Below are 288,358 nucleotides of genomic sequence, written 5' to 3'. Positions count from 1 at the left end.
AGTATCTGCCATTTGAGTTCATGACTTTGATACCCTTTTCACACTACTGAGCCAAACCAACTCGAGCCAAGCTGTACTGTTCTGGCCAGGCTACACATTCCCCTAGTTGCTGGAACATGTTTGAAAGGACAATAAGAAAAGAAAACGCCGAAGCCATCACAGTAAGGTGCAGTTCTGCCTATAGAGGAACTCTGTGGCTAAGCAACGGCATCAACTGAAAGCATGACCTGGTGGAGCATGGTGCCTTCAACGCCAGGATAATGGGTTCGATGCCTGGGACCACCCACCCATAAAACATATTCACGCATGACTAAGTCACTTTGGATAACAGCATTTTCTAAACGCCATATATTATTATGGAAAATCAAGAAACTCTACAGATAATATCATGCCCAAAGCAATATCTTACTTTGTCTACACACACTAGCTCCTATTGCCTGCTGTGTAATGGACCCATATTGACTTCCGAGGTCAGGGAATTAAAAGCCAGCGTTGTGTATGCACGTTCTTTTGATGTGGCCCAATGAAGTCGGTCTTCACACTGCTTGTAAATCCAATTTCTCAACCTGGAGGCGTCTTTTAAAGAAAGCGGTTATTAATTTACTCAGAATAGCGTGTTATTTCTCGCTCCCAGCCCGGCCAGCCGTCCACATAGAGACAACCTGCCTTATCCCCGCAACGTAATGGAATAATTAGCTAATTTTCTTTTCCTTTGAGCTTTGGGAGAGAGCGAAATAATAAAAGGAGAGAAACAGCGGGCCCAGGCAACGCCTGCTGCAACGCTGGACTAGTTAATTAAGTGAGCTACGAAGGAGATGGGGCGAGAACAACACTGGAGCTCGATGTCTCAAATAACCACTCAGTCAGTGTGACGCTAATGGCTATTCCCTCTCAACAGTGAGGAAATGTATTGGAATGATGGAATGGTGCAGTGTGGCCATTTATTCGCTAGATGGCGCTGTATGTTTGTGAATGCCAGAGCTGTATAGTGTACTAACTAGGCTACACAGTGGTGGAGGAGCTCCTTGAATGCCTTTACATTCTTGTAATAATGGTGTTACTTTAAATGAATGTAAGTAATTAATGAACTATCGGTAAGGCTTTTAGTATCAATATTAAGTATCCAATTAATTACACCTGGTAGTAGTCTGTGTTGCTGTAGGTTTCATTTTGTTTCATTTTCATGGCTTTGGGGACTGACATCCTTAAAGTGTTTGTGTTTTCGAAGTTGTCCTTGCTCTGTTGCTAAGGTAACATGTGAAATACATGAACTGCGTAGTGTGTTAAATTATGCCAAGGACAGATTGACTGGGTATTTTTGTGTGTGTTTACGAGCTTGTGCACGCAGACATATTCTCAATTTCTCACTTAGAAATATAGCTGGCTTTTTCTCGCTCTGCACACCGGCGCTTGTCACTCAAATCTCTAATTGGCCCAGAGTCTCATGAAGTTCTGTGGATGATTTCCCTTTGTTTCTCCGTCTCTCTCTCTCACTCACTCACTCAGCCTCACCCAATGTTAAAGTCCCAGAAACACTGCTCTGTGTTACATTACAGTACTATGAAATACGTGGATGGCTATTGATTCAGGAACTGTTGCAGTTCCCCCTCCAACCCCAGCGAGCTCACCCTGTGCAGTGAACATTATACACACTCACTGCTGAACAGTAGAGGTGAGCAAAGCCAAGCCCTCTCTCTTGGATGACATACAGTACCAGTCCAAAGTTTGGACACACCTACTCATTCAAGGGTTTTTCTTTATTTTACTACATTGTAGAATAAAAGTGAAGACATCAGAACTATGAAATAACACATGGAATCATGTAGTAACCAAACAAGTTTTAAATCAAAATGTGTTTTAGATTCTTCAAAGTAGCCACCCTTTGCCTTGATGACAGCTTTGCACACTCTTGGCATTCTCTCAACCATCTTCACCTGGAATGCTTTTCCAACAGTCTTGAAGGAGTTCCCACATATGCTGAGCACTTGGTATATGCTGTTTCCCTTCAGTCTGCAGTCCAACTCATCCCAAACCATCTCAATTGGGTTGAGGTTGGGTGATTGTGGAGGAGAGGTCATCTGATGCAGCGCTCCATCACTCTCCTTGGTCAAATAGCCTTACACAGCCTGGATGTGTATTTTGGGTCATTGTCCTGTTGAAAATAAAAGCTAGTCCCACTAAGCGCAAACCAGATGGCGTATCGTTACAGAATGCTGTGGTCACCTACTCTGTCTCACAAAGGCACGGCGGTTGGAACTAGAAATCTCAAATTTGGACATATTTCCACCGGTCTAATGTCCATTGCTCGTGTTTCTTGGCCCAAGCAAGTCTCTTCTTCTTGTTGGTATCCTTTTTAGTAGGGGTTTCTTTGCGTGAATCAGGCCTCCATGGTTGAATTGCTGCAGTCTCCTTTGAACAGTTGATGTTGAGATGTGTCTGTTACTTGAACTCTGTGAAGCATTTATTTAAACTGCAATTTCTGAGGCTGGTAACTCTAATGAACTTATCCTCTGCAGCAGAGGTAACTCTGGGTCTTCCTTTCCTGTGGCAGTCCTCATGAGAGCCAGTTTCATCATAGCGCTTGATGGTTTTTGCGACAGCACTTGAAGAAGTTCTTGAAATGTTACTTATTGAATGACCTTTATGTCTTAAAGTAATGTCGGACTGTCATTTCTCTTTACTTATTTGAGATGTTCTTGCCCTAATATTGACTTGGTCTTTTACCAAATAGGGCTATTGTCTGTATACCACCTCTACCTTGTCACAACACAACTGATTGGCTCAAACGCATTAAGAAGGAAAGAAATTCCACAAAGTATCTTTTAACAAGGCAGACCTGTTAATTGAAATGCATTCCAGAGGACTACCTCATGAAGCTGGTTGAGAGAATGCCAAGAGTGTGCTAAACTGTCATTTAAAAAAATTATGTTTAGGTTAATACATGATTCCATATGTGTAATTTCATAGTTTTGATGTCTTCACAATGTAGAAAATAGTCAAAATTAACGAAAAACCCTTGAATGAGTAGGTGTCCAATGTTTTGACTGGCACTGTAGGTCCCATTTATGCTTTGCGAAAACCAAACACTGCATTCCACAGTAAGAACCTTATACCAACGGTCAAGCATGGTGTGGGAGTGTGATGGTTTGGGGATGCTTTGCTGCCTCTGGACCTGGATGACTTGCCTTAGAGATTACTTCCTTCTATTACCTGAGAATTCTACAGGAGAGCGTCAGGCCAGTTGTCTGTGAGCTGAAGCATAAGCGCAGCTGCAGCAAAACAATGATCCAAAACAGACAATCAAGTCTACATTTGATGTTTTGGAATGGCCTAGTCAAAGTCCAGACCGAATCCCAATTGAGATGTTGTGGCAGGACATGAAACGAGCAGTTCATGCCTGATAAAACCCACAAATGTCGCTCCGTTTAAAAAGCAGTTCTGCACGGAAGAGTGGGTCAAAATTCCTCCACAGCGACTTGAGAGACTGATCAACAACTACAGGAAGCGTTTGGTTGGAGTCAGTGCCTTAAAGTATTTGCCCCCATTCTAAATTCTCTAAATTAGATAGAAGGGAACCTGAGTGAACAAATAACAATTACATACTCATTTAATTTCATTTATTTCATAAACAAAAGTTATGCAACACCAACAGTAATGCCCCCGTGTGAAAGTAATTTCCACTTTACACTCTAACTGGTTGTGCCACCTTTAGTTGCAATGACTCCAACCAAATGCTTCCTGAAGGTGGCACAACCAGTTATTGAGTGTAAAGTGAAAATTACTTTTTCAACAGGGGCGTTACTGTTGGTGTTGCATAACTTTTGTTTATGAAATAAATGAAATGAAATCAGTATGTGATATTTGTTCACTCCGGTTCCCTTCGATCTAATTTTAGGTTTGCGTTGAAGATCTGACATTCAGTATAAAAAAAAATATATATATGCGAAAGTCGAGAATTTAGAATGAGGGCAAATACTTTTTCACAGCACTGACTCCCAACCAAATGCTTCCTGTGGTTGTTGATCGGCCGCACACAAACACACACGCCTTCTTTCTTTCTCTCCCCTTTCCTCCCTACTTCCCTCCCTCCCCTTTCCTCCCTACTGGCTCATCGTAGTGTTCCTGACTAAGCCATCCAGAACTACACGAGCTCATTCGCCGTACTGTACTGTACCATACGCCCCAGGCTGCTAGTCAGGGTTAATTGGTGTCGAGCTGAGCTGTATTTAATGGTTAACGTGGGTTGTTGTTGCAACGCCATCTTCCCCTCAGCGGAGGTCTCTTGTCTCTTCCGTCTCTGCAGATTTGGTGTCTCTGTGGCCTGCCAAAGCAGTCACGTCGGTCGTCTGTACTCTAACTATGCTTGGCACTGGGAGAAGGACAGTCTCTCTGTATCTCTCTCTCTCTCTCGTCAGTCAGGTAGAGATAGAGACACAAAGGGGAATGTGGTGGGTACTGTTATGCTGGCCTAGCCGAGGTGGAGGCATGTTCTATTGCTATGCTGCACCACACAGCGAGCCGCTGCTGACTGGAGTGGGAGGGAAATGGGAGGAAGGGGGTGGATGTGAAATTTTAACCACCTCTCTCGGTGGGTAATTTGAGTCGCCCCTCGATCAAAAGGAAGGGACGCCAGCACTTTCGCTACAGTGGCGGCTTGTTCAGCGGGACGCACACTGAATGCCTGAGGGATTAGGCAACATATGAACTACCAACCTGGCTGCATGTTGTTGTCTGTCAAAGGATTTATAGTGTGTCCCATTTGCTCTGATGAATAGTGCTGTACAATGATTCCACTAGTGATTATTGTGTAACATGCATATCCGCGTATTACCATATCTGTAGACATTGCTATATCATTGGTAAGGGAAAGGGGGATACCTAGTCAGTTGTACAACTGAATGCATTCAACTGAAATGTGTCCTCCGCATTTAACACAACCCCTCCGAATACTGGCACGTACTGTGTGATTTCTAACCCTCTGAAGACTGGCATGTACTGTGTGATTTCTAACCCTAAGGCCTGCATGGTGTATATGCTAGCTTTTCTTGTGTATTGCTGTCGATTTTACTGACCTGCAGATCTAGTCTTAGGAACTGTGCCATCCGGATTATACAGATGGCCATTTTTATCTGCATTGGTTGATATTGTTTGTGTGTGCACTGTATATGTACAGTCTGTGTTAGTACTGTATGTGCCGTCTATTTTGCACCTACAAGTCATCTGTTGTCTTTCCCCTCCATGCAGTCGGGGAACGTAAAGCTGTCCAAGCCGGTGGCCCTGTGGACCCAGCAGGACGTGTGCAAGTGGCTGAAGAAGCACTGCCCCAAGCAGCACCAGATCTACAGCGACTCCTTCAAGCAGCATGACATCACAGGTGCGCCCGCCACAGCCTGAGTCTGTCTGTTTCGTCGCGTTTACTGTTGCCACCGTCGCCGTGTCAATCATCCCCCTAACGAGCCCCTCCAAGGTCACACCCGCCCACCCGCCAACGACCCGCCTGCCGCATAGCGACGAAGGCTAATTGCCACGCACTCAACCTCTCGGAGCACGACTGATTACATTAGAATGTTTATTTGCAGCTCGCCGTGACTGGCGAAATTGAGCACTTCACCCATAATGCACTTAGGCCGTGAGGAAACCGAGGTCGCTGGGGTTAAGGGCTCAACCGGAGCACACGGCAGCGGCGTTCCATTAAGGGGTAGAAAATGCTAGCTGAAAAATGCTACTTTCCATTAAGATAAGTAGGAGCTGGCTACATACAGTAAGAATCCCACTTATCCCATGTCAGTAACATGTACATAAACAAATGAAATAGTAAATGATGCACTATGTAATGAATAAAGAAAAGGGCCCATTTCATCCATCTCATTTTGCTCATGAGAACCATCACCACGAGTTTGGCTAAATTCAAACTTCCTTGGTGATAAACTTAGATTTTAAATATTAGATCATCTTAGCACGTTGTCTCCAAATATGCATTTCCTCATTTAGCCCGCCGATAATGAAACAAGCACATGACCTAAGATGTTGTCTCACAATTAGTGTAATGACCTGCAGTTGTGGGATGTTTTTGTCTCAGGATCAGAGGAGTGGATACGGGGTTAACCACCGGCCCAATTAGCGATAACGATATGCACAAAACACGCTAGTAATTCCCCTCGTCATCCCGACCAGCATGAATTAACAGACTGCAATTAAAACAGGCCAGGCCATACCAATCGGGCTCGCAATGCAATTTGCATCCCAATCATGCAGAAATATCGTGCATAATTTTTTCACTAGATTAGATTTAAATAGAGCAAGCAAATCATGAGGAATGTAGTATTGTGATTGAGAACCACACTGTGTAAACAAACTAGTCGAATAGGAATAAGTACTGTGTACACAAAACACAACTAGAAAGATCTATTGAGTCCCACTGGCCGGGGAAATTGAGTTGGAAATTGAAAACGCTGTGTTTGTGGTTCGTTTCTGGTCTGATTAGGAGAAGGCCCTTTGTTTGATAGGACTCACTTTTGCCATGGTATCTATGGTAACAGAGTAGTAAGATAATATTTCAACAGTCAGAGAGAACCCAACGCTCTTGTAGGAAGTCAATACTACCAATTTCATTGGTCTTGGCCCACTGGTCATCCTTTCAGAAGTAGCAAATCAATACAGGGCACCATATCCAAATCATAACTCTGACACGTCCCTTATTTATGTCCTAGCTCTGACAGTGCAAGATATTTTACATCTCCGGGCTTTGCAGCAGCACTACGTTTTCACTTCTTTGAACGACTTCAATATGCAGCCGTCGGTTGCCATCCCCTGCCAGCAACGTCGAGCGGCAGCCAAAGTCAAAATCAATGTTTCCCATCCGAGCGCCTCGATTGCCAAGATCCCCCCCCACCCACCTCTCTCGACGCTCCCGAAAGACCGCCTCCGAGTTTGACATTAACACCGAGCTGTCATTTTTAAAAATGCATTAAAGCATATTAAGGTGTAATTAGATATTAGTCCCCTAATCTTGTGTAATTACAAAGACTGAGTCGTGGCAGCGAGCAAACAGCGTAGTGTGGTAAATGAGTTTAGTACACATTTACTGATAGCGTAAGTGTAATTAGCGGAGAGGTGCACAAACATATGTAATCAGAAGAGGGAAGTGAAGGGGTTGCCGTCGATTGAATCGCACTCCCCTGTCATGGAGCGGTGCATTGAATGAATTAGAACATGGTGATCCAATGGCCGCCCACTCCAGACAGATAAAGAAAGGAATTGGATTAGATATGAGACAGTTGGGCTGTGTATCCCCAAATGGCACCCTATTCCATATGTAGTGCACTACTTTTGACCTATAGGGGCCCATATGGCTCTGGACAGAAGTAGTGCACTATGTGGCAGGTAGCCTAGTGGTTAGTGCGTTGGGCCAGTAACCGAAAGGTTGCTAGGTCGAATCCCCAAGCTGACAAAGGTAAAAATCTGTCGTTCTGCCCCTGAACAAGGCAGTTTAACCCACTGTTCCGAGGCCGTCATTGTAAATAAGAATTTGTTCTTAATTAACTGACTTGCCTAGTTAAATAAAGGTTTTTTAAAAATGTAGGGAATAGAGTACCATTTGGGACACACACTTGCAGTCAAAAATGTAAGAATCAAACAATCTAAAGTGACTGTAGGGAAATGGTGCCGTTTTTAACAGCGTTGGTTCTATTCCGTGGTTCACCTCCGTAAGAGCATACTGTAAGAAGGATAGTAGTCTTTTATTGTAATATCGAGTGTTTTGTATGTATCACCATGTGCTACTGGAAAAACCCTGACTGCTGCTTAACCCAGTTGAACACGTTGCCCACCGCTTATAAATGTTGTAAAACGTAAAAGTTAAAAGTTATACTACTCCCTCGGTCCATCTCTCCCTTTACAAATCACAGTGGCACATATTACACAGTGGCAACCTGTCGGACACCTACCCAGGCATGTTCAAATCACAGTCGGTGTAGGTTATGATGGGCTAGTGCTCATTCCTCAAGTGCTGTTTAGGACCCAATCAATGCAATGTAAATAGTCCGGGTGGCCATTTTGACTAATTGTTTAGCAGTCTTATGGCTTGGGGGTAGAAGCTATTAAGGAGCCTTTTGGACCTAGACTTGGTGCTCCGGTACCGCTTGCCGTGTGTTAGCAGAGAGAACAGTCTATGACTTTGGTGACTGGAGTCTTTGACAATTACCCAGTAGAAGGGTCATTTAAATGGTTTGTCACCTTTCTCACAGCTCATCAAATATACATTTGCTACCCTGTGCGACACCTACCCAAGCACGTTCAAATCATAATCTACACAGACTGATTTGAACGTGTCGCACAGGGTAGCAAATATATACCCGTGTACTGGGCCATAGGCCTAAACAGCACTTGAGGAATGAGCACTAGCCCATCATAAACTACACCAATGTCTCTCCGAGGACTAGGCATTCAGGCTAAAGGCTACATGCTTATTATTGACGCTCAGCCTGCAAGCGGCTCCACTGTTGACCATTTTAGTAAGTTAATTGATAAACATGACACTACCTGAATATTCTCCTTAGAGGTCTTCACAGGTCCAAAAACGTTCACCCGTTCTCACCCGGAACCGATATGCATCAATAAAAATGAATATAGAAGCCCGTTTCAAATGGACCAAAGGACAACTAGATCCCTTCCGTATAGACGATCCGAGTGAGGGAAGCAGCAGAAAATTTTGTTTATTTTAAATTTTTAAAGCTACTTTATTAACCGGAGCTAGAGGGAGAGGGGGGCCACTCTAGCAGGTGCGGGAGGGGCCGTACTGTGAGCGAGTGACATGGGGAGCAGGGAGGATGGGAGGGGAGACAGAAACCAACCAACCAAGCCATCTCGCACTATAGCTGCCATAGCTAGGTTATTTATCATCAAATGTGATTACGTAGAACCGGTGTTGGATTGCATCAAACCGGGAGACGCTAATTAAGCTAGGCTAACTGAGGCTGCAGTGCATGCGCTTTCTCATCCTACAACTCCATTCAGAATATTAAGTAGCAACCTGACTATCTGTTGGCTGTTGGTCATTGTAGGCAATCAATTCCGTCATTTTAATTCCATTTTCCATTGATTACATATCTCCTAACTTTTGCCTCACGGTGCGAGGCTCTCTGACTGTAGCCTATTGCTGCTTTGAGGACTTATGATTGGCCAACCGCAAGCTACACACGCCACGTTCCACTCTCATGAAAAGCAAGAGCCGCATTATTAATGATACAATTTCTCTCGCTCGCTCTACTGCAGCAGTCTCCTTTGGATCTGTATGTCAGTTAAAATTACACATACCCACATACCTGTGACTATTAAATGAGATCTGACCCAAAGCTGTGACATTATTTTGAATTCTGGACCTGCTCTGGTCCTGGATCGGGTCTCTGGTATTTGGGTAGACGTGGATCCGTGAAGACCTCTAAATCTCCTAGCAAATGACCCATCTGGACAGCAGTCGGGTAAGAGAGACGGAGGCAATTGTCAGTTAGTCATCCCACTGATGAGGTGATTTTTCTTTTAAGTGGGCCTTGATTATGTCTTGACGATGTCTGGATCTAAGCGGGTGGATTGCTTGATTATGAGGTTAGATTAATCCCAAGTGATCTTAAATGTAGAATTCTGAAGGATGCAATTGATCCTCAATGATTGTGAGAAAAACATTGTGAGTGATACTCCGACAGTGGAACGAACGTATAGTAAGTGATCCAATTGGATCTGAGTGATCTGGAGAGCCACGATTTTGATCCTCTCACAAATCAAATACAATTTATTATATTGTTCCTCTGTGCTAGTTAATAAACAACGATTAGTGACCAGATACTGTAGCTGGGCAGTGACTCTGCATTAGCATCCTGCTGAGGTTGCAGTCTGTGCATCTGATTATCCCTCTGCTGCTGTGCTTGGCTTCATTCAGGAAGAGGGCTGCAGCCCATTGAGAATGATGCCCCTCTTTTCTCCAGTCAAAAATAACATTAGCATCTCATTTGGAAACGATCTCAGAGCATAGTCCATCTCATGGACATTTGGGAGCAGAGTTTTATTTAGAATATCGTGCCTAGGTTACTAAGAGTCACATCATGGTCACCATGTATTTGTAATGTGTGCCAGTAAGCCAAGTACTAGTAAAGGATGGTATACACAGCGTGTTGGGAATGTTAACTCTCCTATTTTACTTAGACGACAGTGGGCCACATTAAATCGGCTCGTGGGCCAGATCTGGCTCACAGACCACCAGTTTTAGACCATTATAGAATATTACGTTGATAAGGATGTATTGTTCATTGCATGAAAGGAATTATTGCATATGTGGAAGGTAACCAGAGACTCCTGAGACATTCAGTAGTCTATACCCACTTACACAGAAGACCCACACATGCAGCTGTGTCTGAAGGTTTTATCTAGGAGATCTACATTCTCCCCCTCTATCTCCAGCTCCAGCCAGCCCAGCTCGTACTGTCAAACACATGTATGTTTGCTGACTGGAGCCATTTGGAGAGAGTTGGGAAAGTGAGGTTAATTTGCTGCTTTTGTGCCCCTGTCCTCACCCTCTGCTGCTCCACAGAGCAGTAATTAGCATGGCTTTTGGTTCAAATGCAAAAAGGGACAGATCCCGCAGGGGTGCTTGTGTGTGCTTGTGTGTGCTTGTGTGTGCTTGTGTGTGCTTGTGTGTGTGTGTGTGTACTCTAAGCCCCATTCATCAAACGCGGTGGTTGACTGTGCCAGGCCATAGATTAATCTGCCAGCAGCCCCACACTGAGGGAGGTCTGCACTCCCCCTGCCCATTAATCTAACTCCTGGTCCGTGGGCTCTGTGTGTGTGTGTGTGCACTGCTGTAGGTTTGTATATGTAGATTTATGAAAATGCTGACTTGAATAATGTATATTACAGTGTCTGTACCTTTTATAGGGGGGAGTAGTCATTTTCAATAGTAACTCATATTTGGATGAGGAGGAGGCAGTGCCTCATTCCCAGGCAGGTTTGGGGTAATGATATAGAGGGGCGGACAGTGAGAGAGGGCAGAGCTAACACCGCCAGCCAACAGGCTACAGGGGTAATGATATAGAAGGGCGGACAGGCTACTGGAGAGTGGGAAGAGTGGGAGTGAAATTTAAATCCAATCAATATTGTGCAACTGAAGAGGCAGAAGTGGCTTAAATCATTTTCTCTGTCAATTGGCCAAAGATAAGTGGATACAGGAGATTAAGTAAAAAGGGAGCTTTGTTGTCTGGCAATGTTCCCATCAGACGGGTCTAGAGGAGAGGAAATTATTACACTTATTCAGATAGAAACCCTCTTACCTTAGCTGGGGTTGAGTCAGAGAGAGAGAGAGAGAGAGTGTGTGTGTGTGTGTGTGTGTGTGTGTGTGTGTGTGTGTGTGTGTGTGTGTGTGTGTGTGTGTGTGTGTGTGTGTGTGTGTGTGTGTGTGTGTGTGTGTGTGTGTGTGTGTGTGTGTGTGTGTGTGTGTGTGTGTGCATTAGGGCACGGTTAATCGAATATCCAGATATCCTGAACGGACGTTGGTATTTGATTACTTGAGTGAGTGTTCATTTTTGGAGTAGGCCTATTTTAACAATGAAAAAGATTTGTCTAAATGAAATAATCCTTGCGACGTTTTTATAAAACGGTGCGTTGAGCTACTGCTGAGCATTTCGCCGTCCAGACTGCCCTGACACCGGTATGCTGTTTCCCCCACTTCAAATAGCAGTTCTTCTGTCATGGCAAAAATCTCTGTCGCTGTTGCTGACAAATGACCAGAGAAAAGCACCCTGTCCCATGTTTACCTTTGCAATGTGCATCGGCGTCGTTCTGATCGGTCGAGCAATTACTTACTTTAAGAATTTTGACTACCCGAAAAACTGACATGATATTATTCGAATAGTAACATAACCACTCTCTAAATAAAACAATGTTACCTGCCATGATGTGACCCATTTAGGAAATAGCTACTCTAACTCCACCACTGTCCCAATGGTCCCGCATTTTGGAGACACTGTGCTTTTGTCTTAGCATTCCACTCAACCCAACGTTGTCTAGTCAGTCCTGTACAAGTCTCCTCTTCCTCTGCACTCTTCCTCTTTTCTTACTTTTTATGTTCTCTTTTTTTTTTTCAAATCCACACCCAGTCCCTCTCAACCTAATCTCTCTCCAGCTCTCCTCTTCTCTCTCTTCAGGCGTTCTCCACCTCATCCTCTACTCCTATCTCCTTTCTTCGCCCGGACATGCTACGCTGCTCTGTGTATTAATTGTGGTTTGATAAATTCCCTGTTGTGGCTTCATGTGATTGTTGAGTCAATGACTCAGAACCGCAGTGGAGAGAGAGAAGTCTGGACCTCCACAGAGGCGTTTCGCCCGGCTGCTACTGGAAGGAGAGGCGCCATGTTGGCACCGCCGCCAAAAAACTGTCCGCTTGGCTCCGAATTGCTCTTATCTCGACGCATCTTAAGCTGTCCACAATCGTTGCAGTCCTATCTCCTTTTAACTCTGAGCTGTTGATGACTAAAGATGTGTTATTATAGCAGTTGTTTAGTCATTGATCTGAAAGCGTTATCTCTCATACGTCCTGTATGGCTGTTTGTTTGTAGAACAGATAGCCATGAGGTTGTCACGTTCCTGACCTATTTATGTTAGTTTTTGTGTGTTAGTTGGTCAGGACGTGAGGTTGGGTGGGCATTCTATGTTTTCTGTTTCTGTGTTGGTTTTGGGTTACCTGGTATGGCTCTTAATTAGAGGCAGGTGTTTGGCGTTCCTCTAATTAAGAGTCATATTTAGGTAGGCGTTGTCACAGTGTTCGTTGTCATGTGTTGTGTTAATTGTGTATAGGTGTGCGACGGGTCTTCGTACCCAGATTTGTTTTATTTTTTCCGTGAGTGTTATGGAGCAGATTACTAGGACTTTAATTAAAGTACTCCATTCTACACTCTATTTGACTCTCCTGCGCCTGACTTCCTCTGCCACTTATACACGCCAACGTTACAGAATCACCCACCACCACGCTAAGACCAAGCGGCAAGGGAAAAATAAACGGAGTAAGGGACAGGAGAAAAACAAGGATTTCTGGACATGGGAGCAGATAATGAATGGAGAAGGTCCCTGGGCTAAGGCAGGAGAAAATCGCCGTTCCCAGGAAGAGAGGGAGGCAGCTAAAGCCCAGGAGCGGTGGTTTGAGGAGGCAGCAAGGAGACGTGGCTGGAAGCCCGAAAAGCCATGGGAACAGGTGGAGGCACTGAGGAGAGCAGAGGCTACCGAGGAGAGGAACCGGAGCTATGAGGGAACGCGTCTGGCACGGAAGCCAAAAAAGCCCGTGAGTAATTCCCAAAAATTTCTTGGGGGGGGGCTAGGAGATAGTGGGCCAAGGGCAGGTAGGAGACCTGCGCCCACTTCCCAGGCTTACCGTGGAGAGCGGGAGTACGGGCAGGCGCCGTGTTACGCAGTAGAGCGCACGGTGTCTCCTGTACGAGTGCATAGCCCAGTGCGGGTTATTCCACCTCCCCGCACTGGTAGGGCTAGATTGGGTATTGAGCCAGGTGTCATGAGGCCGGCTCAACGCGTCTGGTCTCCAGTGCGTCTCCTCGGGCCGGCATACATGGCACCTGCCTTACGCATGGTTTCCCCGGTTCGCCTACATAGCCCGGTGCGGGTTATTCCACCTCCTCGTACTGGGCGGGCGACCGGGAGCATTCAACCAGGTAAGGTTGGGCAGGCTCAATGCTCAAGAGAGCCAGTACGCCTGCACGGTCCGGTATTTCCGGCGCCACCTCCCCGCCCCAGCCTAGTACCTACAGTGCCTACATTACGCACTAGGCTACCAGTGCATTTCCAGAGCCCTGTTCCTCCTCCACGCACTCTCCCTGTAGTGCGTGTATCTAGCCCGGTGCCTCCAGTTCCGGCCCCACGCACTAAGCTACCAGTGCGTCTCCAGAGCCCTGTACCCACTGTATCTTCTCCCCCTACTAATCCTGATGTGCTTGTCCTCAGCCCGGTGTCACCAGTGCCGGTACCACGCATCAGGGATAGAGTAGGCTTTGAGAATACAGTGTGCCCTGTCCCTGCTCCCCGCACTAGTAGGAAGGTGCTTATCATTAGCACGGTGCCTCCAGTTCCGGCACCACGCACCAGGTCTACAGTGCGCCGTATCCGGCCAGAGCCATCCGTCTCCCCAGCGCCATCTGAGCCATCCGTCTCCCCAGCGCCATCTGAGCCATCCGTCTCCCCAGCGCCATCTGAGCCATCCGTCTCCCCAGCGCCATCTGAGCCATCCGTCTCCCCAGCGCCATCTGAGCCATCCGTCTCCCCAGCGCCGTCTGAGCCATCCGTCTGCCAGGAGCCTGCAAAGCCGCCCGTCTGCCATGAGCCTGCAAAGCCGCCCGTCTGCCATGAGCCTACAGAGCCGTCAGCCAGACAGGAGCCGCTAGAGCCGTCAGCCAGACAGGAGCCGCTAGAGCCGTCAGCCAGACAGGATCTGCCAGAGCCGCCAACCAGACAGGATCTGCCAGAGCCGCCAACCAGACAGGATCTGCCAGAGCCGCCAACCAGACAGGATCTGCCAGAGCCGCCAACCAGACAGGATCTGCCAGAGCCGCCAACCAGACAGGATCTGCCAGAGCCGCCAACCAGACAGGATCTGCCAGAGCCGTCAGAGAGCCATGAGCAGCCAGAGCCGTCAGAGAGCCATGAGCAGCCAGAGCCGTCAGAGAGCCATGAGCAGCCAGAGCCGTCAGAGCGCCATGAGCAGCCAGAGCCGTCAGCCTGCCATGAGCGTCGAGAGCCGTCAGCCTGCCATGAGCGTCGAGAGCCGTCAGCCTGCCATGAGCGTCGAGAGCCGTCAGCCTGCCATGAGCGTCGAGAGCCGTCAGCCTGCCATGAGCGTCGAGAGCCGTCAGCCTGCCATGAGCGTCGAGAGCCGTCAGCCTGCCATGAGCGTCGAGAGCCGTCAGTCTGCCATGAGCGTCGAGAGCCGTCAGCCTGCCATGAGCGTCGAGAGCCGTCAGCCAGCCATGAGCATCGAGAGTCGTCAGTCAGCCATGAGCTGCCCTTCAGCCTGAAAAGGCTAGATACCCAGAACTGCCCATCAGTCCAGAGCTGTCTCTCTGTCCGGAGCTGCCTTTCAGTCCGGAGTTGCCCCTCTATCCTGATCTCCCTCTCTATCTTTATCTACCTCTATAGTCTTATCTATCCCTCTGTCTTGGTTTATCTCTCTGTCCCGGTATTGTCATTATTAGATTTGTTATTAGGAGGATTTTGTGGGGGAAGTAAGAGGGTGGACATTCTTGAAGGGAGGGGGCTAGGATGGATTATGGTGGGGTGGGAACCGCGCCCGGAGCCTGAGCCACCACCGTGGTTAGATGCCCACCCAGACCCTCCCCTAGACTTTGTGCTGGTGCGTCCGGAGTTCGCACCTTGTGGGGGGGGTACTGTCACGTTCCTGACCTATTTATGTTAGTTTTTGTGTGTTAGTTGGTCAGGACGTGAGGTTGGGTGGGCATTCTATGTTTTCTGTTTCTGTGTTGGTTTTGGGTTACCTGGTATGGCTCTTAATTAGAGGCAGGTGTTTGGCGTTCCTCTAATTAAGAGTCATATTTAGGTAGGCGTTGTCACAGTGTTCGTTGTGGGTGATTGTCTCCTGTGTCTGTGTTATGTCTTACACCATACGGGATTGTTTCGGTTGTTCGTTTCGTTTCGATGTCGTCTGTTACCTGTACGTAAGTTTATGTTTAGTTATGTAAGTTTATGTTCAGGTCTCGTCAACGTCGTTTTGTTATTTTGTAGTTTGGAAAGTGTTTTGTTTCGTTTCGTGTGCCATCGTAATTTATAATAAAGATGGCTTATTTCCCTGAGCCTGCGTTTTGGTCTGAAGATCCTTCTCTCCTCACCTCTTCCGAGGATGAGGAGAGCGTCGCCCGTTACAGAGGTAAAGCTAAAGAGGTGTCTCTGTTGAAAGGCAGATTTGTGTCGGATTTCGGATGAGGTGCCAAGTGACGGTTGGTCGTTATTTATAGACTCCTCAAGTGATCCTTTAACGTTCATATTGTAGTTCTCACTCACATCCCATTTTACTGGCCCTCGTAGACCAGTAAAATGTCTATAGTTAGCGACTTTGTATTTGTGTAGTAGTCATCATTAAACCATACAGGAGCTGGCATTACAATTGTATTTTATTTTTTGGACACATTTAGCGTTTTTGCCGCACTTGCCATAGTCATCCGCAAATAAAGTGTTTTGGCAGAGTAGATTTTCCGATGCTGTAGTGCTGGGCGATATAGGCAAAAAACAATATCGTGACACATTTCTTGAACTGATGCGATAACGATACGTTTATAACCTTAATCTGCTGGGTTTATATTTTTAAACTACAACTACTAGTAGTTTGATGGTTGTAGCCATCAATTGTCGCATTTAACGAATACCCATATTAGCAAAGTTATTTATTTCAAACTTCACATTTCTCTAGTATAGGCTACTTATTGTAATGAACAATATCAGCAAAAGGCCTGCGATAAGTGATCGGTATGGTGTTGGTAATTTTCGGTTTATCGTCCCAGCTCTACAATGCTGTCAGCTTTATACCACCAACACACAGCCTACTGTAGCTTGTCTAAGGGATCTCTTTGTGTGGTAATTTATGGTTGCATAAAGCCTAAAACTGTAATAAATCACCAAAAGTAACTTTCAGAAGATGACCTAGCCTACAATGCTTTCACAAAACACCCTTTTTTGTTATTTTTGTTATCTCAAATAATGAGCCGTGTCAGAGAAAGTAAATATTTATTTATTTTATTTATTTCACCTTTATTTAACCAGGTAGGCAAATTGAGAACAAGTTGTCATTTACAATTGCGACCTGGCCAAGATAAAGCAAAGCAGTTCGATACATACAACAACACATAGTTACACATGGAGTAAAACAAACATACAGTCAATAATACAGTGAAAAATAAGTCTATATACAATGTGAGCAAGTGAGGTGAGATAAGGGAGGTGAAGGCAAACAAAATATAAAAACAAATAAAAATATAAAAAGGCCATGGTGGCGAAGTAAATACAATATAGCAAGTAAAAAAAACACTGGAATGGTTGGTTTGCAGTGGAAGAAAGTGCAAAGTAGAGATAGAGATAATGGGGTGCAAAGGAGCAAAAATAAATAAATGAATACAGTAGGTAAAGAGGTAGTTGTTTGGGCTAAATTATAGATGGGCTATGTACAGGTGCAGTAATCTATGAGCTGCTCTGACAGCTGGTGCTTAAAGCTAGTGAGGGAGATAAGTGTTTCCAGTTTCAGAGATTTTTGTAGTTTGTTCCAGTCATTGGCAGCAGAGAACTGGAAGGAGAGGCGGCCAAAGGAGGAATTGGTTTTGGGGGTGACCAGAGAGATATACCTGCTGGAGCGCGTGCTACAGGTAGGTGCTGCTATGGTGACCAGCGAGCTGAGATAAGGGGGGACTTTACCGAGCAGGGTCTTGTAGATGACCTGGAGCCAGTGGGTTTGGCGACGAAATATACACAAAGTCGTTAAGTAACAAATCGTTATGAAAATCTACAGTGCTGTTGGAGGAGTGGATGGGAGGAAGGAGCTCGGGGATGAAAGTGAGAGCATGTGAGACCGCCGTAGACCCGCTGTGAGACCGTAAACCAGGGAAAGTTAACGGCTGCTAGCCAATCAGGAAGAGCGATCCGGAGCCCAGAGTCATTAGGGTAAACGAGCAATGGGCTCTACAGGGGTCGGATTTATGCATAGTAATCACCGGGAATTATCTACTATCTAGCTCCCCAATCCCGCACACTGCCACAAAGGCCTTCCATAACGAGCGTAATTAATTAGACTGTACTTTCTCCACTGCGTTTTTATTACCGGATGAAATCCGCCACTTTTTTAAAACAAATTATATTAAAGAACATTAAATTAGGGATAATAAAATCAAGAGCTCCCAGAAGGAGGTGCCTATGGGTGAAAGATGAATAATTATGTTAAGTATGTTATGTCGCAAGATGAAGATATTTCTTCAGTGGTTCATCGTTGGCTGCTCGACGCTACCTGCTAGCATACCCGCGCAGAAATTGAATAACATGTATTGAATGGATAGACTAGAGCAGGGATCATCAACTAGATGCATTTTTTTTTTCTTGAGCAGATGGTCGTGGGGCCGGAACGTAATTACAAATCATTTGTAGACTGCAGATTGACCGCAAGAAGACCAAACTGATATATTTGACTAAAACACAATAATTTCAAACCTTGCTTACATTTGTATATGATCACGTCTCTCTATTTTGATTGGAAATTTAAATTACTTGGAGCTGATTTCCTGGTGTTTTTACATGTCAAGCACTGAACATAAAAAAATATATATATGCTTTTTTTTTTGCTCAGAAAACTAATTTGGCCCACTGGCTGCCAGTTGGGGAACCCTGAACTAGAGAATCATGGTTTGAGAATAGTCCCCTTGATGAGATCTACACATAATGTAAATGGGATATTTCATGGATGTACAGTGGGGAGAACAAGTATCTGATACACTGCCGATTTTGCAGGTTTTCCTACTTACAAAGCATGTAGAGGTCTGTAATTTTTATCATAGGTACACTTCAACTATGAGAGACGGAATCTAAAACAAAAATCCAGAAAATCACATTGTATGATTTTTAAGTAATTAATTTAATTTAATTAATTTAATTAATGTAATTAATAATTGCATGACATAAGTATTTGATACATCAGAAAAGCAGAACTTAATATTTGGTACAGAAACCTTTGTTTGCAATTACAGAGATCATACGTTTCCTGTAGTTCTTGACTAGGTTTGCACACACTGCAGCAGGGATTTTGGCCCACTCCTCCCTACAGATCTTCTCCAGATCCTTCAGGTTTCGGGGCTGTCGCTGGGCAATACGGACTTTCAGCTCCCTCCAAAGATTTTCTATTGGGTTCAGGTCTGGAGACTGGCTAGGCCACTCCAGGACCTTGAGATGCTTCTTACGGAGCCACTCCTTAGTTGCCATGGCTGTGTGCTTCGGGTCGTTGTCATGCTGGAAGACCCAGCCACGACCCATCTTCAATGCTCTTACTGAGGGAAGGAGGTTGTTGGCCAAGATCTCGCGATACATGGCCCCATCCATCCTCCCCTCAATACGGTGCAGTCGTCCTGTCCCCTTTGCAGAAAAGCATCCCCAAAGAATGATGTTTCCACCTCCATGCTTCACGGTTGGGATGGTGTTCTTGGGGTTGTACTCATACTTCTTCTTCCTCCAAACACGGCGAGTGGAGTTAGACCAAAAAGCTCTATTTTTGTCTCATCAGACCACATGACCTTCTCCCATTCCTCCTCTGGATCATCCAGATGGTCATTGGCAAACTTCAGACGGGCCTGGACATGCGCTGGCTTGAGCAGGGGGACCTTGCGTGCGCTGCAGGATTTTCATCCATGACGGCGTAGTGTGTTACTAATGGTTTTCTTTGAGACTGTGGTCCCAGCTCTCTTCAGGTCATTGACCAGGTCCTGCCGTGTAGTTCTGGGCTGATCCCTCACCTTCCTCATGATCATTGATGCCCCACGAGGTGAAATCTTGCATGGAGCCCCAGACCGAGGGTGATTGACCGTCATCTTGAACTTCTTCCATTTTCTAATAATTGCGCCAACAGTTGTTTCCTTCTCACCAAGCTGCTTGCCTATTGTCCTGTAGCCCATCCCAGCCTTGTGCAGGTCTACAATTTTATCCCTGATGTCCTTACACAGCTCTCTGGTCTTGGCCATTGTGGAGAGGTTGGAATCTGTTTGATTGTGTGTGGACAGGTGTCTTTTATACAGGTAACGAGTTCAAACAGGTGCAGTTAATACAGGTAATGAGTGGAGAACAGGAGGGCTTCTTAAAGAAAAACTAACAGGTCTGTGAGAGCCGGAATTCTTACTGGTTGGTAGGTGATCAAATACTTATGTCATGCAATAAAATGCAAATTAATTATTTAAAAATCATACAATGTGATTTTCTGGATTTTTGTTTTAGATTCCGTCTCTCACAGTTGAAGTGTACCTATGATAAAAATTACAGACCTCTACATGCTTTGTAAGTAGGAAAACCTGCAAAATCGGCAGTGTATCAAATACTTGTTCTCCCCACTGTATATATTGTGCAGCTTATTGTATGTAGCAAAGTTGAATGCAGTTGAAGGCAGCATTCAGAGAGACGGTCCTTTTCGGTCAGTTATGCTTTAGTTCACCTTGAGGTGCTTCAGAGATCTGAAGTGTGATCCAAATCCAAACAATTGATCAATTTCATTAAATATACATTGTTACTTATGGTGTTTATTTTGGGTGGGAGAGACGCATCAGTCTTATCTCATGAGGGGTTGGTTTTAACCTTTCTTTCGCTCTCTCTCTCTCCCTCTTTCCATCCAGGACGGGCTCTGATGAGATTGACGGACAGGAAGCTGGAGCGAATGGGCATCATGCAGGAGGGCCAACGGCAGTACATCCTCCAGCAGGTCCTGCAGCTCCGCGTCAGAGAGGAAGTCCGAACCCTGCAACTACTCACGCAAGGTATACAGCGCATTCGGGAAAGTATTCAGACCCGTAGATTTTTTCCCACATTTTGTTACGTTACAGCCTTTATTCTAAAATGGATTAAAAAAAATGTTTTCCCTCATCAATCTACACACAATACCCCATAATGACAAAGTTGTAAAAAAAAATGTTTTATATCACATTAACATAAGTATTCAGACCCATTACTCAGTACTTTGTTGAAGCACCTTTTTGCAGCCATTACAGCATCGAGTCTTCTTGGGTATGACTCTACAAGCTTGGCACACCTGTATTTGGGGAGTTTCTCCCATTCCTCTCAGCAGGACCTCTCAAGCTCTGTCAGGTTGGATGGGGAGCATTGCTGCACAGCTATTTTCAGGTATCTCCAGAGATGTTCGATCGGGTTCAAGTCTGGGCTCTGGCTGGGACACTCAAGGACATTCAGAGACTTGTTCCGAAGCCACTCCTGCTTCGGCTGTGTGCTTAGGGTCGTTGTCCTGCTGGAAGATTAACCTTCACCCCAGTCTGAGGTCCTGAGCGCTCTGGAGCAGGTTTTCATCAAGGATATCTCTGTACTTTGCTCCGTTCATCTTTGCCTCGATCCTGACTAGTCTCCCAGTCCATGCCGCTGAAAAACATCCCCACAGCGTGATGCTGCCACCACCATGCTTCACCGTAGAGATGGTTCCAGGTTTCCTCCAGACGGGACGCTTGGCATTGTCTATAGAATTCAATCTTGGTTTCTCCTGGTCTGAGAGTCTTTAGGTTCCTTTTGTCAAACTCCAAGTAGGCTGTCATGTGCCTTTTACTGAGGAGTGGCTTCCGTCTAGCCACTCTACCAAAAGGCCTGATTGGTAAAGTCCTGCAGAGATGGTTGTCCGTCTGGAAGGTTCTCCAATCTCCACAGAGGAGCTCGGGTCAGAGTGACCATCGGGTTCTTGGTCACCTCCTTGACCAAGGCCCTTCTCCCCCGATTGCTCAGTTTGGCTGGGCGGGCAGCTCTAGGAAGGGACTCGGTGGTTCCAAACTTCTTTCATTTAAGAATGATGGAGGCCACTGTGTTCTTGGGGACCTTCAATGCTGCAGACATTTTTTGGTACCCTTCCCCAGATCTGTGCCTCGACACAATCCTGGCTTGGAGCTCTATGGACAATTCCTTCGACCTCATTGCTTGGTTTTTGGTCTGACATGCACTGTCAACTGTAGGACCTTATATAGACAGGTGTGTGCCTTTCCAAATCATGTCCAATCAATTGAATTTACCACAGGTGGGCTCCAAGTTTCAGAAACATCTCAAGGTTGATCAATGGAAACAGGATGCATTTGAGCTCAATTTCGAGTCTCATAGCAAAGGGCTTGAATATTTATGTAAATAAGGTATTCCTGTTTTCGCTTTGTCATTTTGGGGTAGTGTGTGTGTGTGTGTGTGTGTGTGTGTGTGTGTGTGTGTGTGTGTGTGTGTGTGTGTGTGTGTGTGTGTGTGTGTGTGTGTGTGTGTGTGTGTGTGTGTGTGTGTGTGTGTGTGTGTGTGTGTGTGTGTGTGTGTAGATTGCTGAGGATATATAAAAAATTTTAAAAAGATATCCATTCTGTGTGGTAGTGTCTCAAATGGCCCCCTATTCCCTATATAGTGCACTACTGTTGACCAACAGTAGGAATATAATGATTAGGGTGCCATTTGGGATGCACATCATAAAACCCCTGTCATTGGTCATGATAATTCCTGTTTGACCAGTGACCAGCTTTAAAAATGATAGCCTGTGAAATGATAGGTCATTTCACTCACCTGATTGCATGGTCGTGTGTCTTTACATTCAATCAGTTTAAATTGTTCTCTAGGCAGACAGCCACCTGCCCCAATCAGCACTACAGCCAATTTATGTGTGTGTTTCTGGGACCTACTCTCTACAGTCTGTCTCCCCATATCAGATCATCGTCCAAGCCCAACACTGAGTAACTGACCCCCTCACATCCAGTCATTCTTAGCGATTCGTCTCTCCTCAGAATCACTCGCACTGACACGCCCACATCACCACTGGCAACTGGAATCAGCCTCATCCCCATCAACTTGTCTCTTGCTGTCAACGCAGACCGCTTTTGCCTCGGGGGCGAAACCCAAATACTGGGAAACTGTTCTCATCATGAATTCCAGGAAAACAGTTGGAGTTGTGTTTTCGCTTTTGATGCCCTTTTCTTATTGCCACTCTTCTCTCTCTTGCCACTTGTTTTGGCCTTGCAGTGCTGACGAGCAGAGAGCGGGAGGGGAGAGAGAAAGACCAGTGGATAGGCAGGAACAGACTAGGGCCCCCGGGCAAGTCCACTGTAGGTGCTACTGCTGGGAAAGAGTTGAAAGAAGGGAGAACAAAAGGGGTAGAGAGGGGCCTCTTTGTCCCTAGAACGCTGAAGCTTGTGCTACTAGAAATACTGCTGTGAGAGGAGTAGTGAGAATTAGAACAGTGAGGGAAGAGAGGAGGTGAGAGAAGGAGAGAGAAATGGTGATTGGTGTGAAGAAAGGAGGAACTGCGAAAAGGAAGAGATTGAGGGAAGGAGATGGACAGAGGAGAACTAGTTTTAGTGCATATACTGCGGAAAGTGCTCGGTGGGTCAATTGTGGGGGAAGCAAACACTGAAGGAGGGTGACAAGATGATAGAGGGAGAGAGCCTGAAACAGAGGAGAGACAGTGTACTTCAGACACATTTGGAATAAATGTGTGGGAAGGCTAACAGCTGGAAAGCACCTAATGGTGAGGGAAGTTGAGAAAAGTGACATGTTTTTTTTGTTTTTTTTGTGAGAAAAGTAGAGACTGAAGGAGAGATGAGGAGAGGAGATCGCTGGTGTAGTGATTAACCTTTAAGGCACAGTGGGCCATGGGAGGAAAATGGATTCCCATCTCTCACTCCCTTCATCGTTTCCACACCAGAGGGATGATTCTGAAGGATTCTCTACTTTTTATCAACAAAAAGGGAGAGTTGTCCTTTCGCTAAACAATAGTAGTCAAGTTAGGGAAAGAAGGTTTTTAGACTGCGGAGCACATTAGTAAAGCGTGATAGTGTCATTGTTTGCCTAAACGGGCAGTTCCATTTTCATAACTTTGTAGCAACGGTTGTAGTAACGGTTGTAGCAACCCACCTTCCTCTTACAGTACAGTATCACTAATATGATTTGGCATTAACTGATGTAGTTGGAATTTGTGCACAACGTCTTTCATGAGATTGAGAGTAAAGAGTTCAGGCTTGGATCCATTTTGAACATCCATGTACCTGAAAGTATACTTTCATAACATAGTTTGTTCACCTTCAGGTACATGGATGTTCAAAATGGATCCAAGCCTGAACTCTGAACTTAACAATGCATTCCAGGTGACTACATCATGAAGCTGGTTGGGAGAATGCAAAGCTGTCATCAAGGCAAAGGGTGGCTACTTTGAAGAATTTCAAATATAAAATATATTTTGATTTGTTGAACACTTTTTTGTTGTTGTTGTTGGTTACTACATGTGTTATTTCATAGTTTTGATTTCTTCACTATTATTCTGCAATGTAGAAAATGGTCAAAAGTGAGTAGGTCTGTCCATATTTTTTTTCAAACAGTTGTGGGTAGATCACATTAGGCTGTATTGAATCTCTGCGCTCCATAGACTGGAAAGTTAGCGGTTAGTTGTTCAAAAATATTGTCCCCTCTGTATTGAATTTCATGGCCATAAACGATGCATAACTCCGATAGTAACTCTTTATTAGAGGCAAACCTCATTAACATGCCATTGGATGCAAGTGACTGCATTACTCTTAGGAACTTGAATGACACAGCACAAAGAGTTTGATACCAAGTTATCCGTCAAGTGTATTGGACTAATCGGTGGAGATGGATATAGCAGGAAACACTTTGGTTACTATGTTAGAAGAACGATAACTTTAGTAGCAACATTAACTAAATTCTGCAGTCCACGTCACCTATTGCCTTTGCTGTAGGTCACTGGTTAAAACGGTCTCTGATCTCACTGTATTCTTAAGCAAGAGTGTTTTCTTTAATGAAGAGTCTTTGCCCCGTAGTCTAAAGTGCAGAGTTTTCTTGCTCCAGGCTCCTTAATGAATTATACCTCTCCCTGCTCTATGGCCTCATAGGAATGTCTTCACTTGGTGATATTTAGTGATAAATAAAATATAGATATTACTCAAACCACCTTCCAGGCCGGATTGAATGGGTATGTATGTTTGACACAGAATTAGAAATTAAAACACTAATAATAGTAATTTAATAGGATCTCTAAGGTTTGGCACCTCTGATTTAGAGTCTTGACTCTGGAGTCTTTAGCGAAATATACAGTTGTCTTTACTCCAAAGGAGTCTCCGGGGGGTAGTGTCTTTCCTTGGAGTCTTTAGTGAATAGAATGCATTTACTCTGGAGTAAGAGGCTGAACTGAGAGGCCTCATTATCTGAGCTCTCTGCTTGGCAGGCTGCTGTCTTCTGTGGAGTCACTAGCCATGAAAACTCCTCAGTCTCCCCCTTCTCTCCCCCTCTTTTACTCTATCTCTCTCCCTGGATGGTGTTCTTTCTTTTTATTTCCTGTCAGCGAGATCCCCCCCAAAGAGACCCTATCTGCACCGGAACGTCGGCAAGATATGATTAACGTGAAGAAAAAGGGAAATGCCTTTAGATGTAATTCTTACCTATAAGACAGAAGCTGAGTGGCATAATATCACTATTTTAATGAAGTCCTCAGTTTGGTTACTCCCTATTTTAAACTTGAAACACAAGTTTGCGTTAGGTGGCACTACATATTAGGTACCAATCGTGGCTCATATTTGAAAGGTTAGGTGTCATTATGTAGCAAAGTAACGTGGCCGCATTGTTCGTGAAATTGCCTCGGAGCCCTCGCTCATTAGCCGCTAATGTCTGAAAGCTCGGCTACCCACGGTGAGAGACAATGTAGCTACACAGCCCACATGCTAATAAATGTCATGAAATACAGGAAATAATTATTTCTCTCTTTTTTAAAGGCCCAGACTCCATTTACTCCATTTATTTGCACCGTGTTGAGAGGGGCCTCGGCAATGAAGCTATATCAGCCTTCCCACAGTTGGTAATGAGTGGGAAATGTACCCCAGGTGTTTTGAAACGAGCCTGGAACAAAACACTATGGCATTTGAAAAGAATAGTTCTACCTTTTGATAACCTCCGGCAACAATTCCCCTCAATATGGAGTAAAGGCTCCCTGCTTAGGTTACCAATTAGAGCCACTGTGCTCCCTCACAAATGCCTCAGACCGGACTGCGAGTGTGCAGCGGACATTTTCTTTCTCCTTTGGTTTCCCTGCCTACTCGCATAGAGGGAGTTGAAGAACGTCAAGGTTAGCTGCCAAAGCACATTTCATTTGGTTTTATCCCGGGAGAAGCAGGGAATACAAGAATACAACAAAACCTTCTAACCTGCGCTCTCTCAAGGATGTCAGAGCAGTAGGGCAGTGAAGCATGAACAACACGTGCAGATCTGTTAATGAAGCTGAAGGAGAGAGGGCACCGCTATGGAATACCCAGGGCAGCGAGAGCGCATGCAGGTAGAATAGCCAGAGGCACTGATGGTACTGTAGTCATACGTGAGTCTCTCTGCAGCATCACCTTCGACCTTTGAACTTGGTAGAAGCACAGAGATATTTCAAACAGACTCCCTGTCAAGGCAGTGCTACGGTTCTGATCTGTTAGCTGATGCTATAGACTCTAGAGGCAAAGGCTTTATTAGTTTCATGTCCTACAATGGACCTTTATAGAGAGCATGGACATTGACATTATACGAAAATGAGTTTATCAGAAATGGAAACTGTTGTGAACATAGTAGACTATTATTACAGATAAACTGTTACTCTGCAAATCCATGCACTGAACTTTGCAACAATAATGACCCGGAAGGTCGATTTTAAAGCCCCAAAAAATCTTGATTGTTTTTTTATCATCTGGTCATGGCGGTTTTAAGTTTCACCCCGTTGAGCCACATTCATCAGTTTACGGCGAAACGAAGAGCGTTAAAAAGGCATCGCCCTGCCGTAGCTGGTTCCACTCAGTCTGTAGACAGCCGTCCCGACCACCACCGGCCACTCAGGAGTCAAGACGCCTGCCCGCCCAGGCAGTCAGGCACATGAAGTCAGCTTCCCAGCATTCACTCATGATCTAGCCAACCTGGGTCAATACCTAAGAGGGACGACTTACTGTTGCACCACCAGCCGAGGACAGCCATTATATATCCCTGGGCCTTGGCTGCTGGCGCCAACCCTATATGGAGGGTTGCTATAGGACTCTTATAGAGTGTTGAGGAAGAGTAGGAGCTCCACGGACCCTTCGTGTCCGGAAGTCATTTACCCATTCATTCTAGTCATTGCGATCTGTAGAGTTTTCTTGTGTCAATTACCTTGTGACATTCCTGGATTACTCATTATATTAATCAAGTCAGATTTGAAACAACATATGATCGTCAGTTGAAAAAAAAAGGTTAAGGGTACAAGACTGTCTACATACAGTATCTGGCTGTGTTGGCAAAATCACAACATATCCCAATGAGCCAAGCGGGGAGAGGCTGCCCGTTGTCACAGTTCCAAGACCATTCAGAATCGTCCATCTTAACCCGACACTAATGACGCCGGTGGATCTCAAAACTGAACTTGGATCTGCGTTAAGTAGCAATGATGTCCTTCGCCGCTGTCACCGTCATCTCGAACCGGTGACTATTCAAGTTAATTTCCAGCAAATGTCTTAGTTACGTGATTATATAACTAGCAAAGGAGTTTTGAAGTTGAGGGTGCAGTATTTGAGGGTTTGGTAATGAGGACGAAAACTAGCATAGTTCCGCTAGTTTAGCTGGGGAAAACTAGCATAGTTCCGCTAGTTTAGCTGGGGAAAACTAGCATAGTTCCGCTAGTTTAGCTGGGGAAAACTAGCATAATTCCGCTAGTTTAGCTGGGGAAAACTAGCATAGTTCCGCTAGTTTAGCTGGGGAAAACTAGCTCAGGCCTAGTGCACGTGTGCCAGCTGGGCGCTCATGCATAGAAGGCTAATTCAGGAGACCGATTTGTAGAATTTATCCTCTATCAGGAGCGGAGTGCGACAAGTTTGATTAAACACCTCAGACTGAAACTAATAAATCAGATGACTTATATTTAAGGAAAGCAAATCGATATACAATCCCAAAATCAGCTGTAACTGTCAATAGTAAAACAAACCTTTAAAACAATGTTTGAGTGAAGCCTGAATACAGAAAATGAAAGGTGAATTAGCTTCTGGACGCAGTACACTCCTCCTCACAACTATACATTTTATAGGTTTTGGTGGGTTTATGTGTTGCCATGGTGACCTTAATGTAGTAGATTGTGTGTCATGGATCATTTAATGTAGTTTGGAGCATAGCCTGTTTTTCTTGTACTGGTCTTGCTTATTTTGTTTTTGTGACTCCGTGTCTAGTTCTCTCGCTAGAGTGAGTGGCTCTCTCTTTTTTATCTTAGTACATTTTTAGTAGCTGGTCAATCTTAATCTCAAGGAGTTTGTCTGTATTTGGTCTTTCAGTTAAGATCGATAGAGGTTAAGTTATAGGCGTGGAACAGATGGGACGTGTTAGCCCATGTTGCCATAGATGCATATGGATGGTCGTAAAAAGGAGGAAGACGGCGCGAGAGAGCAAGGGCATTTTGAGGGAAATGATGTGTATCAAGGGGGTACATAGTTTACTTTTATGTCTATAATGCAAGTCCTGGATCATAATTTGTGTGTTCAGGATTTATGATGCCGCACTTAGCGATAGCCGCAGCGCTACACCTGCTAATCTTTCACGTCGAGGGCAAATATGATTGTTGTCAGTAATTCAGGATTTTAGTTTGAAATGGTAATTACCAGAGAAACGTAACACAGCATTTAAAGTGGTGGTCATCTAATTACCTCCATTGTTCTAAAACAAAGTAGCAAAACAATGTAATTTCATCTCATGGTGGCCATTTTTGTTTACAACCACAAAAATTAAAAGTGCATGTAATTGTTTTTGGATGTTTTTCTCATATTTTAATTACAGAACATTAAAAATATCTGTTTTCACATATGATGGGTGAACACGTATGGTGATGGAAATGAGGAATATGGGTTTAAAGAGACTTTGAGGAAGATTTGCATACTTTTTAGCCAGTAGTTCTGAAAGTAGCCTCTAGCCAAAACGGGTCCCCGAAAAGTGCGTACTACGTCATGTATGTATGTGCAGTACAACGTTGCTCGCTCTCGTGCTCTCTCTCTCTGTTGTGTTACTGAGCTGTTGGGCCAGCCCTGCAACCTCATTGGATAACGTTGGGCAGGCCTGGACAAGGCATCTTTCACTGTGCAACTCTCTTCAATGTGCATCTTGCTAGCTGTTCCTCAAATAGCAGGGGCTTAAGCTCATTGTCTGGAACTCTAATTGCTAAGGGTCTGGCACATGTGGCCAAGCTTGCAGTACTCAATGACGCCACAGAGCTTACAGAAAAGTTGCTTTCAAACTAGGGATTTCGTGGCTAATTGAGGTAAGACAGTAATTCTGATTAAAGATTATGCATGTATGAACTATATCTAGCCCAAAGCGTGAGGTTTAAAAAAAATACTTACTGAATTTTTACTGAAAACATGAATACATGACATAATGTGTTACCAGTGTATATATACAGCAGACCACTTGTACTCAGCGATGTTGAATCTGTATAATGTCAAAACACTTTAGCGTCAACCTTTGTCGAGTAGTTTGCTATAGCTTGCTGTACTATTTAAATCTCTTGTGGTTTTCCTCTGTGAAGTCACACTGAGCTCCAACAAACAGTGCTAATGCCTGTCCCGGCACCGTCTGTAACCTGAGTTCTCTGTATTTGTGTGTGTGTGTGGCCCTTATCTGGGCTTTTGTCCAGTCCTCCCTGCTGTTCAAGCATGCACTCAGTCAGTATCATGGGGAGAAATGGTGAAACACAGTCCTGCATGAGGTACACTGATCAACATCATCAAATATAATTGGTGCCATTACACCTTATCTCTTTTTATATATTTTTTTTATTGCTTACAAAAATGTCAGGCTCTTTCTTTTCTTTTTTTTAGATTAAAAGTGATTGTTTGCTTGTCCGTTTAGGACGGAGAGGCTTGAACATGCAAGCTGGAGGATAACAAAAGTAAATGTGTTTCTCTGCTTAGTAATGCCAGTGTCGTGACTTCACTTTCATTAATCTGATGGCTATTTATTTAATCCACTAACTATGTTTAATTGTTACCTGATTAATCATGTAACAACTAATTAGGAATTTGGGCCACCACGGAAGAGGATGTTTAAAGAGTTAGCATCTCCCAAATTACAAGGTCTTTACCTACAACATCCATAACAGTCAACATATTAATTATTACCTTTTATCATGTCATCATTCTGAACAGTCGTAACCTCATGCATCTGCAAAAAACCCAGCCTTGCTGATAATTCAGTACTACACAAATTGGTTTAATTATTTATTTACTAGCTAACTAAATAATAACACAGAATACACACACACACTTACTAAAAAAAGAAACGTCCCTTTTTCAGGACCCTGTCTTTCGAATATAATTAGTAAAAATCAAAATAACTTCACAGATTCGCAGTGGCAGACCAGCTGTAACAACACCTGCACAGGATCGGTACATCCGAACATCACACCTGCGGGACAGGTACAGGATGGCAACAACAACTGCCCGAGTTACACCAGGAATGCACAATCCCTCCATTAGTGCTCAGACTGTCCGCAATAGGCTGAGAGAGGCTGGACTGTGGGCTTGCAGGCCTGTTATAAGGCAGGTCCTCACCAGACATCACCGGCAACAATGTCGCCTATGGGCACAAACCCACCGTCGCTGGACCAGACAGGACTGGCAAAAAGTGCTCTTCACTGACGAGTCGCGGTTTTGTCTCACCAGGGTGATGGTCGGATTCGCGTTTATCATCAAAGGAATGAGCGTTACACCGAGGCCTGTACTCTGGAGCGGGATTGAGGTGGAGGGTCCGTCATAGTCTGGGGCGGTGTGTCACAGCATCATCGGACTGAGCTTGTTGTCATTGTAGGCAATCTCAACGCTGTGCATTACAGGGAAGACATCCTCCCTCGTGTGTTCTGTCATGGCCAGCGAAGAGCCCGGATCTCAATCCTATTGAGGGGCGGCAGGGTAGCCTAGTGGTTAGAGTGTTGGACTAGTAACCGAAAGGTTGCAAGTTCAAATCCCCGAGCTGACAAGGTATAAATCTGTCGTTCTGCCCCTGAACAGGCAGTTAACCCACTGTTCCTAGGCCGTCATTGAAAATAAGAATTTGTTCTTAACTGACTTGCCTAGTTAAATAAAGGTAAAAAAAAAAAAAAAAAAGATTGAGCATGTCTGGGACCTGTTGGACCTGTTGGACCTGTTGGATCGGAGGGTGAGGGCTAGGGCCATTCCCCTCAGAAATGTCCGGAAACGTGCAGGTGCCTTGGTGGAAGAGTGGGGTTACAAATCACAGCAAATCTGGTGCAGTCCACGAGGAGGATATGCACTGCAGTACTTAATGCAGCTGGTGGCCACACCAGATACTGACTTACTTTTGATTTTGACCCCCCCTTTGTTCAGGGACACATTATTACATTTCTGTTAGTCACGTCTGTGGAACTTGTTCCATTTATGTCTCAGTTGTTGAATCTTGTTATGTTCATACAAATATTTACACATGTTAAGTTTGCTGAAAATAAACGCAGTTGACAGTGAGAGGACTTTTTTTTCCTGAATTTACATGAGACAAAGTTCCTGAGCGGGCTGACACAATATAGCATTTTACCCAACGACATAGAGAGCAAAAAATACACTTATCGTCGATACATTCTATAACCCTCTCCCATTTAATCATATACTTTGCAGACATACCACTGCAAGTTTCGAATAAGAAATCATGAATGTATTTACGTATGATTGTCTTTGTCCATTGTGTAATCCTGAATAGAACTTCAGAGTTTACGCTTCCATTAGCTCCTGAAGCTGCTTATTTGAAGATAAGCCAGCCGTGCCGATGGTTCCAATGGGGTGACGAGAGTAGCGTACGGTGATTTGATATCATAGTAAGATGGGATGGTTTGAGATATTTGACTCAGGACAACTAATCAGCTGTATCAGTGATCGTCTGAGAGGGGAGTTTGCCGCCTCTTCCTCCTCGTGTTGATTATTTAAGGGTTCAGGATTCAGACCACTATGGGCATGAACTGCAGCTCTTTGTCTCTCTGGTCTAAAGGAATGTCGTTTTTTTCTTCACCTCGTGTTGAGGTTCAAAGTTTAAGCCATTTCAAACATGTAGCTAACGCCTCATGTTTCCTGTTCTAATGTTAATTTCGTTACCAAGGCTTTTTATGCGCTCTTGGTCAAAAGGAGCGTTCCGTCATGCTGACAAGCTCTCTGACCTCACCCGGGGAGTGACTACTTACGTGTATAAAGTGTAATCAAAAACAATTATCTTATTAGAGAACTAAAATCTATCACATTCATATCTTAACAAAATAACTTTCAGGACGTTTTATATATGTACAACATATTGGATGAAAACTTGACGGATGAAGGGGAAATACTTTTCAAGTTAACAGTATTTCTGTTATACCATTTTTGTACAATTATTATTCCATTATTCACGTTTGATCATGTCAGAGTTTCGACGGGACCACTGACTGTGAAACTAAGAAATTCCTTTGGTTGATACTAAAGGGGGAGAAAGCCTCCTTCTACTTAAATTTCACAACCGGATGTGTTTGTGTCAAAACCCCCACACCAGTACCCTCCTCCCCTCTGCGGGTGATAGAAGGTCTGGTTATTGTCAGCCATTGCCAAACTGATCTGACCCATTGTGGTCCTCGCAGGCCAGTCATGGCACCAGTCTGAGTACAGTACATACAGTATAGGTAACCTATTCACCACTAGGAACAATGTCACTGAGTTAGTCATGATGACTTGGACAATTCAAATTACACTTGTAATAAGCATTTTAGAACAAATACTCATTTTAGAACAAATACTCATTCAAGGGTTTTCATTTTTACTATTTTCTACATTGTAGTGATGACATCAACTATGAAATAACACATATGGAATCATGTAGTAACCAAAAAAGGGTTAAACAAATCAAAATATATTTGATATTCTTCAAATAGCCACCCTTTGCTTTGATGACAGCTTTGAGCACTCTTGGCATTTTCTCAACCAGCTTCACCTGGAATGCTTTTCCAACAGTCTTGAAGGAGTTCCCACATATGCTGAGCACTTGTTGGCTGCTTTTCTGTCACTCTGCGGTCCGAATCATTTTCTACATTTCCACAATGTAGAAAATAGTAAAAATAAAGAAAAAACCTTGAATGACTAGGTATTCTAAAACTTTTGGTGTACATACTTTGTAGTGTACATACTTGAAGTTGTTAGACATAAACACCTTTAACTGTATATACCGAATCTGGAATCTTAATGTAATTGTCATGTATCCCTGTGAGATCGTCTGAGACCAGCCACCCGGACAGCTGATGAAACTGTGAGTTTAAACAACCAAATCATTTCTGCAAGAACTGTCAGAAACAGTCTCACCGACGCTCATCTGCATGCTCATCATCCTCACCAGGGTCTTGACCTGACTGCAGTTCGGCGTCGTAACCGACTTCAGTGGGCAAATTCTCACTTTCGATGGCCACTGGCATGCTGGAGAAGTGTGCTCTTCACGGATGAATCCCGGTTTCAACTGTACCGGGCAGATGGGAGAAAGCGTGTATAGTGTTGTATGTGCGAGTGGTATGCCACGTTGTGAACAGAGTTCCCCATGGTGGCGGTGGCGTTATGTTATGGGCAGGCATAAGCTATGGACAACAAACACAATTTGCATTTTATTGATGGCAATTTGAATGCACATATACCGTGATGAGATCCTGAGGCCCATTGTTGTGCTATTCATCCGCCGCCATCACCTCATGTTTCAGCATAATAATGCGTGGCCCCATGTCGCGAAGATCTGTACACAGTTCCTGGAAGCTAAATACAGTTGAAGTCGGAAGTTTACATACACTTAGGTTGGAGTCATTAGAACTTGTTTTTCAACCACTCCACAAATTTCTTGTTAACAAACTATAGTTTTGGCAAGTCGGTTAGGACATCTACTTTGTGCATGACGCAAGTAATTTTTCCAATAATTGTTTACAGACAAATTATTTCACTGTATCACAATTCCAGTGGGTCAGAAGTCTACATACAACTAAGTTGACTGTGCCTTTAAACAGCTTGGAAAATTCCAGAAAATGATGTCATGGCTTTAGAAGCTTCTGATAGGCTAATTGACATCATTTGAGTCAATTGGAGGTGTACCTGTGGATGTTTTTCAGGGCCTACCATCAAACTCAGTGACTCTTTCCTTGACATCGTTGGAAAATCAAAAGAAATCAGCCAAGATCTCAGAAAATAAATTGTAGACCTCCACAAGTTTGGTTCATCCTTGGGAGCAATTTCCAAACGCCTGAAGGTACCACGTTCATCTGTACAAACAATAGTACGCAAGTATGTACACTATGGGACCATGCAGCCGTCATACCGCTGAGGAAGGAGACACGTTCTGTCTCCTAGAGATGAACGTACTTTTGTGCGAAAAGTGCAAATTAATCCCAGAACAACAGCAAAGGACTTTGTGAAGGTGCTGGAGGAAACAGGTACCAAAGTATCCACAGTAAAACGAGTGCTATATTGACATAACCTGAAAGGGCGCTCACCAAGGAAGAAGCCACTGCTCCAAAACCGCCATAAAAAAGCCAGACTACGGTTTGCAACTGCACATGGGGACAAAGATCATACTTTTTGGAGAAATGTCCTCTGGTCTGATGAAACAAAAATAGAGCTGTTTGGCCATAATTACCATCGTTATGTTTGGAGGAAAAGGGGGAGGCTTGCAAGCCAAAGAACACCATCCCAACCGTGAAGCATGGGGGTGGCAGCATCATGTTGTGGGGGTGCTTTGCTGCAGGAGGGACTGGTGCACTTCACAAAATAGATGGCATCATGAGGGAGGAAAATTATGTGGATATATTGAAGCAACATCTCATCTCAAGTTAAAGCTTGGTCGGAAATGGGTCTTCCAAATGGACATTGACTCCAAGCATACTTCCAAAGTTGTGGCAAAATGTCTTACGGACAACAAAGTCAAAGTATTGGAGTGGCCATCACAAAGCCCTGACCTGAATCCTATAGAAAATTTGTGGGCAGAACTGAAAAAGCGTGTGCGAGCAAGGAGGCCTACAAACCTGACTGAATTACACCAGCACTGTCAGGAGGAATGGGCCAAAATTCACCCAACCTATTGTGGGAAGCTTGTGGAAGGCTACCCGCAACGTTTGACCCAAGTTCAACAATTTAAAGGAAATGCTACCAAATACTAATTGAGTGTATGTAAACTTCTGACCCGCTGAGAATGTGATGAAAGAAATCAAAGCTTAAATAAATCACTCTCTCTACTATTATTCTGACATTTAACATTCTTTAAATAAAGTGGTGATCCTAACTGACCTAAGACAGGGACTTTTTACTAGGATTAAATGTCAGGAATTGTGACAAATTGAGTTCAAATGTATTTGGTTTAAGGTGTATGTAAACTTCCCGACTTCAACTGTATGTCCCAGTTCTTCCATGGCCTGCATACACACCAGACATGTCACCCATTGAGCAGTTTGGATGCTCTGGATCAACGTGTACGGCAGCGTGTTCCAGTTCCTACCAATATCCAGGAACTTCGCACAGCCATTGACGAGGAGTGGGACAACATTCCACAGGCCACAATCAACAGTCTGATCAACGCTGTGTGAAGGAGATGTTTCGCACTGCATGAGGCAAATGATGGTCACACCAGATACTGACTGGCTGTCTGGTCCACACCCCTACTTTTTTTTTTTAAAGGTATCAGTGACTAACCGATGCATATCTGTATTCCTAGTCATGTGGAATCCATAGATTAGAGCCTAATGAATTGATTTCAATTGACTGATTTCCTTTTGAACCCTAAAATCTTTGAAATTGTTGCGTATATAAACCCTGGATTACTGATGCTACAGTATGTTATTTCCAATGAGAAGGCTTTGAAGCCACTGGTCGGCCATATTGGCACTCCCCAGAAGAAGCAGTCCTACCATAGGAATGAAGGGTATTCTGCAGTATTTTTATTAAATGTTGAGGACAGAATTACATGTATTTTTTTGTTGTTGTAGTGGGGACAGTAACGTTAGAACCTTAAAGTATAATTTTTTTAAATGTTTAGCTCACATACTATAATTTAGAAATATGAATTAGGGTGTCTGTAATAGAATAAACATGGCAAAAACAAATGTAGACATTAATAAATGCATTTCTATAGCTTCCAAAATATATTTTACAATGGTGGTGGAGAGCCAAGATGGAGGCACGGTGGCATCAAAACAATGTCCGTAGTCATCTAGTGTGTGTGTGTGTATATATATATATATAAATCATTGGAGGGATGCAATACCATTCTTCCACAATAAATAACATTTTGGTGTTTTGTTGATGGTGGTGGTGGTGGACACCGCTGTCACAGAATTTCCTAATCTGGTGACCATAACGGGGGCATAGCCATTGTAGCCAAAATAATGTCCAGCCCAGCATTTGTATACATGACCCTATGTATATGATGGGATGTTAATTGCTTAATTAACTCAGGAACCAACCCTGTGTGGAAGCACCTACTTTCAATATACTTTTCTATTCCTCATTTACTCAAGTGTTTCATTTATTTTGGAAGATACTTGTATCTTGTGGTGGCCAAAGCTCTTTTAGTTTTACAGCTACTTCGGAGAGATATCCAGGTACTGGGTATCAGTCAGAAATGTGTTGATCCCAACTTAGTTTCAACAGCCTACCAACATACCAGCCTACTGTGGTTCTCAACTGGTTTTGCCTCTGGACCCAAATTGCACCAGGTTGTCTCAGTCCCAACCCAATATTCGCATTGCAAACAAGTATCGCCAAAGTACAATATGGAAAACTATATTTAAAAATGTGGGTTGAGACCCACCAGTTGAGAATCGCTGCCCTAACATGTATTGCCGTTTGATAAGATTTGGCCTGATGGTTTACTGAATGAAAAGTGCAGAGAAGGGCCTTTTATCTTTATAACTGAGACTAAATGAATTCATAAGGCTTGGAGCTTCAGAGAGCTTCTAACTTTCATTTTAATTACTTTATAAATATATACAGGCAAGGTTTGCCAGGAGGGTGAAATATAAATGAGGCTTTTATTTGTAAGTTCTTCATCCATTTTTCCTCTCTGCGTCTATCTTGTTTGTTTGTTTGTGTGTGTGTGTGTGTGTGTGTGTGTGTGTGTGTGTGTGTGTGTGTGTGTGTGTGTGTGTGTGTGTGTGTGTGTGTGTGTGTGTGTGTGTGTGTACCCCTGTAATGCTACTTCGTATTTCAGTTTGTGTGTGTCAGGTGTCGTCGTCTGTGCATCATCGAGCATCCAGATCAGCACAAGCGCACCACCGTGCACATTGTCGGCGCCACCGCAGGCTTAACTTGCCCTCTATTAAAGATGTACGGTCTTCAAAGAGGGAGTTATTAAACCCCAGGGCCCCACTTTGTGACGCTCTGTTTGTAGCATTGTACTGAGTTTAAAGGAGGTTCATTGAAAGGTCTTTTAGCCATTCCGGTTGATTGATCTCACTCTGGCCCCTTTGATATGCGAGCTAAGAATGCCAGTCTGCGCTCTCTCTCTCTCTCTCTCTCGGACCTCTCACTCTGTCGGCCTTCAGAGATTGCTGATGATACAGACCTGGGCTGCCTCAGTGTGCCTCTGCCAAGCAGCACCGCCGTAAAGAAGAGATGTGTGTCCAGCCAACGCTGAGATGTGTCCCCACTGAGATATTCTCTCAATACGCATGGGAATTTACTAGAAGAAATGTTTGTCTTCGAGTGTCTTATTGGGGGGATGGTTGAAGATGGGCTGCAGAGTTAGCTGAGAGGGGTTAGCCTAGCCTAAGCTAGCACCTGGCTGTAGTGGTACCAGTATACAGATGTTAACATGCTGTAGATTCATAGTTTTGACATGACATTAATGGGTTGGACATTTCCAGTCACATAATCTAGCTGTAAGCATGTTCAACAATTTCTTCTGTTTTATGACCTGTCATGGTGGATGTGATTTGTTGCCATGGGAGGGCAGCCATTTTGAAATCCACGTCGTCCGATGAATGAGCAGTATTCCTTTGTCTTAATCACATTTAATGGGGTCACTCTTAAAGCCCGCACAGACTGTACGATTTTAACTGTTTTATGCCACGATTTTGCCGATCCCAGACAACATGTTAACATCGTGGGCATATTCTTAGGCCATAAACATCTTGGCTTGTTCAGTGTGACAGGTTCTAGATCAGATTTTTAAGCACCACTACATGCGGTCGTAGGCTCCGACAAAGTTCTGGCCGTGTCCAAAATGTTTTGACCAATAGGAACACGATTATTGCTTTGCAAGAAGAACAATTTCCCTAATCTGGTTTAGCCTACATTACACATCTGAAATCAGGCTACCTGATAGGATTTTTGATAAATGCACAGAATTGCCAATCAAAATAAACGTTCTAACACAGCGACCATGTCAATTTTGGGAAGCCTATTTGATTCAGAGTTCGGACATATACAGATAGTTTTTACATACAAAAAGATTCATACGTTCAGTTTCTTTTCCCGAACTGCATAAGCATAGAGGGAGGAATGCTCTACTGGTGCTGGAACATGTGCAGATCAAATACAAACTTGGAGTCACCCGATTTATATGGTGTGTGTGGTCCTCCCGCTACGACTCGGGAAACCATTCGGTTTATTAGGCTACAGATGATGAACTTCACAGGGTGTTGAAAGTGCATGTTATGAGCATGATTCTCCTTTCCAATAAATATTGAGGGTCTTATTCCGGTGACATGATGATCGATGCTTGACTGCTGTTTGACAAATACTAATATTCTAGCTCTTACCCATAATAATCTCAGGTAGACTCGGTCCCGTGTGCCTCAGTTGGTAGAGCCTGAGGCTTGCAACGCCAGGGTTGTGGGTTCATTTCCCACGGGGGGCCGGTATGAAAATGTATGCACTCACTACTTACTGTAAGTCACTCTGAATAAGAGCATCTGCTAAATGACTCAAATGTAAATTGTAGCCTGCCCATACAGCCTTCCCGCACTGTATCTGCGAGTTGTTGGCTAGAGTGCAGATGCCAAGACCAGAGTAAGGCTATTTAAAACGACGGTTTTTGTGACAAAACTATCTGTAGAATTGACAAATGCGATGGGAACACATTGAACTTTTAGATTTTTATTCAGTACATGAACACTAAAGCAAAAACATTGCATTTTGTGTGCACTAAAATCATCACGCACTGATTTTACTCCACAACAAGTCCATTTGGTGGAAACACACCACTGGAAGGAAAATCTGTATTTTCTTTATGCAGATTTGGGAATATTCACATGATAATCTGTCGCCAATGGGATGGGAACCTAGTTACTGAAATTCACTGTCGGGGCCCAAGTCTGACAGAACACACTGTCCCTCTTTTTAATGTGTCTCCATCTAAATCATACATAATCAATTAAAGCACAATTGCAGAAAGGCAGAGCAGAAGTGGAGAAAGTCAGAAGTGGAGAAGGTTGCAGGGCCATTATGATATTCTGAGAGCAACTTGTCACAAGGCAATTAGAAATGCCAGATGGGCCCATTTTTCTAACTTGATCACTATTAATCAGAATAATTTGAGAGCGCTCTTCTCGGCCTGATAAATCCTACCCCCGCAAACATATGTGAACTTCCACAAAAAATAACCAACAATAGGCTGGGTGTCAGTCAAGACCTGATGAGAAGTTTGATTTGTAACCCAGCCTACCATGCAAAGGCACTATGGATTTATTTTCCCTGGTTGACACAGTCATGCTCAGGAAAGTGATATCACAACTTAAGCCTTCAACCGGCCTTCTCGATCCTATCCCCACCACCTTCTTCAAAACAGTTTTTTAATTACATATCTGAAGAAGTGCAAGCTACTGTTAATCACTCCCTGCTTACAGGCACTTTCCCCACTGCACTAAAAACTGCTATGGTGAAACCCCTTCTGAAGAAAGTAATCTAGTTTCTTCAGCTCTTCTCCAATCTCCGATCTTCCACTCTTAAACAAAATTCTTTAGAAATTGGTTTTCAAACAGCAAAATCATTTTTTAAGAGCCAACACAGACGCCAAACAGCTCTCTGTCCTTGTAATCTTGGATTTAAGTGCTGTATTTGATTTAGGACCTATTTAACCGGTCGAAAGTTTGTCACCCTTGGTGAACATAATGCAGAGACAATACATGCCACGTGGCGTTCCACAAGGTTCGATATTGGGTCCTGTGCTTTTCAGTTTATACAGGGCATTCGGAAAGTATTCTGTAGTGATGCCTCAAGCACTGAGATGCAGTGCCTTAGACCGCTGCGCCACACGGGAGCCCTATGCAGAGAGGGGGGGAAAACGACAGTATGTTGCTACACTTTAATTAGAATTCCTCTTTAGCCCTCTGTTCTTTATAATAGTTCAATTTATTGTCATTTGTTCCGCTCCTGGCAATGAGCCCCTCTTCATCTCTCTTTCCCTATTCCTCCCTTCTCGTCCTCTACCCCAATCCATCCATCCTATTGGCTCCGTAGCGTTTGGCTCGTAGAAAATGAGGAATGATTACATGACACACTTTTTAGTGTCCCTACTATAAAACTGGCGCGGAGAAACCCATAATGGGGTGGAATGAGTCAGGTTGGCCATCGTGCCAGCCGTTTTCTTTGGCACACCCGCCGGTTACAGCGCACACTCAGGGCATATATGACACAAACTTACCCACTGATATTTATGGGGGAGATATTATTTCTCGTTGCGCACACATTAAATCTTAATCAAGAAATGTAAGGAGGGCTCATGTTTCTCATCGGTGTGCTTCAGTCCTGGGCCTTATTATTTGCCATTAGTCAACTGTAACTATTCTCAGAAACCTGCGGTTTCTTTTCCCAAGTCATGTTTGTCTGTTAACAAGTTGTACCCCGTTCAGTTTTCGCTCAGTTTTCCTCCACCATTCTTATATCGCCCTACTCTGTCAATCTGTTTATAAGGTCGGTAATAGTGCCAGGCCAGTCTGTCCCATTTTAGATGGACATCGCACCGTTCCTCTAGATCTCACTTCTGTGTTGAGGCCCACAGATAGCGCTGAGGTTAGCTAACCAGACTGTTACCAAGCTCAGAGAGCCAACTTCAGTCACGGCTACTATAGCTAGATTCGTATCAAAGGTATCTAACTCCTAGGTGTGAGTCTTGCCACTGTTCTGCTCAGATCAGAGAGTTGGTCTTCTTTGTTATGTACTGTACTGGCTCTCGCAAAGGGACTATGTCCTAGGGGATTATGTTTCCCTGTTGCAATAGATCTATGTTTCTGTAGTTAATGAATGCGAGTCGGGGAGAAGGTAGGGGACTAAGTTATTTGATCATTAAAAGGTTATTTTAAGGTACCAGGTACAGTCAGTGTATTGTAATTCAAACTTTATAAATCGGTGTCATTAAGCACCAAACGGACTGAAACAGTTAGGGACTACCTGAACTTGTCCAATAGGAAATGCTAGCTTTCCGTTGCAAAACGTTTTGCTACGGTATGCCCTAATAATGAATAGAACCCTGATCTAAGACCTGCAGTAGAGAGAGTAAATTGGCCTCTTTCACAATCACAACGATGTTAATAGACTATCATGGAAACGTCAGATATTTACTTCTAAGTTCATTATGAACTGTTTTATTCGAGAACACATTCTTTAACTGTCTCCATTAGAGACAGCAAGTCTATACTGAGTAGCTTATCTCTCTGAGCACACAGTGGTAGTAGCCAGCTCCATATGTTATCTATGTAATAGACTACATTTTATGTCTGATTTAAGCTGCATTACATTCTGGCCTCGACAGAGATGTATTAACTTGCAGGTCGACAAATGACCTTTTTGAAATGTTCTGGATCTGAAGAGAAGGGGGATTCCTTCAGCTCATCCACACCAGCTGCATACTTTTACTGGGAGTAGCAGTGGACGTATGCACCCTCACTTATTCATCACCTCCAGATTTGCAGTGGAGCCATGAAAGAAAGTACTTCAACTCCCTCCTCATCTCCCAAGAACATTTTTCATCTTCTTGAAAAGAACATGAGATGTCCGTTTTTTTTTTTCTTCTTCTCCTGCTTCCGCATTCCACAGCGAGTTTTTTTTTTTTCTCCCTCCATCTCTCTCTCTGTCTCTCTCTCTCTCGGCTACTCCTGTACTTTTGAACTTTTTTTTACTCGTAATCCCATTGCCTAAAATATGCTTGCGCCGTCTGAAGCCCAGTCGGTCCAGGAGAAACTCTGGTGTCTGCGGAAGAGGGAATTAGAGTACCGCTGTTTGCCCTCTCTCTCTCTCTCTCTCTCTCTCTCCAGCCAAGTGTAAATTAACAGAGCGAGAGGAAGAGGAATGGAGAGAGTGAGGAGGAAAAGATTTACGGCTGTAACAGTACCAGCACTCTCTCCAACCTCTCTCTGGGCATGCTTAATGCCGTTTATAGTTGTGTATCCATTTGTCTGATGTGTACGTGCACCACATTTTTTGCTATCCCAGAATTGCAGAGATTCACCTTTATATGTTGTGCTATTCTAGATCATATGTTGAGCTTAATGCACAGACATTGAGAGTGAAATGCATGACTATTGTTTTCCTGGTGGCGGACAGATAGACGAGGGGGAGCAGTGGAGGAGAAAGGAGGGGGGCGGTAAGATGGAGAAATAGACACAGAGGTGGAGAGGGAGACAAAGAGAGGAGGCAGAGAACGAGAAAAGAGGATGAGGGCGGGAGACGGACTGCTTAAGCGGCAGAGACTCGGGGGAAATACCCGAGCAATATCCCAACCAACCAGCCTCTGCCACCCTGCCCCACACAATTACAATATATCTGACAGAGATATTGAGCGCGGATCCCTTGCCATTTCTGTTGATGCACCGGCCGTCAAGAGGCAAGGGTTTTATATAAAATTACAAAAAAATTGAATTAATACGGTCTTATTGAAAAGGAGGCCCGGCCAGCCGGGGAAAATAACAATGGGAGTTTCTTTCTCCAGAGTCCTCTCTTCCTCAGATAGCAGGTGGAGGTTTGGCCAGACCATGTTGTTCAGTTAGGCTCATTACTCATTGTGCGAGAATAGAAATGGAGATTGCTTGGGGGCTGCTACCTTGATATTAGGTAGAATAGAATAAATAGAAAATAAATCTATGGATACTGCAAGAAAAGCAAGGGGTTGACTGAAGCACTAGTCACTTCTTATCCTCTCAGGCTGTGCTGTTTGGAAGACCATTTCCCCCATCACGCCACCTTAAGACGAGCACTTCGGTGAACTTCGAGACCTAACGTAGAGCTGTCCATATTAGAAGAGACACGCTTAGAGCAGGAGACAAGGCAACCTGTCTGTCAGCCCGACTCTGTGCTCAGCCACTACCCTACCAAGGCACAGTCAGGAGACTATGGCCAGGCAGTCAACTACTGTACAGCTCTGTCTGAGGGACAGCATCTTCCCCTTTGTTTTTTACTGAAGACAGTGAAATTCTGTCTGTCAGAATGTGGAAGGTGCAGGGGGACTGGTCAAGGGATGTATCAATTTAAGAGGTTTCTGCACTAGGTTTTTTTGAAAGGTCTATTTTTATAGAAAATTTGTACGATTGTTAAAAAAAAAAGAAAAGAAAAAGTACAATAGACCTAGACAAAAGACAATAGACAACTTAACATTTCAGACATGGATCCACTAAACTAGACATGACGTTGGCTGGGACTTGATGCCCAACCTTTAACATAAAGAAAAAAGACAAAGACAAACACTAGCTCAGACATTCATACATTTCAACAAACATTAATGACATCAAACTTTCTCAAACCTACATGTTCCCGACAGTATCGATACCCATCTTGTTTGTTCTCATAAGATTTTTATAAAAAATGTTTCATCCTATGGATATTTCAAGGGTTTGTCATACTTTATGCCGTTATGGCTTCAAATTGTGCTATTTATATCTGTAGCCCACCTTTTTTTAAATATTTTCAATAATAATTAATTTGATTCATCCACTTAACGATGGAGGATCATATGATTTCCAGTTTAAGTAAACATTTTCAAAATGATTGAGAAAATAATGTTCCAATCCATTGGGTATCTCATTGCACCCTCATGGCATGTCTTGAAATATGCAGATAGACGGATTAAAAGTAAACTTACATTACAAAACTTCTGACAGCCAACTTTCTAACTCCGCCTATACATTTTTGACATTATAGAATAGGTCCTGGTCCCAAAAAGGTATATTTTGTGATGTTATACCTTTTGCAAAGGATATTGCGGCAAGGTGTGCGTCGGCTTATCCATATAGCCCTACATGGAATCAGTGAACGCAGGATTGCACCAAACCTGTTTTAATTATGTATATTACATGTTTTGTTTACCCATTGTCAAAGAATTTCTCTGTCCATTCTCACCTTCACCCCGTTTCATTAGCCCTTTTAAACGTGTAAAAAAAATACTGTTGCTTTTGAAGTCAACCCAACGCGTTGAAAACAAACCTTACTCTGAACCATAAATGACCTTGATCTCGTGACATTGCTCCGGATTTAACAAATTTACCATGGGCTACTGTCATTTTCTGTCAAATTGCAGATTGGTCTTTTAGGTTCGGTTGTACACTACTGCTAGATACTATACTGTATATGTATATGTAGAATACTGCTATGGTATACTACTACTACTACTACTACAATTGGTGACCCCAGGGGGATGGATATCCATGTCTAAATCTTATTTGTGCTTATTGGGGTTAAGGGGATCACCAAGTCCAGGGGAGAGATCACTCTCTCTCACACACACACACACACACACACACACACAGCTCTCAACCTTCTCAGATCTCCCTTCCCGCGCTTGACAAAACCTGTCATAACAATGGAAAAATGCAGTATGTCCGACTATTTTATGAAGTCTGGAAACGAAAATGAAATGGGTCCATAAATCACATGGAATCTTTAAGTGTTTCCCATGTTTAATTTAGGAACGAGAAAGCGAGACTAAAGCGCTGACTCCACTGCCACCAGTGCGGATGACTACATAGACCTAGATTTTAGAAACTAGTATGTAGCCTCCATGTATAACGAGCATTATAACGCTATATGCCCAGTGAACACCTTCGAGAACTCAAACTAATACATGATACAGATGTAGGATCTTAATTTGACCAGTTTCCCACAGCAGGAAAATAATCATGCAGCAACAGGAAATGTGAATTATTGGATTATAATTGAAATTTTTGTAGGGATTGATACATTTTTAGTTAGGGCAATTCAAGTCTGCAATTTTAAAGTGGAAATTACAAACTTTAGAAGCCTTTTTAAACCTTGAATGTACTAGAAGTTAGCATTTCCTGCTGTGCAGGAAAATTCCTACAACAACATGGTGATCAAATAAGATCCTACATCTGTAAATGCTTTAGCACACTACGCAAAACTAATATACGATCTAGGTACAGACATATTATACAGGCAGAATGAATTATAGATGGGTGTAGACATAGTATTTATTCACAATGTTTAAGAGAGCGATATATTTACACTGTTCAAAATGATTGGTTTAAGTACAATTAGGTTAAATGGAATCGATGCGAGAGAGACAAATAGAGTACATATTTAATCGGAGTAGATCCAGTGTACGCACTTATTTTAGATTATATGCGTATAGTAACAGTATACTGAATTAATTGATAGGTCCTTCCATCTCACACACACACACACACACACACACACACACACAGAGAGCAGCTGGATACGGAGGGGAATTATCATGGGACGTGGTGTGAGGGTGTTACTGATTTTGTATAAGGCCTACATTAGGGAGCCCTTTGATCCACAGTGCTCCCTTTGCCCTACAAAAACGCAATTAAAATTGTGTGTGTGAAGGAACATCACGTTATTAACACCATTCTGACATGGCTTAAATTATGAATATGTTTTGCTCTGAGGGGGTAGATGGGGACGTACCCCCTGTGCCCCCTACCTCAGATGTGTGTGTGTGTGCATTAGGGATACACAATTCATCTAATTCGCATAGAAATCGCAATAGTGATGTGCAATATCCACATCGCACGAGATATCCATATTGCTATATTTTAAAACGCCACTCAGCTGCGTGTAACATCCGTTTTTATAGTTTACTCTCTTTTGTCGTCTCTCCCGCTCTCCTCTTAAGGCTTTCTCACGCACACAAAGCCTCGCTCGGTCACTCAAGCAGCGCAGTTCCTCCTCCCCGCTGTTAGATTTATTTTACGTTTGCATGCTGTTCTGTTAGGTCGTGCAGTCAACACATTGTTCCAAACAAGAACGATGCGGCTTTCCACTTTGCTTCGTAGTGCCTTCAGCAAGTATTCACACCCCTTGACTTTTTCCTCGTTTTGTTGTGTTACAGCCTGGGAGAGCGAGAAAGAGGGGGAGATGGAGGAGTTTTCGGGGCTAGTGACTCCACAGAGGACAGGAGCCTGCTGAGCAGAGAGCTCAGATAATGAGGCCTCTCAGTTCAGCCTCTTACTCCAGAGTAAATGCATTCTGACTAAAGACTCCAAGGAAAGACACTACCCCCCGAAGACTCCTTTTGCAGTGCCTTCAGAAAGTATTCACACCCCTTGACTTTTTCCAAATCTTGTTGCGTTAGACTGAATTTTAAATAGTTTAAATTGAGATATTTTGTCACTGGCCTACACACAACACCCCATTATGTCAAAGTGGAATTATGTTTTTCAAAATGTTTACAAAATAAAAAATGTAAAGCTGAAATGTCTTAAGTCCGTAAGTATTCAACCCCTTTGTTGTGGCAAGCCTAAATAAGTGCTTAAGTTGCATGGACTTTCTCTGACCGATGACATGACATACAGCCCTCTGTGTGCAATAAAAATGTTTAACATTATTTTTGAGTGACTACCTCATCTCTGTACCCCACACATACAATTATCTGTAAGGTCCCTCAGTCGAGCAGTGGATTTTCAGTGAATTTCAAGATTCAACCACAAAAACCAGGGAGGTTTTCCAATTCCTCGCAAAGGGCACCTATTGGTAGGAGGGAAAAAAGCAGTCATTGAATATCCTTTTGGCATGGTGAAGTTATTAATTACACTTTGGATGGGGTATCACCCAGTCACTACAAAGATACAGGCGTCCTTCCTAACTTAGTTGACGGAGAGGAAGGAAACCGCTCAGGGATTTCACCGTGAGGCCAATGGTGACTTTAAAATAGAATTTAATGGCTGTGATGGGAGAAAACAACTGAGGATGGATCAACAACATTGTAGTTCCTCCACAATACTAACCTAAATGACAGAGTGAGAAGGAAGCCTGTACAAAATAAAAAATATTGCAAAGCATGCATCCTGTTTGCAATAAGAATAATGTGCAAAGCTCTTAGACTTACCCAGAAAGACTCACAGCTGTAATCGCTGCCAAAAGAGATTCTGACATGTGGTGAGAATGCTTATGCAAATGGTATATTTCTGTATTTTATTTTCAATAAATGTGCAAAAATGTCTAAACATGTTTTCATCTTTGTCATTATGGAGTATTGTGTGTAGATGGGTGAGAAAAAATATCTATTTTAATCCATTTTAAATTCAGGCTGGAACAGCAAAATGTGGAATAAATCAAGAGATATGAAGGCACTGTATATCATTCTATTTCTAAAATTCCAACACTTCACCCAAGTGTTTTGATCTATATCGCAAGTCAAAATCGCAATCACAATATTTTGTTAAAAAAAGAAGAAGAAAAAGAAATTCTCCCCCTGTCGTGCAGTGTGCGTGCATACGTTTATGCATGCGTGTGTAAGGGGGTGTGGGCTGGGCCTCAGAGAGAGAAACTCTGCAGAAGGAGTGTGGAGCTGCCGCCCAGCACAGTGTGTGTAGAAGTCCTGTTAACCTTCATTAGCCTCCTCCAGTAGAGAAAGATTAGCAGAATACAAATGCCATTTTCTCAGGTCTCCATTGAATAGCCTTCTCTCCACAGAACTGCTGACGAAGGACCTGCAGAGAAATATGATTTGGGGGGGCAGGTGTTTACAGAATGCTAAGCACCTCTGCTTTAATATATTATATGCAAACTATTAATGATAGGAATACATGAAAGGTATTTGGCAGGTTTAATTGACAGCATTTTTGTGGTGTATGGTGGCTGATAGAGAGGTGGCTGTTGGGAGTGTTTGACCTTGAAGAAATAAGGTCTTGGACTCTTACATATTTGATCTGTTTGACGTGCCATGCCATGTATTTATAATGGAACATGACTTATATCAATGGTCAAGCCTGGCGACATGTACTTCAATGCATTATAGATGGGCAAGTTCTAGTTCAAGTACCACCAATTCTACACTGTCATTAACGTGTGAAAACAGTACTGGTGGTTGGTATTGTGAGTCAGAAAGCCTCGGTCTTCATTTCTATAGAAGAGCCACAGGCAGGGAGTGAGAGTTGCTGTTGCTAGGTTGTGGTAGGCCAGAGAGGGAGGTAACACCGAGGACACAGACTTGTATCCATCTTCTAGCACCTCTCCTCCAGTCTCGTTAGCTCTGTTCCCTTTCTCCTCTTCTCCACCAGTCTCTCTCCTGCCGTCGTCTCTGCTCTCCTCTTTTCTTCTCAATCACTCGCTCTCTCCTCCCGTCGTCTCTCTCCTCTCTCTCAGTGTCTCTCTCCTACACAGCAACAGTGTCTGACCGGCTGATAGCACCTCCCTGGGCTGGTGGAGGAACACACCCACTCTGTCTGGGCTCTGCTCTGCAGTACTGCCAGCGAGATGTCAGCAGGATTATATTTCAGACAGAGAGATGTCCCAGGGAGGCCGGACTTGTTTCTATCTGTGGAACTGCAATGAAAGTGAACAGAGTCGTACAAGAAACCAGTAGCCTACCATCATCTGATATGATGCTATAGCACAGAGCTGATGTAGTTATTGGCAAAGAAACACACGTGCGCGCACACACACACACACAGACTTCTCTGGATCCAGAGTGACTGCAGTTAACTAGTTTGTATGTTAGAAAACTGCTTTATGATTCCCAGGGGCCTCGTTGAATAATCTATAGGGATTACGGTATACCCTGTTCAAATGGATAGTTATTTAAGCTCGCTAGCCCACGTTACGCCTGACTGCATATCACTGGCAGCATAAATTGCAAAACTTTACTTGACGTTTGCTCTTCATCGCCCCTATTGTTGGCAACTTCCCAATGTATGCTTGTAGGTGTGCAGGACTGTGTACGTTTGCAGTCATTCTAATCACTCTGGTACCTTGGCCATTTTTACTGACTTATTCCACATACTATGTCATGGGTCTGGAGGGAGAGGCTTGTCACTGGAGAAATTAATGCACTTTACCCTGAGAGCCCAATGACTCATATGTGGCAACCCTACACACACACACACACACACACACACACACACACACACACACACAGCACCATGTATCGCTCTCCAGAGGGGAACCATAATCTAAATCTGTTGACAGTGAAACAAGGAGAAAAACCACAGACTGGAATCAAGTCAGTCTCAGGGGTTTGAATGTTGAACGGTTTAGGATCTGTGTACAGGGAAAGTAACAGCCAATCTGTGCTGGAACTCTTAGAACTACGACCCACATCCTGGCATCTGTGGCCTGGAACATAATTTAGTGTGAGTGTGGGTGTATGCTCTGTAATAGCTTACAGGTGATGTACAGTAAACTAGAGTTGTTCTGTTGTTTCCGAGGTATAGGCATAACGTAGGAAGATCATAGTTTGTGCTTTTCTGCATCCGACGACTGCTGACGTGCCATGTAAACCCAAACCCACAGTTATCCCCGGGTTCGGTTTAATTTAGCGACACCCTGTCTCTATTCTTTTCATTGTTTACACACAATGTAACTGTAAACAAGAGTTCGGCGTCATCAAAAGGCCGAACCGGTCATATAAAAACCTCCGTTTACCCTGTCTGCATTTCTCTGACTGACATGATATATACAGCCCTAATTTTCGCGCATTCGCTCTCTCCCCATCTCTCTCTCGCGCTCCCTCTCTCTCTCTTTCCCTCTCTGTCTCTCTCTCTCTCTCTCTTCCTCGGAGCAGTGTGTGTGTGTGGTGGCGTTACGATGATGATGTAAACTGCTCCGTTTTAACATGGCAGCTCCCAAATTGCCCTGAAGTGGCTCGTTGTGTAATTGCAGGTTGGGGCGAAAAAAGGGAAGGAGTCGTATGGAGTCAAGTCGCTCCTCCTCGGGCGGCCAAAAAAGACTCTCCTGTCTTAAACTCTCCTTAAGTGACTTGTCTAGGCCGACGCCTCCATCACACCCACACCTCGAGTAAGATCTCCAGGAGCCAGGCAGCAATTACCCATCAGCCAGGTTGGTGTGTGTCTTGCAGGGGAGGGAGCGTGAGGGGGTGGAGAGAGGGGAGAGATGGAAAGCGGGAGAGCGAAACAAAGCAAGACAAGGAGATGGAGAGAGAAAGAAAACGGGGGGGGGGGGAGTATCTGTCAGAACCAGGAATTGTGCCGCCGTCACATTGCCGTCAACTGGCAGCCATCGCTGATAAAGACAACCCAGACAAAGGATCTTCATGTGTATCCTCTCTTCCTCTCTTGTCTCTCCTTTCTACCCTCCTCTTGCTTTGTTGCCATTGTCACCCGCCCTACCTCCCCCACTTCCTACAAATTAGCGCCTGCATTTACCCATCAATCAGTAGACTGAAGGCTGGAGTTAGGAAGCAGATAGAGGGAGAGAGAGAGCGGTATACACCGTCATTCTCATTAGGGTTCCGTCCTACTCTCAAACACACACACACACCTCACTGACTGACTGAGTCTGATGTGTTATTTCGGGTGATTTCCGGAACCAGTTGGTGCACTACCCGCCTGCTCTCCACTGATCCATGACGGCAAATGTATTTTCTCCTTCAAGTCTTAATGAAGAGTGAAATCCTGTTGTTTTACGCTGGCGGGGTTTATCCTCGTTTTTCGTCCAGTCTATCTTCGTTTCCCTTGCGATCAGGGTAGACGGAGTACATTTTAATAATGCAATGCATTTGCAGAGCGCTTTTCATTTACAGATGTTAATCACAAAGCTCTTTACAATGAGAGCAACCATTTAAAAGAAAAGCTTTAATAAAAGAGCTAAAAAAAAAAAATAAACATTAGGCGAGAAATGAAAAGTACTAAACAGGATACACAAAATAATAGCGGCGACAAGGACAAAACAATAGAACTTGAATGTAAGGTATTTAGAGTGCCTTTTTCCAAATGAGTGATGATTCATTGAAAGATGTAGTGAAACAAATAATGTTAGTTAGTGTGCTTGGTTTGACATACTCATGCTCTTGTGAGGACACATACCTGGATGCACTTGGCCAGATACAGTTGAAGTCAGAAGTTTACATGCACCTTAGCAAAATACATTTAAACTCAGTTTTTCACAATTCCTGACATTTAATCCTAGTAAACATTCCCTTAGGTCAGTTAGAATCACCACTTTATTTTACGAATGTAAAATGTCCGAATAATAGTAGAGAGAATCTTTTATTTCAGCTTTTATTTCTTTCATCACATTCCCAGTGGGTCAGAAGTTTACATACACTCAATTAGTATTTGGTAGCATTGCCTTGAAATTGTTGAACTTTGGGTCAAATGTTTCGGGTAGCCTTCCACAAGCTTCCCACAATAAGTTGGGTGAATTTTGGCCAATTTCTCCTGACGACAGAGTCGGGTTTGTAGGCCTCCTTGCTCGCACACGCTTTTTCAGTTCTGCCCACAAATTTTCTATGGGATTGAGGTCAGGGCTTTGTGATGGCCACTCCAATACTTTGTTGTCCTTAAGCCATTTTGACACAACTTTGGAAGTATGCTTGGGGTCATTGTCCATTTGGAAAACCCATTTGCGACCAAGCTTTAACTTCCTGACTGATGTCTTGATGTTGCTTCAATATATCCACATAATTTTCCTCCCTCATGATGCCATATATTTTGTGAAGTGCACCAGTCCCTCCTGCAGCAAAGCACCCCCACAACATGATGCTGCCACTCCCGTGCTTCACGGTTGGGATGGTATTCTTGCAAGCCTCGCCCTTTTTCCTACAAACATAACGATGGTTATTATGGCCAAACAGTTCTATTTTTGTTTCATCAGACCAGAGGACATTTCTCCAAAAAGTACGTCCCCATGTGCAGTTGCAAACTGTAGTATGGCTTTTTTATGGCGGTTTTGGAGCAGTGGCTTCTTCCTTGCTGAGCTGCCTTTCAGGTTATGTTGATATAGGTCTCGTTTTACTGTGGATATAGATACTTTTGTACCTGTTTCCTCCAGCATCTTTACATGGTCCTTTGCTGTTGTTCTGGGATTGATTTGCACTTTTCTCACCAAAATACATTAATCTCTAGGAGACAGGGTCCTTCCTGAGCGGTATGACGGCTGCGTGGTCCATGGTGTTTATACTTGCATACTATTGTTTGTACAGATGAACGTGGTACCTTCAGGCATTTGGAAATTGCTCCCAAGGATGAACCAGACTTGTGGGGGTCTACAATTTTTTTCTGAGATCTTGGCTGATTTCTTTTGATTTTCCCATGATGTCAAGCAAAGAGGCACTGAGTTTGAAGGTAGGCCTTGAAATACATTCACAGGTACACCTCCAATTAACTCATATATATGTTGAAGCGCCTGAGTATAGACACTCTTACCAAGCCATATTCTCCCGCATAGGTTTTAGGTGTCAGTGACATTAGCTCACGGCTGAATGTTAAACATGGACTTGCTAATTGGTCAGGAAGGGTGATAATGAGCCAATGTGAGATGGGCATGGCTTTAGTCTTCCAGTCCTAGTTGGTTTCCTGTACAGTCAGTTCCACCCAGGAGCTTTAAAATCTGATTCATATTGAGTTAATTACTAATTGTTGTTCCTGAGAAATCTAGGTGCATTTTCAAATTAGCACCAAGGCACTCTTGGGGAAAAATACATAGTGATTAACACTTAAATAAATAATTAACACTTTTGTATTTTTCACTAAATGCCAGATTTAAGGACTCGACTGAAGGTACTGTCAAAGAAAGTGCTGTTGTACTTCAAGCATTTCTCTATTTCTCTCTCAATTAACCATTTTAACATATTTCATATATATATATTTTTTATATATTTTTTAAACCTCAACTCCAACATACTCTCCTGCAACCCGCCTCACCCAATGTGGTATGGATCTGCTATTTTCTTTACTTTAGAACCGGAACCCCCAACAGAAGCTAGCCAGCTAACTAGCTACTAGCTAGTAGTCAGCTAGCGGTCATCAGCTAACCTTTAGCCCGGACGACTCATGCCAGTCTGCAGAGCGCGATTCAACCCAGTCCACATCTCCGGATTCCTACCGCAAGCTCTGAACCTTTTCACCTGGATCATTGCAGCTAGCTAGCTGCTATCCGAGTGGCTGCTCCTGGCTAACGTCTCTGTCCCGAAGCAAGCGCCAATTAGCCTGGAGCTAGCCTATGCTAGGCCCATCTCACGGCTAGCTGAAGAGGTCCATCAGCCACTCCTTGGCTACAATACCTATTTTGCCAATTGACCTGGACCCCTTTTACTGCCGATACAGAGCCTCGCCGATCCTTCACGACTGGTCTACCGACGTAATACGCCCGAGGGGGTTTTCAACAGGCTCCTCCGTCGCGACGTCCCCTGAATGCCCATCTGCAAGCCGCGGCCCGCTAGCTGTCTAGAGCATATCGGACTGTTAGCTGAATAGGTCCAAAAGCCCATTTTCTTGGGCTACAATACCTATTTTGCCAATTGGCCTGGACCCTTTTACTACATGGACCCCTGCCGATCCATCACAACTGGTCTGCCGACGTAACCGCCCAAGGGGGCAACAACTGACTCTTTCGTTGCGACGTCTTCCTAAAGCCCTTCTGCTAGCCTGCTAGCTCCGGCCCGCTAGCTGTCTGAATCGCCGTGTCTCCAGCCTCTAGCTACCCACTAGACCCCATGATCACTCGGTTACGCATGCCTCTCCCTAATGTCAATATGCCTTGTCAATTGCTGTTTTGGTTAGTGATTATTGTCTTATTTCACTGTAGAGCCTCTAGCCCTGCTCAATATGGCTTAGCTAACTAACCCTTTTGTTCCACCTCCCACACATTCGGTGACCTCACCTGGTTTAAATGGTGTCTCTAGAGACAATACCTCTCTCATCGTCACTCAATGCCAAGGTTTACCTCCACTGTATTCACATCCTGTCATACTCTTGTCTGTACATTATGCCTTGAATCTATTCTTCCGTGCCCAGAAACCTGCTCCTTTTACTCTCTTTTCCCGAACGCACTAGATGACCAGTTCTTATAGCCTTTAGCCGTATCCTCTGGTGATGTAGAGGTTAATCCATGCCCTGCAGTGCCTAGCTCTACTCCCATTCCCCAGGCGCTCTCATTTGTTGACTTCTGTAACCGTAAAAGCCTTGGTTTCATGCATGTTAACATTAGAAGTCTCCTCCCTAAGTTTGTTTTATTCACTGCTTTAGCACCCTCTGCCAACCTGGATATCCTAGCCGTGTCTGAAACCTGGCTTAGGAAGGCCACCAAAACCCCTGAAATTTCCATCCCTAACTATAACATTTTCCGACAAGATAGAACTGTCAAAGGGGGCGGAGTTGCAATCTACTGCAGCGATAGCCTGCAGAGTTCTGTCATACTATATATATCCAGGTCTGTGCCCAAACAATTTGACATTTTTTTTAAATGTGCCTTTCCAGAAATAAGTCTCTCACCGTTGCCGCTTGCTATAGACCACCTTCTGCCCCCAGCTGTGCCCTGGACACCATATGTGAATTGATTGCCCCCCATCTATCGTCAGAGCTCGTACTGTTAGGTGACCTAAACTGGGACATGCTTAACACCCCGGCCGTCCTACAATCTAAGCTAGATGCCCTCAATCTCACACAAATTATCAATGAACCTACCAGGTACAACCCCAAATCCGTAAACACGGGCACCCTCATAGATATCATCCTAACCAACCTGCCCTCCAAATACACCTCTGCTGTCTTCAACCAGGATCTCAGCGATCACTGCCTCATTGCCTGTGTCCGTAATGGGTCTGCGGTCAAACGACCACCCCTCATAACTATCAAACGCTCCCTAAAACACTTCAGCGAGCAGGCCTTTCTAATCGACCTGGCCCGGGTATCGTGGAAGGATATTGACCTCATTCCGTCAGTAGAGGATGCCTGGTTATTCTTTAAAAGTGCTTTCCTCACCATCTTAAATAAGCATGCCCCATTCAATAAAAATAAAAAACGGGAACAGATATAGCCCTTGGTTCACTCCAGACCTGACTGCCCTTGACCAGCACAAAACACATCCTGTGGCGTACTGCATTAGCATCGAATAGCCCCCGCGATATGCAACTTTTCAGGGAAGTTAGGAACCAATATACACAGGCAGTTAGGAAAGCAAAGGCTAGTTTTTTCAAACAGAAATTTGCATCCTGTAGCACAAACTCCAAAAAGTTCTGGGACACTGTAAAGTCCATGGAGAATAAGAGCTAGGAAACACTGTCACCACCTATAGTTCCATGATAATTGAGAATTTCAATAAGCATTTTTCTACGGCTGGCCATACTTTCCACCTGGCTACCCCTACCCCGGTCAACAGCCCTGCACCCCCCTCAGCAACTTGCCCAAGCCTCCCCATTTCTCCTTCACCCAAATCCAGATAGCCAATGTTCTGAAAGAGCTGCAAAATCTGGACCCCTACAAATCAGCTGGGCTAGACAATCTGGACCCTCTCTTTCTAAAATTATCCGCAGCAATTGTTGCAACCCCTATTACTAGCCTGTTCAACCTCTCTTTCGTATCGTCTGAGATCCCCAAAGATTGTAACGCTGCCGCGGTCATCCCCCTCTTCAAAGGGGGAGACACTCTAGACCCAAACTGACCTATATCTATCCTACCCTGCCTTTCTAAGGTCTTCGAAAGCCAAGTTAACAAACAGATCACCGACCATTTCGAATCCCCATCGTACCTTCTCCGTTATGCAATCTGGTTTTCGAGCTGGTCATGGGTGCACCTCAGCCACGCTCAAGGTCCTAAACGATATCATAACCGCCATTGATTAGAGACAATACTGTGCAGCTGTATTCATCAACCTGGCCAAGGCTTTCGACTCTGTCAATCACCACATTCTTATTGGCATACTCAACAGCCTTGGTTTCTCAAATGACTGCCTCGCCTGGTTCACCAACTACTTCTCAGACAGAGTTCAGTGTGTCAAATCGGAGGGCCTGTTGTCTGGACCTCTGGCAGTCTCTATGGGGGTGCCACAGGGTTCAATTCTCGGGCCGACTCTTTTCTCTGTATACATCAATGATGTCGCTCTTGTTGCTGGTGATTCTCTGATCCACCTCTACGGGATGACACCATTCTGTGTACTTCTGGACCTTCTTTGGACACTGTTAACTAACCTCCAGACGAGCTTCAATACCATACAACTCTCCTTCCGTGGCCTGCAACTGCTATTAATTGCAAGTAAAACTAAATGCATATTCATCACTGCCCGCACCTGCCCGCCTGTCCAGCATCACTACCTTGGACGGTTCTGACATAGAATATGTGGACAACTACAAATACCTAGGTGTCTGATTAGACTGTAAACTCTCCTTCCAGACTCACATTAAGCATCTCCAATCCAAAATTAAATCTAGAATCGGCTTCCTATTTCGCAACAAAGCATCCTTCACTCATGCTGCCAAACATACCCTCGTAAAACGAACTATCCTACCGATCCTTCACTTCGGAGATGTAATTTACAAAATAGCCTCCAACACTCTACTCAGCAAATTGGATGCAGTCTATCACAGTGCCATCCGTTTTGTCACCAAAGCCCCGTATACTACCCACCACTGCGACCTGTATGCTCTGGTTGGCTGGCCCTCGCTTCATATTCGTCGCCAAACCCACTGGCTCCAGGTCATCTAAGTCTTTGCTAGGTAAAGCCCCACCTTATCTCAGCTCACTGGTCACCATAGCAGGACCCACCCGTAGCACGCGCTCCAGCAAGTATATTTCACTGATCACCCCCAAAGCCAACTCCTACTTTGGCCTCCTTTCCTTCCAGTTCTCTGCTGCCAATGACTGGGACGAATTGCAAAAATCACTGAAGCTGGAGACTCATATCTCCCTCACTAACTTTAAGCACCAGCTGTCAGAGCAGCTCACAGATCACTGAACCTGTACATAGCCCATCTGTAGACAGCCCATCCAACTACCTCATCCCCATACTGTTATTTATTTTTTTGCTCCTTTGCACCCCAGTATCTCTACTTGCACATTCATCTTCTGCACATCTATCACTCCAGTGTTTAATTGCTAAATTGTAATTATTTCGCCACTATGGCCTATTTATTGCCTTTTTATATTGTGTTATTGACTGTATGTTTGTTCATTCCATGTAACTCTGTGTTGTTGCTTGTGTCGCACTGCTTTGCTTTATCTTGGCCAGGTCGCAGTTGTAAATGAGAACTTGTTCTCAACTGGTGGGGGGGAAAAAAAAAAAATGTACATTAGTAATTTAGCAGACACTTTTATCCAGAGCGACTTAAAGTAAGTGCACAATCTTAAGGCAGCTAGGTGAGACAACCACACATACCAGTCAAAGTAAGCAAAAATATCCTAAATAAAGCAGCTACCAGAAAAGTCAGCGCTAGTAACAAGAGACAAGTGCAAGTGTTCATGCAAGAAAGGCAAGGGTGTTTTTGTTTTTCGGGGGACTTCCTTAAAATGTCTACAAAGCCTACGGTTCTATGCATGTCACGAATCCCGCTTCCTATGTCTGTTTTTGCCTGTGTTCTGTCCTGGAGTGTTTTTTCCGGTGTCCTGGAACGCACCCTGTCTGGTTGCCGGGCGACGTAGCTAGTTGGAGGATCTCTGAGTACCCGCACCTGTATCCCATCAGCTATCTGCACACCTGGTCCTGATCATCACCCCTCCACTTCATAAGCGCTGACCTGACATCTATTCCCTGCCGGATCGTTAGCCATGAACATCATTCACCCGGAACACTCATCCCATCCCTACCTGGTTGTCGGTGACTTCAGTTACTTCCTTGGATCTGCTTACTCAATTCCATCAACTCACCTCCGCTGCCCGCTCCGCTACTTGGATTTTTCTTTCACTACATTTAAACTTGTAAATAAATACTCACCTTCGTCTTACTCTCCTTGTCCTGGTCTGCTTCTGGGTTCTACTTTAGAGAACCGTGACAATGCATTCCCCTAATATATGGGTACATGAAATAAGCATAGGCTTAAGGATCATATTTGCAGCTATAAATGCATAATCATTAGATACACACTAATTGTCAACCCATTGTACAATGCTCTGTATTTACATAGAGGCTAGATGCTAGGTACAGCATCTTTATTCTGCACTAGTAGGTAAACCTCTGTTTCATCGGGGGAACTCTCCAGAATACAGAGTCGGTTTGTTTATTTCTTTGTTTTGGAGTTTTGAATTAGATTAAACATTTTGTGCACAATAAAAATTCAGCGACTTACAGTAATTCTCTCTTGTTTTCTGCCCCTAATAGAATTGTGTGGGAAGCAATTTCCTGTAGAAGGAGTGATTATCATAGGTGCTTAGGTAGAAAATTGATTTACAATTGTCTCCCTGCTACACTGCCTTCATTCAAGGCTGAGGGGCGGGTGGGGGTAAAAGAAGGCGATATAAAGAGAAAGATGAGTAATTGCAGATCACAAGGATCACAGATCACGCTTGTGTCCTCTGTTCTCATACCCTCTTCCCTCACTCGAGTTTTTTCATCTCTCGCTCACTTTTACTCTCTCTCTCCTGCGGCCTTTTCTCTCTCCCGCTCTTTCACCCACCTCTGTTTGTTCCCCTCCCTCATTTTTACTTTCTTGCTGTAGTCCATCTCTCTCTCTCTCTCTCTCTCTCTCTCTCTCTCTCTCTCTCTCTCTCTCTCTCTCTCTCTCTCTCTCTCTCTCTCTCTCTCTCTCTCTCTCTCTCTCTCTCTCTCTCTCCTCTCTCTCCCCCATACACACTTACCAGTCCTTTATTCCTACCCATATCTCATGCTCTCATCCATAGCTGATGCGGCCTAATTTTGACATTTCAACATCACCTGGCAGGAGGAGCAAAAGGTGTGCGTGTGCGCATGCGTGCTGCTCGGGTGGTTAGATGGGTGCGGCCTATCCTCTCCCTCCTTAGTCAAACAAAGGCTTTGCTCATTCATACTGGGCCCTGATTGGCCGGGGGGATGTAGGGGGAGGAGCAGGGCAGATGTCTCAGGCTGTGATTAGTCAGTGGCGTGTGGGCGGTGAGAACAGGTGACACATTGGACTGGAACGCGTGAGAACGAACAGCACCACGCCGATTAGTCATCATTTGAGCACAAACTGTTCCCTTTTTCTCTTTCACTTCTCCATCAGACCTGATTCCACCGCTGAGGCTTATACAGTTGAAGTACTCAATCTGTTTTACTCACTAATATGCTGTTCGATCAACAACCGATATGATCGTTGATATTTGACGAGTGATTCCCTGTCATATCCAATAGACAAACAGTGGATGAGATGAGTTCCACCCCGTACTGTCCACAGGTATTTGTGTAGTTGGAGTGCTACTGTATAGAAATCCAGTCCCTTAGTACTTATAGCAGTATCTTTTAGGAGTACTGTAGTAGTATCAGTCAACATGTTCCATTTGCCCCTCCAGTAGTCTCATTTACCAGCTGTGCGTGATATATGACTGTCTATACCACTTGCTTGCAGATACCATACTGACATCAGCCTCCCTCTGTGTCCTTAGTGTCGCTTGGCTTGACCCAACAACATTATGTACCCACCAACATTATGTACCCACAGGTATATCATATTTTATACCCGAGCTACTGTCCTGTAACAGTGTAGCACCACACGTCACTGAACCATCACTGTAGAGTTCTACAGCAGAGAGGCCACATTGTACTTGAGAGCACGCTGGGACATGCTGCAGTGGTGGATGGCCAATGACGGCCTTGATAGGTGACACTTACTCCCCCGGGGTCTCTCCCCTCCCCGCCACATATTAATATTTATCCCACGTTAGCCGACAGATGCCCCCGCCGATATCCACCGGGACCTACACATAGCTGACACTTACATAATATCCCGTTTTACCACAGGTCGATATACATTCAGTGGCCAGTTTATTAGGTACACCCATCTAGTTCCAGAACGGCCTGAATTCTTCAGGTATGGAAACGTTGCTCGGTTGGTATCAAGGGACCTAACGTGTGCCAGGAAAACATTCCCCACACCACTGCCAACATCCTGTACTGTTGACACCAGACAGGATGGGGCCATGGACTCATGCTGCCTAGGCCAAATCCTGACTCTGTCATCATCATGACGGAACAGGAACCGGGAGGCCGTTCTGGGCACCACTGTTGTACTGTGCTGTTATTTGCCAGTTTATGGCCCGCCTGTTAGCTTACACGATTCTTGCCATTCTCCAACTTCTCATCAATGAGCTGTTTTTGCCCACAGGGCTGACCGCTGGCTGGATGTTTTTTGTTTGCGTGAAAAGCCATCATACTCACTAGGGCCAGGTGTTACTCCAGACCATGTGACCTGACCAGGAAAAAGTCTTGGCCCTAATAAACAACCAGATGCCAGTTTATGATGAGTGACTTGACACAGTGAACACACCACACTCTTGGTTAGCAATGTTGCAAACCTGGCTTTTTGGGAGAGTCGCTTAGGTCACTTGTTTTTCCAATTCTAACATTCAACAGTAACTGAATGTCTCGATGCCTGTCTGCCTGCTTTATATAGCAAGCCACGGCCACGTGACTCACTGTCTGTAGGAGCGAACCATTTTCGTGAACAGGGTAGTGTACATCAAACTGGCCACGGTTTTAAGGCAGTTAAGGTGAGGTGCCATCTCGCTCAAGGGTACAGAGAGAGCAGTGGTAACGTTGCCCCCCCCCCCAGTCACACGTTTGGCTCCCACAGCTGCTTCAATATTTCACCTGTGTGTTGTGACAGAGCTGCGCAGCCCCGTAATGTTGCCTTTTAACCTTCCATCATTGGGGCCTGTCTTTAACACTGTAATTAGCATGTCATAGACAACCGTAATAGCTTACTACATCTATGTGCCAAGTGATATACCACCGATGTGATTGCAGCAGACTGCTTGCAGCAGTTTGTAAGCTAATCATTAGCTATGTTGCTAACCAACATTGCTAACCAAGAGTGTGGTGTGTTCACTGTGTCAAGTCACTCATCATAAACTGGCATCTGGTTGTTTATTAGGGCCAATACTTTTTCCTGGTCAGGTCACATGGTCTGGAGTAACTCCTGGCCCTAGTGAGTATGATGACCTACCACACATGTTACGCTTTGCTACATCTAAAACCATTTTTATGCAATGTTTAGCTTTATGGTTTGCCGCACTGTGTCTCTACTTTCAGTAAGGAAATTAGAGATTGGTCAGTCTGCAGTCCGTGCATTGTTTTCATTTAGGGAACATTAGAGACAAAATGTTGCCCAAGAATCTGGTAATGAAGTCCAGGCTTGCCCACTTCTCCCTTTTGTCTTCTGTCTTCCCGTATCTCTAACACAAGCAAGAAAAAATAACTATAAGTAATCAACCTGAAATGAGTCAATCCAACTCACACACACACACACACACATGCACACCGGCAGAACTAATTGTTTGAAGTGATTTCTTATTTATTTACGAGACAGCAGAATTAGTTTACACGTGAAATGCTGCTCCACTCAGGCGGATTAAAAGTGCTTCAGAAAGTTTTTCAGGACTGAAAGCCTCCAAATTAGATTTTTTTGTTGATTGGTGATATGATTGCGTGGGAGGACTGGCTGTTCTTCCCTGACCACTCGAATTACCGCCCAGACTCGGGAGGGTTATAAGTCTCTTGTTTAGCTCACTTGTTCCACATAGAGTAAATGTATAGAAAAATCTAGATTTTGGGGATTTGCCTGGCGGCGCAAACATTCCACTGGATTTTGCCACTTCTACAGATATGCAATTTAAAGAAAGTAGTTGATGATATTATAAATGATAGTGAAATCATGGTGGATAATGAATGCATTATCCTGGTTAGATTTAAAGTAAATAAACTACTGCTGTCGCTAAGCGATATGGCTGTATATATATACATTTTTTTATTTTTTATTCTAGCTAACTATATAAACAAAGGTTATAACCTGTGTAAAGAGAAAATAACATTCCACAATACCTCACACAACCCATGAGCCAACACTGCCGCCTTGTCTTGCACAGCTGCCTTCCTCACTCTCGCTCTCTCCCGCGACATTTGACCTTGTTGAAACCAATTTTGCACTCGAGCGAGAGACAACATTGAGTACATTCTGCCATTGAGTTGGCAGAATAGGAGAGAAATAAGGTCCCGTTACCACAGTAACACGCGGATATGAGGAGTTTTCAACCCCGCAGTGTGTGAGGTCATCATTATTCACACAAACACCTCGCAGCTCAAGGTTGTGTTGGAGATAAAATTGCTGAGGCCCAAACATTGTGATTCCTTCCTGGACTCACTTCCTTGTCTTTCTCAATGATCTCCATCACTTCTGTCCATTCTGTCGAGTCATCATATTTCTATAGAAAATGAAATTCGCTTCAGCTGTGAAAGACTGACTGACTGATGATCCCCTTAACCTTAGCTATTGATACACTTCCCCCTTTCTAAAATTGGACGATATAAGATCATGTCTTATACTGTAGAGTTTTGAAGGACTCTCATATCATATTGACTTTGAATTGAATTGCCAATGACTTCTGTGTTGACATCGAAGAGCCCTTGTTTGGGTGAGGAAGCTAAAGGATTCAAGTGGTCTTTTCAAGACTATGCTCCAAGAATACGGTGGCGGTCTGATGGACATTTCCCAAGGACAGTGAATGGAAAGAAAGCACTGGTTTTTCATGTGAAAGCTATATCCTGGATTTAGAAGACAATGAATGTAGCATTTGAAGCTAAAGTGCATGGTAAACCTAATTGATGTAGCACAAGACGCCATGATTGATTTCACCACGTTGCATTGTTCTGTCATTCCTTGGATCGAACTAAATTTCTGCATAAATTGGTCATAAAATTAGATCTGTTCTTGATCTAAATCACAACAACAGACAAACACAGTCTGCTTAAAAACCTCTTTAAGGATCCACCCCTTTTTTTCAATTATTGCCTAAAATGACATACCCAAATCTAACTGCCTGTAACTCAGGACCTGAAGCAAGGATATGCATATTCTTGGTACCATTTGAAAGGAAACACTTTGACGTTTGTGGAAATGTGAAAGGAATGTAGGAGAATATAACACAATAGATCTGGTAAAAGACAATACAAATGAAAAACCATCCGTTTGTCACGCCCTGACATTAGAGATCCTTTTTATGTCTCTATTTTGGTTTGGTCAGGGCGTGAGTTGGGGTGGGTATTCTATGTTCTATGTTTTCTATTTCTTTGTGTTTGGCCGGGTGTGGTTCTCAATCAGAGGCAGCTGTCTATCGTTGTCTCTGATTGAGAACCATACTTAGGTAGCCCTTTTTTCCACCTGTCTTTGTGGGAAGTTTCACGGTTTGTTTTTGTAGTATTTGTTGTTTTGTTCGGCGTCTTTTTCCAAATAAAGAAAATGCACCTTGGTGCTCTCCTTTCAACAGCCGTGACACCGTTTTTGTTGTATTTTTTTTGTACCATCATCTTTGAAATGCAAGAGAAAGACCATAATGTGTTATTCCAGCCTAGCTGCAATTTGATTTTGGCCACCAGATGGCAGCAGTGCATGTGCAAAGTTTTAGACTGATCAAATGAACCATTGTATTTCTGCCTAAATATGCCTAATTTGTTTATGAATAACTTTTCATGTTCAAAACTGTGCACTGTCCTTAAACAATAGCATGGCATTCTTTCACTGTAAAATCTACTGTAAATTGGACAGTGCAGTTTGATTAACAAGAATTTAAGCTTTCTGCCAATATCAGATATGTCTATGTCCTGTTCTTGTTACTTACAACCTCATGCTAATTGCATTAGCCTACGTTAGCTCAACCATCCCGTGGAAGGGACATCGATCCCAAATAAGTTTTTTTTATTTTATTTTTTATTTTATTAAAATGTTACACCTTTTTCGTGGTTTCCAATTGTTAGTAATTACTATCTTGTCTCATCGCTACAACTCCCGTATGGGCTCGGGAGAGACGAAGGTCGAAAGCCATGCGTCCTCCGAAACACAACCCAACCAAGCCGCACTGCTTCTTAACACAGCGCGCCTCCAACCCGGAAGCCAGCCGCACCAATGTGTCGGAGGAAACACCGTGCACCCGGCTACCTTGGTTAGCGCGCACTGCGCCCGGCCCGCCACAGGAGTCGCTGGTGCGCGATGAGACAAGGATATCCCTACCGGCCAAACCCTCCCTAACCCGGACGACGCTAGGCCAATTGTGCGTCGCCCCACGGACCTCCCGGTCGCGGCCAGCTGCGACAGAGCCTGGGCGCGAACCCCGAGTCTCTGGTGGCACAGCTAGCGCTGCGATGCAGTGCCCTAGACCACTGCGCCACCCGGGAGGCCCTCCCGAATAAGTTTTTAAACTAAAAACACACAAATTATTGTATTTTTCTTGCCTACATTGAATACATCATTTAAACATTCACAGTGTAGCTTGGAAAAGTATGTGAACCCCTAGGCTTATGACTTCTCCAAAAGCTAATTGGAGTCAGGAGTCAGCAAACCTGGAGTACAATCATTGAGATGAGATTGGAGATGTTGGTTAGAGCTGCCCTGCCGTATAAAAAAACACTCACAAAATTTGAGTTTGCTATTCACAAGAAGCATTGATGTGAACCATGCCTCGAACAAAAGAGATCTCAGAAGACCTAAGATTAAGAATTGTTGACTTGAATTTAGCTGGAAAGGGTTACAAAAGTATATCTTAAAGCCTTGATGTTCATCAGTCCACGGTAAGACAAAAAAAACATTGCTGCACATCTGAAGTTCGCAAAATAGCATCTGGATGTTCCAAAATATTCTGTGGACAGATTAAACTAAGTTGAGTTGTTTGGAAGGAAGGAACACGCAACACTATGTGTGGAGAAAAAAAAGGCACAGCACACTAACATCAAAACCTCATCCCAACTATAAAGTATGGTGAAGGGAGCATCATGGTTTGGAGCTGCTTTGCTGCCTCAGGGCCTGGACAGCTTGCTATCAACGGAAAAATGAATTCTCAAGTTTATCATGACATATTTTGCAGGAGTATGTATGGCTATCTGTCCATCAATAGAAGTTGGGTGGTGCAACAAGACAACGACCCAAAACACACAATAAATCAACAACAGAATGGCTTCAACAGAAGAAAATACGCCTTCTGGAGTGGCCCAGTCAGAGACCTCAACCCGATTGAGAGGCTGTGGCATGACCTCAAGAGAGCGGTTCACACCAGACATCCCAAGAATATTGCTGAACTGAAACAGTTTTGTAAAGAGGAATGGTCCAAAATTCCTCCTGAAAAAACATTTGGTTGAGGTTATTGCTGTCAACCAGTTATTAGATCCAAAGGTTCACATACTTTTCCCACCCTGCACTGTGAATGTTTACACGGTGTTCAATAAAGACATGAAAACATATAATTGTTTGTGTTATTCGTTTAAGCAGACTGTATGTCTATTGTTGTGACTTAACATTTGATCTGATCTTCATCTATTTTAACATTTAACATTTAAGTCATTTAGCAGACGCTCTTATCCAGAGCAACTTACAAATTGGAAAGTTCATACATATTCATCCTGGTCCCCCCGTGGGGAATGAACCCACAACCCTGGCGTTGCAAGCGCCATGCTCTACCAACTGAGCCATGACCAATTTATGCAGAAGTCCAGGTAATTCCAAAGGGTTCACATACTTTTTCTTGCCACTGTAAATGACATTGAGGTTCTGTAGGGAGTGAGCAAAAGGTCTCATGCCTGGAACAGTGCATAGTCAGTGCAAGAGCTCTAGGAGCACAATGCAGCACGGCGCGCTCCAGCTCAATAAATTATCACGGGGACTATTTTTAAGCCGAAGTGTAAATGCACTAATCCTCGGAGCAGTAGCTGCGAATAGCCTACCGAGAGTCACATCAGGGAATAGCACTCTTCATCTTTCTCCCCTCTCTCTCGCTCCTTCCCGCTCTCCCCACCCGTCTCTCGCGCTCTCTGCCTTCCTTTTCTCTCGACTCCCATCCTGCATGCCACCTTCTCTTTTCTCTCTTTCTGTTTCATTCCCCGCTTCATTCTCTCCGCCTCTTTCTTCTTTACCCTTCTTTTCATATGTAAAAAAAAAAAAAAAAAACTTTTTCCTGTGTTGGGGTATTTTGCTTATCGCCCAGACTCTATGGGGACTCCCCGGCGTTCTATTCTATTTTAATAAACAATAACAGCCTTTGAAATAAACGGGGAGGAGAAACATGTAAGAGACACTGCAAACGTGACACAGAGCAGGAGTATAGAGCATTTTGGTCCATATACTACCATACAATCATATCATAAGCATATTGGCCCTCCTGCAAGAACTAGAGGCCTGTGGCTTTATGTAACAGCTTTCCTCCTATGGGAGTCGTTACAAAGCCACACTTAGAAAAGTTAGCTACACGAAGTAAGCCCCTACGTCTTTGGCAGCTTTAGTTGTGTGTTTTGGTATGGGCTACGGGACGCTCCCGTGATGGTGTTTAATAGCACATAATGGGCCGCCGTTAATCATGGGCTCGGGGTTCGGTTTTACAAGGTTAATGACGCCGTAGCGGAGCTCTCGAGTGTGTCCCATTCCTCAGGTATTCATCAGTGTCAGGTGAAAGCTGTAGTGGGACTGGGCAATGCTGCAGCCCCCAACCCTCTCCTCCCTCTCCCTCTGCTTCCCTAACTAGCAGAAGGAACCAAGAGTGGTGCCAAAACTGCAGTAGAATACCTGAGCCCCAAAGTAAAATTAATTATTCAGCAAACTCCAATGTCTGCGATGATGTAGCAACAAGCTTTACCAGAGCTAGCGTACACCTAATCTCGGTAACCCAAAACCGAAAATCTCTACAAACTACTCAATTACAATACTATTTAGGTAGTCCGGGTAACTATTTAGCAGCCTTGTTTAGCAGTCAGCTAATGCTAATACAGCTAATGCTAATACAGCTACTGCTAATACAGCTAATGCTTGAGCTACAACTGGTATTATAGCTGGAACCAATGCTAGAGACATGGTGAATACACTGCTAGCTACAACCAATAGGCTACCTTACCTGGAACCAATTTTGGAGCTACAACATATCTTTGCATTCACCCATGCTGGACCTACAAGAACCATGTGATAACGGTCTTGAGATTAACGCAATAACACTGTAACCTCCCTGAAAGTGGAGGATCGTGACGCCATCACCACCATCATTAAACATCTCTGGACCGCCTACAGTAATGCTCATGGCACATTTACAGTACTTTCAACATTTCTGCACTCACACGTTCTTTGTATTTTTTTGTGTTGCATCACTAAGTGAAAGCCCTAGAGAAGTTATGTGGCAAAGATTAATCTTTCTGCATGCTAAAGAGAACATAGTGCTGGTAGTGAGTTAAGTAGGGTCCCCTGCTGAGTACCCTAACATGTAGTAAAGACATTTGAGAATGGAGGCATCATGGCATCGTACAATGATGATTTACAGGGAACTTAGGTGAACTGTTGGAATAAAATAATTATTATAATTCAATAGTCAGAATATAAATAATAGTGGGCACTTTGAATACAGTGTTGTTTGACATGATAACGAATGAAAATGCCAGGGAGGAGTTATTGTGACAGGGGTAGGAACCAAAGTGTTGGGCAGTGTTTCCTAGGGGACTCTATCATCTTTGGCTACATTAAATGTTTCTTCGTGTATCCAACATATTCATGCTTTGCCTATTCCTCTTTGATTTGCAGGATACTGTTTCACAAACATGCTGATTTAGACCTACACCATCACTGGTATCAGGCTGTATAGCTAGCTACATTTGCTCTGACTTAGTACATTTATTAGCTAGCTAGCCAGCTAACTAGCGATTAGCATTAGAAGCTAACACGATTTAGCGACAAACTAGTTTGCAGATTTAAGAAAAACAAACTAATAGTGTAAATATAGAACGCTTGTGGATTTATATTAAGAAGCAAAGCGGAAACATCATTGTCAACACTGTTGCATGTGCTGCATTAACCATGCAGACTGGACGCAAGAATCTCGTGGTCAAGCAACAACAGACAGACAAATTTGGGTTTGGCGGATGCCAGAAGAACGCTACCTGCCCCAATGCATATTGCCAACTGTAAAGTTTGGTGGAGGAGAAATAATGGTCTGTGGCTATTTTTCATGGTTCGGGCTAGGCCCCTTAGTTCCAGTGAGGGTAAATCTTAATGCTACAACTCTGTGCTTCCAACTTTGTGGCAACAGTTTGGGGAAGGCCCTTTCCTGTTTCAGCATGACAATGCCCTCATACACAAAGCGATCCCCATACTGAAATGGTGTGGAAGAACTTGACTGGCCTGCACAGAGTGCCGTTCTCGACCCCATTGAACACCTTTGGGATGAATTGGAACGCTGACTGCGAACCAGACGTAATCGTCCAGCATCCGTGCCCGGCCTCACTAATGTTCTTATGGCTGAATGGAAGCAAGTCCCCGCGGAAATGTTCCAACATCTAGTGGAAAGCATTTCCAGAAGAGTGGAGGCTGTTATAGCAGGGGGGACCAAGTCTATATTAATGCCCATGATTTTGGAATGAGATGTTCGACAAGCAGGTGTCCACATACTTTTGGTCATGTAGTGTACATCATTTACACACACAAACACAAAAGTCAGCTCAGACAAATCCATCTCAGAGAGGCCCAGCTCATGAGCTCCATCAGCAGCAGATTTGAATTTAGAATGGAAAATGAATGTGTTTATGCAACAGCTGTAAGTGTATCGAACCCGAATCTCATCGATTCATTCTCTAATCACACCGAATCGTTTCAAACCAAAACGTATCGTTCCTGTATTGTGTCCGAGCACATGTATCTAGATGCGTATCGAATCATCTTGAAAGGGAAAGATGTACATACCTACAAACCACACTTCAGTATTGGCATCTTATTCATCAGTAACTGTTAATGTCCTACGTAAATGTGATGGGTGTGGCTGCCTCTAGTTGAGGGCTTGTTTATTCTTGGTGGGATGGATGACAGACAAACTTGCATTTCATTTTCCACCTGCAACCAAGCCCTGTACTTTCTTCATTGCTGTCAATGTAGAGAAAGATGCAGGAAAGGGCAGCAAAATCTTCATGGCCTCAGTGGTAAGTTCAGGATAGTCTTTTTTTCCCCAGTAGGCCAGAAATCCACGAGACATTTGCTGGAATTTGATCTTCAGTGTCCTATTACAGGATAACTCCAACTCCTCTTCAGCCATTCCACATAGGCCGCTCTTAGATGTCACGGCGAGGGCAAACGGACCACGGACCCAGTCCCAATCATTTGTGTTTATCTGTGAAGTATGAATTTATAGACTCACTCCATGAAGCGCGATGATTGTCTCTCACTATGTTCACTGATGGAATGTTTGTTCACTGAAAAACATGTCAGTAATCCCGTTCTGTAGCCTTGTTAGCCAAATTTCTATTTTTGTCCTGAAAGCATTGATCTTGTCTCGCACCTCCAAATAGAGGCATAACCCCCTTGCATGGATAAGTTAAATCTGTTAAAATCAGCGAGGTAGGCATGTTTAGCAATCCATTCTAAATTGGGAAAAAATGCAAGTTTGTCCTCTTTCAGAAACTTGCACATCTGTAGGTCAAACACCTGCTGTAACACTTTTCTGCGGGAGAGCCACCGCACCTCGGAGTGAAACGAGTGTCATGTTCCACATTCATTTCTTTGCAAAGATGTGCAAACAGACGTGACTACAGTGGCCTTGATTTCACAAAATTAACTCCCGTCACAACCTTATTAAGCACAGAAGTCTTGTTCCATGGCTTTGGATGCAAGTGCTTGCCGGTGTAACATGCAGTGGGCGCCCACTATCTTGGGGTTGACAGCCTTTATTCTTGCGACTAACCGACTCTTGCGACTGGTCATTGCCGCCGCACCATTTGTGCATACAGCCACACGTTTTTCCCAGCATAATCCTTCTTCGGTCATGAATTTATCCAACATTTAGAATATTTCCTCACCTTTTGTTTGACCCTGCACCTTTTTTCCCAAATAAGAAGTCCTACAAAATCTGTCCTTCCCATGGATAGCGAACCAAAACGAACAGCATTTGCAACATCAGTAGACTCCATCTGAATGGAAAATGATTTACATGCTTGCAATCTTTCCACAAGTTGTGATCGGATATCTGAGGAGATATTCTCCTTTTCACCGTGTCGTTGGAGAGTGGCACAGTCTTCATCTTGTTAGCTGCGTCTGTTCCCAGTGTAAAGAATGTCACGCAGCTTGCTTAGCGAATACCGCTTCCTCCTGATTCGGTCCATACCTGGCGCAAACTCGGGATCTCTGCTTCACAAACACACGTGACCACCCTCAAGCGTCTTAGCCGATCGTGCCACCTCAATGCTAGCTAATGAGGCGACGCAAGCGGGAAACTTCCCGGCTGAGGCGTAAGTTTCATACATCCCCATGTACTACACCAGAATCACCTCGCTCATTTCGGGCTGCTGTTGGAACGGATCACTCGTTGCTGGACCGGACCGCATCAGTTTAGCTGGCTTCATCGCCTCATTGGATAACGCCTGCAGGCATTTCGGTTGAATGCATTCAGTTGTGCAACTGACTAGCTATCCCATTTCCCTATCCTCACTTGTTGTACTACTAGTGCTCGGGGAAATTATTATTACATCTTTTTTAATCTGTCCATGATTGCTAGCCAGGCCCTGAGAAATTAAAACGAGCGAGATAACATTGACCTTGCGTGAATGAGATGCATCCTTTGATTTGATTGACATGACTTGTCAAATGAGTTATTTGAATAAACCAATCACAAGACGGGCGGGCTTTGCCTGTGAGATGCTTGATCAGTGCACAATTCAATCATTTTTGGCGGACCCCTGGCTATCAACTTAGTCCACGGATCCCTTGGCCAAAATGTGTTTAATATGTTAGTAATATTCAATAAAAAATATACCTTGTTTCCCTCAAGTGTTTCCATTATTTTGTCAGTTACCTGTATGTTTTTATCCCACTTTCCCGCCACGCACACACCCTCCCCTTGCCCCAAACCCCCAGGCAGTCCCAGGTTCCCCAAAATGAAATCTTTCTCCTAATCCTAATTACAAACATTGACAGTTTGAGTACTAGTGGGGGTTTGCAGTTGCAGGAAGAAATGCGACAAACAAAAACCTGTGCGACATGTCATAACAAAGACCGAACGACTCCCTCCGCATAAAACATTGACAGTTTGAGTACTAGTGGGGGTTTTGCAGTTGCAGGAAGAAATGCGGCAAACAAAAACCTGTGTGACATGTCATAACAAAGACCGAACGACTCCCTCCGCATAAAATAAATAAGACTTATTTCCTTAACCTCACTTGGTTATGCTGATGAGCAAGGGTTTTTCTGTTTCGTAGAGGGAAAAAAACGTCAGTTTTTGTTTATGTTGTGAAATCAGGGCAGGGGAAAAGGGAACTCACGAACAGCCCGAGAACAGGATGACCTATTTCGAAGGAACACTGTGGAACAAGGCTTTGCTAAACCCTATCTGTGAGCTATAAGTATCTAAACAATATCCTCCTTCGTGTGTGTGTGTGTGCGTGAGCAAATGCTGCTGCAGTAATGAGTCTGTAGACCAACCAGATAAAATAAATACATTCACTGATCATTTGCTTGCTTAAAGCACATCAGATGAAGGGCATTCCGTTTCAGGCCTGGTTAGACAAACTTCAAGTGTGAAGGTCTCATAGACCAAGGAAACGTAAGGTCCGTCACCAAAACAACAGCCCTTCTGAGATGGCATAAAACCCGAAACAGAGGGGAAAAGAACCAGTCAAACACCAGATCACACACACACACACAAAATGGATACCATCCAATCACAAATGAGACCACACCTAGGGCTGTTGCGGTGAGCATATGTCATGAAGGCAGTCAAATTATATGTGACTGTTTAGTCACGTTAATTAGGCTTCTCCGAGCTCTGATACTGCTGATGGTCATTAGTAGCCTACCAAACTTGCTAACTGCCTGGTACTCACTCTGACATCAATGCAAATGTAATTGAAAATCTAATCAAACACTTCATGAGAGCCCATGAACTCATGTTGGGCAACATGTCAGACCTCGAATAATGCAAAGAAAATAAATTCATATTCATTTTTAAACAACACAACACTAATGTTTTAACTTAGAAATCAATATTTGGCTAGAATAAGCCTGATTTTCAAACACAGCTTTCATGTGTCTTGGCATGCCCTCCACCAGTCTTTCACATTGATGTTGGGTGACTTTGCCACTCCTGGCGCAGAAATTCAAGCAGCTCGGCTTTGTTTGATGGCTTGTGATCATCCATTTTCCTATTTATCACATTCCAGAGGTTTTCAATGGGGTTCGGGTCTGGAGATTGGGCTGGCCATGACAGGGTCTTGATCTGGTGGTCCTCCATCGATCCCTGATCCACCTCTACGATCCACCTCTACGCAGACGACACCATTCTGTATACTTCTGGCCCTTCCTTGGACACTGTGCTAACTAACCTCCAAACGAGCTTCAATGCCATACAACACTCCTTCCGTGGCCTCCAACTGCTCTTAAACGCTAGTAAAACCAAATGAATGCTTTTCAACCGTTCGCTGCCCGCACCCGCCCACCCGACTAGCATCACCGCCCTGGACGGTTCCGACCTAGAATATGTGGACAACTATAAATACCTAGGTGTTTGGCTAGACTGTAAGCTCTCCTTCCAGACTCATATTAAACATCTCCAATCCAAAATTAAATCTAGAATTGTCTATTTCGCAAAAAAAGCCTCCTTCACTCACGCCGCCAAACTTACACTAGTAAAACGGACTATCCTACCGATCCTCGACTTCGGCGATGTTATCTACAAAATAGCTTCCAACACTCCACTCAGCAAACTAGATGCAGTCTATCACAGTGCCATCCATTTTGTTACCAAATCACCTTATACCACCCACCACTGCGACCTGTATGCTCTAGTCGGCTGGCCCTCGCTACATACTCGTCGCCAGACACACTGGCTCCAGGTCATCTATAAGTCTATGCTAGGTAAAACTCTGCCTTATCTCAGTTCACTGGTCACGATAACAACACCCACCCGTAGCACACGTTCCAGCAGGTATATCTCACTGATCATCCCCAAAGCCAACATCTCATTTGGCCGCCTTTCCTTCCAGTTCTCTGCTGCCAGTGACTGGAACGAATTGCAGAAATCGCTGAAGTTGGAGACTTTTATTTCACTCACCAACTTTAAACATCAACTATCTGAGCAGCTAACTGATCGCTGCAGCTGTACATAGTCCATCTGTAAAAAGCCCACCCAATCTACCTACCTCATCCCCATACTGTTTTTATTTGATTTACTTTTCTGCTCTTTTGCACACCAGTATCTCTACTTGCACATCATCATCTGCTCATTTATCACTCCAGTGTTAATCTGCTAAATTGTAATTATTCGCTCCTATGGCCTATTTATTGCCTACCTTCTCATGCCTTTTGCACTTTCTTTTTTCTACTGTGTCATTGACTTGTTTATTGTGTTATTGGCTTGTTTATTGTTTACTCCATGTGTAACTCTGTGTTGTTGTCTGTGTCACACTGCTTTGCTTTATCTTGGCCAGGTTGCAGTTGTAAATGAGAACTTGTTCTCAACTAGCCTACCTGGTTAAATAAAGGTGAAATATATATATTTTTTTAAACACCTTGATTGACCTGGCTGTGTGGCATGGAGTATTGTCCTGCAGGAAAAAAACAATTATCAGAGTTGGGGAACATTGTCAGAGAAGAAGGAAGCAAGATTTCTTCCAGGACAACCTTTTACGTGGCTTGATTCATGCGTCCTTCACAAAGACAAATCTGCCCGATTCCAGCCTTGCTGAAGCATCCCCAGATCATCACCGATCCTTGCAAATTCAACGATGAGTGGTTTGGAAGGAATCAGTGACAGTGGCTAACTGCAAGCATTGCAAAGCAATCACTAGCCTGTCATTCAGTGGAGTGACTGTGTGGTCCCAAGTCTGGGTTTAATGGTCTCTTTTCCAAGTTTAAAATGATAAACATTCAACATTGGCCATGCTGTCAATGAAGCATGATTTGTACTCAACTTAACTCGTAACTGGGAAATCTGACTTCATTGAGTTCAAGACAACTGGGAACTCTGGGGAAAAAAACGTTTTGAACGGTATTCCAACATTTTCCACTCTTGATTTTTTTTATATCCTGTTTTAGAGAAATGTAATCATTAAATATTGTAAGAGATTTCATTGTCTGCTTATATGCCCCCTTTATTTATCCTACGGTTCTGACTTGGTGTACAGGGAGAATACTGTAAGAACGGCCCATGTTCTGAATTCTGTCGGCTGTACATTTCAAAAGTGCTGAACAAATAGTTATGTTGACTACCTCCGTCCTAGCTCTCTCATTAATGTCTTAATTGAAATTACGAATTGCCTCTTATGCGCTTGTCGTCGCCTTATGCCATATAGTTTGTACATCTCAATTGTCAGTAAAAACCACATTTTATTTAGGCAAGTCAGCCATATCAGCTTAGTTTTTTTTAAAGGCAGTAAATGAGGTTGAATGAACTGTTTTGATACCAGACAAGGCTCCGCTGATAGCCAGGTGTAGCAGTGGTACGGTGTTAGGCCCTACATAAAGTAGTCCCAACAGTTTGTGGGCACCGTTTGTCACCATTATAGTGCAATTAATGTATTGTTTAGTGTTGTGACTTTGCTGGCATGCAGCCGATTTATTTATTTATTTTTTGCCCCATCAAGATTTACATGCTACAATGGCCACTGGTCGCACACCTCATGTAGCCTAGCCCATAGGCCTATATGTTTGGATAAGATTTGTATCACAACTAAAGTGGCCAAATAACTTCTTAAAATTAAACACATTAATCCGCTTTACAAGGGGTGTAGAGCCTAAAAGGCATACATAAGCAGCGCGTGAGTTTCAGGTTTGGGGAAGATAATTTTCACCATTAAATATGCACCTTTATAATAAAAGCATTACATGCATAATCGCAGTCGCGGTCACTTTTGATAATGGTGTTTTCCCGCTAATGGGACATTTGCGCTTATAGCCTACTACCGTGTGCTCATTGATGCGCTTGTAATGAAGAAATAGCCTAATAGTTTATCAACATTTTAAGCTAAACGTTCTGATCTGTTGCGTCAGCCTTATTGCATAAAAAAAAAATGTGGATGCTAGTGGTTGTATTAATTTTAGATCTATCGCATCCCACAACTGTCCCGGACTATTATGGAATATTTAGTTCTCGCACAGAATAGAATAGGTCAACTTTTGTACTATGGGGGATAGTAGAATGACATGGGCTAGAGCGTTGCTGTTCGTTAGGCCCACTCATCTTGTTGGCTGACAAAAAGTAGATGTGGACAGTTCTTCCAATATCTTTAATATGCACCTCGGAATTTGATAAGGACCCGCGCAGTTGTGTCCCCGTTGTGTCTGTCTTCACTTGTAGCCTGTGAGAAAGACCCGATCACGTGAGCCATGTGAGTGAGAGGTGCTTCGGAGCAGGCAGCACTCGGGGAGGAGGGCACAACGCAGCACTCCGGGCCAAGAGCACAATGGCCACTGGCCACAAATGGCATGGATTTTTTTAGGGTGCATTTCGGCCACACAAAGGGGATGCCGCCGGGAAATTCGAGGCATTAGCAAGTGCTTGTCAAATTGTGAATGAGAGACTGATGAAGTGTACAGCCTGAGCAAAAAACTAAGCAGAGCTTATGCCTTTCAATCGACTTTTTTCAAATCATTAGTCACATCATGCAGCCTTACAATGTATTAAAAATCAAAACATATAGCCCAACATTTGTAGAAAACCTAAAGTTACATGAATAACTGTAAATTAAGCATAAAGGAGTACCTATTTCTTTGTTAACCGCTCAACACAGAATAGCCGCATGTGCGCACTTCCTCAAATCGTTTGTTGAAAATATCCTTTCTATTTTATTCCGCTTGTTCAATTCTTATAATATAAAATGCCACAGAATTCCAAACAAATCTTGTCTGCTGAATGAACTAGTGTAGCCCACAGCTATTTGGCTTGGCCAGATCAGGACCTAACATAAGGACCAGTGGTGGTAAAGGTACCCAATTGTCATACTTGAGTAAAAGTATAGATACCTTAATAGAAAGTTACTCAAGTAAAAGTGGAAGTCACCCAGTAAAATACTACTTGAGTAAAAGTCTAAAAGTATTTGGTTCTAAATATACTTAAGTATCAAAGTAAAAGTATAAATCATTTCAAATTACTTATATTAAGCAAAGCAGACGGCACCATTTTCTTGTTTTTAAAATGTACGGATAGCCAGCGGCACATCCCAACACTCAGACATAATTTACAAAAGATTTGTGTCTAGTAAGTCCGCCAGATCAGAGGCAGAAGGGATGAGCAGGGATGTTATCTTGATAAGTGTGTGAATTGGACAATTTTCCTGTCCTGTTAAGCATTCAAAATGTACTTTTGGATGTCATGGAAAATGTAGGGAGTTAAAAGTACATTATTTTTCTTTCGGAATGTAGGGAAGTAAAAGTTGCCCAAAATATAAATAGTAAAGTACAGATACCCCCAAAAACGACTTAAGTAGTACTTGAAAGTATTTTTTACTTAAGTACGTTACACCACTGATAAAGACAACTCAGAGTATGTGATTCTGAAATGAAATGGACTACATTTCCTTCATACAATTTTTCTTTAGACCTGTCTAAAATAATGGATTTCTTGTAAAGGTGTAGGCTATATTACATGGATTTATGAGACTTTTTCAAATGTAGATGTTCCAAAGGTCTGCGTCAGTGGCTTGTAGACTATGTGTGGAAGCCAGGAGATGCTAAATGTGTTTACAGTCAATTACCGTATTGCTTGAAAATCACCAGCTGACAGAGTTTCGTGACCACCACACCTCCAAGAACACAAAACGCTCCAATCACAAACCCCCGTCCCGTTTAGTACCCCTCAAGAAAGGCTTCACTATAGCCCAGATCAGGCACTTCAAAGCTGGCTTGACGATTAGCTGGGTACTGTGTGACTCTCCAGGCGTACACTTTCTCACACCGAGTACCACAGAGGCAGAACAGAGATGAGGAGAGAGAGAGATACAAAGGTAGATGCAGACACTCAGAGGTGTGCTCTGATTAAATAATGAGAGATGAGGCCTGATTATTAATGCATAGAGATAGATAAATGGAGAGCTGGAGAAAACAGATTAAACCCCCCCCCCCCCCCCCCACCTCCTCTCTTCATTCAGAGCTTTCGAGAATTCCGACCTGTGAGTACCTGTTTCATAGGCTGCTGCTCGTATCTTAATACTGGGTGAATCACATTAATAATTTAGCCCAGTGGCAAGGGAGCCACCACCGGCTAGAGAGAGACTGAGAGAAGAGTGACTGAGCGACTAGAGTGAGAGAAGAGTGACTGAGCGACTAGAGTGAGAGAAGACCAATATAGCACTCTGTCTTTGGGTTCTACTGTGTGTGTAAATTACAGTGCAAAACGCTACATTAATAATCAACACATTCAGCCTTTGTTTGGGCGGTGAACGGCAGGAGTGGGCCATGTAATTGGTTACTTTAATAACTGGGAGTGGTGCATTGCTCTTTTTCTTGTGTCACACACACACACTAATCGCACACGGGCATAGCCGCATACACACATTCACTCACAAACATAGGCGACACACTCACCCATACGCACACACACTGCACTGGCACACTGACACACACGTACACAAATACAAATCACTCGCGCACACAAACTAGGCTACACAGACACTCACATGGCTGTATTCATACCCTGTCGTGTTTCATTTTGGTTGGTGGAGTGTAGTAATACGAGAAAAGAATAGTATTTAGTCAATCTGAGTTCACTGGGTGTTTTGAGGGCTCTTAAAAGGCACGGTCGAATTTGACTCGCTTTTATTCACCATTTAATATTAGAGCTAATAACTAAGGCAGTTTGAAGGTTATTTTTTTTCAATGATGTGCGGGGCTCTAAAAAAAGAAAAACGGTCTGAAATTGCCTGTGAATCAGGGATTTTTTTAATTTTATAGATTTTTTAAATTTGATTATCATCCTTAATTTGACCAGGGAAGTCACTTTGAGATTGACGGCTCTTTCTCAAGAGTTGAGAACAAGATAATAGCTGATAGATTTATAATACGAAAGGTGTACATAACAACGGGAACAGGGCAACCAGTCGCAGCATTCAGTCAAGTGCGTTTGTGTGTGCGGTGTGCGTTCGTTCTGTTTAGTTCTGCTCCAGGCGAAGAAAAAGAGAATTCTTGACATTGACATAAATTGAAAATACAATATTTGTCATTGAATTGAACCTTGAGGCCTGTTCTCTATTCTCTACTACCACCTTTATAACGTGGGTACATGTATTATAGAGAAGCATGTGTGTGTGGAGGGATGGGTTGGGGTGGGGCTGTGTCAAATAAAATCACATTTATTGGTCACATACACGCGTTTAGCAGATCTTATTGCGGGCGTAGCGAAATGCTTGTGTTTCTAGCTCCGGCAGTGCAGTAATATCTAACACTTTCACAACATATACCCAATACAAACACTTCTAAGTAAAGGAATGGAATTAAGAATATATAAATATATTGACGAGCAATGTCAGAGCGGCATAGACTAAGATACAGTAGAATAATAGAATACAGTATATACATATGAGATGAGTAGTGCAAGATACGTAACATTATTAAAGTGACTAGTGCTCCATTTATTCAAGTGTCCAGTCTATGTATATAGGCAGCAGCCTCTTATGTGCTAGTGATGGCTATTTAACAGTCTGATGGTCTTGAGATAGAAGCTGTTTTTCAATCTCTGTGTTTGTGCGTGTATATATGTGGTTGTGCATGTATGAAAAAACCTTGATGTGTGTGTGTGTGTGTGTGTGTGTGTGTGTGTGTGTGTGTGTGTGTGTGTGTGTGTGTGTGTGTGTGTGTGTGTGTGTGTGTGTGTGTGTGTGTGTGTGTGTGTGTGTGTGTGTGTGTGTGTGGTATATGCATGACGGAGAAAGAGGGGGGGCAACCTTGACTATTTCCTGCACTATAAAGTGTGGTGTGTATTAGGAGAGAGACTATGGCAGGCTGTCAGCTCGTCAAGGGTATCCATGACGGTAATGAATTTCAGACTATCGCTACCATGATAGTCGCTCTCTTCCTCACACACACACAGCTCTCTACCTCCCTTTGTATCTGTGTGTGTGGTCGTACACACGCTTGTATACAGACAGTTACTGAAGACATGGACTGATGTGTTTGTCAATGAGGATTTTCATATGGAGGGATGCATTACCGGAGCGCCAAGTCTAGGACCAAAAGGCTCCTTAACAGCTTCTACCTCCCAAGCCATAAGACTGCTGAACAGCAAAACGAATCAAATGTTTACCCGGACTATTTACATTAACGCCCCCAACTTTATGTTGAGTATGTTGTTTGATACACAGCCACAAAGCCTATATGGTAAATACAGCGTCGGCGCTTACTTTCATTTCAATCTGAAAATTGTGTATTCACAGTGTGACACTCTTTCAGAGACGAGTTCAGACTCATCCAAGAGACTTGGCATGTGTCACCCGTGCTGTGTCACTGTCGTCGCCGAGCTTTAAATGTCAATTGTCTCCCCTGATCCGCCTGACTCATTCTTGTGTGTGTGCTTTTTTCCCTCTCTCACACACACACACACACATATAGACGCAGACAGCTCTCCACCTCTTTGTGTTCCTTGGAGTGCAAAGCTGCGCCACAGTATTGATTACCTGCTGCTTCTGCCCTTTTTATAATTATGTCTCCACTCTTTTTATTCTTCCCTCTCTCTCCTTTATCCTCTCTGTCGCTCATCTCCTTCTCTCTCCTCTTTTGTTTAATTCCCTTTCCCCTGATCCATTTTTATGCCTCCCTGTGCCCCGTGCTTGTTATCACACTCCCTTTCCTGTTTGATCTCCGCTTCCTCCTCATGTACATCATTTAACTCTGTTCATTTTGCTCCCCCCCTTCTTTTTGCTCCTTTAAAAAATATATATATTCCTAATCATCATTCTTTCTGTTTATCCATTTCTCACTTCCACCTTTCTTCTCCTGCCTTTCGCTCTCTCCTTTCTCTCTATTCCCCCCCTCTTTGTCTCTCTCCCCCCCCCCCCCCTCTCTCTCTCTCTCTCTTTGTCTCTCTCCTTGTCTGCAGCCTCTCTGGAGTGTTCTCCGTAGCCCGGGCGTTCCAGTACACCAGCTGCCAAAAAGGACCCAGTCTCTCTCGGACCTCCTACATCTGACCCCCTCCCACCACCAATCAGAGCTGTCCTGAAACCAATCTTAATCCTAACTTCAATCTTAACCCCATGCTTAGTCCCAAAACCTCAAACCTTCACACAAGTAAATTCATTGGCTTGTCCAGTGACTTATCACAGACATTCTATCACTTTCTTGCCTTTAACCAAGCATTTCCACTACATTTGTCCCTATGCCATCCCAACGCTCCTACCCCTTCTGAAGCACCACTAGCCCAGGACATTCTGAGAACAAGCATCAAGAGCTGGACATCTTATCAACCCTCAACCGACGATCCAACTACAAAGACTGTGGAGAACAACGACAAAACACACGTCAAATATGGCATCGACTTGAAAAAAAACGTCTATGTTAATTCCTCCATGTCCGTCCTATGTGAATACAACCCCCAAGATACACCACTGAGCCGGTGTGTAACATTCTGTTGACTTCTAATGGTGACTTTATAGACATATTGGGTACACCAGCCTTTCGCTCGTACCCTCCGTCTTCTCTCTCTCGGTCTCTCTCGCGCTCTGTCCTCACTGACTATATCAGCGCAGCGAGAGGGTGACACATTTTGCACTTCTATATGTTCCCTTTCTCCTTCACTCTCTCTCTCTCCCTCTTTTTCTGACTGTTGTCTGCATTGATTGTGTGCATTGTCAGTGTCTGGGCTTGCCTGGTGAACATATTGTCTCTGTTGTCCTATCTGTGTTCTCTGCCCTGCTCCACTCTCTCCCTCCTTCACTTTGTGGGTCGCTCTCTCTCAGCGCAGTCAGCCAACCCAACCCATGTGAGAGAACTTCACTGTGAATACATCCAGGTGTGGCATGGAGAGAGAGAACCAGGGGGAAATAAATGACTGATAACCTACATGGGACAATTGGTGGGTTGAGAGATGTGGTTGAGAGAGAACCAGGCAAGTGCTTCTCTACTGATGAAGAGAACATAAAGAAGAAAAATATCACACTGAAGACCCCCCCCGTCTCCATTTTAATTATGAGCTATATTGAAAATAGTGTAGAAAGGAAAATGTACCATGTGCAAAAAAAAACAAACATCCAGTGTCTGCCAAGTCTTTCAGAGACATGGCATTTATCTCCCTCGTTGTTTTATGACAAACTAACTCTTTGCTGTAACTGTTAATGTGAAATGGCCATTCACTGTTAATATAAAGGCCTTTTACTGTACTTAGAAGCACATGGAACTGTCATGCCAACAATCCAGTCATTGCTTGGGCCATCGTCCCCTATATGTGTTTTCAAACCCTGTAGCCAGTAATGAACTGTAACTAAAGCCAGTATGCTGGAGTGATTCCTATTACCCATCTATCACTACCACTGTAGCATGACCTATTGTCACCATCACAACTTCCTCCCCGTCAAGAAATGAAAGTAGGGGAATTCCAGCCCTGGAGAGCCATTGGTTTAGCTGAATTTAATTGCAACATTGGGTCTTGTGTTACGAGTGCCCATTGTTTGGATTGGAGCTTGGCTTATGCTGTGTAGTTGGTGGTTGGCCCATTAGTAGCAAATGTAATAGTATTGATTAAACCTTCAGGACTGTGTAGACCTACAGGCCTGGAATAGCCCATCCCTGACATTGGAGAGGTAAGGAATGCGGACACTTACAGTCACATGGGATAAAGTCGTTCTTAGCTAAAACACAAGTGGCTATTTCATGCTTCGGTAGAGATCGGGTGTCAGTATCTCTCTTGGCCAGTGGGGGCTGCCTGCTTCCAGTTGGGAGACCTGGCACCTTCTTTTCACATCATCTGGATGTCGATAGCCGAACTGGGGGAAGTAGGCTACAGTATTAACCCAGGGCATTGTTTGGATAAAGAAAAAAACTCCTGGAACTGTAACATGGGCTGCCCCTTCCTGCCAACTATAACTTGGCTGTAAATGAGTTATTTAGTAAAGGACGTATGATGACTTTGTATATGGTAGCTCACCATGTGACTTTCAGGGTATTTCGAACCTGGGTCGTGTTCATTAGGGCACACCGGAACCAAAAGTGTTGCAACGGAAAACAAGGCCGAGCGTTTCTTATTGGACAAGTCCAGGTAGTCCCTCCATGTTTGAACCCATTTTCTCCCGTTTGGTGCCTAATGCACATGACCATGCCAGCTCTGCCAAGGTGCCCGAGGACTTGCCTGAACTGGCTCTTTCCACAACCCCCTGATACATTTTTTACGCTTTTGGAATTTATTCATTGGCACTTTACTAGTGCACTGTTACTCAAGAGAAACCTTATACTGAGCCTCACTTTCTTATTGCACAAGACAAACTTTAGTACATCACCCACACATACATGCAAATGGAAGCAGACTTACGAGGGATTATGTGACTACACAGTCAGACATTACATTCACAGGTGTATATAAATACATATGCCTATATTATGCACGCGCAAACACAAACACACATAGGACACACACATTAACACACTTAAACGAATACAACTGTTAAAGGGATAGTTTGGGATTATGTTTCGAGTCCAGTATAAAGGAAGTTGGCATTGGCTCGTGAAACTACCTCTAACTAGTTTAGGGCAAAGACTACAACCTATCCCTTTACAGTTTTTCTCAATCGCGTACAAGCAGTTTTTGTGTCTGTGTTGGAACATCTATAGCAGAAAACCGCAATGATGAAATGCTCAAATACATTTACAGAACTTCTGGTCATTTTCTTGCCTTAATACCTGACTTGCATATCTTAGCAAAACGTTTAATTCAAATGTCATCAGTGAATACAAAATGTACTGTTACGTGTTCTGTTCACATAATATAACACAATTAACGGCCCTGCTACACTATAGCCGTCTGGCGTTGTCATCAGCTGTTGAGAAAAGGCTTCCTTTGAAATCGATGGAAGCTGCTTCCCTGTCAGTGTTGCATCACGTCCAATGGCAGCGTCCAAGCTCAAGAATCGCCATGGTTCAATTGTTGATGGCTGATGCGCGAGTTCATTCTATCTTGTGAATTGAAATAATGAGAAATAAAGTTGATTTTGGTTGCATATGGCTTTGACTACACCACTGGTTATTTTACTAAGATGTATTAAGTTAAGAAGCTCCTACTAGCTAGCTACATTGACTAGCTAGGTTCACAATGTAAACAAAAGCAACTTCCGTAATTAGAGAACAGAGAATCATTTAATACAACTACTAGGAACAAGTTAATCAGTAGTTCTGAAAAACTGGACAAAATATATTGTACTTAGGCATAATTGATGAATACGGAACTGTACATTTGGGGAAAATATAATAAAGACGCTCTCAAAACAACGCGCTATGTGACGCGACGCTGATGGCATAGCAACGAAAAGCTTAAAATGGAGCTGTAGTGTTATTTGTTTTTATCAGGAGAGAAATTTGTGCGATTGTGTTCACTGTTTCCGGCAATCCGTATACTGCACACAATTCTAAATCACCCCATCAGTGGCATATTATGTAGCCCTAAAATATATGGAAAGATCTAGAAGACTGTCGGTACTGTCTAGTTGTTATGACATTATTTTTGGCAATATTGCAGACATTCAGAGATACACATAATTAAGTAATCATGTGACCTTCCATGATAGAGCTTTGCTTTGGTGTGGATTGCCTATTCCTATCAGTTGTGTTCCTCCATTGTATTGACCTTACCATATTTCTATTGCGTATGGTTTTTCTGTGAACCAATGGAAAGTCTACAAAACAATGAACAAACCAGCCTTTGTATTGAGTACATGGAATTGGATTGTGCTGATACTGATGAATGAATCGTGTGCACACAATGTGCTTTTTTTTATCAGGAATATTTGATGAGTATGAAATTGTTTGGTGAAATATGCATAAAAGGACAGAACTCTGCCCAGAACTCTGCGCCTTTGGATAGTTGTACTTCTAATTTTGATCATCATGATTTTGTGACTGTAAAGAAAATGTATTGATCTGCTGGGATTTGTAAAAGCCAGACTAATTTCCTGTTTTGTCTGCTTGGACTCGAAAGATAAGTATGGTTGCGTTAATCTTTCTGTAGGCAGTAGTGTTCTTTTGATGAATCTATTAGCAATGTTGATGGTGGGCTATAATATCATTTTGATGACTGTATTTATGTTTTGAGAAGGCAACTACATTTTGAAAATGCATTTGACTGTTTTCCAAAGTCCACAGAGTTCTGTGTCTTGTGAACTCTGTTTTGAAAATCGACAACATTGTCCAAAAAATGCTTGAAATCGATTGAGAAAAAACGAATGTATGATTTTTGGACAGTTTGACAGCATGTATTTTTTTTAAACTTTCTGGTGTTTTTTGTATCAAACAGGCATGCAGACCAAGTCTTCAGCCCCTCCCCCCCATCTACATATAGGGTGCCTAATCATGGATATCAATTAAATATTATAAATATCTTAATAAATCTATTAACCTGTATACTGTAGTGTACATTACTGAGCATACCTCACTGCATCTTATTTTTTTACATATACCACATTTTCTTTACACACTGTATTGTGTTATGTGTAGCCTAATACAGCAGACAGGGACTGAATACCTTTCTTCAGTGCTGAATAAAGAGTGAATACACAGATCCTGAAGATAGACGATGTATCAGTGGTACTGTGGTTATACAATACTATAGCATGTAGACAATCTCTCCTGGTTATCACGCTCCAGCCTTCGTACTCCCTCTGGGTCCTGGGTGAATGGAAATGACTGAGAACAAGTCTGCTCCACACACACACACGAGAGCAGCTTCACACACAAATGCCGGTGGTGAAAGCAGCGCCGTGGAGCAGCGCACTGGTGTCAATACTAAAACGCACTTACCCTGGGCCATGCGGCGGAAAGGGGGAGGAGTGAGAGATGACAGTAAATCACTAGGGCCCACAAGACATGCAGGAGACACTCAGTGTGTTAGGCTGTTTAGATTAAATCTGCCCGGTTTTCTCTCACTATCTCTCTCTGTCTCTTTTCCTGTCTCTTTCTCTCTCTCCAGCAATCCAATTATATCCATCACTTCTGCTGTCCCTCCACACATCTCTGAGTCTGTGTCCATCTTTCTATCTCGGCCCTATCTTTTTAATCTGTCTCCCTCTCCTCTCAATTCTTCCCTTTGATCTATTGAACCCTTGTTCTCTCATTACCGTACCTCTTTTCCCGCTCCAACCTCTGTTGTATCTCTGCTCTCTCTCTCTTCTCTCTGCATCCCCTCTTTCAGGCGTGTTGAACACACAGGCTGTCCTATGATTTAAACATGTTGGACACTACGCTGCTCAGCCGCTTTGGTGTGTCAAACTAAACATTAGAACACAGGGATGCTCTGGCCACAGAGGAGAGTGAAAGTTTATATATATATATATATATGAGGGAGAAAGTGTGTTGTGTGTTGGATGAAGTCAGCAGTGTTCTTCCCCATGTTTTCTCTCTCTGTGAGACACTATCTGATTCATCAGGGAGGGCAGCATCTGTTTCTGTTGTGGTTTTATTGTGAGAGAAAACCCTAATTACTAGCAGCACACTTCTTTATTAGCATATGATTTCCCCCTTTGACTAAGAAGCACAGTGGAAATGTTCTCTCTTGCTCTCTTATCTCTGTCGTCTCTTAACAGTTTTTTTCATGATGTCGCAAGTAAGTGTTTTTGCTTTCTCTTTCTTGTTGTACTCAGTCAATTCTCCCCTATCACTGTTCTTTTTTTAGTATTGAAATGTGGGGACTTTCTCTCATGTTCCCGCTCTCTCTCTTTCCCCTCCCTTGCTCTCTCCATATCAATTAAATTCAAAAGGCTTTATTTGTATGGGAAACATATGTTTACATTGCCAAAGGAAGTGAAATAGATAATAAACAAGTGAAATAAACAATCAAAAATGAACAGTAAACATTACACTTACAAAATCTCTCGCTCTCTTTCTCTTCTCCATCTGCCTCCCTCTCTCCAGTATAAGGCTTATGGGTTATTTAATTTTTTACTGAAGTTTTTTCTGTGAATATTTTCTTAACTCTATTTCTTGAACTACATTGTTGGTTAAGGGCTTGTAAGTAAGCATTTCACGGTAAGGTCTACACCTGTTCTATTCTGCGCATGTGACAAATACAATTTGATTTGATTGAAATGAGTTGAACAATATCTCAAATCAAATCAAGTATTATTTGTCACATGCGCAGAAAACAACAGGTGTAGACCTTACCGTGAAATGCTTACTTACAAGCCTTTAACCAACAATGCAGTTTTAAGAAAAATACGTTTTTAAAAAGTATTAACTAAAATAAACTGAAGTAAAACATAAATACAAAATTTAAATAAAAAAATAAGGAAATAGAAAATAACAATTAAAGAGCAACAATAAAATAACAGTAGCTTGGCTATATACAGGGGGGACCGGTACAGATGTTAGTCGAGGTAATTGAGGTAATATGTACATGTAGGTAGAGAAATATCTATCCTATCCATGGCTGCTAGTCTCAGTTTCAGTCCAATCATCACTCCAGGTGGTGTGTGTCAAATGACCCACTTCAGCAGCCAAGGGTTAAGCCTCTTTCCACCATCAGTTATTACAGCAGGATCTAGATCAAATTTGCACCCATCCACACACCACACACACACACACACACACACACACACACACACACACACATCCTTCACCTGGTTGAGCTCACTCTAAACCACTTCTCGTGTTTATCTCCTCCGCTCAGGGCCTGTGTGAGCACTTCAGAGGAACCACAACATTGCTCCTAATGAATCAGTACTGACTGTGTCGAGCCTCTCTCTCTCTCTCTTCTCGCTCTCTCTTTATCACTGACAGGCTTCCCTGTGCCTGGGGAATTACAAGTAACTTTTCTGATAGGAAGCCCTAGACTGACTTGATGGATTCCACACTGATGGATTCCGACAGAGCGTGGCCCTTTTTCAACGTCCGCGGCAGCGGGAAAGGTTTTTCTGGTCAGCTTCCCGTTTCAGGGGGCGTTCTGAAAGCCGAACGATTGACGGGTGTAACGGTAAAACCCGGCGACTTTCCCATTGTCTCTCGCAGCTGCGTCCTGCCTGCCACCTTTCGACATCAAGGGGAGAGTCAGGGTTATTAGCCTACCGCCGCGTTTGAGTGTCAGTGAGTCAATTATGTCACTGACAAGGAGGGAGAAAAAAGAGAGAGCAACACGGTAAAAGCTTTCTTTCTTCCCAGAGGCTGTGTTTGTATGTTCATGTGATTCCGTGTGTGTGTGTGTGTGTGTGTGTGTGTGTGTGTGTGTGTGTGTGTGTGTGTGTGTGTGTGTGTGTGTGTGTGTGTGTGTGTGTGTGTGTGTGTGTGTGTGTGTGTGTGTGTGTGTGTGTGTGTGTGTGTGTGTGTGTGTGTGTGTGTGTGTGTGTGTGTGTATTTGTGCCCCGCACCACTGTGTTAATGTGCTGGAGTATGCCAGAAACAATAATTCCCCCTACCAACAACACCTCTCTCCTCCCCCCACCTTCAATAGCTAGTGGAACAGGCCAAATCCAGCACAGTGGGAAACTGGAACCTGGGGGCATCCAGCCTGCAGGTGCCACTGAGGATGAATTGGTGCCGTGAGCATGCTCAGCCCTAATGATATCCGCCAGCGCTTTCTCTCCCCCGTCCCCGTCCCCGTCCCTCGGTGAAGAGTCCTGGACCCTGGAGTCTCTGTCACTACCTCCTAATGAGGCACAAAGCTTGGCACAAAATGGGCTCTCAATTTCCCTCCCACTTCCCACTACTGGGTCGAGTTCAGGGAACTAGGGGACTGGCAATACTTACTCCCTGACTATGTGTAAAGGCGGAGTTGTGAGATGATGTAACATGTAGCCTTTGGTGGGAAATCCTCAATCTTCTCTCATTTCATTTCCCTTGGAAAGTACAGGACCCTGAGGGGGCAAAACATTGAGCTTTGATGACCCCTTTCATCCACTATGTATGAGTCCATATTCATTTCAACTGCATTCGAGTCCCATTCCCCACCTGTGTTATTTTATGTCAGTGTTTTTCCACATGAATCGTTTACCTTCGCAGTCCTCTTCCAGTGATAAAATTCCCCCAATTTTTCATTGGTCCAGGAAAATCATGTTCATTATTTGTTCTTCCTGGTCCAAGGCCAATAGAGGACACCAACAAAACTTCCCCTTGGGCACTAAGCAACTGGGGAATATGAAACCATAATTGTCTCGTTGTGCAATATGTTGGGTTCTGGTAATTTTGTACAATTGGACAAGTTTGCTTTTCCTTGTTTTTTGTTGTTGTTATTTTTTTTATTTTATTCCAAATACACATACGACAACAACTTACAGACACACACAAACAATGACTATATCTCATTTGCCCAGACCCACGTAATCACACCCCCATCCCTGGTGCCTGCATTATTGGTTGTCACTTGGCCTTAAACAAATTGGCACAATTTATCTCGGTCGCCCATGCTATTTCAACATATAAATAATAAATCATTTGATTTTTCCATTGTGTTAATGATGGTGGATTCATTGATTTCCACGTTTTTAGTCAGAGTTTTTTTTCAAGATAAGTGATCAAAACAAATGAAGCTTTATTTATACAGCACATTTCAGACATGGAATGCATCGTAATGTGCTTTACAGGAAAAAATAAATAAAAAACAATGAAAATAAAAAGCTGAAATATTTACTACACAACAGACATAAGATTTAAAAAACTAAAGAATGACACACACCGAATGACTAACAAGCACCCTAAGGAAAATCAAAACTAAAAAGATCTATTTTAATTATGTCCACAGTTTTGGCCCCCCTCAGGTTCTCTGGCAGGCTATTCCAGAGGCTGGGGGCATAATAACTAAAGACTGCCTCTTCATGCCTCTTGGTCCTAGGGTTTGGGATAGTTAAAAGGCCAGTGCCAGAGGACCTGAAGGACCTACTGGGTAAATAACTTAAAAGCATGTCTGACGTGTATTGGGGTGCACAATCATGGATTGGTTTCAAAACCAATAGAAGAATCTTAAAATGTATTCTAAAACTCACAAGCAGACAGTGCTTTAAATCCGGTGTAATGCGTGCTCTCCGTCTGGTCTTGGTCAGTACCCGTGCTGCAGCATTCTGTATGTTTCACAGTTGACCAATGGCTTTCTTGGGTAGACCAAACAGGAGAGCAGGAGAGGATTACAGGATGAGCATTACATGGATGAGTCTCTCTATCAGCCTGATAGAGAAACGGTCGCACCTTGGCAATGTTCCTCAGGTGGTAAAAAGCTATTTTGGTCACATTCCTAATGTGCGATTCGAAAATGAGTTCAGAATCTAAAACAAAACACCAGGTAAAAAACCTAGGTGTTATCTTCATTGCCTGTTAATTAAAATGTGCAGCTAGATTCTCTCTCTGTGCTTTGGCTCCAACAATAAGTCATTCGATCTTGTCGTGATTTAGCTGGAGGAAGTTGTGAGCCATCCAAGTATTGAAATCACTAATGCAGTTTAATAATTTATCCGTGGAGCTAAAATCCTCTGGTGACACAGGAATTTGAAGTTGTGTATCATTTGCGTAGCAGTGGAAATCAATACTGTGCTTTCTGATAACTCTGCCAAGGGGTAACATATATACAGTGCATTCGGAAAGTATTCAGACCCCTAAGGTTACATTACAACCTTATTCTAAGGTTGTTAAATTAAATGAAAAATGTTCCTCATCAATCTACACACAATACCCCATAATGACAAAGCGAAAACAGGTTATTAGAAATGTATTACAAATAAAAAACAGATACCTTATTTACATAAGTATTCAGACCCTTTGCTATAAGACTCGAAATTGAGCTCAAGTGCATCCTGTTTCCATTGATCATGCTTGAGATGTTTCGACAACTTCCTTGGAGTCCCCTATGCTAAAGTCAATTGATTGGACATGATTTGGAAAGGAACACACCTGTCTATATAAGGTCCCACAGTTGATACTGCATGTCAGAGCAAAAACCAAGCAATGAGTTCGAAGGGATTGTCCGTAGAGCTCCGAGACAGGATTGTGTCGCGGCACAGATCTGGGGAAGGGTACCAAAACATTCTGCAGCATTGAAGTTCCCCAAGATCACAGTGGCATCCATCATTCTTAAATGGAAGAAGTTTGGAACCACCAAGACTCTTCCTTGAGCTGTCCGCCTGGCCAAACTGACCAAGAACCCGATGGTCACACTGACAGAGCCTCAGAGTTCCTCTGTGGAGATGGGAGAACCCTCCAGATGGACAACCATATCTGAGACTTGCACTTGTGAAGGTGGTAAATTACCTTTTAATGGCATCAGACCTTGGCTCTGCATCTGTCCTCGTGCTCCTAGACCTTAGTGCTGCTTTTGATACCATCGATCACCACATTCTTTTGGAAAGATTGGAAACCCAAATTGGTCTACACGGACAAGTTCTGGCCTGGTTTAGATCTTATCTGTCGGAAAGATATAATTTTGTCTCTGTGGATGGTTTGTCCTCTGACAAATCAACTGTAAATGTCGGAGTTCCTCAAGGCTCCTTTTTAGGACCACTATTGTGAATTTAAGTATGCTCTCTCTAATTCTCTCTTTATTTATTTCTCTCTCTCGGAGGACCTGAGTCTTAGGACCATGCCCCAGGACTACCTGGCCTGATGACTCCTTGCTATCCCCAGTCCACCTGGTCGTGGAACTGCTGCTCCAGTTTCAACTGTTCTGCCTGCGGCTATGGAACCCTGACCTGTTCACCGGACATGCTACCTGTCCCAGACCTGCTGTTTTCAACTCTCTAGAGACAGCAGGAGCGGTAGAGATACTCTGAATGATCGGCTATGAAAAGCCAACTGACATTTACTCCTGAGGTGCTGACTTGTTGCACTCTCTACAACCACTGTGATTATTATTATTTGACCCTGCTGGTCATCTATGAACATTTGAACATCTTGGCCATGTTCTGTTATAATCTCCACTCGGCACAACCAGAAGAGGAATGGCCATCCCTCAAAGCCTGGTTCCTCTCTAGGTTTCTTTCTAAGTTCTGGCCTTTCTAGCCACCGTGCAACTACACCTGCATTGCTTGCTGTTTGGGGTTTTAGGCTGGGATTTTAGGCTGGGATTCTGTACAGCACTTTGTGACATCAGCTGATGTAAGAAGGTCTTTATAAATAAATTTGATTGATTGATCTGCAGCACTCAAGGCAGTTAACCCATTGTTCCCCGGGCGCCGAAGCTGTGGATGTCGATTAAGGCAGCCCCCCGCACCGCTCTGATTCAGAGGGGTTGGGTTAATTAACTAGGTATCCCCCTTTCCCTTTCCCTTTTCACCAATCAGGCCTTTATGGTAGAGTGGCCAGACGGAAGCCACTCCTCAGTAAAAGGCACATGATAGCATGCTTGGAGTTTGCCAAAAGGCACCTAAACGACCCTCAGACCCTGAGAAACAAGATTCTTTGGTCTGATAAAACCAAGATTGAATTCTTTGGCCTGAATGCCAAGAGTCACTTCTGGAGGAAACCTGGCACTATCCCTACGGTGGAGCATGTTGGTGGCAACATCATGCTGTGGGGATGTTTTTCAGGGGCAGTCCCTGGGAGACTAGTCAGGATCGAGGCAAAGATGAACAGAGCAAAGTACAGAGAGATCCTTGATGAAAACCTGCTCCAGATTGCTCAGGACCTCAGACTGGGGGCGAAGGTTCACTTTCCAACAGGACAACGACCCTAAGCACACAGCCAAAACAATGCAGCACTGGCTTCGGGACAAGTCTCTAAATGTCCTTGATTGGCCCAGCCAGAGCCCGGACTTGAACCCGATCGAACATCTCTGGAGAGACCTGAAAACTCCCCATCCAACCTGACTGAGCTTGAGAGGATCTGCACAGAAGAATGGGAGAAACTCCCCAAATACCAGTGTGCAAAGCTTGTAGCGTCATACCCAATAAGACTCGAGGCTGTAATCTGCATATTTATGTAAATGTGACTGACCGCCTTGATTTGGATGTAGCAAAATTGTAGCAAAATTTGAAATAGTGTTTTTTAAATTGGATAAAAACAGAGACACAGAGCTACAAATTGTATATAATACACTGCATTTGAAGAACAATGGGAAAGTAATTATGCTTTGAAAGTTGATAAACTTGTAACTTCACTTTTGAGAAAATGGCCTTTGAATGTTTTGGTACCTACTGGAGAGCTCTTCTTTGTCTACACCCATTCAGCACCCTCTTAAGCTTTAGCCCCACCCATCTTTTCAAGGGTTGATCCGAGCATTCTGTCCTAACAACAACAGTCAAGCACTCAAGCTAACTGGCTAACATGAGAGAACTGTTCACCGACCATTTTACTCACTATGGCAGAGCTGGTTAGGCTGTTTTTATGTTATCCAGAGCGTTGGTGACTGCAACTGTGCTGCTGGCAACAATTTACGCTTAGTTGCCAATGTTTACTGACACCGGCCATATTCAACAGGTGTTGAGTGTTCGTAAATTCGTCAGTTATTCTGCACTCTAGCACACTGCAGATAAATAACCAACCAGGTTCAATGTTTTCTAGCTGACATTAGGCTATAACTTGCAAAGCAAATGGCTCTGAGATACAAATAATACGATCATACACGTAACGTTAGCTAGCAATCCAGCCAGCTAACATTAGCTAGCTAACATTACACTTTAACTTGAACACTTTCTGTGAAAATTTAAAATAAAATGTGTAATATCTGAAAATGTAGCTAGTTAGACTATCTTAATCAAATACATCATGGATGGACGTCTCTCCCTGTTACGGATGCCATGGTTTACCTTAGTTTACCTTAGTTTGAAGATGTAATTCTAACTAAAGAAAACCATGGCATGTTTTCTCCATCTCCTTAGCTATCATACTCTAATTGTAATGATTTCAAAACGCTATCCTCGAGAAAGTGGAGAGCAACACATCCAGTTCTACCACGCAATACATATTTTTTTTTTAAAGCAGTGTTAGACTGGATTACCCGCACATACTGACCAGCTCAAGTAATGAACGTGCTATATGGCAGACCAATCTGAACTCATCTCTCGGCATGTCCAGCCCACTCAATATCTCTGCCAATCATGGATAGCAGGAAGGTTGCTGACTTTTTCTGAATCTGAACCATCTAGGCTCGTAATTTAACATTTGTATTTGTATTTACAGATGGCATACAAGTATGTTATTAAGGCACATACAAGTTCACATGTTCCAGAAGGCAATTCTGCCAGAAAACGCATTTAGATTTTTTTTTTAAGTTTACGTTCAAATGCCTCTCCTGTGAAGTAGTGACCCGTGACATATGCCTAGTTTCCTGAAACGAGTAACAAATGTAATATTTCAGTTTATGTTTAATAATAACAAAACATTTTAAGACATTTTATAATAAGGTTGTAACATAATAAAATGTGGAAAAAGTCAAGGGGTCTGAATACTTTCCGAATGCACTGTAAACTGAACAGTACTGGACCCAGAATTGAACCTTGTGGAACGCCACAGGTGATATGTATTTTCTCTGGGTTATGTTCACCAAGGGTGACAAACTTTTGACCAGTTAAATAGATCCTCACCCAATTTAGAACTGGACCGGAGAGGCCAACCACTTCTCCAGTCTGTCCAGAAGGACATCATGGTCAACAGTGTCAAATGGCACTTAAATCTAAGAGTACAGAGAGCTGTTTGGCATCTGTTTTGGCTCTAAGATCATTTAACACTTTAACTAAGGCTGTGTCTGTGCTGTAATGGGCACGAAAACCACATTGAAATGTTTTAATTTTTTTGGGGCACTTGAAAAAATATTTTGCTGTTTGAAAACCAATTTCTCCAGAATTTTGCTTAAGAATGGAAAGTTTGAGATTGGCTGAAAATTGCTAAAGAAGAATCTAGATTACTTTTCTTCAGAAGGGGTTTCACCATAGCAGTTTTCAGTGCAGTGGGGAAAGTGCCTGTAAGCAGGGAGTGATTAACAGTAGCTTGCACTTCTTCAGATATGTAATTAAAAACTGTTTTGAAGAAGGTGGTGGGGATAGGATCGAGAAGGCAGGTAGAAGGCATAAGTTGTGAAATCACTTTCCTGAGCATGTCTGTGTCAACCAGGGAAAATAAATCCATAGGGCCTTTGCATGGTAGGCTAGGGCACATATCATCATACTTCTCATCAGGTCTTGCTTGACTGATACCCAGCCTAATGTTGCTTATCTTATCTCTGAAATATGCCGCAAACTCATCACATTAAGTTCACATCGGTTTAGGTTTGCGGGGGTAGGATTTATCAGGCCGTCAATGGTCGAGAAGAGCACTCTCAAATTATTCTGATTAATAGTAATCACGTTAGAAAAGTGAGCCCGTCTGGCATTTCTAATTTCCTTGTTATATATGCCAAGTTGCTCCCTCAGAATATCATAATGGATTTGCAACTTTTAACTTTCTCCACTTCCGTTAAAGTTCTCTTTAATTGATTAGTCTCCTCACTCATCCAAGGGGCCCTCCATGTGAATGTGGCCTTTTTCAATTTTACTGGAGCTATGGTATCAATGGTTGCCCTTCATTTGCTATTAAAGTTATCAACTAAATCATTAGAAGAGGAAGGCAGAAAAGCATTTCTTAATAATGTGTTATGTATTACCCTATGCTATGGACAACAAGGTAGTAAACAATACACAGTGGTGATCAGATAAAGCAATATCAACAATAGAGGGTATGTCAATAGAAAGCCCCTTGGCAATAACCAGGTCCAGAGTATGGCCGCGGTTATTGGTGGGCCCAGTAACATGTTGGATTAAGATTAATAAATACAATGACCTTGGAGTCAGTCTCTTTGTCAACATGAATATTGAAATCACCCAACACAATGAATTTATCATAGTTCTCAAGGACAATAGACAATAGTTCAGATAAATCAGTACAGAAAGTGGGACAGTGCTTTGGTGGCCTATACAGGGTGATGGCCAGCACTTTTCCCTTTTCTGATGGAGCATGAAAAGCTGTAGTCCGGGGGGAGGCATCAATAATAGCTGCACTACACTCTGACGGCCATGTTTCAGTGAGAAACATGCAATTAACTTTCTGCTCAGTAATGAGGTCATTCACGAGAAAGGCTTTACTTGTGATTGCTCTAACATTTAAAAGTGCCATATTCAATGAGTGTGGGTCACTCTGCCACTGGGGCATCTGCCTCGAGGTAACCAATGGAATAACAACCAAACTGTTAATGTTACAACCGCATTTTCCGACAGTCTCCAATCTATCAGAATGGTAGGAGATGACAGTTTGTATAAACTCGCTAGAAGGCAGAGTTAAAGGAACATAAATGAGTTTACTCACAATAACGATAGTGGCATTTCTACAGGAGTTGATATGAGAAGAGAATCGTCCAGCCCATTGGGTATCTCACTACATCCCCCATATGCCATGTCTTGAAATATGCAGACAGACGGATTAAAGTTAAGCTTACATTGGAATACTGACAGTCAACTTTCTAGCTCCGTCCATAGCTTTTGGACTTTATAGCATTCCTAGAAAACATGGATTATTGAATCATTATTAGTTTTACACTTATGACATGACTGCCAATGTGCTGTAGAATTTATGAATTTTGTCTCTTGCATAATACATTCTATACATTAGTTTATACTGGATTGGCGAGATGGTGCCGACAGAGATGGCTGCCTCGCTTCTAGTTCTTACAAGCATTTCGCTTGTCACGCCCTGACCATAGAGAGCTGTTTACTCTTGGTTGGGGCGTGATAGTGACTAGGGTGGGTCATCTAGGTGTTTAATGGTTTATGTTGGCCTGGTAAGGTTTCCAATCAGAGACTGCTGTTTATCGTTGTCTCTGATTGGGGATCAAATTTAGGCAGCCATTTCCCCTTTCTGTTTCGTGGGATCTTGTCTACAGTTAGTTGCCTGTGTGCACACCAGTAGCGTCACGTTTCGTTTGTGCTTTATTGTTTTGTTTGGTGAGTTTCAATTTATTAAAATATGTGGAACTCTACGCACGTTGCGCCTTGGTCTACTCATTATGATGATCGTGACATCGCTACACCCACAATAACATCTATTAAATACGTGTATGTGACCAACACAATTTGATTTGATTAAGAGTACATTTTCGTTAACTGTAATTTTGTTACTTATGCTCCAACTTTCCCTGCATCTTGTGCCAACATCAGTTCTTTTTCAATCTTGTTTCCAATAGTTAAACATTTTTCTAAGAGATTGTTAGTAGGATATGCTCTCTGAAAGGTTTTGTATATCTTCCCTATCATATAAACATCCTTTTCTGACTCAAATCCAGGCTGTATCACATCCGGCCATGATTGGGAGTCCCATAGGGCGGCGCACAATTGGCCCAGCGCCGCCCGGGTTTGGCCGGGGTAGGCTGTCATTGTAAATAAGAATTTGTTCTTAATTGACTTGCCTAGTTAAATAAAATAAATCAATAGAAATAAGGTTCCCTCAAGGTTGCTCTGATGTCTGAAAGATTTCAAATCGAAATTTCACGATGTGTAACTTTTAAGTTGCATATATTTGAAACTATCTACATTGGTCAGTCCAAAACGTATTTTTAATTCTGTCATGGAAATAAATGTATTTCCTGTTACCAAGTCATTTACGGTTTCTATGCCTTTAATTTTCCAAACTTGCTTTTCCATTAACTGCTGTGCAACCTTTCCAGTGTACCATTGATCATTGTGCAGTCATGTTTTTCCCCTGTACCAACAGTCATATTAGTGGTCTGATGTGATGATGTCATTTACAGGAAGTGGTGTGAATCATCGCTTCTTCTTATACTGTAGTTTACTTGAAAGGGTGTGGAGTGTAGGTGTGTGCTACCACAAGGATCAGGTGAGTTATTAACACCTTTTGTTCCTGTCTTTCTCTCTCTCTCTGTGTGTGTGTGTGTGTGTGTGTGTGTGTGTGTGTGTGTGTGTGTGTGTGTGTGTGTGTGTGTGTGTGTGTGTGTGTGTGTGTGTGTGTGTGTGTGTGTGTGTGTGTGTGTGTGTGTGTGTGTGTGTGTGTGTGTGTGTGTGTGTGTGTGTAAATGGCACGTACCCCTTTCTCACAGCCTCTGAACAATGGAGAGGGCACAGTTCACTGTCTACTCTCTCTACACCTCAGAAAACGCAGAGGATATGCTATATCCCAGACAAACAAGTCATCTCAAAAATGACTTGTTTGTCAATGTTTGTTATGTCAATGATCTGTTGTTGCACTCTTGGGATGGATAGTTTGTGACGATTGTGTATCTCTATCAAATCAGCCAATTGTCCTAGTTCTTAAATTGTCTCTGCATTTAAATTGTCACGAATGACGGATTATTTCACCTCCCCCCAGCGCAATTAATCGTGACCCGTCCCCGGCTTAAGACATTCCATTGAATAAGAGGATTGATTTATTGATCAAACTAGACCCGAGGGATAAGGATTATGTTGTGGCCGTGTGATGATGTTGACACTCCAACATGTGAGGGCTGGGGGCGCGTGCCCATCGACTGTGTATCTGGGTGGAGGGAGCAGAGGGGAGGGTGGGGGTTAGTTGGGGGTGGGGGACTCAGCCTAGCAGGCCAGCTGGCAGCGAGGGCAGCCTCTGGCTCGGCTGGGCCCCGTGGGCATCCGGCTTGGCACAGCCACGCATTGCGACATCTGAGACCATGGTGCCAACCAAGACAGCGGCACAGGTCTCCCCTGTGCCAACTCCGAGTCAGTGGGGAAGAGAGGCAGTGAAAGTTGATGAGAGCCAATAGTATTTGGGGGTCAATGAGAGCCAATAGGAGCACGGGAAGGGGGAAGGAAGGGTTAATGGGGGGGCAATAGCAGAAGTACATGTACAGTAGAAACTGTGGTTTCCCTCTGTTTGCCTGTTCAGCTCCAATGACTACGGCAGAAAATGTTTCAAAAAATAGAATTGACTAAGGATACAGCAAACCTCTCCACGCCATTAACTCTCTAGATCCCCACGTATTATTGTAACACTTGCAATTCCTCCACACCCCCTCCTTATCAGCTGAATGTGTTGCATGCTATTCACTGAACTGTGCACCACAAAATGTCACAAGTTAGGCGTAAATCCTAACTTTCACTCAAGTCAACTTTTCACTTAGTCTCCCATTGACATCAATGAATGACCAAGAGAAAATTCAACTTAAGTCGAGTTAGGATTTGCCCCATACCGCACTGAGATCAGTTTCATTATGCACTTTCTTGCTCTGCCACAGACATACATGCACACATAGGTTGTTTCTCAAAATGCATACTACCGTGCTCCGAGCACGGGGGGGTCGGAGTATGTCCAAATCAAAGTATGCGAAACGGAGCAAGGAGGGCAATTCTTGAATCCGTACTCCGTTTGTAAAGTTTTTGAAGCACGCGTCGATGCAAGCTTCAACGGAAAGTATGCGAGAAATATGACGCAACCACGTGAAAAACAATGCACATTTCTTGAATTCAGTGTTGACCATTATTTGAGCTGAAGCGAGAGAAAATACACTCCTAATTTGGAATGACATTTTAGTAAATAATATTATTATTATAATTTTTTTTACTTTTACACCTTTTTCTCCCCAATTTCATGGTATCCAATTGGTAGTTACAGTTGTTACAGTTGTCTCATCGCTGCAACTCCCGTACAGACTCGGGAGAGGCGAAGGTCGAGAGCCGTGCGTCCTCCGAAACACAACCCAACCAAGCCTCACTGCTTCTTGACACAATGCCAACTTAACCCGGAAACCAGCCACACCAATGTGTCGGAGGAAACGTGCACCTGGCGACCGTGTCAGCGTGCACTGCGCCCGGCCCGCCACAGGAGTCGCTAGTGCGCGACGCCGCCCCAAGGGTCTCCCGGTCGCGGCCGGCCGCGACACTGTCTGGACTCCAGCCCAGAATCTCTAGTGGCACAGATAGCACTGCAATGCAGTGCCTTAGACCACTGAGCCACTTGGGAGGCCCTTAGAATGAAATGTTGCCTGAATATGTTCTCTTGATATGTTAATAAATACATGCTGTGTTAATTTTGGCATGTTTACCTGCCTACGTACCGTAGATCGCAAGACCATAATAAGTCAATAGGGCTAACTAGCTAGCTACCCACAAGGAATTGACATCTATCTTGCATAATATTAGTTTTAGGTAATTTTGCCTGTTAAACTATCTGGTTAGCTACACTATTACGATTCACATATAGCTAGCTGATAAAATGAGGTAAAACGGTTGCTTTGTGTATTTCTTGTTTGGTCTCTATTGCCATTGTCCTGGTTGGAAGACTGTTCAGTGAATGGGGAGGTGAGTTAATGCAGTACGGGGAGTGTGAGTGCTTCTCAAATGTATTGTTTTATGCATTCACCACACTCGTACTCAAGAGAATGCCATTGGAGAATGCACTCGGAGCATGAGAGTGAGGAGCACGGTATTATGCATATTGAGAAACACCCATACACTCAAATATACACACACAACACACACACGCAATCACATACACACACGTCTGTCTGTGAATTCACTACACACACACAAACACCTCTGTCTGTGAAGGAACTACTGGTCTCTCGTAATAAGCCTTTTCAATCCGACGGACCCGGCGCTTATGATCTGGCCCACAGGAGGGGCCCAGACACTCAAAGCCTCTTTATCTTCCCACTGTGTGCTGATGCATTGAAAAGGGAGCGGGTTGCAGCCCCCCCCCCCCCCCCCCCCGCCTCCTGTCATAATTGCCCATGCCTTCCCCCACTAACTACCTGGGATGGCAGCACTTTGTAAGGCCTCATCGTGATTAATTGCCTGAGTAACGTTGCTGGAGTGGTCTATTTCTTGCATGTGGGTCAGGTTGTCCTGTGTGTTGACAATGAACCTTGAAATGCCCAAAATTAAAGCAAAGACTTTGGCTAAAATGTACACTATCATTCATAAGTTTGGGGTCACTTAGAAATGTCCTTGTTTTTGAAAGAAAATGACATTTTTTGTCCATTAAAATAACATCAAATTGATCAGAAATACAGTGTAGACATTGTTAATGTTGTAAATGACTATTGTAGCTGGAAATGGATGATTTTTTATGGAATATCTACATAGGCATACAGAGGCCCATTATCAGCAACCATCACTCCTGTGTTCCAATGGCACGTTGTATTAGCTAATCCAAGTTTATCATTTTAAAAAGGCTAATTGATCATTAGAAAAGACATTTGCAATTATGTTAGCACAGCTGAAAACTGTTGTCCTGATTAAAGAAGCAATACAACTGGCCGCCTTTAGACTAGTTGAGTATCTGGAGCGTCAGCATTTGTGACAACGTCAACAGTGAAGAGGCAACTCCGGGATGCTGGCCTTCTAGGCAGAGTTCCTCTGTCCAGTGTCTGTTCATTTGCCCATCTTAATCTTTTCTTTTTATTGGCCAGTCTGAGATATGGCTTTTTCTTTGCAACTCTGCCTAGAAGGCCAGCATCCCGGAGTCGCCTCTTCACTGCTGACGTTGTGCATCGAGGCCTCCCACTCCTCTTTCTATTCTGGTTAGAGACAGTTTGCGCTGTTCTGTTGAAGGGAGTATCAACCCCAGGTTGTCTATGCATCTCAAGCCCACATTATCCCTCTGAGCTAAAGCCAAAGCATTTTCTCTTGTCCCCAACACAAGCCTTTAAGTCTCGGCCATGGTTGCTCCCCACTGGGCACAGACGTCAATCTATTCCACGTTGGTTCAACGTAATTTCATTGAAATATGTGCCTGGTGGGTCATTACGCAAGTCTAGTTCACTGAACCACCTCCAATTCAGTATCTAAACCCACCTTCCCCCCATCCACCTCCTAGTGAAATAGTAGAATGTTATGCATAGTCTACTTACTAGCAGATACAGATACAGCCCAGACTGTCTTGGGACACACTAACCCTCATTTCTCTCAGTTCACCTGGAGGCTCTATTTTACCTTATGCAGTTTTTCAGTATGCTGTTTCTCTCTGCAGAGATAAAGAATTTGTTCCACATTTTATACTTGTATGAGTCCTCTAGGTTTTTAGCTATAATACAGTGAATGGAATGTCTGATAGTGACACTCCAAGCTGTACAGGCAATCCCAATCCCAGATGAGAGAGAGAAATAGACAGAGAGAGAAATTTTATCTGGCCTGAATTGGCACATTTAAATACACCAGACAACCATTAAATAATCTTAAAGACAGATGAGAGGCAGAGAGAGACACACGAAGAGAAAAACAGGGTGCAGCAAAAGAGAAACGGAGAGAGAGAAACAAACAGAGAGCACCTTTCCAAGAACCGGCCCTGACACAGTCTTGACACTTGGACTGTATTTCTCAAAAATGGCAGAGCATTGAACTGTGTCTTCTCAAGCTCCGAACCAGCTGTCAGTGTGTACTCAGTGTGTACTCAGTGTGTAGCGGCGGCTGTGCAAACCTGCCAACTCCTGTCTGAACACACTGTGGCCCTATATTATCGCAACGTCCAAGGCCCGCTGGTTCTCTCATGTCTCTCCATTCTCTGCCAGGGTAGCCTCCTTTGTTAACATCCAAGCCCATCACGTCCGGTGCCGGTTGAGGCCTGACTTACAGGATATGAATCTTCATCTTCGGGGTGCCGTGTGCGCCATTGGAGCGATGCTCTCTCTCTGCTCTATTTCCCTCCCACCGTCTGGGTTGCTGACACAAGGCGAAGCCAAAAGTTCAGGTTTAGAAATTCCCCAATTTCACAGGGTTTAGGGTGGATACAGGAGAGATGATTTATATCTAGGAGAGGTGATCTCTTGTAGAGGGGTGGAAGAAGCAGTTGGAGGTGGCGATGCTCGTTTCAACACTGCTCATTTTAGGGCCTTTTCATGAGAGCGTAATGTCATGAGAGAGAGAGAGAGTTCGGGTCTCTCCTGTGGTCTTTTTTGTGTAAATACTGTTACTGTAATGACACGCATCTGCAGCTGTGTTAGTAATGATGGCCAGCCTGACTGGTCTTTGTCAATGAAAGGGTTTGTGTGTGTGTGTGTGTGTGTGTGTGTGTGTGTGTGTGTGTGTGTGTGTGTGTGTGTGTGTGTGTGTGTGTGTGTGTGTGTGTGTGTGTGTGTGTGTGTGTGTGTGTGTGTGTGTGTGTGTGCGTGCGCGTGCGCGTGCGTGCTTGGTTATGCATGCACATGTACACTGAGTGTACAAAACATTAGGAACACCTGCTCTTTCCATGACAGACTGACCAGGTGAATCCAGGTGAAAGCTATGATCCCTTATTGATGTCCCTTGTTAAATCCACCAATCAGTGTAGATATTTACATTTACATTTAAGTCATTTAGCAGACGCTCTTATCCAGAGCGACTTACAAATTGGAAAGTTCATACATATTCATCCATACATATTCATAGATGAAGGGGAGGAGACAGGTTAAAGAAGGATTTTTAAGCCTTGAGACAATTGAGACATGGCTTGTTTATGTGTACCATTCAGAGGGTGAATGGGAAAGACAAAAGATTGAAGTGCCTTTGACGCCCAACAGTTTCCTGTGTGTATCAAGAATGGTCCGCCACCCAAAGAACGTCCAGGTAACTCGACACAACTGTGGGAGGCATTGTAGTCAACATGGGCCAGCATCCCCGTGGAACCCTTTCGAGACCTTGTAGAGTCCATGCCCCGACAAGTTGAGGCTGTTCTGAGGGCAAAAGTGGGTGCAACTCAATATTAGAAATGTGTTCCTGTTTTGTACACGCAGTGTGTGTGTGTGTGTGTGTGTGTGTGTGTGTGTGTGTGTGTGTGTGTGTGTGTGTGTGTGTGTGTGTGTGTGTGTGTGTGTGTGTGTGTATACATGCTTTCGTGTGAGAGACTTGGGGGTATAAATGTGTTGATGACGTGTTTACTATATGTAGGGGGTGATCTGTACATTTGGGGAGACATACAGTGGGGAGAACAAGTATTTGATACACTGCCGATTTTGCAGGTTTTCCTACTTACAAAGCATGTAGAGGTGCTTTTCTGGGACAGGACGACTGCACCGTATTGAGGGGAGGATGGATGGGGCCATGTATCGCGAGATCTTGGCCAACAACCTCCTTCCCTCAGTAAGAGCATTGAAGATGGGTCGTGGCTGGGTCTTCCAGCATGACAACGACCCGAAACACACAGCCAGGGCAACTAAGGAGTGGCTCCGTAAGAAGCATCTCAAGGTCCTGGAGTGGCCTAGCCAGTCTCCAGACCTGAACCCAATAGAAAATCTTTGGAGGGAGCTGAAAGTCCGTATTGCCCAGCGACAGCCCCGAAACCTGAAGGATCTGGAGAAGGTCTGTATGGAGGAGTGGGCCAAACTCCCTGCTGCAGTGTGTGCAAACCTGGATATGTATGTCATGCAATAAAATGCAAATGAATTACTTAAAAATCATACAATGTGATTTTCTGGATTTTTGTTTTAGATTCCGTCTCTCACAGTTGAAGTGTACCTATGATAAAAATTACAGACCTCTACATGCTTTGTAAGTAGGAAAACCTGCAAAATTGGCAGTGTATCAAATACTTGTTCTCCCCACTGTATATGTTAGAGGGGTACAATAACAAACAGATTTAATGTGGCCCACTTGACAGAAGCACTAGAGTCATATAAACCTAATGGTTTCCACATATTTTGTTTGGTGTACATACTGTATCACCAGTCATAATGTAAAGAGCAGATACACGCAAGTCCATGCAGTCTGTCATCCAAGCTCACTCTATCCTTATGTCTTAGATATTGCTTTAGACTGGGTTTGTATTGATCCTAAAACAAACTGAAACATACGAAATTACTGAAACTCTTGTGGGAACCCAGTAATTTGCCATTCTGGAAAATCTTTGAAGGGACTTTGCCTTATCATACAGAATAGCAAATGTTGTTCTATAATCTTCATGTTCGCCTCCGGCATTCTGTCCCTGCCTCAGTCACCACACCCGCTTCAACATTAAAACAAATAAAGAAACTCCCCATAACTGACAAACTTATTTAAAACAAACCTGATTTTCAAGAATAAATACCCGGCCTGCCTCCTCATCCCCACCCACACTTCCTTCTCGGCACCCACGCATAGCCGACTTTCATTTTCATCCATATTTTTTCCTCCGGACGAAACAAATTAGGAAGCAAATGAGGAGGGAGGAGAGATGGGTGATGAGGCATAACAGAGGGAAGGGGAGGAAGAGGAGAGGATGGGAGAGCCAACAGATGATAAGCAGAAGAGTAGCCTATAAATGGTCAAGAAATGTGTCTCAGAAAACAAGGGCTGAAAATGAAACAGGACTGTGTTGGCCTTTTTTCATCCTACTGTAGGTAAAGCCAGGAGTTCTTCCTGACCACATGACCAGAAAATACACTTGGCCATAATCATATGTCATGATGTTCCAAATAACCATATTGACGGTCTTCATATATCTACATGTCACGACTGTAGTGATGGGAGACCTCTGCTTTGTTTCATCAGTCTTCAGTCTACGCTCCAATCCGTACCTCTAAACAGTGTTTCTCCAAAGACATTCCTCCAGCATTGTTTGCCTGACCAAGTTAATTGCAGCATCCAGACAATAAAAAGTGCATGAATCCGCGAGAGCAGCAAGACACAGAATGTTCTGTGGTAAATCCAGGAAGAGCCAAGGAAGACAGCTTGAAGAATGAGACATCCAAGAGGAACAAGTGAGGGCAATACAATACAAGCTGTCAGCAGATAGTAAATGTTTGCTCAAGGACTTCAATCAATAGTCAAAATGAATGGTAAACATGGAATATTGAGAAAAGATTCTGTTTTTACCATACAAGGTAGATAGACAAGTTATTTTGTTGACTAATCTATTATATTTGGGGGAACAGCAGTCAAAGTGGATTGAGTGTCTAGTGTCATTTTAAGTGTTTTCTACTCCATGGAATATGGAGAGCAATTTGTGTTTTTCCCATACAAAGGTAGCTCGATGATATATTGTTGACCAATTCATTATAGTTCAGTCACGATATAAAACTTATCAGTGGTTAGATTGGTTTGCTGCGAATGGTGGAACAAAGTACAATTTATTTATTTTTCTACACTAGAAATGTTTTCTACTTCAACACCATCATATAACTGTAAATCCCTACACGGTAGAACTCCTGCTGCCCGGTAAAACGCCTGGTAGTGACACTGGATAAGAATGCATTAGTGCTCTATATTGCACAGTGCTAACAGTCTCCCAGTCCTCAGTAGTCCGTGTTACTTCGTGTAGCGAAAAGACTAACACAATAGGACGTTCATAATTAACCCCACTGCTGTCAAGTCATGTGAATGGTCTGACATGTCCTCACTTGTCATTTTGACCTTTCGTGTGTGTCATTTTCTCCTCCATCAAGCCAGCTGCCTGCATCCCTCGTTCCCCTATGAGGGATGGGTCATTGATCTATCCTCGCAGTGTTTCACAAAGTCTCAAAGACTTGGGGAGAAAATGGTTCTCTTACTCCGTTTCGGAAATGTATTTATGTATATGCTTTGTTAAAGGGGATTTCTGATTAATTGAATCATTTTACATCCGTGGTGAGAAATTGAGCCATGTCTGTTTGACTGGGTAATCAGAGGTATCTGCTATATGCTGATGGCATAAAAGCACATAATGTAAGTTCTCTCTTACTCACTGACTCTATCTTTCTCACTTCTCTTTGACACTATACCTTGTTCTCTCTGAAGCTAAGTCTAAAATTAGAACGAGGAGTAATTCAAATGTGTAAACAAGGAAAAGGGTGAGAGACAGAGAAAGAGGGACTTTTTCCCCTCACAATGTTCGGAGCATCTCTCCAGCAAAGAATCATGGTAAGGACTGCATCCAGCTCTCTGCTCCCATCCAAGCAGATTGGAAGAGGGAAATGGAGGATCGGGCAAGAGGGAGTTCAAAGGGGCGAGGAAAGCCACTCGGATCTTTGGCAGTGGAGTTCATGCATTAGTATTCACACTGCAATGGAGGGCTTTGCCCCATCATCTCTTCAAAGAAAAAGATAGGTAGAGATTGTGTGTATGTAGATGGCAAATACAGTGTGTGTAATGTACGTGTGTGTGTGTGTGTGTGCGTGTCATTGCTTTCACTATGAATAGTGTGCAGACATAATCTGTGATCGATATGATTTCCTTCCAGTATCAGTAGGATTACTACGGTCCATTTATTATTCTATACGAGTGTGGTTTGCGTGGATAATTGTACATTAAGTGGATTAGCATGCAGTGGGAATCCCTAATGGGAATTAGCTACTTTGCTTTGAATGCACATAAATCAAATAATCATTGCACTGTAGTAGCCATCCACTTCTGCAACGTTAGCATATTTTAAAGTGTTGTTGAAATCCGTGCTGTTGTTGATGTTAATAAATAGTAGAGAGAGTTTTAATGATACCGACACTTGTTATGTTTCAGTTCTGCAGTTACTTGTGTGATAGTCATATTTAATGTGGTAAGTCTACTTCAGGTTGTTACTTGACACTCTTCATCTCAGGATCCGCAAACTCGTTGAGTGTCGGCTGTTTCTTCTTTGCCAAACAACACTCAACCAAACAGAAGAGATTCTTTCTTTAATCATGGAGTTTAAAACAATGCCATATGTAAAGTACCTCCTGCAGGCTTTTTGATGAGAAACTCTGCGAGAATTATATATCTTTTTTTATTCTCCCGGCTTCAATATCATCCAAATACCAAATCAAAATCCACCTTAGATGAATTGCAGCGGAATACAAATGAGTGGTTCAGGAGTCGACAGCGTTTTTTTAAAAATGAGGACAAAAACCTATCACTACATCTAACCTGCTCCAGTTCATTTGCTGCCTTGGAGTCCCAATAGAATTCCCGTTGAAAATTCGGAGTTTCGTCTCCAGCTCGCTTTGAGCCCTGCAAACGACGGCCGTCCTCCTCCCACATCCCAGAACATTTAAACCCTCACTTTGCCTAAAGCAATCCCTGCTCCTGCAGTGTAAAGGTCATTTTAAATAAATAAATAAAGGAAGATTGCAATTGCATCCCACACACTAAGCTCTGAGCAGCATTTGAATAGGCTAGGAACCCCAACTTAACATTCATTCGCCTGGAGGTATTCCGTGAAATCAAATCAAATCAAATCAAATGTTATTTGTCACATACACATGGTTAGCAGATGTTAATGCGAGTGTAGCGAAATGCTTGTGCTTCTAGTTCCGACAATGCAGTATTAACCAACAAGTAATCTAACCTAACAATTCCACAACTACTACCTTATACACACAAGTGTAAAGGGATAAAGAATATGTACATAAAGATATACGAATGAGTGATGGTACAGAACGGCATAGGCAAGATGCAGTAGATGGTATAGTGTACAGTCTATACATATGAGATGAGTAATGTAGGGTATGTAAACATTATATTAAGTGGCATTGTTTAAAGTGGCTAGTGATACATTTTTACATAATTTCCATCAATTCCCATTATTAAAGTGGCTGGAGTTGAGTCAGTATGTTGGCAGCGGCCACTAAATGTTAGTGGTGGCTGTTTAACAGTCTGATGGCCTTGAGATAGAAGCTGTTTTTCAGTCTCTCGGTCCCTGCTTTGATGCACCTGTACTGACCTCGCCTTCTGGATGATAGCGGGGTGAACAGGCAGTGGCTCGGGTGGTTGTTGTCCTTGATGATCTTTATGGCCTTCCTGTGACATCGGGTGGTGTAGGTGTCCTGGAGGGCAGGTAGTTTGCCCCCGGTGATGCGTTGTGCAGACCTCACTACCCTCTGGAGAGCCTTACGGTTGTGGGCGGAGCAGTTGCCGTACCAGGCGGTGATACAGCCCGACAGGATGCTCTCGATTGTGCATCTGTAGAAGTTTGTGAGTGCTTTTGGTGACAAGCCGAATTTCTTCAGCCTCCTGAGGTTGAAGAGGCGCTGCTGCGCCTTCTTCACAACGCTGTCTGTGTGGGTGGACCAATTCAGTTTGTCCGTGATGTGTACACCGAGGAACTTAAAACTTTCCACCTTCTCCACTACTGTCCCGTCGATGTGGATAGGGGGGTGCTCCCTCTGCTGTTTCCTGAAGTCCACAATCATCTCCTTTGTTTTGTTGATGTTGAGTGTGAGGATATTTTCCTGACACCACACTCCGAGGGCCCTCACCTCCTCCCTGTAGGCCGTCTCGTCGTTGTTGGTAATCAAGCCTACCACTGTAGTGTCTTCCGCAAACTTGATGATTGAGTTGGAGGCGTGCATGGCCACGCAGTCGTGGGTGAACAGGGAGTACAGGAGAGGGCTCAGAACACACCCTTGTGGGGCCCCAGTGTTGAGGATCAGCGGGGTGGAGATGTTGTTACCTACCCTCACCACCTGGGGGCGGCCCGTCAGGAAGTCCAGGACCCAGTTGCACAGGGCGGGGTCGAGACCCAGGGTCTCGAGCTTGATGACGAGTGTGGAGGGTACTATGTTGTTAAATGCTGAGCTGTAGTCGATGAACAGCATTCTCACATAGGTATTCCTCTTGTCCAGATGGGTTAGGGCAGTGTGCAGTGTGGTTGCGATTGCGTCGTCTGTGGACCTATTGGGTCGGTAAGCAAATTGGAGTGGGTCTAGGGTGTCAGGTAGGGTGGAGGTGATATGGTCCTTGACTAGTCTCTCAAAGCACTTCATGATGACGGAAGTGAGTGCTACGGGGCGGTAGTCGTTTAGCTCAGTTACCTTAGCTTTCTTGGGAACAGGAACAATGGTGGCCCTCTTGAAGCATGTGGGAACAGCAGACTGGGATAAGGATTGATTGAATATGTCCTTAAACACACCAGCCAGCTGGTCTGCGCATGCTCTGAGGACGCGGCTGGGAATGCCGTCTGGGCCTGCAGCCTCGCGAGGGTTAACACGTTTAAATGTTTTACTCACCTCGGCTGCAGTGAAGGAGAGCCCGCAGGTTTTGGTAGCGGCCCGTGTCAGTGGCACTGTATTGTCCTCAAAGCGAGCAAAAAAGTTATTTAGTCTGTCTGGGAGCAAGACATCCTGGTCCGCGACGGGGCTGGTTTTCTTTTTGTAATCCGTGATTGACTGTAGACCCTGCCACATACCTCTTGTGTCTGAGCTGTTGAATTGAGACTCTACTTTGTCTCTATACTGGGACTTAGCTTGTTTGATTGCCTTGCGGAGGGAATAGCTACACTGTTTGTATTCGGTCATGTTTCCGGTCACCTTGCCCTGGTTAAAAGCAGTGGTTCGCGCTTTCAGTTTCACGCGAATGCTGCCATCAATCCACGGTTTCTGGTTTGGGAATGTTTTAATCGTTGCTGTGGGTACGACATCGTCAATGCACTTTCTAATGAACTCGCTCCCCGAATCAGCGTATTCGTCAATGTTGTTGTTGGACGCAACAACAACGTGAGCATGCGAGTAGAAGACCATAACTTTCAAGACCACACTAACTCCCGCTCAATAGCCATATCTACATTAGTCACATTGTGCCTGTACTGTACAATACTACTGTACTTGTGCCTGTACATTACTACTGTACTGTGTAAATACCTATGGCCTTTTAGTCATTGTGAGATTTATTTTGTCTTTGGGAAAGTCTACCACAAATGTTTATTGCATTGGGATGTTGAGCCCTCGTGGATTTGAATGCGCGGGATTCTATTAGATACATTTTATATTTATCCTCCAAAACTTTTCACCTCTCAGAGTTTGCAGATATCACCCTTGAGAATGAAGAAAGAACACGTCGGTGACAAGACAATGGATATGGAGTGAATATTTGAACAGGTGTAATGTATCCTAAATCCATCACAACAATGTCACAGATACAAATGGTGTACAGTAGAACACACTCCCAAGGAGACCATGAACAGGAGATTACATCAATTTAACTCCATTCCATGTTTTTATGAGCCTCTCCGTCTCCCTGTGAGTACAAAGTGACCTCTATTAGGTTTGCAAACCCTTTATTGTCACCCCATAACAAATCCTGGCCTGCTGCGTTTTGGTTTCCCATGAGGGTATCTTGGGGCTTTGCGGTTGGGTTACACGTCCCTGTTATGTGTGTGTGTGTGTGTGTGTGTGTGTGTGTGTGGCTTCTCCTCTGAGCTTCTCCTACACATACACACACACACTCCGTGCTCACACACACACACACACACACACACACTCACACACACACACACACACTCTGTGCTCACACACACACACTCCATACTCACACACACATGCGCCGTACTCCCACACACACACACTCCGTGCTCCCACACACACACACACACACACTCTGTGCTCCCACCACACACACACACACATCTTTTAGCCAGGCCTAGCTGCTTCTCCAGCCTCCAGGAACGCTCAAGATCATTACATCATCCTAAGGGGAGTTATCTGTGCCCGATCTGCAGCGGCTAGAGGACTCTCAAAGCCTGTTTTGTCTTCCGTCTGCCTAGAACTTCCTAAACCCTGGGATTACCTTCCCAGCCGTAGGTATTTGTTTACCACAGCCCGAATTGACCGTGGCCTTTATCACGGTTGCCTGCTGACACGGGGAGGAGGCTCTGCTTCACACACAGTGTATCTGTATACCAGGGGAACAAGAGCAATCCTTCAGATAATCCAGCTATTCTGAACCAACCAGAGGTGCCCTGTTTGGAGTTGGTTCGTTTAACTCATGTAACACTGTGCAAGAGAAGTGGGTCTAATTAGGTATAAAATATAACCGCAATTAATTGGTGATGAAATGAAATGGGATATCTCTGCCATTGCCTGCGAACAATTGCCATGAACAGCAGTGTAGGTATCTCCTGTGTCTGAGATATGCACATATCTGAATGAGGGGCACAATTTGTTTCAAAAGTGAATGACGGGGTCCCTGTGGACCTAAAGGTGGCTGGTGTTGGGGGCCTAAAGGAGGCGTTTGTCTCAACAGCACACTATTACCCTATTCACACTATATTTGGCATGGGTCCCCACGTCCTCAAAAAGTTCTACAGCTGCACCATCAAGAGCATCCTGACCGATTTCATCACTGCCTGGTATGGCAACTGCTCAGCATCCGACCGTAAGGCGCTACAGAGGGTAGTGCGTACGGTCCAGTACATCACTGGTGCCAAACTTCCTGCCATCCAGGACCTCTATACTGTGTGGTGTCAGACGAAGCGGCCCAAAAATTGCCAAAGACTCCTGTCCCCCAAGTCATGGACTGTTCTCTCTGCTGCTGCATGGCCAGCGGTACCGGAGCGCCAAGTCCAGGTCCAAAAGGCTCCTTAACAGCTTCTACCCCCAAGCCATAAGACTGATGAACAATTAATAAAATGGCCACCTGGACTATTTGCATTGACATCCCCCACCCCATTTGTTTTTACACTGCTGCTACTCGCTGTTTATCATCTTTGCATAGTCACTTTACGCCTACCTACATGAACAAATTACCTCTACTAACTTGTACCCCCACACATTCACTCAGTACCGGTACCCCCTGTATATAGCCTCATTATTGTTATTTTATTGTTACTTTTTTATAATAATTTTTTTACACTTTAGTTTATTTAGTAAATACTTTTTTAAATTAAATTTTCTTAAAACTGCATTGTTGGTTTAGGGCTTGTAAGTAAGCATTTAAGTTTAAGGTCTACGCCTGTTGTATTCGGCGCATGTGACAAATACCCTTTTATTTTATTTGAGCTGAGTGGAACCAAGCGGACCTGGCCTAGGTACAGATAACATATCAGAGCCAGCATGGTATGGTTCAGGTCAGACTCGGCACGATAGTGTGACAACGGTAATAGTGAGGCTGGCTAACACCCAGGATTCTGGCTCAGCTCCCAGTCGGTCCCTCTCAGTGGGGACATCTATAATTACCCTCCCACCTCCCTATACTAATTGGTCGATAAAAAACAAGGATGGCCCCTTCACCCAGTCTGAGCGTTGTGCCACAAAATGGCAGCTGTGTGGATTATATGAGGCATGGTGGGACTTCTCCAGCGATTTGGTGCTATTAATCTCTGTCATTAGTCATACAGTGCACTTCACTTTTGCTTTGTGTGAAAGACTAAACTTTTTCAGATCTCCACCTTTATAGTTTTAAATAAATTATTTTTATATTTGTGAAAATCTTAATTGAATAGATGTAGTAACACACAGCCTATAGGCCTAAACTTCCACTCACTCCTGATGAACCATCAATTCGTGCTGTGTAAATGTTACCGTAGGGCACTCAACTTTGGTTACTGTGATTTTGTTTGCACACTAGAGAGCAACTCTGGTTTTTGGCCACAGTGTCACCTCTACTATAAATGAAATAACATTAAACGAGTTATTTCAAGACAGCGGTGACAGTGTATAATCATTACGTGCAATACAATCCGTAGAAAATACTTACGCATAGATATTCTACATTTTTCGGTATTTTACTCGTGCTTTAAGTTATTCGCTGAGAGGGCTCCGGTTGTGAATGGGTGCATTTGAAGCACCGCCTTTTCCGGTCCCAATAATAAACCAATGAGAAAGGCGTATGCACACTGATGGGACGTTACGTCAGCTGCCATCGTGTCGGGATTGGAATGTTACAGAGGAACAATCGAAACATTTGAGCATTTGGTAATTGGACGCTAGAATCAAGGAATCCCGTTTTTGTAACAATTTCAATGTATTTGCAAAGTCACATTGTAACTGTAAATACTGTTTGAGGTCGTTGCGTCAATTTCTTCGCTTGTATCAGGCCCTATTCTCCGATGAGATTATTTTTGCGTGTATGAGGTCTGTCGGGAGATTAAAATATAAGAGAAATGCAGGGATTCGTGAGGCTACAGTTGCACTGATGAACTGCTCTTGTTCTACGACGGTTTCCTCGTACATTCATTGAACCATGGAGTGAAATATCGCCGGAGAGAGCGCGAGGAGTCAGCCTAATTATACTCCGAGACATCTGGATCTAAAAGCCGACCTCACCGAAGGCTTTAAAAGACAGACAGCGTGTTAACAAATCTTAACGGTGTGATACATTTTCTGTGTTGGCCAAGGCAGGAAGCCACATGAACCCCTGCCGCTACTCTACAGGGGAAAGAGTTGGTAGAACGCTTCGGGCATCTCTAACCGGGCGCAGTTTTACATTTGAATACAGACTGGCTGAATGAAGGAGAGGGAGAGAGGGGCAAAGGGAGTGTATGAATGTTTTTACTTGGTCGAGGGGGATTTTTGTTGCCCATTGACACTATATTGTGAAATGGACAAACTAGATAGAGAGAGAGAACGCATTTAAAATCGCCCACATGCGCTGGATCAATCGCTGGATTGGGGAACGGAATACGAAGAAGGGGGAAGACGCGAGTTTGAAATCTTTGCAGGCTGGAAGATGGCGGAGCGGTGTAGTTGGAGGTGGTGAGAGCCTAACTTCGGGACACTTCAATTTTATTTGTAAAAAAACTTGCCCCTATTCGTAGGACACATGCAGGCCAAAAAACGATATTTATTCCTGCTCTCCGCCGGTGCATGTCTAGTCCTACTGTTCTACTTTGGAGGGGTACAACTTCCAGCGTCGGGCAGAAACCGGCATGACCGTAGCCACAATGGATATCGCCCCGACCAGCCGTGGCCACACTTCTCTGACCCTTTACAACAGTTCCTACCCTGGGATCAACTGGACACTGAGGAATACAACATGCACATGTCGCCGAGGCAGAAGAGGGACGTTAATACAAGCGTGTACAAAGGCAAAAGATGTCGCATGGATTCGTGCTTTGATTTCTCTGCATGTAAAAAGAACGATTTCAAAGTGTATGTCTACCCCCAACAGAAGGGGGAGAAAATCTCAGAAAGTTACCAGAATATTTTATCGACCATTGAGGGATCCAGGTTTTACACCACTGACCCGGGACAAGCTTGTCTATTCGTCCTGAGCTTGGACACCCTGGACCGGGACTCGCTCTCGCCACAGTACGTGCACAATCTCAAAACCAAGGTCCAGAACCTTCATCTCTGGAACAACGGCAGAAACCACCTCATATTTAACTTGTACTCTGGGACATGGCCGGACTACACGGAAGACCTAGGTTTCGACATAGGCCAGGCCATGTTGGCCAAGGCCAGCATCAGTACCGAGAATTTCAGGCCCAACTTTGACGTGTCCATCCCGCTGTTCTCCAAGGAGCACCCTAGGACCGGAGGGGACAGGGGGTACCTAAAGTACAACTCCATCCCACCTTTCAGGAAATACATGCTTGTGTTTAAGGGGAAACGATACCTTACAGGTATAGGGTCAGACACGAGGAATGCCTTATATCATGTCCATAACCAGGAGGATGTGGTGCTCCTCACCACCTGCAAACACGGCAAGGATTGGCAGAAACACAAGGACGCACGCTGCGACAAGGACAACGCAGAATATGACAAGTAAGTTATGACGTGTTGACAGATTTAAAAAGGACTGTACATGAAAGCTGTTATAAATGTGTTATGTGGGTCATATTACCACTGTAATGGAAAAGTGGTCACCTTTGTCCTTCTGTACCGTTCCAAAACAGGCACCATCGCGCGCAACCCTGAGGTTCTCCGTTGCGCGCGGCCTGGTGTGTTTTGCGAGCAGATTGTGAACTCGTTTTATTGGCATACAATGCCATTGACTGCCGTTCTCGGGGACTGAAATGGCTTATATGGTTCTCTTACTGTTCTAGCGTGAACGAAAACCTCGCCAGCCAGTCAATTACCTTAACGGTTTGAATAAATCACCCCCACCCACTTCACTGATATTGCAGCCAAACGAGGATATGCACTGACACGTTTTATTTGCTCTGTACTTTAAGGGAATAAAGCAATGTGCACTGTAAGAGTGGTGTGGGAGTGTGACCTTGCTATCACACTGCTATAAACTCCACATTATAATGAATAAGTACAACACTTATTAGGCCTAGACTTATCAGCCAAATCATGTTTAGTTGGAATAATTTTGTGTAATGCTGTTAATTCAATAAGGCCCAGCCTATATCAAGTAGGGCTACATCCACAATCATTTTCATCATAGTGTCCATATTAGGTTTGATAATAGGCTAAGCTTGTGCTTTGCGTGTTATCACTGATTGTGGAGACCACAACTCGTCTTTGGTTCTAGTGATGCCAGAGTAAGTCAAGTCACCCAAAGGACAGGCATCACATTGTAACCATGGTGGGAAACTTTGCCATTTGAAGTTTGCACAGAGCGTTGCCAAGTCTACTTCTCCGAGAGTGAGACTGGTTTATTTTAGGCCAAGTTGCCTCCTGACTGAATATCTCTCTAAATCCTCGGTAAACTTGGGATATGTGATAACTCAACCCCCTCTTCTATTTCTGGCCCGATGTTAGTTAAAATGTTTAGTGAAGTGAGATATTGGCTACCACAGTACTCCATTGAAGACTAAATATTTCCAGTCACTTGTAAACGCAGGAGAGGGGCCATGACTAGTACCACATCCCAAATGGCACCCTATTCCCTATATAGTGCACTACTTTGTTTTGACCCGGACCAAAAGTAATGCACTAAATAGGGAATAGGGTGCCGTTTGGGGGACACTAGCTCTATAGGCTTAGTTTGGCCAAAGGGAAGTCTAACTTGAACAGAACCTTTTTATGAACTGAAACTCACTGAGACGAGAACGCACTGCCCTATGACACAGCGCCAATTGCAAATATGCTGCAACACCATCCCCACAAGTAAGTGCTTGTCCATTTGTCACGCCTCTCCTCTTTATCGCCCCGTGCGATCTGCTCTTCTCCCAGGGAGATGTCTTTGGCTCGTGTCACCTGGAGAAATGTGTCATCCGTTATCTGGATTCCAGGCATCCCTCCCTCGACTGCTCACCTTTCCTTTGGCCCGGTTAGCACTGACATGGCTTGGCCCGGTTAGCACTGACATGGCTTGGCCCGGGCCAGTGCGTACTCTATGCCGCTGCGTTCACAGCCAAGGGAGTCTCTCGCAGTCAGAAACGATGGTGAGAATGCTGGAATGCGCACACACACGTGTTGGAACAGCTGTTTGGGGTAACGAGGGAACGGTGTCGAGGTGAAAATACTGCAGCATACCTGGATGCATTTCACTGCACTTTGGCTTCGGGATGGCGACAGTATCAACTGCGACCCTCTCCTTGGTCCTGTGGGGCTCAGTTTATAAGAGCGTGGTGCTAGCAACGCCGGGGTTGTGGGTTCGATTCCCCTATGGCGTCACACACACTAAAATGTAGCCTATGCACTCATAATTTAAGTCACTTTGGATAAAAGCGCCTGGTAAATGGCATATTTTATTTATATATATTCTCAATTCTGTCCATGGAACTGTTTCCACATGGTGCCTCACCCCCCCTTTCCCATCGTGACCTTTCAGCCTCTAAGAGGAATGTAGCAGGAGCAGCGGATATGAGAGGGCTGTTAAACACAGGCAGTGCCTGGTAGCCCTGGACACTAAAGCTTAGACGCACAAACACGCACACGCACACAATACATTTTCTGAGAGTTGCAATCACTTCCATTCTGAATCACTGGTTCCACTTCCATCCATGGCCAAGCATCAATAATAGACGCCATTCATTGATACATTATCCAATGAGCTTTATGAGCTGCTGACTGTAGAGTCTGGGACAGTCAGTGGGGGGGGGACAATTCAATGACAAATTACAAGGCATTCAATACTTTGGTTCATCACACACATGGGCAGCAGATAGGATTGTATGTGCTATTAGTTACAGCACGCCATGGGCGATATCCGAGTACTCTGTCATAAACTAGTTTGTCTGTCCCAACTATCCAAACCGTCTCCTCTCTGTGTGTTTTGGCGACGTCTGTGTATTGCCTGTTTGCTCCTCCTCCATGAGTTACCCAGCAGACGGCTGGATCAGGGACCCACCCCCCCCCGCCCCATTTAATAGTTAACCAGGTCTGTCGGCCGGTATTGACTTTGTACTTTAGCCTCTTCACGACAGGCTGCCACGTCTCAAGGTCACTCCAGGGACTCCTCCACTCAGTTGAATGGGGAGTCTGTGTGTATGTGGGATTGCATTGTCCGGGTGTAAGAGTTGGCCAGTGTGTGTGTGTATTCACATTTTTTTGGGGGGGGGGGTTAGATCAATTCCAATCCCCCATATATTTTTGGGTGAATATGTATATTGTTTTTCTTATATATTTTCCTTATGTCCCCCTAAAGCTTCCACCAATTGGAGTAAATGTCCAGTATACATAGAATATACATTTTACAGACACGGTACATCCCATCTTTGAAGACTATCCAGTTTTGATTCCCATTTGCCATATTTTTCCACTGTGCTGTGAGGTGTCACACAAATTATGAACCTTTCTATTGTCATACTGAACAAAAACAAACGCAACAATTTCAAAGATTTTACTAAGTTAGTTCATATGAGGAAATCGGTCAAATGAAATAAATGAATCGCGTCACAGTATCTGTGTGCATTCAAGTTGCCAATGATAAAATGCAATTGTGTCCGTAGCTTATGCCTGCCCATACCATAACCCCACCACCACCATGAGGCACTCTGTTCACAACGTTGACATCAGCAAACCGCTCGCCCACACGACGCCATGTGGTATGAGGCCGATTTGGACATACTGCCAAATTCACTAAAACGATGTTGAAGGCGGCTTATTATCTGGCAACAGCTCTGGTGGACATTCCTGCAGACAGTGTGCCAATTGCACGCTCCCTCAACTTCAGACATCTGTGGGATTGTGTTATGACAAAACTGCACATTTTAGAGTGGCCTTTTATTGTCCCCAACACAAGATATACCTGTGTAATGATCATGCTGTTTAATCAGCTTCTTGACATGCCACACCTGTCAGGTGGATGGATTATCTTGGCAAAGAAGAATTGCTTACTAATAACATGGATGTAAACACATTTGTGCACATTTTTTGGACAAAATCTGATTTTTGGTCTTTGATGCAGGGCCGACAAAACAAGTTCCTTACCTCCTCCCCTTCCACTTGCCTCCTCCATTTTTGCGGTAATGCTGCAATCAGTTGGTTGGAATTTTGCATAGAGCAGACATTTCCATATATTTTAGTTAACTGCACGTGTGACAACTCCACCAGTCCTATTTATATCATTTTGTTCGGGCCAGTAGATTTTGATAAACACTTTTGTACCTTTTGTAGAGTTGGGTATATTTGGCACCTTGGAACACGCTGTTGTACTGCTCAATCCAGAGCATTCCAAATATTCCTTTTGGCAGCGATGACATCATCAGAGTGCGCAGCTGAACACTGTATGCTGGAAACACTCAGTTTATTTGAACTAAAACAACCAATCTTTGTTAACATAAGTACCGAACTTGTTTTTGCATGGTTTCTGCAACACGGTTAGCTTTTAACAGCTAGGACCGCTATTTCTTGTCCATCTTAACTGATAGGTTAAAGTCTGCTTGAAAGAGCCGCTAAGCTGCTAACGTTAGCCATCAAGCTAATGAAGTTAGTCCCAGATGAGTTTTCCAATGCACCCTCGTTGTCTGGAGAAGTAAATGAACGGTTTCAGCGGTGTAGGAGCTGTATCTACTACGCTTTCTTTCGGGACAAACTGGATCACTCAGTTCCAATGTGGCAATTGTTTGCTTGCCAAGGATTATTAAGTGGCTTGCAAAAGTATTCACCCCCCTTGGCATTTTTTCTATTTTCTTGCCTTCCAACCTGGAATTAAAATAGATTTTTTGGGGGGGTTTGTATCATTTTATTTACAGAACATGCCTACCACTTTGAAGATACTAAATATTTTTTATTGTGAAACAAACAAGAAATAAGACAAAAAAAAACAGAACTTGAGCGTGCATAACTATTCACCCCCCCAAAGTCAATACTTTAGAGCCACCTTTTGCAGCAATTACAGCTGCAAGTCTCTTGGGGTATGTCTCTCTAAGCTTGGCACATCTAGCCACTGGGATTTTTGCCCGTTCTTCATGGCAAATCTCCGTCCGTCTCAAATCTCTGGAAGACTGAAACAGGTTTCCCTCAAGAATTTCCCTGTATTTAGCGCCATCCATCATTCATTTAATTCTGACCAGTTTCCAAGTCCCTGCTGATGGAAAATGGTGTTCTCGGGGTAATGAGAGGTGTTGGGTTTGCGCCAGGCATAGCGTTTTCCTTGATGGCCAAAAAGCTCAATTTGTCTCATCTGACCAGAGTACCTTCTTCCATATGTTTGGGGAGTCTCCCACATGCCTTTTGGCGAACAGCAAACATGTTTGCTTATTTTTTCTTTACGCAATGGCTTTTTTCTGGCCACTCTTCCATAAAACCCAGCTCTGTGGAGTGTACAGCTTAAAGTGGTCCTATGGACAAATACACCAATCTCTGCTGTGGTTCTTTGCAGCTCCGTCCGGGTTATCTTTGGTCTCTTTGTTGCCTCTGATTAATGCCCTCCTTGTCTGGTCTGTGAGTTTTGGTGGGCGGCCCTCTCTTGGCAGGTTTGTTGTGGTGCCATATTCTTTCCATAACAAAAAAAAATAGATTTAATGGTGCTCTGTGGGATGTTCAAAGTTTCGGATATGTTTTTATAACCCAACCCTGATCTGTACTTCTCCACAACTTTGTCCCTGACCTGTTTGGAGAGCTCCTTGGTCTTCATGGTGCCGCTTGCTTGGTGATGCCCCTTGCTTAGTGGTGTTGCAGACTCTGGGGCCTTTCAGAACAGGTGTGTGTGATTTTATTTATTTATATATATATATTGCATGGCCCCTCTGATAGCGGAGTCGAAGGAGCACAGCAAGAGGAGCATGGCAATCAACGATTGTCGCATGTCGCGAGCCGTGGAAGGCGAAGACAGTGGCCTCCCGCAAAGCAGTCTACACTCCTAACGAGAGGCCCGGAGTGGATACAAACAACAAATAGTTTTGCTGCCCTGGAGGCTGATCTTCCTGCACCTTCTCTGGGGGTAACTGTGTCTGCAGCTGCTGTACCTACTCCTACTCCTTCCCCTTCGATTTCAAAGTCGACGCCGGCAACCTTCCGTCCCTGCTCTGGATCGAGCGGGGCTTCTCCATCTGTCGGAGGCCTGCACCATCCTGTGAAGTGTGGGAGTAGGCGGATTTCCTCGTCCTTCTCGCCAGCTGTGATTTTGGGCAGTTCCATGGTTAGAAATGTGACTGTTCCTGTTGCTAAAACAATGTCCCATCCTGGAGCTTGAGTAAATGACCTTACTTAGCTGCTCCCGAATGTACTATGCCAGGACATGGACATCGATTCTATCGTAGTCAATGTGGGCTTTAATGACATTAAGGGCAGCTTTGAACAGTTAACTGGATTTCAAAGAGCTGATTGACTCTGCTAGACGCTAATAAAATACCATATCTGGCCCAGTGTCCTCTTAATCGTGGTATTGAACACTTTATCATGATTCTTTGTCTTCACAACTGGCTCAATGGGTGTAACTTTTGTTGACAATTTTGATACCTTTTGGAAACAACATGTTTTATAAGGAGGATGTGATCCACCCAAATCGTTTGGGTTCCTGGATCCTTTCACTGGATTCCAAGGCTGCGTTGAGACAATGACTTATCAGTGACCCAAGCCCAGCTCAGTTAATCCCTACCATTTCTGTCGTTGAGTCATCATAATGCTTTAGCAAATGTACATTATACCAGGGGCATTGGTAGACACAATGTAAGTAACCTAATTTATGTCTCACTAACTGCCCTGAATACCTCTGCTGAGCCTACAGTTATTGTATGCGGCAATCATGTCCCTATGAACCAGATTTATGCTGTTGGCACTGAAGCGGTGTGACCTAGTAGCAAGTCCTGTGTGTTCAGATCACCCTGCACTGACATAAATAACATGAGCATATCTACTTCTGCTAAGCTTTCCAGTAAAGCAACGAAAACAATCAAGAATCCCAGAAAAGTGCTCAAATAGCCCACGTCAACATAAGAGCTTAAGAAACAACGTTCATGAAATAACTTTCTAGTAATAGATGGCATTCATATTCTGACTCGCTGAAACTCACTTAGACAATACCTGTTGATATAGTGGTAGCAATACAAGGTTTTAACATTTACAGAAATGCCAGTGGTGGAGGTGTTGCTGTATATATTCAAAACCACATTCCTGTAAAGATTAGAGAGGATCTCATGTTAAATACTGTTGAAGTAATATGGCTACAGGTTCAAATGCCTCACCTAAAGCCCATTCTTGTGGGAGGCTGCTATAGACTACTAACTGCTAACAGTCAGTATCTGGATAACATGTGAAATGCTTGATCATTTATGTGATCAAATCATCACATGTATTTATAAAGCCCTTCTTACATCAGCTGATATCTCAAAGTGCTGTACAGAAACCCAGCCTAAAACCCCAAACAGCAAGCAATGCAGGTGTAGAAGCACGGTGGCTAGGAAAAACTCCCAAGAAAGGCCAAAACCTCTCAACAGATGTCACATGCGCCGAATACAACCGGTGTAGTCCTTACAGTGAAATGCTTACTTACGAGCCCTTAACCAACATTGCAGTTTTAAGAAAAATACCCCCCAGAAAATAAATAAAAGTATCAAATAATTAAAGAGCAGCAGTAAAATAACATTGAGGCTATATACAAGGTGTACTGGTGCTGGGGTACCGGCTAAATCCGGGATTTATTTGTCATGTGCGCCGAATACAGTGAAATGCCTACTTACAGGCTCTAACCAACAGTGCAAAAAAGGTGTTAGGTGAACAATAGGTAAGTAAAGAAATAAAACAACAGTAAAAAGACAGGCTATATACAGTAGTGAGGCTATAACAGTAGCGAGGCTGCATCAGTTAGTCGGGCTGATTGAGGTAGTATGTACATGTAGATATGGTTAAAGTGACTTTGCATATATGATGAACAGAGAATAGCAGTAGTATAATTGAGTCGAGTTAATATATGCATGTGGGTAGAGTTATGCATAGATAATAATAGAGTAGCAGCAGTGTAAAAAGGGGGGGGAGATAATGCAAATAGTCTGTGTAGCCATTTGATTAGATGTTCAGTAGTCTTATGGCTTGGGGGTAGAAGCTGTTTAGAAGTATCTTGGACCTATACTTGGTGCTCTGGTACCACTTGCCGTGCGGTAGCAGAGAGAACAGTCTATGACTAGGGTGGCTGGAATCGTTGCCAATTTTTAGGGCCTTCCTCTATACTAGGCGGTGTCAGAGGTCCTAGATGGCAGGAAGCTTGGCCCCGGTGATGTACTGGGCCGTACGCACTACCCTCTGTAGTGCCTTGCGGTCGGAGGCCGGGAAGTTGCCGTACCAGGCAGTGATGCAACCAGTAAGGATGCTCTCGATGGTGCAGCTGTAGAACCTTTTGAGGATCTGAGGACCCATGCAAAATCTATTCAGTCTCCTGAGGGGGAATAGGTTTCGTCGTGCCCTCTTCACAACTGTCTTGGTGTGCTTGGACCATGTTAGTTTGTTGGTGATGTGGACACCAAGGAACTTGAAGCTCTCAACCTGCTCCACTACAGCCCCGTCGATGAGAACGGGGGCGTGCTCGGTCCTCCATTTCCTGTAGTCCAAAATCAACAGCATAGGAATGAAATCATGAACATGTATTGATCACTAAAGATTACTAATGCTGCAGAAATGTGCTTGAAAGCAGGATCCATTGGATGTAGTGATCGGAATATAGTAGCCATATCTAGGAAAACCTAAGTTCCAAAGGCTGGGCCTAATATAGTGTATAAGAGGTCATACAGTACGTTTTGTAGTGATTCCTATGGTGATGTAAAGAACAATTGTTGCGCCGTGGTGTGTAATGAGGAGCAAACAGACACTGCACTTGACAGTTATGAAATTGCTTTTCCCAGTTACTAATAAGCATGCACCCATTTAAGAAAATGACTAAAAACTGTTAAATCCTCGTGGATTGATGTGGAATTGAAGAATTGTATGGTTGAGAGGGATGAGGCTAAAGGAATGGCAAATAAGTCTAGCTGAACAACCTGGCAAAAGTACTGCAAATTGAGAAATCATGTGACTAAACTGAATAAAAAGAAGAAATGACACTATGAAACAAAGATAAATGACATAGAGATTGATAGTAAAAAGCTTTGGAGCACCTGTTTTAATGACATTTTGGGGAAAGGCAAACTCCGCTCCATCATTCATTGAATCAGATGGCTCATTCATCACAACCAACTGATATTGCCAACTACTTTCAATGATTTTTTTTCATTGGCAAGATTAGCAAACTTTCATTGGCAAGATTAGGAACAAAAGCTGACATTACACATTGTCTATCAACAATGACAAGCCACCGGGGTCTGACAGCTTGGATGGAAAATTACTGAGGATAATAGCGGATGATATTGCCACTCTCCTATTTGTCATATCTTTAATTTCAGCCTACTAGAAAGTGTGTGCCCTCAGGCCTGGAAGGAAGCAAAAGTCATTCCGCTACCTAAGAATAGTAAAGCCCCCTTGGTCGGCTATTTGAGCCAGTAAATCAGCCTGTAAAGCCAGTGTGTCTATGTATGCGGATGACTCACTATACACCTCAGCTACTACAGTGACTGAAATGACTGCAACACTTAACAAAGAGCTGCAGTTAGTTTCAGAATGGGTGGCAAGGAATAAGTTAGTCCTAAATATTTCAAACTAAAAGCATTGTATTTGGGACAAATCATTCACTAAACCCTAAATCTCGTAATAAATAATGTGGAAATTGAGCAAGTTGAGGTGACTAAATTGCTTGGAGTAACCCTGGATGGTAAACTGCCATGGTCAAAACATATTGATACAACAGTAGCTGAGATGGGGAGAAGTCTGTTCATAATAGTGCTATACTGCCTTCCTGACAGCACTATCAACAAAGCAGGTCCTACAGGCTCTAGTTTTGTTGCACCTGGACTACTGTTCAGTCGTGTGGTCAGGTGCCACAAAGAGGGACTTGCAATTGGCTCAGAACAGGGCAGCACGGCTGACCCTTGGATATACACAGAGAGTAAATGTTAATATGCATGTCAATCTCTCCTGGCTCAAAGTGGAGGAGAGATTGACTCCGTCACTACTTGTATTTGTGGGAGGTATTGACATGCTGAAAGCACCAAGCTGTCTGTTTTTAAACGACTAGCACACAGCTCGGACACCCATGCATACCCCACAAGACATGCCACCAGAGGTCTGTTCACAGTCCCCAAGTCCAGAACAGACTATGGGAGGCGCACAGTACTACATAGAGCCATGACTACATGGAACTCTATTCCACATCAGGTAACTGATGCAAGCAGTATAAACAAAAAATATATATATATAAAATACACTTTAAGGAACAGCGGGGACAGTGAAGCAACACAAACAGGAACAGGCACATGCATACACAGACATATTTTGTGTTGTGGATATGTGGTAGTGGAGTAGGGGCCTGAGGGCCCACTTCTGAATGTAATGTTTTTAAAATTGTATAACTGCCTTAATTTTGCCGGACACCAGGAAGAGTAGCTGCTGTCTATGACTTGTCTAAAATATAGTGGTATTTTGGAGATTTGCAGCCCAAGGCTGCAGTACCGGGCCGCTGGATAGGAGGAATGGTGCATTTTCATAACTGACATCAGCATGAATTTTCCCCGCTGGACTAAATCCGCTTGAATGCGAGAGGAGTTCCATGCTATCAGAATGATATGGAAACACAGAAGTGATTTTGGGGCGACAATGCCATATTTTCCTCCTTTTATGATGTGGAGCTTGGCATTTTGTTGACACGGCGCCAAAGATTGACTAGAAACCCGGTAAAGCAAAGACCACATCCCTGTCTTATGTTTAAAATAGCCTTATGAATTCCATTTTCGGAAATGTCAATGGCGAGTTATTCTCTGGGCAGATAGTGGCGTGATATTAGAGTAGAGGTGGCACTGGAGGTTAACAGACGTGTAATTTGTTGCTCCCTGGGTCGCCGTTTTGTTTTCTCTCGTCATATTAATACGCCGTGAATATTTCCTCGTCCTCTCACTTAAGTAAAGTGCTGGGCCATGATCGTGCCAAAATATGCGAATGATCTGTAGGAAATTATCGGGGAATGCTAGTTTGCCTCCATTAGCGCGGGTTTGATTGTTTCTGGGGAAGATGTAGTCTAGCCTACACTGGCACGGTTGTTTTTATCTTCTGTCAATCTCGCCTCTTTCTCGCTGTGTTTATGTACCTTTTTTTCTTTAAAAAAAATCTGTGGAATTGTGTTCTAGTTATTCACACCTACATGCAGAGTGCTTGTCTTGTCGGATACTAGTGAGACAGCTGTGACCTTCTGAGACAAGTAGACGTGGTGTAGCATTAGTGGTCTTTCTGATTGTGAGAGCAACATGGCCTTCTCTTCCTTCCTAGCCGTCGCAGATGTCGAGGCTATGTGTATTCTACGTCGTTGGTCATAACTGTTTATGGGGGGTGCTTGCTCCTGATCATGCTGATAGGTCTGTGTTTTTAGTGATCTCCTGTTGGGGGTTGGGTGTGTGTGTGTGTGTGTGTGCGCGCACGGCGAGAGGATGGGTCACGACCTCTCTGTGTGTGCCTGGCTGAGTGATGAAGGCGAGGCTGCTCTTAGTGACCCACAGTCACCAGAGGGATTGCCATGATGACGTGGCCGCTGGCTGGTCTGTGGTAGCTGTGAGACCAAGCTGGACGAGACTGACCGACCTGAGGCTTTACTAGCTCAGTCCCAGTCCAGCCATCTCCGCTTGGCTAGTGGTGGAGAGGGATTGATCAATTGGGAGTGTTTCACCCAGAATGAAAAATTGATCGCGGCAAGGTGAAAAATGAAAGTATTTTCATCCTGGACTGTCATGGAATGCTTGAGGTATGAATGAATAAGTGGGAGGGGTTGGTAAAAGCCTCTCTCGCTCGCTGTCTCTCTCGCTGTCTCTCTCTTAAAGTGATGAGTTAGGCAGGTAAGTTAACATGCTCAGTTTAGAAGGTACTAAGGAAGCAAGCGAGACAGCTGGTTGGCTCTTTGAAGTCAATTGAGTGAGACAGGTAGCTGACTGGTTCCATGTAAAAAATGAATGAGACAGGCATGTGATTGGTTGCCCATTACATTTTTGCTCGGAGGTGATAGGAAGACATTGCATCTACATTATGGAAGCAGAATATTTTTTTTGTTTTGTTCTGACATCTGTCTCGTTTAGTGGATGAAAGCCTTACGTCTTGGTATTCTCTACTATGTGGCAAGGACTATTTACTTTAAATTCCCATTCTTCTGGGGTCATATTTTCCTCAACTCTTTCACCACCTCGGGCTGTTAATCTCGGTTTGTAGCCTACACAGCCAACATTCTAAAAGACAGACCACTTCTTCTGTTTGTTTCTCTGGGTATCTGTTGACTGTAATTGCTTGGAATTAGATTTAGCTTACTTTACGAATCCATTCACAACCGATGAAGCCCGTGGGTCATCGGTGTAAATTATTTTCCATAAGGCACTTCCTGTAATCTGTTGTTTTATTGTCTTCTGGGGAGCACCCACTGTTAGGCTGTCCAAAGTAGCCCAGTTGGCACAGGCTTTACGGTCGGTGTGAATATGCTGTGGTTGCATGCTTGTTATCATGTTCCCGCCCCACTACAGTGCCTCCAGACAGTATTTTGTTACAGCCTGAATTTTAAAACGGATTAAATGGAGATTTTGTGTCACTGGCCTACACACTACCCCATAATGTCAAAGTGGAATTATGTTTTTTGCAATTTTTACAAACAAAATGAAAAGCTAAAAGTCTTGAGGCAATAAGTATGCAGTGCATTCGGGAACGTATTCAAAACACCTTGACTTTTCCCACGTTTCGCTACATTACAGCCTTATTCTAAAATGGATTGAATAGTCCCCCCCCCCCCCTCATCAGTATACACACAATACCCTCATAATGACAAAGCAAATGACAAAGCATCAGACCAGAGAATGTTGTTTCTCATGGTCTGAGAGTCTTTTAGATGCCTTTTGGCAAACTCCAAACGGGCTGTCCTGTGCCTTTTACTGAGGAGTGGCTTCCGTCTGGCCACTCTACCATAAAGGCAAGATTGGTGGAGTGCTGCAGAGATGGTTGTCCTTCTGGAAGTTTCTCCCATCTCCACAGAGGAACTCTAGAGCTCTGTCAGAGGGACCATCGGGTTCTTGGTCACCTCCCTGATCAAGCCCCTTCTCCCCGAATGCTCAGTTTGGCCGGGCGGCCAGCTCTAGAAAGAGTCTTGGTGATTCCATTCTTCTTTCATTTAAGAATGATGGAGGCCACTGTGTTCTTGGGGACCTTCAATGCTGCATATTTTTATTTGGTACCCTTCCCCAGATCTGTGCCTCGACACAATCAATCATGTCTTGGAACTCTACGGACAATTCCTTCGACCTCATGGCTTGGTTTTTGCTCTGACATGCACTGTCAACTGTTGTACCTTTATATAGGTAGCTGCCTTTCCAAATCAAGTTCAATCAATTGAATTTACCACAGGTGGACTCCAATCAAGTTGTAGAAACATCTCAAGGATGATCAATGGAAACAGGATGCACCTGAGCTCAATTTCGAGTCTCATAGCAAAGGGTCTGAATATTTAAGTAAGATATTCCTGGTTTTATTTTTAATAACTTTACAAAAATGTCTCAACTGTTTTTGCTCTTTCAATATGGGGAATTGTGTGTAGATTGAGGAAAAACAAATATTTTATCAATTTTATAATAAGCCTGTAACGGAAACAAAATGTGGGAAAGTGAAGGGTCTGTATACTTTCAGTATGCTCTGTAAGTATTCAACCATGTTATGGCAAGCCTAAATACGTTCAGGAGTAAAAATGTGCATGTCACAAGTTGCATGTACTCACTCTGTGTGCAATAATAGTGTGTAACAACATGATTTTTGAATGACTACCTAATTTCTGTACCCCACACATACAATTATCTGTAAGGTCCCTCAGTCGAGCAATGAATTTCAAATACAGATTCAACCGCAAAGGCCAAGGAGGTTTTCCAATACCTCACATAGAAGGGCACCAATTGGTAGATGGGAAAAAACTTAAGCAGACATTGAATATCCCTTTGAGAATGGTGAAGTTATTAATTCCACTTTGGGTTGTGTATCAATACAGGCGTCCTTCCTAACTCGTTTGCCGGAGAGGAAGGAAATCACTCAGGGATTTTAACATGAGGCCAATGGTGACTTTAAAACAGAGTTTAATGCCTGTGATGGGAGCGAACTGAGGATGGTCAACAAATCCAACACACATCACTGAGTACCACTCTTAATATTATCAGGCATGGTGGTGGCTGCATCATGTTATGGGTATGCTTGTCATCGGCAAGGACTAGGGAGTTTATTTTTATTTAAAAAATGAAAAGAGCTAAGCACAGGCAAAATCCTAGAGTAAAACCACAGGCTGCTTTCTAACAGACACTGGGAGACAAATTCACCTTTCAGCAGGACACTAACCTAAAACACAAGGCCAAATATACACTGGAGTTGCTTACCAAGACGACATGTTCCTGAGTGGCCGAGTTACAGTTTGGACTTAAATCAGCTTGAAAATCTATGGCAAGACTTAAATGTCTGTCTAGCAATGATCAACAACCAACTAGACAGAGCTTGAAGAATTTTAAAACGGTGATTCTAAAGGTGATTATATCATATCTTGACTCAGGGGTGTGAATACTTATTATGGGGTGTGAATACTTATTATGAGGTGTGAATACTTGTTATGCGGTATTGTGTGTATATGGGTGAGAGATCCATTTAGAAATCGGGTTGTAACACAACAATTGTGTTATAAGTCGGAAGGGTATGAATACTTTCTGAAGGCACTGTACGTGGACTCAATGGCTCTACCGAGTTCTGTGCAGACCCTAAGTGTAACAAAGAAATTGCCTCCATCTGCTTGCTGTGGAAAACAGCGGGAAAGAAATCGTGGAGGACAAATTGAAAAGATTGCATTGGATAAAGCTATCACAGTGAATACGTATCTTGGCAGGAGGGACCCTTGTTATCTGCGCATTTCTAAAATATTCAGGCTTACACGTGACAGGGGAATAGTAGGCTAGGAGATTGTGCTGGGGGGGAGCTATGAGGCATGACTGGGAAGCTGATTCATTTGGCTGTGTCTAGAAGTTAGCATGCCATGCGGCTGTGTCGCTCACTTCACTGCTCTTAAACACTCAAGCTTTCTTTATGGTAGTAGAGGTTTATAAAGTTATGCTAATCTAGCTAGCGCCTTGACAAGACTGTCCTGGAGTGGGTCATGTGTGATTAAAAAAAAAAGTTTAACCTTTTATTTAACTAGGCAAGTCAGTTAAGAACAAATTCTTATTTACAATGGTGGCCTACCCAGGCCAAACCCAAATGGCAACTTTTATGGCCCCAGGAGCAATTTAACAACACCTCAGGCCTGTACTTCAATGGAACGGCAGATGGTTTACGTCACCGTCTGTCCTCAATACACTGACCTCATTCCCTTTTCACCACCACGAGAGCAAAAACAAACACTTCTCTCCACTGTATTGATATTCAAATCGGAATTTGCAACAGGGCAAAAGGGGTGTTACTTCAGTGACTGACGATGCCTTTTTCAAGCATGTCAACATGTTTGGGAGAAAGTAGGGGCCCGGCCCTTCGGTGTTTGAAGTGGCGGCAGAGGCTTGGATGGCTTGCGCACCTCGTTCATGCTTTATGCGTTAGTTGGACTTCCCCTTTGTGGGTGTAAAGGCTCTGCTGCCCTAGGCACTCAGAGGGGCCCTTTTGTGTTAACGTTTGCTCTGGCTCTTTAGCCGCTGCCTGGTGCCTTGACACCACAGCCCCTAAACAACCTCTCCTCCAAGGCTCTGAAGTGTGAAAGCCCCCCCCCCCCCGGATCTCTCCTTTTGGCCAATCATTACCCAAGGCTGCTGTCTCGTCTCTTTGTTGTTGCTTTTGAACCCTAGATGCTGGCAACAATGGCTGCTGAGACAGTTCAGAGACCCCTAATTTGGCGGATTCCATTGCACTTCACGGATCACCGGCCAAACCAACACTGAGGGGGTGAAGGGCCGAGGTGGAGGTAGGGGTCGGAATCTGGTCCTAGTGAGGAGACTGCCAAAGCATGGATGGGGAGAATATTTAAATCATTTGGTTATCAGGGCAGTTTTTCATTTGCAGTTTGTTTTTTCTGTTGTCTCTCGTCTATTTATTCATGATTTCCTAAAGGGCCTCCTTTTCAGATAAGGGAAAGGGGTGCATGTTTGGTTGTGGAGAAGGTAGGACAAGGTGCAGCTGGCGGTACTGTTGGACTGAGCAAACCCCCCCCCCCCCCCCTCCCTCCCGGAACTGAAATGGGAATGGATAAACAAAAACAAAAAAGGCATTTTAAATTACGTTATAGCTCCGCAAGCTAAATGTGCTCTACAAATGGAATGGGTGAAAAGCGTGATGAAAGTTCTATGAAACCTTTGCCTGCGAAGTTGAATGAGTCTGGCTTGGCCGTTTACAAGTTAGTGCAAACGCAGTAGTAAGCTATAGGCCTACATAGGTAAGGAATGAAGACATTTCTTCCGTTCGGATTCTTTGCAAAAGTCATTTTTAAGGTTGCATTTCTCATCTGTGAGTCATAGGTGGCCCACAGCCTGAGAGGACAGTTTCCTACACGCTAAGCTCAGTTCTTTTTTTGTGGTTTGTCATCTGTCAGGAGGCAGAAGGCCATGATACTTTTGTGCAGCCGCTCTACGGTATTTTGAACCTGCATCCTGGTTTGCGGTGTCTAGCCAACCGCAGCCTCGGCATCAAAGCGACTTGAAAGCGCTGAGGAGAGCTCTGCGCTGGGAAATTGGAGCTTGCGGGTCTTACTCCCGTTAGCTGCTTGACAGGGGTGGTTTATTCGAAGGTTGAAATGTTTATATCCCCACAGTAAGTTTTTACACGACAGCACTTTGTTTTCAAAGCGTCTGCTTTCTTTCTTGTCTTGCAGTTCGCTTGCTAGACATACCGTTCCCTCAAGGTGAGAGCGCGGGGGGGGGGTCGGGGAAGCAATGTTGTAGGGCCATTGGCACAGTGACACAGGAATGTGACGAGCTATCTTTTTAGTTTGGTTGCAAGGTTTTGAAGAAGCTGCACGTTTATCTGGGGGTTGCCAGGGCTGGGGATTAGAGAAGCTTTTTAATGCAGCAGTGCACCTTTTTATGCCATTTAGACTCGTAGCAAAACGGTGACTAACCTCCCACCTTTCAAACAGCGTTCATTCCCTGAGTCGGTGTCTCACATCTTTTGATGCCATTTAAATCAAATCCACAAAGTTTTTCATGCATGTTTGCCACCCCTCCACTTGCTTTTTATGTTCATGGGTGTGTGTTCGTATTTGACACACAATCACGCGTAGGAGAGTGTGGAGTGTTTGTGTGTCTTCATGTCAACGTGTTACTGAGGCGAGAGTAAATTCTCCTGCCTCGGAGTAGGTACAGTGCATTCCAAAAGTATTCAGGTCCCTAGACTTTTTCCACATTTTGTTACTTTTGCAACCTTTACTCAGAGGGGTTGGGTTAAATGTGGAAGACACATTTCAGTTGAATGCATTCATTTGGACAACTGACTAGGTATCCCCCTTTCCCTTTCCGTTTGTATTCTAAAATGTATGAAATCGTTTTTTCCCCCCCTCATCAATCTACGCACAATATCCCATAATGACAAAGCAAAAACAGGTTTTTAGTATTTTTCACATTTTTATAGAAAGAAAAAACTGAAATGTAACATTTACATAAGTATTCAGACTCAGTACTTTGAAGCAGTGATTACAGTCTCGGGTCTTTGGTATGACGCTACAAGCTTGGCACACCTGTATTTGGGGAGTTTCTCCCATTCTTTTCTGCAGATCCTCTCAAGTTATGTCTGGTTTCATTGGGAGCGTTGCTGCACAGCTATTTTCAGGTCTCTCCAGAGATGTTGGATCAGGTTCAATTCCGGGCTCTGGCTGGCCACTCAAGGACATTGAGACTTGTCCCGAAGCCACTCCTGCGTTGTCTTGGCTGTGTGCTTAGGGTCATTGTCTTGTTGGAAGGTGAACCTTCGCCCCCAGGCTGAGGTCCTGAGTGCTCTGGAGCAGGTTTTCATCAAGGATCTCTCTGTACTTTTCTCCGTTCATCTTTGTCTCAATCCTGACTAGTCTCCCAGTCCCTGCCGCTGAAAAACATCCCCACAGCATGATGCTGCCACCACCATGCTTCAGTGTAGGGATGGTGCCAGGTGTCCTCCAGTCCAGACGGAATGCTTGGCATTCAGGCCAAGGAGTTCAATCTTGGTTTCATCAGATCAGAGGATCTTGTTTCTCATGGTCTGAAAGTCTTTGGGTGCCTTTTGGCAAACTCCAAGCGGGCTGTCATGTGCCTTTTTACTGAGGAGTGGCTTCCGTCTGGCCACTACCATAAAGGCCTGATTGGTGGAGTGCTGCAGAGATGGTTGTCCTTCTGGAAGTTTCTCCCATCTCCACAGAGGAACTCTAGAGCTCCTTCAGTGACAATCGGGTTCTTGGTCACCTTGCTCACCAAGGCCCTTCTCCCCCGATTGCTCAGTTTGGCCGCGTGGCCAGCTCGGTGTGGCCAGCCACTGTGTTCTTGGGGACCTTCAATGCTGCAGATTTATTTTGATGTCCTTCCCCAGATCTGTGCCTCGACTCAATCCTGTCTCGGAGCGCTACGGACAATTCCTTTGACCTTGTAGCTTGGTTTTTGCTCTGGCATGCACTGTCAACTGTGGGACCTTATATAGACAGGTGTGCCTTTTCAAATCATGTCCAGTCAATTGAATTTACCACTGGTGGACTGCAATTTGTAGAAACATCTCACACATGATCAATGGAAACAGGATGCACCTGAGCTCAATTTTCGAATCTCATAGCAAAGGGTCTGAATACTTTTTTAAATAAGGTGTTTGTTTTTTATTTTTAACACATTGGCAACATTTCTAAACACCTGTTTTCACTTTTATCATGGGGTATTTTGTGTAGATTGCATTTTTTAAAATCAATTTTAAAATAACGCCTGTAATGTAATGTGTGCAGAGAAGGAAGCGTATTTTATTCTCCCCCCCCTTCTTGGGGTATCTTGTGACCAGGCCATGTTTTTGCACCTGTCTCTACATAACACCTGTAAACACACAGACTATTTCATTTATTTATTTACAAAAAAAATGTAACCCCTTTTTTCTCCCCAATTTCGTGGTATCCAATTGGTAGTAGTTACAGTCTTGTCTCATCGCTGCAACTCCCGTATGGACTCGGGAGAGGCGAAGGTCGAGGGCCCAACCTAACCGCACTGCTTCTTGAGACAACGCACATCGAACCCGGAAGCCAGCCGCACCAATGTGTCGGAGGAAACACCATACACCTGGTCAGCGTGCACTGCGCCCGGCCCGCCACAGGAGTCACTAGTGCGCGATGAGACAAGAATATCCCTGCCGGCCAAACCCTCCCTAACCCGGACGACGCTGGGCCAATTGTGCGTGGACCTCCCGGTCGCGGCCGGCTGCGACAGAGCCTGGACTCGAACCCAGAATCTCTGGTGGCACGGCTAGCACTGCGATGCAGTACCTTAGACCACTGCGCCACCCGGGAGGCCTGAGAGGAGTAGACTTAAACAGAGTCTGAGAGAGCACTGTGCTTCGGCTAGCCTATATGAGCTGTAGTCTGCGACTGTGTGCTGATGGGTGTGTGTTGTAGTCACAAAGTATGTGCTGTTAGTGTTTGTTTCATTTGAGATGGTTGGGTTTGCACTCTGTTTTTGAGTCTGTCCATTGTGCAGTTCGAGGAGAGAGCATGCTGTTTTGGCAGCCTAAGCAAGCATGTACTAGGTTTTCCCTGTAGTCTGGGCAGTATGTGTACAGTGTGTGTCTTCTAGTCTAAGTTGTACTGAAACAGTAGTGCGTTCCAGACTCCTCTTCCCGCTATGGGTATTCTTTAGTCCTTTAGCACTTTGCTTCCCCTGTGCATCTTGTTTGGACGAGTGCTGAAGCTGCTTTAACTGTGACCACTCATGTGGAACCCCAGAAGCTACACGTATGAATCATTTATCAGCAGGATTTTTATTCGTGTATTTTTACTCGCCATTTTTGTAGTATGTCTACACACACGGTGCTACCGCTCATCCCTTTTGCAGGTAGCCTCCGGTTTTCATTTTGATTCAGCGCCATGAATACTGTGGGTCCTTGTATTATCTCAGACTTAAGACCTTTTCATTAGAATTTCGTCTCGGATAAGAAACTAACCTCAAAGCCCTATTTTGTGGAGAGTACATTTGCTGAGTTTTAATGGTCTAAAAATGCAGGATTACATTATTCGATTGCATTTAAAGCTGAATATGGACTGAGGCTGTGTGGTCTCTCAGCCACTGGCGTCTTGGGACGCCGATAGCCTTTAAAGAAAACAAAATCACAACATTTCAGAATACATCAAAAAAAAAAAAAAGGGTGCGTTCTGTATTTCTCACAGCCTGTCTATTGGGTTGGTGGTGGCCTCAAGGATGGCGCCTTGTGCGTTCTTTACACCGGCACGTTGGCTTGATTTGCATCAAGATCATTTGACTAATTTAAACCACTTTCTTACTTAATTTCCTTAAAATCCTGCTACGTATCTAATGCCTCGCCATATTCCCCGAATATCGCCCAGGTGAGGCCGTCCTATCCTCTGATAAGAGTTGTTGAGGTCGCATTAATCCTTTTGCGGGAGCAGGGGTGAGTTCAGCAAGTCGCAATGTTTTCGAACGCTTCGATAGTAACGTAGCACAAATATGCGTCTCTCGCGTGTAGAATAGGGAATCACGTCTGCTCCTTTTCATGGCGTTTCTATCTGCAACATTCGACAACGTTTGGCTACTGAATGTGGCCCTGGTGAACTCCCCTTGTTCTGTAAGGAGGCTGGTTGAGGTCTCTTGAGGAAGCTCATGCTGGTCACTTCCACGGTTTTTAAAAGCCAGTTTATAAAGGTCCCGTGTCCGTTCAGCACCAGCAGCGCTGCACCTTCCCTCCTAATCCCGGTGTAAGAGGAGGGTTAGGATCAGCACTGCCTCTCGCTAACTAATCGCTTCAATGTTGCCCGGCTCTCCTGTCCTCTCTGGATTAAGGGAGCACTTTACCTCTCTCACTGGATTGCCTAAATGTCCCTTACTGGCTGGGGCAACGTCGTCCAACCTAATATATGTTGTTGGATTATGTTCATTCACAGATGCGATAGTCATGAATGTAGGCCGAGACGACATGCAAGTGTTGCTCTTGTAGCTACGGGCCCGCCAGTTGCCCATCCCTGTTGTAAAATATAGTTATGACGTGCCGTCTGGATGTGTAGTGGTGGTGAATAGCGTGTGTGTGGGTCGGGGGGGGGGGGGGGGGGGGGGATAGGCTTTGGAGTGAATTAGTTCTGCCCTGGGGCAGATTGCCACCGTCACCCTGCTGGTTAATGATTGACAGGGCTCTACATTTCCTTATCATAGCTGTCCTTGTTCCGCTGTCACTCCAGCGCCTTGCCGAGGCCGACTACACACAGCTCTGACACTTTTATGAAGCGACTAGTCACCGTTGCAAATGAATAGGTGCTGTATGTCTATTGCTGGATCGTAGTGTTCTAGCGTTGTACCCGGTTTTGAAATAAGCAGATGGAAATATATTGGGGCTATTGTCTCCCCATTGGCAGGCGGAATTCTCTCCTCTCAGATAGTGATTCACACGGGCGCACAGCAGGAAGCGCTTTGTCTTAATCAGGGTGGCACTCTCTCATTGCTCTATGGTAATTCATGCGATTACATACCACGTTGACACTGTGCAGGTCTTTTGATTTGTGAAATGCGGTATCGTTCAGCCTTGGGGCCACAGGCTCCCTCAGTGTTGTGTGGTGCTCTGAATGTGATTTAAGTCTTTTGACTGTTTGTCTTACTCGCTCTAGGTGTGGTCTGGGATTTGGCTAGGGATCAAATCGCATTCAGGTCAATGCCCACTGTACTGTGAAAGACCTTTTGGACAGACCCATTCCTGAGCAATCTGTTTGTGTGCCTGCGTGTGTGTGTGTGTTTCTGTTCATTCGAGTATTTTTCAGGACCGAGCTTTGGTAGTGCCTGGACTTGCGGAAGTCGAATCACTCACGAAGGGGAAGTCCCCCTCCTTCCATGTCACATTCCATTGAGTTAACACAGACCGAGCCAGGGAGGGAAACTAACTAGTCTCCCTGTCTGGCTTTTTGTTCCAACAGAGGAACTTAATCATGCGCCTCAGTGTAAGACACTCGGTGTACACACAGCGACTTGCAGAACTTCATTATGGGAAACGCAAGAGTAGCGGTCAGGTTCACCACCCTCCCCTCTAATGACGTTGTCAGCGCAGCACCTGTTCCACAATGATGAGCCTCTTTTTCTTCTCTTCACACGTCATCAATTCCCAACCTAGACCTCAGTTGATGCAGCAGCGGCTGGGCAAGCCGAGTGCAATTATGTGGTGGGAGAAGAAGACTGGCGGTGCTAGACAGGGCCGAATGGCCTGGATGAGACTGCCGGGCCTGAAGGAGAGCATTTGTGACAGTAATTTAGCACATGGGTGCCTCCGCTGCGGGGGTTATTGTAGCCTGTCGCGGTCTGCTGAGTCCGTGCAGACGCTGCCTGTGTTTTCAGTCGGACTGGCCAATAAACTCGCAGCGATGGACAGCCAAATAGACCACATCACACTACACCTCTGCACCTGACCCTAACGCAGACATACCCAGACAATGACCATACATGTGCTTGACCCTAACCCAAACGGAGCACGGGGGCAAGCCTGACCCGAACCCAAACGGAGCACGGGGGCAAGCCTGACCCTAACCCAAACGGAGCACAGGGGCAAGCCTGACCCGAACCCAAACGGAGCACGGGGGCAAGCCTGACCCGAACACAAACGGAGCACGGGGGCAAGCCTGACCCTAACCCAAACGGAGCACGGGGACAAGCCTGACCCGAACACAAACAGACCACACGTGTTTGGGACACAAGTCAAAACACACCACAGCCCAGAGACGGTTCATGTGTTCGCCTCGTAAACTCAGACCGACCACATGAGGACTTAACCGGAACATAAACAGGGAACACGTGTCTTAACAGACCGCACGGACTGTCGGAACTGCATTCAACTTTTACAACAGAGAGTAGGCAGACGGCTGCCCTCGGTTACTGTGGTGTGCGGTGACCCCCGCCATATTTAGCATTGCGCAACGTCGCCCCACTTGGGATTTTGAAGTTTTGACCAAAAACTGCCTCACTTGTTAGTTCTTACTGCAGTCTGTTAGTTCTTACTGCAGTCTGTTAGCTCTTACTGCGGTCTGTCACACTGTCCCGATTTTTATTTTGTATTGACACTCTTCACATCCTGGAAAGAGCAGAATGGACAGAAGCCTGCTTGTGCCAGGAAAATGAGTCATTGTTTCAGGGAAATAACAAAGTGAAAACTTGATTGCTATGCATTTAATAGGATCTTCTTAGGCTGAGGGCAATTGAAAGGGTGTGGAGGAGGATTGTGCCAAAGATGCAAGAGTTGAACAGAAGCTATATGATAGACATGAAACGGCCTATCACAGCCTGACCCTGTTCAAAAGTCAGAGCAACTCGTATCAATTAGCCACACCATGTCACTGCCATTGTCCTCTGCTTGTCCGGAACCTTTTTCTCCTTGGCAAAGTCCACGCAAAAAGCACAGTCTCCAAAATCTTCAGTCGGGTTTCTTTCTAAGCTGCCTTTCCTTTCCGTTCTGTGTTGAAAAGCTTTCGGCTGGCTGTTGCCAAGAAAAGAATGACTCCAGGGAAGGGAAAAAAAGGAGACTTGTATTTTTTTCTCCTCCTCAAAACCTTCCCGTAGTCACCGTCTGCCATTCCAAGCCCTTCCCCATCTGTCACTCACTGTGCTGGAAAATACGACTCTGTCAGGGTTCAAAGCCCACCGAAAGAATAGGCAACAGCCAGCTGCATTCTGCTGCATGGTTTAGTGGGCAACAGTGACTGCCTTCGACTTCAGAGACAAAATGTTGCTGGTTGCTATACATTTGTTTGTTAGTTAAAAAGGTCCAACTATCTTTATTTGGGATCCTACTGAACTTGGTAAATCATAACTCACCGAGTTGCCTTGACAGACCGTGGTGGTTTTTTGAGTGAACCTACCCTTTTTTTTTAAAGCGTTTGTGGAACTCACTCGAAGGGCTATAACTAGCCATAGAAAAATCACAAGGACACAGCTGGGCTGAACTTACCTTGACCTGTGTTTTTTCCTTTCAGTCAACTGTAAAATAAAAGACTAGTGGTCTGTAACAGGGGGAGTATCTGATCTGGGCGGGCCAGGGTTGATATCATGGAAGTGATGATACATCAACAGGATTTGTCACAGCTTCACAGTGGGAAAGGGAAGAAGACTTGATCCCTACAAGAGGAAAAATACATTAATCACATTTTTTTTTTTTTTTTTTACTGAGGTTAAAATCCATGCAGGGAAGAGGACTTGATGGCGTATCAGATGATGCCCATGGCTCTGTGCTCCGAGCTACACGTAAAGCCACCTGCTGTGTTTCATTTTCAAACGGCTGCCTTTTTTGCATCTGACGAAGGGATCCAGTTGAAGCTCAGTTTCAGTATCTGTTTAAGTAGTCAAGTTCAGGTTCGGATTGATGGCGCTGTAGCAAACTGCCCTGGCGTTCTATAATGGAGTGGTTACCCATCTGCTTTGTTCAGGAGATGAAGGATGCTTACTGTGATTTAGCCACAATTCATTCAAAATTGGTGTCTGTTCATGACAGACTGTCCTTTTTACTGAGTATATATTTTTTGTTTAAATTTAAACGGTTAGGTTTCCCAGATCCTTAAGCTTGAAGAAAATTCATATAAAAAAAATATATATATGTATGTTTTTGTCTCCCTTATTTTTCTTCTCGGCAGTACGGCCTCCAGAAATAGAGACGGCAGAAAGAGACAAGGCTGTTAGCTAACTGCGTGACTCAGAGAAAGAGTCCAAAGAGCAAGGCTGACAAACCCACCATGGGGCTCTCCCATATCTCCGTACACAGCTTCTTGTTCTCCTCTTTGTCCGTCTTACTTAGACTCATAACACTTAAAACATGTTACTATGGGCAATACAACTATATAATAAGAAATCATTTTCTAGCTTTGGCATCAAAAGTATGATTTTTCTTTTGTACATTTGGCCCCGCAATGCTGTGCCAGCCATGGTTATCCTGCGCAGAACTGGGCCCTAGTGCTGCAGTATGCCTGGCTGTAGGCTACTGTCCTGTGTGACCGGCATGCCATCTGGAAGAATGTTATACCAGAGTCTTAGCAGGACTTTCCACACTACAGGGAGAGGAAAGCAGTAGCATTCCCTCGGTGCCTCATTAGGCCATGGCAGGGTGGAACAGGATGAACGAAGAGGGGTGGGGGTTGGGGGAGGGGGGGGCAGAGCAGGAAGCTCCATAGGTATCGGGATGGTGGGAATGTCTGGAGACAATCTAGTGATGAGCAGACACTTTTTTTCCTTCATGGCAACTGTTAGTCATGGGAAGAGGATAAACAGACCATTGTCCTCTCTCTCTCCCCTATACCCACTATTTTCCTCATTGTCTATCGCTGTTTCTCAATCCCTCCTCCTCTCTCGCGATCAGTGGAGATCTAGCTCTATTGTCGTCGTCGTCCCCCCCCCCCCCTGTTTGAAGCTATGATCAGATGACTTGTATGGCGCGGTGGGGTATTCCCCGGTGCCTGTCCGTGCCGCTAGATCTCCCTGTGCTTTACAATCATCAGACTGGCACTTCTTTAAGGGGAGAGGAGATCAAACGCATGCCTCGGAGCCTGATACGAGGCATGACAAGCTTCACCAGCGAGAGAAGCGGGAGGTGCAACGAGGCTCTGGTTGGTAAGAGCATAAACCATGCTGTTATCGTACGGGATGCTATATTCTTCTGTGGTGTGTGTTTGTGTGAAGACGAGACCAAATAGTTGATTCTCAGAAATCAGCCTTGGCAAATTTTCGGGGGGCCTGATAACACACATTAAATGCCAGGCACGTCACTGCGCTTCCGGACGCTCCATTTAGATGAGCCTCGCTGCGAATGTTGTAGTCAATCTTCAGTGGGGTGAGATGTATCGAATTCAAAACCTGGTGACCACAATAGAGGCGGTCAAAGCCATCCGTCTCTGTCAGAGCTTCAGGCTTTAGGTTAGGAGCTACGAGAAGGAAGTGGTAGCTATGTAGGTAGCCGATGAGGGAAACAAGGAGAGGTGGGGGAGAGTGGTTCGTTGTTAGCGGTCTGAAGGACTGAAAGACTGCCTACAACCATGGCACCGGAGCAGCATGGAGCCGCCATATGTCTGCATGTGTCCTGGCTCCTGCCTTAGAAGACCTCCTGTAATGCCATGCGCATTATAATGCCATGTGTGTGAGTGCTACCCCCCCCCCCTGTGTGTGTGTAACCACATTCCTCCCTCACACCCCTAGTATCCCCAGAGGAAATTAAATGGGACATGATGCAAGCACCCTGGCAACCCTGCCTCCCAGTTTCTGTGGACTGGAAATGGGGCAAAAGGGCACAGACTTGGAGTGTGTGTGTGTGTGTGTGTAGTCTACATGCATGTGTTTTGTGTACTCCGTGATGCGTGTCAGTGTATATTCTGTCGCAGGCTTCCCAACACCCAGCGAGTGATTGATGCTTAAAAAAAAAAAAAGTAAAAACTTTGATCGCTCTCTTGTTCCCGCTTCGAGGGCTCCGTCTCTCCACCCTGCATGAACCCCCATGTCCGCAGAGACTCTGTCAGACTCTGTTAGCGATCTCCTCTCCGTGCCCTAGCGTTGGCCGTCCCCTTTGTGTTGCGGTAGATGTTAGACGGCGTCAGTGTCTGCCTACGCCGCAGTGACTTAGTGCTGACGGCTCTGGTATGCTCCGACGTGTTCTCGTGTCGAGGTGTCTAATGTAAAAACGGATAAACCAGTCACCTGTAGATCCATATTAAAGGGTTTTCCCTGAGTCTTCCACATAGCTCAGTTCCCTCTTCACCTGGCCGGTGTTGAATGCATCTGCCTTTTGATCGACAGACCCACTAAAGGCCCCCTTACAAGCATCGACCGTCAACTGCCTCGCAACAAAGGTATGAGAGAGAAGTTGTATGGTCTTTCTATCCGGTGTCTTGGAGTGTTATCGACTTGTGATGAGGAAGAAGGCGCCGACATGTTCACCCACTTGAAGAGTGTCGGTTGTGATGGCGCCATGTGTTTTGCGATCTGCTTGCCGGCGTACCCTGTTACTACTAGTCTGCCTCGGCGTCAGTGTCGCTGCGCCATGTGTCACGGCGACCTTGGTCTCAATGACACTCTGACTGCCCTGTGTTGCTATGGGCCTTTTGTGACTGCCTTGTTGATGACTAAGCGTTCTGGACTCTGCCTTGTGACGCTGCGTTGGGTTACTGTGAATCTGCACTGTCACTACGACTCTCTCGGACTTCACTATGCCCATTGCCCTGCACAATAGAATTAAAGATGTAGCATGTGTTTAGCCTCGGTCCAGACTGAAATGACTGGCATGCCCGAGGTCGAAGCAGTTCCTTCCCGTTGATGGTGAACAGAGCGACAGTATGGTCCAACGTACTGGGACCACACTGGCATTTTGTGCTCCGCTGTCATTGGCTTTATATCAGTCATTGAAAATGAGCCCCTTTCTCTCCCCATAAAGTAATTGCGTGAAGCAGGTCACATGCACTTAATTCCATGTCTCCCAGCTCTTTGAACCGGCCTCGGTCGCTAACGCTTACGCGGGGACTACGTTTTCATGACGTTAGCCGACTTGCGAGCGAGATCTGTCATTTTCTCTTTTTTTTTAGACTTCCCGTTTTGCTTCCATGGACAGAAAATCCAGGGCGATGAGGGAATACCCCCGTTTTTGTCATTGGATATGGTCTGCTTTTATGTAAGGGGATTGGGTGCAGCCGAAATGTTGCCGCTATTCGCTCGGCTCAGTCTCTTCAGTCCCAGGGAACACGTCTGTCGACACATGATCTCTCCATATAGTCTTTCTCCCAGGCTTCCTCTCGCTCTCCCCAATTGGGTCGGAAGAACTACAGTATCATCATCTCGCGTTCCCCTCTCACCGTCTCCATCTCTCTTTTAACCCCCACCACTCGTTCCCCTCTCACCGTCTCCACCTCTCTTTTAACCCCCGCCACTCGTTCCCTTCTCACCGTCTCCACCTCTCTTTTAACCCCCACCACTCGTTCCTCTCTCACCGTCTCCACCTCTCTTTTAACCCCCACCACTCGTTCCCCTCTCACCGTCTCCACCTCTCTTTTAACCCCCACCACTCGTTCCCCTCTCACCGTCTCCACCTCTCTTTTAACCCCCACCACTCGTTCCCCTCTCACCGTCTCCATCTCTCTTTTAACCCCCACCACTCGTTCCCCTCTCACCGTCTCCACCTCTCTTTTAACCCCCACCACTCGTTCCCCTCTCACCGTCTCCACCTCTCTTTTAACCCCCACCACTCGTTCCCCTGTCAAACATCTTTCCCCATTTCTTCTCCCTCCCTCCCCTCCCTCTTTCAGTCCTTCCTCCTAACCCCCTCACACACACACACATACTGTCTGTCTGTTTTCAGGGGGGTGGGGGGGCTGTGTATAAAAGGCCCTTTCCGACTGATTACGTCGGTTGTGCTCTCAGAGTTTTTCTGGTCGTGCCCTCGGCTCAGCGTTCATGCCGATTTTACGACTTTCCATCGATTTTTGAAATGCTTCCGTGCATTCCTTCATTTGATCTACATTCCATTGATGTAACGCATGTCTCATGAGTCGATTGCATGAAAATGCTCTATAGATAGATATACATATACACACACACACACACATACTGTATATACACACACTGATGGCAGTCAAACGATAGAAATACAGAGGTGTCATTTAGTTTTTTTTTTAACCCCCTGGACATGTGTGTGGGAGTGCGTTTGGCGTGTGTGTGTGTGTGCCCATGCTGGAACAGGTCACCTCTTTGTGTTGACCTGTTCGATCAGCCCTTTTTAGTGTGTGTTTATCCGTGGGCACAGGACATGGATATTTGTACATAGACGTGTGTGCGACTTTGTCATTGACTCAGGCCAACTCTGTGTATGTATATAGAAGAGCCCTTGGTTCCCCCCTCCCTCCCTCCCTCTTTCCGCCCATCGTGTTTGTGTGCTGGCGTGTCAGCCGGTCGTTGGGAGGCGAGGTCACAAGATCAGAGAGAGCAGGTGGTCGCGCCGAGTTTAGCCGAGGTGACCCCAGCCCCCTCCCCCAGTGCAGAGGTCAAAGGGCAGGCCAGGAAAATGCTGCTGGCAGAGTGCCAGAGACATTCCAGCGTTCTTCTGTCTTCTAAATCGGAGCCAAAATGGCGGCCCCCTGAAGATCAATGCAGCGTTATTTTTTACAAGTTTACAGCAGGGACAAAACAGGTGTGACTGGGACACACGGCAGCAGCCTGAAAATGCCACAGCATAAACATTTTGTAACATTTTACAAACTGTCATCACTGGTTCATTTTCTTCACATTCCTAGTCCCTGTCTTCCCTTCTGGGCACACAAGGCTACACAAGTCCTCTCTTTGGACCCGATATAGCCACTATCTCCCTTTTTTTGAAAGGCACGAGGAACACTAAAAGATTAACATCTCGTTCCAACAGGGAAAAAGTTCTCTCATAGTTAGGTAAACATAGTAAAGCCCTATTCAGGCACTTGAAGGTAGGGGTAACCTAAGGTATGCGGCTGCGGTTTCTCTGTGTTTGCAGTCTGCAAGGGAGTGACTGAATGATTTATACGGGTGATGGTCGGCCGCCTCGGAGCAGGCGTACTTCGCCGCGAGAGAATGCAACCCAGTACTAGACGAATAGCTAGACTCTCAGCTCAGGCAGGACGCTATGGCAGCATCCCTGGTTCAAAGGAGACCTCATCTGCACAACCCAATTGACAGTGGCCAAAGACATTGACACTGTAATGTGACTATGCCGAATGGATTGGGTTGGATTTTCTGAGGGGATGAGTTAAGACTCTGAAGGAGGACTATGGTTTGTCTAACCAGTTCAAGTAAATGTTTGTGTGTGGCAGACAGGGGTCGCTTTTGTCTGGACGTTGTGATTCCGTTGGCGTGCGGCAGCCGATGCCGCTCTGTCTGTCAGTGTGTGGTACTGCAGTAGTGTCTGTGTGTTTTAGTGTGTTGTCCAGGCCGAGCTGCTGATACCTCAGCAGGGCTATTTAAGGGAGGGGGAGTCAGTGTAGCAGAAGTAGGAAATGAAATGCGCCGAACAGCCGTTCCAACGGAGCGTGTAGAATGCCTCTTCTATGGCGAGGAGGAAAGGAGAGAGCTGGGATGGGGGGGGGGGGAGAAAGGTCAGACTATTAGGTGTTGCGTGTGTAGTGAGCAAAACCAGACACTCTTAATTGATCAGCTTTTACACATTGAGGCTGTGCCACACACCGTGTACACACACTCTAGTCTAGCCTATACTCTGGCATCTTGGGAAGTGAAGATGGATGAAGGTAGCGTGGCTTAGCAAGGCTAGTAGAGCCAGAGGAAAGGGTGTTTGTGCGCACACAATTACAGCACCCTACAAACAGTACAGTACAACACACGCACACACACTGAAAACAATCCCACAAAACTGTAATCTCCTCTGGCAAGTGAAAGAGATGTAGCTGTGCACTTGTGTTATGTAGTGATTGGACCCAACCGTTTTTCCACAGTCCTTGTCACAGGAAGCTTAAAAGCATTCCAACCTCTCTGCGAGAGGCCACACCAAATGGATAACGCACTCTGGTTCCTGTTAGATTGGAAATGGACCTGGCTGACACACTGACTGAATCCCTATGAACCGGAAGGTTTAATGCACTGTTGTCATGAAGTGGACTGTTTTTCCAAAGGCGGCATGTGCTGTTGGGGGGCCGACTGCATGGGGGGGGGAGGCAGTTATTAATCACAGAGGGGGTTTGTGGGAGCTCCCTCTGCAGAGAGATAGACGCTTCATTTAATATCGTCCTCAAGGCCCCCCGAGGTACAGAGGTACACACACACACACACACAATGAGAGGCCACACACCCGCACAGGCATACACAAGAGTGTGCACGTACACACACACACACACAGAGATATAACATTCACACAATTACTGTGACCTCACACGCGTGCACTCACCCTTTCCACCTAAATATTGCCAGCCATGCAGTACAACTATACACATCGGAGATATTATTCACATACATACAGACACGCTGGGCCGTGAAGTCCGCCCCCTTATAAATGTCGCCGCCGTTATTTATTTATCCAGCAGACGCCCATATCCAGGTCATCTTAAACAGCTTGGAGTAAAGTCTGTGTCCCAAATGACACCATTGTACCTAATATAGTGCACTACTTTTAGTCAATAGTAAGTAGTGCCACTTGGGACGCAGCCATGCATTGGCCACCCTTCGGCCCGTCACTGACAGCCGCACGTGGCGGTATGCTTGTCTTCCAGATATCAGAGGTGGCATGTGTAGGTAGGTGTTCAGCGTTACTTTTTGAGAAGCTTTGATTCTGGGACTCCTACGTTTTGCGCTTGAAGCGTTTCTTCCTTCTTTCCTATGACGTTTGTCTGGCTCGGTGGTGTTTGATGTTTTTATAGCCCTCCCTGTGGAACGGTCCAATCTAGCCGACAGGATGCCAGGGCGCAAATCACTGCAAAGGCCAACGGAAGCGTCTGATTGGGCTGAAGGCAGGAAGTGCCAGTGTGACTTCCTGTCTGGGGCTAGTGTTGCATCCACTGGGACCAGAAAACCACTACACCACATGGTGCCTTGCGCGATAACGATCAGACTCTTACCAAGGAGAGAACCATACTGAAACAAGCAAGTAAATACATGTAAAGTACACAAATATTAAGTGTCAGACTTGATTGTAGTTCCAAAGGGGCCCAAGCCAATTTGCAATTTAAAACAGATTTCAGATGCCAGCACAATTCCTTCAGACATTAGCAATGTTCTTTGTAATGCTAATCAGTCGTCCCAACTCTTTTTGTGGCCTAGATGGTGGTTCTGTAAGGACATCCCTAATTCGGAATCAGGGATTTTCTGGGTTGTGTCAGTCTTATGCCAGCAGCAATTGCAATGGGCAATCAGCAGGCACCTTTATGCTCCTGTCTCCTAGACCACTTCAACCTACCCTTCAAGGGCAGCCTCCACAATATCTAGCCCTCTTCCAGCATGATGACCTCACACAGTCACATACTGCATACACAGGCCAATACAGTGGCTTGTGAAAAGTATTCACCCCCCTTGGCATTTTTTCTATTTTGTTGCCTTACAAGCTGGAATTAAAGTAGATTTTTGGGGGGGTTTGTATCATTTTGATTTACACAACATGCCTACCACTTTGAAGATGCATAAGACAAAACTGAACCTGAGCGTGCCTAACTATTCACTCCACACCCCAAAGTCAATACTTTAGAGCCACCTTTTGCAGCAATTACAGCTGCAAGTCTCTTGGGGTATGTCTCTATAAGCTTGGCACATCTAGCCACTGGGATGTTTGCCCATTCTTCAAGGCAAAACTTCTCCAGCTCTTTCAAGTTGGATGGGTTCCGCTGGTGTACAGCAATCTTTAAGTCATACCACAGATTCTCAATTGGGATTGAAGTCTGGGCTTTGACTAGGCCATTCCAAGACATTTAAATGTTTCCCCTTAAACCACTCGTGTTGCTTTAGCAGTATGCTTAGGGATATTGTCCTGCTGGAAGGTGAACCTGTCCCAGTCTCAAATCTCTGGAAGACTGAAACAGGTTTCCCTAAAGAATTTCCCTGTATTTAGTGCCATCCATTATTCCTTCAATTCTGACCAGTTTCCCAGTCCCTGCCGATGGATAAACATCCCCACAGCATGATGGTGGATGGTGTTCTCGGGGTGATGAGAGGTGTTGTGTTTGTGCCAGACATAGCATTTTCCTTGATGGCCAAAAAGCTCAATTTTAGTCTAATCTGACCAGAGTACTTTCTTCTATATTGTTTGCTTATTTATTTCTTTAAGCAATGGCTTTTTTCTGCCCACTCTTCCGTAAAGCCCAGCTCTGTGGAGTGTACAGCTTAAAGGGGTCCTATGGACAAATACTCCAATCTCCGCTGTGGAGCTTTTCAACTCCTTCAGGGTTAGCTTTGGTCTCTTTGTTGCCTCTCTGATTAATGCCCTCCTTGCCCGGTTTGTGAGTTTTGGTGGGCGGCCCTCTCTTGACAGGTTTGTTGTGGTGCCATATTCTTTCCATTTTTTAATAATGGATTTAATGGTGCTCTGTGGGATGTTTAGAGTTTCAGATATTGTTTTATAACCCAACCCTGATCTGTACTTCTCCACAACTTTGTCCCTGACCTGTTTGGAGAGCTCCTTGGTCTTCATGGTGCCGCTTGCTTGGTGATGCCCCTTGCTTAGTGGTGTTGCAGACTCTGGGGCCTTTCAGAACAGGTGTGTGTGTATATACACTGAGATCATGTGACAGATCATGTGACACTTAGATTGCACACAGGTGGACTTTTTTACACTAATTGTGTGACTTCTGAAGGTAATTGGTTGCACCAGATTGTATTTAGGGGTGTCATAGGAAAGGGTGGAATACATACAGTATGCACGCACCACTTTTCCATGTCATTTTCTTTTACAATTTTATTTATTTTTTACCTCACGAATTTTGTTTATGTCCATTACATGAAATCCAAATAAAAATCCATTTAAATTACAGGTTGTAATGCAACAAAAAAGGAAAAACGCCAAGGGCGATGAATACTTTTGCAAGGCACTGTATGTCCGGGCTTACTGTTTGAAAGAACACTCTCACTGTTGCCCTGTAAAAGCAAGATACTTCAAATTGTGCTATCAATTACTGGTAATCTGCGGTTAGCATGCTGAAAATAGCGCTAATGTGACTAAAGTCTGCTTTCGTTTCCTCCCACACGGCTACAGTACTTTATCTGCGGAGGAAGTTGTTGGGTTTCGACACGCCACTTTACCACACTGCAAAAACCTAATCGAGAGAGCAGAACATCCGCTGCTACACAGGAGACTGTCAACACACTGAGGTTTAGATTTGGGGGGGGGGGGGGGGGGGTTTGGGTTAGGGGGTGTTAGGGGGTTCCTCACACCTTTGTCCAGTTATTGTCTTTATCAGTAATACTTTTCGAAAAGTTATAGGCTGTGACTGGTGTGATTTTTGAGGTGCGATGCGACTATGACTGACTGAAAGACTTATTTTACCTCAAGGAATGCACACGCAGGGCATCTTTTCTTCAACCCACATAGAATTCCCTGCAGTTATGACACCTGCGCTCAACCTTTCTTAGACTGACGTGGGAGGAAGCAACCCAACACGCGTTCTACCCATTTCTGATTTCTGAGAGGACGCGTCAGGCTGCTGTCGGCATGTAGACTGGCTGGTGTTGTGTTCTGGCGGGTGGATTTCACTTTTTAAATTCACTTAAAATGTCAAAATGCCCGAGGTAGTGGCAGACATTCTGGCCGGGTGTCCGTTGCCGTTCGTACGAGACTGCCTATACTGCATGTCTCCTCCTGTACATGTCAGACGACGCTTGGTCCTGAATATGGCTAAAGAATGGCAACCTTTCTCGACACAACACTACACCCACACTGACATAGACTGTTAAACGGACCCTGTAGTAAATAGTAACTGACAACCTAGCGTTAGCATTTGAGTGGTTGAGTTCACTGGCATCCTCAGAACACAATAAAGACCACTGAATCCTCGAAATTGTGCTCAAAAACTTTTTGGCCTTTACGAGTTCCAGTACTTTTACTCACAATTAAATCACTAACGCTTATTTGAAGACCCTGAATTCTCACAAATGATCTACCTGCATAGCACATGGTTCCATAGCATTTGAAAAAAGCCTTAAGAGGGAGACTGGGAGTTGTATCGAGTTCATCGTTCACTGCTCGGCACAGCTGCTCAGATTTATGGGTAGCTTTATCCAGCCCCTACTCAGAGAGCATCGCTCTGGAAATATTCTGCGCTCTGCTATTTAAAAATATATATATATATTTTGTGTGTGTGTGTTGAGCCGGATGCTGGGACCAAGGGCTTGGAGTCTTTTTGACTTAGTCCCGTCCCTTTTGCCACACAGCCTCGCTCTGCAATCTTTGATGGTCAACTGAGACTGTGCCCTAAACCTCAGCCAGTCACTCCCTCCTTCTCTGACTGAGAGCGGCTCACAGCCTGGTTTCTGGGCTTTCTCTTCTGAGAAAATGCCAGACAAGTGTTAGACGTGTGGCTGCCCACACACAGACACACACACTTGCACAATACAGCACACACGTACACACTTCTTCGAAGGAGGAAACCAGAGCAGCTAGACAGGACACAGTTTCTGCTTGTTATCTTGCTCTCAGATCAGTCGTGGAGCCCACATTTTAAGGCCTTCTGACCTAGCCTGCAAGTTTTCTCTCAAAGTTTCTTCCTATTCTCACACCACAGGGACTATCCCTTGTCGCAGTTGGCTTGCTTTGAAGGAGGGTTTCAGACATTGGGCTTTTAAGTGCCCTTAACTTGTGAGGCGTATGTTTTTTTCTTCTTCCCTTTAGTGCTCTATGGCAATGTCATATTACCCCAAGACATTGAACACAATTGTCTTGCTGGATAAGTAGACTACCATAGAATATACTACTTCCGTCACATTGTGACAGTGTCCTTTACACTCAACCTTCTAGTCAAAGTATATGATGTGCACTGTGCAAAAATGGAGCTTCTGCTGACCAAGACTGCATTACATTTCTGAAATGAAGCCCACACCGTCCCCATGGTCACTCGTCTGTGCTGGACATACTGCAGCGTCAGCATGTACCTGTCACATTTGTCCCCAACCTCTTCGGTCTGACACTCCTAATCTCACACGTGGTGTACTACCTCTCATAGACCCATCCCACACTGAGACCGGAACAGTGGCAGCTGGCGAAGGAACAGTGTGAAGGAGAGGGGACTATGGCCTGGATGATGTCTTTGTACATTTATTTTTTCTCCCTTCCTTGCACTGGTCCCCCTCCTCCCCCTCTCTCTTGTGCTCTCTCATGCACCCGCTCTCTCTCATTTGAGAGCTCAATGGCTCTCATATATGGCGCATGAGCGATGGCTCTTATATATGTGCGAGCGTGCACGATGGCTTTCATATATATGCGCGATGGCTCTCATTTATATGCGCGATGGCTCTATATATATATATATATATATATATATGAGAGCCATCGCGCATATAAATGAGAGCCATCGCGCATATATATGAAAGCCATCGTGCACGCTCGCATTTGTCCCCAACCTCTTCGGTCTGACACTCCTAATCTCACACGTGGTGTACTACCTCTCATAGACCCATCCCACACTGAGACCGGAACAGTGGCAGCTGGCGAAGGAACAGTGTGAAGGAGAGGGGACTATGGCCTGGATGATGTCTTTGTACATTTATTTTTTCTCCCTTCCTTGCACTGGTCCCCCTCCTCCCCCTCTCTCTTGTGCTCTCTCATGCACCCGCTCTCTCTCATTTGAGAGCTCAATGGCTCTCATATATGGCGCATGAGCGATGGCTCTTATATATGTGCGAGCGTGCACGATGGCTTTCATATATATGCGCGATGGCTCTCATTTATATGCGCGATGGCTCTCATATATATGCGCGATGGCTCTCATTTATATGCGCAATGGCTCTCATATATATATATATATATATATATATATATATATATATATATATATATATATATATATATATATATATATGAGAGCCATCGCGCATATAAATGAGAGCCATCGCGCATATATATGAAAGCCATCGTGCACGCTCGCACATATATAAGAGCCATCGCTCATGCGCCATATATGAGAGCCATTGAGCTCTCAAATGAGAGAGAGCGGGTGCATGAGAGAGCACAAGAGAGAGGGGGAGGAGGGGGACCAGTGCAAGGAAGGGAGAAAAAATAAATGTACAAAGACATCATCCAGGCCATAGTCCCCTCTCCTTCACACTGTTCCTTCGCCAGCTGCCACTGTTCCGGTCTCAGTGTGGGATGGGTCTATGAGAGGTAGTACACCACGTGTGAGATTAGGAGTGTCAGACCGAAGAGGTTGGGGACAAATGCGAGCGTGCACGATGGCTTTCATATATATGCGCGATGGCTCTCATTTATATGCGCGATGGCTCTCATATATATATATATATATATAGAGCCATCGCGCATATAAATGAGAGCCATCGCGCATATATATGAAAGCCATCGTGCACGCTCGCACATATATAAGAGCCATCGCTCATGCGCCATATATGAGAGCCATTGAGCTCTCAAATGAGAGAGAGCGGGTGCATGAGAGAGCACAAGAGAGAGGGGGAGGAGGGGGACCAGTGCAAGGAAGGGAGAAAAAATAAATGTACAAAGACATCATCCAGGCCATAGTCCCCTCTCCTTCACACTGTTCCTTCGCCAGCTGCCACTGTTCCGGTCTCAGTGTGGGATGGGTCTATGAGAGGTAGTACACCACGTGTGAGATTAGGAGTGTCAGACCGAAGAGGTTGGGGACAAATGTGACAGGTACATGCTGACGCTGCAGTATGTCCAGCACAGACGAGTGACCATGGGGACGGTGTGGGCTTCATTTCAGAAATGTATATATATACATATATATATATATATATATACAGTGGGGAGAACAAGTATTTGATACACTGCCGATTTTGCAGGTTTTCCTACTTACAAAGCATGTAGAGGTCTGTCATTTTTATCATAGGTACACTTCAACTGTGAGAGACGGAATCTAAAACAAAAATCCAGAAAATCACATTGTATGATTTTTAAGTAATTAATTTGCATTTTATTGCATGACATAAGTATTTGATCACCTACCAACCAGTAAGAATTCCGGCTCTCACAGACCTGTTAGTTTTTCTTTAAGAAGCCCTCCTGTTCTCCACTCATTACCTGTATTAACTGCACCTGTTTGAACTCGTTACCTGTATAAAAGACACCTGTCCACACACTCAATCAAACAGACTCCAACCTCTCCACAATGGCCAAGACCAGAGAGCTGTATAAGGACATCAGGGATAAATTGTAGACCTGTACAAGGCTGGGATGGGCTACAGGACAATAGCCAAGCAGCTTGGTGAGAAGGCAACAACTGTTGGCACAATTATTAGAAAATGGAAGAAGTTCAAGATGACGGTCAATCACCCTCGGTCTGGGGCTCCATGCAAGATCTCACCTCGTGGGGCATCAATGATCATGAGGAATGTGAGGGATCAGCCCAGAACTACACGGCAGGACCTGGTCAATGACCTGAAGAGAGCTGGGACCACAGTCTCAAAGAAAACCATTAGTAACACACTACGCCGTCATGGATTAAAATCCTGCAGCGCACGCAAGGTCCCCCTGCTCAAGCCAGCGCATGTCCAGGCCCGTCTGAAGTTTGCCAATGACCATCTGGATGATCCAGAGGAGGAATGGGAGAAGGTCATGTGGTCTGATGAGACAAAAATAGAGCTTTTTGCTCTAAACTCCACTCGCCGTGTTTGGAGGAATAGAAGGATGAGTACAACCCCAAGAACACCATCCCAACCGTGAAGCATGGAGGTGGAAACATCATTCTTTGGGGATGCTTTTCTGCAAAGGGGACAGGACGACTGCACCGTATTGAAGGGAGGATGGATGGGGCCATGTATCGCGAGATCTTGACCAACAACCTCCTTCCCTCAGTAAGAGCATTGAAGATGGGTCGTGGCTGGGTCTTCCAGCATGACAACGACCCGAAACACACAGCCAGGGCAACTAAGGAGTGGCTCCGTAAGAAGCATCTCAAGGTCCTGGAGTGGCCTAGCCAGTCTCCAGACCTGAACCCAATAGAAAATCTTTGGAGGGAGCCGAAAGTCCGTATTGCCCAGCGACAGCCCCGAAACCTGAAGGATCTGGAGAAGGTCTGTATGGAGGAGTGGGCCAAAATCCCTGCTGCAGTGTGTGCAAACCTGGTCAAGAACTACAGGAAACGTATGATCTCTGTAATTGCAAACTAAGGTTTCTGTACCAAATATTCAGTTCTGCTTTTCTGATGTATCAAATACTTATGTCATGCAATAAAATGCAAATTAATTAATTAAAAATCATGATGATGTCTGTATATATCATGATGATGATATATATATATGCGCGCGCGATGGCTTTCATATCCAGTGGGGAGAACAAGTATTTGAGACGCTCTGGAGCAACGAGTCTTTCCGTTCACCTTCACAATCCTGAGCCAGACTACACTCAATCATAGGACCTACTGAAGAGATGAGTCTTCAATAGAGACTTAAAGGTCGAGACCGAGTCTGCGTCTCCCACATGGGTAGGCAGACCATTCCATAGAAATGGAGCTCTATAGGAGAAAGCCCTGCCTCCAGCTGTTTGCTTAGAAATTCTAGGGACAATTAGGAGGCCTGCGTCTTGTGACCGTAGCGTACGTGTAGGTATGTACGGCAGGACCAAATCGGAAAGATGGGTAGGAGCAAGCCCGTGTAATACTTTGTAGGTTAGCAGTAAAACCTTGAAATCAGCCCTTGCCTTTAACAGGAAGCCAGTGTAGGGAGGCTAGCACTGGAGTAATATGAAATATACATTTTGGGGTTCTAGTCAGGATTCTAGCAGCCGTATTTACATTTACATTTAAGTCATTTAGCAGACGCTCTTATCCAGAGCGACTTACAAATTGGTGCATCCACCTTATGATATCCAGTGGAACAACCACTTTACAATAGTGCATCTAACTCTTTTAAGGGGGGGGGGGGTTATTTAGCACTAACTGAAGTTTATTTAGTGCTTTATCTGGGTAGCCGGAAAGTAGAGCATTGCAGTAGTCTAACCTAGAAATAACAAAAGCATGGATTCATTTTTCTGCATCATTTTTGATTTTCAGTTTCTGATTTTTGCAATGTTACGTAGATGGAAAAAAGCTGTCCTTGAAACAGTCTTGATATGTTCGTCAAAAGAGAGATCAGGGTCCAGAGTAACGCCGAGGTCCTTCACAGTTTTATTTGAGACGACTTTACTACCATCAAGATTAATTGTCAGATTCAACAGAAGATCTCTTTGTTTCTTGGGACCTAGAACAAGCATCTCTGTTTTGTCTGAGTTTAAAAGTAGAACGTTTTCAGCCATCCACTTCCTTATGTCTGAAAAACAGGCTTCTGGCGAGGGCAATTTTGGGGCTTCACCATGTTTCATTGAAATGTACAGCTGTGTGTCATCCGCATAGCAGTGAAAGTTAACATTTTGTTTTCGAATGACATCCCCAAGAGGTAAAATATATAGTGAAAACAATAGTGGTCCCAAAACGGAACCTTGAGGAACACCGAAATTTATGGTTGATTTGTCAGAGGACAAACCATTCACAGAGACGAACTGGTATCTTTCCGACAGATAAGATCTAAACCAGGCCAGAACTTGTCCGTGTAGACCAATTTGGGTTTCCAATCTCTCCAAAAGAATGTGGTGATCGATGGTATCAAAGGCAGCACTAAGGTCTAGGAGCATGAGGACAGATGCAGAGCCTCGGTCTGACGCCATTAAAAGGTCATTTACCACCTTCACAAGTGCAGTCTCAGTGCTATGATGGGGTCTAAAACCAGACTGAAGCATTTCTTATACATTGTTTGTCTTCAGGAAGGCAGTGAGTTGCTGCGCAACAGCTTTTTCAATTTTATTGAGAGGAATGGAAGATTCGATATAGGCCGATAGTTTTTATATTTTCTGGGTCACGGTTTGGCTTTTTCAAGAGAGGCTTTATTACTGACACTTTTAGTGAGTTTGGTACACATCCGGTGGATAGAGAGCCGTTTATTATGTTCAACATAGGAGGGCCGAGCACAGGAAGCAGCTCTTTCAGTAGTTTAGTTGGAATAGGGTCCAGTATGCAGCTTGAAGGTTTAGAGGCCATGATTATTTTCATCATTGTGTCAAGAGATATAGTACTAAAACACTGCAATGGCTCTCATACATACATACATACATATATATGCGCGCGCTGGCTCTCATATACATGTATATGTGCGCCGAGTGATGGCTCTCATATATATATATACATACATACATACATGCTCGTGATGGCTCTCAAATACAGTGGGGAGAACAAGTATTTGATACACTGCCGATTTTGCAGGTTTTCCTACTTACAAAGCATGTAGAGGTCTGTAATTTTTATCATAGGTACACTTCAACTGTGAGAGACGGAATCTAAAACAAAAATCCAGAAAATCACATTGTATGATTTTTAAATAATTAATTTGCATTTTATTGCATGACATAAGTATTTGATACATCAGAAAAGCAGAACTTAATATTTGGTACAGAAACCTTTGTTTGCAATTACAGAGATCATACGTTTCCTGTAGTTCTTGACTAGGTTTGCACACACTGCAGCAGGGATTTTGGCCCACTCCTCCCTACAGATCTTCTCCAGATCCTTCAGGTTTCGGGGCTGTCGCTGGGCAATACGGACTTTCAGCTCCCTCCAAAGATTTTCTATTGGGTTCAGGTCTGGAGACTGGCTAGGCCACTCCAGGACCTTGAGATGCTTCTTACGGAGCCACTCCTTAGTTGCCATGGCTGTGTGCTTCGTGTCGTTGTCATGCTGGAAGACCCAGCCACGACCCATCTTCAATGCTCTTACTGAGGGAAGGAGGTTGTTGGCCAAGATCTCGCGATACATGGCCCCATCCATCCTCCCCTCAATACGGTGCAGTCGTCCTGTCCCCTTTGCAGAAAAGCATCCCCAAAGAATGATGTTTCCACCTCCATGCTTCACGGTTGGGATGGTGTTCTTGGGGTTGTACTCATACTTCTTCTTCCTCCAAACACGGCGAGTGGAGTTAGACCAAAAAGCTCTATTTTTGTCTCATCAGACCACATGACCTTCTCCCATTCCTCCTCTGGATCATCCAGATGGTCATTGGCAAACTTCAGACAGGCCTGGACATGCACTGGCTTAAGCAGGGGGACCTTGCGTGCGCTGCAGGATTTTAATCCATGACGGCGTAGTGTGTTACTAATGGTTTTCTTTGAGACTGTGGTCCCAGCTCTCTTCAGGTCATTGACCAGGTCCTGCCGTGTAGTTCTGGGCTGATCCCTCACCTTCCTCATGATCATTGATGCCCCACGAGGTGAAATCTTGCATGGAGCCCCAGACCGAGGGTGATTGACCGTCATCTTGAACTTCTTCCATTTTCTAATAATTGCGCCAACAATTGTTTCCTTCTCACCAAGCTGCTTGCCTATTGTCCTGTAGCCCATCCCAGCCTTGTGCAGGTCTACAATTTTATCCCTGATGTCCTTACACAGCTCTCTGGTCTTGGCCATTGTGGAGAGGTTGGAATCTGTTTGATTGTGTGTGGACAGGTGTCTTTTATACAGGTAACGAGTTCAAACAGGTGCAGTTAATACAGGTAATGAGTGGAGAACAGGAGGGCTTCTTAAAGAAAAACTAACAGGTCTGTGAGAGCCGGAATTCTTACTGGTTGGTAGGTGATCAAATACTTATGTCATCCAATAAAATGCAAATTAATTATTTAAAAATCATACAATGTGATTTTCTGGATTTTTGTTTTAGATTCCGTCTCTCACAGTTGAAGTGTACCTATGATAAAAATTACAGACCTCTACATGCTTTGTAAGTAGGAAAACCTGCAAAATCGGCAGTGTATCAAATACTTGTTCTCCCCACTGTATATACATACATGTGCGTGATGGCTCTCATATACATATATATGCGCGAGCGCGATGGCTCATATATATGCGCGCAATGTCTCTGTCTGTTTTCTCGCTCTGCCATCTGGTACACCTGTGTTTGACCTTTGGCAGGAGGCAGTTTGATGTACGCCCCCTGGGGGGCGGGTGGAATGACACACAAAAAAAACAGGGGTACGGAGGGGTCGGGACTGGGCTGTCATGACAAGACCCACCTGCTTATTTGGCTGGCCTAATTGTGGTCTTTACCTGCATCCCTCAGGTGGTGTGTGCATGCTGCTCAGACCTTGGAGAGGAAGGCAGGTTGTGATGTGTGGAATGCCACAGCAGCTAGCTAGCACAGAGGAGGAGAGAATGAGAATGTTGTGCCCCAAAGAGTGTAGTGGATTTGTTACTGAGCTGCTTTCTGTGCTTAACGTAGACCTATAAAGGCTAAACAAGAGATGGGAGCTAAGCACAGCTCTTGGAAAGGTTATTCACTGTTGAACTCAACACTAATCAAGCTTTCTCTCTCTGTTTTTTTTCCCCTCCACCATGCTCATACCTCCCTATCTGGTCCACTCAACTCAGGTAAGAAAACGTTTCTTAATCATTTGTGTCATTGTTTCAACGGATGATATCTGAAAATATTAGCTATGCGAGGCAAAATGGGGCTGTGCTATGCTAGGATGAGATGGTTGTTCTAGGTGCGTTTGTGAGGGAGGGGGGTGCGTGAGAACCGTCCATCTGCGGGGCGGCGAGCATGCCCAGACTGTCAATGGCGCCCCAGCGTACATGTAAACAAGCAGGCTTGGCAGGGCCGCTGTCACAGGCCCACCGTCACGCCTCTCAAGACGCCCTTTCAGCTGCCAAAATAAAAGGCCATTTTCATCCTCCTCTCTGCCAAAGAGCGAGGGATGATTTCAGATGAAAGAGAGAGAGAGAGAAAGAGAAAAAAAAGAAGAGTTAATCTTTTTCTGGGCTAGAGCAGCCCGGGCCGACCAACAGGCTTTTGTGTAAGTGGTCTCTGTAGATGACCGTTGACCAGCAGTGCTAGTTTTCAGGGTCATTTTGGGCTCGTGGAGTTAATAATTCAAGGCAGTGTTAAAGCGTTCCAATGTTTCAGGTTTAAATGGATTGCTTTTCAAAGCGTTTAACTTGTGCAAAGGGTAAAGTGACGCTCTTGGAGATTTACTGGGGAAATCCCAGACCGAAGGTGGCGTGGGATTGCAGCAGGAAAACGTGCATGTCCGTGTGTCCCTGTATGCAGATGTGGGCATGTGTGTGTAGAGAATATGTGTGGGCGGCGGTTTTTCTGTGGAGGGACTGTGTGGGTCCTGTTATTACAGATTAATGATCTGCACACAGAGGAAATGAGAGGGGTTGAATTAACATACACGTCTTTTTGAAAGCATACAGAATAATAGTAATTGTTGTACACACATGCATTACTTACCCCCCCACTTGTTTGAAATAACTGATGCCCGTTAAATGGAGTAATGTTTAGTTAGTATGTAATCAGAAGGGCATTTTACATTTCACATCCCGGCGGCGCTGAACACATTTCTGAGGTGAAAAATGAAAATACAGCTGGTTGGAGAGCAAAATCGTTCTCTCTCTCTCTCGCTCTCTCCCCCTCTCTCTCTCCCCCCCCCTCTCCTTTTCTCTGTTTATTTCCACCACCTGTTGTTTTTGTCTGCTCTTCATGGAAAGTTAGACTGTTCACAGACAAACACGCTTTGAAGGTCTCCTCTGTTTTCCCTTCCCCACCATGGGAATTGTTAGGTCGCTGTGCCCCTGAAAGAGGCATCGCACCCTGACCTGGACGTAAAGAGGAGTTGCAGATGGGTTATTAACAAAAGTTAATTATCAGTGCTATTTTTCTGAGGCACTCATCTCCCCCACGTTCTCTCTCTCTCTCTCTCTCTCTCTCTCTCTCGCTCTCTCTCGCTCTCTCTCGCTCTCTCTCGCTCTCTCTCGCTCTCTCTCGCTCTCTCTCTCTCTCTCTCTCTCTCTCTTTCTCTCTCTCTTTCTCTTTCTTTCTCTCTCTTTCTCTCTTTCTTTCTCTCTTTCTTTCTCTCTCTCTCTCTCTCTCTCTTTCTTTCTCTCTCTCTTTCTCTCTCTCTTTCTCTCTCTCTTTCTCTCTCTCTCTTTCTCTTTCTCTTTCTCTTTCTCTTTCTCTCTCTCTTTCTCTCTCTCTTTCTCTTTCTCTTTCTCTTTCTCTCTCTCTTTCTCTTTCTCTTTCTCTCTCTCTCTCTCTTTCTCTTTCTCTTTCTCTCTCTCTCTCTCTCCTCTCTTCTCTCTCTCTCTCGCCCTTTATGCGTCTGTCGGCATATTTTCTCTCGCACTCTTTCGTATTGTCAACCCTCCCCTCTTTCTCTTCTCTCCTATTCCTAATACATTCTTCCTCACTGTGGAAGCCGGCTGGTTGGCAGGTCTGACGTGCTGTTATATGGGGGTGATGGTGGAACGCAACGCGGTGTGGACACTGGCGGCTTTGTGTTTTTGATTAGGCCCCGACGTCTTAGTCGATCACTGCCCGAGAGTGCGTGACGATGGTGACACACACGCACAAACCCTAACATGCATGCTACGGACCCAGAACCATGCGTGTTCTCAGTAAACGAGCCAAAATGGATGAGCAGATCTTATACAATGCTTACAATATACAATACAATCTTTCCTTGAACGACGGAGTGAGGGACAGGAATGTCAAAACGAGTGGGTCGATCAAGTCACCCCCCCCCCCGAACTGCAGCAGTGATTTGCCCTGGCAGGTCCACGTTGAAGCCCAAAGCTTGGCTGCCTGCGCCTCGCTCACTCTGGCTCCAGCCAAAAAGTCCAAAGTAAATATCTCTCCCAGGCTGCTCTCCGTAATGGTTTGATTACTTTAAGAAAAGGCAAAAAGCTTTTTATTGTCTGACTCTCTTTAATCATATTAAGTGGTGGGTGGGAATCAAGGCTTCATCTTGGATGCAGTACGCAACACACTAAAATGGCCCCAGTATTTTTTTTTTCTTCTCTCGCACACACACAGGCACACACACACAGGCACACACACACAGGCACACACACACAGGCACACACACACAGGCAGGCACACACACACAGGCACACACACACAGGCACACACACACACACACAGGCACACACACACAGGCACACACACACAGGCACACACACACAGGCTCACAGATACACACAGGCTCACAGATACACACAGGCTCACAGATACACACAGGCTCACAGATACACACAGGTACACACAGGCTCACAGACACAGGCTCACAGACACAGGCTCACAGACACAGGCTCACAGACACAGGCTCACAGACAGACACACACACACACACAGACACACACACACAGACACACACACAGACACACACACACACACACACACACAGGCTCACAGATACACACAGGCTCACAGATACACACGGGCTCACACACACACACACACACACACACACACACACACAGGCTCACAGATACACACACACACACAGACGCACACAGGCTCACACAGGCTCTCACAGACACACAAAGGTGCTAACAGATACATCCCTCTTCCCACCTGATTGCTTTCCCATTTTTCTTCGTAAAGATTTATGGGTAAGGGTGTGTTCGAGACAGGCTATTACCATGAGCTTGTTGAAGTCATCAGTCAACCAAAGTGGCGATGGTGTAGCATCGTTCAGAGACCCTGCTAAGAGCTACACGCTCCCTGCTTTTACTTGTGTTCAGTTCACCCTCAGCGCTAGTCTACAATTATTCCACAGGTTGTGTTTGACCCTATTAGCTGGGATATACCTGTCTTGTAGATCTAGGTTAGTGTGTATTAGCGTCAAGCTAAGGCTGTTTTGATAGTCGAGTGCCACGAGGTGTTTTTTCCTTTGTTAAGACTAGAGGGGGGGTGAGAGAGTACGAGTTTCAGTTTACTAAGACTTTTGTCTTCACTTCAAAACTGTAGCATGCACCTCAAGCGTGAATTTTGGAACAGAGCATCTCAAATTTGCTATGTACAACAACGTTTAAAGCACCATTGCGTCTGACTGTTATCGCTATTTCGGTCTCCGGAAGAGTCTCCATTCCGTTTGATGTTTGCGGCTTGTCGTTGTTATCTGCTCCAGTGTCAGCAGTTCCTGTGTGTGTTGCTGAGGGGCGAGCACTTGTCAACTCCTGTCAGTCCAGCGTTGTTGAGCACTCGTCGGTCTGTCCCACTACACAGTACTAGGCTACACTGTCTCGGCATCAGCCCACTAATCCTAATTGGAAGTGCCTAGGCCCAGTTTGACAAGTATGGAGATGAGGGGCTTCATTGTTACTTGCTCCGTCGTCTCTCGAAGGATTGAGGACAGTATTGTAGCAGTAGCAAGCCGACATAATGGCTTATAAATTCATGTAACCTACTTCACATACTCTTCCTCAGTAAGGGGCGCAATTGTATGTTTTATTTTTACGTAGGACTGTTGCGGTGACCGTATTACTGCCACGCCGGCGGTCACGAGTCATGAAGGCAGTCAAATTCCATGTGACCATTTAGTCACGGTAGTTAAGCTTCTCCAAGCTCTGATGCTGCTGATGGTCATTAGTAGCCTACCAAACTTGCTTAACTTCTTATGGCTGCAATCCTGCTAACGGGATCGATATGACAACAGCCAGTGAAAGTGCAGGGCGCCAAATTCAAACAACAGAAATCTCATAATTAAAATTCCTCAAACATACACGTGTCTTATATAATTTTAAAGGTAATCTTGTTGTTAATCCCACCAAAGTGTCTGATTTCAAATATGCTTTTCAGCGAAAGCACTACAAACGATTATGTTAGGTCACCACCAAACCACAATAAGCACAGCCATTTTTCCAGCCAAAGATAGCAGTCACAAAAAGCACAAATAGAGATAAAATGAATCCTAACCTTTGATGATCTTTATCAGATGACACTCATAGGACTTCATGTTACACAATACATGCATGTTTTGTTTGATAAAGTTCATATTTATATAAAAAAATCTGAGTTTACATTGGCGCGTTACATTCACTAGTTCCAAAAACATCAAGTGATTTTGCATAGCCACATCGTTTCAACAGAAATACTCATCATAAATGTAGATGATAATACAAGTTGTATACATGGAATTATAGATATACCTCTCCTTAATGCAACCGCTGTGTCAGATTTCATAACTTTACGGAAAAAGCAAACCATGCAATAATCTGAGACGGTGCTCAGAACAATAGCCAAATTAGACGCCATGTTGGAGTCAACAGAAACCAGAAAATACATGATAAATGTTTCCTTACCTTTGATGAACTTCATCAGAATGCAGTCCTAGGAATCCCAGGTCCACAATAAATGCTTGATTTGTTCGATAATGTCTGTTATTTATGTCCAATTAGCTAATTTGGTTAGCGCGTTTGGTAAACAATTCCAAAGTCACAAAGCGTGTCCACTATAACGTGACGAAATGTCCAAAAGTTCCGTAACAGTCAGTAGAAACATGTCAAACGATGTACTGAATCAATCTTTAGAATGTTGTTAACTTCTCTGCGCTATTTTCCTAAACAAGCGCTAGAATTGCAGGGCGCCAAATGCAAATATATTACTAAAAGTATTTATAATCATGCAATCACAAGTAAAATATACCAAAACACAGTTTAGTTTATTGTTAATCCACCTATCATGTCAGATTTTGAAAATATACTTTACAACGAAAGAAATCCAAGCTTTTGTGAGTGTAGCAATCAATGCTACAACAGCTAGCCCCAAATTAGCATGGTCACGAAAGTCAGAAAAGCAATAAAATTAATCGCTTACCTTAGATAATCTTCGGATGTTTGCACTCACGAGACTCCTAGTTACACAATAAATGTTCTTTTTGTTCGATAAATATTACTTTTATCACAAAAAAAACGCCATTTGGGTTGCGCGTTATGTTGAGAACTACAGCCTCATTCCGGTCCTGAAAGGAAGAAGAAAATTCCCAAACGTATCAGATTAAAATATATTACAAAAAATATTTATATTCATGCAATCACAAGTGAAATATACCAAAACACAGCTTAGCTTGTTGTTAATCCACCTATCGTGTCAGATTTTGAAAATATACTTTACAGCGAAAGAAATCCAAGCTTTTGTGAGTGTAGCAATCAATGCTAGAACAGTTAGCCTTATATTAGCGTGGTTAGCTTGGTCACGAAAGTCAGAAAAGCAATAAAATTAATCGCTTACCTTAGATAATCTTCGGATGTTTGCACTCACGAGACTCCCAGTTACACAACAAATGTTATTTTTGTTCGATAAATATTACTTTTATCACAAAAAAACGCCATTTGGGTTGCGCGTTATGTTCAGAAAACCAAAGCCTTGTTCCGTTCGACAAATTCCAAAAAGTATCCGTAATGGTCGTAGAAACATGTCAAATGTTTTTTATAATCAATCCTCAGGTTGTTTTTAACAAACATAATCAATAATATTTCAACCGGACCATAACCTATTCATGTGGTTGGAGAGCTCCCCTCTGGCGCGCAGGCACTATTCAGAGGACACCTGACTACTTTTGAAAAATCTCGTTCATTTTTCAAAATAAACAAAATAAAAGACTGTTGACATCTAGTGGAAGTGAAAACTCATCCATATCTCGCTGTAATTTCATTGGGAGCTTGGTTGAAAATCTAGCAGCCTCAGAAAAAACTCTCGGCACCTCTATGCACCTTTCATCCAAGCTACTCAATACTGCCCCTGCAGCCATAAGAAGTTAACTGCCTGGTACTCAGCACTCTATTGTCCCTCTTATCACTCTGACATCAATGCAAATGTGATCTAAAATCTAATCAAACACTTCATGAGAGCCAATGAGTTCATGTTGTGAAACATTTCTATAGGCTATGCAATTACGTGAGAACAGATTGATGGCCTCTACTAAAAAGAGGATCCCATCAGATTTCTATAGGCTAGGCCTGCTATTTATTTCTCAACCTTCCTAATATTAAGCACATTGCTTGTCTTTACAACAGGAGTATAGCCTACCCGGCTGGCATGAAAATGAACCACGGGAAAAGCGTCCACCATTCGCTATTTAAGTGCATGGATGACATGTATTTTTTTCCCCCTCCCCCAGTTTCGAGACAGGTGTATGAAAAATGGTCCATTCTAAATCAAAACACATTTCACACATGTTATTTAGTCTATGTAAAGACAAGATTAAATCAAGAATAGTCTGATGGGTGACAATATTAGCCTATCACATGTGAATGATGCCCAGGGTAAAGCAAGAAACAGCCTTTAAAAAGCCTAGTCCATAGGCCTATATGTTTTAATAAGCTTTGTATCACAACTAAAGTGGCCAGATAAAATGAAGCACATTAATCTGCTTTACAAGGGGTGAAGAGCCTAACTGACATGCATAAGTAGCGTGTGAGTTTCAAGTTTGGGGAAGATGTTAATTTTCACCATAAAAATGCACCTTCATAATAAAAGTTTTACATGCTTAATCGCATTTGTGATCACTTTTGATAATGGTGTTTTCCTGTTAATGGAACATTCGTGCTTATAGCCTACTGCCGTGTGCGCATTGCTGCGCTTATAATTTGAAGAAATAGCCTAAAATGTTATCAATATTTTACGCTAAATCTTCTGATCTGTTGCATCAGCCACATTGCATACATTTTATGCTAGTGGTTGTATTCATTTGTTATGTTTGAAATATTTATTTCTCGCATAGAATAGGTTAACTTTTGTACAATGGGGGATAGTAGATTGACATAGGCTAGTGCTTTTGTTATTCATTAGGCCTACTCATCTTGTTGGCTGACAAAGTAAATGTGGACAGTTCTTCCAATATCTTTAATATGCACCTCGGAATTGGATAAGAACTCACGCAGTTGCGTTCCCAATGTATCGGTCTTCACTTGTAGCCTGTGAGAAAGACCCGATCACGTGATGGAGAGTGTGAGAAGCTTCGGAGCAGGCTGTAAAAGGCATGGATTTGTTTTAGGGTGCGTTACGGCCACACAAAGTGGATGCCGCCACTTGCTATTGCCTTGCATTTCCTGCTTGTCAAATTATGAAGTGTGTACAGCATAACGCAAAAAAACTAAGCAGAGCTCATGCCTTTAAAGCAACATCATTAGTCGCATCATGCAGCCTTACAATGTATTAAAAATCAAAACATAGCCCAACGTTTTTAGAACAACTAAAGTTACATAAATAACTCTAAATTAAGCATATAGGAGGACCTGTTTCTTTGTTAACCGCTCAACACAGAATAGCCACATGTGCGCACTCCCTCAAATCGTTTAGAGAAATATCCTTTATTTTACTCAGCTATGTTCAATTGTATTCTTCATACTATAAAATAATATAAAATAATGAACTAGTGTAGCCCACAGCCATATGGCATAGCCAGATCAGGACATAACATAAAGACAACTCAAGAGTATGCTATTCTGTTCTTCTGAAATAGACATTTTCTTCATATCATGTTTCTTTAGACCTGTCTAAAATAAATAATGGATTTATTGTGAAATTGTAGGCTATATTACATGGATTTATTAGACTTTTTAAAATGTAGATGTTCCAAAGGTCTGCATCAGTGGCTTGTAGGCTGTGTGGAAGCCAGGAGATGCTTAATATGTTTGTTAATTAACGGTCAATTATCATGAGACCGACCAGTTAGTCGCTTGACAATCACTGGTTGACAAAATTTTGTGACCGCCACAGCCCTAGTTTTATGTAACTTTTTTCTGTTCCAAGCTGCATCGTCTTGCGTTATCGTCCGGTGTGGGACAAGCTACAGGCTTGATTAGGGCTTTACGTGCTGATTTAAAAACTCAGCATCCATTTCACTCCCGCAAACAACAAGCCAGAATGTCACACTTCTTGAGAAAGAAAATGGACTCGAGGGGAGCGTGTCTGCCCTTCACGCTCCAAGCAGAGCATTCACACAGATGTGTGCATTGGCGCAGCATTAGCCAGCTGAAGAGGAGTCCTCATGTATGCCCTCAGTACATATTAGACCCTTGCAGAGGCTCTCACTGCTCCCCTTTTCAGCCGTGCACGACGGAGTGCTCTTCTGACAGGGGTGTGAGCCCACCGATAAGTAACCTCTCAAGGGACTCATGAATAAAAAGCCAGTGGATATTCTCTCGCCGTAGGGTGTAGCTCTGACTGCGGTGCTCTGGTGTCCCGTATTAAGTAACCAAATCACCGCTAGGGATATATAGTGCTGTTCTTTAGTAACCGTAGCAGAGCACCTTTCAGTCAGGTAGCCGCCTTAACAACAACAACACAGCTAGGTTTTTTTCTTCATGTTGAGGAACCTGAGCATCGCTCAACATTACTACCAGCAGCCAGCGGTCCTCATTGATAATCAAATCACAGTTGGAGGTTTTCTCTCTCTCTTCAATTATCAATGCGTAGACCGGCTTAGGCCTATTAAGGAATCAAATCACATCGCTCCGTGTGTCCGTATCACCCTTTTCAAAAGCCAATTCAAAACGTGGCACAAATGTCTATCGGACAATAATCTTATTAAAGGTCCCCAGACCCAGTATATACCCCCTATGGTGTGTGTGTGTGTGTGGTGTCTAGTTTGTTTATTTCCTCTCTCCCCTCAGTCTCCTTGACTGCCGCCTCCCCTCTACAAAGCCTTCCCGTTCTCCATAGAAAGCTCTGGGTCAAGGGAAGCCCCTCAGACCGGCTTTATTTGGAGCTGTGCCAGCGGTGGGTGGTGAGAGAGAAAGGATTTTGCTTTAGAATGAGCCCTCTGTAGACTCTGTCAAACAGCGAGCCGCTAGGCTGATGGATATCTGAGACGGTACTATAGGGGGGCCCAGGAGCCAAGAAAGAGCATGGCTTCTTCTCTTGCCTCGCAAGATGGCAGTCCGACAGCATTGCTTTATGAGCTGTCCATCTTCTCAGGGCTACAGCGGTGGAGAGGTGTGTTGGGCCCATCTGAGTCTGTTGTGCTTTGAAGGGAGAGATTTGATATGGCTGTGTTTTGAATTAAGGGTCTTGCAGGGTGATGGCGAGTCATCTTGGAATCTGACTCTGGCGTATTGTTTGAACAACGAGCATTGTTTGCGAATGCCCTGTCAGGTTTGTTCAACCTCATTATTTGCATACAGAACATTCCTGGAATTGATGAGCTTTCCTGATGATTTTTGGCAATTACCATCACAGTTAAGCAATTTGTACTTTACGACAGGCATGACCATGAATGCAGACTGTTGTCTTGATGACACGGGTTATACTTGGCTGGCTAACTATGAGTACCCATCACTGGGGTTTGTGGTGGCTGGGCTTAAAGCTAGAGTGATGAGCCAATTAAGTTCAGCTTGAGTGGCTGGTTTTCGAAACTTCAAAAGAAAAGGGTAATTTTTCTCCGAGTGTAGCTTAACTCACTGTGAAGTTCCTTTTTAAAGATGAGCTCACATTGTTTACAATTTTGTAGAACTTCCTTTTTAAAGATGAGCTCACATTGTTTACCATTTTGTAGAACTTCGGATTGGACATCTGCCAAGTTTTTTTTGTTGCCCCCGCCCCCCCCCCCCCGAACCAAAAGGCATTGTTATTGTCAAAACACTGGGAGTCATGAACCAGACAGCTCACCAGGAAGTTGAAAGTACGTCTGGAAAAACTGACTGGGATCACTGTTTAAGTCCAGACCACAATTTTTTTTGCAGTGCTCATAGAGGCGAAGAATCAGACATGGACACTCACACAGAGACACAAAACTAAAGTCTGTGGCCTACACACACACACACACACACACACACACACACACACACACACTAGCTAAACTCTGTGACTTGCTCACCTGATTTGAACCTATTTGCCTACGGGCTGCTGTAAAGTCACTCACACACAATCTCATCACACAACATACGATCCACTCACCTATACAAATCATATGCTCACAGTCAAGCTGAATTATCCTTGTTAGAGTAATGGAATAAAATGGCTTCTAAAACGTATTAAAATCGTCATATGAGCATTGACCTAGTTCTCATCCAGACCTGTATCCACAATCCACGTACTAGGAAAAACTGTTGAATCATTGAAATAATTTATCGTCAGCCCTCATATTACCCCACACTGCATGGTTACTGGTGTGTGAAAGAATACCTATGTGGGGAAAAACTGCATTCCTGTAATGGACAGCAGCCAGATGGTGCTTTGACAGTCAGCCCCGGTCTTGGCCATCCTGCTGCCCTAGGTAAGACCAAATAATTTTCTGCCCTCTTCAAAACTAGAATTGTGTAGCCTACAGTGTCGACCCGCAATGCAATTTTATGGATGCCCATCCATGTCATAGCTTTGTAAATCAGACAGTTGCATTGGCCTAGTCCTGATTCTTGATCCAGGCTTAAGACCAATCATTTTGACTATTTAAAATCGACATATCAGCTACCCAAGTTTATCTGGAGTTATTTTGAGCCCATTTGCAGTGAGAGTCAATGTGTTCACGCAGCAGGAAATGCAGAAGTATTTTCTTCCTCGCAATGATCAGCTCGTCAAAAATGTATGAATAGGCCTACAATTGAAATCACTGATTCATGAAATTTTTTCCCCACGGGGTGAAACTCCCAGACAGCAGTCGTGAGTAGCCTAATAGTAGCCTCATTCCATGTTGTCCATTTTATTTTGACCAGTCCTGTTCCTAAGATATGGTGTTAACATGTATATTAAAATACTCAACTCGAAGCGCATTTTTATTTGATAGGGCACCATTTAGGCTATACATTCATGATGTAAAATAAAAAATAAAAAATGTCTGTCTCATAACATGGTCATAAATATGATCTCCAGTCTGAGCTATAGAAAACCCACAGGCTACTGTTGTTTATTCTATAGGCTACATGATTTATGTTAGATTACTTGAGCGCTGCATCTCTCCAACAGCTCAGCGGAGAGGCGCACTAGGCATGGACAAGATTTTGCGCCCCTGACTTTGGCAAAGTGGGCACTGCTTATCATGGGGAGGCATCAACGCTCACCTAAAGTATCCCATATGCCACAGGATGAGAGAAGTTTTCATTGTTTTTAAGCAGAATTCTTTGAGGTGTTGTGTCGTTGGTGTGTTTTTTTTTGGTCAATTCAGCTCAGAAAATGCCGCCCTCGTCAATTTGCCACCCTAATCCTGCCTAATGGGCATGCCGGCCCTGTTGACAGTGCAGCGCAGCTAACAGCTGTTGACGGATATCAGTTGAAACGTCCCTCGCCCGGAGCTGAGCGAGATCCACATCCCTTTTTGAGTTTTTAAAGGTGAATCAGTACTCCTCATTTGCCAGGTTTAGAGTTGGAATTCAAATGCGGCACAAAAAACGGAGCCCCGCTAGAAACAAGCATTTATCATGTTCTTGCACTGCTTAGTGCCTACTCGAGGGATGCAGAAAATAACTAAAGTGGAAGAGAATATAGGCCTTGCAGCTACCCAAAGAGCTTTCTTAGCCTTTAATTAGGCCTGTATTTTCCTGTACACCTTTGCTTTCTCCTGAGTCTACTTCCTGTGGCATTATTATATATTTTTTGTGCCTTTTGGTGCGAATGATAGGAGGGTGTGAATATTATCTGATTGGGGATCGGGGCTCTGAGTGGAGAATCCATCACCATGAAACTTTCCAATGCAAATATTCATAAAGAGACTAATGAGATCTCTCTTTGCCGCCTCAGGAAGACAGAGCCCAAACCCGGGAACGTTAGCGCTTATGCTAACATTTGGTTCTGCCTTTTCTGTGCAGTTTTTCACAACTCCAATGTCAGATCAGCTGCTCTGTGAAAAGAAAGAAATACCTTTTATTTCCCCAGATGTTGCATTGGAAATTCGATGGCTTCGGTTTTACTAACTGGCTGTTTTTTTCCATTTGCTTTTAAATCTCCCCTTTTCAATGTAATGCTTAGTGGTGGTTTCTCTGCTTCGCTGGCTTTTTGTCTGGGCACATACAGTGCATTTGGAAAGTATTCAGACACCTTCCGCTTTTCAACATTTTACATTACAGCCTTATTCTAAAATAGATTATGATTTTTTAATTTAATCTACACAATACCCCATAATGATAAAGCAAAAACAGTTTTTTAGAAATTTGTGCAAATGTATAAAAAATGAAAAACATACTTTTTTATTTACATAAGTATTCAGACCCTTTGCTATGAGACTCAAAATTGAGCTCAGGTGCATCCTGTTTACATTGATCATCCCTGAGATGTTTCTACAACTTGATTGTAGTCCACCTGTGGTAAATTCAATTGATTGGACATGATTTGGAAAGGCACACACTTGTCTATATAAGGTCCCACAGTTGACAGAGCATGTCAGAGCAAAAACCAAGCCATGTCGTCGAAGGAATTGAGCTCCGAGACAGGATTGTGTCGATGCACAGATCTGGGGAAGGACCCCCAAAAATATCTGCAGCATTGAAGGCCCCCAAGAACACAGTGGCCTCCATTGTTCTTAAATGGAAGAAGTTTGGAACCACCAAGCCTCTTCCTAGAGCTGGCCGCCCGGCCAAACTGAGCAATCGGGGGGGAAAGGGCCTTGATCAGGGAGGTGACCAAGAACCGAAAATGTATAACCTGTTTTTGCTTTGTCATTATGGGTTATTGTGTGTAGATTGAGGGAACAAAAACTTTTAATTTTAGAATAAGGCTGTAACGGATCAAAATGTGGAAAAAGTCTAGGTGTCTAAACACTTTCCGAATGCACTGTAGTGGGCAATGTGCATAGGCTATCTTTAGAGAACCTGCAATCGTCATGATGTGTAAAAAGTAGCCTGCGGTACGTGTGTCTAATAGCGATACTCACAGGTACCTCAAAGCTTGTCATGTTTAGATATTTATTTTTATGGCTCAGTGTGTCTTGCTAATCATGGCTGTTGGTTATTCTCAAGTTTGGAGATCCAACATTAAAGAGCACTACGGGGATGTTACTGACCCAAGTGGCCCATATGTGAAATATGTAACTCTGGCTTATGTGCTGTAAATCTCCAAGATACAGGTACCTTTTCAATGCTATGGCTTGCAAGGCCTCAGATGTGCCATCTTGTATGAAGAAGGTCTGAGGGAGTGGGATGCATCGGTCTTTGTTCACTCCTCTGCGCCATGTGCATGTATTGAAGTATGCCAATGTTGTGCGCGTGTCTGTGTGGGGGGGGGGGACACTTCTTCGGCTCAAAACCTTGGCCCGTCGATCGAGGCCCTGTTATGTTCGGTTGCGAAGCCTGAAGAGAAGAAAGCTTGTGTGGTCTGACAGTTGAAAGCTCCGGTTCGCATGTGGGAGACGGCTGTCCGGAGGGCTTTGAGCCCAGAGAGCAGAAGGGGGCTTGCAGATCCTGTGAGCTCTAATTAAATGCGTTTAACCCAAGGTCATTCATAGCAGAGAGCGGGAACGGGAGAGAGTGAGAGGGATATAAATAGAGGGAGAAGAAGCCTTCTCGGCGCGGTAAATGTTTTATTGAGTTCCTTTTGAACTGCTCTAGCTGAAGGGAAGTGCGTTAGCATTGCACCGAGGGGCTCCTGGTACTTGCGCTGCCTTTTTTTCTTCGATAGAAAAGCTAGTTAAAATGGAGGTTGCAAGGTCTCTGTGCTGTTGCTAATACTTGTTGACCTGTTGCTGTCGTTGCCTATCATTAGCGTTTTAGCCCAAACTGTTCAGATTCTACGGAAACCTGAAAATGCTTAGTGGAAGACTAATTCTTTCCTTGGCGTTTCACCCTTCCACCAGACGTTCAGCTGTCACCGTGTCATGTCATCATGGCTTGCTGTTCTCTCAGCCATCTGTCCAGCTGTGTCAGTTCCATGTCAGTCATTCACAACGGATTCTCCTCAGACATCAGTGGCTGTTGTTTGTTGTGTTTTTGACTTCAAACCCCAAGGCGGTGAAGGCAGAAAGAGGTGGGCCAGATAACAGATGGAATCAACCGAAGGCGGCCGGGCCCCAGTTCATTTCCTTCGCCTAAGTGCCCTACACTGCATCTGGGCATGCAAGCATCATTTTCTCTTCACACTGAGCTATTGTTATGATTAGCATTACCATTAGCCGCTATTGCAATAGTAATTGCAGTCACTGTTGGAGCCGAAGCAGTTAGCCAGGCCGATTATGAGAGGCAACGGTTTACTTGCTCTCTGAGTTGTTTCTCTATGTTTGAGAGTGGCTTTCGTGGCTTGTGTTAACTTTGTCGATGAAAATTACTGAGCTCTTAGTCAGAGGTGGTTAAAGCCTTGGTGAGATTGTTATGACTTCCGGAGGTAGATTGTCAGAGGGGGTGGATAACAATGGCGGCTCCTCAAACACCTCATTTGCAGGGAATTACATGGTTGGATAGGAGTCGACAGCTTTTCACTGAGACGGTTCAAAGCACTAGATTACTCTTCCTCACCACAGTGGGGGGGGGGGGGGGAGTCAAGATTATGCATTCAAGACGAGTGATTCTAAGAGTTTATCTGTGTGTGTACCCCATAAAGAGAGATTCGTATGTATAGGCGTCCTTGTTTGTCAAACACATTCTTTGAGCATGCATGGGCTGCTTGCAAACAGATAGTCGCGGTGTAATTGGCGCTGTTAATGCTTCGTTCTCTCACCCCTCCCTTTACTCCAGCACTTTTTTTTTCTCTTTTTTCCCCCCTCTCTTTTCCTGACAACTCACCTTCATCGTCTCCCTTTGAAATGAAGAGGTGGACATTCTTAGTGACTGAAGTCATGGCTCTCTGGCAACAATATCCCTCTGTTGTAGATTCTTTCCGACATTCTGACTAGGGATAATGAAAGGTGGAATGTCACGCAGTCCTGAAGGAGACTTTAGTACGTACCATTACTGGGTTTAGGAGCCGTGGTTCCCAACAGATTCCTTTGCAACACCGCAACGGGAATAGACCCGGCTTCAGGAATTTAAACTACAATACGGTCATTTAGCTGGTGCTTTTATTCAAAGCGACTTACGGTTCAGTCACATATTCAGTAGTTGCGACCCATGCAGGAATCAAAGTCACAACTTTGGTGTCGTTGGCATCATGCGCCAACCAACTGTGAGATCGGAACCCAACCTCAGGAGTGTAGATTCACGCTCAATAGATCCCATTCTATTACTGTGCCATGTTAAACCTCTGGCCTGTTACTTTAGTGCTCATCTACTACATTTGTGTGGTATATTGCATATGTCAAACATCTGTTGTCCTCATCTCTTGCTTAATACCAATTTGAGCCCCAGCCCTTACCCCAGCCCTTTGTGGAGATCTGAGAGGGAAGCAATGTATGTGGGAATTCCACCTAGCCGATCAGAGTGCAAGGTGGGAGTTATTACCAATTTGCTTAGGCCTACCTTTCCGATCCTCTCAGATGTACCGAAGAACAAAGCGGCAAGAAGTCAGGGGTCAATTTGGGATGGGTCTGTCTGTCTCACACTCCCCTCTGTCTGTAACTGAGACAAAATAAGCTGCAGTGCTCCATCAGGAACGGGTTGCTAGGAGACTACTTAGCCCACTTGTATTATTGACTTATGATTCCCCCCGTCTTTTCTTCCATCTAGCAGGCTAGCATTCAAACTCGCCGTATTCAATTTTAAACACATTTCTCCTCTACCCACGATCAATTATTGTTCTGTTCCGATCCTTATTGGGATTTAATGATCGCTTCAGTCCAAAATGGGGCCTCTTAGTTCTGAGAAGGGTCTACCGCTACCTTCACTTTTATCTTGTACTGAGTAGGTTTGTCTGACACAAGGTCGGACATACAGTTATTCGGCTTCTTCAGTCTAGACTCCTGTAAAGAAGTCAAAGGGCTTCTGGCAGACTTTCCGAGCAATTACGTCTTTGGTCATTTTCTTTGTGGTTACTGTGTGGAAGGTATTTCTTGTATCTGCCATCTCTCTATTGTCTCCCTGTCTGTGACCATCTCCCTCTCCTCTCCTGGCCCTGTCTGTAAGTGAACAGCCCCGCTTCTCTCTGGGTCCCAGGCGTCCTGAGGGCACAGCTGCAGCTCGGCCGCCTCTCTCCCTGACCACGCCGCCGAGCGCTCCGGAACAGCTGTTCCCCGTACAGCTCTCGTCCTCTCAGACGGCTCCACTCACCTCGGGCTTAAAGGGGGGATTACACACACACACACACACACACACACACACACACACACACACACACACACACACACACTAGATACCCCACAGCCGCAAAGCCCAACAACAACCCCCTTCAAAGACTACCACCATCCCCTGCCCTTTGTTGGGGTGGGGACCAGAGTACCCTTTGACCCCACTGACCCGACCCAAGGTTCCACCCAGGCTTTAGCCCTAAGATGGGTCATATGAGACTGGACGGCTAACCAGGCTAAGGTGTGTCATATGACTAAGATGTATTGGTTGTAGCCAAAGGCCCACATTCTCTAGTGGCATTAGTCATGCCAAAAGACAAGAAACCATGCATGGAAACGATGACCCCTTCCTCTTAGGGTCAAACTCTAAGATCTAGCTTGAGGTCTGTGCGAATAACTCACATTGTTCCATAAACCTTCTCTCTGACGTCAATGCATGATTCATTCAGGCCTACGCAAAAGTACATTTTCACATCAGGATTAAGCCCTTTATAGAGGGTCCAATCAAAAACACAATGGGTACAATAGTATGTTAATTGTGTAGATGAACTCTAAAAAAAACAATGGTCCAAACCTCATGTCGCTATCATTGTCTGTTCAAAAGTTATTGGGAGTTTTGACCCAATGAAGATGGCCAAAATTAGGGTGTATAATTCAATGGAGGCTAGATAAAGAACAATCATTAAAATAGCATTGCGTCAGCTAGGCTGGATGCTGTGCGAAAACTGTGGCTAACTGTGACAGGCTCGCCGTTGAACTCCTCTTTCTTCTCGAATCCGGTGGACATAAAACAATGTAGAGGTAAGATGGATATCAATTTTGAGACATGATATGTAGTATTTTAGTATACGCGTTCATATTAATGTGAAATTCCTGTTCTGACGACAACAAGCTTATCTCTGCGAAATGTCAACGGAGCACTGAGCGTACCCAAGCTTTTTATTTTCAAAGCCTTTTACATTTAATACAGCTCGTGTTAAATTGATCTTTTTTAGACCCGTCGAAACAATTTTGCAGATGACCATGTAAAATCATCAAAACTCACTGCGAGAAAGTGGCACCGCTATAAGTTTGGTGCTTATTGTCTTTCGTTAAGATTTTTTTCAAAATCTAATGTTTATGATATGTTAGACCCCACTAAACGATTCATATCTGTATTTTTTATAAATATTTAAATATTTCCGTCCGTACACTCTCAAGTGTATGGACGGACGCGCACACACACACACACACACACACACACACACACACACAGCACTCCGCTCTCATCCACCCTCACTGTAGCTGTTCCATCAATATCTCTATCTGCCCAGGCATTATCAGGCATTATCCCTGTGCAGCTCTCCTCTGTCATGTGATGCGAGGGTTTGCTGCTTCGCCTTTGGATATGTCAGACTCACGCTGAGCTTGATTGCTAGGGTTGGTGCGAGCGAGAAATGATTTGTGTTGGTTTGTGTGTGTGTTTGAAGAGGGAGCAGAGAGTCTAAATACTGTACCATGACTGTATATGCTAGGGAATCATCCCACTCTCTGAAACCTTTAGCGATCAGCCACCCACCACATCCCCACTCGAACCAGGCCATCTTTATTAATTTGCCCATTTATCTTTTTATTTGTCAGTCTGTGTTTTATTGTACATTATTTCATGCTATGCTGCGACTTGGGACCCATATGGCCCTGAGTTTATTGCGGTTTTAGCCTTTAGAGGGAATAAATTAGAATATGTTTGCAAGTTATTTGAGTTCATTAGGTTTCCAGTCACTTTTTGGAGGAGTGGAGGGCCTGAAGGGCTGAGCTGGGCCTGGGAGGCAGATGGGACCAGGGCCATATGCATTGGGATTTTACTAGCTACCCATGTTCTGCACATTAGTTATGTGTATGCGCATTGCAAACGCTCAGTTAATTAATTTCTCGGCGGCCCAAGTTTTTCCATATCGGTATGGTTGTTGTGTGCTGCAGATAAAAGGCCATCGCTCAATGGATAAATATGGTCTGCTCTGTGCCATCTATTCCAGCAGCTCTGATGACAAATGTATGAGTTTTAAAGGAGGCAGCAGCAAAGCTGCAGCAGCAAAGTTTATTGCGGTTTTAGCCTTTAGAGGGAATAAATTAGAATATGTTTGCAAGTTATTTGAGTTCATTAGGTTTCCAGTCACTTTTTGGAGGAGTGAAGGGCTGAGCTGGGCCTGGGAGGCAGATGGGACCAGGGCCATATGCATTGGGATTTTACTAGCTACCCATGTTCTGCACATTAGTTATGTGTATGCGCATTGCAAACGCTCAGTTAATTAATTTCTCGGCGGCCCAAGTTTTTCCATATCGGTATGGTTGTTGTGTGCTGCAGATAAAAGGCCATCGCTCAATGGATAAATATGGTCTGCTCTGTGCCATCTATTCCAGCAGCTCTGATGACAAATGTATGAGTTTTAAAGGAGGCAGCAGCAAAGCACGTGCTGACACGTCAAAATCCGAGACACCCACTATCACACACACACACGTATACTCACACACGGATGGCACACATGCACCACACACACATACACACTGCATCATCGTGAGGGCCATCTGGAAATGAAGTGCACTGCAGTATGAGACACAGCTGGTCTCCAGTGTGTGTGTGTACGTTCTGGACCTCTGACCTGACTCAAGGCATGGCACAGGGAGCCAATCACACGGACTCTGAAGTGTGTGTAAGACTGTACATGTGAACTGTCTTGGTGCTGTGCGACTATATTGTGCATGTGTGCGTGACTGTGTCCGCAAGTATGTCTGGGGGAGTTGAGAGTCCTTCTAAAAGTCTACCCTCGTCCTCTGGAGGGAGAGTTACAGTAGGCATCAGGGAATCCCAGTTCTGTGCAGACCCTAAATGTAACAACAACAAAAAATGGACTCAATCTACCTTGCTGTGGAAAACGGCGAGAAAGAAATCGTAGAGGACAAATTGAAAAGATTGCATTAGATAAAGCCATCACAGCGAATTAGTATCTCGGCAGAAGGGACCCTTGTTATCTGGGTATTTCTAAAATATTCAGGTTTACACATGTGACATGGGAATGGTAGGCTAGGAGATTGTGCTTGGGGGGAGCTATGAGGCATGACTGGGAAGCTGATTCATTTGGCTGTGTCTAGAAGTTAGCATGCCATGCGGCTGTGTCGCTCACTTCACTGCTCTTAAACACTCAAGCTTTCTTTATGGTAGTAGAGGTTTATAAAGTTATGCTAATCTAGCTAGCACCTTGACACGACTGTCCTGAGGTAACTGTTGTGGTTTTGAGTCCTTGTTTAGAGTTACTCAGCCTATCCAGTCAAAACAAGCTAATGCTATGCTATCACCTTTTGCTCTACTTTGACTCTTGAATACTGAGAATAACCGAAACTTTATTACCTTTTCAAAATGGCAACCAGGTATCTCTTGATGGAATCGGAATAACTCAAAACGTGTACCACACCTATTGTCAAGATTTAGGTGCCGTACGATAACAAGAGGGAACTGTCTTGTCTCAGTTAAATACGTTTTAGCCTATTTAGAAAGGGACACCTCTCTGAAAGTCAGTTGGTTTGTAAGTGGAGTGTTGGTCTAATACTGGATTCTGGACAGCAAGTGACCGTAATCGGATTCCTGCATGTGTAGCCAGTCCTCATGGCCGTCATGGGATCCTGCACACAGCCCGTGTGCTTGTTTGGGGAAGCGGACCTAAGGGTTACGTTATGCTAGGATGCTAATTGGAACTAGCATAAGCTAGCTAATGAGGCCCTATTAGGGTAATTAATTAGTTGTGGCGGAGAGCGTGCATGCTCGGTGAGCGAGGAGTTAGAGAAGACCGGACACACACCACACGGGGCAGGGCATCCAGCCGCAGGGATGATGGGTGGGGAGTACAAGAGGTGATGGTTACTGGGCCACGCATGCACGTGCACACACACTAGTCAGTCACACCTCACTGCCTGTCAGTCCCTCATATTTACAGCCACACGCATGTGCGCACAGATACTCGTTCCCATGCAAATACACAGTAACATATGTTCCTGCTTTACAGCACACAAGTACACTGCCTGTGTTAATCAGTCATAGTGTACCACGCAGCACATCTGACTCACTCATAGGCATACACTCACACACTAGGGCTGTGGCGGTCATGACATTTTGTCAGCAGGTTATTGTCATGCAAAAGACTGCCGGTCTCACGGTAAATGACCGTTAATTAACATAAACACGTTTAGCATCTCCAGGCCTACATGGCATACAAGCCACATACAAGCCACTGATGCGCGCCTTTTGGAACATCTACATTTCCCCCCTAATAAATCAATTTAATATGAACCATAAATCCATTATTTATTTTTGCCAGGTCTAAAGAAACGTGATATGAATAAAATGTATTTCAGAACAGAATGAGTTTTCTTTACTGTATGTTATCTGGCTATGCGCTATGCCATAGGCTGTAGGCTTGTTCATTTAGCAGACAAGATATGCTTAAGTAGCAGTGTCATTATTTTTATTATATGATTTTATAGTAAGGAGAATATACTAAAATAAAAAGGACATTTTTCCCATTCCGGAGCGGGTGCGCATAAGAAGTGGCTCAGAGTCATCTATGATTCACCAAATGATATTTTGAAAGAGGAAGCAAAGTACTTTAAACATATGTTTTCGTTTGTTTCCGCCATCTCCTCTCACCGAAGCTAATTGTATGGGTTTTTAAAATAATAATAGTGTAAAATGAACAGCCATACTGAGACTCATGTGAAGGTGAAATTAGAGGAGGAACTTCTTGATGCAGTTGAAGCCTTTAAGTCCGGGAAAACTCCAGGGCTGGATGGCATACCAGTGGAGGTATACCAAACCTTTTTTGATATACTCAGAAGACCGTTATTAGCATGTTTTAACCACTCCTATGTAAATGGTAGATTATCAGACACTCAACAAGGTCTGATTTCATTATTACTGAAACAGGATACAAGTGGGAAATATAAAGAATTGGAGGCCCTTACACTTCAGTGTTGTGATGCAAAAATTCTAGCAAAATGTATAGCGCATAATTATAAAAGTATTGTCAGACATTATTCATTCTAATCAGTTTTTTTTTTTACATGGACGATACATTGGAGATCATATCAGACAAGTACTGGAAACAATAGAAACACCATGAAAAATCTGGGAAACCAGGCCTGCTATTCATAGCTGACTTTGAAAAGACTTTTGATAAAGTACGACTGGAGATTATATATAAATGCCTGGAACATTTCAATTTTGGAGAATCTCTTATAAAATGGGTTAAAATAATGTATAGTAACCCTACGTGTAAATAATAGCTACTTCTCAAGGTTTTAAACTGTCAAGAGGAGTAAAACAAGGTTGTCCACTATCGGCATATCTATTTATTATGGCCATCAAAATGTTAGTTATTAAAATCAGATCCAACAATAATATCAAGGGATTAGAAATCTAGGGCTTTCAAACAAAGGTTTCATTGTACGCTGATGATTCATGTTTTCTTTTAAATCCACAACTTGTATCCCTCCACAGCCTCATAGAGTATCTAGATAGTTTTCCTAACCTCTCTGGTATACAACCAAATTATGAGTGTACTATATTGCGTATTGGATCATAAAAAAATACAACTTTTACATTGCCGTGTAGTTTACCAATAACGGGGTCTGACGGTGATGTGGACATACTCTATATACATATCCCGAAATAATAAATGATCTCTCCCAATACATTTTTATAGAAAGTTAACAAAAATAGATAAGATCTTGCTACCATGGAAAGGAAAATACCTGTCTATTTGTGGAAAAATCACCCTGATTTAACTCTTTAGTCATATCCCAGTTTACCTATTTGCTTATGGGCTTGCCTCACCTAGCGAACAGTTTTTTTTGTTATTATATGAGGAAAGTATTTTACTTTATTTGGAATGGCAAGCCAGACAAAATTAAACGTGCCCATTTACAGTGGGGAGAACAAGTATTTGATACACTGCCGATTTTGCAGGTTTTCCTACTTACAAAGCATATAGAGGTCTGTAATTTTTATCATAGGTACACTTCAACTGTGAGAGACGGAATCTAAAACAAAAATCCAGAAAATCACATTGTATGATTTTTAAGTAATTAATTAGCATTTTATTGCATGACATAAGTATTTGATACATCAGAAAAGCAGAACTTAATATTTGGTACAGAAACCTTTGTTTGCAATTACAGAGATCATACGTTTCCTGTAGTTCTTGACCAGGTTTGTACACACTGCAGCAGGGATTTTGGCCCACTCCTCCTCCATACAGACCTTCTCCAGATCCTTCAGGTTTCGGGGCTGTCGCTGGGCAATACGGACTTTCAGCTCCCTCCAAAGATTTTCTATTGGGTTCAGGTCTGGAGACTGGCTAGGCCACTCCGGGACCTTGAGATGCTTCTTACGGAGCCACTCCTTAGTTGCCCTGGCTGTGTGTTTCGGGTCGTTGTCATGCTGGAAGACCCAGCCATGACCCATCTTCAATGCTCTTACTTAGGGAAGGAGGTTGTTGGCCAAGATCTCGCGATACATGGCCCCATCCATCCTCCCCTCAATACGATGCAGTCGTCCTGTCCCCTTTGCAGAAAAGCATCCCCAAAGAATGATGTTTCCACCTCCATGCTTCACGGTTGGGATGGTGTTCTTGGGGTTGTACTCATCCTTCTTCTTCCTCCAAACACGGCGAGTGGAGTTTAGACCAAAAAACTCAATTTTTGTCTCATCAGACCACATGACCTTCTCCCATTCCTCCTCTGGATAATCCAGATGGTCATTGGCAAACTTCAGACGGTCCTGGACATGCGCTGGCTTGAGCAGAGGGACCTTGCGTGCGCTGCAGGATTTTAATCCATGACGGCGTAGTGTGTTACTATTGGTTTTCTTTGAGACTGTGGTCCCAGCTCTCTTCAGGTCATTGACCAGGTCCTGCCGTGTAGTTCTGGGCTGATCCCTCACCTTCCTCATGATCATTGATGCCCCACGAGGTGAGATCTTGCATGGAGCCCCAGACCGAGGGTGATTGACCGTCATCTTGAACTTCTTCCATTTTCTAATAATTGCGCCAACAGTTGTTGCCTTCTCACCAAGCTGCTTGCCTATTGTCCTGTAGCCCATCCCAGCCTTGTGCAGGTCTACAATTTGATCCCTGATGTCCTTACACAGCTCTCTGGTCTTGGCCATTGTGGAGAGGTTGGAGTCTGTTTGATTGAGTGTGTGGACAGGTGTCTTTTATACAGGTAACGAGTTCAAACAGGTGCAGTTAATACAGGTAATGAGTGGAGAACAGGAGGGCTTCTTAAAGAAAAACGAACAGGTCTGTGAGAGCCGGAATTCTTACTGGTTGGTAGGTGATCAAATACTTATGTCATGCAATAAAATGCTAATTAATTACTTAAAAATCATACAATGTGATTTTCTGGATTTTTGTTTTAGATTCCGTCTCTCACAGTTGAAGTGTACCTATGATAAAAATTACAGACCTCTTCATGCTTTGTAAGTAGGAAAACCTGCAAAATCGGCAGTGTATCAAATACTTGTTCTCCCCACTGTATATAATGAATATTAATTCGGAGGGCAGAAATGACTAAATATTATAGCATTAGACCTCTCACTAAAGGTGTCAGTCACACAACAGTTATACTTAAATCCGAACTGGTTCTCTAACAAATTAGTAAGAATGTCTCACCCTATGTTAAGAACTTAACCTAATAGGGCCTCATTAGCTAGTTAAGAACTTTTTTGAAAGAGCACTGTTTGAAAGATATAGCAAATAGAAATCAAACCGGAGGGACAGCATACATGTATGGGAGAGGTTGAGGGTAGAGGAAGGACAAGAGTTAAAAACAAACAAAATAAAACTATTGTAAAATAGACTGTGTCCATAATATGTATAAGCTGGAAATACAGGCCTAAGCATTGTTGTTCACTAGTTTACTCCAATTGGGGGGGTGGTAGGGTTGGAGGGTAATATTATATATATTTTTTTATAACCTTTTTTTAAACTAGGCAAGTCAGTTAAGAACAAATTCTTATTTACAATGACGGCCTACCCCGGCCAAATCCGGACACCGCTGGGCCAACTGTGCGTCGCCCTATGGGACGCCTCTAGCACTGAGATGCAGTGCCTTAGACCGCTGCGCCACTCGTGTGTAAAAATATATATTGGGGATTGGAAGTGATGCAGACAATTACATTGATGGAAGCTACAATCTATCTGCAATATTAACGCTGATCTACCCCCTAAATATAAATAATAGCCACTTATTTGATCCATTTTCTCTTTTATAATGGTTCTGTTCAGCGTAAAAGTGATCATTTGAAACAGGTCCTATACGTTAGATTTGAAAGTTATTTGTCAACTTTAGTTGTGAGTGATGCAAACCTTAGAATATCTTGGAAATCAATGCATGATGTGACTATAGGCTATTTGATTTAAGAAAGTCACTAAAGAAAGCTTGCGCTCTGTTGCTTGCCTCAGGCTGCACACCCTGCTCTCTCATCAAGGGATCATATTTTCACCCATCAGACTAATACATTTCATCAGTATGCACTGGAATATCCCCCGTTTGAGGAGAATGCAGCCTCGCTACACAACAGGTTCTATTCCGCCCAAACTCTGTATGACATGGGCTCTCCAACCCTGTTCCTGCTGCTACCCAGAGCTTAATTTGGGAAACGAAGTGAAATCTGTTCAGGAACATCGATAGTAACATGTTTTCACAACAAAACATATTTCATTAAACTGTTGACATGTCTCTCTGTGCGCTCGAGAAAGGAATAAGGGAGAAAGACGAGGAGATGGAAACATGGTGGAGAGATGTAGCTGAAGGTAATGGCAGTCTAATTTACGTATGAAAATATATTTTTAAAAGTCCTATTACTAGGCTATTCAAAATCAAATACAAAAATTCACTATAATTGTCTCTGTAAGCCGCCCTGCACAATCAATGAACAAACAGCATCACCTAGGCCTATATGTTCTCTCCCAGACTCATGGATAGAACGTTTGGAGCGTAGCATGAGGTAACCAGTCGTTGTGTTAGGCTTTGAAACAACATGCACAACCACCATGTTTTACACTCAGTTTCAACCTGTTGTTGAACTTCTTTCTTTTAAAAACACTACAGTTTTGATGTGTTTTGATGTGATTTTCGATAGCATTTGCATGGATGTCAGAGTGGTTAGCGGGACAATAGAGCCCTGAGTACCAGGCCATTGGGTACTACCAACACATGTCCAGAGTGCATAAAAGGAGATTACCATGACTCAACGGTCACATGGAATTTTACTGTCGTCATGACTGCAGGTGTGGCGGTAATACGGTCACCGCAACAGCCCTACTCGCACCATATGCTCAGTCTTAATCTCTCTTATACCTATAGGCATCTAACTTTATTAATTCACTATCACACTCGCGCGCTCTCTTTCTCGCATGCATGCAGGCACGCGCACTCCTCCCATGGCCTCCAGTCATGCAGTTCTGACCGTAGCATACGGCTAGCTCCCAGGCCTGACACACTCAGTGGCCCTAATCCTCCGTGGTACGGTGTTACTTCCATCCCGTCTCATTGTTACGGTTAATCCACACAGCTCCGGTCCTCACCGTCTTTGCGTCTTCAGACTGACTAAAGCACATCTTAGCCCTCTTCAGGCAATACACACACATGCACGGTAATAACACACACAGCGCACACACTGGGAGAGAGACGAGAGATCTCTTGGGCTAATGTGACAACCTCATCAAAGTCCTAACTTTGATCACTTTCTGTGTTTTTGGAGAACATTGAGGTTGTTTGCGGTTTTGTGTTTTCATCACTTTAGAACGAGCGGGCCCGGAGGGAGAGTTTTCTCTAGCTAGCGTCTGTCAGATACCCATACTGCATCAAGCCTGACGGCAGTGCACTGCTGGCGCCTTGCCCAGGAAAGCCCCACCTCCTCCCTCTGAGAAACCTGGCTAAAGGGGGACGAAGGAAAGAGCTTTGTTTCCGAAAGAGTTTCTTTTAAAAAGAAGTTGATTTATTTATTTTTTTGTCCATCTGGATGAAGTTCAGAACGCATGTAATTAAGTCACTCTTCTTAGCGGAGGCACTAAACGGGTGTTGCAATGGCAACTGAAAGTTGTTGCCGGTGGGTCTGGTTGAGAGGGTCACCTAATTGCATCAGACCTGTAAAAGACACCATTTATTTAATCAGGGCTAATTTTCAGTCCATCTCATCTGAATCATATTTCCTCCGCATTATGCTATGTTGACTTCATTTACCAATGTTTTCACTCAAAGCACGGCATTCTTTACAATAGCCCACTCATATGCTGCCCCTTTCTCTTTTTCTCCCTCTCTCACGGTCTTTCTCTTTATCTATCTATCCCTCACACATAAACACTTTCACACACACCAAAACAACACACACTCACACCGCCTGTGGGCTCCTCGGTTCGCTCAGCAGTTGGTTTCCTCCTCGGCAGCTCAAGGTCAGCAGGAAGACGGAGCTCTGCTGTTTGAGAGAAATGAAAATGGAGGAGAGGGGGAAAAAACGAGGGATGGAGAAAGGAGAGCGATCTCTACTGTATCCCTCAGCAGGGGACCAGTGACCCTTCTAAGTGCCCCAGCTAGCCGACTGAAGGGGCAAGCAGTGGACAAGTCAGGGGTCAGGGCCCATCCTCTCTGGCTCTCACTGAGACAGTAGAATAGACTGAGGGTAGAACCCTGTATATCCTATAACTTTTACCCAGTTCTTGTATTAAAGTCAGAGTGGGTCCATGTATACAGATGACACGTACAGTACCAGTCAAAAGTTTGGACACACCTACTCATTCAGGGGTTTTTCTTAATGTTATACTATTTTCTACATTGTAGAACAATAGTGAAGACATCAAAATTATGAAATAACACATGGAATCATGTAGTAACCAAAAAAGGGTTGAACAAATCAAACTTTATTTGAGATTCTTCAAAGTAGCCACCGTTTGCCTTGACAGCTTTGCACACTTGACATTCTCTCAACCAGCTTCAACTGGAATACTTTCCCAACAGTCTCGAAGGAGTTCCCACATATGCTGAGTACTTGTTGGCTGCATTTCCTTCACTCTGCGGTCCAACTCATCCCAAACCATTTCAATTGGGTTGAAGTCAGGTGATTGTGGAGGCCAGGTCATCTGATGCAGCACTCCATCACTCTCCTTGGTCAAATATCCCTTACACAGCCTGGAGGTGTGTTGGGTCATTGTCCTGTTGAAAAACAAATGATAGTCCCACTAAGCGCAAACCAGATGGGATGGTGTATCACTGCAGAATGCTGTGGTAGCCATTGTGGTTTAATGTGCCTTGCATTCGAAATAAATCACTGACAGTGTCACACCTCCTCCATGCTTCACGGTGGGAACCACACATGCGGAGATAATCCGTTCACCTACTCTGCGTCTCACAAAGACATGGCGGTTGGAACCAAAAATCTCAAATTTGGACTCCTCAGACCAAAGGACAGATTTCCACCAGTCTAATGCCCATTGCTTGTGTTTCTTGGCCCAAGCAAGTATCTTCTTCTTATTGGTGTCCTTTTAGTAGTGGTTTCTTCACAGCAATTCGACCATGAAGGCCTGATTCACGCGGTGTCCTCTGAACAGTTGATGTTGAGATGTGTCTGTTACTTGAATTTATTTGGGCTGCAATCTGAGGCTGGTAACTCGAATGAACTTATCCTCTGCAGCAGAGGTAACTCTGGGTCTTCCTTTCCTGTGGCGGTCCTCATGAGAGGCAGTTTCATCATAGCGCTTGATGGTTTTTGCGACTGCATTTGAAGAAACTTTCAAAGTTCTTGAAATGTTCCATATTGACTGACCTTCCCGTTTTTAAAGTACTCATGGACTGTCGTTTCTCTTTGCTTATTTGAGCTGTTATGGCCATAATATGGACTTGGTCTTTTACCAAATAGGGCTATATTCTGTATACCACCCCTACCATGTCACAATACAACTGACTGGCTCAAACACATTAAGAAGGAAAGAAATTCCACAAATGAACTTTTAACAAGGCACATCTGTTAATTGAAATGCATTCCAGGTAACTACCTCATGAAGCTGGTTGAGAGAATGCCAAGAGTGTGCAAAGCTGTCATCAAGGCAAAGGGTGGCTACTTTGAAGAATCTCAAATAGAAAATATTTTTATTTAACACTTTTTTTGGTTACTACATGATTCCATATGTGTTATTTCATAGTCTTGATGTCTTCACTATTATTCTACAATGTAGAAAATAGTCAAAATAAAGAAAAACCCTTGAATGAGTAGGTGTGTCCAAACTTAACTGGTACTGTATATCAAAATGGTACAAGGGTGATAATGTATTGATATAGATGGAATTAGACATGCACCTACTGTTTGTACAGGTCTGTAATCATGTTGTGTAATCTACACCATTATCACCATACATAGATCCATAAATCAGTTGTCATAAGCTGACACTAGCTGTCATGACTGTTTTAATTTAAATGTTCTACATTTGAGTCATTTAGGAGACGCTCTTATCCAGAGCGATTTACAGGAGCAATTAGGGTTAAGTGCCTTGCTCAAGGGTACATCGACAGATTTTTCACTAATCGGCTGTCTGCTGCAGGTATGTCTATCTAGCTGTGTCTAGTATTTTATTAGGATCCCCATTTAGCTACTGTCGGAGCTGCAGCTACTCATCCTGGCGTCCACACAAAACATGACATAATACATAACATTAAGGCCGTGGCTACGGATACAGAGTTTTCGCCCACACCTTGCCCGACTCTCCGGTAACCTCTTCCTTGAAGCTAAGGATCCGGACCACGTACTGCACGTGTTATTTTTCGCACACATTTGTTTTTCTAACGAAGCTGCTGCTCAAACTCCCACTCCCTTCACGTTTCGCGCTTTACTGACCCTCTTCTGAACCGTGATGCTGTAGCTGCCTCATATTTCTGAACAGCTGAAACGAAAAGCCCGCGGCGATTTTTTTCGAGAACATTCCAAAACACATATATTATGAAGGCCACAATCTTCTGTATGTTTTAACGGATGTTGCACAAGCAGGACGCTGTCCCTACACTTTGGACACATTTTGTCTGATGGTGTAGGCTAATCTTTATAGTTGCTGCCATATCATAGTTCCTGGAAAAAATAACATTACTTGTCTGCCTCCTGCGCAGTTTAGCCAATGTTTGCAATGAGGATGAGGGGCGGAATATCCGTATTTTTAACCTGGGCTAATTGGGATACAAACTCTGTATCCGTAGCCACTCATAGACAATTACAGCTGAATGACATAATTATGTAAAACGACATACATAACATTTAATGGACAGGTACAGAACTACATTTATTCAATAAACATTAAAAAAAGACAACACATAGCATTAATAGACAGGCGCAGATCTACATACATTTCTAAGAACAAATACACGTTTTATATTCTTATGCCTTATCAATCCATGCAACATGTACTCATAATTACGGCTACACTGCAGTCGTCTATTTTTGTTATTCGCTTGCAGTTACAATCGCAGGTCCTTATCCTAATCGTGTTCTGTAAACACTAGCGAGAATCTCATAACATTAGGAACCACCCGTGTCCTTGGTTCTCCCGTTTTGACGTCAATACTATTCCTAACAATGTTATCCATAGATGTTACTGAATGCAATGGAAATGCAACAATTCCTCCCGCTAAAGCGCCAAACCACAGTTTTCACGCTAGCAACTTAATCCTTCACCTTAGCTACGTCCGTGGACTTTTTAGAGGTCCATCAGATGAGCTTCACTTACTTCCTTCGCCCTGGATAGTGCACAGAAATGAACTAAACCAATGAACTAAGCCATGTTAAATGGAGTATATTGCATCAGTGTGCAGTCTACCCCGTAAAAGGTTAGCGAAGGTATAGTGTGTGTGGACTTTGGACTTATTCAAAAAGTTTCCTCCGGTTCTCATGAGCTTGTTTTGCATTTCCAGTCCCCGCACCACACTCGCTCCCAGCAGCACCCGCCCATCACACACAAAATAAGAATACACTTTCATACACTTCAATAAAACGTTGCTCTGCTGACTAACAGCAGGAAACTGACCAGACTCTCATATGGAGCAGCAAGTCCTTACTCGACTGAGGCGTTGCTTTCTCTGAGCACGCCCTGATGCCAAGGCCACGTCTTATCTTGAACCGTTAACCCAAACACCAGATGTGCTCGGGAGGGAGATGCTACAGCTATTTAGGGCAGTCTGTCTCATTTGATATTCTATGGCATTAAGGCGAGGAGGGACACGAGGGTGGCCGCGCTGCACAGGGAGACATCTGGTGCAGAAATATGTATGTGGCCCCCCCCCATCCCCGTCTCTGTCTCCATCGACAGGTGATAGAATGTCAATGTTTGGGTGTGCAGCTGTTGTCCACTACTCCGCTCCTGCAAAACGTGGCCACCGAGGTGTGTGTGATGCATGTTGTGTTCTAACTGTCTATTACATATGTGACTTTCAGCACTGACTAGTGCGGTGCGCAGGCCATTTTATTAGTTCTTGCCGTGTGCGAGAGTGAATGTGTGTGTGTGTGTGTGTGTGTGTGTGTGTGTGTGTGTGTGTGTGTGTGTGTGTGTGTGTGTGTGTGTGTGTGTGTGTGTGTGTGTGCCTGTTTGTGCTTTGAATCCTAGCGGTAGACGTGTCCCGGCTATTGCCCTCCAATGTTACGCGAGCCTATGTGCGGATTGAGTACGCAAGAACACACACACACCCGTTAGTGTTTGTAAACAGCAGCATCTCTCTGCATACACCATGGGGAGAGGGAGAGAGACGGGGATAGAGAATGACTGTCCTTTCACCTTCACCCCATATAGGCCGTGCTAAATGAGATGATTTTCCGCCTCCACTCTTTTAACCTCCTAACCTAAAGGACCTGTCTTTAGCTGTCTCTCCCTTGCAAGTTCTGCAGTAGTGGCTATAATGGGAGGAGGAGGGGGAGTGAGTTAGGAGGGTCAGAAGGAGAGAAGAGGGAGAAAGTGAATAGAGAGGAGAGTTGAAAAGCACTTTGTGACAACTGAAGACGTAAAAAGGGCTTTGTGAATGTGATTAAGAGAGAATTGGACTGAAAGACAATGGAAGAAACTCGATTGCATTTCCTCGATCCCTGGCGAGCTCTCTCTCTCCGCCTCCTCAAAACCAATTGGATGAGAAGGTCAGAGTGGAGAGAAGAGGAATCAAGGAAATGCAATCGAGATTCTCCCAATGGCAGGAGAGGAGAGCGAGAAAGATGGGCAGAAAGTCTTTCTCTTGGGCCCAGTAGAGGTTAAAGCCCCAGTAAACGGCTGTCTGTGTGAAATGGGTAAAACATCTTCATATTCTCATCCCATCTGTGTACCTACTCTCTGCTACCCTGTGTGACTTCACCTGTAGTGTGAACACTACTCCCTCTGTCTGGGCATGATTTAAGAGCGCGCGGACAGACACAGACAGTCCTGTAGTGTGTACACAACTCCCCCCCCCCCCCCCCCCTTCTGTGGCTGATTTAAGCACACACACCCACCACAGCAGGAGCTTGCCTCTTGGTAGCAGGTGTCACTCACAGCTCGTTACCCCTGGCAGGGTTGATCATTCTGTTTGGATAGCAATAAGGCACACCTCACTGGAGAGACGGAGGGGAGGAGATGGAGTGGCATGGAGGGAGCAAGCGGGAAGAGGGAGATGAGGAATTGCACTGCAGTGAGAAACCCTCGAAGATTGTGTGTTTGTGATGGAGAAATAGATTTGTCTTCTGTCCGTACCTGTCTATGAATGATGTTACATGATGCAGCTGAGGGACTTACTGTGTACTGGGGTGTGATCTGTTATGTGAGTGTGTTCCGGGAAGGTGAGCATAGCTAGTACTGTGTATACATGTGGTCCTGAGGGTGTATGATTATAGGAGAGAAACCTGACAGCCTCTACTGTGTGTGTGTGTGTGTGTGTGTGTGTGTGTGTGTGTGTGTGTGTGTGTGTGTGTGTGTGTGTGTGTGTGTGTGTGTGTGTGTGTGTGTGTGTGTGTGTGTGTGTGTGTGTGTGTGTGTGTGACATGTACTGATGATGTGTGTTTCTCCACAGATATGACTACAGAGAGATGCTGCACAACTCTACTTTCTGCCTGGTGCCTCGGGGCAGACGCCTGGGATCCTTTCGCTTCCTGGAGGCGCTGCAAGTGAGTGGGGCCATACACACAGGCACACACGCACAGAGATTGACTCCTTAAGATTCCTGGAGGCACTGCAGTTGAGTGGGCTTCGACACACACCTACAGCGCCTTCGGAAAGTATTCAGACCCCTTGACTTTCCCCACATTTTGTTACGTCACAGCCTTATTCAAAAATCGGTTAAATAACACAATCTCATCAATCTACACGCAATACCCCATAATGACGAAGCGAAAACAGATTATTATTATTTTTTTTGCAAATGTATTAAAAACAAAAAACATATCATATAAGTGTTCAGACCCTGTGCTATGAGACTAAACATTTAGTTCAGGTGCATCCTGTTTCCATTGATCATCCTTGAGATGTTTCTACAACTTGATTGGAGGCCACTGGTGGTAAATTCAATTGATTGGACATGATTTGGAAAGGCAGCTGTCTATATAAGGTCCCACAGTTGACAGTGCATGTCAGAGCAAAAAACCAAGCCCTGAGCACTCCGTCAATTAGGCCTTTATGTTAGAGGGCCAGACGGAAGCCACTTCTCTGTGAAAGGCACATGACAGCCCGCTTTGAGTTTGCCAAAAGGCACCTAAAGACTCCCAGACCATGAGAAACAAGATTCTCTGGTCTGATGAAACCAAGATTGAACTCTTTGACCTGACTGCCAAATGTCCCAATTGGAGAAACCTGGAAACATCCCAATTGGAGAAACCTGGAACCATCCCTACGGTGAAGCATGGTGGTGGCAGCATCGTGCTGTGGGGATGTTTTTCAGTGGCAGGGACTGGGAGACTGGTCAGGATCGAGGCAAAGATGAACGGAGCAAAGTACAGAGATCCTTGATGAAAACCTGCTCCAGTGCACTTTGGACCTCAGACTGGGGCGAAGGTTCACCTTCCAACAGGACAACGACCCTAAGCACACAGCCAAGACAACACAGGAGTGGCTTTGAGACAAGTCTCTGAATGTCCTTGAGTGGCCCGGCCAGAGTCTGGACTTGAACCCGATCGAACATCTCTGGAGAGACCTGAAAATAGTCGTGCAGCGACGCTCCCCATCCAACCCAACAGAGCTTTAGAGGATCTGCAGAGAAGAACAGGAGAAACTCCCCAAATACAGGTGTGCCAAGCTTGTAGCGTCATACCCAAGAAGACTGGAGGCTGTAATCGCTGCCAAAGGTGCTTCAACAAAGTACTGAGTAAAGGGTCTGAATACGATATTGAAGTTTAAAAAATAATAATATAAATTACAACCTTATTTTAAACCTGTTTTTGCTTTGTCATTATGGGGTAATGTGTGTAGATTGAGAGGGGGGGGGGGGCAATTTAATCAATTTTAGAAGAAGGCTGTAACCTAACAGAATGTAGGAAAGGTCAAGGGGTCTGAATACTTTCAGAATGCACAGTATGTATCCCAATACCTGTGCTGTAGGGCTGCGATTAGCCAGGGGCCTCACGATGCGATATCGCGATGCTGAGGTGCCGATACGATATGTATTGCGATTCTCACCAGTTCTATATGTATCGCGATTTGATGTTCCAAACATCATTTCTCACTATATGTCTGCTGCGGAGACGAGAAAGAGCACGAGAAAATGTAGTTCTGACCAGTCATGGGAATAAAAGTGCCGACACCACGTTGGCTCGCTGTTTAAAAAGAAGATGGAGAACAAAGCTGTATGATGAAACATACTGGAGATTTCTGACGCAGGTACAGCAGACTAGCTCAAGCTAATGCTACCTTACACATCGATAGGTGGCGTCAAAGTATCGATATAATATATATATATATAGTCCAAAAATGATACTGTGCTATGTAACTATCACATTTTTTCCCCTTCACTCCTGTGCTGTGTTATGCCTGAGTTTTGTTCCCACTCTGTCTTTCTCACACAGTGAAACCCCATTCATTGCAACTTCACTCTTTACACAGCAAATGCATTTCTACTCCCTCTGTCCTACCCACTCAATTTAATCTCCTCCGAGTATCGCAGAACCCTTACACTCGCTTATATACGTCCTTCGGTACCACACGTACTCCCACTCCATACGTCTCCTCAATGTATTGCCAATGTGCCAATGGCATTTCTTTGACACACACCACAGAACGCTCATAGCCTCTCCTATGCCACACGCTTACCACACGCCTTTTAAGCACTTACTCCCGCTCCATATGCACTTTCCAGGTACCACTCCACAGCTGCATACTTGTGCCCTTCAATCCCAACCTACAGCGTATCCACTTGTGAGATTCGAGCCAACCGGTGCACACTTCACAAGCCTATACCTCTCACACCTGTCGCACACCTGTGCACCTCCCACTCTGTCTACTTCCACACTCATCACCTCTAATATTAGTGCACACTTCTCCACAGAAAGTATACACTTGTATCTCTCGCCCCTCTCCTACGCTTTCACTCTGACTCACACCACTCAGTCTAGATCTCCTAGCCTCTCCACTCATCGAGAGAGTGTGTGTGTGTGTGTGTGTGTGTGTGTGTGTGTGTGTGTGTGTGTGTGTGTGTGTGTGTGTGTGTGTGTGTGTGTGTGTGTGTGTGTGTGTGTGTGTGTGTGTGTGTGTGTGTGTGTGTGTGTGTGTGTGTGTGTGTGTGTGTGTTTGTCTACCTTGGTGAGTGCGAGTCAGATGTGAGTGTGAATGCAAGAGCCTCCACTTGTATTAGTGTGTGTGTTTGTAGGAGCGATTTAGAGTGTGAGAGCAAAAGCAGGGACCGGGGGCCGGTGCTGTTATGTAGGAGAGAGTTAGAGTGTGAGAGCGAAAGCAGGGCCCGGGGGCCGGTGCTGTTTTAGCTGACACCTTTATGACCCCTGATTGACAGGGCTGTCATTACGTCAAACTCTCATCACACTGCACCAGCTGTTCTCCTCTTCTCGCCTTTCCTCTACCCCTCCATTAAGTCTCCTCTACTTCGCCACTGCCAAAGGCCAGCCTCTGCTTGGTTACCTCTCCCTCTCTTGCTCTTTTTTCTCTCTCTTTTTGCTGTCACGTTCTCTCTCTCTCTCCAACTGTGTGCTGTTTTATTGTATCGATTTCCAAGTCTGTTTCAATTTTTTTTTTATCTCTGCTCCACGCCTCTCTCCATGTCCCTAATCTATTGTTCTCTCTCTCCCTCTCTCCCCGTGTTGTGCATCTCTGTCTTTAGGCAGCCTGTGTGCCTGTGATGCTGAGTAACGGTTGGGAGCTGCCCTTCTCTGAGATCATCAACTGGAACACGGCGGCCGTCATCGGGGACGAGAGGCTCCTGCTGCAGGTACGACGCACACCCCTCCCCATCCCCGTAACCACCACCTCAGCCCCTTTTAAAGGGATACGGCAAGATACTACTTCAGAGTCAGGTGAACTCGTGGATACCATTTGTATGTCTCTGCGTGCAATATGAAGGACGTTGGAGTTAGTTTCGCACGCCAATGATAACTAGCGTTAGCGCAATGAGTCGGAGAGTGCACTCACGGACTGTGTCTCTCAGCCTGGGATCGTATTCATTAGAGGCTAGACACACCTTAGCAAAACATTTTGCAACAGAAAATTCAAACGGTCATTTCCTAGTCGCTCCGTTTCCCTCCTCCCTCCCTCTATCCCTCTCCTCTCTCTGACCCGACCATGGCGCGTTGTCCCCTCCTTCACCCGACCCACAGCTCCTCTCTCCAGCCCCTCTATCTAACAATGTCCCCCTCCTGTCCTCCTCCAGATCCCGTCCACGGTGCGCTCCATCCATCAGGATAAGATCCTAGCTCTGAGGCAGCAGACCCAGTTCCTGTGGGAGGCCTACTTCTCCTCCATGGAGAAGATTGTGCTGACTACTCTGGAGGTGAGACACACATACACACACACACACACACACACAGACACAGACACACACCCACTTTCTTTCTCATTTTCTCTCTCCGTCTCCTCGGCTATCAATCTCCCTCTGTCTTCCAGAGTTCCAATGTCACGCTAGCCTCACTGCAATCTCTCTGTTTATTCCCAAGTGTCTATTTCATGCTAGACTGACCTCACACCACCAGCCATCCACACACCACCAGCCATCCACACACCACCAGCCATCCACACACCACCAGCCATCCACACACCACCAGCCATCCACACACCACCAGCCATCCACACACCACCAGCCATCCACACACCACCAGCCATCCACACACTACCAGCCATCCACACACCACCAGCCATCCACACACCACCAGCCATCCACACACTACCAGCCATCCACACACCACCAGCCATCCACACACCACCAGCCATCCACACACTACCAGCCATCCACACACTACCAGCCATCCACACACCACCAGCCATCCACACACCACCAGCCATCCACACACTACCAGCCATCCACACACTACCAGCCATCCACACACCACCAGCCATCCACACACTACCAGCCATCCACACACTACCAGCCATCCACACACCACCAGCCATCCACACACCACCAGCCATCCACACACTACCAGCCATCCACACACTACCAGCCATCCACACACTACCAGCCATCCACACACCACCAGCCATCCACACACCACCAGCCATCCACACACCACCAGCCATCCACACACTACCAGCCATCCACACACCACCAGCCATCCACACACCACCAGCCATCCACACACTACCAGCCATCCACACACTACCAGCCATCCACACACCACCAGCCATCCACACACTACCAGCCATCCACACACTACCAGCCATCCACACACTACCAGCCATCCACACACTACCAGCCATCCTCACACTACCAGCCATCCACACACCACCAGCCATCCACACACTACCAGCCATCCACACACTACCAGCCATCCACACACTACCAGCCATCCTCACACCACCAGCCATCCACACACTACCAGCCATCCACACACTACCAGCCATCCGCACACCTCACGCTACGATTGCAAATGCATCATCCTATGAGCACAAGACGTTGAAAATATATATATTTTGAATGTCTTTTCAACCTAATTTACGTCTTCAACGTCTTTTCAACGTCTTGCGCTCATAGGGCACAGTCTACACCAGGGGTCGGCAACAGGCGGGCCAGCATGCCAAAACCCCCCGGCAAGCAATTTGTTTTAGGCGGTAAAAAAAGACTAGAATCACCAGGAATTCAGCAAAAAAAAATGTGTTTCATTTAAGAAAGTATTCCCATGAATTAAAAAAGTGTGATTGTGTCTCAATGTAATCAAGGTATGAAATAAATGGTAGTTATTTTCGAATATAGTCTCTTTTTGGGGTTAGTTGGTGTCAATTTGCAGTGTACAAATGATTATAATTATGCTCCGTTCCCAAATTTGGCCCGCAGCTGAATCTAATTGCCTACCCCCTGGTCTACGCCATAGCATGGCACCAATCTCAAACGTATCTCTATTTTCTACACAGCCTTGGAGCAAAACTAGCATCACGCCCCACAATCTCATCCATATCGTCAATCTGAGTATTCATGCTAGCCGCACCAACCCGATGGACATCTTTAATCTGTCGCGCCAATCACCTTTATCTCTACTAGTCTCAACCTGGGATTGCTGCGATCTCACACACAGGTCTCCATCCGTCTCAGTGTTTGGGCACCAGCTCGGCGGTGGCACCCAGGCTTAACCCCACTGACGTGCTGTCACTCTGTGCTAAGGTGGGGAGGAGGGCGGGGGACAGTAACACGGCACAGCCCGGGTGACTTACCGTTTTGTTGTTTGTGTGCCGAATGGGTTCAAGGGAGATACGCGGGTTCAAGGGAGAGACGGGGGGGGGTGACACACTATATATTCAAAAGTATGTGGACACACCTTCAAATTAGTCGCGTCGGGCTATTTCAGCCACACCTGTTGCCGAGAGGTGTATAAAATCGAGCACACAGCCATGCAATCTCCATAGACAAACATTGGCATTAGAATGGCCTTTCTGAAGAGCTCAGTGACTTTCAGGGTGGCACCGTCATAGGATGCCACCTTTCCAACAAGTCAGTTTGTCAAATTTCTGCCCTGCTAGAGCTGCCCCGGTCAACTAGAAGTGCTGTTATTGTGAAGTGGAAACGTCTAGGAGCAACAACGGTTCAGCCGCGAAGTGGTAGTCCACACAAGCTCACAGAACGGGACCGCCGAGTGTTGAAGCCCATAGCGCGTAAAAATTGTCTGTCCTCGGTTGCAACACACTACCGAGTTCCAAACTGCCTCTGGAAGCAATGTCAGCACAAGAACTGTTCGTCAGGATCTTCATAAAATGGGTTTCCATGGCCGAGCAGCCAAGCCCAAGATCACCATACGCAATGCCAAGCGTCGGCCGGAGTGGTGTAAAGCTCGCCACCATTGGACTGGAGCAATGGAAACATGTTCTCTGGAGTGATGAATCACACTTCACCATGGACGAGTCTGGGCTTGGTCGGATGCCAAGAGACCACTACCTTCCCTAATGCATAGTGCCAACTATAAAGTTTGGTGGAGGAGGAAAAATGGTCTGGAACTGTTTTTTTTTCATGGTTCGGGCTTGGCCCCTTAGTTCCAGTAAAGGGACATCTTAATGCTACAGTACAGAGCCCTGATCTCAACCCCATCGAACACCTTTGGAATGAATTGGAACACCGACTGCGAGCCAGGCCTAATTGCCCAACATCAGTGGCCAAACTCAGTAATGTTCTTGTGGCTGAATGGAAGCATCTCCCTGCAGCAATGTTCTAACACCGAGTAGAAATCCTTCCCAGAAGAGTGAAGGCTGTTCAAGCAGCAATGGGGGGACCAACTCCGTTTTATTGCCCATGATCTTGGAATTAGAGCAGGTGTCCACATACTTTTGTTCATGTAGTGTATGTTAATGCCGTTGCCTTGGCAGCTCCCGAGATAACGAGCGGCATGGGTTATTCATTCGGCTGTGTCACGCTCAGTCGGCTGCAGATCGAGGCCGATACACACACACACACACACAACCTCTCTCCTCACACACTCCCTGTGTCATCCTCTCACAACTTCACACACTCACAGGAACCAGCGTCTGTGTGGCGGGCGGCTGAGTTGGTGAGCGAGTAACCCAAGCAAGAGAACAAGCCCAACCAATCACGTTGCGTTTCCTTTCAGGAAGTTGAGACGTTTTGACCAATCACAAAGCCAACGGAGCCTTCCCTGTTCCTGCCGATTCCCGGCACACCTATTAAACGGAATTACAGTGTGTTTCCAAAACAGAGGGGATTTATCTATTATCCTCCTAATTGGCTGATTGTAGCTGTTGGGAGGCTAGATTGAGTCGTCCATCATGCTCAGCTAGGACGCTCAAGGGGAAGGAGTTCAGTCATGCAGGAAAAATAGCCCTTCATAAGGTCTTAAGGCCCTCGTTTTAAGGTGGTGAGTGCTTTTTATCGAGAGGCTAAAGGATTCCAAGTTAATCTGTTGGGCTGAGGCAAATGGTTATTGACTGGCCTGAGGGGCCGTAGCAGGGGAAAACCGCCTCTCGTTTCTTATCCCCACCTCTGCAGATTAATTTTGATATTGCTTTGTCAATATTATTAAAGTATTCTACAGCGCCATGATCGCATGGAACTCCTATTACTCCAGCAAACAGCCAAATACCTTTTTAAAAAACAGATTAAACAACATCTCATGGAACAGCGGGGACTGTGAGAGGACACACACTCTTAACACACATTTTTTGTTTTATTGTTTGTATAATTTTTTTGTTTGTTGTTTGAATAGGTTTATTTCAAATTTTGTGACGGTCCTTGTCTATCGGTGCATAAGTGTTTTGTTGCTTGTGTTTATTTTTTTGTGGACCCCAGGACGAGTTGCTTCTGCGAAAGCTAACGGGGAGCTAAATAAACAAAGACGGACCCCTCCAAGCGGTATTATTAGCTCCCTTCTCGAACCGCCCACCGTCGCTTTCCATCCACAACCACCCGAGACGTTACTCGTTGTTACCAGGCCAACGGCCAAGTCACCCCGCCACCTATTCCGCCACCGTAGGATTCAATAGAGAGCCTAAAAACACGACTGCAAACCTGCGTACGTTTTACGGAAGCGATTTAGCACTTGCTCAAGGGCACGGCGGTAATATCGCTTTCTGTCGTGCCTCGATACCACAGCAGCAGCAACTTGCATCCCCCACCTCAGAAAGCAACAGGGGAAAATGGCCAGTCTGGTATTGGTGTTTGGATGTGTGAGTGACTATTTGGGGTCTATTTGTAAGGGGAATGGACTCCTCATTGGAGTGACTGGTGTTTCACTGTATGTACCACTGAACTGTTTTGTTCTTTCGTGCTTGAAGTACGTTTTGGGCACAGCTTCTATTTGTATGACTGACTGCTGCCCATACTGGTACTGAGTTCCAGGTTTATTTGGATGTCTTGTATGTAAGAGGTCTCGCTGTATTACTGGGGCTTCATCAAGTGGCTGAAACGTTTGAGCATTGCGGATGTAAACAAAGGCAAGAAATAATGTCAAGACATAAAGTATGGTAATCAAGTTTGGGAAACCCTGATCTAAAGAGTACCAAACAGTGTCAGTCTACTCTAGGGTTCTCCAACCCTGCTCCTGGAGAGCTACTCTCCTTTAGGTTTTCAATCCAACCCCAGTTGTAACTAACCCGATTCAGCTTCTCAACCCGCTAATTATTAGAACGAGGTGCGCTAGATTGGAGCGAACACCTACAGGACGGTAGCTCTCCAGGAAGAGGGCTGGGGAACTCTGGTTCATTACATTATGCAGCTATCTGCAACGTTCAGAATGTTTCTCTCTACTGGACACACAACTAATGCTAATAATATAGTGGTGTATGAACAAATAGTAGAACCTCCAGTGTATCTGTTTTGAGTGACTGGCGTTTTAGTGTCTATGAATGTTCTGTTGGAGGGACTGGTTTAACCTCTGCCCATCTCCTCTTGCCCCCAGATCATCCAGGACCGGGTGCTGCAGCAGGAGTCCAGGAGCACCTTGATGTGGAACAGCCACCCCGGGGGGCTCTTCGCCCTGCCACAGTACTCTGCCCACCTGGGAGACTTCCCCTTCTACTACGCCGCCCTAGGTGAGTCCCCCCTCCTCTCAATCAACCAATCAATCCAATGTATTTGTATGGCCTTTTCACACCAGCTGTTGTCACAGAGTGCTTTTTACAGTTACCCGTTCTGGATCCCAAAGAGCAAGCCCAAGCAGGGACACATTGGCTCGGGAAAAACTCCACTCCTCCATCGCATTCATTGCATGGTAGCACCAGTCGTTCAGTGTCTGTGTAACAGCAGTCCTTTACCGATTGTCTTGAGCTATAGACATACTAGGGTTACACAAGGGAAGTTACCTTGCCACACCAGAATATCTCATCTCATTTTGTTGTGTATTTGGTCAAGTAGTAGGTACATGCTGTCTATGTTATGGGTAGAGTCCTTGTGTCTTCTTAAACATTTCCCTTAGCCTGTGATATACTGCTAACTCCGTCCAAATGTTTTTTGTTTTTTTAAATGACAAGCGTCTGTTTCTAGAACCTTGGATTCCAGCTGTGACAGTCTTAAACGACTACGTAGCCGAGACGCTGTCCCACGAGATCAATTGACTTGTTACAGTGGCTATAACGGCGTGTTACTCGAACGACCCTTGATTGATGCTCGCATTAGGGCCCGTTGACACGTCTAATGGTCAGTCAGTCGTTCGTTTCACTCAGTGAGCACGGCACACACCGCTGCGCCAGTTCACCAACACAAACTGCGCCTCTGTAACAATCTGTGACCTCGGAGGCCTTTTAACGCGTCCCAAATGGCTGCCTATTCCCTGTGTAGTGCACTACTTCTGACCCAGAGACCTATAGGCCCAGCTCAAAACTAGTGCACCGTAAAGGGGATAGTGTGCTATTTGGGACTCTCACCTCTGCAACTCTATTGTCATCTCGTCGATGTAGTCAGCTCCCTCAATACACAACCCTTTTGATCGAGCACCTCAGCGCGAGGCGCAAATATTGCAATTATCGCGGGGTGACGAGCATGGATTACCCCGCGGTGAGTTTCATTTGTTTTTCGCCGTCAACCAATTAAGCATGTGGAGGTTTTAAAGAGACAAGGTGGAGTGTTGGAGGACTAAATGAGACCGATAAAACAGGGGAATCGATCTCGTAATGACACTCCGAATCCAATATGTTATTATGAGGAGCCAATGCCTCTACCCCTTAGTTTAAAATGATTTTGTGTTCTGGATATGAATTGGACACCTAGTGAGATCAATCATTTAATAAGGAGTCTCCTTTCATCTCGTAAATAATAACGTCACAAATCAGCCGTTTATGTAAGCATGGCCTACAAGTAAATACCGAAGCCTAGCCACCAATAACTACAATGTGAAAACATACAGAGAACGAACCATTTTTAGGTCTAGTTTAGAATGATTTCTCACAGAAATGTATTTATTTTTATGCCTGCTGTAATTGAGGATAATGACTTTGAACAAACTGATGATTTGGCGAAGAAATGTACCTAGAGGCTGAACTTCTGAGAATCACCAATAGTTTTGTCCCTTTGTTCAGTTATAGACCGAGTGATGTCAATATCCTACTTTATGCTTGTCTGTGTTCCAGCCATCCAACTTGAACAAATATCATGTTTGTCTGTAATGTAGGTATCAAACCTTACCAGTAATACTGTACGTTTTGACCTGTTTTATGTTCCAGGTATAAAACCGTACCCCAAGTTCACGGCAGTCATCCACGCAGTCACCCCCCTGGTCTCCCAATCCCAGCCCATCCTCAAGCTGCTGGTGTCTGTTGCCAAATCACAGTACTGTGCACAGGTAAGAAGCCACAAACGTGTTTGTGTGTGTGCACATTCCTGCTCATGTCCTTCAATTGTCGGGAACTCTCCCGAAACCCAATATTACTCCAACTGTGAGGGATTTCGTGGCATCATTGCCGAGACAAAAGGACATCTTCTCAAGCACCAGTGGATAACCAACCTCTCTCTCTACCACCTCAGCGTTAACTCACGTGGATTGAATTCGAAAGGTGGTCTGTACCGATTGGTCATCTCTCTCTGTCTGCGTGCGTGTCTGAAAGCCCCGTGACACAGCTGGATACAAGAAGTATTGGTTTTAACCAGGGCTGGGGGAATTAAACCAAAGTCCGATAGCTGTGTCCACTATAGTGTGTTACACACTCCCTAATGCTTCTTAAATGTGTAGGGAGGTGTGCAACCCTCCCTTCTATATAGAAATGCTTTGTATTCTAGATTGCAGGCTCCCTATGCAAAACGGAGAGCCAGGTACATAAGAAAAGTATCAACATTTACATCATCTCACTCTCAGCCCACAAAGACTTCCATGTTGAGGGGGCCGGGAAGTGGAGAAGAGGGATATAAATAAATGAATGGGAGGGAGGGAGGGAGAGAATGAAAGAGAGTAAAAGGGGGGGAGGGGGAGAGGAGAGAGGGTGGGGGGGAGAGAGAGAGGGTGGGGAGAGAATTGGGAGCAAAAAAGCTTTTGAGACGGCGCTGGCAGAGACATGCATGCAGAGATTGTGGACTTCCTGCTGTGAGTGCGCGTGTTCCACAGTTTTACAGAGGAACTGTGTCTGTTGCTCACATCACTGGCACACATATACACACACTCGTACTGAAACACACATACATGATACACTGAACTTATGATACCAACATTTTAGAATACCGTAGTACCGTTTCATGTGATACTACCAACATTTTCGGCCCTACCGAGCTAAATAACCCGCTGGCAGGTGTTTAAAAATTGTTATGAAGTCAGTTGTTTATAAATTCAGTAAATTTTTTAAGCAACAGCAACTACTAGTCTCTTGTATTCACCGATCCAATAATGTCCACTTCACTTTCATGTGCATATCAGCCGCATTCCATACTGTTAAGGTGACCGCATTACCACCACACAGGCGGTTAAGATCGGTGTGGAATAACTTGACTGGCATGCAAAGAGCCCTGACCTCAACCCCATCGAACACCTTTGGGTATAATTGGAACGCCGACTGCGAGCCAGGCCTAATCGCCCAACATCAGTGCCCGGCCTCACACTAATGCTGTTAAAGCAGCAAAGCGGGGACCAAATATCAATACCCATGATTTTGGAATGAGGTGTTCGGCAAGCATGTGTCCACATACTTTTGGTCATGTAGTATATATGTAAAGAAAATATTAAATCAAGATTAGTCTGATGGGTGACAATATTAACCTATCATTTGTGAATGATATATTGTCACTTGTGAATGATGCCCAGCTTGTGTGCAGTAAGGCAAGAAACAACGCATGCTTTTTTTTGTGCTACTTTTTAAAGTCATAGTCACACACCTCATGTAGCCTAGCCCATAGGCCTATATGTTTTGATAAGTGGCCCAATAACTTCTTAAAATTAAGCACATTAATCCGCTTTGCAACGGGTGTAGAGCCTAACTGGCATACATACAGTATTTAGACCCCTTGACCTTTTCCCACATTTTGTTATGTTACAGCCTTATTCTAAAATGGATTAAATAAAATAAAAAACACACAATACCTCACAATGACAAAGCAAAAACTGTTTTTTAGAAATTTTGCACATTTATGACAAATAAAAAAGTATTCAGACCCTTTGCTCTGAGACTTGAAATAAGTTGAGATCAGGTGCATCCTGTTTCCATTGATCATCCTTGAGATATTTCTACAACTTGATTGGAGTCCACCTGTGGTAAATTCAATTGATTGGACATGATTTGGTAAGGCACACACCTGTCTATATAAGGTCCCACAATTGACAGTGCATGAGGTCGAAGGAATTATCTGTAGAGCTCTGACAGGATTGTGTCAAGGCACAGATCTGGGGAAGGGTACCAAAACATTTCTGCAGCATTGAAGTTCCCCAAGAACACAGTGGCGTCCATCATTCTGAAATGGAAGAAGTTTGGAACCACCAAGACTCTTCCTAGAGCTGGCTGCCTGGCCAAACAGCGAAATCGGGGGAGAAGGGCCTTGGTCAGGGAGGTGACCGAGAACCTGATGGTCACTCTCACAGAGCTCTAGAGTTCCTCTGTGGAGATGGGTGACCTTCCAGAAAGACAACCATCTCTGCAGCACTCCACCAATCAGGCCTTTGTAGTAGAGTGGCCAGACGGAAGCCACATCTCAGTAAAAGGCACATGACAGCCCGCTTGGAGTTTGCCAAAAGGCACCTACAGACTCTCAGACCATGAGGAACAAGATTCTCTGGTCTGATGAAACCAAGATTGAACTCTTTGGCCTGAATGCCAAGCAATACATCTGGAGGTAACCTGGCACCATCCCTACAGGGAAGCATAGTGGTGGCAGCATCATGCTGTGGGGATGTTTTCAGTGGCAGGGATTGGGAGACTAGTCAGGATCGAGGCAAAAATGAACAAAGCAAGGTACAGTGAGATCCTTGATGAAATCCTGCTCCAGAGCGCTAAGGACCTCAGACTGGGGCAAAGGTTCACCTTCCAACAGGACAAAGACCCTAAGCACACAGGCAAGACAACACAGGAGTGGCTTTGAGACAAGTCTCTGAATGTCCTTGAGTGGCCCAGCCAGAGCCCGGACTTGAACCCAATCAAACATCTCTGGAGAGACCTGAAAATAGCTGTGCAGCAACACTCCCCATCCAACCTGACAGAGCTTGAGAGGATCTGCAGAGAAGAATGAAACTCCTCAAATACAGGTGTGCCAAGCTTGTAGCGTCATACCCAAGAAGACTCTGTAATCGCTGTAATCGCTGCCAAAGGTGCTTCAACAAATTACTGAGTAAAGGGTCTGAATATTTATGTAAATGTGATATTTCAGTTTTAATTTTTTTCAATTTTTTATAAAATCCTGTTTTTGGTTTGTCATTAAGGGGTGTTGTGTGTAGATTGATGAGGAAAAAACGATTTAATACATTTTAGAATAAGGCTCTAATAAGGCTCTCAATGTGAAAAAATTAAAGGGGTCTGAATACTTTCCAAAGTCACTGTACGCAGCTCGTGAGTTTCAAGTTTGGGGAAGATCATTTTCACCATTAAAAATGCACCTTTATAATTACATTTTACATTTTTAATTACCGAAAGGTTGCAAGTTCGAATCCCTGAGCTGACATGGTACAAATCAGTCGTTTTGCCCCTGAACAAGGCAGTTAACCCACTGTTCCTAGGCCGTCATTGAAAATAAGAATTTGTTCTTAACTGACTTGCCTAGTTAAATAAAGGTAAAAAAACATGCATAATCGCATTTGCGGTCACTTTTGAGAATGGTGTTTTCCCGCTAATTGATTGCATTTTGCATTGCTGCAGTTTTAATGTGAAGAAATAGCCTAATAGTTTATCCACATTTTAAGCTAAATGCTCTGATCTGTTTCATCAGCCTCATTTGCTTTTAAAAGGTGGTTTGATGCTTGTATTAATTTGGGATCTATCGCATTCCACAACTGTCCCAAACTATGTTTGGAATATTTATTTCTTGCACAGAATAGAATAGTCAACTTTTGTACTATTGGGGATCATAGATTGACATAGGCTAGTGCTTTTGTTGTTCATTAGGCCTACTCATCTTGTTGGCTGACGAAAAGTAAATGTGGACAGTTCTTCCAACATCTTCAATATGCGCCCCGGAATTCGATAAGAATACGCGCAGTTGCGTCCCCAATGTGTCTGTCTTCACTTGTAGCTTGTGAGAAGGACCCGATTACGTGACAGGCTTTGGTTAATAAGAATTTAGATATCTGAGAGAGCCATGTGAGTGAGAGGTGCTTCGGAGCACCCTGACGGGAGAAGGGAATTGTAATTATTATATTCCGGCCAAGAGCACAACGACCACTGGCCGCAAAAGGCATGGATTCATTTTAGCAGCATTACGGCCACAAAGGGGATGCCGCCGGGAAATTAGAGCCATTATCAAGTGCTTGTCAAATTGTGAATGAGAGACTGATGAAGTGTGTGTAGCCTGCACAAAAAAAAACAAAGCAGAGCTCATGCCTTTCATGCGACTTTTTTCAAATCATCATTGGAGCCTTAGAATGTATTAAAAATCTAAACATATAGCCCAACGTTTGTATCACAACTAAAGTTGCATAAATAACTCTAAATTAAGCATATAGGGAGGACCTGTTTCTTTAACCACTCAACACAGAATAACCGCATGTGCGCACTTCCTCAAATTGTTTGGAGAAAATATCCTTTCTATTTTATTCAGCTATGTTCAATTTTATTCTTCATACTATAAAATAATATTAAATAATGCCACAAAATTCTAAGAAAATCTTGTCTGCTAAATTAACTAGTGTAGCCCACGTCCATATGGTATAGCCAGATCAGGGCCTAACATAAGGACAACTCAGAGTACTCTATTCTGTTCTTCTGAAATGGACTACAGGAGATGCTAAATGTGTTTATGTTAATTAACGGTCAATTACCGTGAGACCGACAGTTATTTGCTTGACATTCAATGGTCTGACAAAATGTAATGACTGCCACAGCACTATCCCCTACCAGCCCTCATTCACCTGCTTCTCTCCATCCGCTCTTCCTGCACATCTATTAAAATATAATTTAGTCTTGATGGCGAGCGGGGATGGAGCCTTGATCAGTCTTCTGTTACATTTGTACATTTGATACATTGGAGCAGTGTGCAGAGTGAGCAAAATTAATACATTGTATATCATTTCATCCCTGATATAACCAAGAGCACAGGCCAGCTGAGTATAGGCTTTGCAAGTTCGCTGTCACGCAGCAGTGCCAGAGATTTAAAAACAGCTTTGCGACAGGCATGCTTGCAACTTTAGAGCAAAGGAAACGGCTCGTCTCTAGCTCAAATGTGTTTGTTTTTATTGCACAGGCATTTTATATAATTTCACAAACCAAGTGAGCGGGGTGTTTTAACCTAATCCCGGCCCACTAATTATTGGTTTGATAACAAACAGCGTTTAGTCATTTTACCTAGCTAATTATCACCCTGGTAACTTGACAGTTGGTCTATGCACATTTGATTGGCACAGGAAGAAAGGAGAAGGGTCTGCTACTCATGAGATGCGTCAAAGGATTCATAGAAACCTAACTATATAAAAAAAATCGGTCTCTTTCTGGTGCCCCTTACATTCTGTTTGGTGCCTAACTTTAAAGTCTGGAGCAGGGTGTACGTTTGGGACAGAGGCGTGTGTGTTTTATGAGAGAGGGGGAGAGAAAGTGTGTGAGGGAGTGTGTGTCTGTGTTAACTGAAGTGTAGAGGGTTTCATGCAGTGTTTTCTGCCACAATGGCATGCAGATCATTATGCATGTACAGTTGAAGTCAGACGTTTACATACACTTAGGTTGGAGTCATTAAAATTTGTTTTTCAACCACTCTACAAATTTCTTGTTAACAAACTATAGTTTTGGCAAGTCGGTTAGGACATCTACTTTGTGCATGACACAAGTTATTTTTCCAACAATTGTTTACAGACAAATTATTTCACTTATAATTCACTGGATCACAATTGCAGTGGGTCAGAAGTTTACATACACTAAATTGACTGTGCCTTTAAGCAGCTTGGAAAATTCCAGAAAATGATGTCATGGCTTTAGAAGCTTCTGATAGGCTAATTGACATCATTTGAGTCAATTGGAGGTGTACCTGTGGATGTATTTCAAGGCCTACCTACAAACTCAGTGCCTCTTTGCTTGACATCATGGAAAATCAAAAGAAATCAGCCAAGACTACAGCAAAAAATCCTAGTCTAGTTCATCCTTGGGAGCAATTTCCAAACGCCTGAAGGTACCACGTTCATCTGTACATACAATAGTACGCAAGTATAAACACCATGGGACCACGCAGCCGTCATACCGCTCAGGAAGGAGATGTGTTCTGTCTCCTAGAGATTAACGTACTTTGGTGCGAAAAGTGCAAATCAATCCCAGAACAACAGCAAAGGACCTTGTGAAGATGCTGGAGGAAACGGGTACAAAAGTGTCTATATCCACAGTAAAACAATATCCACAGAGTCCTATATAGACAACCTGAAAGGCCGCTCAGCAAGGATGAAGCCACTGCTGCAAAACCACCATAAAAAAGCCAGATTACGGTTTGCAACTGCACATGGGTACAAACATTTGTCTTTTTGGAGAAATGTCCTCTGGTCTGTTGAAACAAAAATAGAACTGTTTGGCCATAATGACCATCGTTATGTTTGGAGGAAAAAGGGAGAGGCTTGCAAGCCGAAGAACACCATCCCAACCGTGAAGCACGGTGGTGGCAACATCATGTTGTGGGGGGTGCTTTGCTGCAGGAGGGACAGGTGCACTTCACAAAATAGATGGCATCATGAGGGAGGAAAATTATGTGGATATATTGAAGCAACATCTCAAGACATCAGTCAGGAAGTTGAAGCTTGGTCGCAAATGGGTCTTCCAAAGGGACAATGACCCCAAGCATACTTCCAAAGTTGTGGCAAAATGGTTTAAGGACAACAAAGTCAAGGTATTGGAGTGGCCATCACAAAGCTCTGACCTCAATCCTATAGATTATAGGCAGAACTGAAAAACTGTGTGCGAGCAAGGAGGCCTACAAACCTGACTCAGATACACCAGCTCTGTCAGGAGGAATGGGCCAAAATTCACCCAACTTATTGTGGGAAGCTTGTGGAAGGCTACCTGAAACATTTGACCCAAGTTAAACAATTTAAAGGCAATGCTACCAAATACTAATTGAGTGTATGTAAACTTCTGAACCACTGGGAATGTGATGAAAGAAATGAAAGCTGAAATAAATCATTCTCTCTACTATTATTCTGACATTTCACATTCTTAAAATAAAGCGGTGATCCTAACTGATGTAAGACAGGGGATTTGTACTCGGATAAAGTGTCAGGAATTGTGAAAAACTGAGTTTAAATGGCTAAGGTGTATGTAAACTGTATATTCCTTCCTCCCTTTCTCCCAGTAGCACATGCGCGTAACCTTTTAAAAACGGGGAAGGGGTGAACAGGACGCTAAGCCACAGAATAGTTTTTTCCCCTGTGGTATCGTGATACTACTCTGTATTGTGATACTTGGCCTGGTATCGTATTGGGAGTAAAGTGTTGGTATCGTGACAACACTAATGTGGACGGGTATCAAAGTGAAGCGGATCGTTCAGGTTAACTCCAAGGTATACTTGCATGTTAGGGAAGTCAGTCACAGGGACACACAGTTCCCATGTAGCCATCATGTAACACATGATCTGAGGCGCGATTGTTGAAAAGGAATCCTATTTAAGCTCTCAATTGTGGGGTGTTTGGATGGATTTAAATGTCAGATATGTTTTGAATTGGATAATGAAATGTTGAAGGCGTACAATGGGGGAATGTAGTGTTATGTGGTTAGTAAATTAAAATGAAGTGTAATTTTAGAATGTCATATCTGTGATTCTCGTGAGATCTCTTTCTCCTGCTCTCTCACACCTTTAACTCCCCCACCCCTTCCATAATCTCAATCTCAATCGCTGTTTCTGTCTCCATGTCTCTTCCTTTCTCCCCAACTCTCTGTCTCACTCTGTCTCTCTCCTGTCTCAGATCATTGTGCTGTGGAACTGTGACAAGCCTCTCCCTGCTAAGCACCGCTGGCCTGCAACCTCCGTGCCCGTCATTGTCATCGAGGGAGAAAACAAGGTGAGCCTGCCTCGCACGCATGTCCGTTCAAGAGCTGGGCAGCCATTTTGGTTTCTCTACACACCCTCAAATAAAATATATTCATTTTGGCTCTACTGCGCCCCTAAGCCTTGTTCAGTGCCATCATTTTGGCGTATCTCTATGCTTTGATCATTAGACAACTTGAGCACAGAATTTCTGAACCCAGAGGCCCAACATTGCGATACTTACGGGAACACTTTGCGAAGCAGACTCGACAAACCAGAAGTGAAAAATTCTTCTTTGGTTTATTTTCTTGTTTTCTAAAGGCACAAACTAGATTCAAGCTCTTAAGTAGGTGAACATGTTATTTATTCCCACCTTATATTGAAGGAGTGCCTTTTTGAATTTGACGGCCTGCACATGTGCAGTTCGGCGCGACACAACCCTTAGACCCAATGACGTGTTCCTACGCGTGAGCTTAGCTAGCTAACGTCGCCATGACATCGCCTCCAAGTGTGACCAGGGATTTCTATTGGAGAAGCAGTTTCTAGGCATCGACATACTGTGCGTTCTTTGACTTAACCTTCTGACTTTGGATCTGCATAACGCTGTCATATGCATGACATAGCAGATGTCATAAGCTGACGGCTTACTTTGCAATTCCATGCCACGGGCCACTGTTTAGCGAAAGTAAGTTGTCAAGGAAATAACCTCTAACGATCTGTTGTGACATTATCTTTGCAACGCTTTGTAGTCGGTCAGTGTTCCGTAGGGGGTTCGACTAAAGTGTCTCACATCGTGAGAGGTCAAAGTTGACACAGGAAGCGTGATCTGAGTCAGTAGTTTGAGAGCCTGTAGCATTGCTTCACTCTAACGCCACAAAAACGTTTGTTGAGCTGTCAATCAACCCAAGTGGTTTCTCTCACTCGTCAGTCACAACAGAGTGGGCGGGGTTTTTGGTTTCTCTCCACATCCCTGAGTGGTTTTCTTACGCTGTCAATCACAGAGGGAGCGTGGTTTTGGGCTGTGGGTCGGCGACAACAGCCAGGGTTGAGAACAGCCGGGTCTGTGGTTTGTTGTGCTTGCGGCTGGCTTGTTGTTTACTGCGGCGGTCCCAGCCAAACGTGGCGAGCCTCTCTGAGCCACCAGCCTGGCGGTTGGTAGTGGGGGCACAGAAGGAGAGGAGAGCTATTTCTGGCGCCTCTGGGCTGGCATGGTGGCCATGTGGGCACTGCTTTACGACTCTTCAGCTTAACACTAGAAACGCTAAATCAGTCATTTTGACTGCATGATTTTAATTATTTTATTACTCTGCCATTTTTTAAGTCTTGCCCCCCCCCCCCCCCCCCGTCCTTGACCTTTCCTAAGTAAGTCTATATAACACAGTATCGTTGTTAGAATCTTAATATCACAAACAGAACTGGAGTTACAACCAGTTTTAGGAGGTCATGTCATTTTTTTTATGGTTTTCCCCCGCTGCCCCTCCTTCTCCCAACAGTAGGGCCTGCTCCGCTCCTTCTCCCAACAGTAGGGCCTGCTCCGCTCCTTCTCCCAACAGTAGGGCCTGCTCCGCTCCTTCTCCCAACAGTAGGGCCTGCTCCGCTCCTTCTCCCAACAGTAGGGCCTGCTCCGCTCCTTCTCCCAACAGTAGGGCCTGCTCCGCTCCTTCTCCCAACAGTAGGGCCTGCTCCGCTCCTTCTCCCAACAGTGTGGCCTGCTCCGCTCCTTCTCCCAACAGTAGGGCCTGCTCCGCTCCTTCTCCCAACAGTAGGGCCTGCTCCGCTCCTTCTCCCGACAATTGAAAGTGCAGTGCCCACCTGATAATCCCACGATAATTGCCTGGAAACTGAACCGAAACTATACCGAAACTAATTTCACACATATAACAACAGATTAAATAAATGAAGTATGATGGGGAGAATGGGTGAGTTGATGAGCGAGGGGAAGCAAACAATGCATAATTATGTAATCACCAATAGTGAATGAAGAACAGGGCGGGGCCATTCTGTTGTATTGATCCACTCTAATTCTAATCTTTAAAATGGTATGTACCCTATATCAATCCACTGAATCCAAGCGGTCTTATCAGTCTACTCTGACCTACTTTGGAGTTGGCTGCACAGTGAGAGCGTGCATTATTGTAAATGCTGCACGTCTTTCAATATCTGGGAAAATATCCACTTCATGTGAGCTAGCGAGTGTCAGAAGATGTCGTTTTGAGGCTTGTGGAACCTTACGTTGGCATTGGGAGCAGTGTCACCATGGACTATTTCTTCACTGTCATTGGCGAGCGACTTGCTTGCAAAGAAAACTAGTCTGGCCGGCACCGTGAACAAAGTGAGACGGGAGCTCCCTCCCTCTGCACAAAATAAGGCACCTGCTCAGCTGTTGTACTCCACAACAGGGCTGAAGAATGACAAGACCACGGGACACAATGAGGAAACAGGCGACTACTACGCTCTACAACCAAACAAAAGTATGTCAGTGTGTCAAGCAAGTGATTGTTATGAAGATTTGTGTCAACTGTTGGGACAAGGAGTAACAGCTAAACGAAATCCAACTGATGCCATTGCGTGAAGACACACAAAACGTAAGCACGAGCTGACAATATATATTTTTTTACTGCAGTCATATCAACACTTGTATACATTATTATTCCTTTTTTTTGTGCTGATTGTGACTATCAAGGCCACTTGGTCGCTTATAATGATGTTTCGGCTACCGTTTTCATCATTTGACCCCTGGTCTTGGTGGTTGGTGCATATTTCGTCTTCTCGTTATCGTTCTAAAAAGAAGCTGTTACCGTGTTCCAACACTTGTTTCAGAGTTGTAACAGAGGCATTCAACAAAAATGGTTTATTCAACACCTAATTATAATTGTTTTTTTTGGGGGGGGGTTTACATAGCCTACAGTAACAAACTATTTAAAATGCTGTTGTGTTATTTGAAATAAATAAAACAATCGTATTCTGCTCTCCAAGGCCTTCCTAAACAACCAAATGATTATGAAATGTATTAATTACACTGTTAGAATGTTGCAGTCAGAATGACCGCTCATTACTTTGAAAGGGGGGGGCTCGAGAACCAGTGGTACAGTGTTATTGTGGTTTGCACCACACATTTTGTTGCCTCTCGCTCTCTGTCTCGGTGTGTCTCTCGCACAGTCTTTCTTTACCCTCTCTCGCTATACTTTTCCCTCTTTCTCTCCCTCCCTCTCTCTTTTTCCCCCTATTTCTTCCTCCCTCTCTGAGGAATGTGGGAAGCTGATTCCTTCTCTAAGAGCTCACATTCCTAGCGCGTACAAGCCCCCTCCCCCCAGGTAAACATGTCACACTTCTAACGTTAAAACCATCTGTGATGGGGAAAGAAATTGCATCCTCATCTTATCCCCCCCTCTCTCTCTCAATTCATGGGCTTTATTGGCATGGGAAACATGTTAACATTGCCAATGCAAGTGAAGTAGATAATAAACAAAAGTGAAATGAGCAATACAAATGAACAGTAAACATTACACTCACAGAAGTTCCAAAATAATAGGCATTGCAAATGTCGTATTATGTATATATAGTGTTGTTATGATGTGCAAATCTCTCTCTCTCTCTCTGAGCGACTAAAACGTGGCTGGGAATTGTAGACATTTGGAGTCATTTGTGTTATTTGTTAGTTGTTTTTGTCGCACTTCTCGGCCACACAGTTACACAGCAATCTGAGTCATTCGAGATGTGTTCCGTTTAGGGCACTTTGTGGTAGAGGTCGGCGGGTACGAAGTGTTGTTTTGACTAATCATCCTGTGTTCTCTAGTCTCTCTACCCAATGCTTTATGCAGTATATATACATACACACACACACACACACACACACATAGACTTTATGTAAGCAGTAGCTTTTCGAAAGAACAGGGATTCCTGGAATGACCCGACCTTCAGAGCTGAGTGTTGTCTCCAGAGAAAAGGTTACAAGGAAGCGTGTGGCTGTTATACGGAGCGTTTGAAAGGAGGGGGGGGGGTGTGTGAAGTGTCTGTGTCCCATGCATGTGTGTAGTTCTGTGGCCGAATGAGTGCGTGAGGCTGTGTGTACGTGTGGGGTGTGTTTGATTTCTAGTGAATATACATGATACATGCACTTGAGTGTGTGTTTCTCCACCCTTGGCTTTCAGCTCAGTCAGTAAATGTATGTATTGTATACATATCATTTAAGACGGTATTTTACCTACCCAATGTAGCTCTCCACACTCCCCACCAACCCTCTGCTACCCGTACTATACTAACTATACATACTTTTGTAGATATTTAAAGCTGTCTTATATTATAGAAATTGAAAATACGGGTTTGTCACAATCAGGAAAGGGGAAATTGTGTCGTGTGTAAGACGAGGACTACTTCAGCTAGTGTGTGTTTTGTAGGGTTTCACAACATTCAAGCAAAGCATCTCAATCCAATCTATTCTATAGTAAGGTTTCCACCATATTTTGACCATATTCATACCTGGTCACGAAAGGAGAGTAGAAGACTTAAAGGAACCCATTCATTCATGTCTATTGGGACATGTCTATTCAGTGCTTTATGTATAGACCCTTGTGCTGTGCCGTTGTAATATACACTGAACAAAAATATAAACGCAACATGTAAAGTGTTGGTCCCATGTTTTATGAGCTGAAATAAAATATCCCAGAATTTTTCCATACGCACAAAAAGCTTATTTCTCTAAAAAAAGAATTGCACAAATTTGTTTACATCCCTGTTTGTCACGGATCACTCGAACTTTCGAACTTTCATTACGCACACCTGTCGCCTATTCCCACTGATTAGTACTTGTGCCCTTTGGTTTCCATTGGGCGGTCCATTATTGTTATAATGTCCGTTGGTGCGTGTGTGTTTCGGGCTTTCGTGCCATTGTGGATTGCGCAGATGATTACGGGTCTCGTCCCGTGTGATAATCATTCGGCACGTGTTATTTATTCGAGGTACTCCTCACTCTCTTTTGTTTTGGGTTTCTACCCTGTGTTTTGTTACGTGTTTGTTCGGTCTTCGTCCCCGTGCCTTTACACGGAACGCTGTAATTTGGGCTTAATAAAAAAATAATATTACGCATTCCTGCGCCTGTCTCCCGAATCATTTATGCCAACGTGACACTGTTAGTGAACATGTCTCGTTTGCCAAGATAATCCATCCACCTGACAGGTGTGGCATATCAAGAAGCTGATTAAACAGCGTGATCATTACACAGGTGGACCGTGTACTGGGGACAATAAAAGTTCACTCTAAAAAGTTCACTCTAAAATGTGAACTGTTTCCAGATAATTTAATGTTCATTTCTCTACCATAAGTCACCTCCCACATTGTTTTAGCGAATTTGGCAGTACGTCCAACCGGCCTCACAACCGCAGACCCCGTGTAACCACACTAGCCCAGGACCTCCACATCCGGCTTCTTCACCTGCGTCTGAGGCCAGCCACCTGGACAGCTGATGAAACTGAGGAGTATTTCTCTCTGTAATAAAGCCCTTTTGTGGGGAAAAACTCATTCTGATTGGCTAGGCCTGGCTCCCCAGTGGGTGGGCTTATGCCCTCCCAGGCCCACCCATGGCTGCACCTGTGCTCAGTTGTGTGACATCCATAGATTAGGGCCTAAGGAATTATTTCAATTGACTGATTTCCTTATATGAACTGTAACTCAGTAAAATCGTTGAAATGGTTGCGTTTCGATCTTTGTTCAGTATATAATAATATGCCATTTAGCAGACGCTTTTATTCAAAACAACTTAGTCATGCGTGCATACATTTTACGTACGGGTGATCCCGGGAATCGAGCCCACTATGGACATTGCAACCGCCATGATCTACCAACTGAGCTACAGAGGACAGTGTACTGACCCTGTGTACTCTCTTGTCTCCCCATGCAGGTGATGAGCAGTCGCTTCCTGCCCTACGAGACCATTGTCACCGACGCCGTGCTCAGCCTGGATGAGGACACTGTACTCTCAACCACAGAGGTTAGTGTTCCTCCACACATCACTAAGGATACTACTGTGTTGGAATGGGGGACTACTTTCTCTCCAGAGCTCTGGTGCGCTCCCCTGCTTTTCCTCTACCCTTTAACTCCTTGCTTTTCTCACCTCACTCCACCTCATGCTGTTTGTTTTTTAATGGCCACTCTCTCTCTCCCCATGTAGCTTTCCCCCTTCCCCCATTTTCTCGCCTTCTCTGTCTCTGTCTCTTTCCTCCTATCTCTATTATCATCTCTCAACCCTCTTTGTCTCTCTCTCTCGCTACCCTTCCCTTCCCCTCTTTTCCTTCCTTCCTTCCCTCCCTCACTCCCACCCTGTCAGTGTAGTGGCACACCAGGCTGCTGTGGCCTCTGCTCTGTTCTGCTGATGGGGGGGATAATGATGATGTCAGTGTTGGCATTACTCCAGGGCCCTCGGTGCTTTGTGTGGTGCTGTGTCAGCACAGGGACCAGTGGTGTAGTGCTATTTTAGTGAGGGAGCGCATTTTTTTTTATGACGACATCATTTCCTCAAAGTTTGTACCGACAGATGAAGCCAATTAAATATAGAATAGAATATGTATAAAATGCATCCTCCAATTGCAATGTCTGCCTATGCCCACACATATTGTCTAAAGAACATTTTCTATGTTTCAATAGCCTCAAAGACCAAGTTAGGCTTAGGCCTACTTTTCAAAATAGGCCATTTACTGTTTGTCGTTAATGCAAATTCTTCACGTTTTACCGGTAAAACGTCCCACCTGCATCTCCATGCCAGTCATTTGATTGATCTCAATCAGTTTCATTGGAATATGGATTTTGATCTTCTAGAATTACTGTTTCGTGAGCGAATTAGAACAGATGGCGTTATTAACAAACTGTTAGCCTGCCTTGTAGGCTACAGTGCCTTTTAGAAAGTATTCACACCCCTTGACTTTTTCCACATTTTGTTTTTACAAAGTGAGATTGAAATTGATTAAATTGTCCCTTTTTTTAACGATCTACACAAAATATTCAGTGGAAGAAAAATTCTAACTTTAAAAAACCCCACATATTTAGATAATTATTCGATCCCTTGAGTCAATACATGTTAGAATCACCTTTGGCAGCGATTACAAGTCTTGCTGGGTAAGTCTAAGATTATTGCAAATTTATTGTAGAATATTTGCCCATTCTTTAAAAAATTCTTCAAGCTCTTTCATTGGTAGTTGATCATTGCTAGACAGCCATTTTCAAGTCTTGCCATACATTTTCAAGCCAATTTAAGTCAAAACTGTAACTAAGCCACTCAGGAACATTCAATGTCGTCTTGGTAAGCAACTCCGGTGTATATTTTGCCTTGAATTTTAAGTTATTGTCCTGCTGAAAGGTAAATTTGTCTCCCAGTGTCTGTTGGAAAGCAGACTGAACCAGGTTTTCCTCTCGGATTTTGCCTGTGCTTAGCTCTATTCTGTTTCTTTTTATCCTAAAAAAACTGCCTAGTCCTTGCCGATGACAAACATAACCATAACATGATGCAGCCACCACCATGCTTGAAAATATGAAGAGTAGTACTCAGTGGTGGTACAAAAATGGTCAGATTAATACTGCCATCAAAACGAGACATGACCTTTTTCAAGGTCAGTCTCGCAAAAAGAAGCACTCTATGCGTTCCCGATACCCGCTATTCAAAGTGCTCTGAACAAATTAAGGGGATTGTTCACAAACATTGGCACATTCTAAGATCCGATGATAGTATCGGTAATGTGTTTTCGGACCTTCCCTTGGTCGTATTCTCGCGGGGCAGAAATCTTAGTGATCAATTGGTAAACTCTGATTTACCACCCTAAGATATCCCTGCACAACGTCTATTTGCGCCCCTACTGGATGGAAACTACAAGTGTAATGGCTGTGCTCAATGCAATGGCACTTATAAATGTAGATCCTTCAAACACCCCCTAACAGGGAAACGGATCCCAATCAAAGGTGTTATCACGTGCTCCACTAAGGCAGTTATTTATCTTATAACTTGTCCTTGTGGTAAAAATGATATGGGTAAAACAAAGAGCGTATGAATCTCGGAGCATCGTAGCACCATTAGGTGCAAAAACTCGACTTACCCAGTTGCGGCCCACTTTTTGGAAGCAAACCACTAAATTTCGTCTCTACGTTATATTGGCATCAAACATTTCACCCTCCCTAGGAGAGGGGGTGACCTCGACAATTTATTGTTAAAACGAGAGGCTGCCTGGATCTTTAATTTAAAGACCCTTGCTCCCTTCGTTCTCAACGTAGACTTTGATCGGAAGCCATTCTTGTGATTTTATTGTGATTTTGCTATTGTAAATGTTTGTAGGCTCATGTAGCCAAATTGTATCTATGATCGTACGCTATCCATTTGTTTTTTGTATGCTATTTTAATATATGAGAATTAACCAATGATATCAGGCCACACCCGACCATGATTACAGACACCTGTGTCTGTCTTTTGACACTATATACAAACGAGTCACCCCGCAGTGTTTGTCATTATACCCTGATGAAGACAGCTTGTCTGTCGAAACGATGGACATAAAATATTTTTGCATCTGAGCTCCTAGAGTGTGCGGCTCTCCTTTTATTTTTTTAAGTGTTCGACTCCGCTAGCCAGCACCTCGCCTAAATAGGTGTAAATAGGTGCTCTTTCGCCTCTAGTTGTTTTGCCCCAAACATAATGCTTTGTAGTTAGGACAAAAAGTTTATTTCTTTGCCACATTTTACTTTTACAATTACTTTTGTGCCTTACATGCTGTCCACACCGCTCGTGTCGCGTGCGCGGCAAAATAAATGTACACATGTTAAATGTTGTTCAATCATTGCACCCACACTGCTCGCACGCCAGGCGCTAAAATAGAAATTGTTTCTATTTGTGACGCTCAACGTGCTCCAAGTCTGGCCTCTCCCATCTCCTCATTGGTTTTTAGGAGCATATACCCACGTGGGTGATTGAAAGATTAATTTAGGTCCACACCCCGGTAGGTTGTAGTAATGCTGTAAAGTTGGTTGCCAACGCCCATATAAAGTCCAAAGAAGAAAAAGAAGCCTGAAGGAAGGAGGAGAGATGATGAGAAACGAATTCGGTTTACCGTTTTATCTGTGGATTAATTGTCGGAGTAGAGGACCTTGTGCATTTCAGGTAAAATAACAACCCAATGTTTATATACCAGGACAAATTATCTAGCAACAGCAAGCTAGCTAGCTAAATTGCCAAAAATGTTTAATGCTTTTTGACCTGTTCCCAACTTAATATAATTGGTTCAGAGTTTGTTTTGATATTTCAACCTGCGCGTTCTGATCGCTTCTGGTGTGGGTGAACAAAATCAACTTGTGCGCGATGGCGCACGCGGACATGCGGTTTGGTCAGCATGTTATTGCAAACAGGCTGCACGTTTTGGATTGTTTTTATTCTGTACAGGCTTCCTTCTTTTCACACTAACACATGTTAGTGTTGTGGAGTAATTACAATGCCGATCCATCCTCAGTTTTCCATCACAGACATTTAACTCTGGTTTAAAATCACCATTGGTGAAATCCCGGCCAATGTCTGGTTTAACGCCGATGTGCAAAACCAATGTCAAAGCTGACGTACCTACATTATATAGGTATGCACATGACGTAATGACGCCACGTAAAATTTTGTGCAACACAGCATTCCTAACTTAGCCCACAATGTCTGCTGTGTGGATCGAGCAGTCAACAAGTCGAGCAGTAATTTGAAAGAGTAAGAAAATTTCAGCGAGACAACTCAAAGGCAAAATCCATTAAAGACAAGATAATGGGATTCATTGCCCTTGACAATCAACCGTTCTCTGTCGTGGGTGATGTTGGCTTTCGCCGACTGGTCGAGCACCGGTACACCCTACCAAGTGCGCTATTTTTCAGATGTTGCCCTACTGGAGTTACACAGTAATAGAGTCACTGCTATTAGCTTTACGACATACATACTATGGAACGCCGTTTGGGTCTTTGCGTGTCAAAAAAGATACAGTAGCACTGTCAAAGCTGTACAAAAGTCTGCAAACACCAGCCACGAATGATGTGTTTTCAATACCGCATTGGTAATAAAGCATAATTTGTTCGACTGCAACTTCTGGGGTAGCTAGCTTTAGCTGTAGAAACTGCAGTATCAGCTAGGTTGCCACTTGATGTTCGCCTATTGAAATTGAACTTCAGTTCATGAAAATAAATAGCTAGCCAGCAACTTAACCCTGTTGCCCAAAGCTAACGTTATAAGCAGCCAGCTAGCTTCATCTGGCTAGTGAGGCTCGACAGGGTTGTGTTGTGAAGCTAGCAACCATAACGATTAGGCACAATGGTGGAATTTGAGGTTTGCCTTCATAATAAAAGTATGTAATTTACAGTGATGCAAATGAATACAAATAGTAGAATTATGCCATACTTTTATTTTGAAGGCTAACCATAAAGTCCACTGTTGTGGCTAATCCTTATTGTGGCTAGCTTCACATAGATAGGTCCGACCACCATTAATCAAATAAGAACTGTCTTATAAATTAGGGTCATTTTAGATGATGACACCCAGCTATATAGTTAGCTAGCTAATTATAGCTACTGAAACAGATTGTCGTTCTGCTATGTTTTTGTGGAAGAACATTGTTTGCATCCATGAGCTAGCTAGCTTTTGTTATGACCAGCACCGTAGGTGCGCGAGACAACTTTACCAGTATCATAGCAAACATATGTGACATATGAAATACAAGTGATAGTGTAATCAATGTATAATAACTACGTTAAATAATGTGACCTGCAGTCATATTCAGGTCCTGATTGGTCAACAAGCTTAATTGACACGTCAAATAGTATATTTTTTGACACGCAAAGACCCAAACAGTGTTCCATAGAAATCCTGGTTGAGAATGAAACGATTGAACAAATGACCAACGTAACAGCACAGCAAGTGAGTGAAAGAAATAGGTTTTGATTATGTTTTACTGGTAATGGGGACATACCTAAATGCCAACAGAATAACTTTTTCATGCGTGCGTGCGTGCAACCTTTATTTAAATAGGCAAGTCAGTTAAGAACAAATTGTTATTTACAATGACGTCCTACCCCGGCCAAACCCGGACGGCGCTGGGCCAATTGTGCGCCGCCCTATGGGACTCCCAATCACGGCCGGATGTGATACACCTGGATTCGAACCAGGGGCTGTAGTGACGCCTCTTGCACTGAGATGCAGTCCTTAGACCACCGCATCATGTGTGTGTGTTTAACTATTTAATTGTACTAGAATGTTTAAAAGGCCGCAACATTTTTTTATATTGGTTATCGGTATCGTTTTTTTTTTTAAGAAATTCATTCGGCCCTAATCTATGGATTTCACAATTTTTTTATTTAACTAGGTAAGTCAGTTAAGAACAAATTCTTATTTACAATGACAGCCTACACATGACTGGGAATACAGATATACATCTGTTCGTCACAGATACCTTAAAAAATGAGCCTCACAATGGGCCTCAGGATCTCTTTCTGTGCATTCAAATTGCCATCGATAAAATGCAATTGTGTTCGTTTTCCGTAGCTTATGCCTGCCCATACCATAACCCCATACCATAACCCCACCGCCACCATGAGGCACTCTGTTCATAACGTTGACATCAGCAAACCGCTCGCCCACACAACGCCATACATGTGGTCTGCATTTGAGAGGCTAGTTGGATGTACTGCCAAATTATTTAAAACAACGTTTGAGGTGGTTTATGGTAGAGAAATGAACATTAAATTATCTGGCAACAGCTCTGGTGGACATTCCTGTAGTCAGTATAATTGCACGCTCCCTCAACTTGAGACATCTGTGGCCTTGTGTTGTGTGACAAAACTGCACATTTTAGTGGCCTTTTATTGTCCACCGCACAAGGTGCACCTGTGTAATGATCATGCAGTTTAATCAGCTTCTTGATATGCCACACCTGTCAGGTGGATGGATTATCTTGACAAAGGACAAATGCTCACAAACAGGGATGTAAACAAATTTGTGCACAAAATGTGAGAGTAATAAATGTTTTGTGCCTATGGAAAATGTCTGGGATCTTTTATTTCAGGTCATGAAACATGGGACTAGCGCTTTACATGTTGCATTATATATTTTTGTTCAGTGTAATTTATAAAATTTTCCAGAAATAGTTTCACCAGCTGTGTATTCTCAAATTGAAAAAAGTGAGGGAGCGCCACTTCTCCAGGCAGCACTACACGCCTGACAGAGACCAAGCCTGGCTGTCCCTATGAGAGTACAGAAATGGGGAGAAAGCGAGTGAAAGTATAGTGAGTTCCAAACCTACCTCTTTCATTGCCTCACTGTTGTCCCGCATGCAACTTTCTCTTACCCCCCTCTCTTATATAGTACTTAGGGATCCATCTGTCTCTCTTATTTTGCCCTCTTTATCTCTAGCAATTTCTCATACTCTTTCTCTATCCCTCCCACCCCTTACACTTTTCTCATGTTCACTCTCTCCATTTCTTGCTCTCCCCATCTCTCTGTTTAATTGGCATCTTTTATCACGTCGCGATCCCCTGCATATTGAGGAAACCACCATTGTGACTGTTTTAATAAGGGTTTAATTTCTTCTTCCTGGGGTGGCTTTTCTCTTCATTCCTCGAGCTGAGTCAGGCACACAGTTTGGCATAACACCATGAGAACACAGATGTTGCCGAGACGAGGTTTTGAGTGGGAGCCCATAAAGGCTGTTTTTGTGGCTGTTATTACACACTTCTTAATTCCGTTTCTGGTGGAGCCGCTGCCTGTGTCCCAAATGGCACCCTGTTCCCTACATAGTGCACTATAGTGTGCTCTATTGGGAGGAAGGTGTTATTTGGGACGCAGGCTCTGTCTGGCTGCTGCCGGAACCAGGCTGACCCTGTCTGTTTTCTCTGATTTATTTATTTAAATGCTTTGATCAACCAGCGAGAGGTCAGCCAACTGCAGAGGGCTTTTGAAAACACGTTTGTGTAATGCGTTTGTGTGACGAGGCATTCGAGAGAGGGCGCGTATCTGTCTATAAGCTCTGTGCATGGTCCCATAGGGCGGCGCACAATTGGCCCAGCATCGTCCGGGTTAGGGGAGGGTTTGGCCGGGGCAGGCCGTCATTGTAAATAATCATTTGTTCTTTAACTGACTTGCCTAGTTAAATAAAAAATAAATGGAGAGTGTGCATTCATTGAGTGTATAAAATGTGTATTAAACGGATACTTTGGGAATTTGGCTATGAGGCTCTTTATCTACTTCTCCAGAGTCAGATGAACTCGTGGACACCATTTTAATGTCTGCGTGCAGTTTGAAGGAAGTTGCTAACTAGCGCTAGTGCAATGACTGGAATCCATGATGTCTGCTAGCGGATTTGTCTTCCTCCTCAGGTGGACTTTGCCTTCACGGTGTGGCAGAGCTTCCCAGAGAGGTTGGTGGGCTACCCGGCCCGGAGCCACTTCTGGGACAGCAACAAAGAGCGCTGGGGCTACACTTCCAAGTGGACCAACGACTACTCCATGGTGCTGACCGGAGCTGCCATCTACCACAGGTGCAGTAGGCTACAGTACAAGCTCCAGGGTGACGTTTCCCCTAGGTACAGATCTAGGATCAGAAAACTGACCCAAGATCAGTGTATAGGTGCAACTTCACCCTGTTCAACAGTATTACACTACCAGAAGTGCTTGACTTGGACTGAAATAGGTGCCGGTACTTATTTTGGGTGCTGGTAATGTTTATATTTAGGTACAGGAGCTTCACAATACTTTCTGAGCTAATATTCTATAACAGGTGCAGGAACTCAAGCAGTAGAGCATTTGAGGTGCCAGTACTCTTTTCTGGTAAGCTCGTGCCCAAGACAAGCACTGACTACCAGTGGAGGCTGGTGGATTAAGAAATCGGATGACGGGCTTATTGTAATGGCTGGAATGGAAAGGTATCACACACAATTGAAAGTGACATAAACCTCCACTGAACACTACTGTAGTAGGTAGCCTGAGGCCACATACTGTACATCAGTCATGTTGAGTGGTGCATCGTTGATCCTGTCCCAACCCTCATTACATTCTTTTTCATTCAGTTGTTCAACAAAGACTCATTTCAGCACTGTTATAAAACGTACATTGAACTCCTTGATTAGCTTTTAACTCAATCAATCGATCCAAACTCTAATCTTGAGTGAGTCCCAGGTCTTTCCAAATACCTCCAAATCTCCCTCTCAACTCTTCTTCTTCTCCCTCTCCAAATATTACCACTTCCTGTTCACTATCCTCCTCAGATATTACCACTTCCTGTACACCAATTTCCTGCCTGCCAGCCTGAAGGGCATGGTGGACCAGCTGGCTAACTGTGAGGACATCCTCATGAACTTCCTGGTGTCAGCCGTCACCAAGCTGCCGCCCATCAAGGTCACCCAGAAGAAGCAGTACAAAGAGACCATGATGGGACAGGTATGTATAATAAGACATTATAAACTGGGTAGTTTGGGTACTGGATGCTGAAACAGCATTTCAGCTGTGTATATCTGACAATATACCACGAGTATGAGGCAAAAATACTAGTTTACTGTTTTATTTATGTTTGTAACCAGTTCATAATAGCAATACGGCATCTCAAGGGTTTGCGGTATATGGCCAAGATAACATGGCTAAGGGCTGCATCCGGGCACTCCGCTTCTCGTTGTGAGTAAGAACAGCCCTTAGCCATGGTATATTTAAGCAATAAGGTCCAAGGGGGTGTGGTATATGGCCAATATAACATGGCTAAGGACTGTTCTTAGGCACGACGCAACACACAGTGGTTGGATACAGCCCTTAGTCGTGGTATATTGGCCATATACCACACCCCGTATACCACGGGTATGACAAAATATTTATTTTTACTGCTAGCCATTATAAACCTGGTGTTTCGAGCCCTGAGTGCTGATTGGGTGAAAGCCTTGGTATATTGCCCATATACCCCCAAGGTGCCTTATTGCTATTATAAACTGGTTTACCAATAAAATTAGATGTAATTAAATGTTTTTGTCATATGGTCTAATATACCACAGCTTTCAATATTCATAGCTCAGAAAACTTGCTTGCATCATGCCTAAAAACAGCCCTTAGCAGTGGTATATTGGCCATATACCACACCCCCTCATTCTTTATTGCTTAATTATAAAATGGATGGTTCGAGCCCAGAATGGTATGTCAGACCATATACCACGAGTATGAGACATTTTTCTTTTTACTGCTCTAATTACGTTGGTAACCAGTTTATAATAGCAATAAGGCACCTCAGGGGTTTGTTGTATATGACCAATATATCACAGCTAAGGGCTGTATCCAGACACTCCACTGTGTGGTATACTGGCCATTTACCACATTTACCCCTCGGGCCTTATTGCTCAGTTATAGCATGGCATTGTTGAATACTCATTTCTGATTGGCTTGAAAGGCAGTCTAGAGCGTGGATTATTTAAGTGATAATGCCCTCGAAGCCGGTGTTTGGAGGATATATTGGCACGTGTCATTTTTATACAACAGGTTACCAACATATTCAAATAATGATTGACATATTTTCATAACAAAATGTTACTTTGATAAATTTATTCATATTAAACTCAGCAAAAAAAGAAACGTCCTCTCACTATCAATTGCGTTTATTTTCAGCAAACTTAACTTGTGTAAATATTTGTATGAACATAACAAGATTCAACAACTGAGACATAAACTGAGCAAGTTCCACAGACATGACTAACAGAAATGGAATAATGTGTCCCTGAACAAAGGGGGGGGGGTCAAAATCAAAAGTAACAGTCAGTATCTGGTGTGGCCACCAGCTGCATTAAGTACTGCAGTGTATCTCCTCCTCATGGACTGCACCAGATTTGCTAGTTCTTACTGTGAGATATTACCCCACTCTTCCACCAAGGCACCTGCAAGTTCCCGGATATTTCTGGGGGTAATGGCCCTAGCCCTCACCCTCCGATCTAACAGGTCCCAGATGTGCCCCAATGGGATTGAGATCCGGGCTCTTTGCTGGCCATGGCAGAACACTGACATTCCTGTCTTGCAGGATATCACGCACAGAACGAGCAGTATGGCTGGTGTTATTGTCATGCTGGAGGGTCATGTCAGGATGAGTCTGCAGGAAGGGTACCACATGAGGGAGGAGGATGTCTTCCCTCTAACGCACAGCGTTGAGATTGCTTGCAATGACAACAAGCTCAGTCTGATGATGCTGTGACACACCGCCCCAGACCATGACGGACCCTCCACCTCCAAATCGATCCCGCTCCAGAGTACAGGCCTCGGTGTAACGCTCATTCCTTAGACGATAAACGCGAATCCGACCATCATCCCTGGCGAGACAAAAACCAAGACTTGTCAGTGAAGAGCACTTTTGCCAGTCCTGTCTGGTCCAGCAACAGTGGGTTTGTGCCCATAGGTGACGTTGTTGTCGGTGATGTCTGGTGAGGACCTGCCTTACAACAGGCCTGCAAGCCCTCAGTCCAGCCTCTCTCAGCCTATTGCGGACAGTCTGAGCACTGATGGAGGGATTGTGTGTTCCTGGTGTAACTCGGGCAGTTGTTGTTGCCATCCTGTACCTGTCCCGCAGGTGTGATGTTCGGATGTACCGATCCTGTGCAGGATCCTTGTTACACGTGGTCTGCCACTGCGAGGACGATCAGCTATCTGTCCTATCTTCCTGTAGCGCTGTCTTAGGCGTCTCACATTACAGACATGGCAATTTATTGCCCTGGCCACATCTGCAGTCCTCATGCCTCCTTCCAGCATGCCTAAGGCACGTTCACACATATGAGCAGGGACCCTGGGCATCTTTCTTTTGGTGTTTTTCAGTCAGTAGAAAGGCCATTTTAGTGTCCTAAGTTTTCATAACTGTGACCTTAATTGCCTACCGTCTGTAAGCTGTTAGTGTCTTAACGACCGTTCCACAGGTGCATGTTTATTAATTGTTTATGGTTCATTGAACAAGCATGGGAAACAGTGTTTAAACCCTTTACAATGAAGATCTGTGAAGTTATTTAGATTTTTTTACGAATTATCTTTGAAAGACAGGGTCCTAAAAAAGGGACGTTTCTTTTTTTGCTGAGTTTATTTCATCCTTCCACAAGATATAGTCCCGACACAAATCTAGGGTTGCTTCCCAAGCCGGCTGGTCGTTCGTTCTATCGGTTCGGTTGCCAGAGACCCAATAATTTATTTGTATATAGCCATAAAAATGGTGCCAGCTGATTCATGATTTTGAATGGCTGAGAATTTCTGCCTGTCTGTCTCGTCACGACTCCCGACACATTCATTACTACGGGACCGCTTGGAGATCGAATTTGAATATTGAAACAATGTTGAAAATGTCAGACAGACCGCAAGCTTTATTCAAATCTCCGCTATTGAAAACTAAATGTTAGTCTAAAAGAAATGTAAGATAATGTCTAGTGGAGATCAAGTTTATAAATTGCCTGGCTGGGCTGATGGAACAGTCAGATGGAACAGAGTAAATAGGCATTTTAACGTCATAGATTTAACAGGTGGTAACAGAACAGTGCAAACTGGCTCTAACCAGAATGGAAAGACGAGTGGGAGGCCCTGGTTCACAACCAAGCAAGAGGACAAGTACATTAGAGTGTCTAGTTTGAGAAACAGACGCCTCAAGTCCTGAACTGGCAGCTTCATTAAATAGTACCCGCAAAACGTGAAGAGAACAGTGATGCTGGCCTTCTAGGCAAAGAGTAAGCCATATCTCAGACTGGCCAATACAAAGAAACGATTAGGATGGGCAAAAGAACAGACACTGGACAGAGGAACTCTGCCTAGAAGGCCAGCATCCCGGAGTCGCCTCTTCACTGTTGATGTTGAGACTGGTGTTTTGCGGGTACTATTTAATGAAGCTGCCAGTTCAGGACTTGAGGCATCTGTTTCTCAAACTAGACACTCTAATGTACTTGTCCTCTTGCTCAGTTGTGCACTGGGGCCTCCCTCTTTCTATTCTGGTTAGAGCCAGATTGCGCTGTTCTGTGAAGGGAGTAGTACTCAGCGTTGTACGAGATCTTCAGTTTCTTGGCAATTTCTCGCATTGAATATCCTTCATTTCTCAGAACAAGAATAGACTGATGAGTTTCAGAAGAAAGTTATTTGTTTCTGGCCATTTTGAGCCTGTCATCGAACCCACAAATGCTGATGCCCCAGATACTCAACTAGTCTAAAGAAGGCCAGTTTTATTGCTTCTTTAATCAGAACAACAGTTTTGAGCTGTGCTAACATAATTGCAAAGGGGTTTTCTAATGATCAATTAGCCTTTTAAAATGCTAAACTTGGATTAGCTAACACAAAGTGCCATTGGAACATAGGAGTGATGTTGCTGATAATGGGCCTCTGTACACCTATGTAGATATTCCATTTTAAAAATCTGCCATTTCCAGCTACAATAGTCATTTAAAACATTAACACTGTATTTCTGATCAATTTGATGTTATTTTAATGGACAAAAAAATTGCTTTTCTTTCAAAAACAAGGACATTTCTAGGTGACCACAAACTTTTAAGCGGTAGTGTATATATATATTTTCCCCTAACCCTAATTGGAGAAAACTAATGGACAACAACACTTAGGCTTCTACTTCTAGCTTATACATACTATATACATTTTACAGACACAGTATAGTTTACAATAGTTATCTTTTGTTTGTTTTTAGTCCCATCCTTCAGCTTCAGTCAACCCCTCCCATCTATCTCTTAACACCATCCATATTGGATTTCTATTTGCCATATATTTTTCAACTGTGCTGTGATGTTTCACAAAAGTTCTGAACCTTTCTATTCTCATAGATTCTACATATTGTAAATAAAAAAAATTGCGAGGTGTTATTATACTATTGATCTATTGACTATGACTTTTTAAATCACCCAGCAGTGCTATTTGAAAACACACATACTCCTACACATTAACACACAGAAACAGTACACCCTCCATATAATTCACATCACAGGCCTAATAGTACTGTAGAGCTCTTTACTTGCACACAATATAGCTGGGTCACCCCGTTCTGTCCCTAGGGGTCCACGGCCCTGCAGCGCCCCAACCCAACACACCCCACTCAGCTTTAGGATCTCAGTGAAACATTCATTATTGGTTTCAGGTGTGTTAGGCAAAGGCCAGAGTGACAACAGTACAGCAGATCCCCAAGGGCCAGGACTGTGCAGCCCAGCAGCTAGGGATTGCCTAAATCTCCCCTGAAGTAGGCATGTTTTCAGTACAGACTCCATTTTGTCGTGAAACATTCCACATAAGGCATCCAGAACTTATGAAAGTTGCACAGTATACCCTTAATCTTAAAACACATCTAGTGATACTGTACATAACTTTTCATTTCTTCCAAACATTGTGGGAGGATAACCAACCGTCCAAATAATGGCAATGAATTTATTAGCCATCTATAAATGCTTGGTTACACAAGTTTCTTCTGATAACAGTCTCCAGTATCAACATTTCCAAGCAAACAAAAACAGGGAGAATCTGAAGACATGCTTCGATAAAAGAACATAGTCTTTGCTAGAATTCAGACAGCCTTCACAAGACCCCAACATATGCAATTATGTCCCCGTTTGTGCTTTACACCTGTGCATGATATTCCATTTCACTGGCATATAGTATGTTCTACGGATGGTCTTCAACTGTAGTCATTTATGTCTGAGGTGATATGAACATGACTGGGCATTCTAACACATCTGTATCCATTCACCATCATCAATAGCGTCTCCCAGGTCTTCCTCACATTTTTGTTTTACATGTTTTGTGTCATCGGGGAAAAGCCACTATCAACCCTTTGATACAGTTTGGAAATCAACTTTTGAGGTTTGTCAGAATGCCTTAAAATAGCATCCAGCTTGTCTAGTGTTTGCTGGACAGAGATAATAAAGTGTTGTATCTTCAAAAATTCACCTCACCTCTGTCACAGACTAGTCTTCCCTGGCTGCCTGATTCTGCTGAGACCCCTGTCACCATCTGATCCTCCTAAAATGAGGAACGACAAAGAATTACCTTCATGGACATGTATACATTATATTATCCAAGAATAGAATCAACGGTTCAATCATTGAAATGACCATGATTCCCAGATCACAGACTGTAGCTTTAAACTTCAACTGTTGCCCTGTAGCTACTGTAGGTCTACCCATCAATTCAAGATAGAACTTTGTATCATTCACTAAATATACTGCAAAATTCCCCTGAGCTCCGTAGGCTGGTCCTCCCTGGCTGTCTGACCCTGCTGGGACCCCTGTCACCATCTGATCCTGCTAATAAGCACTTGAGAGCAGCATTCCCACGGGATGTCTGCGGGACGTGCTGGTCCCAACAGAGATCATTGCGGTGCGGTTGGCATTTTTCATGCTGCTGGCAGTCAGACAGATGACTTTGGGATGAAAATATTTTTGTTGTCCACAGATTATTTGGAAACGGCCCTCTTTCTGCTTTGTATGCGTTAGCCTACCTATTGTATTAAAAGCATATATTTTTTGCATTATTCACACTCAGAATTCGCTGCTTCAACTTCAGTAGCCTATCTCTCCTAGTTGGGCGTGAGAGTTCACGTGTGCCTAGTACAGTATGTGTGGTCTCATTGAAATAGAGTAGGCTGCCTACATGGGCAGAGAATCACATGGCAGTTAACTTGAATATGAAATGAACTTAAATCTGGTTAGACTGTAGTGTAGTGTCTGTAAATAAATATTGATAATGAAAAGAAGTGGAGGGCGCTCAACCAACGTGAGTTGAAGTGTAATAAAAAAAATATCATGATTTGAAAAGGAAAAAGCACCGCGCGCACATAGGTTAGACTATGTGCCAGCGTTGCCCTTCTTATTTTCAACAAGTTATCATTTATTTGTCTTTGCCTGCAAATCAGCCTCCTAAAAACGTAGCAAGTGTCAGTCATCATTCTCGCTGCCTCCAGTTCAGTAGCCTGCGAGATCAGGTGCACGTGTGGCCTCAATTAAATAGATCCGTCTATGTATACATGGTCGGAGAAACACGGGACAGTTGTCTTTCCACGGAAATGTACTTCCTAAATAGGCCTATGATTAGTCTATACTTTACTACATTGCGTAGAAATATGGCTAAATATTGATCACCCATATTTCTCTGTCTTCCCACTCCTTAAAGGTAGGCTATACAAATAGCTCAAGAGAAAGTGCAAGTCACTCCAACTAATGCTCTCTTCAAACTACATCGAGCATATTGGCTGATATAGCCCAGTAATACAATGGAAGGGCCATGTGAGAATCTCTGGTAATTGAACCTATTTCTTAAATTATTTTTGCGAATTTGATATTGCCTAATTGCTCGGGGCCATGGCTTGCAAGTGAGCTGCGTCACATACGCCTAAAATAACATTGTGGTTGGGACCAGTTCTTGCGGTAAGTTAGCGGGTGGGAGTCGGACAGAAAGCCGCACAGACCTCCACTGTGCACCATGACAGTGAAACCTGTAACGTTAGAGTTGTTTATAACTGTCAGTGTGAATTTTGCTCGTGAAACTGATAGATCAATAGCGTTACATTGACATAGTGACTAATACAACTCACATTGCACTGAAAAAAACTTCAGAATATCAATCTTCAATTGTTTGGCCGATGGTTTCATCGTTGTATTCAGGTCTAGTTTGATAGCTACTGTAAGCCAACTTTTGGCTCTCTCTAACGGTACATCAACTGGCGAAAACTTGCCAAGTTCATTTACTTCTGAAACGTAACACAACAAAGGCTACAAAACATGTCCATACAAACAACTGCTGTTAGATAGCGATATGAGGTGGCTATTATTAATATCTGACAGATAACTAGGAGCTCAGAGCTGACCTGGCTGTGGGTAGCTACTCACTAGCGTAGCTTATTCATTCACCTCACTTGAGAGGGGATGAAACATTAGCTAACGTTACATGTCAGTTACAATACTCGCTTTTTTAAAATGTTAAACAGCAGTTACCTTGCCAGCTACATCACGCAACTAAAGAGTAGCCAGTTTCTATTCCTGTTAGAACTCGGTGGTGTAGCTGGTAAGGTAACTGCTTAATTATAATCAACTCTCCCGTGCAGGTCCAACCAGCCTTCCAGAGGCTTTGCCTTCACACAGCCTGTCAGCCCGCTCTGGGGTGTCCGTGGGGTCCTAAATCCAGTCCTCCATATACACCAAACAGCCTACCCGAACGCTCGGAGGCGTCTGCATGGTCCTAAAGCACACTGGTGCCTCGTTTTGTATCATATTCCAATAATTAAACTGGGAGGGACAAAAATGCCATTTCAGAATGTGGGGTTCCACCCTTTCCCAGTGAAAGTTGTGCCCCTGATTCGCAGAATAATTTGATGGTTATGAAGTTCATTCTTCTTATTTCTCGCTGATTTATCATTAAAGCAAAAAATGGGTCAGTTTATCACTATGGATTTTTGGTCATATCGCCCAGCACTAGACCCCACCCAGCGTTTTGAGAAACCCTGATATGATTTAGTGTCATGACGTGCTGCTATGATCAAACAATAACTTATCTTTGCCTTTTGTCTTTCTTGCTCCTCCCGCCGTGCAGTCGTCGCGGGCGTCACGCTGGGCCGACCCGGACCACTTCGCCCAGCGGCAGACGTGCATGAACAAGTTCGCCAGCTGGTTTGGCGGCATGCCCCTGGTCCACTCCCAAATGAGGCTGGACCCGGTGCTGTTCAAGGACCAGGTCTCCATCCTGCGCAAGAAATACAGGGACATCGAGAGGCTCTGACAGGACGCGCGCCCCCTGCTGGAGAGGCCGGGGGAGGCGGTAGCGGTAGTAACAGACAGGCTCGCTGGAGAGCAGCCGTAGGAGGGCCATGACAGTGGCAGTAGGACAGTCAGCCAACTTGGATCCTAGGGGGGGCGCTACAGCTCCGTCTTCTACTCAGCACATTGCCAATGACCACAGGACTTGACAAGTGAAACAAGTGGAATTGCGGTCTCTGGAGAACTACGCACACACACACACACACAGGATATACAGGTCTATAGTATGTTCACATAAACACACAAACTACTGACAATGAGACTCTTAGATATCATATTTCTTTTGTATGAATGCCACAAAGGAGAGAATGACGAGAGACTTTCCTGTGACTCATGTGCAGGATGGTAGAGGAAGGGAGGTGTCCAACATGACAACCCAACCACAGATCAGATCCGCCCCGGACTGGTAACCTAGACTCAATGCAACCCTTCCTAACCTCACCTTGACCCCTTCATGACCTCCCTATGTCTGCATCAGAACCTCTGACGCACTCACCACCAGCCCCTGCTCTGGACCCTGGGTAACCCTGTAACTATTTCTTTCCTTAATTTTCGATCCATACTTCCCTCCCATGTGTTCACTGGGGTTTGAAGCGTTGGGTGTCTTATCGTCCTAAGAACTGTTCCGTGTGATTTAATCAAATTCAGCATTTGGCGGTCAAGGTCGAGAAAGTAGAGTTTTGTTATTCTTTTACTGGAAGGACAGTTTAAAAGCCGCCGTTTTCAAATGGTGCCACTCGTATTGCAATGCGGCAGTCACAAAACCCACATAAACATGAACTCTATGCTCATTCCTTGAATTTCGGATAGTTAGATTTTTTATTTCTGTCAGATTTATTGCAATGATAAGCCTTTTTTTCCCTTCAAAACTCTCAAAAGCAGTGTTACTTTTCTTCTCATGTTTTTTGTTTTCTCCTCAAAAGTTCAGTTCCAGTGTGTGTACAGAGGCTAAAAGTAAGCTCATCCAACCATAAGCCCAAACAGAGTACTTTCCCTCCGTCGGAATGAGCAAAATGAACATTTCTGGATGAAATGGAGCAGAACACTGCCTTCTAAACCAAACCCTTTTCACCCATTTATTTCCCCTTTATTGCTTACGAGCACTACCGTGGCAGGAGTGCATGCTAAATTTAGAACCTAAACAATTCTTTAGTTGCCTGCGTCATTTCCACAGCAGTGTTAAGAGATTTTGCAAATGTAAATGTGAAACGCGTCTGTTGTGCCATGTCCCCGAAATTCACATTAGTGCTGCCTTTTTAAATTGCTTATTGCACATATTTTCCATAAATCGATACCGAAAGCAGTAGAAGATACTATATAGTTGAAATGCCCTCTGTAATATGTGTTATTCTTCCTAGATTCACCACATCATAATGATGCTGGTGAAATTTAAGCCTCAAAGCCATTCGATAGACATAGCCATCTCCTAGACCATTCGTCAGGGGACATATGTTTTGTGTTCAATTAGAGAAAGCCATTTCATTTGAAGTGTTGGGTTTCCCTGGGGAGCAGCCCTTGATGAAACCTTCTTTCTCTATATTTCCCATCATGTCTGACTCTGCTCTGGAAGCTGTGACCCACAACCTTGACCCTTTGGCTCCAGGTTTACAGAGAAAAGACAACCAGCTCCCCCTCGCCTTGTCGTTGTAATGTTTTTCACTACTGTCTTAGTTCATCATTTCTGTTGCGCCAAGTCTTCCTGTGATGCTGTTATACTCACAATACTAACTCATCCCAGCTCAACTACATTTGTCCTGACAATTTTTTTTGCCAGTCATTGGTAACAGGTGTATTGTGGTCGAATAGGGAAAAAAACGGTATATTTTATTGATCAATTTCAAGGAAATGGCTTCAAGAAATGTGGAAGTTCATGGCTGTATAGTGATATCCTATTGTGAAGAGGCTTTTGCCTTTGTACCACACCAGAGCCCTGCCAGTCCACTCGAACAGGTACTTGAATGTCTGAAGACTTGAAGGAGCGTAGTGACCTTTTTATTGTGAAGGTGACTGAACTTAAAGGGCCAGTTTCCCGGACACAGATTAAACCTAGTCCTGGACAAAAAAATATTTTCTCAATGATGCTCCATTGAATGTTAATTTTAGTTCAGGACGATTCTGGATCTGGCTCAGGGAAACCGGACAGTAGTGTGTCAGCTGTGAGCCAAAGCTCAACTATCCATTTTCTTCACCCCCAATTCCCCCCCCCCCCCCTTCGTTGTATCTGCGTCATTTCTTATTGAGGTCGTTATAGACTCCTTCACATTTGATTTTGTTTTCATATCAGGATACAATCAATGAAGGTCAGTGTCCACTAGGTTTATACATGGCCAATGAGTTGATATTGTCATCGGTGGGCCTGGGCTATCTACTCTTGCCGTTCTCACAATGTCGTATGTGATATTATCATCATCAACATTTACATTTACATTTAAGTCATTTAGCTGACGCTCTTATCCAGAGCGACTTACAAATTGGAAAGTTCATACATATTCATCCTGGTCCCCCCGTGGGGAATGAACCCACAACCCTGGCGTTGCAAGCGCCATGCTCTACCAACTGAGCCACACGGGACCATCAACATGTAATACTACAGTACAGATTAGATTTAGTAGCTGGTATATTGTCAGCATATAGTTTTTTCACTACATTTTTGCATACGTTTGTATTTTCTTTCAGGAAATGTACTCTGGGAGAAGGAGTTTGGAATGAACTTGTATGATTTGATATTGGCCAAGAGAGATTTACGTTGTATTTGGTGCTGACTTACAGCAAGCCTTGGATCTCTTGGCAGTAGACATGCATCTCAATGATTATGAAAAGCGTTGGTCCCCGTTTGAAGTTCAGTAAACCATCTTTGTTTGAATTCATGTCAAGCCTTCTTAGGATTGTCTGAACTTGTTATCATCTCAAAAGAGAAAGTCCCCCAGCCTTGCACATTGACTTCATAGGTGAAACCAGAGACATTTCAGAAGATCTTAACTCATTTCTGTACATAAACATGTATATTTATTTTCATATGTGAACAAAACCAGACAGTGTATAGTATGAAATGACAGGGGAAAATAACAGGATTTCTTGGCTGAGGGAACAGTTGATGAGCAAAAATATTCTGATTTTGTAAGTTGAACATTTATTTTTTTCACATTGTTGTCAATATATATTTTTTCATTTCCACTGAATAAAAACATCCCTATGTAGAGCAATTGCAACCATTATAGAAATACAGTTTCCATATAATTTAATTCAGAATCGCCATGGAGACGAGATGCTACCAATAATCTAGAATTAGATTTGCTGTGAGCATTTAGATTCTGTGAACTGTATTGCAAAAGCAACCAAAGACTATTTGGAAACCAATATGTAGCTGGGTCTCTTGTAACAGATCGAGGATTTTCTTTTGTTGCTGTAATGTGTGTCTTCTCAGATCCACTGTAATGTTTGTCACTGTCCACGTCTGCATACTCGTTGATGCTTCTGGGGAAACTGGCAACTCTGACCATATCTGGTACAAATATAGTCAATTCAAAATGGTAATGTTGAATGAAATAGACATATGACCTTGTAATACAACACTAGATGTCTCAGTTAAACATATCCTTCCACGATACCGTCGGATACCAGACATTCTAATGGTTTAGCAATGCATGGCCTCTATCAGTGTGGTTGGTTGGATGTGCAGGATGGTTACTGTCCTTGATTGTGCCTTTTTTTTTTAATAAAACGTTGGTTTGTGAGCTCATGATAACACACACTGCCATTTTGACCATTAGTCAGTCAGAAGAGGAGCACCATATAGGGGTCTCGTTAATCTCGACATACACTGGAGTTTCATCACCACTCTGTTTCATCCACGACACCTCGGTTCCCTGTTGGATACCAAACTGTGTTGACGACCAACAACGCGCCTGCATGACCACTTTTTCTATGGAATTATTTATCAGTACTTAACTGTATCACAAACAGACAAGCTATTTTTAATGACTTAATTTCCAGCTGTCCTGATGCCTTCCTCCCTTCTACCTTGTAATTAACAAATTAATTTTATAGGGGTAATAAATGAAATAGAAAAATGAAGATTTTGTAAGAATTGATTTATATAAAAACAATACATTTGATCATAGATGCGTGAGTGTGTCTTCATTGCTTTGATGCGAGGTGTAGCCTGCTGTTTAACGTAAGCATAGTAATGTCGGCAAATGGTTTGTTTTGAATGGTGCAGAAACAAGGAGGCCCATTATTACAATAAACAGACAAATCAATATACTGTACTTTCAACTGAATGAGAATGTATTCCTTGTGTACCATACAATGATAGTCCTTCACCATTGTCCTCAACCATAACCAGGTTGGAATTATTCCATTGAAGAGAAATTATGATCCACTATCCAGCGATTGATTTTTACTCTGTGGAAGAGCATCCCAAATGGCACCATATTCCCTACATAGTGCACTGTTTTTGACCGGAGACCCATAGGCTCTGGCCAAAAGTAGTGCACTATATCGGGAACAGGGTGCCATTTGGAATGCATACTATGTCCTCTACCATCTCCCTGTGGACAATAACCTCATAACACAACTTGGATACGACCCAAACCAGCTTCTAAATTATTTATCGGAATCGTATCTGAAGCTGATATTGATATTAATATCCGAGACCTGATGGCCCGCGGCATGCCCTTTCTCTGTTGTCGGCCCCAGTCTCCTCCTTTCCGCCCAGGGCCGTCCCTAGCCTTATGGGCAAAACAAAACAACCTTGCTGGCAACTTTTTAGTGCCACCCTCTTGGCGGTGGAGAGGAAAATGTGCAGTTTTGCCATGGGTTTGATAGAAAAGTTTGCCGCTTACAAGCTAATTTCCTGCAATTCTATACATTTTACCATGACTTATGCCATCTGTGTGACTAACAAAATCAATGGAGGCCTCCTGGAGGTCAAGGCTCCTGGGCACGTTCCCTGTTTATCTGGTTGGTAATTTGGCCATGATGTTTAGATTGCTAAGCAAGTTAGTCTAGACAGCCATCTAAAAAATGTGACATGGGTTTATTGAGTGACTGTAAGAAGGCTACCTACTCCACATTCCTGACGAGTAGTTTTTGTCATGCTTTTTACGGTTTCTATTCTCTGTAACCATGTATAACATTCTTATTAAAGTACTATTTTAATTGCTTAAAGCCCCTGTCTCATGTTGTTGCACTACCACACACTTACGTGATGTGACAAGCCCCTCCACCGATGGTCCATGCTATCCGTGATCCACAGGGCGTCTGCCTTAAGATGGCCATCATGGTAAAGACTACAAGGCCCAGAACCCCCTGCTCTACAGGGCACCTGTCCTAATTATGGTTCAAATAGGCAGCACCTGGCCTGCACTGAGAGCTCTTCCACACGGAGTTTGTCATTACTGTTTATAATTAAAAGCCTTTATTTTGCCTGCCTTTATTTTGCCACCAATTCAAAGGTGCCTCCTGAACCTTTGAATTGTGATCTCCTTGCCTATTCATGGTTCATTTGTGTGGTCAACCTTTGGCTATGCCCAATAATTTATGTGTCTCTTATAGGGATCAAAGCCACATCCCTGATGTAGCAGGCACCATGCACTAGCACACTGGGTTATTCATTTATTTTGTTCATCAAATCTCCTTGATTATACGTTTTATATTTTTGATTTGGCAAGTTTGCGATATTAACTTGAACAACAATATTTTGGGAACGGGTCGGCGTGAATCTCATTGTATTTCCTTGAATATCTGCGGTTCCTGCCCTTGTATATTCTCCTCTAGTGCATTTTGAGGAGGCAAGGAGATAGGAATCAGAGAGCAACAAATGAGATTCACCCATCAAATTGAAATCCCAATCGAAGACATGAGAGAATATTCTCCAACCCCGCTAGTAAGAGTTGAAAGATGGTTTGGGTGTTGAGGGTGAGAATTCCCTGCTAGGGAAAGGCAACAATAAACCTTTGTGAAAAGGCCATTGATCCGAAAGATTCAAACCCATGACCTTCTGGTCCCTACCCCATTGCCCAATCCACTGCTCTGGTATTTTCATATATTTAAAACTGTTCAGTCAGAAACTTAAGTCAATAGATTAGAAATGTCATTAGTTAAGAACTTTAGGTAAGGTTGGAAAACAAAAGTCGCAATCGGGATTTGAAATGGCAACAGGATTTACCCCCTGAAAACTCCACCCACTGAGCTTTCATCCAACCAGTCAAGTTAGTTCTGCCCTTGAAGCGGAGCTTCACCTATCCCATCTAGCCACAACCGTCAAAACCATCAGCTATGTAAACAAACCATCTATCCCGTCAAATCATCAGTATCATAACACAGGGATTCAATCCAAGGGTCGGGGGCCCCTAGCGACCGCAGGGCCCTAATCAGCTGCTTATGTCTCTTATTGACTGGGCTGGCACTGTTTCTGCCGGTAATAAAAATAAAAAAAAGTGTTTAAAGCCTGGGGACAATCCAAAAGACCACATACGGACGTCCCTACTTGATCAGGCTGTTCTCGTGAGCAGTGAGCCCCACAGATATGAAAATAGAACAGACAGAAACAGTGTTGGTCTAAACCACAGCAGGATTTATAGCGCCATAGAACTCCTAAAGTTAACCAGACATTGTGATCACCATAAAGTCCAGGGGATACTGCATTGACACTTCTACATCAAGCAGCCAACCACACATGAAAAGCAGAAGCAAAACACAAAACTCTTTCATTTCACTACACTGTACCATTTTCATGGTGCAAAAGAGAAGATCTATGTGGGGGGGGGAAATTGGAAACCTCAATCTAGCAGTGATTTAATTTGAAACTTTTTTTCAACAATGTGCCTTATGATTAGTTTTATGGTATTTTTACACAGATCTGTGCTCTTTTTCACCACAAACATGTCATCCTGTACAGTGAGGGAAAAAAGTATTTGATCCCCTGCTGATTTTGTACGTTTGCCCACTGACAAAGAAATGATCAGTCTATAATTTTAATGGTAGGTTTATTTGAACAGTGAGAGACAGAATATCAACAAAAAAATCCAGAAAAACGCATGTCAAAAATGTTATGAATTGATTTGCATTTTAATGAGGGAAATAAATATTTGACCCCTCTGCAAAACATGACTTAGTACTTGGTGGAAAAACCCTTGTTGGCAATCACAGAGGTCAGACGTTTCTTGTAGTTGGCCACCAGGTTTGCACACATCTCAGGAGGGATTTTGTCCCACTCCTCTTTGCAGATCTTCTTCAAGTCATTAAGGTTTCGAGGTTGACGTTTGGCAACTCGAACCTTCAGCTCCCTCCACAGATTTTCTATGGGATTAAGGTCTGGAGACTGGCTAGGCCACTCCAGGACCTTAATGTGCTTCTTCTTGAGCCACTCCTTTGTTGCCTTGGCCGTGTGTTTTGGGTCATTGTCATGCTGGAATAACCATCCACGACCCATTTTCAATACCCTGGCTGAGGGAAGGAGGTTTTCACCCAAGATTTGACGGTACATGGCCCCGTCCATCGTCCCTTTGATGCGGTGAAGTTGTCCTGTCCCCTTAGCAGAAAAACACCCCCAAAGCATAATGTTTCCACCTCCATGTTTGACGGTGGGGATGGTGTTCTTGGGGTCATAGGCAGCATTCCTCCTCCTCCAAACACGGCAAGTTGAGTTGATGCCAAAGAACTCCATTTTGGTCTCATCTGACCACAACACGTTCACCCAGTTGTCCTCTGAATCATTCAGATGTTCATTGGCAAACTTCAGACGGGCATGTATATGTGCTTTCTTGAGCAGGGGGACCTTGCGGGCGCTGCAGGATTTCAGTCCTTCACGGCGTAGTGTGTTACCAATTGTTTTCTTGATGACTATGGTACCAGCTACCTTGAGATCATTGACAAGATCCTCCTGTGTAGTTCTGGGCTGATTCCTCACCGTTCTCATGATCATTGCAACTCCACGAGGTGAGATCTTGCATGGAGCCCCAGGCTGAGGGAGATTGACAGTTCTTTTGTGTTTCTTCCATTTGCGAATAATCGCAGAAACTGTTGTCACCTTCTCACCAAGCTGCTTGGCGATGGTCTTGTAGCCCATTCCAGCCTTGTGTAGGTCTACAATCTTGTCCCTGACATCCTTGGAGAGCTCTTTGGTCTTGGCCATGGTGGAGAGTTTGGAATCTGATTGATTGATTGCTTCTGTGGACAGGTATCTTTTATACAGGTAAGAAACTGACTCCCTTTAAGAGTGTGCTCCTAATCTCAGCTCGTTACCTGTATGAAAGACACCTGGGAGCCAGAACTCTTTCTGATTGAGAGGGGGTCAAATACTTATTTCCCTCATTAAAATGCAAATCAATTTATAACATTTTTGACATGCGTTTTTCTGGATATTTTTGTTGTTATTCTGTCTCTCACTGTTCAAATAAACCTACCATTAAAATTATAGACTGATCATTTCTTTGTCAGTGGGCAAACGTACAAAATCAGCAGGGGATCAAATACTTTTTTCCCTCACTGTATGTAATTTTAGTTAAAATGGTTTAGGAATGTATAAACACATCTTGAAGGAAATCGAACTTCAAAACTCCTCTAAATGGGTAAATGTAGTATTTGTCAAATATCTTAGGATATTAAATAAACTATAACTCTGAAAGTCCTCTTAATAACCATATTGTAAGCGACAACTACACTCATCGGACAGTTTATTATGTACAATGAATGTACCGCCATTCAATCAGCAGCAACTGCATGATGCCATCGCAGCATGTACCAACATCCCTGTGGAACGTTTTCCGACAACTTGTAGAATACGCCAAAGAATTCAGGCTGTTCTGGAGGCAAAGGAGGGTCCGACCTGTTACTAAATGGGTGTACCTAATAAACTGTACGGTGAGTGTTTATCAGCATTTCTCCATCGCACAACTTCTCTTCGTTCTTCTTTGCTTTCTTCCCCTTCCTTTTTCTGGGACTGAGGGTGGTATATTGCAAAAGCCTGCATTTCTAAAGTGCAGTGTCAACATCAGCCTCAAAGGGACCCTGTCAGATATCCAGTTAACAACCATGTCTTCCAGTCTGGTGTGTTGGTGTGTGTTGGTTGGTGTGTGTTGGTTGGTGTGTGTGTGTGTGTGTGTGTGTGTGTGTGTGTGTGTGTGTGTGTGTGTGTGTGTGTGTGTGTGTGTGTGTGTGTGTGTGTGTGTGTGTGTGTGTGTGTGTGTGTGTGTGTGTGTGTGTGTGTGTGTGTATGCGCCTGTGTGTGTATGCGCCTGTGTGTCTCTCTCTCTCTGTGTCGCCGTGTTTGCCGTTCAACTCCTAACAGCCAGCATGGAGTTTATCTCCCAGATGAGGTTTCTGAGCTGGTCCATTATCTGCTTCAGCTGTTGGTTCTTCTGTTTGAGCTTCTGTAATAAAGCACATGAAATCACATTGTCAGAGCCCATCAAACAAGCCGTAGACATACAAGTATTTAAACAGTGGTGGCTGGTTGATAAGATGCCTTTGAAAAGCTTTGAAAGGGGCATTAGGTTCAAGAGCCTCAACTGAAAGAACACACGGTCGTTTTTCATGGGAGGATTTGCCTTTTGTTTTTGAACAAGCAGAGCTGATTGGCTGACATGATCAATCCCTGCAGTAGTTTAATCTCTAAACACACACACATCTGGACAGAATCGGTCACTCACAGCCAGTTTGCCTGCAGATTACCTTTGAATGCACAAGTCCAAACTCAAAAGTCAACAGCTGCGGTTTACTCAAGTGCCTTATTGCTGAGGTTTAGGCACAAACAAATAATGGCAGAGACTAAGCTGCTCCAAAAGCACACATGCTAACAGTGTCCTTATAGGACTTCAGTCAGGCCCAGGCCTAGCACCAGTGTTGGAGAAGTTTAGCTAGGTATGCCTTAAGATAGTGGTCTGACTAGCTAGCAGAATATAGCATGCAGAGAGGGAGAGACAGACACTCATGAGGCTACTGTATCTGCAGTGCAGCGAAAATATATTAAAGATTAAATCCATCTTGCTCTCTCACTAATGCTCCTTTAGCCGTGACTAATTACCAGCCATTTTTGCGAGCGCAGATAACACCTTCAGCAATCGATTTCACACAGCCCCTCTTAATGTAAACTATTTAGCTGATTGTCCTTGAAGATATTCCGGATTGGAACATTTGGAACAGTTCCATTGTGTGTCTAGGGGGTTCTTCTCTCTCTTTTGCCACCAGGCTTTCATTTTGAGTCACCGGGAGGGAGGAGCGTGTACTGTACTATACGGGATGCACCTCATGAACCCCACCAGCGACTCTTTAAATAAAGACGTCCTTTATCTTTCTCTTCATGAGTTGAGAGATCGAGCAGCCAATCTTTGGAATTTCAGTTCAGCCTGATATACTATTGAGTCATACATAAGTACTGTTGCACACAATGAAATGTCACGTGCAGCGATCCCTCTATATACTGTACATATATGGATTTTTTCCCTGAGATAATAAATACCAACAAACAAATCTGAAATCCTTTATAAAAAAAACTCAGATGAATGAATTAACTGCTACTCCAACCTTCAAATCCAATCGTATTGGTCACATACACATATTTAGCAGATGTTATTGCGGGTGTAGCGAAATGCTTGTGGCGTAACATTTCAATACCGTTGGGAGAGAAACAGAAGAGAAGACAGTGGAATGTGTTTTTAACACACATATTTCAGAGCTGCAGGTCTATGAACGATCCCACTGCTGATGGAAAGTGATGGCTCTGACAGTTCTGACTGGTCGGCCAAACCTGAGAGAACGGCTTCGCCTTCCGCACCTCTGACAGCTTAGCCTGCATGCCGCTGAAGGGTCCGACTCCCTCCCTCACTCACTCTTTCTCTTCGGGCATCATGGGGATACACTCTCTCATTTCCTCGCTTGCCACTCAAGACCATTTTCGTCCACGTTCGTTCCTTTTGACACGGTCTGACATTGTGTAGGGCATAGCAGGAAGGCTGTTCAACAAATCATGAAAGTAAACAAAGAATTGGGTTTTGAGCTGCCGTCTGTAGAGGCCTCCCGTAGACAATAAGCAGGTTTGTGGGGGGAAAATGGCTACCTGAGCATAGACACAACTTAATACAGTACACTACAGTGGACTGACAGAGGTGTGTGTGTGTGTGTGTGTGCATCCGTGTGTACGTGCATGCAGGTTACAGTTGGACGTGACAAGGTACCAGAGGATTTTAGCTCCACTGATAAATGATTAAACTGTATTAGTGATTTATATACTTGGATGGCTCGCAACTTCCTCCAGCTAAATCAAGACAAGACCGAGGTACTTATTGTTGGAGCCAAAGCACAGAGAGGACGCACATTTGAATTCACAGACAATAAAGATAAAACACCAGGTAAAAAACCTAAGTGTTGTTTTAGATTCGGAACTAAATTTCAAATCACACATTAGGAATGTGACCAAAATAGCTTTTTACCACCTGAGGAACATTGCCACGGTGCGGCCGTTTCTCTCTCAGGCTGATAGAGAGACTCATCCATGCTTTTATTACAAGCAGGCTTGTCTACTGTAATGGTCTTCGGTCTGGTTTACCCACGAAAGCCATTGGTCAACAGCAAAACATACAGAATGCTGCAGCACGGGTACTGACCAAGACCAGACGGAGAGCACACATTAGACCGGTTTTAAAGGTCTCTGCAATGGCTCCTTGTGAGTTTTAGAATTCATTTTAAGATTCTTCTATTGGTTTTTAAATCAATTCACGATTGTGCACCCCAATACACGTCAGACATGCTTTTAAGTTATGTACCCAGTAGGTCCCTCAGGTCCTCTGGCACTGGCCTTTTACCTATCCCAAAGCCTAGGACCAAGAGGCATGGGGAGGCCGTCTTTAGTTATTATGCTCCCAACCTCTGGAATAGCCTGCCAGAGAACCTGAGGGGGGCTGAAACTGTGGACATATTTAAAAGAGATTTTAAAACAACTTTTTAGCTTTGCTTTTGCTCAGGTTGCTTTTTAGTCATTCAGTTTTTGTCATTCTTTAGTTTTTTATCTTATGTTTGTTGTGTAGTAAATATTTCAGCTTTTATTTTCATAGTTTTTTTCTTTTAAAGCATATTGACTTGCATTCCATGTCTGAAATGTGCTGTACAAATAAAGCTTGATTTGATATGGCCAGCCAACCGCTGAGGAGATCCTGCCTTTCTCTCTCAGGTGCTTTCATGGCACACCTGGGCAGAGGACAGAGGCAATTTTGCCCAGGCAGATGTTGGAGTGCTCCAGGGCATCGGCAATCCTCATGTCAGCATACCTCCTTTCCTATGTACGTTCTCTTTGTCCTTCCAAATCTTCTAAAAGACAGCACTATAGTTTCGGGCCACTTAGTGATAGAAGACGAGCAATTCAATATGATACCAATGACTCATTAATACCCCAGAAGTTTTATCTTGACAGCTTCAGTCATCTTCGCCTTTCTTAGTCTGACTTTAAAGGGTTCCTCTCAAGTCAAATCAGTGTGTTAAAATAGCAAAGATTAGACAAAGTGGTTATGCATATCTGAAGGGCGGTTAGATTTACAGGAGGAGACTTTGAACAGAATAACTTTGTCATTAGTCGCGCCTTTAAAGGAGAACAATTGGAAGTGAGAGAACTTTGATATCTGAGTGGTGATAGTTTATCATACAGAACACCTGAGTGTGAACTGAGTGAACGTTGAGGCAGAAGCGTTGGGGCTGGGCTCTCTTTTTCTCTCTCTCACACTTTTTCCTCTCTCGCTCTCTCCGCTCCCTTCATCTGATTCTCTTCAACCCTCATCTCAAAGTGAGATAAAAAGGAGCCGTCCTTAATAATGGGGCGAGAGACGGAATTTTAGATCAAAACCTCTTATTATTAAAATTCCGTTTCATTCAAATATTTCTCTCTTGGCTGAGTGACGACGTGCTAAGAGCAAACCCTATCACATTTGGAGGGAACATCTCAGCCACCCTCACACTGTAATTTCTATTATTTTCAAACAGTCTGGTATAGTCCCGAAAGTACAAACAGCAGATAGTCTATTATCTTACATAATTTACATTTCTGTGTTAATTGATTATTTTGCCCCATTAGAAACATTCAGGGTTTTGATAAATTAGACCAAACAAAACTAATCTTGTTATGATATCAATAGACGAGAGATTCCTCCTTTTTGACATTTCATCAACAATCCTTTCCGGAGCCCGGTCGCTTTTTTTATTGAGCGGATTTCGACGATAACTGGCGAACGGCTTCACCGTGATTTAAAGTTGCCAGCCAAAGTCGAGAATAGCAAGTCGTGCAAAAAAATGTGCCTTCACTCAGGATTCCGTTCGGCTTATCCGCCCTGTCGCTGCTTTCACTCCGGTGGATCTGGCTGGGAATTACAAGTGTAAGTGAGTGAGGCGAGGGGATTAGGCAGATTGAGAGGAGGAGAGAAAAGGAGAAGAGAGAGAACTCGTATTGCTGCGATAGCACTCTTCTCCATAATCTATCGGTGCCACCTCGCTGTCATTGGCAGCCGAGGAGGAGTCGGTTCTGAAACTTGTCTTCGTGAGAAGAGAATGGTCCATATAAAGTATTCAGACCCCTTGATTTTTTTACACATTTTGTTACGTTACAGCCTTATTCTAAAATGTTATAAAATGTATTTTCCCCCTCATGAATCTACACACAATAACATAATGACAAAGCAAAAACAAGATTTTAGATTTTTTTCTCAAATAAAATAAATATTTAAAAAAATTACATTTACATAAGTATTCAGACCCTTTACACAGTACTTTCTTGAATCACCTTTGGCAGCAATTACAGCCTTGAGTATTCTTGGGTAAGACATTACAAGCTTGGCACACCTGTATTTGGGGAGTCTCACCTATTCTTCTCTGCAGATCCTCTCAAGCTCTATCAGGTTGAATGGGGAGCGTTGCTGCACAGCTATATTCAGGTCTCTCCAGAGATATTCGATCAGGTTCAAGTCTGGGCTCTGGCTGGGCCCCTCAAGGACATTCAGAGACTTGTTCCGAAGCCACTCCTACGTTGTCTTGGCTGTGTGCTTAGGGTCATTGTCCTGTTGGAAGGTGAACCTTCGCCCCAGTCTGAGGTCCTGCTCTGGAGCAAGGATCTCTCTGTACGTTGCTCCATTCATCTTTCCCTCGATCCCGACTAGTCATCCAGTCCCTGCCACTGAAAAACATCCCCACAGCATGATGCTGTCACCACCATGCTTCACCATAGGGATGGTGCCAGGTTTTCTCCAGACGTGACGCTTGGCATTCAGACTAAAAGAGTTCAATCTTGGTTTCATCAGACCAGAGAATCTTGTTTCTCATGGTCTGAGTTCTTTAGGTGCCTTTTGGCAAACTCCAGGCGGGCTGTCATGTTACTGAAGAGGGGCTTCCGTATGGCCACTCCACCATAAAGGCCTGATCGGTGGAGAGCTGCAGAGATGGTTGTCCTTCTGGAAGGTTCTCCCATCTCCACAGAGGAACTCTGGAGCTCTGTCAGAGTGACCATTGGGTTCTTGGTCACCTCTGTGACCGGCCGGGCGGCCAGCTCTAGAAAGAGTCTTGGTGATTCCAAACTTCTTCCATTTAAGAATGATGGAAGCCACTGTGTTCTTGGGGACCTTCAATGCTGCAGACATTTTTTGGTACCCTTCCCCAGATATGTGCCTCGACACAATCCTGTTTCAGAGCTCTACAGACAATTCCTTCGACTTCATGGCTTGGTTTTTACTCTGGCATGCACTGTCAACTGTTGGACCTTATATAGACAGGTGTGTGCCTTTCCAAATCATGTTCAATCAATTGAATTTACCACAGGTTGACTCCAATCAAGTTGTAGAAATATCTCAAGGATGATCATAGGAAACAGGATGCACCTGAGCTCAATTTCAAGTCTCATAGCAAAGGGTCTGAATACTTACGTACAATAAGGTATTTGTTGTATTTTTTATAAAATTTGCAAACATTTAAAAAAAACTGTTTTTGCTTTGTCATTGTGGGGTATGTCATTGTGGGGTAGGTTGTAACGTAACAAAATGTGGAAAAATGGAAGGGGTCTGAATACTTCCCGAATGCACTGTATTTGGTGTTCTGTTATGGTGGGCATGCCATCGTCAAGAGAGGGGTTGGTCAAGAAAAGGCACTCTCTCAATGGCATGCATCATGTAGCATATCTGTATACTATGTTATATGACGAGTGCAGACTATCTAGTGCCACCATAGTGGCTGGTGGATTATTTTGTAGAAGTCTATTGCTCGGGTTGGGCACCGGGCAAGTTCCCTCCTCAGTAAGCACAGTGCAAACTGAACTGAGGAGGTAAGCCAGCACTGCGACCTGCTTGAGGAGCCTTCTGATGCTAAGTGGGCTTTGCAGTTGACAGCGGCCTTTGGGGAGCTCGGCGAAGCAACCTTAATTTGTCTGACATTGCTTTAATAGCCTTAATTGACTTTATAAACTTTATGGCTTTTTTTAAGGGAGAGTTTAACTGCCCAACTAGTTGACATGGGCCTCCCAGGAGAACAAAGGCCCAACGTTTGGTGAGGGAGATAAAGCCTTCCACCGCTCACTGGCAGAAATACAATAGACATGTTGTCATCCTCTGCATACACCCCGCCTTTCAATATGTCCTCAGCACTGAGCTGGAAAGCTTGCAGTGCAGCCAACTGTTGCAGAACAGTTCCCATTGATTCCGCTGCTTTTACAAGTAGCAGTGCTCCTGGTGCTTTTTTCCCATCTTCTCCCTGCCCAGCCCTCTTCAGCACTTGACTTGCTGCCAGGTAGCGGCGTTGATTGGGCTCTGCTTTGGGATTTTGTTCACAGTGATTATATATAAAGGGGCACAGAGGCTAAACTGCCATTTCACACCCTCTCTTTAAAACCAATGGTTGGGCCAAACAATGAGTACACAAAACATTAAGAACTCTTTCCATGACATAGACTGATCAGGTGAATCCAGGTGAAAGCTATGATCCGTTATTGATGTCACTTGTTAAATCAGATGAAGGTGAGGAGACAGGTTAAATAAGGATTTTTAAGCCTTGAGGCAATTGATACATGGATTGTGTATGTGTGCCATTCAGAGGGTGAATGGGCAATACAAAATATTTAAGTGCCTTTGAACGAGGTGACAGGCAAACCGGTTTGTGTCAAGAACTGCTGAATTTTTCACGCTCAACAGTTTCCTGTGTGTATCAAGAATGGTCCACCACCCAAAGGACATCCAGTGAACTTGACACAACTGTGGGAAGCATTGGAGTCAACATGATCGCTTTAGACACCTTGTGTCTATCCCCCGAAAAATGTAGGTTGTTCTAAGGGAAAAGGAGGGGGGGTGCAACTCAATATTAGGAAGGTGTTCAATGTATTCAATATTCATTGTAGAACCGTTTTGTGCTGGATAACATGTGCACCACATAACAGAGGTGAGTAGGCCTATTTTGTCTGACCTAAGCACTTGGACTATGGATGCGTCCTTTGGCAAACACTAAACATTAGCTTTAACACCAGGGGATCCACTCTCGCATGTAAGTTGCTTTACAGTCAAGGAGGCACAAGTTTTCAGTACAGTAAATGTGTAATCCCAGAGTTGAAAAGTTCATCCCATCTTGAAAGCAGCGTTTAGGATTTAAAGCTAGAGTGTGCTGATGAAGGTAGAGTGTTGGCTTTGCACTGGGGGCGTGGTGACATGGGAATTGATAAGCAAGAATTAAATTAGAAGCACAAAAAGAAACCTGTCCTGTTGCAATTGGGGTCTTTGAGAGGATTAGCTTGTATGTAGGGTTCAGAGGGCGCAATTGGTTGGAGAATTGTGCTAGGAAACTAGGCGTAACCCCAAAGTTGTGGGCTCACAACAAGTCCCTTGAAATAAAAGCTTCTGCACAGTGACCAGGCAGTTTAGAAAGTATACTGAACAAAATTAAACACAACATTCAACAATTTCAACGATTTTACTAAATTACAGTTTATGTAAGGAAATCAGTCAATTGAAATAAACTCATTAGACACTAATCTATGGATTTCACATGACTGTCCACGAGGATCCAAATAGATCAGGTTTGCAATGAATAACTTCAATCAGACCCCCTCTCACCCGCAGAGGGGGGAGGAAAGAACTTGTGAGGATTAATAACTCATGTCCTGTTATAAATCAAGGGGAGAAGATTCAGGTCTCCCTCCCCAAGATTCCCCAAAAGGAATGTTCTTTGTTGCAAATAGACTTTTCCCGCCGAAACTCTTAACACGTTCAAAAGCAAATACTGGAACAATATTTCTAATATTGACCGTGGGGAATGACCAGAGGCGATCTATAAAACACTAATATAATTTTGTTTCTGATGTTATTATGTCAATAAAAACGTTATAAAGGAAATACTGTAACTTGGAAAGTATACCCACTACATGTATGAAGTGTCCATACTATGTGTTGTGAATGCAATTTGAAAAATGATGAGTGTTTTTGATAAGTGAGGGATGTAATTTGAGGAGCTATAAAAGATAATTGTTTTACATAACTTTGCACCGTGAGTAGTCACCGCCCCGAAGTGAGGTCAGAGAGCATGTCAGCCTGATGGAACCGCCCCTTTCGAACAAACTGAATAAATGATGGGTTAAGAAATGAACGTATCAGACTAGAAAGAAGTGAAGCTGCAGCTGCACGTTTAAAGTGGTTTGAACTTTGAATCTCAACACGAGGTAGAGATGAGAAACTCACCTCCCGGACAATCACTGGTATGGCTGATTAGCTGTCCTAAGTAAAGTATCTTCGAAAGCTAATTTAAGTAGGACCATCCTGTTACTCTACTCAAACCATCAAAACGGCTGGCTAGCCTATCTTCAAAGAAGCATCTTCAAGAGTGAATGGAAGGAAAGTCACCTGTGTAGTTCTGTTCAGGACTACACGACAAGTCACCAGATACCGGACAACTACAGAGAAGGACAACCGTAGAAGACTTGTCGGAACCATTTCGGACAATCAGAGCCTTACAAGCGTGCAGCGAAAAATTTCTGAATGTACCAATATTAAGTGTCTCTGTCCCTCTCTCTCCCTCTCTGTCTCTTATTTAATAAGCAGCCATGTTGTTGTCATTCCGCTAGGGACCTGTTTTCAGCATATTAAGTCCCCAGTCAATAACAAATGCTAGTGCGTATGTTTATCCTGTGTTCCAATTTAATTAGCTAGTAAATAAATAAGTAAACCAATTTGTGTAGTACTGAATCATAAGTAAGGCTGGGTTTTTTGCAGATGCAAGGTTACGACAGTTCAGAATGATGATATGATACGAGGTTCTGATTAATAAGTTGACTGTTTATGGATGTGATAGGTAAAGACCTTTAATTTAATTCGGGAGATGGTAACTCTTTAAAGAACCTCTCTCGTGGTGCCCCAAATCCTAATGAGTTAATTGTTACATGATTCATTGAATTGGGTAATAATTAAACATAGTTAGGTAATTAGATAAATAACAGTCTTCAGATTAATGTTTAAGTCAAGTCATGACAGTGGGAACCACTGGGGAGCCAGGTTCAGCCAATCAGAATTAGTTTTCAACACAAAAGGGCTTTATTACAGACAGAAAGACTCAGTTTCATCAGCTGTTCAGATAGCTGGTCTCAGACGATCCCGCAGGTGAAGAAGCCAGATGTGGAGGACCTGGGCTAGCGTGGTTACACGTGGTCTGTGATTGTGAGGCCAGTTGGACGTACTGCCAAATTCTCTAAAATTAAGTTTGAGGCGGCTTATGGTAGAGAAATTAACAAATTCTCTGCCAACAGCTCTGGTGGACATTCCGGCTGTCAGCATGCCAATTGCATGCCAATTGCATGCTCCCTCAAAACTTGAGACATCTATGACATTGTGTTTTGTGACAAAACTGCACATTTTAGAGTGGCCTTTTATTGTCCCCAGTACAATGTGCACCTGTGTAATGATCATGCTGTTTAATCAACTTCTTGATATGCCACACCCGTCAGGTGGATGAATTATCTTGGCAAATGAGAAATTCTCACTAACACGGATGTAAACAAATTGTGCGCAAAATTTGAGAGAAATAAGCTTTTTGTGCATATGGAACATTTCTGGGATCTTTTATTTCAGCTCATGAAACATGGGACCAACACTTTACATGTTGCGTTTATATTTTTGTTCAGTATAGATAAAAGGGACAGTGGAGACATGAGGAAGCAGACGAGGTGAGGGAAGGGAAGACTTGTGATGATGCCTTCAAATCAAATCAAATAAGGATTATCATCCAATCTCATGGGAGTTTGATAAACCCAATAACTGAATAGTTTTCCCTATAATCTCTTCGGATGATATTGGGAGAAGAGCAGAGAGAGTTCATAGGTTTCAGAACTCAGTGGGGACACAATATGCTTAAAGGAGATACATTTGCCCATCTGGAGTAACTCTCTTACGGCAGAGTCGGAGTAGCAAAATAAGATATATCTGCACAGTTTTCTTTGTGCTAACGTTACGGACCATCAATATTTGTCTGAGCCTGGTGCCATACAGTCAAAGAGTGTGAATGAATAGGACAGTGTGTCGGACAATGGGTTTGGATTTCAAGGAGTGAGATGTTGTCCATACTGGAAGGGTATCTTGAAGGGTGAGCAGGTAGTGGAGGGTTAACTTGGAGAGAGTGGGTGGGAGGGTGAGAGAGCTTGTAAAGAGAAAGTGTAAGGTGTTTTGGAGAGGTAACTTGGAGAGAGAGGGTGTTGGGTGTAGTGGAGGAGCAGCTTGGAGAGTGAGTGTATAGGGTGTAATGGTGGAGGGGTAGTTTAGAGAGGAAGGGTGCAATAGAGAAGGTTAGCTTGGAGAACTCGGGTGTAGTGTGAGGTATAGGGGGCTTTAGACTGCATTTGCTCGGTAATGCCTCCCTCTCTATCTCAGGGCCAACGAGCCGGGCTCTTTCATCTCTGCCTCAGCTGTCAGGGGATTAGAGCATATGGGTCCAGCCCAGATCTCATATGCAACCGTGGAGAGAAAATGAGGCAGGCAGATATCTGGGAAGATGAAAGGCGGTGTAATTCCACTTTAAAGTCTCCACCGATTGGAGATGTTATTTTTGCTCTTTTTACACGAGGGGAGCAAGAACAAGGTTTGGTGTTTGGGGAGAGTGGCAAAGTGTCACTTGTTTTGTTGGCGCAGCTGATTCCAGTTGTCGGCCTGATTTACTCTTCACACCAATAGGGCTGTAAGCGGTCATGAAATTTCGTCAGCCGGTGATTGTCAAGCAAATAACTGCCGGTCTCACGGTAATTGACCGTTAATTAACATAAACACATTTAGCATCTCCTGGCTTCCACGCATAGCCTACAAGCCACTGATGCAGACCTTTGGAACATCTACATTTTATATAGTCTAATCAATCCATTTAATATAGCCTACACCATCACAATAAATCCAATATTTATTTTAGGACAGGTCTAAAGAAACATGATATGAAGAAAATGTGGTGTATTTTAGAAGAACAGAATAGCATACTAGAGTTATCTTTATGTTAGCCCTGATCATAGTCCTGATCTGGCTATGCCATATGGCTGTGGGCTACACTAGTTCATTTAGCAGAAAAGATTTGCTAATTTGCACAATCTGCACACACTTCATCAGTATCTGATTCAAAATTTGACAAGCACTTGATAATGACTCGAATTTCCCAGTGGCATTTGTGTGGCCGTAATGCCCCCGAATAAAATCCATGCCTCTTGCGATCAGTGGCCGTTGTGCTCTTGGGCTGAATATAATTATTATAATTCCCCACTCTCATGGCTCTCTCAGATATCTTCATTCTTATTAGCCAATGCCCGTCACGTGATCGGGTCCTTCTCACAGCATCTCAGGTCCTTCTCACAGGCTACAAATAAAGAGACACACCAGGGACACATCTGCGCACATCCTTATTGAATTCAGAGGCACATATTGGAAGAACTGTCCAAATTTACTTTTTGTCAGTCAACAAGATGAGTAGGCCTAACAAACAGCAAAAGCACTAGCCTATGTCGACTTATTCTACTGGTCAACTTGTCCTTCTGTGTGAGAAATAAATATTCCAAACATAGTCTGGGACAATTGTGGGATGCAATAGATTCCAAATTAATGCAACCACTAGCATCAAAAAAACATTTTAAAGCAAGTTAACAGATATTAGCTTTCAATGTTGATAAACTATTAGGCTATTTCTTCACAGCAATGTGCTCACGGCAGTAGGCTATAAGCGCGAATGTTCCAAAATGCAATTAGTGGGAAAACACCATTATCAAAAGTGACTGCAAATGCAATTATGCATGTCATGCTTCGATTATAAAAGTGCATTTTTGTGGTGAAAATTATCTTCCCCAAACTTGAAGCTCACGCGCTGCTTATGTATGCCAGTTAGGCTCTACACCCCTTGTAAAGCGGATTAATGTGCTTCATTTTAAGAAGTTATTTGGCCACTTTAGTAGTGATACAAACCTTATCAAAACATGTTGGCCTATGGGCTACATTGGTGTGCGACTATGATTTTTTTTAAAGTCAACAACAAAAGGTATGCTCTCTTTCATGCCTTACTGTATTCACAAGTGATGATATATAATTCACAAGTGATGATATATAATTCACAAGTAATAGGCTAATATTGTCACCCATCAGACTATTCTTATTTAAATCTTGTCTTTAAATATTCTAAACAATATACAGTGCATTCGGAAAGTATTCAGACCCCTTGACTTTTTCCACATTTTGTTACGTTACAGCCTTATTCTAATTTATTTTTATTTTTTTTAATCCCTCATCAATCTACACACTATACCCCATAATGAGAAAAAACAGGTTTAGAAATTGTCAGAACCTTTACTCAGTACTTTGTTGAAGCACCTTTGGCAGCAATTACAGCCTTGAGTCTTGTGTATGACGCTACAAGCTTGGCACACCTGTATTTGGAGAGTTTCTCCCATTCTTCTCAGCAGATCCTCTCAAGCTCTGTCAGGTTGGATTGGGAGCGTCGCTGCATAGCTATTTTCAGGTCTCTCCAAAGATGTTTGATCGGGTTCAAGTCCGGACTCTGGCTGGTTCACTAATGGACATTCAAAGACTTGTCCTGAAGCCACTCCTGCGTTGTCTTGGCTGTGTGCTTAGGGTCGTTGTCCTGTTGGAAAGTGAAGCGTCACCCCAGTCTGAGGCCCTGAGCGCTCTGGAGCAGTTTTTCATCATCGAGGATCTCTTGATACTTGGCTACGTTCATCTTTCCCTCGAGCCTGACTAGTCTCCCTGTCCCTGCCACTGCAAAAAAAAAAGTACACAACATGATGCTGCCACCACCATGCTTCATTGTTGGGATGGTGCCAGGTTTCCTCCAGACATGACGCATGGCATTCAGGCCAAAGAGTTCAATATTGGTTTCATCAGACCAGAGAATCTTGTTTCTCAGTCCTTTAGGTGCTTGTTGGCAAACTCCAAGCAGGCTGTCATGTGCCTTTTACTGAGGAGTGCCTCATTGGTGGAGTGCTGCAGAGATGGTTGTCCATCTGGAAGGTTCTCCCATCTCCACAGAGGAACTCTGGAGCTCTGCCATCGGGTTCTTGGTCACCTCCCTGACCAAGACCCTTCTTTTGGTACCCTTCCCCAGATCTGTGCCTCGACACAATCCTGTCTCGTAGCGCTACAGATAATTCCTTTGACCTCATGGCTTGGTTTTTGCTTTGACCTCATGGCTTGGTTTTTGCTTTGACATGCACTGTCAACTGTGGGACCTTATATAGACAGGTGTGTGCCTTTTCAAATCATGTCCAATCAATTGAATTTACCACAGGTGGACTCAAATCAAGTTGTAGAAACATCAAGGATGATCAATGGAAACAGGATGCACCTGAGCACAATTTTGAGTTTCATAGCAAAGGGTCTGAATACTTATGTAAATAAGATATTTCTGTTAAAAAAAATATATACATTTGCTAACATTTTTAAAAACCTGTTTTCGTGTGTAGATTGACTGTATGTGTGAAATTTGTTTACATTTAGAATGGACCGTTATCATGCACACGTCTCAAAACGTGTGCAGGGGGAAAAAATATTGTAATCTATGCATTTAAAAAACGAATGGAGGACACTTTTCCTCTGGTTCATTTTCATGCCAGCCAGGTAGGCTATACTCCTGTTGTAAAGACAAGCAATGTGCTTACTGTTAGGAAGGTTGATAAATAAATAAATATAGTAGGTCTAGCCTATAGAAAGCTGATGGAATCAACTTTTTAATTGAGACCATCAAAACTCTGTTTTCTCACGCAATTGCATAGCCTATAGAAACGTTGCGCAACATGGCTCTTATTAAGTGTTTAATTAGTGTGTTTGGGGGCTCCCGAGTGGCGCAGTGGTCTAAGGCACTGCATCTCAGTGCTAGAGGCATCCCTACAGACCCTGGTTCGACCCTGGGCTGTATCACAACCAGCCGTGAGAGTCCCATAGGGTGGTGCACAATTGGCCCCGCTTCGTCCGGGTTAGGGTTTGGCCGGAGTAGGCCGTCATTGTAAATAAAAATGTGTTCTTAACTGACTTGCCTAGTTAAATAAAAGGTTACAAAAAAAAAAAAGCTTGGAAAAGACTAGATAACTTGACTAAACGGTCACGTGGAATTTGACTGCGGTCATGACTCATGACCACTGGTGTGGTGGTAATACAGTCACCGTAACAGCCCTACATACCAACATATCTTAAGTTCATGGGATCCATTTCTAAACAGGTGGGATTCACAGTGAACCTGTCAACCTGGTGGCGCCACCACGGTCACAATAGACATACTGCTGTACACCTAATCCTTCCTCTTTCAAGCCAGTAAGACTTTCAGCCTGCCTTGCTGTAGTTAACGAATCCATTTTGAGAATAAAATAAAAACATTTTGAGAATTTAAAAAAAACTCTAGTCTAAATGGTTACATGTTCCTTAAACGGTTTAACAAAATAGAAAAAAATCAGAGAATTCACTCGAAATACGTTCTCATTCCAAAAACAGCCCCCTGATCTTCCAACAACACGAGTTGTGCTGCATTTCCCCTCTGACCTCCTGCTCACCAATTAAAAAGCTCCTGGCCAACACAGTGGTCTAATGGGCTACATATGAGCCTGATAATAACATGGAGGTTTGTGCGCCTCCTGTGAACAGCCTGCTAATGCTGGAGTGTGTAAGCAGGGAGAAAGAGAGTGAGAGGGAGGGAGGGAGGGAGGGAGGGAGGGAGGGAGGGAGGGAGGGAGGGAGGGAGGGAGGGAGGGAGGGAGGGAGGGAGGGAGGGAGGGAGGAAGAGAGAGAGAGCGCTCCATAAAGCCATCCGTATCCCTCTCTCCGAGTGAGTCTCATTATCATCTGGGTCTCTGTTTGTTTATCATCAGGCCTCCACAGACCCCGGCCTGCTCTTCAGATAACACTGCTAACCGGCCAATGTCACTGCAATTCATTATCCACGACTGCGCCGCCATTGGAGAGGCACCCCCCCACACTTCCCCGATTTGAAATTACAAACTGCCTTTGCTTTTAATTTCTCACTTTTTCATTTGAATAAAGAGGACAGACGCGGTAATTAACAGGATATTAAAAAAGCAAGGGAGTGTGTGCGAGGGAGGGATTGAGGGGAGGGGGAGGCGAGAGAGGAGAGACGGAGAGAGAAAGAGAGGAGCTGTGGAGAATTAATAACAGGCCAGATCTCTCCAAGGCCTCCTTAATGGGCTATGACAGGAATTTATTCTCACTTAGGCTGGTATTAAATCAAACGCTGGCCGAGTGTTGATGGCAGGGCTGCAACGGAGAAGCACTCGGGATGGTCCCAGGTCCCCTCCCGTATCACGGGGACTGACTGTGACACTCCCGAAGGAGCTGGTCATCAGTTAGGACCCAAGAGGGTAAGACGAGAAGAATGGAGGAAAGGAAGGAGGGTGAAGTAGGGAAGAAAAAAAGTGACGGGGAGATGACAATGCAGAAGCTTCATATCCCAGATGGAATGATTATCAAATACTCTTGAGAGCCCAGTGAATCATCATCATCCGTTCTGCAGAAAACACAGTCAGTCAGGTGTCCTTCTTGGACGTAAAAGGCGACACAGACGGGACGAAAATGCTTGTCCGCAAAACATCTTCGGAATTTCAATTCGATAAAAGGGAATCAGGTGGTCGGTTTGTCATATTCATTGTTTCCTCCCATTAATTGGTGTGTGACCACTAATGCGAGGCATTCATTAAGGCTCTAATTTGGGGTCACTTGGGCGCTTCAGAGTTTGTGTTTCTCGTTAGAGCAGAGGAGAAAGTGAGGAAAGGGGAATTGATATGCACAATCGGTCTGCAGCAAAAAGGTCTGCAGCTCAGAGCAATCTCAGACCATTAGGTGGCAATAAATTATGGCTGATGCATCTTAAACATTTATGCAAACACCATACTCGCTCATACAGAGGTTACATGCTCAAATGAACTCACACACATATTTCACTCATACTTACACCAAAGCACACACTATCGGCCGCATGCACACCATCTCTCTCTCCCTTCTTCTCCCCCTCCCTCGACAGATTGCATCACCATCAGTCAACGCGCCTCCGACAAACAGCAATTACCCAAATCGACAGATTACGAGAACAGGCTATCACTCACACACAGGGTGGCCCATAAAGCAGCAAGACATTACTATGGAGGAGTCATTTATCTTGGAGCTCCTCCAGTGTACCGCCTTTAACCTAGCATACTCTACCCTTTACCTATCTTTCCTGCTGGGTTGGAGCAAAACACAAACAACAGGGCTAGTCTGGTCCTACATCTGTTTGGCCATACGAATTGTCAAGACTGCCTAAACAGATCTGCGACCAGGCTATAGGTGTTTGCCTTCACATCTGTTTGTTCTATGGGGATATTACTGTATACAGGTGTCAATTACCCTTTTGTTTTACTTTCCCTTCTGGGGACATATCTATCAATTCAGTTCTACATCAAAATCTATTTTCTTCTTATAATCTTATTTCTCAATCTTATATTGTGTTTGTCATTGATTTACAGTGCAGTATATGTCATTTTATTTGTCTTCCAGAGGAATTCCATCAGTCTTTGCTCTCTTTTGGAAGCCAGTATCGTTCCAACTGTCTACATATCTATCTATCTGTCTGTTGTAGACTTCCATCTATCGGTCTTCTCTCTTTCCTTCAAGTGTCTCTCTCTTCTTTCTCTCTCTCTCTTCTACTGGAGAATCCTCTCTGGCTCGATATGGAGAGCTTCCCTCTGACATCTTCCCTTTGTCTACATATCGGTTCATCCGGTCATCTGTCTTCTCGCTCTTTTTTTCTCTCTCTCAGTGTTCCCTCTTTTCCCTCCATCTCTCCTCCTCTGGAATGACTGGAATCCTGTGTCTCAATATGTCTTCACACTAAAATCTCCTTTATCCATCCGGTCCAGTAATCCATCCATTTTTTCTCTTTCTCTGTAGCCTCCCTTCTCCCTCTTTTCTCTCTCGTCCTGTGGAATCTGGTATTTGGTTCAATATGTGGCATGTCTTCACACTAAAATCTTCCCATTTATCCCATCCGGTTACATGTTAATCCCCCCCCCCCATCTTTTTCCCTTCTGGAATCTGGGCTATCTGGCTCTATCTATCTGGCTCGGGTTTGCTGCAGCAGATGCAGCCGGGCCTCCTAAACATCTGCTTTCCGCATTCTGCCACATCACTCCCCTCCTGATGAGGTAACCCCTTTAACTCCCCAAAACATCTTCTCCTCGTCGTAGCTTTAAGATGCAGCTGGGTATTTGGGCTCCAAGTGGAGCAGCGTGGAGTGGAGGGGATGGCTGCAGCAGACATGCAATCGAACAACACGGGTCAGATAGAATGCTGCTATTGATGCTTATGGAAGGTTTGTGTGCACGCAGCGGATACACCATTTGTTTGGCATCCGCCTGGAGCTGAGTCAAGCTCAGTGTTCACCCCATGTTTTACTGTAGTGGTTTACCTTTAAGAGCAGTGAGGGAGATAGAGCTCTTAAAGGTAACCAATACTCATCTGTGACTTCTGTGAACTCCATTATGATTCAGCACACTTAGACAGGCAAGCATGCACAGAGGAACACACACACACACACACACACACACACACACACACACACACACACACACACACACACACACACACACACACACACACACACACACACACACACACACACACACACACACACACACACACACACACACACACACACACACACACTGTCCAGGGGCTAATAAAAGCTGCAACACTGCCAAATAATGCATGTTGTGTTTTTACCAAAAACGTTTTTCAACAGTCATAGACAGGCTATTAATACTTTAAGTAAGATACAGTACACAAGAGTACTGGGAGTACTGTGTACAATATGTAGCGTATGTCTTCACAATATATTTTGTCATACATCTTTTTTTCTCTTTGTAGCATCTGTTCTCTCTCTCTTTTGGCCTCTCTCCTCCTGGACTCACCATTGGGGTTACTTTTTATATAGAGGGCTGTGCTCTCTAAAGCCCAGCGTACTGTACATGTATATCTATAAAGCCCCAGTGGGCAGCTCACCTTGTTAACCTCCAGGATTTCTCTCCTCTCCTCTGTTGCCGGGCGGGCCTGGCTGGCCAAGCGTTCATCGTGTTTGGAGCTGTCGTCCTCCACGTAGGGGATGAGTTGCTGTGTGGGGGAGAGGTGGTGGATATAAACAAATACATTGACCACGAACGTTCAATGAGGGGATGGTAAATTGATAAGTAGTTTGGTGCTTTGGTTTGCAATAGGAAAATACATATGACTCCCTTGTAAAAGAGATGACCATTTCAATGGGAGTCGCCTGGTTAAATAAAGGACAGTGTTTGGAAAACCCTGCATTAGGCAATGTTAAAACCTAAGAATATATAGTCCACCAAGTCCTCCATTATAATAAGTCTATCTATACTACTTGCGTGAGCACAAACTCTCCCTACTAAGCTTGTATAAAAGAGATTTCTATGTCATTCCCTCCCCTGTTATACTGAATTAGAACCGCCTTCATGAGCAGAAAATAGGGATTTTGTGTAGATCACAAAAACACTTCAAATATAATATAATCTACAAACAGTTCCATACCACCACCACCAATTCAGAATCAGGACTTCTCCAGTCCATACCCAAGTGCTTATTTGCTTTTTAAGCGCTCTCTGTGCTTGACGTTGTCTGGCTGACACTACACCGACTGCTCTGCTTTAAATCACACTGACATCTGCTGGTCTGCAGGATAATAAGCAGCGCTGTATGGAACACATCGTTCTCTACTGCACTGCATCCAGACCAACGGGCTTATCTTAAATGGTACCATTATACTAGCGTTAACACTGTCGTCTCTACTGGGTTCCTATTATCATACATGGCTGCGTGAGGTGAGATTGCTTAAACGGTTAGGTAGGAACGAGGTAATGATTTGAGAAAAGAAACAACATTAACGGCCACAGCATCCTTCTCATAACTCGTAAATAAATAACTGCATAACGATTAGGTACAAGAGCCAACCAAAAGCCTTAGCAGGCGTGAAAACACAGTGAAGTCCAACACAAATCTGAGGCTGAGTGCTATTCAACATTCTAAATAACCTAGTAGTTGATCACATTTCATTGCAGGCAATGACCTGAGGTTTAGCAACTGGCAGAGGCCAGTGTGGACAAGGATTAAAGCAGGCTGTGACCAAAGCATTACTGCAGGGCTGGATAGGGCCTGGCCAGAAGACAGACAGAGAGAGAATCACATGAGAAAAACAAGAGACAGCTCTGGCAGTTTTCTCTCGTCAGTCAGAGAGACCGATGCCAAACCCTAAGCTGTCTGACTTGTATTGGAGAGAAGACAGAAGACGTGCTGGATATTATATTAGGCCAACTGTGATTGTTAGGGGCGGAAAAACTTTTTCTACTTCTATAATTCCAGCTATGAGCCAAACGCATATTAAATTTAAAGGTAAGAGCTGTTATTGGCAGTCGGAAGGGGGGAAAATGTGCGGGGTAGAAAGAGAGGGCGAGAGAGAAAGAGTGTGTGTTTGTGTGTGTCTCCGTGACTGTGGGTGTGAGTCATAACCCCAGTCTCTGGGAAAAAACAGAAAATCGCTTATGTGGGAAGCCTTCCCCAGTTGTCCATTACCAGGCCTGCTGGTAAATAGGAACGCGATGAGGTCACGCTGGCTTAGTCATTGATTCCACTTCCTGTTTGGGGAAAGCCCGGTCAGCGGCCAGCCAATAGCATGATTGTCAGGACTGCGGCCGGCACGCTTGTCAGCCACTTGAGTTTCAGGGGATGATAAATGGCGGCGTTCAGCAGGCCAAAATCAACTCCCTCCAGACAACATGTTGCAGTGAAGTATTGGTTGATCAGCACAGTAAGTAGTTTGCACAGCCTCTGGGGGGATAGGTAAACATTTTAAATGAAGTGGTACAACTGTGGAGTGTAATGGACAGTGAGGTTTACATATGACCAGAATTACAAATAAAAGTGTAACTTTTCCCCCCCGAGAGAGAAATACAGCAAGCCAGTATGCCATATGGGCAATTCTACAGTAACTGAATTATACTGAGACTTTCAATGCCAAACAAAAAACATTCATTTCAAAGTTTAAAAAACTATAGCTCTCTATGCACAACGAATACACAGTACATTTACTGAAAAAACTGTGAAGATGCAAAGTTTGGTAACAGAATTACAGTAAAATCTCCCTCAGTTTCATTCTGTTAAAAAAAATTGTATCTGCACAGTTCTTCCTGTAAATGTGTGTTTGTAAAATGTTCAGTATTAATTGTTAAAAATAGTCATTGTGCATAGAGTTGCACGGTTTGTTAAACTTTGAAATCTATGGTTTTTGTTTGGTATACATTTTAGTGAAAAATCTGAGTCTCAGCGTAATTCCGTCACCATGGCCCATACATAAAACAAATATAATGTACTGTATACAGTACCAGTCAAAAGTTTGGACACACCTACTCATTCAAGGGTTTTTCTTTATTTTTACTATTTTCTACATTGTAGAATAATAGTGAAGACATCAAAACTATGAAATGACACATATGGAATCATGTAGTAACCAATAAAGTGTTAAACAAATCAAAATATATTTAACATTTGAGATTCTTCAAAGTAGCCACCCTTTGCCTTGATGACAGCTTTGCACACTCTTGGCAATCTCTCAACCAGCTTGATGAGGTAGTCACCTGGAATGCATTTCAATTAACAGGGTGCCTTGTTAAAAGTTAATTTGTGGAATTGCTTTCCTTTTCAAATCAAATGAAATTGTATTTGTCACATGCGCCGAATACAACAGGTGTAGATGTTACAGTGAATGCTTACTTACAAGCCCTTAACCAACAATGCAGTTAAGAAAAAATAAGTGTTAATTTTTTTTTTAAATAACAAATAATTAGAGAGCAGCAGTAAAATAACACTAACGAGGCTAGTACCAGGGGTACCGGTACAGAGTCAATGTATGTGGGCACAGGTTAGGTAGGGGTAAAGATAGAGTAGCAGCAGTGTAAAAGAGGTTGGGGGGACAATGCAAATAGTCTGGGTAGCCATTTGATTAGCTGTTCAGGAGTCTTATGGCTTGGGGGTAGAAGCTGTTAAGAAGCCTTTTGGACCTAGACTTGGCGCTCCGGTACCGTGCTGTAGCAGAGAGAACAGTCTATGACTAGGGTGGCTGGAGTCTTTGACAATTTTTTGGGCCTTCCTCTGACACCACCTGGTATAGAGGTCCTGGATGGCAGGAAGCTTGGCCCCAGTGATGTACTGGGCCGTACACACTCTGTAGTGCCTTGCGGTCGAAGGCCGAGCAGTTGCCATACCAGGCAGTGATTCAACCAGTTAGGATGCTCTCGATGGTGCAGCTGTGGAACTTTTTGAGGATCTGAGGACCCATACCAAATCTTTTCAGTCTCCTGAGAGGGATCAGGCTGTGTCATGCCCTCTTCACAACTATCTTGGTGTGTTTGGACCATGATAGTTTGTTGGTGATGGAACTTTAAGCTCTCAACCTGCTCCACTACAGCCCCGTCGATGAGAATGGGGGCGTGCTCGGTCCTCCTTTTCCTGTAGTTCACAATCATCTCCTTTGTCTTGATCACGTTGAGGGAGAGGTTATTATCCTGGCACCACACGGCCAGGTCTCTGACCTCCTCCCTATAGGCTGTCTCATCATTGTCGGTGATCAGGCTGTTCCGCATGTCTGGTTCCCACGTGAAGCATGGAAGAGGAGATGGGATGGTGTGGGGGTGCTTTGCTGGTTACACTGTCAGTGATTTATTTAGAATTCAAGGCACACTTAACCAGCATGGCTACCACAGCATTCTGCAGCGATACGCCATCCCATCTGGTTTGCGCTTAGTGGGACTATCATTTGTTTTTCAACAACACAATGACGCAACACACCTCCAGGCTGTGTAAGGGCTATTTGACCAAGAAGGAGAGTGATGGAGCATCACTGCATCAGATGACCTGGCCTCCACAATCACCTGACCTCAACCCAATTGAGATGGTTTGGGATGAGTTGGACCGCAGAGTGAACGAAAAGCAGCCAACAAGTGCTCAGCATATGTGGGAACTCCTTCAAGACTGTTGGAAAAGCATTCCTCATGAAGCTGATTGAGAGAATTCCAAAGAGTGGCTACTTTGAAGAATCTAAATTTAAAATATATTTAGACTTGTTTAAGACTTTTTTGGTTACTACACGATTCCATGTGTTATTTCAGTTTTGATGTCTTCACTATTAGTCTACAATGTAGGAAATAATAAATAAAAACCCTCAAATAGGTGTGTCCAAACTTTTGACTGGTACTGTATGTTTGAAAGCCTAATTAAACGTGTGCATGCAGTGTCAGTTCTAAAACACTGGTTTACAACCAATTGTCTCCAAATCAATAGGAGAAAAGACTGCAACAATGAAACCACCAATAAAAGAGTGGAATCGCCCAGCATGAGGTCTAAAACAGTAGCCAACCGAGTAGCTCAGTAAAATAAAGTGGTGGGTATTTCGAGGTGGGTGTCCATAACAGCCACTAAGGAGGCCCTCAGGACAAACACAAAGCGGCCATTGAATTGAATGTGGAGCTGAGCCGAGGGTTGCGTCTCAAATGGAAACATATTCCCTGTAGAGTGCACTACTTGCCTGCACAAAAGTAGAGCACTATATAGGAAATAGGGTGTCCCGAGGTAGACCTGATAAGAGTGGGAGAGATAAGAATCCCGCAGGCACCAGGGGTTCCTCTGAACTTTCTTCACAGCCACGGTGGATCCCCTCACTACATTCAGACATTTTGTATGAGGAAACTGTAATCCAATCTCTCTGGCAAGAACCGAAATGTCCATAAATCTGCATTAGTGGTTTGTGTAGGTTTGTACACCGAGCCAAAATGGCGTCAACGGTGGCAAAGTACACTATGTCCGGTTCAAACTGGTTATATATTGATTGTGATACACAGAGTGGTCCTGGCACAGTGGCCACTCACCTCTGGGGGTACGGTGTCCAGACCGGTGCAGTTTTCGTTGCATTTGTCGTAGACGAGGCGCAGCTTGCGGAAGAGTACAGAGAGCATACGCAGGTGCTCCTGCAGTTTGCCTAGCCTGTCCTGGTGGGTGCTGGGGTGGTACGTCACTCCATTTGGCAGCTGGGGGAGATGACATAGAAGAGTATGTAACACACTTCTTTCCTAGTAATGTAATAACATTGTACTAATAGCTATGGGTCATTTCAGGGCCTCCTGTTAACTCGACTTGTACCTCCTTGACCAGTTACTCCTTGACTACTAATAACCAGCGTGTAATTTCTCAAATGTTTATGGTGGTAACTGAAGTGTAGAAGGTTTGTAAAATAACGACTGAATTATTGCAATGTAGACAAAAGAAAACGGTTTTACATGTATTTATTTAAATGTGCTGTTACATGGCATTCCATTGAGAGGAGAAGTTTACATATAACTACATGATATGTGTATGACTTAGAACAGCTCCGGACTGTTTCACCTGAGCTTTACGCTAACTAGCTTTAGGCACTTTTAACTGATAGTAAACATCCTGTACAGCCTGAAACTATTCCCTGCATGAGGGTAGGTAGGGTGTATACCTGTATACATGCCTACCACTCTGTAAACAGAGTGATCTTTCTTTCCCCACACAGAGTCTGTGATCTGTGAAACAAGTCACAACAGTGCTGTTTGTACATTCTGCGGCGAGGCAGCACGGCTTGCTCTACGGTCTTCTTCTTTTGTCTTTCGCTGTTGTTGTTTTAATGAGCTGCAGAAGGATCTTGTCTGAGACACAGACAGACCGAGAAAGACAATGTCTGACTGTGTCCCAAATGGCACCCTATTCCCTATATAGTGCACTACTTTTGACCAGAGTCCTAGTATGGGTCCTGGTCAAAAGTGGTGAACTACATAGGGAATAGGGTACCATTTGGCACACACAACTTCTCCTGAACCCATCTTAAGGGCACAGTCTGATCTTTCCAACGTGTCAACAGAAGGTCCAGAAGAGGTATAAACAGATGGTGACTATCTAATGATCAAATAAAGGCCTTTTCACAACCAATTATATCATCCTCCTTGTTTAAAAACAAGCGTGAGACAGGATTGCACCATGGGACATGCCTTCCTTGGGCAAGAATAAAAGCAGTCTTAGTTGGCCCAGCTTTCTGCTCTCAGGCCCATATCCATCCATTCTCACCACAAAACAGAGGGACAATGCATGTCATATTGTGTTACTGTTATTAGATATAACTGTGAGGAAATGGATGACAATGAATCAATGTGGTGCTGTCAGTTTATGTAACGCTGTCGGTCTGGGGTCAAATAAGGCTGAATCGTGTGAGAAGAGGAGCACATGCAAACAATGCTTTGCGTGTATTAAAGGTGGTTGACAGACGAGCACCATCCATAATAAAAGGCAAGACTTCGAACTTTGTTCGGCCTTCATACCCAACACAAAAAAAGTCACAAGAAACACTTACCTGCATGTTCCTCAACAGCTGGAAGATCTCCATGGTGCGTAAGACGATATCCTGCACCGTCTCCTGGCCGATGCGACAAAGCGACGCCGTGTTGACATCGCGGGCAGCCTGAGCCTGCTGCCCGGCGAACGCCACTATGGGAGGGGTGGTCATGGAGACAGCAGAGAACCTATAGGTGCAGCGAGGGGTCAGCCTATTCTACACTGGCACACCTTGGCATGCCTGGTTGTATGATATTGGAAGGATGGAAAAGGGAAGGGTTGGGGATAGAGGAAGATGGAGGAAGAGAAAGGGAGAGAAAGCAGGGGAGACAGGGAAAGAGAAACAGACTGGTTCATTTCTTGATGTTACATTCACAATAATATGTGTTGATGGTTTAATGAATGAATTAATACTTTATTTTCCCATAGGGAAATGTGAATGCCTGTATTGGCCAGCAGCATACCACCCTGCATCCCTCTGCTGGCTTTCCTCTGAGGCTAAGTAGGTTTGGTCCTGGATGGGAGACCAGACGCTGCTGGAAGTGGTGTTGGAAAATCAGTAGGAGGCACTCTTTCCTTTGGTCTAAAAAAATATCCCAATGCCCCAGGGCAGTGATTGGGGACATTGCCCTGTGTAGGGTGCTGTTGTCTTTCGAATGGGAAGTTAAACAGGTGTCCTGACTCTCTGTGGTCACTAAAGAGCCCATGGCAATTATCGTAAGAGTAGGGGTGTTAAGCCCGGTGTCCTGGCTAAATTCCCAATCTGGTCCTTATGCCATCATGGCCACCTAATCATCCCCGGCTTCCAATTGGCTCATTCATTCCCCCTCCTCTCCCTGTAACTATTGCCCAGGTCAATGCTGTAAATGAGAATGTGTTCTTAGTCAACTTACCTGGTAAAATAAGGGTTAAATAAATTGTTGCCAGACAAATGTCCTCATGGAACATTCATTTATTTTTACAAAATTAAAGTGGCTATATATATTTATTTTTATTTAACCTTTATTTAACTAGGCAAGTCAGTTAAGAACAAATTCTAATTTTACAATGACGGCCTACCCCGGCCAAACCCTCCACTAACCCGGACGACGCTGGCTCAATTGTGCTCCGCCCTACGGGACTCCCGATCACAGCTGGTTGTGATACAGCCCAGATACGCCTCTAGCACTGAGATGCAGTGCCTTAGACCGCTGCGCCACTCGGGAGCCTGTGTGTGCATACACACACACAATATGGGCTCTGAGGAGGATCTCATCTTCTTTCTCAGATAGCTGCGAAACCTCTTCCAGGCTGAGACCTTTGGCTTTGTGTCTGCGAAAGCCTCGCAGCCTTCAGGCTTTGAGACAGTATCTTCAACGCTAACAAGGTTATCGCTCTGGGGGAGGCCACAGTTGCTGTCTGCTCCTTGTCTTTGTTACTCCCCATGGTGCTGGAGGTAGTCTGCGATACAGGAACTACTCCATGCACGGCGACCGCGTCTTCGCACATGAGGAAAATAGCAAAGGGCCAGTAGTTTCCACTACCAGAGTAGGGATCAGCCTCCTCTACCTCGTCCTTACCCCATGCAGACTTGGCTAGGGGTGGAAGAGGCCCATTACATTCCTAATTTTTTTTACTAGTGACCATAAGTCCATGGCCTAATAGTCTACAAGCTAAGGCTCTAGTGAACTGTAAATCATGAGTATTAGATTAATAATAACTATCAAGGTGCAACTGAAGTTGAATGAACTTAAATCTCTATTTTTGATGTAAATGGCATGTCATAGAAGGGTCCCGACACCATTTTAGTGATTTCACTTGCTTTTGAGAAACTTACCCCAAACAGTAAATCACTTCCTCATCCTCATTGTGTAGTATGGGGGCCCTGAAAAAAATTAACAGCAACTCCAAAAACGCAAGGCTCTCAGTATAGTGATGCAGGTCTTTAGATGTTGTACACATGCAATGTTGTCATTCCAAACTTTATCCCCGACGTTATATTCCCTTTGTGCGAATCAAGACGTTTCCCCTATCACTATACTGACAGCTTTGCCGTTTCTAAAAGGACATCTTTTTTTGTGGGGGGTGGGGGTCATACTACACACAAGGAGGATGAGGAAGTGATTTGCTGTTTGGGGTTAAGTTTCGCGAAGACAACTGAAATCACAAGAAAATGGGTCTGGACCCTTCTATAACATGCCAATTACATCAAAAAGATACATTTTATTGTAAAGAAAATAATAAAAGGTCACCTTTAAACCTTGTTTCAGAACGTATTATACCCTGTCAATTTTTTTTCATCATAAACCAAAATGAATTATGATACAATGCATGAGTACCAAAACGGCATAGGCCAAATTTAATTACGCAATAATGCACGGGTAACAAACCAGCATAACACGAACTGTACAGTACTGGAAGGCACCGGACACTTACATCAGTATAACCTGCCAGTACAGTAATAGCCACATGTGAGCTTTATGCATTATATCGGCAACGTTGCACCCCAACTGATTATGCCACATTTAACGTAATAACGGGTTATTTAGCTAGATGGCTAGCCAACGTTGCTTGCTACTACAGTAAGTTAGCTAGCTAACATTGTTAATGCTAAATTGTAATTATTTCGCCTCTATGGCCTATTTATTGCCTACCTCCCTACATTTGCACACACTGTACATAGATTTTTTTCTATTGTGTTATTGACTGTACGTGTGTGTGTTTATGTGTAACTCTGTGTTGTTTGATTTTGTCGCACTGCTTTGCTTTATCTTGGCCAGGTCGCAGATGTAAATGAGAAATGGTTCTCAACTGGCCTACCTGATTAAATAAAGGTGAAATAAAAATACAACAAAATTAAAATTAGCTAGCTAACGTTAGCTGTGTTAGCAAACGAGACGATAGTTTTCTTTCAAACTGTTTTAGTATGCATTTGTCCTCTTGCTATACAAAACAAAAAGTTAACCTTGGCGCTATTCATATTGTCCAAATGACTAAACACGCAAGACCTAAACTTACCTGTGTTGCTAGCTAGTATTAATTTATCTTATTTGTTGACATGTGTGTCAAATCCTTTTTCTGCAGGAGCGCTTAACCGTCAAACATCGCGAGACCATACACCGATTATTATCTCAACCGTAAAGCATGAAGTATGAGCGTTTCAATAAAGCTAGACTCCTTAGTTGCTCGCTAGCTACATGACTTAAACATTGGTTCTTGAAGAATATAACTTATAAATGCCTCATGGTCTTAGTTTAACTGACGTACCCCATCATAACCCAAATTATAAGCTTGTTTAACTCCAATGTTTGTAACCAAAGTACATGTAACAAACACTGCATATCCTGTAAACATGACATAAACTAAAATGTTGATATCATGGATGGTCAGTCCTTGCATATATAGCTTTTGCTTTAAATTTTAGAGTGGTTCCATTTAACAAAGGCACATCCCTCAGCTTTCTATCAAAAAACAGGCAAGGTGACCACTTTGTAATTGTTTCAATTAAGGATTCCAGCTTTAAAAATGTGGATTATTGTTGCTACCATTGGTTGTACTGAAATATATTAATGACTATGAATACAACACCAACTCTAAAACATAGGTGTTACTCGTCTGAATAATACCCCACTCATGATGTTACGGTAGAGCCGAGCTCCACTGCAAGTTCACCTGTGTGAAAGCGACACCTGGTGGACATTCTGCGATCAAAAGTACCAAGAAATATTTATCTTTGGACCCTCTGGTCTATTTATACTTTTTGGTACAGTGGCTTACTGTATTTGTATAACATTTTGCTGGATCATCCCTAATGTGTCATGTGTCATCATAATCTCCCTCTTTGGATAAAAAAAAACGACATTCAAACTTGTGTGAGCCCCTAAGGCTGCATTAATGATAGACTGGACAACAACTATAATGCTCTGAAAAGAGAGGACCACCTTTTGATCGGTTTCCTATCCTTTTAACATTCATTACTCGGCACAGACTGCTTTGTGAGCTATCTTAATTTGAATTAAAGTATCAAATACAAGAGGCGCCTGAAATAGATACTTACTCATCCTGTGCGCCCTGCCGTGCTAAATTGCTGTTCTGAGTGACAAGGGGAATAAGAGATGGTTTTATTGAAAAAATGAAAGGCTTCTTGTGCCTTCAGGCTTGAGTGAAGCTGAAGCTAGAATAGAATGCCTATTACTTTATTTCCATTATTCATTCAAATTTGGGGTTATACGGCTACAGTACGGATTTAAATTTCAATTTATCTAGTCTGGGAGGCTGAGTTGGGTAATAGTAAACCTTGTGACAGGTATTTTTTTCATCTCTCCAAAGCCCTCTGTGTAAGCTGCTGACACAGAAACGCCATGTCAGTTCACTTGGCTGCCCGCAACTTCTTAATTGCAAAAAAGAGTGCTGTTTAGTTCACCACGATGAATGAGTTCATATGCTGCTCTTCCAGTATGCATACGCAAGACCAATTGAGGCATTCCAATTTGGAAATTAGGGTTTCCATGATCATCAGGCTCATCTCAGCTTGTTAAATTATAACCTAGTACATCAGGATCTGTTTCCCACATATGAATACCGAATAACTGAGGCCTGCTCTAATTTGAGGCATTTGCACATGGCATACCATGTGCAAATAGACATCATTCTGGTTCTGTTGTGTCTGTAGTGTTTATGGCTCCTATATCATCTCCTAGCTCACTGGACTCACCTGGACGCCTTGCCTTCCCTATTTCTGTCTGCTCCCCCATTTGTTCCATGTGTCAGCATTAATGTTGTTATGTGTTCATGTCCAGATGCTGTCCTGTCCTCTTCCATTACCGTTGCTAATTAAATGTTCACTCCCTGTACTTGCTTCTCGTCTACCAGCGCCGTTCCTTACACAAAGTCCATAAAGATTAAGACAAATTATAGTATTCATTAAGTAAGGATACTGTATCAGATTATTGATATGTGTCCAATGACCGTACCTTAACACCCTCAAGCACAGATAGAGCTCAAGAACATAGTTGAAAGATGTCTTCTCAAATACGGTCTTAATTACCATTAATTATACAAGCATTGAATAAATAGGCTACTGTATTTAAGATGAGAGACTTGCTCTATGAAATACATATTCTAACCACTTAGAAGCTGCTTAAATTTAAGATGGCTGACATTGATGACCTTGGTGTGATGCCAGGGTGTACAGTACACTATTGGGCAGTATCACCTTCACCAAACCAGCAGAGAGCCTCCACAATGGACTGATTGAAGGCCCCAGAGTGTTGGAAGGGAAAACTCCCAGCGAGGGGAGAGGAAATGTAAACCGTATAATGACTGCTGAGGGATATCACGCTAGGTTGGATTATCTACCGTACTCAGCCGTTGCGTGTTTTAATTAAAAACACAGATCTTGTTCCTCCAGGGTTGGGTTCAGGAGCCAGCTCCGAGAGTACCATACAAAGTCCATTCCTCATCTCACAGCTCCCACTTCAATCAGGACAGTGTCTCACGTTGAAGAGGATTGAAGGATAGAATGGACCAAGGTATAGACAGAGAGAGATACGGACGGAGTGTGTTTTTTTAATACAGGAGGACGTCTAACCGCATGGTTCTCTGCCCCTCTGCCTCGTGTGCATTCCTGTGCAAATTACAGCCAGAGCAGCAGCCGTGGGATAAAGGGCTTAGCTTTCTCTGTGTGTATGTGTTTGTGTGTGTGTGTGTATGTGTGTGAGCTGAGTAGAGTGGGGTGCAAAGTGAGTGTGTGTGTGTGTGTGTGTGTGTGTGTGTGTGTGTGTGTGTGTGTGTGTGTGTGTGTGTGTGTGTGTGTGTGTGTGTGTGTGTGTGTGTGTGTGTGTGTGTGTGTGTGTGTGTGTGTGTGTGTCTGTGTTTATGAGAGTAATGTAGAGCAGACTAAAGCAGGGTGCAAATAGGACGGGGTGCACAGGAGCTGGGATGCTGCCTGGGATAAGCTGGATTCAGGGAAACACAATCCATCAATCAGATGTTAAACACACACACACACACACACACACACACACACACACACACACACACACACACACACACACACACACACACACACACACACACACACACACACACACACACACACACACACACACACACACACACACACACACACAGCACTAATCTGCAGAGTCATGCTCACACAGCCCACAGAGTGAAAAGCCGTAGGTTAAATGTTTATCTACACACGTTCTAGAGAGCTTTCAGCCAAGCTGAAATGGTATGCTACTACAAAACAAGTTAGCTGTGAAATCATAATTTCATAAAATAACTAATAACCTTAAAAAACAACAACAAAGAACTGCAAAACAAAATGGACATTTCATTACTTTCCCTTCCTTCATTTACTTCTTTACAAGTTTCAAATACCCCCTTATAACTGTCAGTACACTGACACTGAATCTTCCCTCTGGCTACATTTGACAAATTAACGTCAGGGTCCGATTTTCGACAGTCCATGACCATGGGGGCACAAGGTTGTCTGATTGAAGTGTCCTTTAAGGAAGGATGAGTCCAAACCAGAGAGGTGTAAATGCTACTGGGTCAGTAACACTAAGGGACCCTTGAGACCCAAGATGGCAGATATATTGCATTGACGGCCCACAGCTGCACCAGACTGGCTGAAGGTCAGTGAGGGGACAGGGAAACTGTTATTAAAAGGGATCAGTGTGTGCAATGAGACAATGGATCCATTGTGCGCCTGTTGCCGAGCAACCCTTATCCTTGTGAGGAGCTATGGCAGAAAGAAAAAGGAAAACATGACTGTTGACAAGTGATTTTATTCACATCAGTATTTTAAAATACAACGATATAGAAACCTAAACCATTAAACAGTCAAATTACATTTAAAAATGTGTACTTACAATAAGAGAAAAATATATACACTACCGGTCAAAAGTTTTTGAACAAGTCAAAATATATTTTATATTTGAGATTCTTCAAATAGCAACCCTTTGCCTCGATGACAGCCTTGCACACTCTCAGCATTCTCTCAACCAGCTTCACCTGGAATGCTTTTCCAACAGTCTTGAAGGAGTTCCCACATATGCTGAGCACCTGTTGGCTGCTTTTCGTTCACTCTGCGGTCCAACTCATCCCAAACCATCTCAATTTGATTGAGGTCGGGGGATTGTGGAGGCCAGGTCATCTGATGCAGCACTCCATCACTCTCCTTCTTGGTAAAATAGCCCTTACACAGCCTGGAGGTGTGTTTTAGGTCATTGTCCTGTTGAAAAACCAAAGATATTCCCACTAAGCACAAACCAGATGGGATGGCGTATCGCTGCAGAATGCTGTGGTAGCCATGCTGGTTAAGTGTGCCTTGAATTCTAAATAAATCACAGACAGTGTCACCAGCAAAGCACCACCACACTATAACACCTCCTCCTCCATGCTTTACGGTGGGAAATACACATGCAGAGATCGTCCGTTCACCAACACCGCGTCTCATAATGACACGGGGGTTGGAACCAAAATTCTCCAATTTGGACTCCAGACCAAAGGACAAATTTCCCCCAGTCTTATGTCTATTGCTCGTGTTTCTTTCTTGGCCCAAGCAAGTCTCTTCTTCTTCTTGGTGTCCTTTAGTAGTGGTTTCTTTGCAGCAATTCGACCATGAAGACCTGATTCACACAGTCTCCTCTGAACAGTTGATGTTGACATGTGTCTGTTTTATTTTTTCCTTTATTTAACTAGGCAAGTCAGTTAAAAACAAATTCTTATTTACAATGACGGCCTACACCGGCCAAACCCGGACGATGCTGGGCCAATTGTGCGCCACTCTATGGGACTCCCAATCACAGCCGGTTGTAATACAGCCTGGATTCAAACCAGGGTGTCTGTAGTGACACCTCTAGCACTGAGATGCAGTGCCTTAGACCGCTGCGCCACTCGGGAGCCCTGGTACTTGAACTCTGTGAAGAATTTATTTGGGCTGCAATTTCTGAGGCTGGTAACTCTAATGCACTTATCCTCTGCAGCAGAGGTAACTCTGGGTCTTTCTTTCCTGTGGCGGTCCTCATGAGAGCCAGTTTCATCATAGCGTTAGATGGTTTTTGCGACTGCACTTGAAGAAACTTTAAAAGTTCTTGAACTTTTCCATATTGACTGACCTTCATGTCTTAAAGTAATGATGGACTGTTGTTTCTCTTTGCTTATTTGAGCTGTTCTTGCCATAATATGGACTTGGTCTTTTACCAAATAGGGCTATCTTCTGTATACCACCTCTACCTTGTCACAACACAACTGATTGGCTCAAACGCATTAAGAAGGAAAGAAATTCCACAAATTAACTTTTGACAAGGCACACCTGTTAATTGAAATGCATTCCAGGTGACTACCTCATGAAGCTGGTTGAGAGAATGCCATGAGTGTGCAAAGCTGTCATCAATGCAAAGGGTGGCTATTTGAAAAATCTCAAATATAACATATTTTGAATTGTTTAACACTTTTTTGGTTACTACATGATTCCATATGTGTTATTTCATAGTTTTGATGTCTTCACTATTATTTTACAATGTAGAAAATAGTCAAAATAAAGAAAAACCCTTGAATGAGTGGGTGTTCTAAAACTTTTGACCGGTGGTGTATATAAATATAATATATGGTGTGTGCAACACTTTTCGAGCCTGTAATCGGGTAAGGCACTCCATCCTTGATCTCTTCAATCTTAACTTCTTTGAGAATGATTGCACAGAGGCACTTTCTTGTGAGTGTAGAATGACCACCTCTGATTTCAGAGATAAACAAACTAACCACACAACAGATGGGTAAACTACAATGCAGGATCAATGAGTTAGCCAGCTATCCCAAATAACTATTGATTTTGTGGTTCATTAAGAAACTTAGATATGTGTTTTTGTTGAGTCAATTAGACCAGGGATGGAGGGGAACTCAGTCGGTGTCTCAACTTACTGTGTGAAAGTTAGAATAGTATAATACACAAGGTGCAATTTAGAAATTTGGTTGGGCAAATTTCAGCAAACATTTTTTAGATTGGTAAGTTAGTCTAGCCAGTTATCTAAACTTGTCGTAATCACGGTCAAATTACCGACCGGGGGATCCACATTGATTTTGTTAGTCACTCTCAATCAGATATCATATTCAAAACTGCAAACATTTCTCTCCACCCTATGTGTAGAGTTGCAGGAAATTCACGCTGTAAAACGGCATAAAAATATCCCGACCCATGACAAAATGAGTAGAAGAATTGCATGGAATTTGTTAAAAACTAAAAGTTATTTCAGAATATTTAGGCAAGTTAGCTACTATTTAGGCAATACTTCGCTACTATGGCCTATTTATTGCCTTATCTCCTTACTCCATTTGCACACACTGTATATACATTTTTCTATTGTGTTTATTGACTGTACTTTTGTTTATCCCACGTGTAACTCTCTTTTTGTCGCACTGCTTTGCTTTATCTTGGCCAGGTCGCAGTTGTGAATGAGAACTTGTTCTCAACTGGCCTACCTGGTTAAATAAAGGTGAAATAAATACATTAAAAAAATTAGCTGGCTAACTCATTGATCCTGCTTTGTAGTACACCCCTCTGGTCCAATATCCATGATAGATCAGCCAAAAGCAGTGCTTGAAGTGGGCTGAAATAGGTGCCGGTACTCATCCAGGGGGCCTGCACTGCACGTCTTTTGCTGTAACACATGGACAATAAAGTTGTATTCTATTTTGGGTGCTGTTTATATTAAGGTGCAGGAATTCCACAATATTTTCAGTGGTGGAAAAAGTACCCAATTTTCATACTTGAGTAAAAGTCAAGATACCTCAAAAGAAAATGACTCAAGTAAAAGTAAAAGTCACCCAGTAAAATACAACTTGAGTAAAAGTCAAAAAGTATTTGGTTTTAAATATACTTAAGTCTCAAAAGTAAAAGCAAAAATCATTTAAAATGTCTTATTTTAAGCAAACCAGACAATACGATTTTCTTGTTTTTTTTTATTTACGAATTGCCAGGGTCACAGTTCAACACTCAGAAATATGTTACAAACGAAGCATTTGTGTTTAGTGAGTCTGCCAGATGAGAGGCAGTAGGGATGACCAGGGATGTTCTCTCAATAAGTGCATGAATTAGACAATTGTGCTTTCCTGCTAAGCATTCAAAATGTAACGAGTACTTTTGGGTGTCAGGGAAAATGTAAGGCGTAAGAAGTACATTATTTTCTTTAGGAATGTAGTGGAGTAAAAGTTAAAGTTGTCAAAAATATAAATAGTAAAGTAAAGTACAGATAACCCCAAAAAACAACTTAAGTAGTACTTAAAAAATATTTTCACTTAAGTACTTTACACCACTGAATATTTTAAGCCAATATTCTCTAAGAGGTGCAGGAACTCAAGCAGTAGAATATGTGAGGTGCTATAACTCAGTTCCAGTATGTTCCTGGCCAAGTCAAGCACTGGCCAAAAGCCTGTCCAGGTTACAACTAAATCCTGGTTTGGTAGCTTATTCCTCTGGGCTCCTGGCCTCTCCCATGGACTTAAACAGACGTCTATATTTTGGGGTCGTCACACAGGCTACACCCAGGCTTCTGGTCGGCCTGTTGTTCCAGCTGTATGGTGACTGAATGGAAGTTGTAGTTGGAGAAGCAAGTTTGGGTCATCTCCCTTAGAACTGGCTGGGCATCCACTAAGTCATCTGTGGAGGGAAAGGGAAATGCAAGTATGATGACACTGACTAAATCACAATTCTGCAAGTCACTATGGTCTGATCAAGTCAAGTCATAGATAGTGGAAACGGCAGTGGTATTTCCACAGAAAGTGTCATACTCTGATATATGACAAAAAATATAAATGGTAATGGATACAATAAAGCCATCATCATCATCATTATATATGAGAGATGTAACATAACAGTAGATTACTGACAGCCTGGTCCAGCTACACTCACCTATAGCCACGTGTGCTGACAGCACCGTCTGGTTCATAGTCAGGGCCCAGATATGGAGGCTATGGACAGACTTCACCCCCTTCACTGCCAGCAGCCGGTCCCTCACCTCACCGTGCTTCACTCCAGCTGGGGTGCCTGGGAAGAGATAGAGAGGGAGGGAAAGATAAGGATTTCATTACACACACACAGAGGAGGGACTGGGCACAAAAGTTTGGCAATTTAGGTCCCTTTTAGACATGTTACAATCATCAACTCTTGCACTAAAACATATCCTCGTGGCTGTCGTCAATATAAGTCATTCCTAGTCTATAGTAAGACGGCCACTTTAACATAATCCCGAAACAGGGATGTTAGAGGGAATCCCATGTTTTACCTTCCATGAGGACTATCAGGATGTCTTTCAGAATGGTGATGGTGGTTCCCAGGACAAATATGGAAAACAGGAACGTACAGATAGGGTCAGCTATCTTATACTCGGGCTGTGGGAATCAGAGAAAGAGTGATTAAGGACCATAATCATGACATAGTTTAATATTATATATTTTTTTACCTTTATCTCACTAGGCAAGTCAGTTAAGAACAAATTCTTATTTACAATGACGGCCTACAAGGGCCAAACCCGGACGACCCTGGGCCAATTGTGCGCTCCCCTATGGGACTCCCAATCACAGCCGTTTGTGATACAGCCTGGATTTGAATCAGGGTGTCTGTAGTGTCACCTCTAGCACTGAGATGCAGTGCCTTAGACCGCTGCGCCACTCGGGAGCATTATCTTACATTATCTTTACATCTTTTCCCCCCAATATATTTTACTTTAGTCAAGACATACTTGAGGAAATCTGTGACGTCTCTATCGCACATCGAAACACGTAAAGTTTGTGCTCGTACAGCATCATAAAAGGGATAATTATATTGAGAATTGCCGCAATATCAGTCAAAAAAATACACCATGCTCAAAAGTTCCATTTGAGAACATGACGCGGTAGATTTCAATGCCTACGGGGGTGCATGCTCAGCACATGAAGATAGTGAGAGATTATCACACACAGGAAGGAAGAGGGGGAAGAGTCTAAAAGTCACACTGGGTTTACTGTGAAATGAACCTGTAAACTTCTGTAACCGAGCGGTACATTATGTACTGCAGTGATGCTTAATTTGTTTGCGCAAGCTAATAAATCGCGAAGTGGATAGTCAACAATTTATAATAAATCGTAGCTAACTAGAAATAGTAGTTACAGTATATGGATCTTCCATCAATTACTGCTTGATTCATTGTGTTTTGCTGAGAGTTTTCAATAGTATTTATGCAAAATGTATGCAAATTCAAAAGGACTTTTAACTTAATCTATGAAATTAGACTAATTACCTAATATTGTCAGGGCACTATTTGGGACACTACTGTGCTTCATTCTAATGCAAGGAGTATTCAGCTATCTAAATGATCAGTTCAAAACGACATCTTACGAAAGCCAGGGAGAGTGAGTCAACACTAACATCCGCCTCATCCTCATCTAACCTGCCCATTTCCCCTCGGCCCTAATCTCCTCACCCCATCGTCCTCTCCACCTCAGTTGACCACTACCTCCCATAAAAGTGAAGGCTCCTCAGAGGAAGAAGGGTAGGACCATTGTCCTCAGTGAATTTTTTTTTTTTTTTTTTTACATTTATTTAAAAGAAATTGACAAAACTATACTAAATATATTCACGTTACCAAATAATTGATTAAAACACACTGCTTTGCAATGAAGGACTATGGTAGCATCAACAGCACTCTGTAGGGTAGCACCATGTTGTAGCCGGAGGACAGCTAGTTTCCGTCCTCCTCTGGGTACACTGACTCCAATACAAAACCTAGAATGCTCATGGTTCTCACCGCCTACCATAGACTTACACAGTCATTCTGACAACTTCCAGAAGACATCCTCCATGTCACGCCCCGACCATTGAGAGCTGTTTATTCTCTATGTTAGTTAGGTTGGGGTGTGATTAAGGGTGGGTTATCTAGGGGAATTATATGTCTATGTTGGCCTGGTATGGTTCCCAATCAGAGGCAGCTGGTTATCGTTGTCTCTGATTGGGGATCATATTTGGGTAGCCATTTCCCCATTATGCTTTGTGGGATCTTGTCTAGGTATAGTTGCCTGTGTGCACTACTCTGAGCGTCACGTTTCGTTTGTTCGCTTTATTGTTTTTGTTATTTGAGTTTTCTCTTCCTAATAAAAAGGATGGAAACATACCACGCTGCATTTTGGTCCACTCCTTATGACGATCGTGACACGCTCTTGCAGCCTGAACTGACATGTTGTCCACCCAATCAAAGGATCAGATAAATTAATTTTGTACTGAAAACATAAGTTACAGCAAGTTAGCACTACATAACATATTTTGAGCAACAGTTTTGAACAAATGTATTTATTTGTAAGAGAGAGAGAGATTTCGTGTTATTTTTTTTGTGCTTTTATTAATTTATTGCCACAGTGGCCACTGGTGTAACTGCTAAATTGCTTGCTGACTGTACTAGCTAGCATGATTGCAGCAGGTTTACTAACGCGTTAGTTCTAGTAGCTATGTTGACTATGACGTTAGCTAATATGGTGACAACGATGTAAGCTGTGGGTAGCGGTTAACGGTTATGATATGAAGGTTTGGCTTGGAAAGGTTTTTTCGCCTGGTCACAGACAGCTGATGTGCTGTCCACAAGCCAAGAGAAAAGGTGAAAGGAGGAGAGTGCGTAGATGCGAGAAGGAATTATACAATGAGCAAAATGATCATGCTGTTTGCATGTGGCTGCTTTGAAAGTGAACTGTGTTTGCGTGTGATCAGGGGTATATTTATTCTTCTGATTCTGTTGAAAAACGTTTCTTAAATGGAAGAAAACGGAAGAAAACGGGGATAAAACATATCTGAATTTGTCCAATAGAAACTCTCGTTTGCAACTGTTGGACTAATGAACACCCTAGATCAGCTAGATGCAGGCAAGAGTGTGCAAGACGGTACTGAATGTATGTCACCTTGATTACACAAATTTGTCTCTTGACCTGTGAACCTAAGTTGTAAATGTTTATTCATAAGCTAGGTTGTAGCAACCTTATGATGGGTATAGGGAAAATGTGAGTATCATGTAGTAGCCTAAACCTAGCAATGTTACATTGAACTGGGTGAATGGAATATAAATGACAGTCATCCAATATGCTTTAATAGAAATAAGGCCATGCTCATAAAAAAATGATCATCCTCCCTCATCTTAAATGTCACCGAACGCCCCTGCTCCCACATGACCCCAGTTAACCACTTTCTGCCCCATCACCCCAGTTGACCACTACCTCTCACATGACCCCAGTTGACCACTACCTCCCACATAACCCCAGTTGACCACTATCTCCACCATCACCCCAGTTGACCACTATCTCCACCATCACCCCAGTTGACCACCCCCTACTACATGACCCCAGTTAACCACTTTCTCCCCCATCACCCCAGTTAAACACTACCTCTCACATGACCCCAGTTGACCACTACCTCCCACATCACCCCAGTTGACCACTATCTCCACCATCACCCCAGTTGACCACTGCCTACCACATGACACCAGTTAACCACGTTCTCCCCCATCACCCCAGATAAACACTACCTCTCACATGACCCCAATTGACCACTATCTCCCCCATCACCTCCGTTGACCACTACCTCCCACATAACCCCAGTTGATCACTACCCCTCCCATCACCAATGTTGACCACTATCTCCCACATCACCCCAGCTGACCACTACCCCTCCCATCACCCCAGTTGACCACTACCCCTCCCATCACCCCAGTTGACCACTATCTCCCACATCACCCCAGTTGATCACTACCCCTCCCATCACCAACGTTGACCACTATCTCCCACATCACCCCAGCTGACCACTACCCCTCCCATCACCCCAGTTGACCACTACCCCACCATCACCCCAGTTGACCACTATCTCCACCATCACCCCAGTTGACCACTGCCTACCACATCACCCCAGTTGACCACTACCCCTCCCATCACCCCAGTTGACCACTATCTCCCACATCACCCCAGTTGACCACTACCCCTCACATCACCCCAGTTGACTACTATCTCCCACATCACCCCAGTTGACCACTATCTCCACCATCACCCCAGTTGACCACTACCTCCCATATCACCCCAGTTGTTCTCTGACCACTGACCTTGAAGAAGATGATGATGGCGCTGACCAGCACGCTGATGCTCTGGAGCAGGTCTCCCACCACGTGCACGAAGGCAGCACGCACGCTGGCGTTGGCCTGAGGTTGCGACTCCGACAACTCATTCCGCTGAATGTCCACCCCACCGTGCTGCTCCACATTGCCGTTTCCATGGGAATGGTTTTCCTGGTTACCGTTACCGTGTGAGTGGTTACTTTTGTTGCTGTGCCCGTGCCTATCGCCCACCGCGTGGCTGTGACCATGGTTGCCCTTGTCGTTGTTGCCGTGGCTGTGGCCGTGCCCGCTACTGAGGCCCCCATGGCTGTGCCCATGCCCGGACTGGTGCAAGGTGAAAGCCATACTGCCCACGGGACATTCAGAAAGGCATAACATATTAAAAGCCTTGTTATTAGGCATTATAAATGTTCATATATGCTTACAACAAGTTATAAAGCATTATACCTGGATGCATTACTGCAACATTGAATCTTCATGCTGTGGAAGATATCTGTAGGCTGTTTACATGACAATACTTGTATATTCTTGTTACTGTCACATCTACTTGCTACTGTTGGGTAACACTTTATTTGGATAGTCTGTAGAGCATCTATAGATGGACTATCTAGACTATCAGTAATATTTAAACTAATTACTGTATCTACTAACCCTAAATGTAGCTCTAACACTAACCTTAAAACTTCTTATGGCTGCAATCCCGTTAACGGGATGATATGACAACAGCCAGTGAAAGTGCAGGGCGCCAAATTCGAACAACAGAAATCTCATAATTAAAATGCCTTAAACATACATGTATCTTATACCATTTTAAAGGTAATCTTGTTGTTAATCCCACCAAAGTGTCCGATTTCAAATAGGCTTTTCAGCGAAAGCACCACAAACGATTATATTAGGTCACCACCAACTCACAGAAAAATGTTGCCATTTTTCCAGCCAAAGAGAGGAGTCACAAAAAGCACAGATAGAGATAAAATTAATCACTAACCTTTGATGATCTTCATCAGATGACACTCATAGGACTTCATGTTAGACAATACATATATGTCTTGTTCGATTAAGTTCATATTTATATCCAAAAACCTATATCCAAACCAAACATTGGCGCCATATTCAGAAATGCCTCCAAAATATCCGAAATTGCAGAGAGCCACGTCAAATAACAGAAATACTCAACATATACTTTGAAGAAAGATACATGTTTTACATAGAATTAAAGATACACTTGTTCTTAATGCAACCGCTCTGTCAGATTTCAAAAAGCTTTACTGCAAAACACAATATTCAATAATCTGAAAACAGCGTTCAGCCACAAAAGCAAGCCATACCTTAGCAAGCAGTTGCTTATTAACAGATAGTTTGTTGATAGTGTGAAAATACGGACTATCCAAATAAAGTGTGACATACTGTGGTTTGATTTTCACTTGTGAGTCACTAATATCTAGTCCTAAGCGGGAACCGTTAACAACCCGAAAATACTACTTACAGGGAATAAAACCCACGGCAATCCGCGTCAGTTTCTTAGCTTGTCTGTCATCAGTAGTCGTCAATTGTAAATACTACATTAGTCATGGTAACAGCAGACCACATCAATTCCCGAAGATGAAATAGAATTGAATGAATGGAATTGAATTTCTCTACGAACATTTCAGTTCATGAATGGTGAAGAAATGGGCTGCGTTTCGGGTCGGTGGACTCACATGATGTTTGCAAGCACAGCGCAGCCTGAGGTAATGAGCATGATGGTCCCCTCGATCTCGTAATTATCTCTGATGAGCCGCTGCACGGCCAGGTAGACCAACACACCTGTCACAAGCCAGATGGTCACCACTGAGAGGAGAGCGCCCAGGATCTCTAGAGGATAGAGGGAGAGGACACACACACACACACACACAGGAGAGGAGAAAAAGAGAACACATCATGTTTAAACAAGGGAAAGGCAGGGATAGAAATTATAGAAATGTCATGGACAGATATATTACAGTAAAGAGCTGCAGGAAAACCCATTTGATATTGCCAGCAGTACCAGACGTACCACATAGTGAGAGCCAAGAGGAAAGGTCTCCAGTAAGAGACACAGGAAGACACTGTCACGTTCCTGACCTGTTTTCCCTTGTTTTGTATTTATTTAGTATGGTCAGGGCGTGAGTTGGGTGGGTTGTCTATGTGTGATTTACTATGTTGGGATTTTGTGTTCGGCCTGGTATGATTCTCAATCAGAGGCAGCTGTCAATCGTTGTCCCTGATTGAGAATCATACTTAGGCAGCCGGGGTTTCACGTGTGTTTTGTGGGTGTTTGTTCCTTGTTAGTGTTTCGCCACACGGGACTGTTACGGTAGTTTCATTTGTTATTTTGTATCGCTTATTGTTTTCATGTCTATTAAATTACCATGGAAACTAACCACTCTGCATATTGGTCCGATCCTTCTCGCCTCTCCTCGTCCGATGAGGAGGACGACTACAGACACAGAATTGATGCATGTGATTTTTTTAAGTATGACTTGTCAGGTTCCTATTGTAAAGACCATGATACACAATCACAACGCTAAAACAACCATTAGGTATGCTCTTCTATTGTCATGACTTCCACCGAAGGTGGCTCCTCTTCCTGTTCGGGCGGCGCTCGGCGGTCGTCGTCACCGGTCTACTAGCTGCCACCGATTCCCTTTTCTTTTTCTGTTGGTTATGTCTGCATTGGTTTCACCTGTTTCTCGTTTGGGGTTTTGTTCAGGGCTATTGAAGCCTTCTAGGCCCGCCTGCTTTGTGCGGGCTTGTTTTCTGTTCTGTGTGTGGATGGTTGTGTTTGTTGTCTGTTCTGTTTGTGGATGGTTGTGTTTGTTTTTGGACTGTTTGGTGTCCTGTTTTGAGGAGGTCATTATTTTCGCCTGTTGTTGTTGACGTGACCTTATTCTTACCGGAATAAATACGGCAAACCCAAAGAACCCTCTGCTCTCTGCGCCTGACTCCGCACCCACCACTCCTAGCTACGTGACATCTATAGACATATTAAATCACTCCACTTCTACTTATTTATCCACTTCTACTTCTACTTGTTCCAGAAAGCATGTGAGAGTAGAAAGCACACGCATTGAGTATACTATCAACGGCTTATAGTAGCTTTCAACATTCGCTGGATCATGATATTGGGATACATCAAGTATTGATTATTGATGAAGATGGTAGTGATGATGAGGATGAGCATATTATGATGATAATGATGATCATGATGAAGATGAAGGTGATGATGATGATGATGATGATGATGTTGATGAATAATGACAATAATGATGACAATGATGACGATAAAGACAAAATATGACAATGATGACAACAATGATGACGAGGATGATGATCTCACCTGCACGATGCCAGCCGTAGCTGAGTGTGCGTGTGGCGGGTCTGGACGAGAGCCACAGAGACACCAGGCTGATGATGAAGCTGGCGAAGTCTACCAGCAGGTGGGCGGCGTCTGTCATCACCGCCAGACTCCCCGCAAAGTAACCACCTACAGACAGATAGAGGAGTGAGAGAGAGAGAGAGAGAGAGAGAGAGAGGAGTGAGTGAGTGACTGACTGACTGACTGACTGACTGACTGACTGACTGACTGACTGACTGACTAACAACTAACTAACTAACTAACTAACTGACTGCTGACTGACAGACACATAGAGTCCCTGACTAACTAATCGACAGGCTAATCAATAGTCATGTGTCATTTTACCCCTCACCCAGGATCTCTCCGATCATGAAGACCAAGCAAACAGCCGAGACCACGTAGAGCCTCTTCCTGGCCAACTGCTTCTCCCGCTCCCTGTCCTCCGTAGCCTGGCTGTTGTCATGGCAATGATTGATGTTGCTGTCCTTCTCCATCTGCATTATCTCATCTGTGGACACACTGTAGGGAGGGGGGGGGGGGCAGGGAGGGAAGACAACAGACATATGGATTATCCAAAAAGGAGGAGAAGAGGGGGGTGAAAAGGAGACTAAGAGGGGGGTGAAAAGGAGACTGAGAGGGAAGACAAGATAGATGGACATCATGAACTTCGTCCAAGAAGGAGGAGGAGGAGGGGGGACAGTAGGCAGAGAAAAGACTGAGGCAGAGCCTGTAAGAATGGCTGTCCCTCTCAAGTTGTGCCCAGAAAGACCAGACAAGCGAGATGGATGTCATGAAAATCATCCAAGAATTAGGAGGAGGGGGAGGAGGGGGAATGGAAAGAAGAGAGAAAGACTGAGGCTGAGCAGAGTTTGTAAGAAAGGATGGCCCTCTCGAGTTGTGTCCAGGTGTGCATGTGGCTAAGAGAAAATGTTGCTGTTTTAAAGCTAATTTCATGCAATTCTACACATGTTGCCATGAGGCAGAGAGAGAAAAAATGCCAGTGCAGGTGTTTTTTTCTCAAAATGTAAATTCTATATCTGTGATGTTAATTCCATTGTCTGTGATGTTAATTCCATTGTCTGTGATGTTAATTCCATTGTCTGTGATGTTAATTCCATTGTCTGTGATGTTAATTCCATTGTCTGTGATGTTAATTCCATTGTCTGTGATGTTAATTCCATTGTCTGTGATGTTAATTCCATTGTCTGTGATGTTAATTCCATTGTCGGTGATGTTAATTCCATTGTATGTGATGTTAATTCCATTGTCTGTGATGTTAATTCCATTGTCTGTGATGTTAATTCCATTGTCTGTGATGTTAATTCCATTGTCGGTGATGTTAATTCCATTGTATGTGATGTTAATTCCATTGTCTGTGATGTTAATTCCATTGTCTGTGATGTTAATTACATTGTCTGTGATGTTAATTACATTGTCTGTGATGTTAATTACATTGTATGTATTACAGCATGACATACATCTTTTTTAGTAATATGTTTTTGACTGTCGCATTTAAGTGAGTGACGGTCAGGAAAACTGTAACGATGTTGTGTGTTGTGGCTACAAGTTGTAGTATGCCCAGTGCCGCAAGTGTTTTTACTGTGTCTTGTCAACCGCGTGTTATTTCCAACACCCCAGGGAGAATACTGCTCTACCAAGTACAGTCACCAGCAAATACAGAGCACGTCCATTTCAGAGCCTGTTTGGTACATGAAAGGAAACCTATCAGGAAAATCAGGTTGGTAGGGGGCCTTATTAGCTCCAATGTTGACAATGTACATTATTTGGGTTATATCCATAGCTAGGGGCCTCATGAGAGTCATACGTTGGTACACTGGGGCCATGCCTTGAACACTGAACCAGTTTCATCTGTTAGGCTAACTGACTAACTGACGAGTCTCTGTTTGTTTAACCTTGTAGCTCCAGAGCTATTCTTCATTTGTCACGTTCCTGACCTTGTTTTCCTTTTGTATTGTTGTGTTTAGTGGGTCAGGACGTGAGCTGGGTGGGCAGTCTGTGTTTGTTCTATGTTAAGTGTCAGGTTTAATTGACCTTGTATGGCTCTCAATCAGAGGCAGGTGTTTTCGTTTTCCTCTGATTGAGAGACATACATAGGGAGGTTGTTTCACATTGTTTGTCGTGGGTGGTTGTCTTCCGTGTCTGTATGTTATTTCGTACCACACGGGACTGTTTCGGTTTGTATGTAGTCTGTTCTTGTTCGTGCGTTCTTCGTGTCTATGTAAGTTCTCATGTTTAGGTCAGTCTACGTCGTTTGTTATTTTGTATCATTTCAAGTGTAGTTCGTGTTCGTTTTTTCGTCTTGTCAATAAATTAATTATGTATTCACAACCCGCTGCACCTTGGTTCAATCCCTGCTCCTCCTCTTCGGATGAAGAGGAGGAGGACAGCCGTTACATCATTTAAATACCCAACTAGGGACCAGATAATGGATGTGATGAGAGAGCAGTGTTGGGGAGTAGGGAGTAGTTCAATTAGTCATTTAAATACATTTTGTAGCTTGGTGGTAGTTAATGACTTTTTTTTGCCATGTAGTGGTGTAGCTAACTACTGGAACTACACACTAGAATATGGTTGAAGTAGGACATTTCCTTTCTTTCCTAATTCTCACGTGAAACATAGTTTGTGTGTTTAATAGGACAATTTACACAATTCTGTTAACATCTGACTCCAGAGAAATCGGTTCTTGCAATTTGTGGTCTATGACATTTCAGATTTAGATATGATAATTTATCATAAAGTAGTTTGGATGTAGTGAACTCGCTTTTCAAAGGAATGTTAGTTAAAGTGGCAATCAGCAGTAGATACAATAACAAAGCATTCTGTTTCAGTAAAAAGCTGAGCTATGGATGCAGGGACTGACCATCAATGATATCAAAATTATAGTTTTAACCATGTTTTGAGGCTATATAGTGTTTGTTTACATTTACTTTGTTTACTAAAATTGGAGTAAAACAAGCTTACATTTTGGGTTCTTATGGGGTACGACAGTTAAACTGAGCTCATTAGGTATTTATAAGTTATATTCTTCAAGAATCAATATATCATTAATTTATTAGTCCAAAAATTGATGTAACAACTGCCGATTGCCCCTTTAAGTAAACTATATTTTCTTAAGGGTAGCTTTGGTGTAGCTTAACTTCTGCCAGTGTTAAGTAATTGGTCAACTATATTTTCAGAGTAGCTTCGCCAACACTGTGGGAGAGCGTTAATGCCACATTTGGTGAGGATGCTATGAAATAAGGAAAGATACCGCGCACTTTAGCATGACAATTAGGTCTAAGTTACGTTTCACATCGGAGGCAGAAGGACGGTGAACCGACAGTACGTTATTACCACGATAGCGGAACACTGGTGGGGTGAGACACTTGTGAGTTGTCTCAGCTGAGCTCCTATCATCCTTACTGTGGGGCAATTGCCAACCCAGAATTAGAACCCGTGCGCAAATCTTTTTTCTTCTTCGCATGACTGGAGTATCAGGCTGTCTAAGATTCTCAAAAAAGTTTGTTTTATTCTACACATGAAAATACCAATTCAAATAACTCACCATGGGCGCTCAACACCCTCCTCGTACACCAATGACATCTTCCAAAGTTTATTTTACAACTTCACAAGCGGACTCGAACCTCCAAGTTTGCGAAACACTACAGCCAGCCAGAACCAGACCCGTGTACAATATTGTAGGCTATAACCCACCCAGGCTTGCAGGAGGCGAGGCTGAGCTTGAGGACAGAGAACGGCTAATAAGCCGATCTCAAGGCTGTCTGCTGTATAGAAAACATTATAAAACAAACTGTCACATTAAACAGACTAAAATAAATGTGAAATAAATGTGACTGCAGCGTATGAAATGTGAAAACTAGGCCCAGTCACTCATTAGCATAATTCAATAATCATATCGTCCTAATCATGTGCATATGCTTCAAGTGAAAAAATATATAAACTAATTGTTGCTGTGGAAATAGAGGAACAAATTCAATTAAATAACCCCTACTTATATGTCTATCAAATTATATTTAGGCTAAAGTTTAAATTTCCATTTTGGTTATTTTTCAGACGCCCTTATCCAGTCATATTTCAATGTCATTTTGTTTTCAGATATCATAAATGTAAATTACATAATTGAAAACAACAGACTGACACTTTCAGACAATAAATAAACGGGCTACTTTACCTTTCCATGGTGATGCTATACATGGTGCCTTTCTCGGTGACTAGTTGAGTTTTCTCTGGATCCTTTCTGAACATGATTGAGTGCTTCAGGGACGACAATAAACAATATAAAACTGGTTACAGTAAACAATATAAAACTTGTTAAACTATTAACACCCAGCCAATATATTTAGACAGAGAAATAAAAACAGACAAAATAAAAATGCAATTTTCTTTTTTTTAATTGACTAATGTAAAACAAATAGGCACATTTCTAATGTTATCATCATCTAGATCTCCTCTCATAAAAGAGGACAAGTTCCATGCATCTTCAAATATTGTTTGAGTGACAATGCAAGCAGTGTTAGTATTTGAAGCCTTGTGACCAAGCACCGTGTGCAAATGTAGCCTCTTGCAGCAACACCTTTAGGCAAAAGTTTCTCATTCAGGGAGAGTGTAAACCTTAATTGAAAATGACTATCACGT

At 43.9% G+C, this 288,358-nt stretch overlaps 4 protein-coding genes across 8 annotated transcripts in view; 2 read left to right on the top strand and 2 right to left on the bottom strand.

Annotated features, from left to right (window-relative positions):
- The window catches only part of LOC139554285 (sterile alpha motif domain-containing protein 12-like), a 116,965-nt gene extending 32,341 nt beyond the window's left edge, over nt 1–84,624 (top strand). For 3 of the 4 annotated variants that reach the window (XM_071367057.1, XM_071367055.1, XM_071367058.1), the window contains exons 3-5: nt 5,245–5,374; nt 20,409–20,549; nt 46,093–46,587. In XM_071367057.1, the coding sequence (XP_071223158.1) occupies nt 5,245–5,374; nt 20,409–20,549; nt 46,093–46,169 (348 nt within the window). In that variant the 3' untranslated portion in view covers nt 46,170–46,587. Of the gene's footprint in view, nt 1–5,244; nt 5,375–20,408; nt 20,550–46,092; nt 46,588–80,122 lie in introns of those variants that run through there. The other variant, XM_071367056.1, reaches the window with a different exon arrangement.
- Nucleotides 84,625–112,598: 27,974 nt separating this feature from the next.
- Nucleotides 112,599–235,422, top strand: LOC139554283 (exostosin-1b). The gene is made up of 11 exons (XM_071367052.1): nt 112,599–114,442; nt 189,898–189,991; nt 193,147–193,254; nt 193,693–193,812; nt 198,872–199,004; nt 200,631–200,749; nt 208,463–208,558; nt 214,421–214,510; nt 221,890–222,050; nt 222,777–222,948; nt 231,079–235,422. The coding sequence occupies exons 1-11, from the start codon at nt 113,499–113,501 to the stop codon at nt 231,262–231,264; spliced, it is 2,223 nt and encodes a 740-aa protein (XP_071223153.1). The 5' UTR covers nt 112,599–113,498; the 3' UTR covers nt 231,265–235,422.
- Nucleotides 235,423–239,963: 4,541 nt separating this feature from the next.
- Nucleotides 239,964–268,379, bottom strand: med30 (mediator complex subunit 30). The gene is made up of 5 exons (XM_071367053.1): nt 268,220–268,379; nt 265,242–265,463; nt 263,743–263,901; nt 258,818–258,925; nt 239,964–240,676 (listed from the first exon to the last, which is right to left on the bottom strand). Exons 2-5 carry the CDS (start codon nt 265,392–265,394, stop codon nt 240,581–240,583), a joined length of 516 nt encoding a protein of 171 aa, XP_071223154.1. The 5' UTR covers nt 265,395–265,463; nt 268,220–268,379; the 3' UTR covers nt 239,964–240,580.
- A 6,780-nt stretch (nt 268,380–275,159) lies between these two features.
- LOC139554515 (proton-coupled zinc antiporter SLC30A8-like) lies at nt 275,160–288,141 on the bottom strand. Of its 2 annotated transcripts, none has more exons than XM_071367362.1 (8): nt 287,895–288,141; nt 284,055–284,221; nt 283,685–283,831; nt 282,027–282,180; nt 280,315–280,672; nt 276,490–276,595; nt 276,117–276,251; nt 275,160–275,864 (listed from the first exon to the last, which is right to left on the bottom strand). In XM_071367362.1, the coding sequence occupies exons 1-8, from the start codon at nt 287,966–287,968 to the stop codon at nt 275,719–275,721; spliced, it is 1,287 nt and encodes a 428-aa protein (XP_071223463.1). In that variant the 5' UTR covers nt 287,969–288,141; the 3' UTR covers nt 275,160–275,718. The 2 variants fall into 2 exon arrangements, with proteins under 2 accessions (XP_071223463.1, XP_071223464.1); XM_071367363.1 differs by lacking the exon at nt 287,895–288,141 and adding an exon at nt 287,268–287,419.
- Between the last annotated feature and the right edge of the window lie 217 nt (nt 288,142–288,358).

Source organism: Salvelinus alpinus, chromosome 26 (assembly GCF_045679555.1).
Source record: "Salvelinus alpinus chromosome 26, SLU_Salpinus.1, whole genome shotgun sequence".
NCBI lineage: Eukaryota > Metazoa > Chordata > Actinopteri > Salmoniformes > Salmonidae > Salvelinus > Salvelinus alpinus.
This window is presented reverse-complemented; position numbering and strand designations above follow the sequence as displayed.

Bases quoted from the DNA above. Each gene is read 5' to 3' on its own strand.
- med30 (XM_071367053.1), bottom strand. From the start codon at position 265,394: ATGACCACCCCTCCCATAGTGGCGTTCGCCGGGCAGCAGGCTCAGGCT. The intron at 263,902-265,241 runs GTAAGTGTTTCT...CATCTCCCCCAG, and splicing joins AGCTGTTGAGGAACATGCAG to CTGCCAAATGGAGTGACGTA. The intron at 240,677-258,817 runs GTGAGCTGCCCA...GCTTTATTACAG, and splicing joins AAATCCTGGAGGTTAACAAG to AAGCTCAAACAGAAGAACCA.
- LOC139554283 (XM_071367052.1), top strand. From the start codon at position 113,499: ATGCAGGCCAAAAAACGATATTTATTCCTGCTCTCCGCCGGTGCATGT. The intron at 199,005-200,630 runs GTGAGTCCCCCC...TTTATGTTCCAG, and splicing joins CTTCTACTACGCCGCCCTAG to GTATAAAACCGTACCCCAAG. The intron at 222,949-231,078 runs GTATGTATAATA...CCCGCCGTGCAG, and splicing joins AAGAGACCATGATGGGACAG to TCGTCGCGGGCGTCACGCTG.
- LOC139554515 (XM_071367362.1), bottom strand. From the start codon at position 287,968: ATGTTCAGAAAGGATCCAGAGAAAACTCAACTAGTCACCGAGAAAGGC. The intron at 283,832-284,054 runs GTGAGGGGTAAA...ATCTGTCTGTAG, and splicing joins CATGATCGGAGAGATCCTGG to GTGGTTACTTTGCGGGGAGT. The intron at 276,252-276,489 runs GTAAAACATGGG...ATCTCTTCCCAG, and splicing joins CCTGATAGTCCTCATGGAAG to GCACCCCAGCTGGAGTGAAG.